This window comes from Notechis scutatus, chromosome 1 (assembly GCF_049901735.1).
Source record: "Notechis scutatus isolate UNSWTSFEM ecotype Mainland chromosome 1, rNotScu1.2, whole genome shotgun sequence".
Lineage (NCBI taxonomy): Eukaryota > Metazoa > Chordata > Lepidosauria > Squamata > Elapidae > Notechis > Notechis scutatus.
The window spans coordinates 148,778,243-149,028,488 of NC_142009.1; the positions used below are offsets into that span (position 1 = coordinate 148,778,243).

At 39.4% G+C, this 250,246-nt stretch overlaps 4 protein-coding genes and 2 long non-coding RNA genes across 8 annotated transcripts; 3 read left to right on the top strand and 3 right to left on the bottom strand.

Moving 5' to 3' along the window:
- The first annotated feature begins 31,993 nt into the window (after positions 1-31,993).
- Positions 31,994-95,446, top strand: SNAP25 (synaptosome associated protein 25). The gene is made up of 8 exons (XM_087948466.1): positions 31,994-32,144; positions 72,961-73,086; positions 76,451-76,492; positions 77,824-77,872; positions 82,426-82,543; positions 87,746-87,871; positions 91,625-91,769; positions 95,002-95,446. The coding sequence occupies exons 2-8, from the start codon at positions 73,015-73,017 to the stop codon at positions 95,068-95,070; spliced, it is 621 nt and encodes a 206-aa protein (XP_087804592.1). The 5' UTR covers positions 31,994-32,144; positions 72,961-73,014; the 3' UTR covers positions 95,071-95,446.
- Positions 40,264-41,141, top strand: LOC148133038 (uncharacterized). The gene is made up of 2 exons (XR_015747050.1): positions 40,264-40,706; positions 40,964-41,141. It is a non-coding gene; the product is annotated as an uncharacterized LOC148133038 (long non-coding RNA).
- Positions 95,447-109,530: 14,084 nt separating the features above from the next.
- Positions 109,531-124,304, bottom strand: MKKS (MKKS centrosomal shuttling protein). The gene is made up of 4 exons (XM_087948469.1): positions 123,320-124,304; positions 115,524-115,699; positions 113,059-113,169; positions 109,531-111,560 (listed from the first exon to the last, which is right to left on the bottom strand). Exons 1-4 carry the CDS (start codon positions 124,302-124,304, stop codon positions 111,120-111,122), a joined length of 1,713 nt encoding a protein of 570 aa, XP_087804595.1. The 3' UTR covers positions 109,531-111,119.
- A 36-nt stretch (positions 124,305-124,340) lies between these two features.
- LOC148133039 (uncharacterized) lies at positions 124,341-133,302 on the bottom strand. Of its 2 annotated transcripts, none has more exons than XM_087948490.1 (3): positions 133,179-133,302; positions 129,557-129,781; positions 124,341-124,659 (listed from the first exon to the last, which is right to left on the bottom strand). In XM_087948490.1, exon 2 carries the CDS (start codon positions 129,775-129,777, stop codon positions 129,586-129,588), a length of 192 nt encoding a protein of 63 aa, XP_087804616.1. In that variant the 5' UTR covers positions 129,778-129,781; positions 133,179-133,302; the 3' UTR covers positions 124,341-124,659; positions 129,557-129,585. The 2 variants fall into 2 exon arrangements, with proteins under 2 accessions (XP_087804616.1, XP_087804608.1); XM_087948482.1 differs by having other exon boundaries at positions 124,341-124,683.
- A 2,379-nt stretch (positions 133,303-135,681) lies between these two features.
- On the top strand, positions 135,682-234,890 carry SLX4IP (SLX4 interacting protein). Its single transcript, XM_026668511.2, has 9 exons — positions 135,682-135,719; positions 143,445-143,537; positions 147,196-147,249; positions 194,359-194,436; positions 195,260-195,383; positions 211,658-211,732; positions 215,626-215,714; positions 229,723-229,832; positions 233,794-234,890. Exons 3-9 carry the CDS (start codon positions 147,223-147,225, stop codon positions 233,888-233,890), a joined length of 600 nt encoding a protein of 199 aa, XP_026524296.2. The 5' UTR covers positions 135,682-135,719; positions 143,445-143,537; positions 147,196-147,222; the 3' UTR covers positions 233,891-234,890.
- LOC148133040 (uncharacterized) lies at positions 135,993-139,985 on the bottom strand. Of its 2 annotated transcripts, XR_015746166.1 has the most exons (3): positions 139,638-139,985; positions 137,537-137,701; positions 135,993-136,126 (listed from the first exon to the last, which is right to left on the bottom strand). It is a non-coding gene; the product is annotated as an uncharacterized LOC148133040 (long non-coding RNA). The 2 variants fall into 2 exon arrangements; XR_015746165.1 differs by lacking the exon at positions 135,993-136,126 and having other exon boundaries at positions 137,448-137,701.
- Positions 234,891-250,246: the final 15,356 nt, after the last annotated feature.

Consider the following 250,246-nt stretch of genomic DNA (forward strand, 5'->3'; position numbering starts at 1 on the left):
CAACTTTCTCCACATTTTCCAGCCCTGTGTGGCTTCTTTCATTCGTTTAATGATCTGGCATGAAACAGTCTGTTCTTTGCTCCTTCTTAAATATATTTTCTGTTTGTTTCTCTCTGGTTCTATGTCTTATCCTATTTCCATTATGAACTTTGGTTAATTTGTCCCTTTGTTGCTGAACTATCAAATTGCCTATAGATTTTATAGCCATTATGCATGCTGCCCATAGTTAGTATGCGTGGCTGAGATGTAATTTTGGATCATTCCTTTCCCACCACCATCCCACAAACACCTTGAGAAATGTGAGAGAAGCTCTGTTGGCATTAGCATCTTGCCTTTATTTTTAGCTCCCCACTTTCCCTGTTTTTCTCTCCCTCTTCTGCAAGGCTCTGCATTCTGCTCTTCTCGATCACCCTTGCCAATGCAGGTGGTTTTTTTTTTGGTTTTTTTTAATCTTGTAGGAAAAATTCTCACTGTGATATTTTGAGCCATGCTAGATGCTAAGTTTGTGCTTGAGATTTGTATTCAAGTCAGCCTTGATATCTGTTTTATTGACATTCACTGCCCCTTCCTAAAGGTACGCTTTTTACAGCTTCTCTGTGACAAACAGCTTCAAGCTGCTAGCCTTTTAGAAGAGGTAAGTAAACGCTTCACTGGGATGTGGTAATCTGACAAACTATGTTTATTCCAATAATTTTAACACAGCCTCAAAGTCTCAAAGTATCACTGATAATAGATGGGGGCATGTGCTTCTGGAACCTTAATCATTTTAGTCTGAGCGAGACATTAGGTTGTGGCATTTGAAAAGTATGAGAAGCCTTAGGCTTAGAGTATAGCAGGGCTTAGAGTATAGCAGGCAACTTTAAGACATGTGGATTTCAACTCCTAGAATTCCTCAGCCAGTCATGGGAATTCTGGGAGTTGAAGTCCATAAATCTTAAAGTGGCCAAGTTGGGGACCCCTGGATTATAGCATGGGGGAGCAACCTGCAATTCCATAGACATCCTCAATTCCATAGATATTTTTTATAGCAATAGCACTTAGACTTCTATGCCGCTCCATAGTGGTTTACAGCCCTCTCTGAGTGGTTTACAGAGTCAGCCTATTGCCTCCAACAATCTGGGTCCTCATTTTACCAACCTCGGAAGAATGGAAGGCTGAGTCAACCTTGAACCAGTCAAGGATCAAACTCCTGCCTGTGGGCCAAGTTACTGCCACACTGTTATTCTAGCCCCTGCACCACCATGGCCCAGAGATCCTCCAATTACACCCCAATATTTGAAAATCGTTGTTACTGTTTTTAATAATTTAAGAAGGAAACTCCCTAGGAACAGCAAGATATTTTTGTCAGGGAGCGAAACATATTGGTCCTTGTGAATTTCAACTCAGAGGAACCAAAATACAGCCATTCAAGAGCAGTTTAGGAGCATACCTGTTTTTCCAGAATGAATAATGAGATGGCATTTCTTTTCCATTTCCCTATATAACTGGAAGCCAAGAAATGGCCTAGCCGCCTCAGTTACTTCTAGAAGTAGCATACCAGAAGGCAAGTTGTATAAAAAAAATCAATTCTCCACTCCAATTATTTTTAGCCACCACCCAATCTGAGGCAATCAACTCATTCTGTTTACTTATCTCTTTTATAAGGCTCCTTAGCTGAGTCTTTGGATCTGTCTTAAGCAGTAACCAGACAGGACTTAGTGCTTTTGTTCTGTGAAGAATGATGTTTCTTTTTCAGCAGAAGTCCTCAGGAAAACTGAAAATTGTCTTCACTGAGTTTCTCTTAATTTGGAGGTTCCTGGTTATTTGCATTTTATACTAGTTTTGTCTTTAACACACTGGAAAGCTTTCCATCCTTAAAGGTAACTCAGGATCAATTTATTCTTGGGGAGATGACAAATATCTTCCCAAGATTGACAAAGGATTTGGCATATTCATGAAGGACAGCTGCATTAAATGTCTGAGAAAGTCATGATGTCTTTAAACATGGGGATAAATGACAGACTCTGAATAAGTAGCCATGATGTGTGTGTGTGTGTGTGTGTGTGTGTATTTGAATAAACATTAAAAACAATTGAACACAGTGCAACTTTCTTGGCCATCATTTTGGCCATACAAGCTATAGTATAGAGATACACATAACAGCTCATTTCCTTTTCCCTTTATGTTATTAATATAGTGCAGCTGCATATTATTTCTATTTACATTTATCTACATTTATCTACAATTATATACATATTTACAACTGTCTTTTATACTCATGCATTTGTGACCATCTCGTATTTATCCATTATATTCCATTATCTTTGGTTTAAAAAACTTTTAACTTTCAACTTTCAACCGTGATATTTATATGCAGTCAAGTGTAGACTGGATAGTTACTACTACTGGATATAGCATTTCCATTCTAATATCTTTACTGATGTTCCAGACAGACAGGTCTGAAAATCTTTCTTAGTAACTGAAGCTATGCTTCTTTTTTAAAATCAGTTCTGAATCTCCTTGAAAATAGGAGCCCTGAGTATCCTTGAGAGTTAAAAAAAACCAACAACCCATCTCTGTAGCCATTCATAATTCCTGCCGATTTTTCTTCAGTTTTTCTTCTTTCAAATCTTTCACCGTTTTAAACTTTTCTTCAAATTAAGGTGCATTAAAGTCCTTGATTATTTTTGTTGCCCTTTGCTACCTTTTGCATTTCTTTAGCCACTATATACAGTATATATACCATATATGCTGTATATATACCATGTGTGTGTGTGTGTGTGTGTGTGTGTGTGTGTGTGTATTCTGTTCTCGCGAGTATTTGTATGTGGATCTTTGGTTATTCGGGTTTTCTCCCGCGTAAAATTGGAAGTATCTAGGTGACGTTTCGATGAAGTCTCATTCATCATCTTCAGGCTTGTGTCTTCGGCTTTGTGCTTCTCAGGGTAATGTGAGCTTGCAGCTGCTTCTTCCTTTTAACTGCTAGTGGGGGTGTGACTTGATTGGGTGGGGTCTTGGCTTTGTTCTGATTGGGTGGGTAACTGGTCATGTGCGTGCGACCCCCCCATGCACACCGTGTGTCTCTGCACATGCACACGTGACTCCCCCCATGTGCACCGTGCATCTCTGCATATGTGCATGCGACCCCCCAATCACGCTGAGCGATTCTGTGCATGCGCGCACGTCTCCTGCGCGCCGTGCCCCACCCTCGCACATGCACAGCAGCTACCCGATGATCAGCTGGCGGGCGTGAGTGATGGCTCGCATACCAGCGGAGATGGCTCTGCATGCCATTTCCAGCATGCGTGCCATTGGTTCGGCATCACGGGCCTAGAGAAAGAGAGCACAAGCTCCTGTTCTGCCTTCAACTTTGTGATCACTAGTTCTGACTTGACCTAAATTAGTTAATTTGCAGGGTCAGCTGCAAGGAAGCATCTTATTATGGCATCTTGTATCATTCACAGCTGCTATACTCATTCAGTTTCTGTCCTGCTTTTCCTCCAAGAGCTCCAGGGGAAACACACAACACCCTGTGCTCCCATATTCTCTCCTGCTGCCATTTTGTGGCTGGGATGAGAGAAGAATGGTGGATCCAGAGTAACACAATGGCTTTCAGGGCTGAGGGCAGACTTGAACCTGAATTTTTAATGTCCTCATAACATGTTACTCTGTGTGCAGATTGACATGTAGCTAAATCCATCTATCCCCCAATAAAACAGACTGTGTGTATAGCTCTGGATGCTTTATCAAAAGAACAGGATGGATGACATAGTGATGCTGTGTGTATGGGATATGGATTTTCGTCCTCAGATGAACATGCCCCACAGATTAGGCTGGATTCTTCCTGGTGCTTCTATTTCCTTCCGAATGCTAAAGGAAATGGAGTCTGGCTTCCCAAATTGGACTTGTTTTGGGAGTGAGGGTTTATAGGTAGATGACCCTTAAAGGGCTTCCAACAATACAGATTCGTATTTGGACCTGGCCACTAGATGGAGCTAGAGAACAACAACAATATATACACAAATTATATGCTGGGGCATGACACTCTCCTTCCCCCTGCTGCCATTTTGTGGCTTGGTTGAGAGAAGAATGATTGGTCCAGAGTCATCCAATGGCTTTCAGGGCTGAGGGGAGACTTGAACCTAAATCTTTAGTACAATGCCTTCCCCACTAGTAGTCTTTGACTTACAACTGTAGATTTGGAGACTGTTTGATGTTAATGACACTGGAAAAAGTGACTTATGATCAGTCCTCACACTTAAAATCATTGCAGCATCCCCATGGTCACATGATCAAAATTCAAGTGCTTGGCAATTGGCATATGTTTACAACTGTTGCAGCATCGTATGATTTACCTTGTTTTACCTTCCCAGCCAGCGTTTGGCAAGCAAAGTCAATGGGGAAATCTGGATTTGCTTAACAGCCATGCGATTCATTTAACAACCAGTTTGTTAAATCAGTTGTAATTCACTTAACTGCCTTGTTTAGCAACATAAATTCTGGTTCCAATACATTGAGGACTACCTGTACCACATTGACTCTCTAGCTTGTTATTTCCATCTTTGGCCTGGAAGTTGGGCTATTCTAAAATATTGTGGTAGGAGAGGAATTTTTACTATCACAAACCAGGGTGGAAATCCCCACTCGCGACTTAGAATTTCTTTTACTCTCACATTACTGTCCAAAACAAAGATGGCAACTATAAGATGTCCAGGATGTTATTTCTTTGAAAGGGCTCAAACTCAACACAGAATTTCACCCAGTATTATAAGTCTGTGGCAGCTGCTCTTCTTCAATTACAGCAAGGGGAAAGATATCTAGACAAGGTCTGAATGCGAAATTTAAATAAACCAAACAAGTTATTGTTCACCTTCCTGCAATCAAAGCAAATTTTGGAAGATTAAAATCAACAACTGTCACATAGACATAGAGACACATATATGCATAATATACACAAAAACATTCAAACCAGTATCAGTGGATTCACAGACATCACACTAAGCCAAAAGCAAAGAAATGGCACTATAATATAGTATTACAACCAGGATGGACTGAACCTTCCCTATTCCAAGACAAAATATGCCAGTTCTTTAGGCACCCAGAGCAGAAAATCCAAATATGCCTCTTCCCCGGCAATTAAATACAAAAGAATAACAAGAAATAAACATTGCAGCCCTTCCCTAGCCCTTCAACCAGCTGCCTACCAGTTAGGTAAACCTATTTAGGGAGCCAATAAGGGAAAAGGAAAAGGAAGAGACAGGATGTATATAGTGAAATATCTTCAGAAGCTGGTTATTATAAAACATCTCCATACAAAACTGGATGTGGTACAATGTCACTCTTGATTGCTAAGGTGAGAGAACTAAGGTTTTCTGAATAAAACCATAAAAAAAAGTCAATGCCAGAACAAAACAGCCAGAGATATACTACCAAGGTGGTTTCAAAGAGGCAATATATAGGTGAATGTCAAAGGGAGTAACTTACTTTGAGGAGCAAGGAATGAATATGAGCATGGCTTTAATCATAGCAAGGCTGATTGAACTGAAGGCAACTCATTCAGCACAGGTCAGGGCTGAAGTAGATAGAAGAGAAAGAAACCAGGAGTAAAAGCTACAGGAAGCTTTTCAAATCCTTCGGGGAGCTGGTTTTGGAAAGCTAAAAGCTTCCGTGAAAAAGAGGAATTATTGTATTGGTTTTCCACACTGCCTATAAGCAGGCAAGGCTGCTTGTAAGCAACCGCAGGGATTGCCTGCATGAGAAACATTGGGAATGATATAGTCAACAAATGATTGGTCTGCCCTGGGCAATAGACACAGTGAGTTACCAAGGGCCAAGGTGATTTTACCATGTTGCTCATGAGCCTTCCTATCTCTCTGCTTTGCCTTAAATATCCTGTAGCGGGTTTTGAGAAAGCTGCAAGGGCCAGGGAGTAAATGTCCTTCAAGATTAATTGCACTTGAAGGTTGAGCATTTGGTTATCTTGGCCCTCCTGTCCAGTGGTGGGATTCAAATTTTTTTACTACCAGTTATGTGGGAGTGGATTGGTGGGTGTGGCTTGGTAGGTGTGGAAAGGGAATTTCACGAAGGCAGTAGTGTCACAAAAAAACAGGAAAAGCCCAAGGGGAACATCAGGTCAGCCAGAAAACAAACTTACATAGGAAAAGGAATCAATAAAAAGTATTAAAGAATCCCTAGAGACAAAAGCTTAAGTAATTAAGAAAACTAGACAAATAGGAAAAGGAAACAAAAGATAATTTAGAAAACCCTTACAAACACAGGACATACCAAATAAGCAAAACAAACAGACAAAAGACACAAAATATAAATTACAAAAGGGACAGACAGGAGATTGCCACAGAACAAATATGAAAAACTATCTAAAAGAGATTACAGAAAGCCAATAATACAATCTGGCCACCCCACGGAGTTTGCCCTCCGACGGAAATAAAGACAAACTCAAACAGGATTTGAAACATTAGGCACAAATACAAACACTCACACAAAATCAACTTACAAAGGGAGAAAAGGGTATAAAAAACCAGGGACTTACCATAAGAAGCTAGCTAGCCCAGGAATGCAGACTTCTCACTGTTCTCCGCCTTCCTGAAAAATAAAAAGATCCAGCTTTCAAGCAGTTGTCTGTATCCTTGCGCCGGAGCTCTCCCAGCGGGAAAATCGAATCCTCGAAAGAAAGGCATTTTGACACCTTTCAACATGGGCGTGGCAGGGGAAGGATACTGTAAAATCTCCATTCCCTCCCCTCTCCTGGGGGAAGGTTACTGCAAAATCCCATTCCCTTCCCACCCCACTGACCTGCTTTCCAGCTCCGTTCTCCTGTGCAGGGCAACAAAACAAGACCCAGCCCAGATCAGCTGGGACTCAGGAGGCAGAGAATAGATGGGGGCGGGGCCAGTCAGAGGTGGTATTTGCCGGTTCTCCGAACTACTTAAAATTTCCGCTACCAGTTCTCCAGAAATTGGTGTTGTTGTTGTATATTAGGTGGAGGATGAGATCTCAGGAGTTTTATGATTCAGCAATTGGTACTCAGTTGTTGGCTAGCTAGTCAGCATTCAGTTTCAAAGCAGATGCATTCTTAAAACACAGGATGTTTTTAAGAAGAGTCTAGACCATGGGTGTCAAACTCCCCACGTAACATTGCCGTCAGTTGATGTATCGTGATGTGTTTTTTTTCCCCTTCATAGAGCTGGGGTGGGCATGGCTTGCACATGATGGATCTGGCCCATGGGCTGCCAGTTTGACACTCCTGGGATTCTAGACAGTCACTTATCTGAAATTGTGTAGGATTGCCTGCTTGAGCAAGGGGCTGGGCTAGAAGACCTCCAAGGTCCCTTCCATTCCATTCTATCTTTAAGCCAGCTGTGCCAATGAGTTGTAGCCATAATGGTAGTACAAGAAGTACATTGGAAGAAATGTCCATCTGGGTTCAGTTCCACGTGGGAAGAAAGACATTGGAAAGATAGAGACTGCTTAGAAAGATGGTTTAATGGAGGACAGGACCACATGATTTGAGGTCCCGGGCAAAAAAGCCCATGGGTGAGAGAGGGAGAGAGATTTATAACCTTTGTTGGGCTTTGAATTTGCTTCCTGTTCCTGAGGTGAAAAAGGTATCCCGATTGGTTGTCAGACTCCCATGGGGTCATGCAGGGGTAACCATGTAGGTTGTCTTCTTGAGTCCCTGGCTTGGTTGGATCTTGCTGGGTGATGTAATCTTCCCAGGTGCCATGTGGTGAGATGGGTAGAGATCCTATCATGTCCTAAGGGCCATGTCTTAATCCCATCACCCTGGAGCTGAAGGTCTTTTGTGTTGTAGATAAGATGTCTTTTGTCTTTCTAAGGCTATTAAAAAAATGGGGGCTGCTTTCCAAGAGCACGTTTCTCCTTTTCTCATCCAGGAAGGTATAATATTCTGCCTTTTTAATATTTCCTAGAATATTTCAATCTTCTAGGAGAGGGGTGGGTGCTAACTTTCTACAAGTATAACTCAGATTACTTGTTGCTGGACAGTAGAAGCAGGAAAACATTCTTGCCCTCATTCTTCCCCAAACCCCAAAACTTTAACCTTAGACTGTCTACTATTGACCTCACCCCTTTCCTAAGAGGTCTGTAGGGGGGGGCGTGCATAAGCGCACCAAGGTGCCTACCGTCCCTGTCCTATTGTTTCTTTTATTTTTCTTATATGTATCCATTTCATGTATTCATAACTATGCTTATACTTATACCTATTATCTTGCAAGCGATTGACAAATCAAATAAATAAATAAAATAAATTCCACTATGGGGTTATCAGAAAGGTTTCTTGATCCCTCTGGGGGAACAGGATGCTGGCCAAGAGAGATGATTGTTCCCAGTACTTTAGCAGATATTTCTCATCCTTATCTTAGATTGATTCCAGCAGTTCGGAAACCTCCCCAAATCATTGTAGTTTCCCTAGTGCCTGCATGCAAATGTCACCCAAAAATCTCCTGGGGATTTATATGAATCACAATCTCTCTACCCTTTTGTTGTCTTTCTTCACTGGCAGCTTATAGCCAACGTAGCATTTATCCATGGACTCCTTTGTTGCTTTTGTCCCTTCACGGATAGAGGTTCTGCCTGTCCATCTCTCTCTTCTGCCTCCCTCCCCACCTGGCTTGTCAATGAAGCAATTCACTGCATCATTTCTGAGCATGAGAGCTGCAATAGAACAGTAGAACAGGTCGTATCCCCTGCAGGACTGAATGGGTAAAGAAGACAGTGGGGTGGGGGGAGAAAGTAGGCTGATGAAGATGACCAGTATTCAGTCAGATCGGATTCCCTTAGGACAAAGTAGTAGAAACAAAAGCAAGAAACAAGAGCTCTGGGCAATGTCAGAGTGGAATTTGGAGGTGGGGGGAGGGAATCAATGTCAGAAATTGTTGGCCTCTCCACCTGCTTGGAAAAGGGACACAAAAACTGTAATAAAAAGGAACTTTATTTCCGTTTCAAATAGTTAGATATACTTATTGTGGGTCTGAGTTTGGATGGTATGAAGTCGAGGCAGATAACAGAATAACAGAGTTGGAAGGGACCCAGAGGTCTTCTAGTCCAACCCCCTGCTTAGGCAGGAAACCCTATACCGTTTCAGACAAAACAATTGTCCAATCTCTTCTTAAAAACCTCCAGTGTTGGAGCATTCCCAACTTCTGGAGGCAAGTTGTTCCACTGATTAATTGTCCTAACTGTCAGAAAATTTCTCCTTAGTTCTAAGTTGCTTCTCTCCTTGATTGGTTTCCATTCGTTGCTTCTTGTCCTGCCCTCAGGTGCTTTGGAGAATAGCTTGACTCCCTCTTCTTTGTGGCAGCCCCTGAGATATTGCAATACTTCTATCATTTCCTCCCTACCACAACCCCATTCAATATGCACACATCAACTCACTGGTGGTGACTATTTTATTTGACTGGGCTTTTTGATAGTCTTGTTTGCAATACTGTAGCTTACAATGTAGAGATTAAATGGGCTTGTAGGTGTTGTAACTATAAACAGAACTATAAACTATAAACAGAAAGACAATAAACTGCGAAGAAAAAGAGGGGAAAAGACTGAAGAACAATTGAAAGTCTGATGTTAAAATTCTTCTCTGGAAGTCACAATGACTCACAATAGAATAGAACAGCATAGCATAGAATAGAACAACATAGCGTAGCTGCGCACACAAAACGTAGTCACCAAACCAGTAGTAACACCGGTTGAATCCCACCTCTGGATTTAGTTGTCCTAGACCTAGGGGACCATAGTTAAGTGTTCTGTCTCACCTGTGACCACGAAGTGAGAGTCCAAGCCTCCAAAGGAATATAAATAAACAGACAGGACCAGGAATGATAAAGTTAAATTCCTTTGACGGGAGAAGTCCTTGGCAGTCTTCCAGAAACTGCCTGCCAAGTCCATAACAAACAAGACCATAAATCAAAAGGCAAACGGAGCACAGAGAATTTGTCAAGCTGCTATTCCGAATAAACAAATTGTCCCAAACGAGGATTCAGAGCTAACACGCCCTCTTTTATTTCCTGAGGGGCGTGTCAGTCTCTCAAGTCAGTCCCTGATTTGACCTTTCCTTCTACGTTGCATTTCCCGCTTCTGCCTGCGTCTTTGCCTTGCATCAAACCAGCATTCCTCGGCTTGATCCTCAGCCAAGGACTCCGGCACTCTCTCCTGATTATCTGCCGACACCTGAGGCACAACCAGGGAGGAAGGGGAGGAAGATGATTCCGAATCTTCCAGCAAAGCAGGCTCAAACCTCAAAGCCAAATCCTCCTCTTCCTCATCACTCAAGCCTGTGTCCTCCAACAGAGCAGGCTCAAGCCTCCGAGTCACAACAGTTAAGTATGAGCCAGCAGTGTGCTGCAGCTGTCAAAAAAGCCAATGCAGTCCTAAGATGCATCAACAGAGAGGTAACATCAAGATGATGAGAAGTGATCGAGAAGAGCAACAAAGATGATAAGTGTTTTAGAGGCTAAACCATATGATGAACTGTTCAGGGAACTAGGTATGCTGAGCCCCGGGGAGGATGGGGCAATTAATTTCTCCCAAACGGACATATGAGAAACTGGGACCATTGTGGATAACTAAACCAGGGGTGGGATGCTATCGGTTCGGCCCGGTTCTATCGAACCGGTAGCTGCAAACAGCAGCTGACACGGAACGGGTTCGGTGTTTGGCCCACCCGCCTGCCTGGGCTGTCCTTTATTCCCTGCTTTTCCCTCCTCAGCTGCTTTGCGCGGCACAGCTGAGGTTGAAAAAGCAGGAAACAAGAGGATTTTCAAATGATGCGCACCCGAGCACAGCGCTTGTTAGCTGTCCAGGCGGCACAGCTGATGGTTTTTTGCAAACGCTGCACACACAATTGTACCCAGTTTGGAGAACTGGCAAATCGCTCCACTGGCTGGCCCCACCCCTCCCCACCCACTCACTCCTTACCTGGTATGCGAGCCATCCAACTTGCCTGGTTTGGTAAGTTGCTATTTTTCTCCTTTTTTCCCCCGACCATCAGCTGTTCTGCTCTGCCGGGAGATTTAGATTAGCTAGAAAGCAGGAAATCCTTGGATTTCTTGCTTTCTAGCTAATCTAAAAGCAGAGCCGAATCTTCCTTAGGACTGAAGCTTTTCAGTGCAGACTCAGGTAGCCGATTGCAGATAGACAGATCTCGAAATTAATCCATAATTCTGTGAACAACTCAGTCAGGCCTGCTTTGCCTGCTTTGGGGTAAAAGTTGCTCTTTTTTAAAATAAAAAATAAAAAAAATCAATATTTACATACATGGTGCGTTGTGAGTTAATTTTGTGAGTTTGCTTACAAGCAAATTTTATGTGACAGACGGAGCTAGCCAATGGCAGATAGATAGATCTCTAAATTAATCTGTAATTCTGTGAATAACTCAATCAGGCCTGCTTTGCCTGCTTTGGGGTAAAAATTGCTCTTTTTTTAAAAAAAAATCAATATTTACATACATGGTGTGTTGTGAGTTAATTTTGTGAGTTTGAGTTTGCTTGCAAGCAAATTTTATGTGACAGACTCAGGTAGCCGATTGGAGATAGATAGATCTCTAAGTGAATCTGTGATTCTGTAAGCAACTCAATCTGCCTGCCTGCTTCGCCTGCTTTGGGGTAAAAGTTGCTCTTTTTTAATAAAAAAATCAATATTTACAAAAATATTTATAATATTTACATACAAGCCGTACCCACCCAGTCACATGACCACCAAGCCACACCCACAAATTAGGCCACACCCACAGAACTGGTTATTAAGAAATTTGAATCCCACCCCTGGACTAACCCAATAGGTTGGACTTAATTCTGATAAATTATGTGCCTGATATACACTTATTTAAATTTTATTTCTAATTTCTGATTGACTTCATGCCGTTGGGACAGGGACAACTAAAAAGGCCCAACATGGATCTGATGGGCAGTGGGGGCATAAAATGCTCAGGTCTGGTCTAGCTTAACACAGAGAATGATTAGGGATGACATTATAGTTGTCTTCTGGTACTTGAAGAGTTATTTCAGGGAGGAAGGGGTTGATTTATTCTCCAAAACACCTGAGGGCAGGACAGAAGCAATGAGTGGAATCTCGTTAAAGAGACATCCAATCTAGAACTAAGTAAAAAATTCATGACAGTAAGAATGACCAATCAAAGGAACAGTTTGCCTCCCAGAGTTGTGGGTGCTCATTGCTGGAGGTCTTCAATAAAAGATTGGGCAGCCATTTGTCTGGGATGCAATAAGATCTCTTGCCTTGGGCAGGGAGTTGGACTAGAAGACCTCCAAGGTCCCCTTCAGCCTTTTGATTCTTTGTTTTTATAGAAATTTAAATTTCTACAGTTCAGGAACAGGCAATGAGATATCACTGTGGGACATGCTTCTTGCAAATAGCTTCCCTAATGGCTTCAGACTTTATTCCCCAACCGGTTTAATTTTACTTTCTAAAGACGATTTTAATTAAAATAAATACATAAAAAGCTAGCAGGATGCAAAGCACAGAACTCGCAACAGGGGTAACCCCACCCCCTCCAGGAATATTTCTGAGACCTGCAGACTCCAAATCTACAAAGTTTGGAGGTGGATGAGGGGTTGGGCAGACAGATAATGTGGGAATGCTTTGTCTGGAAGACTGCTGCCCTGCTTCTCCCAGGGCAACAGCATGGTAGATAGCATTGGAGAAAGAACGATTTCTCTAGTTTCTTTCTGGTCCCGAATATCATGAGCAGATATTTTGTAATGGTGCTTCCAGCATACCCAAAATCTCACATATATCCTCATCAGCCCCAAACGTTAGCCTGCCCTGTTTTAATTCATTCTTGCATGAGATTGCGGGTGCTACACAATCCTGCTTGATACCAACACAAATTTGTAACGTTCCTTTTTCTTTATTTTCAAGTATGCTGTTCAAACGGGAGTGGGGTGGTTTGTTTGGGTTTTTTTTTTTTTTTGTATCAACATACAATGCCTCAGAGCTCATAACATGCAAAATCATTCGAGACCATATTTTAAGTGAATTTTTAAAAAATGATTTGTGCTGTTCCTGTATATCAGCTTATGATTCAGATAACAGATAATCAGAGTTGAAAGGGACCTTGTAGGTCATCTAGTCCAACCTCCCACCCAAGCTGGAGACCCTACACCATTTCTGACATATGGGCGTCCAATCTCTTCTTGAAAGTCTCAAGTGATGGCGCTCCCACAACTTCTGAGGGCAAGCTGTTCCATTGGTTTGATTGTTCTCACTGTCAGAAAGTTTCTTCTTGTTTCCAGGTTAAATTTCTCCTTGTTCAGTTTCCATCCATTATTCCTTGTCTGGCCTTTGGATGCTTTAGAAAATAGCTTGACCCCTTCCTCCCTGTGGCAGCCCCTCAAATATTGGAAGACCACTATCATGTCTCCCCTGGTCCTTCTCTTCACTAGACTAGCCAAGCCCAGTTCCTGTAACCATTCTTCGTATGTTTTAGCCTCCAGTTCCCTAATCATCCTGGTTGCTCTTCTCTGTACTTTTTCTAGAGTCTCAACATCTTTTTTATAATGTGGTGAACAAAACTGGATGCAATATTTTAGGTGTGTCATCATTCATTCAGGGTCTGGGTTACTTTGAATGAAGAATTGATGGTGAAACTTTAAAAAAAAAAGAGATGTAGATGTACGCAGCCCTTTGGATGACTGTTTCAGTCATCCTGGTGTGGGAGAATTCCTTTCGGCTGCAGAGTTATGCTCGGTGCCCCGGAGCAGCATAAAAAGAAAGCAGAGCACAAATAAACAGCAGAGCTGGCGCATAGCATGGCAGCGATCCCAGCAGGAAAAGCACAAAGCCTAAACTGCTGAAGGCAAGCAATCACCAGGCAGGTTAACTAGCTAGCTCTGCCATTCAACCCACCCCCCTCAAAAAAAGACTATGGTGTATTTAATACAAAGAGTACAGCCGCCTTCTGCGTCCGCCTACATGATCGTCTTGCTTCTGCATACCAATTGAGCTAAAAGAGAGAACGAGAAGGAAGGAGAGGAGAGGGGAGAGCATCAAAAATGTCAGGCTACGTAAAACCTTGTAACCCTTTGATCTCGGAATGCCTGCAGATGAGTAATATAGGCTGCATATTAAGAGACCTGGCGTGGAAGAGACCCAAAGTTAAAAAAAAAAAAAAAAGCTTATAAAAGCCCCCATCAACCTTGTATTGGAAGACATTTCTGTGGCAAGATGGATGTACTTATCTTGCTGCATTAAATATTTATGCCTATGTTAAGAGTTGCAGCAATTCAAAACATTATCAATATCCAGCCACTCTCTAAGGCAGGCCAGACCAAGAAACAGGCACCATGTATGCCTAAAACTACTTTTATTAGAACAGCTATAACAGGGGTCCCCAAACTTGACAACTTTAAGACGTGTGGACTTCAACTCCCAGAATTCTCCAGCCAGGCTGGTGAATTCTGGGAGTTGAAGTCCCCAGTCTTAAAGTTGCCAAGTTTGGAGACCTCTGAGCTATAAAAACAGAATCTTGCAAGTCTGATGGTGCTTCCCTTCCTGCCCTTTTCATCTTATGTGAACTGTAATTGGAATGACAGGAGGAGGGGGCACCTGTCTGAAACATTTATGCAAACCACATTCATGGTTTGGGCTCAAGGCTTGTTTATCTGATTGTTAGCTTGGTAAAAAGATCTTTCTTCTGCCCTTCAAGGCCATCTTTTATACTTTTATACTGTCTACTACAATACCCTGCCAACAACATGTGAATCAGCAAAGCTAGCCAAGGAAACACTGTATACTTTGGGATTTATCTCTTTGTTGAAGTATAGTGGTTAGAATGCCAACTTTTGACATGGGAAATGGGGTTCTACCTTACCTGAAGAGATCCTGGCTGGGGCAAAAAAACCCTACTGCTTCACCTATTTACCTCAGATACAAGAGTGATATGAATTAAGAGAGTTAGGCCATCTTGGACATCATTCAGATTAACAAGGTTCATACCAGATATTGAGAACCATAGACTTAGGCCACATAGCGGCTACAAGTACCTTGGTATTTCTTAGCCACACAATACGAAGGCTAGGAAGACAGCAACATCCAAGTACTACCAAAGGATTAACAGGCCCTGAACAACCAGCTCAACGTGAAGAACAAGATCCACACCATCAACATGTATACCCTGCCAGTCATCAGATATCCTACTGGTATAGTGAACTGGCCAAAGGAGGACATGTAAGATCAAGCAGAAGATGTGCTGTGGCAAGGCCAGATCCTGCATGAGATGTACCATCCATAGAGAGCTCAGGTAGCTGACATTGGGAAATCCTACCAAGTGGCTGGAAAGGGTTGAACTAAAAGACAGAACCCGAGGCATGACCATAGCAGCACAAGCGCCAAATCCATAGAAGCAGCAGTCTACCACACTTTATAGGACCCAAGGCACGGACTGTACAGAGAGGTCTCAGAAACAGTCTGACACATGGTGTTAGAATATACAGTAAGATGTAGACATACACTGAATAGCACAATCAAATAGCTGGCATTATGTATTGGAACCACTGCACAGTGTACGGGCTACAGCCACCCAAGTCCAAATGGGAGATTCCACAGAAGATCATGGAGAATCACAGGGCTAAGGTCCTGTGGGATTTCCAGTACCAGATAGACAGGCAGGTACTGTCCAATCAACCAGACGTCATGATAGTGGACAAGGACCAGAAGGTAGTGATGGTGAGAGATGTAGCAATGCCAAGTCACAGCAACACCAAGAAGAAGGTGTTTAAGAAGCTGGAGAAATGCCAAAGCCTTAAGGAAGAACTAGAGAGGATGTGGACAGTAAAGGCCAAAGTGCTCTCAGTGGTAGTAGAAGCACTCGGAGCTATGACTCCTAAGCTGGGAGAGTGGCTCCAGAAGATCCCATGGTGGGTGTGGCTTAGCTTGGTGGGCATGACTTGGTGGGCATGGCAGGGGAAGGATACTGCAAAATCTCCTTTCCCTCCCCACTCCTGGGGAAGGTTACCACCAAATTCCATTCCCTCCCCACTCCACTAACCTGTTTTCCAGCTCCATTCCCCTGTGCAGGGCAACAAAAGAAGACCCCGTTGATCAGCTGGGACTTGGGAGGCAGAGAATAGATGGGGGCAGGGCCAGTCAGAGGTGGGATTTGCCAGTTCTCTGAACGACTTAAAATTTCCGCTACTGGTTCTCCAGAACTGGTCAGAACCTGCTGAATACCACCTCTGTCTTGAACTTTAAGAGTTCTATTGCAACAAAAAGGCCAGGGACAGAATGTACAGAATGAAATGTGAACGACTTCCACTCCGAGAACTGACATTGATAAATCTGTGTTGATTTCAGGATAAACTTACATTCTGCTAAGCTTCCTTCGGTTTTAGTCACTGGCTTTGCCAGAGGCATTTTCATAACTACCAGTTTGGAGAGGGATGTGAGGAATCCATAAAAGGCATTGAGATTAGGGGGTCCCTGACATTAATTTGAAGAAGGACATTCAGCATCAGTTGGATACTTTACTTCATTTCACGTTCCAACAGGCATGCCCCCCCCCCCCAAAGCTACTTACAACCTGATTCCGGAGGTCCGATGTCTACACGCAGCCCTATGGTCATATGACCACATTTCAGAGGCTTGGACACCGGCTCGCCTTCCCAGTGGTCAGGTGATCAGCTTGCAATGGGGTTTTTTTGGTGTTTTTTTTTTGGCAGTTTCTGGCTTTTTCGGCTGGTTTCTAGCAAAAACAAAAAAAAATCCCCATAGGAATATATGGATTTGCTTAATGATTGCCACATTCACTTAACAATTGCAGCATTCATTTAATGATTGCTGCAAAAAAACTAAATAAAATCAGATCTGGCTATATGGGTGTGTCGACTTATGAGCATCCTGAATTACAATGAAAAATTTGGGCTCTGTTACAGTTGTACCCTTTCTTCATTTCAGTACTGCATCATCCCCTTTTCATTTTATGTATTTATTTATTTGTTTCCCAGCTTTATTATTTTTTACAAACCGCTTAAAGAGCTGTGGTGATGCAGTGGTTAGAATGCAGGCTAATTCTGCCCACTGCCAGGAGTTTGATGGGGGTCAAGATTGACTCAGCCTTCCATCCTTCCAAGGTTGGTAAAATTAGTTCCCAGATTGTTGGAGGCAATAGGCTGATTCTATAAACTACTTAGAGGAGGCTGTAAAGCACTATGAAGAGGTATATAAGTCTAAGTGCTATTGCTATTGTGATGACCTGGGGCGTAGCACAAAGGCAACACAGTCACATAAGTAAGAAAAGTCCCTTTAATACCTCCAACTTTGCCCCCAATGTCCAGTTACCTTCAGCTGGAGAAAAAACTCTCCCAAGAACAATCTTTAAGTGGAAGAAATTCAGTCTGAAATCAAAATACATATAAACTGTAAATAAAAATCCACACAAACCATGCTGCAACAATTAACTGGACAGGGCAGGATAAGGAATTGCAGACTTCAAAGGTCAACAAAACATACACAGTTGGGAAGATGCCAGGAACCCAGATAAGCCTTGACAATAAAAGATAACTCACAATGTGCTTCCAACAAGTTGCTGTGGCCAAACTCCCTTTTTAAACACTGTGTTCCCAGGTGCAGCTAATGAAGGGAATCAGGGCCCTTTCCTCCCCTGTAAGCCACGCAACTCACGTTGCTCCCTTGTCCATTCCTCCCTGCGTGCCCTAGAATGAAGAGGGGGTGGGCCTGGATCTTCCTCTGAATTCCCTCTGCCTTGCTCTATCTCTCCCCTGCTCTGCCCAGCCAGACTCTGCCAGTTTCTTCCACAGCCAACGGAGCCACACTCCCACTCCCTGTCAGCTGCTCGGCCTCCCCCTTGGAATCAGATTCCGACAGGGGCATGACAGCTATTAAAGTGGCTAATATATCCAATACACTTTCCTCCTCCTATTTTCCCCACAACAACAGTCCTGTGAGGTGGGTTGGGCTGAGAGAGATTGCCTCAAAGTCACCCAGTTGGCTTTCATGGCTAAGATGGGACTTGAACTCAAAGTCTTGCGCTTTTTAGCTGGTGCCTTAACCACAAGTCCAAACTGGATCCCAGACCAGCCGTGATGGCGAACCTATGGTATGCGTGCCACAGGTGGCACGCAGAACCATTTGTGCCAGTACGCAAGCTGCAGGCAAACTTACCTCACTGCGCATGCCTGCACCTCACAGCTGGTTTTCGGCTGGTTGAAGGCCTTTTTTGGCCTCCCAGAGGCTTCAGGAAGGCTTCTGCAGGCTTTTCAACTAAGCCTGTGTTGTCACTTCCTGTTTTTCTGGAGATACCGGAAGTGATGAAACGGGCCTAGTTTTTGGCCTAAAAAGACTGCAGAAGCCTTCCTGAAGCCTCTGGGAGGCCAAAAAAAGGCCTCAAACCGGCCGAAAATCAGCTGTGAGGCACAGTGCAGGTAAGGGGGTGGTGGGGTGAGGGGTGGTGGTGGGGATTGCATGCACATGCATAGGGGGCATGGCCTTCTGAGTGCTGGCACGCGAGTGCAAGCATGCAAGTGCGCACACAATTTTTGGCACAGGAGTCCAAAAAGATTAGCCACCACTGTCACACATATTGGTAACATGAAGAAACTAAATATTTTGACACGGGCTGCTTGGGTTGTTGTCTCTGAATGATGACAGGCTGTTCTGTAGCCCTGTCATCACATTGGGGATGTCTGAGCTGGGAACTCTTCATGATCTACCTGTGGAAATATATCTATATCTTAATCTATCTATACGCACATATTTTTGATAGATGCCTTTATGGAAAGGGCATGTCTTAGATACCTAATTTAATGCATGGATAGACTAAGGGGAATTTCCCATTATCTATACTAGAGCTACAGGCTTTTTGCAATTTTCTTCTTTCATGGATTTATGTATGAAAGTAGATGGGGTGATTAAAGAATCTACTGTAAAAATTGCCTTTGATTCTCTCAAATCTTTTTCCTCCGAGTTCTAACTTTCCCACTGTAGAAAATTAGCACCCACCCCTCTCCTAGAAGAGGAAAATATTTTAGGAAATATTTAAAAAGGCAGAATATTATATTTCTCTAAAGGAGAAACATGCTCTTGGAGAGAAGCCCCCACCTTTCTTAATAGCCCCAGCAGGACTGGACCAGCCAATCTACAGGACAAAAGACCTTCAGCTTCAGGATGATGGGATTAGCCCTCACTCAAGATCCAGACCAGGACAAAGCCATTAAGACACAATAGGAATTGGCCATCACCCTTTCAGAACATCAGCCTCTTCATTACATTGCAACACCCAGCAAGCTTCAACCAGACAACCTCAGCTATGACCCCTGCATAGCTCCATGGGAGTCTTACAGCAGCCAATAGAATACATGTTCTTGCACAGGAACAGGAAGCTCAAGTTCAAAGCCCAAGAGAGGGTATAAATAACTCTCTCTCTCAACTCCATGTGGTCAGCTGCACCAGGACCATGTGCTCGATGATTCTGCTTCATTAAACCATCTTTCCAACCAGCTTCCATGTTTCCAGTGTCTTTCTCCCCACTTGGAACTGAACCAGATGGACATTTCTTCCAAAACTACTTTTTCAAAAATAGCTCAGCCTTCCCTTCGTTGGTGATTTAGATAGTTTGGACTACAACCCCTGCAATAAATACAGGAACTGGGGATTCTAATTCAAATACCTCTGAAGAGCAGTAGACTGCAGAAGGATAACTTTGGATGGGCCTTAATCAGTGATGGGATTCAAAAATTTTTACTGCTAGTTCTGTGGGTGTGGCTTGGTGGGCATGGCAGGGGAAGGATACTGTAAAATCTCCAGTCAGAGCAGAGGTGGTATTCAGCAGGTTCTGACCAGTTCTGGAGAACCAGTAGTGGAAATTTTGAGTCATTCAGAGAACCAGCAAATCCCACCTCTGACTGGCCCCGCCCCCATCTATTTGCTGCCTCCCGAGTCCCAGCTGATTGGCTGGGTCTTCTTTTGTTGCCCTGCACAGGAGAACGAAGCTGGAAAGCAGGTTAGTGGGGTGGGGAGGGAATGGGCTTTTGCAGTAACCTTCCCCTGCCACGCCCACCAAGCCACACCATGCCCACCATGTCACGCCCACAGAACCAGTAGTAAATTTTTTTGAATCCCACCACTGAGTCAGAGGTAGTATTTTCCGGTTCTCCGAACTACTCAAAATTTCCACTACCGGTTTTCCAGAACTGGTCAGAATCTGCTGAATACCACCTCTGGCCTTAATGCCTTCGTATTCATATCCCAGGCTTCTTCTGGAGGAGAGCGTTGGGACTGCGATGCACACTGGCACCTCACACTGCACACTCCCCAGAAAACCATGTGGCCTGAGGAGAGTCTGAAGTCCTGCAGTATTTATTACAGCTATTTTATTCTTATGTAACAATAATAATCTCCCTTGTTATGTTATAAAGTGATGGCAGGGTAAAATGGAACACGAGATTGAATTGCTCCTAAGGAATGCATGGTCTGCAAACTGTCACGCCGAGGACAGATTTTTACTTCTGACTATGTGAAACATATTGCATTGGAAATACATCCCATCAGTTTGAATAAGGCTTATGCAAGGGATTGTACACACACACACACACACACACACAGAGAGAGAGAGAGAGAGAGAGAGAGAGAGAGAGAGAGAGAGAGCTCCCCGAGCAGAATGCCCTTTCTTATATTATTAGCACAGAAAAGAAGATTTTTCTATTTCCCACAATACCTACTCAACATCTCACAGTCTATCTAGTTAAAGTTCAGTTTAGGGTCAGAGAATATAGTCCAGGACAGTCCATTGATTAATTCAGTTTGATGCTGTACTCATTCAGCCTCAAACTTGTACATTTTGATGCAGAATGTTTTGGGGGTGTGTGTGTTAATTCTTGCTACCTATTTCCTATATTATGAGATGACATGTAGGATTGTATAATACCATTGTCACTGAAAGAATGGATTGCAGCAAAACTACATTATCTTAATGAAAAGCAAATTCAGGAGCATTTCACCTTTCACCTATCGATATTTTAAAAGTATAGGAAGTTTCCTTGAAACAAGCCCATTGAAGCCACCACTAATCTGGAAGAGCAGAGACTGGAAATAATCCACTTCTCTCATTTCAGCTCCTGAGATCAAATGACATACATGTTTGTGCATGTATGGAAGTGCCATAATATAAAAAGCACCATGGCTACATTATCAAATAATCAATAGATCCGTTGGTTCAGTTATGACTTACAGCACCTAGAGAGGTTCCAACTATTTCCATACCAAAAAAATTGTAATGAGGAAAGGCTTAATACCACCTCAACAATGGCTGGGTGGTGCTGCAAAGCCACTATAAGCTGATAGTTAGGCAATGGCCAATACAGGTAGTCCTCAACTTACGACCAGAATTGAGGCCAAAATTCCTGTTAAGTGAGACATTTGTTAAGCTCCATTTTGCGATCTTTCTTGCCACGTTTGTTAAGTGAATCACGTTTGTTAAGTGAATCACAGGTAGCAACCCGGTTGTGAAGTGAATCTGGCTTCCCCATTGACTTTCCTTGTCGAAAGGTCACAAAAGGTGGATCACATGACCTTAGGACATAGCAATGGTCGTCAATATGAACCGGTTGCCAAGCATCTGAATTTTGATCACACGATCCTGGGGCTGCTACAAAGATCCTAACTGTGAAAAAATGGTCATGTCACTTTTTTTCAGGGCCGTTGTAACTTTGAATGGTCACTAAACAAACTGTTGTAAGTCGAGGACTAGCTGATGTTTGATTTAGATCAGGGAAATCCAAGTTGAAATCCCTGATCAGTTCCAAAGCTTATTTGATATCCTCTGTCAGCTTAACCTACTTTCCAAGGTTGCTGTGAGGATAAAAATGGAGGAGAGGCCGCCTAACCACTCTCCGAGGACAAAAGGTGGGATGAGAATAAGAGCAGCCACAATAATAACAACAACTTTCTGTCCTCAGAGAAGTGGGCGGTCTTGTCTGAGGCAGGAGGCAGAGAGAAAGAGAGACAGAGAATTGCTCTCTACAATCAGCGATAAATTAGTACTTCGTGTTATGAAATTCCAGCATGACTTTTTAAGGCCATGTGATTATGTGAAAACTCTTAGGAGAAAAACAAATGTACACCATACAGTAAATATGATTGTTGATATTAACAATTGTACAGTACAATTGAAATCTTTTTTAAAAAGAGAGAATAAAGTAAAAAGCCTAGGAAGTTATCTTGTATGTTAAACTAAGCTAAGAAATACCACCTCAACACCTTATGATTGTTCATAAGCCCCCTTCCACGACGCTTTGTTGAAAAAAAACTTAATTCAAACGTTGACCGACAACATCTATCAACCATCCACTCCTGCAAATTTAATGTAGGTATTTTTTTTCCCCATTCAGTTCTGCATAATAATTCTTTCGCATGAATTCCACAGTTCTTCGTGTCTTGAAAATTCCCGACTGAGCCAAGCAGAACACATGCAGCCTCAATCTGTAATTGTTTCTTAAAATGTCAACAGTGATGAAAAAATGGTATTGATGAGAATCCAAGTGCTTTACTGTATAAGGGGGAAAGGGGGAAAAAGGCACTGCCAGAGCAACATAATGAAATCTGGAGGTCATGTACCTAAGACAAGATAAAAAACATGTTCTCCTTCCTAAAAAGAAAAGGACGAACCTTTAGAAGTGTGGTAGTTAAGATGTCTAATACCAAAGGCTAGAGACCAAGATCCAATACCCAGAACATCCCAGATAAAAAACCCAATGTTTGGGACAACAATAAACAATCCTTGCATTATTTCTTCAGGGCCAGCATGGAATTATGAGATTCCCTAGGCTGTTCATTGCTGGATCCTTGTGATACTATATAAAAAATAAAAAATATTTTTAGACATTTAAAATCTATTTTACAAATACATGTTATAGTTTGGACGGAGAAATGAGCACATATATACCCTGTTTCTCCAACAATACGGCCTCCCCCAATAGGAAGTCCCAGCATGTTTTATAGGCATGAAATGAAATTAAGCCCCACCCCAAATTAAGGCCTATATTAAACCATGTGAAATGGGGGAATGGTGGGGGGCTTGCAGTTAGGAAATACTTTTGTTGCACACCCGGATATGGTGCTGCCTGCATTGACCCCGATACGAAGTGCCCCACCAACACCGAGGTCAACATCCAAGCCATCGCCACCCGCCCGCCCAAAGATGCAAGGGGGAAATTAAGTCACCCCGAAAAGACAGCCTAGCCATTTTTGGGGGGCTCAAAAATAAGACCCGCCTTATTATATGAGAAACACGGTACTATAAATGCTGTACCACTTTCATCATTAAAATAAAATAGTGCTTTCTGTCAAATAATTTTGTGCTGGAAAGATTCTGTTTTGTTCCTGGAATCATGATAGTGCTGTGATTTATGAGCTTAAAATGTGAAACTGCACATTACTGTCTTCTAATACATTGCCAGCATATTAGGAATTTTAACTAATTACAAAGCAAGAAATGGCAGATGAAGGCAAAATATTTTTAGATGCTTTACCATGGAAAGAGCAGGAGAATAATCTAAGTGTATGTGCAATGAATCAAATCTGGATTCTTAAATTACTAAATTACATATTTGGCTTTAGAAGAACATAATTATTTTCACTGGTGCTCTGCACAGAAAAAATGGCTAGAGAGACATTAGTAGCTGTTTCACTTAACCTGCCCATTACATAAACTCCATAGAGAGCACAAGGCCATGGGTAGCTTTAGAAAAGTCTTGGGTATGATTCTCAATCCCAAATTTAATTTTTAAAAATTACAGAAAATGATTAAGCATATTAAGCAATAGCAATAGCACTTAGACTTATATACCACTTTAGAGTGCTTTACAGCCCTCTCTAAGCGGTTTACAGAATCAACCTATTAACCTATTGAACCCAACAATCTGGGTCCCCATTTTACCCACCTCGGAAGGATGGAAGGCTAACTCAACCTTGAGCCTGGTGAGATTCAAACTGCCAAATTGCAGTCGGCTGGCAGTCAGCAGAAGTAGCCACTCTAACTTCTGCACCATTGAGTCTCTATTGGAAGCATTCCGGCTGATGTTTATATTTAATCTTAATCAAATCAAGTTTAATTCTAACCTACCTCTTCCAGATGAATGTCAACTAAAAAATACTCCTTTGGTCTTTTTAGTTGCCAGCAGAAAGGGAGTGGGGAAAGTAGTGCATTCCTTATGATTTGAATGGGGGTGGTTTGCTGGAACCCTGACAATGCGTTTATTTTGTGGTGGCCCCATTTACTTCCTGGATTGTGGTTCTTCACAGGCAATTTGAAGGCTGTGTACAGCTCTGAACAAAGTAGAATTAATATGGGGAGGCTATTTCTCAATCTCACTTGTAGATGGAAGAGAGAAATGTACCACTTGCTTCTCATGGGTCACTGCTGGGAATGGTGCACTGGAGCTAACAAGCCCTTGATGAGATCTACTGTCCCTATCTGGCACAGGACTTGAAATCCAACATATGGAAGGTTGGCAAAATCTAGCTGAAATATATGAGATAATTGGGGGAAGACAGGAGAGATTACCAAGCAAAGGAGCCTGACTAGCTTACAAAAAGAATTTAATGAATATTCTCCTAATTTGTATTGTGGGTAGTTGTCCTAGGGCTAGATGCTATTGAGTTTGTAAGCTATAGAACTAGGGGCATCAAACTGGATTTCATTGAGGGCCACTTCATGGCTGTGTTTGACCTTGGGGGGGAGTGGCTAGGGTGGGTGTGGCCAGCTCAACATCACTCACGTCAGGGGTGCCTGTGGTGGCCCAAGGATTCTGCCAGCAAAAACGGAGCTCAGGAGGGCTGCGCACAGTCCTCGCGAGCTCCGTTTTTGCTAGCAGTGGCACCATGGGCTGGTCCTTTGCTGTTTCCAGGGCAGCACCGTCAGCCAGATTTAAGCACCCCATGGGCCGGATTGGCCCATGGGCCTTGAGTTTGACACCCCTGCAATAGAAGCAACAAGATATAGAAGAATGACTTAAAACTACTAGTAAGATGTTCTCTCTCTCTCTCTCTCTCTCTCTCTCTCTCTCTCTCTCCTTCCCTCCCTCCCTCCCTCCCTCCCTCTCTCTCATACACACACACGCACCATAATAATAATGTATTATTTCTAAAAATAAATACATATGACAATAATAACAATAATAATGTCATTAATAATAATATATTTGGAACAGTTGATATCCTGCAACAAAATCTTTAACATCATCCAATATCTATCTACCCCAGGGCCTTGGGGAGGACTTGATAGGTGGATAAAAATGCCAAATCTTGTCCAAATATCTGTCTGACTGTACAATGAACCACAATAATATATTCAATCAATGATGAAGAGATTAAAAACCCTGAACAGAAAAAATCCATATAGCAACCATTTTAGTTATATTTAGTTTAAATTTGGAACCAGACGTTCTACCCTAAAGATGTATTAAAACAACATTAAGATAAGGGATAATGTAGAATGCCTTAGTGGGAAAACAAAGAACTCAAGAGCAATTGCTCACTGTGATTGGCAGTAGTGGAATTATGAGAAACTCAGTGCTTACAAGTTTGAAGCCACGGGGAAGGAATATAAAGTGGTCTTTCCTCTTGGGAAATGCAACGTACTCTGATGATCAAATACATGCTTTAGCTCTGATCCTGATTAACATAAACAAAAACCATCTACCCTCAAATCTGTATGAAGAGATAAACATTAGTTTCCTTTCTTGTGGCAAAATGTCATTGGTGTCATTTCTATGTCAATGGAGCTTTCCTATTCTCTGTCTGGCATTGGTTGTCATGCAATTAAAAAAACATTTGCTCTTTTTAAACTTAATTTTCCCCCCCAATTTTCAGGATTACATGGTTATTAACCTTAATTTTAACATGGTTACCAGGTCATACATACCCTAAAAGAAGTGTATGTATTAATTAAATTTGAACTTCAACAAGATCAAAAGTTAAACTACATAGCTCTTCCACTTTGATTTCTAGGTTTTTTTCTTTACAGAATTGTTTACACTGCCTATATATATGCAGGGAAGCTAGGAAGCTGGTGCCTATCTAGTTTTAAAGAAACTGACAAAAAATGATATCATCTAGCAAGCAGTTCTTAAAAGCATTTGAAATGAATCTGACAACAAAAATAATTGCCATACACTATCCTATTCAAAAACGATATGATGATATAATCTTTGGATTACTTTCATTATCTGAAAATAATATAATTCTCCAAGTGGTGCAGTTTTTAGCATAAACACAGTGATGCAAAGAATCCAGGGGCCGTTGTAAACAACAAAGCTGGAAACCTTAATATTTTATGATCCAAATAATATTGTACCTGCTAAGTTCAAATTATTGTCTTTCTTTATGTGACACTTGCAAAATGCTTCATAATTGTTATGGCAATAACTCAGGTGAGTCCCCCTAGCAATTAATGTGCCTTGGGCCAAGGGAAACTTCTGTCCATCTTTCTTTCCTCGTGATTTGTTTCCGTTTCAGAAATAATCCACGAAACATCATGGAGCAATGTTATTTTGAGTGACTAATGTTTATTAAAATAAAATCCGATTTGACATTATTACACCATTCTCTAGGATTACGGCCTTTTTTAAAAAACTAATCTACAATATAAACTTCTGTGTGATCGACCAATAATGTTGCAAAGGAATGTTAGAAGCACAGCAGAGATTTCCTGTGAACATACTCTAGGCTCGATCTTTTAAAACCTAAGTATTTTAAAGTAACAATAGCCAGCCAGAACAGATTGGATTTCTAATTTTAATATGGTGGGCCATATTAATCTCTGGCTAAATTTCTGTAGGTCTAATACCTCTTTGGGGGAATGCATCCAGGCAAGTCACATTATTTTCAAGATGTTTCCATTGCTGTTGCAGAAGACTCAGTTTGAACATTTGCAAATTGTTCATCCGAATTAGTAATCACCTGGCTTGTCCTTTTGTATGGACCAGTGTTGCAGAAGTGAGCAACAAGTGTAAATTGTACGGGCCAGGCTTCTCCCATTCAGTTTTCAGAAACACGGATTATATGTGATATAGTTCAATACCCAAATATCTAGAGGGTGGCATTAATCTTATGCATCTAAAGCTCAAATACACAGAGATTATAAGCACTGTACTGGAATGTAAATGCCACATTTTCTCTTTATTTTATTTTATTTTATTTCTTGTTCTTGGGAATCATCTCTGGCCTGATAAGACCTCCCCCCCACAAATACTGTGCTCCAACCAATACCCACTTCCTGCTTCCTTTCTGGCCAAATCTGTTTCCTGTTTCCTCTCAAGCTCCCCCAGGATTGCAATCTCCCACAAGTCTTTGTTGCTTGGCAACAAAACTGAAATCCTCCCCCCCCTTTAGTTTCCTCTCCCCCGCACAGCTGCTAGGCATCCTCAGCCATATTTTGATGTAACAAATAGGAGACCAGATGGGATGATACATTTAATAACATTTCTAAAAGAAAAAAAAAGTATGTGCATGGGGCAAGAACTTGGGTGAAATAGAACCCTCACCCATGAAGAAAGAGGAGCACAGGTTTGCAACATCCATGCCACCAAAGGAACACTGTAAGGCAGGGTCCAACCTTGGCAACTTTAAGACTTGTGGACTTCAACTCCCAGCATGATTGGATTCTGGGAGTTGAAGTCACATATCTTAAAGTTGCCAAGGTTGGAGATCCCTACAAAGGCAAAGGGGGTGGAGGCCTATATTGGTGTGGGAGAATGGGAAATGGAAATAAATGGAAGTCCCCCATTAAGAACATTAATAATGCCATATATCCTCCGCAGTAATAAACCAAAGCTTTGTTGCTTTGGTTTTATTTATTTATTTATAATTTATATGCTGCCCATCTCGCAATTGAACAGCTCTATTTTTGTTCTCATGCAGAGGAGGAGTTGGGCTATAGGTGTGATGACCTGGAGTGTAACACAAATGTAACAAAATCCAAAACGTAAATAAATGTCTTTTAATGCCTCCAACTTGGCCCCACTGTTCAATAATTCTCAGTCGCAGATAAAACGTACTCAAAAATAGTCTTCAAAAGAAAGCAATACAGTCCGAATTTAATGAGCGGATAGAGGTGAAATAAAAAACCAAACAAACTACAATGACGAAACATCCACAACGGAACAAGAGAAGTATTTACCAAATTCAAGGAGATAACAAGGCACGGTCTGTTGGAAGGATGCCAACCAAGATAACTTCAGATCAAAATAAAACACGCTTTGTTTCCAGCGTTTGCCAGTACGCAGGTCCAAACTCTTATTCAGTTCTCAAACCTGCAGCCCATGAAGAGGATCAAGGCCCTCTCCTCCCCAGGAGACCACGTCTCTCCCTTATCCTCTCCCCCCTGTGTGCCCTAGGGGATGGGCCTGGGTCCTCCTCTGACTGCTCAGCTGGCCTCTGCCCTTCCCCAGCCTCCTCCACAACCTCTGGAGCCACATTTCCACTCCCTGTCGGCTGTTCCTCCTCTTCCTCAGAGTCAGTCTCCACCAGGGGCATGACACTAGGGCATCTGACAACCATACGACTCACTGATGTCTTTGCTACTCTCATAGCAGCATAAGTGGCCCAATAGTCCCTTAAGATGTGGCAAGGAGCTCATCACCTCTGCTGGCATCTGTGACCAGGGCTACTGTTGGTGTGTCACCTTTCCCTTAGGCTTGATTATGCTTGCCCTGAATTATCAGGAATATCCTGAACAAAAGCATTTCCAAGCTCAGTACAGGTTTCCCTTATTTTATGCTCTCCAAAAACCGTGCATAAAACAAACTCAAATAAACGGAGTCATTAACCAATGAAAAAAAACGAGGTTGAGGAATAGGTTGTCACATTTTGTAACTCAAATGCATTGACAAATCTGCTCATAAATTTTCAGAGTCTTATTCTTCACTACTACATTATTCAAATGCATTTTCTTCCTTGTCTCATATTCTATGTGCCTATGTACTGTACAAGGGAAGCATTTTCTACATCTTTTCTATTAATGCATGTGGTTATCACAGCAGACAAAGAGTAGAATGCATTTCATCATAACAGTACAAATTTGATTAGCATTCTTCATTGTGCTGCTTGCAGTAGATTTGCCTGGTAGGTTAAAAGCTCATTCTAAGGTTGAGGGTTGTTCACCAGCTCTGAAGCAACGTAACAATCTAAGTTTTTTTCTAATGTTAGAGGGGCTTTTCCTTTGCATCTTGGAAATGCTGAGTGGACAAGATTTTGATGGCCACTTTGATCCTGCAATAAGAGTAGTAACTATTGCAGATGTTGAAATGAGAGACAGAACACACAACTAGAACAATTATACAACACGATAATAAATGTATAGGTGAAGGCAGAATGAGGTTTTGGTAGGAAAATATTCAAATAATTTTAGGGGGAAGTAATTTTGGCAGGTTTTTAATGTGCAAATTCACTGTGCTGACAACAATGGCATAATAGCATTTTTTTCTGCATGAAGTGAATTTTTGGATGAAAACTATAAATTACATGAAGTGGGGAGAACCTACTTTTGATAGTCTTATCATTATTTTACTTCTATTTTGTTTATACAGTACTAATTTTATTTTCTTCCTTTTTATTACTGTAGGCAGCTTAGAGTAGCTTAGAGTAGAGTGACAAGATAGGTGGTAAATAAATTTAACAAATAAAATAATAATAAATAAGCTGTTCTTAAGCATAATTCCCTACTAATAATAGAGATAACTGGGCTAGGTTGTGGTTGTTTGCCATTTATATTCCAGTCTCATTGAATGGGAGCTTTGCGATTGTATTTATTCACACACACACACACACACACACACACATGGGGGGGGGGGAGAAAAAGGAAAGAAACCATTCCTAAATAGTTCTACAATAACAGCCTGAATCAATTCATTTAAGGATTAAAGTATCTTCATATACTCCACATTAAGGAGCATAATATACCATGCTGGTCCAATGTGGATTAATAAATGGGTGCACTTTTCTCCCAATTTTTTTTAGTTTAGGGCTGAGAGAAAGTCACAGATCAAAGTCATCCAGCCAATTTTCATGCCTAAGGAAGGCATAAAAGATCCTAGTCTAGCATCTCATTCACTGCACCATGCTTGCCTTAAAAAAAAAAAAAGGCCTGGGTAAAATGTGCAAATAAACCACAATTAGATTGGTTGCCTCAATTCCAGCCCAGCATTTTTTTTCCCTCAGTGAAAGTCCCACCAAGGAAAAAGCAGAGTTTTACTGTTGATTTATTTTATTTATTTATTTGATTTGCCAATTGTTTACAAGATAATAAGTATAAGTGTATACATAGTTGTGAATACATGAAATGGGTACATATAAGAAAAATAAAAGAAGAATAAGAGAAACAATAGGACAGGGACGGTAGGCACGTTGGTGCGCTTATGCACGCCCCCTACAGACCTCTTAGGAAAGGGGTGAGGTCAATTTAGATTAGGGATGCTGGAGAGTTCTTGGAGTTGAAGTCCACAAGTCTTAAAGCTACCAAGGTTAGATTCCCTTGATTCAGTCTGACTCCTTAGTCTGAAGACTTGGAAATACAGGTTGGACTGTATGTGTGAATAGGTGAGCTTTTAATAGGACCAGAACTCCATCTAGCAATAGCCACATTAACTGTGGACTGTTGCATACACAACTCACACCTACTTCTGTGTTCATCATTGTTTATTTTTCTTTTTTACTTACCAGGTGTCCTCTTCACCTCATTTCAGAACATTTACTGGTATTTTTGTGAGGACAGAGCTTTCTAAATATTTAGTACATAGCCAATAATCAAGTTTTTAGTGGGGAAAAGGGACATGGAAACAATAAAGAGGGACATATAACATTATTTCTATTTTCCTGCAGAGCTCCCAAGCCCACAATGCTTGATAAACTCATTTTACTAAAGTGTTTAATAATGGCTTTTCTCTCCATTTTGCAACTCAGAATGGTCCTTTGTGAAAAATATGCCATTTCATGCCATCAGATTTTTGTTTACTTACGGATGAGACAGAGTTGGTTCATTCTGATTGTTCTGATTATTCTATAGTACATGTGAATGAAGTCTACTTGTTTTAAATCATATTCTAGAAGTATTTTGTTTTGCATCAGCTAGATTTTGCTGTTGTAGTTTTTTAAGAAACCTATTTTTAAGAAATAGGTTTCTGTTAACGGTTTAGCATGCGCTTTCAAGTCCAGTAAAATAAGTATAATTAGAGAGGATAAGACTTGTTCCATTGTATGCTATTTCTTTTTAAAGGAATATATGTTTATTAAAAGATTAGTTCTGAGAAAATCACATCAGGCAGAACTGCATTGTGAAGTACAGATTAACTACTGTATTTACTTCAGCAGTTTGATTCCATTGCTCGATGTAGAAAAAGTTATCTTAAATTTTTTTGCACTAACATGTTTAGAAAGTTTCCTCCACCCTGTCAGAAAAGGTGGTCAGTCTGCTGAAAGATAGGAAACAATACAGAGGAAAAGCATACATAAAAATAGAAGCCCACGTCGACAGGCCATATATGGAGTTACTGGGGACTTCAGAGGGATACCCTTTCATTCTTTCTTTCAGGGTGGGTTTCTTTTTTTTTTGCACCACCCTTTGGTGAAAACAAATCACTACCGCATTATTTCTCCTTCTCTCCACTATTCAATCAAACCTTCTCCAAAAAGCGGGGGGGGGGTGGGGGGTGAGCTCCACGTGGATAAGCAAAATCTATTCGTATTATTCGTATTCGAATGCGGTCCAGGTCACTTCAAACGAATGTTCTTGAAAACAATTTGAAACGAATTTATCCTATTTAATAACAAGTGGAGCAAAATGCAAAGGATTGCGGTATAGTGCAGCAACAGCAGCTTCTGATGAGTCAAGCTCCCACAGACGCCTGCCTGCCTCCGCCCCCCCCCCCCACCCCGTCCTCTTTTCCTCTCCTCCCATCCCCCTCTGCCTCTCAATAGATGTCTATTAAAAGCTGCTGACGTGGGAGCGACGGCCATCTTTGATGAGGGCACAGCTCCCATTCCATTGAAGAAGGCGATTTGGGGAGGTCAGGAGCGGCTGTTCTTACTTCCCAACTGCAGCAGCACACCCCACTCTCATAACCCTCTCCACAGAGGCAACCGAGCAGCACTCACCTGGAGCGAAGGTAAGGGAAAGCAGGGGATGAAAGCTCCCTGCTTGCCTTCGGAAGCTCTTCCACAGCTAAAGCCGTGGAAGGAAGGGAGAACTATGGCAGGCTGGGAGAAACGGTGCTATTTTTCCAACCATATTGTTGTTTCCGATAGAGCAAACGAGAGGGAAGGAGAAGAAAAGAAACGTTCATTTCTGCGCCCGATTTGCTATTATTTAAAAAAAAAAAGAATCTGGTGGTGCATTCGTTGCACGAAAGAGTTCTTCTGCAGTATTTGCGCGGGTTTGTGTCTGCCTGCGTGTGAAAGAGTGAGTGCCTGTGAGGGAGAAAAGAAAGATAAGGTTCAACTAAGGGATTGCGTTTTGCTGGTTGAAATCACTTTTCTTCCTCCCGCGTTTTGGGGCAGAATCGGTGTGACTAAGCTGTTAAAAAGAAGTGGGGAGGGAAAATGGTATATAGCCGGAGGATTGTCCTTGTACCGCTGGGCAACATTCTCCGACGACAGATTCCATTTCAGTACCCTGGACAGCGACCACCACTGCTGCTGCGGACTCTGTCGCAACGGCCGCAGAACTCCATCCAAGGCAGAGCGCGCGCCCCAAAAGCCTCACTGCAGCAACGGGACTTTTAATTTCAGCACCTCGGACAGCTAAGGGCCATTCTCCTGGGATCCCCCGCCCCCGCAGGGAAAAGTTGTGATGGTGGAGGGAAATCCGACGTCTTGGAGAGACTTGCCTTAAAGCAGAGTGACTAGTGACAGTGCAAATACTGCAAAATGGTGTTTGGGGGTGGGTGGGGGGAAGAGCAAGGAGGAACGCTGGAGGCAAGAAAAGTGGGCAGAAGTTTTAGATGAAGAGGCTGCTCTAAAGAGAGCGAGGGAATGGAGACTGGTGCATTAAAATCGCCGGCGATTGCAGCTCGTGATTTAGTTTCCAGGTTCCCTTCGTCCCCTTTTGCCAAGGCTGATCTTCTCTGCTTGCACGCCATAGCCACCCTGCCTCACAACATCCGCATTCGTCGCCACTTAGGAAAGATGGAAACCTTTCCTGACTTCTCTCCACTGCAGAGACCGGCCGCGAAACAGCGGCACGCTTCCCTGGGCTGGGGGAATCTGTGTTTGTTTTGGAAAGAGGTGCTGTAACTAAACAAGTTTGTTGTGGTTTTATTTGATTATAAGAGGCAGATTTCAAAGAAGGGAGCTTGAGTCTAAATCTTTGGAATCTATTTTTTTAAAGTAGTAAAAGCGACGGTAAGAACAGACAAAGCAAAACCTTTGATCCTTCCTTCCTCTCTTAATGACCTCCTCAAAGACCACATCGCGAAAGTTCTCTCGAGTTTGGCGATTTCCCGCAAGCTCCGGCGGATTTGCAATTTTTCCTCCAGACGTGCTGGGGCAGTTTCATTCATCTTTCCGTTTTTGCCGCCTATAACGACGCGTCAAACGGCCATTCCTAAATAGCACTGCGATAGGCGAGAACTCTCTTGAAATGCAAGGAATGCTAGCCAAGCAGTTTGATCGGTGTCGCGAGCGCTTAAGGTAGCTTCTCGTTTCAACGCGTTGATTGGAAGGGTGGCAAACCTTTGGTGCCAGGAACCACCAAGACAATCCCGCTCTGGGAGCCTGCCAGTTTTTTTTTTTTTTGTTTTGTTTTGTTTTAAACCTTTCGCGGAAACGTCTATGGTTCAACCCCCTGCTTCTCTAGAGGAAGTGGGGTCCTTCAGAAGCCTCGCTGCCCTCGGTTAAGCTGAGGTTATTTTGGAAGGTGGGGAAGGGGCAGGTGGTCCATGTGCAAGTGAACTTCGGAGAGGCTCACCTAAGAAAAGGAGTGGTGGTGTGTGTGGGGTGGGGGGAGAAGAAAGGTGTGTATCAAGTGATATGGGGTTTTCTCCATGCTTCGAAAGTGCTCAGCGGCAGTCAAGTGCGTCAAGGGAAAAAGCTCTGCGTGTTGGGAGCTTCAAGTAATTATTCGACTGGTTTCCTCCCCCCCGTCATCTTCAGCTTGGCAAAAAAAGAGACTGTTGACAAGGCAGGGGATACAACGTCTGTTGTTTCCAAGAGATGGCTCTCGGATGGGGAGGGGTGGGGGGGCAAGGAGTTCTTTAGCGCCTCTTCGCAAACAACGCGGAAAGGGCGAAGCTGGGGGGGGAGAGAGAAGGGGAGTTGGCGGGGGAGGAGAGGAGAGAATCCAGGTGGCGTCCATTCACGAGTAGAGCGCGGGAGGAGGGCGTCAGCTCAACTGACGGATCGGACTTCGGGTTGATTTTGAGATCAGCCCTTGCAGATCCGGCGGCAAAGCTCCCCTGCCGGAAGGCTTTGCGCTTTTTCGCAGTCACGTTTCCCCGTCTCGCCGCGTCCATCTGCTGCTTTTTTTTTTTTTTTAAAGAGTTGCAGTCGGAAAAGGCACGTTAAGCGGCGAAACCGACCGGGACTTGTTTTTTAATGGTATGGGTTCACCCTTCCCCGCCCTTTGGGCTTCTTCCCTCGCCCCCTGGATCCGTTCCAAGCTTGGACGCCTTTAATGAGGGATCGCAGGATCCCTTTGGAAATGAACTGGAGCTCTACGGATCGCTTGCTTCTTGCTTGCTTCCGCCTCTTGGTTTAATCATCAGGGGGCGTTATGATTCAGGTTTGCGGCGGCTGCCCAGCCCAGCATAGGCCATGCACGTAGCAAAATCCGAGACGGGCATGGCATCCCTCCACGTGACTAGCTAAATAGGCCGAGAGGCAGCTTTCTGATTTTAAATCTTTCCCTGGAAGTGCTGCCGTGTTGGAGGAGGAGGGCGGGGGGAACGACAGCCTGTCTGGTAAAAGCAGCAAGGAAAGGCGAGGAGCAGGGGAGCCGAATTTTTCCGCGTCTGCATCCTCCTGCGTGCTGCATTAAAAGCACCGTCCTCCGACTGCCTCGTGACTGAGAGGATGGAAACCGAAATTGCCTCGAGGAACAAGGAACTGGAATTGGAATTGGACCTTCGTAGCAGTGAAAAGGCGGGGACGGCGAGGGGGGAGGCGAAAAAGACCGTGCTGGACAGTGCAGTGCTTATAGAGGGAGAGGACCTTGGCTCTACAGTAGCCTCTTGCCCCAGCACCAAATTTCCTTTTTCTTCGGAAATAATGCGGGTATCTGAGCAGATGCAAAAAAAAAAAATGGCCTTCTTGCAACGAGTAAGCAACAACAACAACAAAAACCACGGGACATACTTTGGGCAAAGTTGCATGCAGGAATTAGGAATCCAAGGGATTAGTAATCAAACCCCTAAGCAAGATGGAATGTAGAGAGCAGAAGAGGCACCGGGGAAGGGAATATTTATGGCCATGCAGAATGCATGTGGAGTTGGGGGATCCTTTCTCCAAAGGAGTCTGAAGGAATTTTCCATTCAGAGCCACCAAAGAGCTGCTTCGTGTGGTTACTGGAAACTGCTGCAGGCATTAAGAAGGGATGGCTGTTTCTTTTGCACAGTATAGATTAAACAGGTCAATTGTTTCAAGAGTGTAGGTGGAAGAATATCACTGTCCCCCTTCCAAACATTGGAGATAAAATGAAGAAGAAAAAAACATCACCCTGCATTCAGCACATGATGGAACTACTCCCTGGCTGAAGACAATGACACATCTTTTAATTGTTAGCAAAGAAACTGCATGGATGTTTCTATGAGGCCATGGGGCTGAACTCTATTTAAAGGAGTCTTTACCTTTACAAGGCAGTATAACTTTAATTCAGTTTTTTTTCCCCCACTAGTGACATTGTCCTGCTTTCTCTTTCAGAAGCCACAAAGAACTGTGTCTGAATAGGAATGTGATTCTCTCTCTCTTTAGCCCTTCAGTTGAATGTTACTAAAGATGTAAATCAAGAACGTCAGTAAAATAAACAGGCAAGCTCCAACAGCAGCCAAAGATTGAATGTTGTATCTTGTCTGTACAGGCAGAGCCTGTTACTGTCAGTTGGTGCTCCATTCAAAATCCAAGAAAGAAATACTTAGACTCTTTTAATTAGAGAAAAGATATATTTTACTGGAAATGAAGTGGTAGCAACAAGAGAATTCTGAATCTGAGGAAATAGGCACGTAAATCACATATACAAAGTGATGGAAATGTCCCCACCCCCAATAGTTCAAATGGTTCTTCCAATTAAAAGTTGTGAATAGCATCATGTGGATATCTTCAGGTGGTGATGAAGATTCTGTCCGTTGACCTTGGCATACTTTGATAAAGGTTTGCAGCTGCGCAGAGAAAAGGCTAAGCAAGAAATAGAAACCTAAGCAAGAATGTACTCTCCCCCCTCCTCAGTTTATACAGTGCTAGTTTGTACCACCTCCAGCTCGCTTCCCATACTTGTCCCCCGTTACTTATGGCAGCCGAAAGAAATGCAAAGCAAAGGTAGAAGATCTTGAAGGCTGACAGTTACCTTCCCACCAGCAGTGACTGATGTAAGCAAAAGTCTACCCAAAGCTGAGCTTGTAAGCCTTCCCTGTTCTCTCTTGGTTTTTAATTAAAAGCAATAGGGTAAAGCATATCGGAATAAAGTATACCCATGGCTTTTAATGTAGCCATAATGCCCCATTCAGAACTTGTGTGTGTGTCTGTGGGACCGTTTCCTTTACTTGTATGGATTGGGTGTGAGTGCCATTCCTTATGTAACCAAAACAGGCAGCTTCTCCACCTAGATAGGGATGAGCAGAGGGTGTGTGTGGAGCGAGGAGCTTTGCAGGTATTTTCTAGGGAGAAAGCCTATTTAGCTGCTGTAATTTTTAAGGAAAAACACAGGTGGCTGGTTAGAAATGGGCCTTCACTATGACTGAGAACAGTAAATAAATAGAATTACATTCATTATGCAATCTTTTGTAGAAGGTCCCACTTAAAGAGCCCCGCTGTCAAAGCAAAATATCCAGATTTAATATTTACAATTTTATGCCACTGTTCCTTTAAGGTTTTACTTTGGACTCATTAAACTATTGTTTATAGAAAATGTTACTTACCAAAAAAAAAAAAAAAAAAAAAAGGTTATAGTTATAGATCAGTATCTGTTGACACTTATGCTAGAGTTGAAAATATCACAAGGCAAAGAATGTTGGGACTGATTTAAAAGCTGAGGAAGAACTTTTTTGAATTCTACTTAGATCATTTCAGTTCTATTCTTCTTTAAATTATACCTAGCTGGGTGATGCTGTTATTTTCCCAACCCCTTTCCAGCCCAAAATAAATATGCCCAACTCTTATCTAAAGCGTATTGCGAAGCTTTGCATCTGAACTGAAGTATAGTAAAATCTAGGTGGCAAAAATCTGCAGAAGACAGTTTAATTCTCTGCCTAAGTGAGGTGCGGGGGGGAGAGATTGATAAAATGTCTGAATTAGCTTAGTGTAGAAATTGTCCTCAAAAGGACATGGGTGCCTTATGCTGCAGGAATGGATGTGCAGGGTTTTTATTCAGGATGCACAAGGTAGGGTAGACTGGATTGGGGCTTTCAAAACAATCCCGCCCTAAGTAAACATTAACATTTTATCCATTGCTTGTAAATAGGCCCAATTCATTTCCTGGTAGACTTAGGTTTCAATCATTTTCTGCAATGGGATAGTAAAATTATTAATGGAATAACAGAGTTGGAAGGAACCTCGTTATGTACTTGATCAAGGGGGAAAGCATATAGTTATGGTTCAATTAGGTTTTAAATCTTGAGTTGTGCAATAGCTTAGATTTATAGGAAAAAAACAGCATTGGCCGCTTTATGTGATTGATCTGTTTGCTGGAATGTACTACCTTGGATTTCTAGTGCCCCTGCTGGCTTATATTGACCTTATCCTGGCATCCAAAATTTCCATATTCTTTTTTGGAACAGAGATACTTTACCATCATCACCGTCTTTAATTAAAGTAATTGGAGAACAAGGTATTTGCACTTCTCCCATGTTGCATATCTCACTTTTCTTCCTTCTCTAGAGTAGCACAGTCCAATCATTGACATAATCAGACAGGGCTGGCTGATTATGAAGCTTGGTTGATATGTCTTACTGATAATCATTGAATCTGGGCCAGTAAGGGCTTGGCATATCTCCCTACTACAGAGTTTAGAAATGTCATTACCAATGTATATTGTTTGGCTGGAATATTTCTTTTTTGTCCTGCTGTAACAGCTGTGTTTTCACCTCAAAACCTATCAAATTGTTTGAGCAAATTAAAATGCAGGTATTTCCGTTCTCTGGAAGGGGAGAGCAGTATTTATATATAACGTCTGCTGATCTGCCATTTTATTCTGCAGCTGAACAGATAGCCTACAAATATGCTTCTGTGAAAAACCCTTGCCATGCAAAAAAAATTTAGGTTTGTTTCAATTGGATGTGAAGGTGAGATTAGCACGATTTTACTTACTCTTGACTCAAGAGCCAGTTCGGTTAAACACCCCGTGTAGTAGTTAAGGTATCAGGCTAGAAATTAGGAGGTCATGAGTTCCAGTCCCACTTTAGACATAACTGGGTGATCTTGGGCCAGTCACTCCCTTTTAGCCCTAGGAAGGAGGCAATGGCAAGGCACTTCTGAAAAACCTTGCTAAGAAAACTGCCCAGAAAGTCACCAGGAGTCAACACGGACTAGAAGGCACCAAAATGAATAAGAGCTGAATGGCACGAAATATTGTCTTTCGTCATAAGCGTGCAATAAAAGAGGAGATGGTATATACTGCGCCATCAGTTCTCAGCGGCTTCGGTCTGTTACAGAGTTAGAATCATAGGGCGATTTCCCTAATATGTTAAAAGTTCTTTCTTGCACCTTCCTTGGTCAAATATACGATTGCTATGCTATATCTCCGGAATATTGGTTGTGTCAGAACTTTATTATGTTTCTTCTTTGGTAATGATAGATACGGTGTTTCATCTTATTCAGTAGCAGAAGCTGAATGTTAATCAAGGGAAGAGAACAGACCGGGAGCAATTTATCACGAGGGTTTCTGTATTGCTTGAAATGATGAATGCGCTTCTGGCAGGGTTAATATTAAAATCATGTGGCTGCAACCATTGCATGCATTTTGCTGCTCAGCTGGAACTCTAGCAGCCCATGTATATTTTTTGTGTTTTAAAGAGGCCACATTAAAATCTATTTGAATCTAAATCCCAACTTCAAATCATTGCCACTATGGCAATTCATGGGCAATGGAGTCAATTGGACAATGAGCAAATTGGCCCAGGTTAGTATTTGTTTTCCTTCAGTACATGTTTATCTTTACATTCTTCCAAACGGATGATTACAGATTTGTTCAACTCTTAATTTTAATACAGAATAATACAGAATTAACTCTCAATTTATCTTTCTGTGCTTTGCAGAGTGTGAAAGACAAGTCATACCCCAAAGTCAGGGCCCGTAGGTCCAATCACAATATATTTTGTTAAGTTAATTACATTAAAGGTTTTTTTTTTCCAGAGGTGCCATATGCTAAATCATTTTCCCCCAGAGAAAATGTTATTGTGCTTGTTCAAAGGCCAGGCGTGAAACAAGAAATGAAGAGGACTTTAAAAGAAAATGACCACCAGTTCAAACTTTTAATGTAATTTGTTGTACGTTATCTATAGGGTACACTCTGTATAACAGATTCAGTATTGATACCAATGCATAGAACGGTGTTTTTTTTCCCTCTCTGGTATGTTTAATTTAGATGGTGTTAAACAAAAATGAAGATGTTGATGTTCCTTGAGTAACAAAATAAAGGAAGCATGATAAGCTGAAATATGTAACATGTTTTCACATTTGTGTTTCTGCTTTTTTTCTGGGACTTCCGGTTTTTGGAAGTTACCATGCAGGGATAGACAGATGGACAGAGTTCTGCTGCACAATTTCTTCCCAGCATTCTATTAGGCTGAAAAGGAAAAAATAAATTTCAGAGAGAAAGAAAAACCCATGACCTAACATTTCTGTATTACAGTATGATCAGATGTAATTACAAAATTCTGGCAACCTCTGAATTAGAAAAACCTCCACTTTTTATAAAAGGGCTGACATATATAGGAATGATATAGCATTCCTATGAAAGCCAGCTGAGTGACCTTGGGCCAGTCACTCTTTCTCAGCCCAACCTACCTCACAGGGTTGTGGGGAAAAAGGTGTGTGGGATATGTTTGTTGCCTTGAGTTATTTGTAAAAATAATAAAGGCAGGATACAAACAAAATATATAGCTTTATAGGAAATGAAGCAGTTGTTAATCCTGGGTTTTGCAGCCAAAGAGGAGGTTTTTTGTTTTTTTTAAATATTTTTAAGGTAGGTGGACTTCCGGTTTGAAGGGCTTTGGCGACAGACAGAAATCTGCGATCATGCGCGGTTTCTGTCTGGGCTCGCCGCTGGAGCGCCCCGAGCCAGCTGGTTGTGGGGCTAAGCCACCCCATAGAGGTGGTGAAGAGGGGGGAGACCGCCAGCAGGGTTGAGGAGAGCCGCATCTCTCCTCCTCAGCTGGCCATTACTCCCTTTCCCGAAGGCGGTTGCAGCGGTGGTCAGAAATGGCCACCACAAAGGAGAACTCGACCGGAAAAGAATGTGCAGGAGGAAGATAAGAAGTGAAAGTTTTGGCTGACCAGGTTAAATTGTAAAAGCAACAACTAAGGTACCCTGGAATTTAAACTTACAAAAAATAACATCGCTCCCAAAGAAGAGTCGGAAGCAGCGAAGGAAAGTGAAAAGGGAAAGGTTTGGCTTTTTTCTTCTTCTCTCTCCTTCCCTATACTGACAACTAAGAGACTTAAATAAGAAATCGGAAAAATCTGCTTTGACATCAATAGGCAATTAAGCTGAAAATAAAACAAAATGCCAAAGGGATAATAAAGATTTCTGGACATTAAAAATATTCTTTTTCATAAGCAGGAAGGGAGAGAAAAAGAATAAGGGCAGGATCTGGAAGAGGGAGGAGACTGCCTGGAATTAAAAAGAATCTACAGTAAAACTTCAAGAAGACTTCTAAAAGATACGTTTTAACTGAAACTTTGCAACTAAATAGTAACCCCAGGAAGAGAAAGTCAAAAAAAAGAGCAAAAAAGAAACAGCTTGCATGTATTTGGATTATTTGGTGATCTTTGGATTCTTGGTTATTATATTTGAATGACTAAAATTAATCGGGTGGTTGTTTAAAAATTTATACAATGGCACCACTTCTGGATGAATTGAAAATGGAACTTAAAAAGTACAAGGAAGATGCACAAGAAGGGAAGGGTTCTTTTGGCTTCATTTTTCAATTCTTAGAAATGGAGATTTGGAACTATGAGAAACAACAAGAAAAGACTGCAAAACAAGAAAACTGGGACAAAGAAAAAGCCATCTTTAATGAACAAGCAATTTTATGTGGGGAAGAAAAAGGAAAGGGGGGAAAGAGAATGGAGAATTTAAGACTTAAAAAAACAACCAAAGAAAAGAAAAATAATTCGAAAAATAAGTATAATACTGGAAAGCAACAGAAAAGGGGAATACAGAAGAGAGAAATAGAGGTAGAGAGACAAGGGGGTAAAAAGGGGAGAGAGAAGAAGAGAGGGAAGAAGGAAAGGAAAAGAAGTTACAAAGGACTGGAGCAAGATATAGAGAAACAGGATCTATTTAGAGATAATGGATGAAAATCTAACTGAAAAAGGGATTCTGTAAAGGTACATAAGATTGTATTGTTATATTAGTAATAGAAATAACTTTAGAAAATTGGAAACAATGTATGATTAAAATGAGGGATAATATAGTTAGTGTAATTTAGTGAAATGTTTGTGAATAAAATAAGTGAAATAAAATAAATGAGAAAATTGAATTAGGAAGGAATGGGAACATTTTAATTAGTTAATGTTTTATAAAATATAAGTGAAGGGGGGGGATTAACTATGGAAAGTTTATAATTGTTCCCAGAGAAGTATGATATTTAATTGAAAAGTAATGTTAAAGATATTAAGACTTTAATGAATATTAATATTAATGATAGACTTGAATTGGAATGGAATGTTGTTTTAATTATATTATACATTTATATTTTTTTCTTTTTTTAAGAATACAGTGTGTATTTTAAGAATGTACCAAGCAGAATCCGAATGGAAGTTATGTATTATATTGAATGTTACAACTTTAGGGAAAAGATATAAAGGCGTCATACTCCAATCAGTAACTACAGGAGAAATTTTGTTTAATGAGAAAAGATAATAGATAATTGAAACAGGACAGACAAAAAATATAAATACAATGATTTGAATTGAGATGAGATAATTCAAATAAAATTGAGAAAATTAAAAGAGGGGAGAAGCTATGCAGAAAATGTAAAATAGTAATAAGATATGGAATAGAATATAAAAATGAGCATGAACCTGAATTTGTGTCTGTACGAAGAAATGTAACCCGGGATTACGCTACTTTCAAAAAAGATGTTTTATTTGTATTTTTTTTCTCTTTGTGAAAACTCAAATAAAATTTACAAAAAAAAAAATATTTTTAAGGTAGGGTTTAGCCAAATCAGGATTATGTATGGTTACGAAGTTTTCATTTTATTATTTTGCTTGTCCATATTGAAATGGAGCTGAGCCACCAGTAAAAACACTTAGCTTCAAGGAATAGAATTAGAATTCTTTTATTGGCCAAGTGTGATTGGACACATAAGGAATTTGTCTTGGTGCAAATGCTCTCAGTGTACATAAAAGAAAAGATACATTCATCAAGAGACAAGAATCATCAGGTACAACACTTAATGATAGTCATAGGGTACAATAAGCAATCAAATCATACTAGGAAACAGTCAGTATACATTGTAAGGATACAAGCGACAAAGTTACAGTCATACAGTCACAAGTGTGAGGGGATGGGTGATAAGGAGTGATGAGAAGATTAACAGTAATAGTAGTGCAGACTTTGTAATAGTTGGACAGTATTGAGGGAAATATTTGTTTAGCAGAGTGATGGCATTCGGGGGAAAAACTGTTCTTGTGTCTAGTTGTTCTGGTGTGCAGTGCTCTATAGCGTCGTTTTGAGGGAAGGAGTTGAAACAGTTTATGTCCGGGATGGGAGGGGTCTGTAAATATTTTCACAGCCCTCTTTTTGACTCGTGCAGTATACAGGTCCTCGATGGAAGGCAGGTTAGCTTCAAGGCTGGAAAGGCAAATGTCATTATATGTTAGGGTTAGCGGTGCTGTGATTTAAGCCAGTGCACTGTGTCAAATATAGGGAGTCCTTTTGACTTACGACCACAATTGAGCCTAAAATTTTCTGTTGCTAAGCGAAACAATTGTTTAAAGTGATTTCTGCCCCATTTAATGAACCTTTATCGCCACAATCGTTAAGTGAATCACTGCATTAGTTAAGTTAGTAACACAGTTGTTAAGTGAATCTGGCTTCCCCATTGACTTTACTTGTTGGAAGGAGATCACCTCACTCTGGGACACTAACTGTCATAAATCATATAAGTCAGTTGCCAGGTGTCTGTACTTTGATCAACTGCAACTGTTGTATGTGTGAAAAAAGTCAGAAGTCTTTTTTTTCAGTGTTATTGTAACAGTCTCTAAATGAACGGTTGTAAATTGAGGACTACTTATATTTTTTGGTAACTCTCCCCCCCCTCCATTTGTAATAAGTTATTTGGAACCCAGAAACAATTTTGAAGCATGAAATGACAATCTGGGCAGGGAGGAATGGAGCCCTGAAATGTCAATTTTTTTTGTCCCTTTATCTACTCTAAAATAATCCACGTGGGGTGTTGGATTACCTGCAAGAAAAATGGCTTGGTACTATGAATTAATTTTTTTAAGAAACTCTCATGCGACTTGCAAAACTACAGTTAATCGGTTGTAAATATGGTGAGGTTGCTTCCCAAGGGTAGAGTTTGAGTGTCATGAAAGGACAAAGAAGGTTACCAAAGAAGGTTTTTGAGAATGTATGTTAGAATCCAGTAGAATTCTTTTACAGATTACCAATATCTCCTACCAAATACTGTATAGGTATTAGAGCTCCACCCTCTGGTTTTCTATTATGCCAAGAATGTACTGCAAAGCAATCTGATTGCATTATCCATCTGTAAATTGAATGTTACAAAAAAAGTTTTCTACAATGAATAAAATAGTAATTGATTTACCCTGCAACGACTACCATAGTTTTTAGGAGGTCAATTCAGTCGTTAACCTTAAAACCCTGTTGCGTTAGGATCCTGTTTTTGCAAGGGAATGTCTCTGTGTATCCTATTTAAATATTTTTTGTTGTCGTTGTTGCTTCTGCTCTAAATAACTGAGGTTGGAGATAGTCGGATTCCCTTTAAGCAACAACTCTTCAGTTACAGAACATAAAGACTCCCTTGGGACCTTCATTAACCTTTTGGCATCAGGCAAGTACCTCCTTTAGTTCGTTAAGGATTTTAAAACTGTCCAAATAGTTTTGCTGCGACACTTTGAGTTTTTGAGTTTTTCTTCGGGGTTTTTAAAAAAGAGCTTGATGTGGCCCCTGTTGCTATCTGCCGATCGTTGTTTTAAATTAATTGGACGAAATAGGCCTGCCTTATGGATCTCTTATTTAATATGGCTGCTGTAGAAAAATGGAAGCTTCATCCCCACCACCCCCTAGAATTTCTGTTAGTAAAATCTATCCTGCAATTGTACTGGACCTACAGTTCTATACCTCTGCTTCGTCTTATTATACTGTATACCTGAATGAGAGAGAGAAAAAGGCAGAGAACGATGTCTTCTGAGAGCCATAGTGGTGCAATGATTAGAATGCAGCATTGCAGGCTAATTCTGCCGACTTCCGCCAGTTCGATTCTCATCGGCTCAAAGTTGACTCAGCCTTTCATCCTTCTGAGGTCGGTAAAATGAGGACCCAGATTGTTGGGGGCAATAGGCTGACTCTGTAATCTGCTTAGAGAGGGCTGTGAAGCACTCTGAAACGGTATATAAGTCTGAGTGTGATTGCTATGGCTATTGCTTCTCTTTCGAAATTTGAGAGGGCTGGAAAACTTTGTGTCTTGTCTAATTAATATAAGGCAGTTTTTGTAGTATCGTGATTTACCCATCATGTTGTTTTAATGGACTACAGACAGATCCAAGTGAGGGTGTGCTTGCTGCATCTGTTGGCATCTCCATGAAGAAACTATGTGTTTTCCTGGGTTCCCATGACAGCAGTGCAGTTCAAGGAGAATATGTATTTCATTTAAGGAGGTACCATCTTCAAGACCACTTCTTATTGTAAACCATGGCTTTTCTGAATTCCATCATACCCTGATGGCAGGCCCATCTACACATTTCCTGCCTGGCCCAAAGAATTGAGTGCTCAGGGAAATTATTGAATCAATTACAGTTATAAATTCACTCTGGACTAGTGAGGTGACAGTTCTGATAAAACAACTCTAAAACTAAAGTTACATCCGAAGACTCAAGAATTGCAAGTCCTCTCCAAATTTATTGAATTGTAATTTTTAACATAATAAAAGGGGGGAAATTCTCACTTTCTCCCCCTTCCCTCTCTTTGTTCGTGGTAGTTGAAGTCATTTGCTAACTTTTCATTAATTTTAAATGTAAATCAAATCAAATCACAAGTGCCCGTTGTAAATATGGCCGGTATAATATTCATAGTCTTTTAAGTTTTCCAGTCTGCTTCTTGACAAATCTGGGGAAATTGGCAGAGCAGTTTTGAAAGGCTGTAGAAGCTGCACGGGGAAGCGAAGATTAAAAGAGTCATTTAGATTAATGAAAATAATCTTGCATAATATTAGATGTTGTCTAAAAAAATCTCACTGTAGGAGAAGTTGTTAGCACGCTTTATTATAATTTTATCTTGTTAGTTTGGGTTATGATTGCTTAAAGGAATTGACTGCGAATGATTCTGCCTTTCTAATTATCAATTTTCTTTCAGGGAGTCATACTGGGTAGCTTGCTTTTCTCTGACAGATTAAACCTTCCATAATATTTGGCTCCCATTGGGGCTCCTTGTGTTATGAAGAAAAGTTCTAGATTGTGCCCTACCCCGTTTCATTGGCTTTGGGCCCCTCACCAATTAAGCCTTCAGCAGCATAAACACCACCCAAGCCAACTCAGGTTTGCCAGGCCACACTGTTTTTTTTTTTATTAAAGAGTTGTTTCCAGTCAATACCTCCATTCTAGTTGTTCCCCCAGCTTCTGCGGCAATTTAAGACTCTGCCTCTAAAGCCAACCCTTTTATAATACTTCCTTTTCTCCCCAATGGGCATGCTATGGGAAATTAAATGAAACTGTATTCCCAATTCCTCCTTATCAAAGAGCTAGCACAAATGTCTCTACAACAGGTAGACGAATGGCCAGTAGAAAGCTATGGCTAAATGCAAGCTCTCTCCCTTTAGAAAAAACTGCTGGGAAAGAATCTACTTCCCCAGGCTTTTCACAGATGTTATTGGTATTTATGTCATATCAATAGTCAGTTCCATATTTGTACTACTTTTCAGTAGAAGGTTGGCCAGAAGGATGTCTGATGGATGGCTCTGTAATGGCGGCCAAGTACTTTGTGGATTAAATCATTAGCATTCCCTCAAAATTGGAAGTTTGCTGGACAAAGTCCAAAGAGGGGCTGAACATGACTATTTGTGACATTACCAGCTAGGAAGAAGTTGGAACTGTTGATCCTGAAGAATTAGCAGAATCCTTTATTAAGATGAACTCTACCACTCGCAGGCGGGACTTCTGCTGTTCCTCGTTTCTATCTGCAGCTTGAGTCTGGGCCTGGGCCTTTGTGAGGGTTTTGTTGTCAAAGGAGAAAATGTCGTCCCAGAGGAGAATTGGTGTACCCACCCACAGGCTGCTTCAGACCCATCTTTATTAAGATAATTGTCAAATAGTTTCTAACCCTTGATTTTTCAGAGAAAGTCGTGGAACAGTAGCTGTAAAGAATTCTGGGAAAAGCACATTAGCTGGGCCCTTTACATCCAGGGATCAGGTTCAGGCATGAGATAGAAACACCAAGGTGTCTCATGGATGATCTACAGTATCAAATGGATAGATGAAGCATGACTCTGTTAACCCTGCTGGACTTGTTAGTAACCATCAGTACCATTGAGAATAGCATCCTTCTGGATATCTGTGAGGGCTGTGAGTTACAGGCATCAATTTAAGCTGGTTTCATTGTTTCCCGAGCAGATTTTTTTAGTTGTTTTGTGTGGAGAAGGAAAGATTGAGCCCTGGGCCACTCCAGCATTGGGCTGTCCTAATGTTAAACCCCCACATAGTTGGCTAGTCAAAGAAGCGAGAACTTCGGGGATTTCTGAAAGGCATCCTTAATGCTCAGCTGGGATAAAATATAATATTGAAAACCATAAGAGTAAATTCCCAGTCACGTTTTTAGTGAGTTAATTAAGGTAGTATGTCTTTCAAATGCTTTCTTTTCACAGCTCTTACTTCTGGGCTGTACTGCTTCTTCCTACCTAATCTGCATTCTTCTGCACATTCCCACAGGATCTCTCACACTCTCACACTCAGCTTTCTCCCACATTTTCTTTTAACAACTACACGAAACCACCGACATGTTACTTGACAGTTGGGCCCATTATCTCCAATACACTGATGATGTCAGCTCTGTACCTCTACCACAGACCAATTGGAAAATCTAGTAGAAGTTAAACAAGATGTCTGGAAGTTGTAAGGGTCTAGATGGGAGAAATAGGTTGATACTTAACCATAGCAAGATAGAGTAGCTATTAATTCAGAGACTGACTGAGCATGAGATAATACCAATCTTAGCTTTTGGGTGGGCTTGTGCTCTCCAATAAAGAACTGGTACATAATTTGAGGATTTTGGACTCTCAGCCCCTATTAGCCAATCTGATCTAATAGTTAAAGCATCAGACAGGAAACCAGGAGATTGTGAGTTCTAGTTCCACTTTAGCTATGAAAACCAGCTGGGTGTTATTGGAGCCCAATTCACTTCACAGGGTTGTTTTTGTGGGGAAAATAGAAGGAGGGACATGTTCACCACCTTGTGTGGTTTATAAAAAAAAAGGCAGGATATAAAAAATAAACAATAAATACTAGAAAAGCAGTTGTGAGTATGTCAGGAGGGCATCTGGCAAAGTTTGTGATCATTTTTGGAACCGAATGTGCTGGCAATAGCCATTCAAATCCTTGCTAGCGTTTGGTGAGATGACTGTAATAACTAGGGACTGTCCCTGAAGATCATCTAGAAACCGCACCTAGTTCAAAATGGAAAAACAAGAACTATAGAGTACAGATATAAAGCACCAATATTATGGAAACTGCATTGGCTGCCAGTTGGTTTCCAAGTGCACTTAAAACTGCCTGTTATTACTTTATATGGCTTTGGGTCTGGTTAGGACTGCTTAATGCCAAATAGAATCTGCCCATTGAATACATGATGGCAAAGAGTACTTGCTAAGGATCCCCAATTCGTGTAAAAAGAGGCTCCAAGGAGAGCATTTTGTGCAAAAGCCCCTTCATATGATCTCCCACCAGATATAATGTTGGCATCCTCTATCAGCCTAATATTTAGAAACCTGCTGAAAACATGATGATTCCAGCAAACATTTGGGGGTGATAGAGTGAGGAGTCGGCCCATTGATGAGTAGTATGTATGTGGATTATCCTTAGGATATCTTGAACTCTTAGTATCTGCCTGGCTGAAACTCGGAATACTTTCTGATTCCTTCTACATCTAGAGTTTGATGGTGTGCTTTTAATGCAAAAAAAAAAGTGCCTTTTCATCATTTTACTAATCTGGTTCTTCCTAGATAGTCTACAAGTTCAACAGTAGCATCCGGTATTTTTTCTTCCTCCCTAGGAAGATAGTTATGTAACTTTCCCATACCGCTCCCCCCTGGTATTATCATTCTTTTTTTTTTTTTCATTTTTAATATTATGTAAGGCAAGAAGAAACAAGAATACAAGATAATAGTCCAGGACAATACATCTCAACATTTATTAAAAGAAGAGTTATTCTTAGCATAACTTATATAATCTTTTCAGATCTGATAAAGAAGTATGTGATCATCTCTCTGAGAAGTCAGTATTTGAGTTTTTCATTATTTTTTCCCCATTAAAGCAATTGGCCTTACCTTCCTATGCTAGTCTTAAAATCTGGTTATCGGTAAATGAGCATTTATTATATTAGTTTTTAGCACAGGTGCACCAGCCCTGATGCCTGTAAAAAAACACCCTGTGCTCTGAGCAACCATTGTATAACTGCTCGGTTGAAGCCTTATCAGGGAAGGAGACTTGTGAGCAAAGCCATAAATATTGCCATCCACGGGGCATGGCATTCGAAATCCAAAGCGCTCTGTCAGAACATCACAGTAGCCTACCAGCCTTCTGGCCTGACTCGGCATAAAACATCAGAACGAATGTGACAAGGGGTTTTATGAGACAGGATTAGTGTGTTCGATGGGATGTTGAAACAATTCCACCTTGGCAAATGTTCAAATATAGTTTTTTTAAAAAAAATTAAATAACAAAACTAAGACAATTTACTTCAGACCGGTTTTGCTACTTACTCTGTTTATCTATGGTAAGCCATTGCATTTGCCCAACAAATATTAAATTCAGGTTTATGACATTAAACACTGTCCCATGTCAGTTACAAGTAACATTGTGTTTTCTCTGTACTTTTGCTATGATTGGGGGAGGGGAGCCACACCTTCGAATGAGGATTTTTAAGGCAACAAGGGAGGAAAGGATTGTCTTTGTCCATGCCTTGTCTATCTGTGCAGGCTTTATATGTCCACAGGTGTTGTAGATAAGCATTCAAGCAGGAAGAATATATTTAACTATTTAAAATTATTGACATTTTTAAAAAAAGTATGGGAAAGTCTAGGACACCAGACGATTTTGGCCTCTAATATTAATAGCAACAACTCCAAGCAACTCTTAGTGGTTTTTACTTTCATGGTTAATAGAGATTAAAGGAGTTATAGTTCAACAACATGGGGAGAGGCATAGATTTCCCAGTCCTTTCTTGGATATTTTTTCTACCTTGGTCAAACATATTTTAATTCCCTTTCTGGGAGTGAGACAGCCACACCACTAACTTGAAATGATGAAAAAATGAGCAAAAGCAATGGGCATTATAAAAATATATAGGAAATTGCTTTATGTCAGATACAGTCTCTGTGATGAAGGCCAATATTTCCACTGCGATTTTTGGGTGCTCTCCAGACGGAAATATCTTTCTTATCATCTGATAAGCGGCTAGAGCACAAAGATATAAATTTTGCAACAAACCTTTAATATTATTGTTTGTATCCTCTGTGAAATTCTTGGCAGACCTTTCTCAGTTAATGGATGGGAACAGACTCAACTAACCATAAATGTCTACTGCAGGAGATTTGCAAAGCACTTTAAAGATAAAATGGTTCATGTCTACTCCAAGGAGATGCCATAATTAGTAAAAATGCTATTGTCTTTATGGGAAGCATCATCTGTTAAGAGCTCAGGGGGTAGATTGCTTCTGTTTGTGAACTTCTACAAATTCAGTTTTTTTGACCTCTCCTCTGGAATATCTACATGGAATCACTGATTATCTATTTCTACACCTCACTGAATCAATAAAAGCTGGAAATATGTCTGTTGACAGGAAACAGTGATGAGCCATATAATCTAGAAAGAAGAAAGGAAAACAAACCAGCCTTCTCTGTAGTTAGGTAGGCAGCATAGTCTTAATTATTCCATTATTTATTTATTTATATTTTAAGAACTCTACTTTATGTTTCCCTATGTTAGAAGCTGCAAGTTTTATTTAGGATTCCTGCTCTGTCTAAAAGTAAGACAGATCTGGTCTAAATATTCTGGTATGTCAGAGTCTAAATTGGCCCCAGAGACAAACCCCTCACCCTGCCAATGTTGTTGAACTATAGTTCCTAGCAACCCCATTATCATAGCCAATAGATCTAGCATGGCAATATCTGGAGGACAACAGATATCCTAATCTTGGCTGCAGTCAGCCTTGAACTTAATAACTCAGATTGCTATCAAAGGTGACAAAGAATAGCATGCACAGACTTAGGCTAATCTCTAATTTTGTTGGGGGAAAAAAAAGGCTGAAACATGCCAGCTCAACTTTTCACAAATTAACACCTCAGAGTCCCTAGAATAGGGGGTCTGCAGTTGCGTTTGTTTCAGCCTTTTCTCAAAACCATTATGGAAACACAGTCTGGGACACATACAGCACAGCTATTTCCTACTCTTCTGTAAGGCAAAGCTGTACAAAATGGCTGCCATCCATGGAGTCTACCCAAGTTTTGACAACAGAAGACCTACTCTTGCATAACTTTTGAATTAAAAAGGTTTCTGGTTTTCCGAGAAAGGTTTCAATCTCCCTTTCTTTTCTTAAGCAATGTTAAGGGGCTACAATGTTTTATCCTGATATTTATAATTTTCTAAACAGAGATCATGCAGCAGATGGCAAGTTCATATAAGATTCATGCCAAAGGGGGGGGGGAAATGCTAACATTAATAAAGGAGAATATTTGTAGGTCAGGGTTGAAATGAGGGGTCCTTGGTGCTCTCTGAGATTGCTTGTTTTTCCTGCAGATGTTTCATTTCCCAAACTAAGCAATGAAACATCTGCAAGGACCCCTCAAGGCTAACATTAAATATTACGTAACAGCTTCAAAATAATTTTCAATCTTACATTATCAAATGAGACCACAGATTCTATTCATCCACCCACCCACCCCAACCTGTGTAATGAGGACTCCGAAATTCATATTATACTACAAGCCTCTGTCAGATTATATCAGAGCACAGCCCAGGCAATGTTTTTGGATTTTTAGCATTAAATGCACAGTTGACACAAATTCCACTATTGTCAGTGATGTTTATACTATTACAATGAAGTTAATAAAGTTATTTTATCTGCAACTGAGGTTCTAGCTTCTCTCTTGTCTCATATCATAACATGACGGAGCTCCTTTGCTGCAGAGAAAAATGCCAAAGGAGAAATCAAGAGTATTCTTTTTTTCAACATTCTTTCTAAAACTCTAGACAAATGGATCTATCTGTGAAACTATTGTACATATGGAAATTAGCCACATGATCACTGCAATCCAAAATGGCTGGTCCTGTATATATGTTTCTGTGTAAAATGAAGGCCTGCATAATATAAAGATTCTGAGGGAGAATCAAGCATGGTTGTTTTGTCCAGTTCAGGCTGAATCAGTCAATCAGCAATTTTAGGACCGTGGTTCTAGCAAGCCAAGTCAGAATCATAGCTACGGTCCTAGTTCAAGGGACTTAGCCAACATTCATGAAGCACAGGAGTGTTCATTATGATTGAACTAAAGGTTGAGGTTTCTAGCAAAAATAGTAAAAGCTAGAGGATATGAAGAGCTACTTACAGAGTGGTTTCAAGCAAAGGGCACAGCCTACAAAATTAGACTGATATAGAAAGTTGTTCTGGCATATTCAGGTGCGGCTTTAAAATACCAGGAAGTGTTCAGTCACCAGCTGGCACTCTAGTGGCATCAGGGTTCTCCCAAGCGTCGCTGCTTGTGTCATGTCCTTCTGCACAGCTGAGCACTCCTCAATTTCCCCGCTTTCTGCCTTTTCACACAGAGCTGGCAATGTTCCCATGGGTTGGGTGGATGAGCCTCCAGTTCAAGATCTGACTCACAAGGGCCAGGAGTAGGGGATTCTGTTGCTACGGCTGGGACTCCCTATTCATGACAGTCTGATCGCTTTATCATCTTGTTCTTCCTCAGGATGGATTTTTCCAGCCAGGTCATGTGAACCCAGCTCTCCCAATCTTGATGTATTGAATCTCCTAATGTGTATCCTGTTAGGAAAGGCCAAGCCATTCACGCATTCAGACTTATCCTCATTTCCCACTAACAGCAGCATGATGACATCCTGTGCAATGTTTTCAGAGGGCAAGTCCTCATGGCATGGCCTTCATCTCATTGCCAGGCCACCGTTAAGGCAATTTACTCTTTCCCTTATTCCGCCTTTAAAGCTGCGTTCTTCTCCCAATGCAATTTTTTTTCACGGGTAAACATTGTGTGAGATCCTGTTTTATATATTTAAAAAATGATTAAAGTAGAAAAACACTTTTGCATTCTTTATTTCAAGCTGGGCTTTTTAATAACCAAAACATATAATGAAGCCCTTAAAACAGGTTTATTCTCAAAATCACAATCCCTTTTACAGCTTTTTCAAATGCTCTCAAAGCACGAATGTTCTGTGCCTCACTTTACCAGGATGTACACAAGATGGTCCAGTGTTAGGAATAGCTGGCTCCAGGGTCTTAATATTCATTGACTGTTACAGAGCTACGAAAGAATCCATGTCCCTCTGTCACCCTAGAAGTAACGCTTAGTATTGATTCCCTCATGTGAATTATCCTCAATTCAATCCTTTATTTTCTTAACCTTTACTTTACATCATTTCACACTGTTGATCTTGCAGGTCTTTGGGTTTGATTAGAAAAACAAATCAAATAACTGCTGAGCAAACTTTGCTCTTTCTTGCATTTCTGCAAAACCTAACATATCAGCTTGGCAACAACACAGAGAAATGATATTTACTATGGGAACTTAAAATCAACTTTCCAATTTTACCTATAATATTAGCTGTTTAGTTATGAACCCATCCCTTGCCACCGTATATTGTAGGATTTTCTAAGGGCCCTTAGGTATCCAGGTATCCATGTCCCATAGATTAGCTTGAATATAAAAATGGTTATGAATTAGGCATTTACAATCTTCAGATATATCCCGTATGTCTGGATGGAATGACCTCACTATATGACATTGAAAATGTATTTCCAAACTCGGACCCAATGTATCTGGAACATTTATTTCTTAATTTATTCTAATCAGATGTAATGGGGGGGGGGTTGTTTCTCAAAATAGTTTGATCGTTGACAAGAACTAAGAGATTGTATGGACTTCCTGTAGAACCTGGGTTTAGCAATATAAGCCGCTACAGCATTTTATGCAAATTCTAAGTTAGGGACATTCTATGTTGTAGTTACACATTAATAGATAATGATGATTCATATCTTGCCTTTTCTCCAGGAGGACAAAGAGCATTCATGGGGTTTTCCCCACTGAACTCCTGAAGTAGGTTAGACTGAGGATGGGAAGGTAGCTTACATTAACTCAGTGAATTTCTATGGCTGAAAGTAGAAAATAGAAAGTAGAGTAGAGAATTTCTATGGTTGAAAGCCTGGGCTGCCCAGGTCTAATTTAACAGTGTAGAGAGAAAGATCTTTTGGAACTTGACAATTCAAGGGAGGTTTATTGAAAACTGCTCATTTATGATTCATTTGTATTGGAAAGGTAAACTTCACTGCACTTATTTTTCCACCTTTCAACATGAATGTATAATAGTCTCATACTATGGATCGCATTGCTATTCCTATTAGAAGATGAAACCATCAAGGTGAATTCTATGGAGAGAGAGAACTATAGTTCAAATTGCCTCGACATGATAATATTTTCTGTTGGAATTAATGGACTTTACATTTTTAAGTAGAGTTGTACCACTTTTCAACTAAAGCAGGAAAAAATAATTTAGTAGTCTCTTTGTGTTTTGGATTACAAAGCCGTGCATGGCCATGATGAGATGGGGGATGTAGAAATTTAACAAAGAAACTGATAGAATGATCTCAGAAAATAGGCTTTATTAAAGAAAACTTGCTTAAATATCATTGATTATGAGATCATAAGTGTTTTCATAAGCCAAGGCTCACATACTTTACTAAACCCTAAATTGGTTTTGATTTCATATGATGTGTAAATGCCAGCTAGTTTGGTTTGTAAACCATGGTTTTTTTCCAACTATTTGAGGGCCTATTCAAATGTAGGCATTTTTTGCAAAATGAGGTTGCTTGTTTACAAAAACTAGTCACACAGAGTGATCTAGAAGGGAACGGATTGATTGAAAAGAAGAAAATAGTCGAAAGGAAAATGTTGATGGATTAATGTTAGTTCCCATTAATGCTATTACTTTCAGTCCTATTTCTGCCAACATCTGATCTCTTGGCCATATCATGTCTGTCAGGAATATTAGCTCACTTTTTGAAAAATGGGTGGGGTAGCAATCAATCAAAGTGGGTAGTTGTTCTCTATCTTTTACTCAATTTGCAGTTTAGTATTCTCATTCCATCGGTGGTTACTTTGGGAAAACTATTTGTCCATGGGTAACATGCTACTTACTTCTTTCCAGAAGTTCATAAGCAGAGCATGAGTTTATGAGTTTTTATATAAGCAGAGGCTACCATGGAATGTGGACTTTCCATTCATTTGTTAATCCATTACACTTATTAATATTATAATATAATAATTGATCATTAATCAATTCCACGTATTAATCAATGGAACAGCTTGCCTTCACTAATCAGTGGAGTGGCTTGACTCCAGAAGTTGTGGGTGTTCCATCACTGTAGGGTTTTAAGAAGAGATTGAACAGTCATTTGTCTGAAATGGTATTAGGGTCTCCCTAGAGTGGGTTTGGACTAGAAGACCTCCAAGGTCCCTTCCAACTCTTGTTATTCTGATTGTAATTTCAGTGGAGGCAGAAGAGGACATGGAAAGAGCTCGGCTGTGCTGCATGTGAAGGGTTGGAGTTGTTAGGAATAGCATGCCTACTCTTTGGATGCTCCTTGAATTTCTGTGTGACTGCTTCCCGAACAGGTCAATCAACTGGCAAAAACCAGAGGCTAACGTATTATTATGGGGCTATTCTGCAAATGACACCAGAAGGGCATTGCCTTCCTCTCAAATGCACTTCTGTTGCCAGTAATGAGAAAACAAAGGGAGGATGCCTGCTCTGAGATTTGCCCCATGAGTCTGGAGTAGAGCAGTCTGATGGGACTAAAGAGCCCTACAAAAAGATGATCCGCTGATATGCAATTTATGCCACTCGGTTTGAGGACAGGCTGCCTCAGGGCACACCAGAGGGGGGTACCAGAGGGATATTGTTTGCTCAGAAACTCAGAGCAATCAGATTACCTGTAGGTCTCACCTGGTGACAACAAGAGGCAGAAGGTGCCTCTTTGCCACCTGGAGAAATCCGTTCTGCACAATTCTTTGCATAGTCATCAGTAGCAGTGCCTGGCTTCCTGCTGTGTTTACTGAAGCCGGTGTCAAATGCAGCTTTTGTCTTAATCAGGCCACTCCGGAAACACAACCTACTTTTGGAAAACATTCTCCCGATAGCATTGTAATAGCTGTTAGGATTTGTCAAATCTTCATCCTTTTCACAGCAGCTTGGTGACGCAGCTGGAATTATAAGCTCAGCTGCCTCAGCAGAGGAACTGTGGTCAGCCTGACTCCAAAAGTTGTGTGACTCAAGCTGGGCTCTTTTGCTTCCCTTCCCAGATAGCCTGCTGGCCCTGAGTCATGGCCCTGAGACTCTGGTGGTTGTTTCTATTTCTATTAATACTACACGAGTCCTTCAAATGGAGCTCTAATGCCTTGAGTCTAATGTAACTCAGTTTTCTCTACTTTGGATTTTTATCTATGTAAATAGGAACATCTCGACCTGAAAGATGAAAGCATGTTCAAGCATGGTGGGTTGTTTGTTTGTATTTGAATTAGTTTATTTGCTCACAAACAGGGCTAATTCCAGGTTTTACACACACACACACACACACACACACACAAATACATACACACACACACACATATACACACCTGTGAATCGTTAGCCTTCAGTAGATTTGTGTGGTATCAGCAGGGGTGGGATTCTACCAGTTCGCACCTATTCGCTAGAACCAGTTGTTAGCAGTTTGGAGAACCGGTTGTTAGAAGAAATTACTGGCCTAATCCTGTAAGGAAGGCAGGAAGGAAACATTCTGGTGTTGCTTACAGAAACCGCCTCTCCGTTAACCCTTATTACATTCTTGGCAGGACTAGACTTCCTGTCTCAGGAACGTCTCTGGAGTTTTTTTCCCCTCCTTTGCTGGTACTTTGCTTGTGTGGAGTGACCATTCAAAGTTACAATGGCACTGAAAAAAGTGACTTATGACCCTTTTTCACACTTACGACTGTTGCAGCATCCCCACAGTCATGAGAGGCCAGGTGAGGAGATGCGTGCCTTGATGTGAGTGATATTGAGTTGGCCACACCCAGCCAATAACATGACCACCAAGCCACGCCCACCAACTTAGCCATGCCCACAGAACCGGTTGTTAAAAAATTTGAATCCCACCCCTGGGTATCAGTATCTAACAAACCAACAGGACAGGGATTTCTGAGTACTGCCAAGTAGCTGAAGCAAGCAGCTGTTTTAATTGCTGACATTATCTTGATACTTCAGGATATCATGGGAAATTAAAATAGCACTTCTCAGAACATCAGTGACACCTGGGTCTCTTCTTCAGGGTTTTTTCCCACCTCTCCATCTGTTCCTCCTTGCAGTTGGAGGATGGTGTGCTTGTTTCCTGATCGGCAAGTTTGTCTCTCTTCCCTATAAACAGAACAGGCTATGCTTGGCAATGCTTTTGTCTCAAGCTAGATCTACGGGTTTCTCATTTCTCCTTCAATTTATCTCCCAGCCTAGATATCAGCTGCCTAAGCTGGGAAACGTGGCATGTAGAGGGGAGGCTCTTCCATCCCAGATCTCCTGACAGTCCTGGGTGGTGAAGGAGTGCAAACAGGAGTGGGATTCAAAATTTTTAACAACCAGTTCTGTGGGTGTGGCTAAGTTGGTGGGCGTGGCTTGGTGGTCATGTTATTGGCTGGGTGTGGCCAACTCAATATCACTCACATTGAGGCATGCATCTCCTCCCCTGGCCTCTCATGACTGTGGGGATGCTGCAACAGTCTTAAGTGTGAAAAATGGTCATAAGTCACTTTTTTCAGTGCCATTGTAACTTTGTATGATCACTCCACACAAGCAAAGTACCAGCAAAGGAGGAAAAAAACCTCCAGAGACAGGAAGTCCAGTCCTGCCAAGAATGTAATAAGGGTTAATGGAGAGACAGTTTCTGTAAGCAACACCAGAATGTTTCCTTCCTCCCTTCCTTACAGGACTAGGCCAGTCATTTCTTCTAACAACCGGTTCTCCAAACTGCTTAGAATGTTAACAACCGGTTCTAACGAATAGGTGCGAACTGGTAAAATCCCACCCCTGAGTGCAAACCACCTTTCTACTCAAACAAACCCATATTTAAAAGCAATCTGAATGACAGCTAACAGGTATTGAGGTTAGGGTAGCAAGGGCCGGTGATAGAAGTTCATGTCTCTCTTAATATCACTTTATGATGCCTTGGTAGGGCCACACTTGGAATACTGCACCCTGTTTTGGTCACCCCAATATAAACAAGATGTTGAGACTCTGGAAAGAGTGCAGAGAAGAGCAACCAAGAGGATTAGGGGACTGGAGGCTAAAACATAAAGAATGGTTGCTGGAACCGGGTAAGTCTAGTTTAATTAAAAGAAGGACTAGGAGTGACATAATAGGTAGCAGCCTTTCAATATTTGAGGGGCTGCCACAAAGAAGAGGGGATCAACCTTTTCTCCAAAGCACCTGAAGGCAGGACAAGAAGCCACAGATGAAAACTAACCAAGGAGAGAAACAATCTACCACAAAGGACAAATTTTCTGACACTGTGAACAATTAATCAGTGGAACGGCTTGCCTCAAGAAGTTGCAGGTGCTCCAATACTGAAAGTTTTTAAGGAGAGATTGGGCAGGCATTTGTCTTTTCTTCTTTTTCTGCTGTTTCATGAAGCAGTGTCTCCCCCCCACCTCCATTACTACTGATAAGGAGGGGCATCCAGGTCTCAAAGCTGGGAGTAAGCTTAGAAATTTGATAGGTCCTGCAGGGAGTCTAATTCACTGAACAGGATTCTCTTATTGCCCACAACAAAGGAGGGAGGAGGGGGCTACCAACATCAGTCTAAAGAAGCCAATAGATTTCAAGCTGATCCCACCTAGAGGTGGGTATTCAGCAGATTCCGACCAGTTCTGGAGAGCCGGTAGCGGAAATTTTGAGTAGTCCAGAGAACCGGCAAATCCCACCTCTGACTGGAGATTTTACAGTATCCTTCCCCTGCCACGCCCACCAAGCCACGCCCACAGAACCGGTAGTTTAAAAAAATGGAATTCCACCACTGATCCCACCCCTTAGAGTCACCTGACAACATCTGTGGCATGGCGATGGGTGAAGTGTATCCTATTGTTAACCAAGAGCAAACGTGCTTCTTTAACAGTAGGACTGCTAACAACAATTTTGCCTCAGGTTTAGGCTTGAAGCAAAATGAAGGCAATGTCATGGCAGGAAAAAGAGAGGTGGCTGGGGGATATCATGTACCTGTAAGTAAAGTCCTACCCAGAGGTGGTATTCAGCAGGTTCCGACCAGTTCTGGAGAACCGGTAGCGGAAATTTTGAGTAGTTCGGGGAACCGGCAAATACCACCTCTGACTGGCCCCCGCCCCCATCTATTCTCTGCCTCCCGAGTCCCAGCTGTTTGGCTGGGTCTTCTTTTGTTGCCCTGCACAGGAGAACAGAGCTGGAAAGTAGGTTAATGGGGTGGGGAGGAAATGGGGATTTTACAGTATCCTTCCCCTGCCACGCCCACCAAGCCATGTCACGCCCACCAAGCCACGCCCACAGAACCGGTAGTAAAAAAATCTGAATCCCACCACTGGTCCTACCCCTCCAATAGTTTGTGGAGGAGAATCAGAGGGAAATCAACAGCTGCGCACTGGGACCCTAGCTCGTGATGACATGTTCTGCTATTAGTCTTACCATAATAAAACAGTTTTCCCTCAGATCTGATTCCTAATAAAGGGTCCTGCGCAATGAGAGGGATGTGCGTAAGGGCATGTTGCATCAATCAAGTGAACCTAAGTGTCCACTGGGGGGGCATTGAGTAACAGGTTGCAAACTCTGCCCCTTATGCGTTTCACTGTGATTTTACGTCCAAGTTCCGAAGTTGCTTTGTGACGTCACAATGTGCACGTCATCATTTTGATGAAAATGTTAGCTTGCTGCAGATGCCCCTGCAAGAGAGTTCATTATCTGAAATCTATAGGGGCAACTAACTCAAGTCAATGCCAGGCCTTGGATGGTCAACCTGCCGTGATATTGAATGCTAATGCATATAGCCTTTCCAGATGTAAACCAGAAATGAAACTCAAACTCAGGAAGTTCCATCACTCTCAAGGAGCTCAGTTTGCCAACATACCTCCCTACAGAATAATCAGTGACCAGTTTGTTCGTGGAAGTGGAAAACACAAGACAATCAGCACAATATGCCAGTGCTGTGCTTAGGAAGGCAGAATTAACACAGATAGAAATATGCCATCAGACTGACAATGTGCGTTGGCGATCGTATAATTGATTCTCATGTATTATATTAATTAAAGTGGGGATTGTTGTACATTTTTCAGTCTGACAATGATCAAATTCTGCTGATAAAATCATGCAAGTGTCTTTAAAATGGACCTTTTAAAATTTTGTGCTATTAAAAATTGCAGCAATTTTGCAGCATCTCAGTTAAATATAGATGCCATAAAAGCCTGTCTAATTTTAGTCACTAGTGTCAACTCTTAGCCTTAGGCAGAACAATAAAAGATGAATCAAAGAAGGATTTTATTCTGAAATGTGCCTCTCATTTACCCATCTATTCCTCGAAAGCCTGGGCTTTGGCAGCACCTTACTTATTTGAAATAATTTGGATTTGTGTTGCTCTTCACAAGATTTCACATATTTTCCTGATTCTACCAACAGCCCTGCCATATAGGTCAACCTGTGCAGCATTATTTTTCATGTGCATCATTATTATAAAAGAAACAAACCCAGAAACGTTGCTAATGTCTTTTTTCAATACTGCGAACATTCCTAAATTTTGAGTTAATTAGGATAGAAATTGTGGAAATCAGTCTTGATTTGATCAATCTTTTAGAAAAAGAAAGAGCCAATAAAATAAGTTTCAGTACCACAAAATAAAAATAAAAAAGAAAGGTAAAATCCATTTGAAGATCTGCAATTAGAAGTAGTAAAAATAAAGACGACATCAGCTGAACTGTCTTTAGAATGATTAATAAGAATGGGATATCTTCTGGCTTGGTATCCACTGCCAGATTCATTTTGTTGTCCTAATTGCTTTAAAGGGTATATTTTTTGGCTCTATCGATTACCAGTCAATCCCAAGGAAATATGTGTTTAATTGAAGGAAGTGCCAAGCGCAGCAGTCTCTGGACCTGCGCATTCTCCAAATCGCTTTTTCTCATTCTAATCCAAACAGCTGTATGGCCAGAATATCTTCCAATTGTGGTAGCTGCAACCCTGCTTTTTGTAAGTCAGAAGAAAAATTACAGCTATAGCAGGAATTATAGTAGAAAGAAGCAAAAATGTCTCATGCTAAATCAGACACAGAGCTGGTCCATGACACTTTGCAACCTCAGGCAAGGAACATTTCATACAAAAAAAAAAAGAACTTGACTAGCTACGCAGCTGAAATTTTCCACAATGTAGGCAAAGGAATAATGTTCAGCATCACTAAAGCGGGAAACTAACTAGGGCATGCATAGTACATTTTCTACCTTACATCTTTTTTACCCTGCTGCCTGCGATGGCACCTCAGGTTGATCAGAATGAGAATGCCAAATGCCCTGGTATTATTAATGAGAATGCCAAATGCCCTGGTATTATTTGCAGAAAATAGCAGTAAAGCTCCAAAAGATTACCATGGATAATTTATCGGGGAATTTCTTCATGCAAGGTCTACATGACCTCCAAACGAAGAAATGAAGCTTCTTTTGAATTCTGTAATGAATTGACTGGTTCCAGGAATCTCCGGGAGGAGGAAACAGTTCTGAGAAACAAATAACCCAATGGTAGCAGCCATTTTTAACCAAGGAAAGTTGATGTGTTCTGCCATTCAATCTTCTGCAATTTATAACATCTGAAGCAGTAGAGTGTGCAACTTGGCAGATATTCTTATTGCTTTACGTAGCAAAAATTGTTACCTGGCTTATAATGGTAGAAGACATAATCGGCATCCATCTTCTAAGATCTAAGATTTTGCAGTCACAATCTGAGAGTCCTAAAGGAAAGACATTTGGCCTGAGAGTATTGACTTTTCATTCAAGAACTTGATCTATCACTAACATCTGATCTTCTAAAACTTTAACATGGATTCTTGTACCAATTGCTCTATTCACAATCCCAGGATGTAGCATTGAAAGAAATAAGGTGAATATGCCTTTGTCAGCTAGCTTAAGGATAACACGGCAGAGCGGAGCCAGTGAAATGGTTATATAATAGTTAAGGGAATGCACCCTCTATTTCAACCAATACAAATCTAGAATACAAATGGTTAATAATTTTAAAAGCTAAAAAAAATATAGAAAGTAAAAAAAATTAACCGATACATGTATAAAAACAACAATCTAAAAAAATCCTACAAAGATGGATAAAAATTAATATATGTCCATCTATTATGATAATACAGAGAACTCCACTAACTAATCAGATACTCATTAAGGTTGCTTTGAGGCACAGGTCTTCATCTGACAAATTTTGATCGCGGCTGTGCAAAACCTGGCAAGGATGTACTCTCTCTGCTTGTTTTTTTCTTTTTCTTTTTGCCATTTGGGTTTTTCACTTGGTTTTTCTTTTAATTTACATAGATTGCTTTCAATGGTGTTTATACACTCCTGATTACTTTTATGTATACTGCCCAGAGTCACTAAATGAGATGGGCGTCTATACAAATGTAAGTAAATAAAATAAATCAAGATATCAATAAATCAATCAACTCTCCTGCATGGAAAGCAGAAGGATTTTGCTGTATGTTTCCACAAATTTGCTCATCATGTGATTACTCCCTTCCTCCACAGCAGCATCCATATCCATGCTAAGGTGCAGAAGGGAGGAGAAATAAGGTTATGTGTCTACATTAATAAAGGATCAATCTTTCTCTGCCCGTTTGTGATTTAATGGTTGGCTACATAAGGCAGGGTTTGTATATGGAGTACAGCATGAGCTGGAAATGGAAGTTTCAACATCCTCTGCTTATGGCCTGACCCAAGAATGTGTAATGCCAAATGCTATTATATCCTGCAGTGCATCCTTTGAGCAACTTCTTGATAATAAGATTCCTGAATAGAGTGCACCATAACCAAGAATTAAAACCCATGGAAGCAAATAAGCACTATTCTCAGGAAATGAGCAAGTAAACATTGCACTTGGCTGCAGTCTATTGAAAAGTCTTGGAGCTAATATAATTTTCTCTTTAGACCCCAGATGCCAAGTGCTAGAAATTGGCAAGGCGAATTATTTGATAGGATAAATCTACAACATTGCAGGAACCTTCCGTGAATGGCCTCTAGTGAATGGTTTGGGGTGAATGCTTTGATGATTTTGCCATTGAAATTGATGAATGGACTTGCTCCAGGGATAGTCATGTAGCTTAATTGAATCATTTGTATACTTTAATGAATGTTCCTAGGAATCTGGAAATGTTCTTTATTGTTACTATTGGATGGTTATGTTTACAACCAGGTGAGCCTTTGTGTACTTTTTCAAGACTGGCATAGTAGCCAACACAATGGGCAAGACCTAGGATCCAAGAATCATTCCAGTCAAATTACTGTCTTGTTGTTTCTCCCAAGGTTGATTAACAAAAGCATGTAGGTGTAGTTTATTTGGGACTTAACTTTAAATAACCTTATATAGAAATAACTCCCCATTTTTTGCCTTCATTTTGGACTATACTGACAGTGTCTCCCATTTTGTGAGCGCTATTAAAGATTCTTTAGGCTATTAAACTTTTTGGGTTAGTTGTATTTGCAATGTCTTCTTACCTTTGGAATCATTTGGTTTGTTCAAAAACTGCTTTTCCCAGTACAGTTTCATAAGACAATTTGTTTCATAATCTTACATTGGACTTTTTAGATAATTTCAGAAGAAAAGAAAACCTCAGATTTCTTTTCTTCAACAAAGACAGAAAATAATACAGTATATTCTTCTCTTTATGCCCCCTGATTACAATCTGGTTGCCTGAATTGTTCATGCAAGGGATTGCAATACTGTAGAAGCATCTTGAGAAGACTGACTCCACATCCTAGATATGCACTGGTTATGCAAAAGATTTAGCATGTCATTTTAGCACTCCCAAAGGCTTCAGAAAGAGGTTGGGAGGGAAAGCTACTCTTTTGCTTTTCACAAGTCAAGTTATACAGGCACAGAGGGGGAGTAAGCTGTTTGTTCCTTCTCTTCCTCCCTCCCTCTTTGCTGACACATTTGCCTCTACTAGTCACGAACAATCATTATTTTGTTTAGTCATGATGCATAGTTCTATTGGTTTTATGATAAAACAGTGCTATTCTTTTTTTTTTTTTTTTCAATGTAATATTTTGGCAGAGGGTAAATAGAAAATAACAGAATAACAGAGTTGAAAGGGACCTTGCTCAGGCACGAAACTCTACACCAGTGATCCCCAACCTTTTTTACGCCGCGGCCCGGTATCCCCAACCTTTTTTTATGGCGCGGCCCGGTACCGACATCAGCTGGGCGCTGCCATCTTGTTTTGATGAAAAAGTGCTTCCGGTGAGCTTTCTACCCGGAAAAGCTCACCGGAAGCACTTATCAAAACAAGATGGCGGCGCCCAGCAAGCCAGCGGCCCGGTAGGACTTGTTCCACGGACCGGGACCGGTCTGCGGACCGGTGGTTGGGGACCCCTGCTCTACACCATTTCAGACAAATGGTTGTTCAATCTCTTCTTAAAAACCTCCACAACTTCTGGAGGCAAGTCGTTCCATTGATTAATTGTTTTACATACAGCAGAGAGAATGAATCTATGCCTGTGTTTTCTGTGTTTCAGTTTTAAACACGAAGACCACCAGGACTCTTTCCACCCCTACTATTCTATGTGTTCAGACATGCCCAGTTGTGTCAAGGGGTGATATCAGATGGATCTGAAAAGCAAGTGATTTATCTGTCTTTCCCTGCTGGATCTCTCTGATTTGACTGAAAACAATAGTACCTTGTGCTTAAATTATTATGAAATTATTACAAAGTTTCTAGCAATTTTGTAGGGGAAAACATAGATTAAACTTCTTTCCCTATTACAAAATAATATATTACAGCTATTGCAAAATATTAATAATATTGGTATTACTTGGACAAAATAATAGTGACAGTAATGATGATAAATACAGCAACGACTGTTCAGAGCATAATGTTTGCCTTAAAACTGGGCAAAGAAGGATTATTGGGGTTCAATATTATGCTTCAAAACTGAAGGCTGGAAGAACAGAAGAAAAATTGCTTTCAACTGCAAGGTGATACTCAAATATAATGCGTAAAATGAAGTAGTCTATACAACGAGAGTGATTGCCCTGTTCAACTTCTTTTGCTGTGGATGCAGAATTATCAGTATTAATTGCAATTTAGGATGCCAATACTACAAGCGTAAGATCAATTGAGTTTTCACCCAGAGTTGAATATAATATAAAAAAGAACCACTGCAATTCACATCGAAGTATTATTTAGGTGATAATGGTTTCAGTCTTGAACTAATTACTTAATATTAAGATCTCCATTGCATTGTGTGTGTGTGTGTGTGTGTGTAAAAATATGTGTGTTTATTGATAAAAGGAAACAAGAAACAGACAAAGCAAATTTAACAAAAATATGCAAAAAGTAGAAAAAAATGAAGTAATAATAACAACTATTAATTTTTGACCCCGCATTTTTATACATTTCCTAATGTACAATATTTGTAAGCATTTAGCTCTCCCCTCTTCCTAAAAGCCAGACTTTGTAGTTATATTTACCATTCTGTGTTGTAGGAAGTTCGCACCCACCCCTTTCCTAGAAAAATGAAATATTCTAGGAAATATTAAAAGGGCAGAATATTTCCTCTAAAAGAGAGGCAGAAACCCAACCCCCTCCACCCACCTTTGTTAATGAGCCATTAAGGCCTGGGCCCATCTATTCTACATAACAAAGGTCTACCTCCTTCAGGCAGAGCCCTTTAATTGCCCTTCATTGAATTATCCAGCAAGATTCAGCCAAACTTAGCACACAGACAACCTACAAAGCTAGCTATGACCTCTGATAGCAACCAATCAGTCTTCCTGTGCCCCAGGAAGTTCAAAGCCAGAGAAGGTATAAAACCCAGAGACTCTTAGCATCTCTTCCCTTTTTCTTCACCCAAGATCTCCAAGGCAGGCGATCCTGTTCATCAATAAACCTTCTTTTCAAGCAACTTTAATGATTCCAGTGTCTTTTCCCCCGCTTGGAACTGAACCCAGATGGACATTTCTTCCAACAGTGTAATATGTTGTAGGTATGGGAACCATTCTTACTTAAATTCACTTACTAGTGATATATTTGCAATCTTAAAGAGAGACTTTTGACATACTCTAAAAGTAAACTTGCAGACTCAATAATGCACTGTAATGTTGTGTTTCTTTATGGTAGTTTCTCAACACTCAAACCAGGTTAAAAATAAATTGTGAACCATAACTCTTGTCTATCGTTCTTGGATTGCAGATCAAAACAATGGCTAGCACCACTCAATAAACTTTTGTGCAACAATTTTTCAGAGTTTTGCTGATAAATACCGCTACTTTATTATCCTGGAAAAGATGTTTTTTTATTGTGAACCACTTGTGAATATTTGAGCTTCAGCATAAACGACATAGCAAACATTTAATAACCCATTTTCTCCCCACAGTAACACTTTCCAATTTTGAGTACAGGGAGTCTGAAGTGTGTTTGCTTTGGAGCTCATATTATATTTTTACATGAAATGGAATTAGAACCTTTCCCACCTCAAATGATCCAGATAATGAAACAATCCTCTCTATTCTTTTAAAATCTATGTATTCAGAATTATCCTCCTCGGCAAATATCAGATTTTTTTTTTTTAATGTGAGGGAGAGAAACCATCACGAACTAGTTACATAAATGAATCAGAGACTTCAATTGAATTGATTGCTAATCCCAGCTTGCTCCCTCCCACCCCATGTTTGTGAGGCGGCAATTATGGGACGTCAACAATCCTTGCCGTTGCCGCTTGTTCATTTTTAATTAGCACAGATACATGCTTCACAAGGGGAGTCCTGTCTCCTGCAGAAATGACTTGTCAGCGAGGGAAACCAAACATTAGTGAGAGCTGAAAATAATGCTTGGGGTGAAATTTCACTTATTGTGGAGGCCCAAAGCTTTCAGAAGAGTTTATTCCACCAGCTTCGACTGCCTGACTGTTCTGACGCGTGCCCTTTTCCAACAAATCAAACACAATCCAAATAGAACAGAAACCTTGTAATGCTTTTGCAAAATAATTAGCTGTGATAAGCACAAGACTTGCCAAGCTGTGCAAGACTTGCCAAAAGATAACAGACAAGAAATAATTTGCAATACAAGAATCTTCAAATACAAACTCAGGATACTAGAATGTCCACGAGGCTAGAATTTCAAAATGTCTTTGCCTTCTGCAAAGTACATTCGTTCACAGCTGGCTTTTATTTTCTTGAAGGAGGGGCCATTACCTTGCAGCCTTACTCCTGAGTCACCTGTGCTGTTGTAGTTGCTCTTTCCTCTGAGCAATCCTGTGTGCATGCGCACTTGGCACAGACTCCTCAGGAACCTCCTCATCGCTGCTGCCAGCCCCCACAATCTCTGAAGGCAGCAGTTCACTCCCTAATGGTCCTGGCCCCTCATCTGAGTCCTCGCTCTCCTCAGCCGTCCACATCTGTTGCCGGCTAACCACAACACTGACATTTTGTGTGTATGTGTGTGTGTGTGTTGTGTAAATTTTATATATTTAAATTACACCATGCCTCTCTACTTCCCTTCTTCCTAATTACGGTATAAACTGTTACTGGAAAAATGAAATTGAATGGGTTACTCTGTATATTTCTTTTTCTTTACTTTCCAATCACAATGGTAGTATATAGATAGGGCTTCAGTATGACTTGCATGGGCCCTTGGCGCTTTTGCTCTAGTAGACCCTCCCTCCATAAAAATAACAGTATTCATATTATATGGAGCATGATAGCTCAGCACTTGTCAGCTGGAAAACTGACAGCTCAGGTTCGACACCCGAATGCTGCAAGATGGGATGAGCTCCAGTTACATATCCCAGCTCCTGCCCACCTACAGTTCAAAAGTATGCATATGTGAGTTGAAAAATAGGTACCACTTTGTGGGAATACAACAGTGTTCCGTGCACTGTTCAGTGTATGGCTGCATGTCCACAAAAGCATTTTTGGACAACGCTGGCTCCCTCAGCTTAGAAACAGAGATGTGCTGCCCCCTAGAGGCAGATACAACTGGAAGGGGAAACGTTTACCTTTATTATATTTCATAGGATTTTAATGTTTTCTTCATTTTTGTCCAGAGAAATAGGGAATACTAAATCACAGAAGTTTTGTTTTATAATAATAAAGTCAGTTTTGCTGATTAATTATGAGATTTTGTCATGCCCCTGGTGGAGACTGACTCTGAGGGAGAGGAGGAACAGCCAACAGGGAATGGAAATGTGGTTCCGGAGGTGGTGGAGGAGGCTGGGGAAGGGCAGAGGCCGGCTGAGCAGTCAGAGGAGAACCCAGCCCCATCCCCTCTCCATCCTAGGGCACGTAGAGAGGAGAGGATAAGGGAGAGATGTGGTCTACTCGGGAGGAGAGGGTCTTGATCCTCTTCATGGGCTGCAGCTGTGACAACTGAATAAGAGAACAGACATGAGTACAGGTGAGTGCTGGAAACAAAGCATGGAAATATCTCTAGTTTATGGTTCCTCTCTGAGTTTGGCGTCCTTCCCAGTGTGTGTTATCTGTGGACGTCCTCCAGCCCTTATCTTGCCTGGTTTGTGTTGTTTTTTTCCTTCTTTGTGTAACTGTTTGTGTGGGAGTTTTTTGTCTTCCGTCAAGAATATTCGGAGCTTGGAAGCAAAGTGAAGGAATAAAAGGGGCTTAATCTGTTTTCTGTGACTGTGTGTGTTTTGTATCCCACCCTGGGTCATCACAGATCTACTGGGTATCACCATAGTCCCTAAATTTTAGAGTACACACTAAATTTTACTATTCACATTAAATTAATTAATTGCACTAACTGTAGGTTATGAATAGGTTTGATGTTCAAAGTCTGTCTGTTTCTTGTCTCTTTTTTATGGAAGAGCATGAAAAGAAGTACATTCAAAGGCATGGCAATAATTTTTACTTCACTTTTATTATTTCTGATTTTAAAAAATCAAACATGTTTATACCTAATGAACAGTTGGTCCTGTCTAAAGGGCACCTCCAGATAGCCAGTGACCTTTCGACTAGTCCTTCAAGCAGCACAGAAAAAATGTTATTATAATCTGTTATATGCCAATAGCCATTTTTCTTCTGCTTCAGTAATATTTCACATTACAATTCAAGAAATGAGGTCAACTTTGTGGTAGTTCTCTTGTCCCCATAAACTTCAATCATTTCCTACTCTTCCCGTGAGAGGATAATAATGTTGAAGTGTCATCCAGTTGGTGTTGACACTTAGCAACTACATGATAGACTTTCTCCAGGAGGAACCTGGCCAAAGTTTGTCCTTCAGGTTTTCTAATGATGCATCTATTTTTACTGTAACCAACTCCATCCATCTTGCTGTTAGATATCTTTTTTTCCTTCCATTTTCCCCAGTATTAGAGATTTCCCAACAAAGTTAGGTTTTTACATAATGGGTCCAAAATTGAACCTGATCTTCTGAGCCTGGGATGAGGATCTGTTTTGATTTATTTGATGATCTCTGGTAAGAGTCTTCTCCAACTCTAAATTTCAAAGGCATCACTACCAGAGGTGGTATTCAGCAGGTTCTGACCAGTTCTAGAGAACTGGTAGTGGAAATTTTGAGTAGTTCGGAGAACTGGCAAATGCCACCTCTGATTGCCACAGATAAGGATGCTTCCCCTCTGGTATGAGAAAAGTATTTTTCATGCAGGTCCTTCAGACATTTGGGGACCCCTCGTGTTCTTGTCTTCTGTGTTTTGTTCTATCTTGTCGACTTCAAAGTATTCTACTCTGGACACATTCTGCGAAGACCCAACTCTGCAGAAGGCTCTAATGTCGGGAAAGATGGGAAGGAAGAGAAGAAGAGGACAACCAGCAGCAGTTGGATGTGATGGATGCCCAGTTGGAAGACCAGGTTGGAGACAGATCATCATGGAGAAAATCAATTGAAAGGGTCTCTGGAAATTGAAAATAACTTGATAGCACATAATCAAGCAGTCAACTTGCCTGCAGAAGATTTATGGAAGATTCAAACGCTTATATGCTATTTTGTGGTGTTGATAACCTAACATCCTATGGTGGAAGAGAGAATTTTTTTCCAATGTGTGCGCATGCATCATAAAAACATCCATTGTCTGGGAAATATCAAGGTTGCAGTTAAAAGCATTTAGTTGCATAATGGGTTCTGAGAAATCTAAGAGGAAGCCCTTTCTAGAATCCACAGTATCCAGGATTACAACTTCTCCCTTGACAACAGTTACAAAAAGACACAGAGGGTTTTTTTTGTTGCTCTTGCCATTGCTTTTAAGAAATAGAAAAGGGCGAGAGGGAGACTTTGCAGGCAGGATAATGTGTAGTTTGGAGTGATGGCTGATTTCTTCTCGGAGTAAATCAGATTTTGAATACTTGGAACAATCTAAAGTTTTGTTTTCTTGCAACCAGTTTTGATTTGGAAGCACATTCTCCAACATGTTGCTTTTCTTACAGAATAAAACTTGCCCCATGCAATCTCACTGTGAGATTAATCTCCACTCAGAATTTGGAATCTGGGGAATTGGAATAGGTGAGGGACTGTGATTTTTCAGTTCCTTACCAGGAACAGGATTTCAGCATTTATTTCAGTTCCGTAATAATGTGGGAGATTCGGGACAAAACTAGTGCAGATACTTTTGCCTAGTATTGATTCTTTCCCTGGGCTTATTGCTTTATGAAACTTGATCAGTGTTTTTATGAGACAGAAAATGAATTAGTTCTGCTTCGTGATCGCACCAAACATACATTTGGGTTCCTATTCAGCAGAATGACTAATGGCCCAGGAATAGCACAATATCACCTTGGGAACAATTGATGAGAGCTTTCTCACTTACAAACATTGCCTGCCTCATTTAAATGGCTTTGTGAGGAAAGCCATAAAGGTAGTTTTGAAAAACCCAGGTATTGACGCACAAGTAATCAGAAACAATTTGTTTGGTGAGATCACTAATCTGACGATGTTTTTTCAAGTACTTGTTGCAATATGTAGATATCTAGTTTGCAATGTGTATAACTTCAGTTCAGTATTTATTCTTCCCTAATACCGCATTATGTATATTCATCAAAGCTTTGGTCTTCATAATTTATTGTAGGGTATTCCTTTTATTAAGAGAGCCAGTTTGGTATACAAGTAATCCTCAAATTACCATAGTCAGACATGATATTCTTCCGATTAAAATTGGAATTCCGATTTTTTGGGAATCGCCCCCCACTTTCCCCCCTTCTTCTCCTCCTTCCCTCCCCTCGGAGGCCCTGAGTCAGGAGTTGCTACCACTGGCGCGGCTCTGCGTGGCTCCAGTCCCGCTTGCCTCAGGAAGGAAAGGCAAAAGGAAGAGCCGCGGCGGCGCTTTGCAACGGCAGCAGCGGCTCCTGGTTTTGCCTTCCTTCCCGAGGCAACGCGGGACTGGCCACGCGGAGCTGCGCCAGTGGTAGCAACTCCTGACAGCCCCAGCCGGATACGGAGCCGGGCGGGTGGCGAGTGGAGCCCGAGCGGGCGGTGCGCCCGAGCGGGCGGGCGGTGCGAGCGGAGGGCGGGCGGGCGGTGCAGTGGAGGCCACTGCGGCAGGAAAAGGGAGCTGGGCAGCGATTTCTTGGCGCGCGGTGGGGGGGTCTCTTTTGGCCGGCCCCGATTTTTTTTCAGAGGGGAATATCATGCCTGCATAGTTCATTTAATGACCATTCAAAGTTACAACGGTACTGAAAAAGTGATTTATAACGATTTTTCACACTTACGACCTTTGTCGACCCATGATCATATGATTCAAAATTAAGATGCTTGGCCATTGGTTCATACTTGTGACCGTTGCTTTTTTCCCAAGGTCACATAATCCCCTTTTGCAACCTTTGGACAAGCAAAGTCAATGGGGAAGGTTAACCTAACAACTGTCTTATAAACTTATCAACTGCAGTGATTCACTTAACAATTGTGGCCAAAAAAAGTTGGTAGAATGAGGCAAAACTCACTTAACAAATGTGCCACTAAACAACAGAAACTTTGGGCTCAATTGTGCTCGTAAACCAAGGACCGCCTCTAGTGGTTAAGGCACCAGGCTAGAAACTGGGAAACCATGAGTTCTAGTCCCATCTTGGGCACAAAGTCAGCTGGGTGATCTTGGGCCAGTCTGTCAACCCAAAAATATTTCTCTGGTCTTTTAGAGTTGCCAGCGGAAAGGGAGTGGGGGAAATAGTGCATTCCTTAAATGCTTTCATAGATAATTGCTAGGCGGCCGAAGCTTCTGGCGCGCAAGATTATTACTGGAGAGCATGATTGAGGACTCTCGGCTATGGATATATCCCATTGGAGAATATACATCCAGGGGGTGGGGGAAAACCAGGGTCAAGGGTGAAATGAATGATGTATCTCAGAGTCAGCTGCACGCGGGTACCGGCGGCATGTTCACTCCTAATAATTTTTAAAAAAAAAAACTCTGAGAGATGTGGCTAGAGACTCATGATTTGAATGGGGGTGGATGCCGGAGCCCTGACACAGTCATTCTCCCTCAGTCCTAGGAAGAAGGCAATGGCAAACCACTTCCAAAGAAAACCTTGCCAAGAAAACCGCAGGGGCTTGTCTAAACAGCACCTAGGAGTCCACACTGACTGAAAGGCACAAAATGATGATGATGATGATGATGATGATGATGCTTATATATATTTTTTTTTTAAAAAAAAACTTCTGCACTCTAGGCTTGCAAAGGAACCGATTGATCCCGAAGCGAGAGCCTCACACTCACAGCCACAATGGCAGAAGATGCTGATATGCGCAATGAGCTAGAAGAAATGCAGCAGCGGGCTGATCAGATGACTGATGAGGTAAGGAAAAGAAAGGACAGAAAAATAAGTGCAATACAAGGAAATGAGCACCTCTGAAAGACAGGAAGTTGGGGGATACTGTTTTGTTTACTTTCCTTTCATGTGTTGCCTTTGAACTGGACTAAGGGTTAGAACCTGAAACTTCCCAAAGGTGCTTTTACAAGAGGCAACTGGACTTTCTGGTTTTCCTTTGAAGACATTTTTGCTTCTCGTCCAAGAAGCTGAAGAAGGCTTCTTGGATGAGAAGAGAAATGTCTTCAAAGAAAAACCAGAAAGTCCAGTTGCCTCTTGTATAAAAGCACCTTTGGGGCAACCGTGACCTGGATGACTGAGAATCTCCCTAGGCAACTTGAAACGTCCTTATTAAAGCTAATCTCTTCCCAAAGGGCAATGAAGGGGATTTCCCCAGTTGCACCTGATGAAATAATGAACATGCTTGGATCACCTGGTTTTTCGGCCAGGTCGCCCTCCTACTGCTGCCATTCTTACTTTAGGCAGCCTTAGATCATCCTTGGCTTTTTAGCTCTAAAGTAGCATTTCCCCCCTCAAGCGGGCAAAAATGTGCAGCGGTTTTATTCTGATAGGCTTCACCAACTAGCTTAGGTTGGTGTTTCAATCAGGGTGTGGCTAAGGGGGTGGGATCAGCTTACTAACTATTGGCCATGTTAGGCCTTTTTTTCTTGCCCCTGCAGTCCTTGGACAGTGTCCTATGGGGCAGTGGGTAAAGAGATCCAACCTCTTCCCCATTTCCTATTTCTCCAAGCTGGCCTCTCCTTTTGAAAGAAGCATAAGCCCAACCAACAAATAACAGGCCTCTCCTACTTATCATCAATTGGCTGGGTTAATTTAAACATGATTTTAATTCTTTTTTTTCCCCAAAAAGTGCTAACCTTGTTTGAAAGTAGCCCAAGAAACAACTGATAGGGCTTTGACGGTTGAAGGGTGGAATATGAAATAATATCTTCTCCTAACTACCCATAATGGGTAGTTAAGGGCCTTCAGTTTCTAATTCTGAGCTGATCCTTAGGCTGGGAAAGGAGGCAGGTGAAGCTGAAAGAGCCAAACACAGGCTTTTTTTTAGACAACCCTTTCAGATTTGGCATCTGATCAATACCTTGGGATCCAAAACCTGATGGGTAGAGCTGATTCCCTCTTTATTCCTGTGATCTCTTTAGGGATAGAGCTGGCACAGTAGTTAGAATGCAGTATTGCAGGATAATTCTGCCGACTGCCAGCAGTTTGATTCTCACCTGGTTCAAGGTTGACTCAGCCTTCCATCCTTCTGAGGTTGGTAAAATGAGGACCCAGATTGTTGGGGCCAATAGGCTGATTCTGTAAGCTGCTTAGAGGGGGCTGGAAAGCACTATGAAGTGATATATAAGTGCTATTGCTGTTGTTATTGGGAGTTTGGGCAAAGCCTGGGACAGCTTTGGGCAGATGGCTAAGCCAAGAAATCTAACATTTCTTTTGTACCTTCTTTTCTATTCATCGAACTCTATTCCAATTAAGGAATGTGGTGGGTGGAAGTTCTTCAGCTGGGGATATTTGGAGGAAAGAGAAGGAAGCAAACCTGGGGGAATCTTCCACTTGTTTTCCTTAACCTGCCTCAGTACAAATAATAAGGAGAACACTAGTATAGTTGGAGTGGTGGATAGCACTTTGACCTACAAGGAAAAGCTCATTATAGCAAAATAATTCTAGCAGGAATACTGCCCAAGAGAAAGGCATATCTATATGCCATAACTGGATCACAAAGCTTTCACTGAAGATAAAAGAATGCCTTGGTATTATTCATACATAGCCTTTTGTGCAGTGACAAATAGAATAAAAGTTCTATTATGTTTATAGGAGGTATTACTAAAGATCAGAGATTTATATGCAGAAAACTAATATTTATCATCTTCCTCTAGGAATCTAACAGGGTACATTAAATTAAAGACTAAAGAGACCTTTGATATGATGCAGCAAAGTTCTCCTTATGCTTCTGCTAGCTATTGATTTATCTGTAAACATCTACAATATTATTTGGTACCTGGAACATTATTTCAAGTGAGAAAATTGAATAGCTTTCTGTTAGAAATCAGATTGCCTTCTGCAATTGGTTTTCTGTATATTTTAAAAAGTGAATTGTGCAGAGAGCATCTGGAGAATGAAATGACACCATTGTTATTACTGTATAACTTTATTTTACCGTGTTAACTTTCTTATGAATGTTATGCTGTTCTTCTATTCAAATCAAATCAAATCAAGTTTATTTCAGTCAAAGACCAGAGACCAGATCAAATAAAAACACTCAAGGAATATCCAGTTCAAAATTCTAGAATAAAATAATAAATAACAGATAAAATCTATATTAAAATCGTAATTTGGCATCCAATCTGTCTGTTACACATGGCCTAGCTATACTATCATATCAATTCTTAAACTGTGAGGCCCATAATCATTAAATACTAAAATGCAAAAGAGTAGTAATGCAAAAGGGTTTCCTACATTAGTTGTATAAAATAGCTATGGTGGATTAATCATGTGTTTCAAACCCTCAGTGCTGCTAACCACTTGATAGTTCTTCTATTGTATTTTTACTATCGATTGCCATATGTTTATTGTTAGCTACTGAGAATCTGTGGATAGCAGCAGGTATAAACAAAATAAACTCCATCCACCATCAATAAGATGAGATATAGATTCTTAAATAAATAAACGAGGTTGTAATGCAGTGTTTTCCCCAAAATTGAAGAAATGTGATTTGAGTTTCTTTCTGCCTTTCATACTTAACATTTGTCCAAGAATAATTTTTGACATTCAGCCATATGTGAAGCAATCATAGTTTATGCAATCTTAGATCAATTATTCTTAGATTACTCTATATTACGCGGTTGCTCTGAGAATAAATCCTAACCTCCTTGCAGGGGAGATATAATTTAAACATAATAAATTGGATCTTTTCTACAAACAGGAGATAAACATAATACTATTGATTTTATCTTCTCATTTTTATGTATTTAAGAAATGTATTGTCTGCCCTCAACCTTAGTGGTTCTAAGGGCTTCTAATAAAAACGATCGTAAAAGCATAATAAAAGGATATAAAAAAGAAAAATTCCTAAAATTAAAACATGAGTACTAAATAAATTTCTAGATTGCTCCTAAATGATAACATGGATGGTCTTTGTTCCAAAACATAGATCCTATCCCCGAAAAAGCAGAATTTATTATCAATGGCAAATGTTCCTGAGCCCAGATAGGTACAAATTGTTAATGGTCTGTGCAGGATGGAGTATTTGACCAATGTGCTTGGTCTTACCAATATCTAATTGAAAACATTTTGTTAGTCTTAACATTCTTTTGTTTCTTTTCTGCATTAGTCCCTCGAAAGCACCCGTCGTATGCTGCAGCTTGTTGAAGAGGTAAGACTGTTATGATTTATATTGACTCTTCCTCCTGGCTAACCGGAGCTGAGGCTTCTCGGTACATGACAAAGCATATCCATGTTAGATTTACATAATGATTTTTCCAAACACAAAGAAAATGGTTATTTTAAAATGTTTTCTTTAGGTGAGTATACACACACACTGCTGACATAAAGCTAGGTGTTTTTATAGGTATGTGCCTCCCTGTGAAACCATGACTGATTCTGATAAGGAGCATCCCATGTAAATCTTTTGGATATGACAATATATATATATTGGATATTGTCATATCCAAAAGATTGGATATATATATATATATATATCCCCCCACCACCACCACCCCCAATCCCCCCACCACCACCCAATCAAGTCACACCCCCACTAGCAGCTAAAAGGAAGAAACAGCTGCAAGCTCACATTACTCCGAGAAGCACAAAGCTGAAGACACAAGCCTGAAGATGATGAATGAGACTTCATCGAAACGTCGCCTAGATATTTCCAATTTTACGCGGGAGAAAACCTGAATAACCAAAGATCCACATACAAATACCCGCAAAAACCTCAGAAAACAAATATATATATACAATGACGTGGGAAAATACCCGAACAAAGCTGAATACTACATACATACATACATACATACATACATACATACATACATACATACATACATACATATGTAGTATTCAGCTTTGTTCGGGTATTTTCCCACGTCATTGTAGTTGTGCTTTTAAAGTTGTAGCAACGTTTCGGCAGAATCTCATCTGCCATCATCAGGCTTCTGTATTGTGTTCGTCTGTGACAAAGACGAACACAATACACAGACGAACACAATACAGAACAAATAATAATAATAATTTTGGAACAATAAGTTCCTAACTTTTGCAGAACCAAAACTGAGCCATCATTTTCTAATGACTTCTTCTTCCTTCTGAAATTATCTGGTGTTGCCATGAGTCCCAAGGTGAGTCATTCTAATCTGATGTCCTCCAAATAGCAACACTTATTTTGTTTTTAACCAGCCACGTCATTATTTAAACTACACAATTACCCTCCAATAGTTCCACTATAGGGACTACAATTCTCAGAAGACCAGTAAGTATCCCCATAGATCAAGATAGGGAAGGCTCTCCTAGTATGGTAGTACTGATGTGGTATCTATTGCATTGTTTCTTCAATACTTATGACTGTAGCCTTTACTCCTTCTTATTGCCTTTCTTCACTGTTTAACTTTGATTTGAGCTTGACTATTAGTTCTTTCACTAATTTCTTTCTTTCTCTATCTCTATGTCTCTTTGTTTCATCTTGTTATTCTCACTGGAATATAGAGCAAGGATGCTGGTATCAGGACCTTGGTTATGTTGGATGAGCAAGGAGGTAAGTTCAGATTGTTTACCCCAAAAGCCCCTTTTAGGAACAGTGAACTTTAGACCAATTAATGGTCTTACCAACACGTGTATATACTTGTTTATAGGTCTTGAACTGCAGCCATCTAAACTAGGAAGATGTTCCTAGCACATGCCTTTTTACTAAAATGAACAGAAATCCTCTAATCAGAGCTACAGTGTTTAAAATTTTAACATTCCTTAATGTTTCTTTGAAGGGCAGGTTACTTTAGGGATCAGGTTATCTGCATTCTGGAGGGAGAAGGAATTTTGATAGTGAAACTTGAACAAGCCACATAATGGAACACTCAGCACAAATGCATATAGGAAAGAGTCAGATCTTCCTATAAGCCTTTCCAAAATAGATATTGGTGGTTCTTTTATATGCAAGACTGTAAGTCATTCAAAATATGGAAATGTAATTAAAACACTTTTCTATAAATTTTAAACCATTTAGATTCACTTTGGCTGCTTTTATTTTATTTCCATGTTTGATTAATTATATTAGGAAATACGTTTAGGAAATATGTAATTTTTATATTGGCACAATTGGGACAGGCTATACTTCCATTAGACCATGAATGTCTCACAGATAATCTGATTCATCAAATGATGTGAGTCTCAAAATTATGAAACTGGGCTCTGATATGGTTCATTTGAATGTTCAGTTGACCGATCCCTTCGATTTCTTTGGATCTTCTCCTGACTCTTTCAGTTTCCTAGATCGTTTGTTTATTTTGGTGTTGAAGAAAATTTACAAGACTCAGCTGTCTGCTTCAGCATAATGAGAACATTAGAGTGGCTTTATTGAATCAAGCCAAGGCCCAAAATTCACTTTGTTTCTAAGAGCAGAAAGGCCTCTGCAATGCTTGGGAGGAGATGCACCTTCCATAGCTTTTGTTCCTCTATGACTGACATTTGGAGACAGCATCACGCCCCAAATATGTCTTCTCATCATTCTGTTGTCCATGAACTTATCCATTTCCCTTTAAAATCCTTCTGATGTAATGGCCATCAGCATGTCTTGGGATAATAATTTCCACAGTTCAATTGTGAGCTGTGTGCTTTCTAGCTTCTTTTCCAAATCTCCTTCCAATCCATGTTCCGAAGGAGAAATAAAACCTTCTGCATGCCACACCTAATTTTATAAGCTTTGATTATATTGTCCCCTTGATTGTCCTTTCTCTAAACCAAATAATTAGCTTAGATTAAGAGTTTATTTCTGCCTTTAAAAAAAAAATCAATTCAATGTAAGACTGTTCAAGGTGCTGTCCACATGAAATAAAAATACAGAACATTGTTGAACACAGGCCACTATTCACCAAAGAGAAACAATAAGTGGGTTTGAAATCTCCGTGGATTTGCAGGAGAAAGGTGAGGGAAGGAACTAATACATTTCCAAGAGATATTGAGGTACCATATAGTTATCACAAAGGTGTCTCCCATTCAGGGGTAATCAATGATGTCGAAAGAGGTGGGGCTTTGCTCACTCAGCCCTGCCTTCCATTTTGATATTGTTGACAGTCACTTTGGACACCTGACTCCACCCTCAGTATAACAACGGTGTAACTTCTAAGCAAGTTTCTGCTTTTGAGTTTTGTGAGTTTGAGAACCATTTGGCATTAGTAATAACGGGCCTTGTATTTCTTGATTCAGAAGAATAGATACCAAGAGGGGATTATTTGACCCATAGCCTAAAGTTAAATGGAAACTAAATGCTCCCAATATCACATGAAAATTATTACTTCAATTTTAGTAAGTTAATTCAAGCACAAGCTCATTTCAGGTATGCTAAGGGCACAAGGCTGGTCCTTTTTAAGACACAAACTGTAGGCATAGTCAGTTGGTGAATCTGTGAATCACAGCTCCACAAATTCATCTCAGGCTTTAATTGCCCCGAATCATACTAATATATACTCCAAAATCAATGAAATTTTAAAATATCAATAATTTTCTTTGGTGGGCAACCTATGGCCCTTACACTGTATTTTTTGTCCAGCAGTGCTGCTGAAATTCAGTGACACACTGAATTGCGTGGCTGCTATTTTAATATTTAAGCCCCAGGAGGTTATCCTTAAAATGTGTGTATTTTCCAGGTATGTGTGAACCACAGGGGTTTCTATGTAGAAATTAAATTGTCCGTTGCATCAGACATTTGCTCCTTATAGCCTTTCGTTTCCTAGCAATTGTCCTTGAGCTGAAATATAAACTGCAGCTGCTATTCTAAAGCCAACCGAATGTCATCCTAGCTGACATCATCCTTTTATGTCTGCATTAACTTTCTGTAATCATGTTTACTAAACGTACACTTGCCATTCACATAAAAAGCCATATCAAATACACAGAGTTAGAAGTCTGCAGATTTTTCTTTTTCTTTTTTGAAGTAATTTTGCTTTTAAAAATCCCGGAAAATCCACACCATCACCTAGCAGTCATCTCAAGCATCCTTGTAACTCACGCTGCTCTTTCAGGATGGATTATGATTGCATGGGTAGCTCCTTCTTTATCTTCAGCTTTCTCTTATCTCTTACCTTATCTCTTACCTTCCATATAGAAATTGGAGAAATTAAAAAAAACAAAAAAAAAAACCTCTAGAACCTCAATACTTTTTCTCTCTAAACCTATTTTGTGATTTCAAAAGGCTGGTCTTTGATTTAATGACTACAAGTTGTATTGTTTGCCCCCACCCATCCACCCCCTTCTTGTTATTTAGCCGTAAGAACACGAACCTATTAGTTCCTGTGCAGAAAATAGAAATAGAACCTCCGTCTTGTTGCTAATATTTCTTCTTCTTTTCCTTGCATTAAATGGAATTAGTCCCCCCCTCCTTTTTAAAAAAAAAATTAAAGTGTTTCTTCATTATTTTGTTTCCTTAGGGTGAAGGGTGGGATCCAATGTGACATGCTATTGAAATGAACATGTTTATGATAGTGGAAAATAATTGAGGTTCAGAAGGAGGTTTCTTGCAGGTTCACAATTCTGTGTACTTTGCCGGAAATAATTACTGCTAAACATGATGAGCATTTTTTTTCTACCTAAATATTGACTGGATCGAGCTGTATGATTGTTTCTGCAATCTCAAATGTCTACTTTGTGCTATTCAGCATATCTTAATAAGAACAATGATTCTCAGCCACTTTTAAAAGGCAATCTGTAACTAATTCAAGTCTAAGCCAGCATAGGCTCAGTGGCATTTATAAAAGTCACTTATTATTCTCATATAAACCCAAATAGTGGGCTTGATATTTGTGTTATATTCTGTTCTAATGCAAATCAGGTGTAACTCCATTAAAGTGAAAGGAATTACATTGACCTAATAATGTCTTGGAATCCATGGGGAGATCAGGTAAGCAAGAAATAATGCCCACCAATTGGGGGGGGGGGAGAGATGGTTTTCTATTATATTTTTTATCTAACTATCCATCTATTTATCTATATATTGCATCTGCTCTGAGTCTCCCTAATTGTATGGCAGTCTATCCATCTGCTTCTCTGGACATGGAACTGTGTCCTGCGCTCTATGTAATTCCTTCTACTCCACTGGGGTCACTCCTAGCATATAACAGTGTCACTGACAGAGGAATAAGACCCATGGTCTTCCCTTCTTTAGAGATGGACCTCGGCCCAAAATTCAGATCTGAAGAGCCTCAGTCCTTGAAAAAAGTTTGTATCTGGACATGGATCTTAACTCAGCTACTCATATCCATTCTAAATACCATTATTAACTGTACACACTTCCACCAAGCAAACCAATTACATTTTCAACCATCATCAAACTCAAAGACATTTGTAAGTGGAAGTATTGTAGATATTGTCCATGGAAGGCAATTATGTAAAACTGTTATTAATGTACACAAATGTATTACAAGGTAATAATCCCATTTCTTTATTTTTCTTGGATGTCATTGGTGTCTTAGTCACTGGATGTATTGTATTACGTTTCCGGATTCTGAAGTATTTGATAGCACTTCCATTGTTTTTACATTTTTGTTCTAATTAGCAGGCATCAAGCACTTATCCATATATTATTTTTTTTTGTATATGGATGTATGTGTGCTTTACCATCTTAGTAAAAGGGACTGGTTAATTTCTTAGCCTCTAGGACTGCTTCCATTTTTGCTTCAATGCATCAGCTGCAATTAATGCATTGTGATGCCATCATACTAATTCTATTTCTCCATACATCATTTCCCCCCATTTTCTGTTGAAGACAAACAGCTACAACTTTAAAAAAAAATCAATTCATTCCATACTGTCATCCCTTTGTCCTGACCAGAACAACTCGATCGTGTTGAAGAAGGCATGAACCATATCAACCAAGACATGAAGGAGGCCGAGAAAAATTTAAAAGATTTAGGGAAATGCTGTGGCCTTTTCATATGTCCTTGTAACAAGTAGGTACTTGGTGCCAGCGCTGCTCTGTAGTGTCCAGTTCTTTGTCATGAGTGAATGTCTGAAGTTGTTTTTTTTCCTTTTGTCTTTTTTTTTCTTTGTCCCTTTCCATCTGCTTCATACTGTGGGGATAAAATGCTTGTGTTTAATCAGAACAACTGGAACGCATCGAAGAGGGAATGGACCAAATCAATAAGGACATGAAAGAAGCAGAAAAGAATTTGACGGACCTAGGAAAATTCTGTGGCCTTTGTGCCTGTCCATGTAACAAGTAGGTGCTGCCTGCCTGCCTGCCTGCCTGCCTGGTTTTTAGAGCATTCAAGGCTGGCCTCAACAGAGCCTTGTGATGTTCATCCTTGCTTAAGGCACCTGGGCAGGATGAGCATGTGGCATGCAGAGAGAACACTTCTAGTTCCAATGCATTCATCTCATAGTGTAGACCAGAGGTTCCCAAGCTTTCTGACTAACAAACCACTTTGGCCCTGTCTCCAAAAATCCCTCTTTGGCTACCGGCGGCTCCTGCTTATCAGCTTTCAAATTTCCACCTTCCAGGGAATCAAGGCAGTCTCACCGTTTGTTCCCAAGACACGTCTTACTGCTATCTATTTCCTGGAAATGTGAATGCTGACCTGGTGGCCCATGGCTTCACATCAGTCCCAGTAGGGAAGAGACAGTGGCAGTCCACGTGTCCCTTCCCCTCCGTGGTGGGCCACTGCTGGACAAGAAAAGAAAGTTTGTTTGTGTGGACTACTTACTGCCGTCTCAGAGTTCAACAGTGGCTTGTATATTTACAGATTGGGAACCCCTGGTGTAGACAATAGCAGGATTATATTAGGTGCATTAAAATCAGGCATACCATAGTAAAAGTTTCACTGTAGGTCCTTTTCAATGGTGACAATTTCAACATTTTAGAGTGTGCACATTAAACAATTTAAATTTCAAAAATTATGACGACCCTATCTAATCTTTTCTTCCTCTGAATAGCCTTTAAAGGAGTACTTCTTGACCACGACTCATGGCTCAGAAATACATAAAATGATTATTTGGATGAAATGCAAAAGGGAAAAGATTTGGAGATACATCTTGTTTTCCTGGTTGGATCCCAAGCTACGGGAAAGTAAAATATTGTCAGGAAGAAAAAAAAAACTGGATCCATGTTGCTCATAGCAGCTCTCCACTGTGTAGCGTGACACCAAGAAAAAATGTTGAAATATATTAGACCTGCTTCCATATTACTGCCAATGAAATGAAAGGGCAGCGTAACCAATTGGATGTATCAGCTTTAAAGGGAGAACATAGAGAAGAAAGAATGTGTGCTTAGATAAAAAATTTTTTAGTGTGGGGTGAATTATTGTATGGATGAATGATTAAAACATTTATAAATATTAAAACAGGCCTAGAATGGGGGATGTCTGTTTGCATGTGAGCATGTACCGTTGCATGTGGCCTTGTAACGTACTGTAGCTTTGGATTTATAATCCAGCCTTGGTTTATTTGCTCAGACATCTGGAATGAGTAATAATTCTAATAATTAAGTTCCATCCAGTATTCAGATTGTTTTATGATATGTGGACAGGTTGAGAAGATTTTTTTAAAATTAAAAAATATTGGGGGGGCTGCTATATTTCTTACATTTAACCAGAAAGATGGAATCCACCCCTCCCAGGTAATCCTGTTTAAAGCCCTATAAACCAGACAGGTGTCTTAAAGCATGTGTTTCTCAATACTGGCTGGAGAAATCTGGGAGTTGAAGTCCATTCCTCTTAAAAGTTCCCAAGGTTCAGGAACGCTGTCTTAAAGTATAAAGTGAGAAGTCTAAACTTGTGCAGTTTTTCTACACATATCCCCTTTCAGACCCAACGATTCAGGGCTGCCAGTTTGATTTAAACTTTCTGCACTGAGGATTGGCTTCCCTTCAGGGGTGGGCTGCTGGGGGTTCAAAGGGATTTGGGAGAGTCCCTAGCTAAGATTCTGTGCAGTTTGGAGAACTCCCAAATCCCACTCCTGGCTGGCCCCTCCCACTCCTCCCAGGAGTCCCCACATGGCCCATTTTGGATGCAGGTAAGTGCAGGATGTGCAGGCAGAGGCTCGGGGAGGGTGAAAAGTTTCCCGGAAGTTTGGAAAGGCCAGAAATAGGCCTGTTTCCGTCTTCCAAAGAGCCTCCGGAGCCCAGAGAGGCCGTTTTCACCCTCCCAGAGGTTCAAGGAAAGGCCCGGGGAGGGCAAAAAGGCCCCCACCTGTGGTGCAGAAAGCTGACTAGGCCACACCCACCATGGCCACACCCATCCAGCAACTGGGCAGAGAACCCTTTGCTAAAATTTTTGAAGGCCATCCCTTCTTCCCTTACACTCAATTCCATCCCAAGTAAGCAGGGGTGGTTCACACCTATTCGCTACAACTGGCTGTTAACATTCTAAGCAGTTTGGAGAACCGGTTGTTAGAAGAAATTACTGGCCTAATCCTGTAAGGAAGGCAGGAAGGAAGCATTCTGGTGTTGCTTACAGAAACTGCCTCTACGTTAACCCTTATTACATTCTTGGCAGGACTAGACTTCCTGTCTCAGGAATGTCTCTGGAGTTTTTTTCCCCTCCTTTGCTGGTACTTTGCTTGTGTGGAGTGACCATTCAAAGTTACAATGGCACTGAAAAAAGTGACTTATGACCATTTTTCACACTTATGACTGTTGCAGCATCCCCACAGTCATGAGAGGCCAGGCGAGGAGATGCGTGCCTCGATGTGAGTGATGTTGAGTTGGCCACACCCAGGCAGTCACATGACCACCAAGCCATGCCTACCAACCAAGCCACACCCACAGAACCGGTTGTTAGAAAAATTGAATCCCACCCCTGCAAGTAAGGTTGTAGTGGAACTTCGGAGCTCGAAAGGCAATGATGTGAATGGGAGTAGCAAGAATTCTCAGAAAATTCTAAAAAGACAAACCATACTGCTGAACATGATAAATAGTAAGTCTTTTTTCCCCCGTTCCATTCAATCATATCTGGCTCTTAAGAATTGCCTGGAGAAGTCCCTCGGCAATTTTCTTGGCATTCCCACCACCCCCCGAAATGATTTGCGATAGCCGCCTTTCTAGGGCTGAGAAAAAGGGTCAGGCTTTAAGATCACCCAGCTGGCTTTGTGCCCAAGGTGGAACTGAAACTGAAACTTACAGTCTTCCAGTTTCTAGCCTGTTGCCTTAACCACTTCACCATACTGGCTCCCGTTAAGCCTGTATACTTTTTTTCAAGATACAAGTTGCAGAGCAACCTACACTTATTGAGAAACAAGAACCCTGAATGGGTCACAGAATACCAGACCAAATTGGTGAGTCAAATGGTGATGTAAAGAGAAAAAAGATGTAGTGAATCAGCAACTCAAGCCGAGGTGGGCAAATGTGTGGCCTTCTAGCAATGCCTGAATGCCACCTTCTATCAGCTACTTATCATGCACAAAGGGTTTGCAGCCCAACCATTTCTGGAGAATAGCAATAGCACTTAGACTTAGATACCGCTTTACAGTGCTTTCCAACCCTCTCTAAGCGGTTTACAGAGCCAGCATATTGCCCCCAATCTGGGTCCACATTTTACCCACCTCAGAAGGATGGAAGGCTGAATCAACCTTGAGCCTGGTGAGATTTGAACTGCCAAATTGTCCGCAGCCGGCAGTCAGCAGAAGTAGCCTGCAGGACTGCACTCTAACCACAGCGCCACTGTGGCTCATGACATACTGTTCATGCTCAATTTGAAACAAATGTTCCAGTTATTACTGTGCAAAGGGCATACCTAATTTTCCAAATAGCATTCCACTCTTATGCTCTGTTTAATCCAATTTAACAGCCTGATCTTACACATTAAAATCAAAAACTATTGTAGCACTTTAAAGGCAGTTTTTTTTTATTATTTTTGCATGCATGTTCTTTGGAGCACACCTTGTTAGGTTTACCAGCAAGAGGACATGCATAGGATTGGAGCTCTGCAATGTAATTCTACTCATGTACTTGTTCAAAAGGAAGTCAATTGACTTCTGACCAAAAACAATGATTACAAAGCAACATCTAGGCTGTGAAACTAGCCCTGCTTGAAATAAGAAGCCAAAGGAATGTTTGAACAGATGTGTTCACTGTCCTTAGAAAGCTTTTAAATAGCGCCAGTTTGGGCATATATTAGATGTTTATTAACATTACTGGACATTTTCTGTTTTGGAGGAGAGCTTGTTTTCATGTGCAAACTTAAAGGAACATGCTTTGCTGAAACCGATGTTGTTTAGGTGGCTCTAACAACCTTCCACGTTTGACAGTAATTTCAATTTGCAATCTCCAACACTTCTACCATTAAAATATACAAGGATGCTGCACACATTAATACTGTATTGCTTGTTATCGCTGGTATGCCTGGATTTTAATTACCCTGTGGAGACTCAGTCAAAGATGGTTCCTCTGAAAAAAACCTGCATATTTAACTCAAAAGATACTGTATATGACCTAATGTTTTAGATTCTCACTATAACAGAAGACCCATTTTTGACTGCATCCCACTTGCTGTGTAGACTGTATAACTGCTAGTGTGTTAAGAGAATGTTGGACCACGGAGGCAGCTGTGCTTTCTGGAGAACGCTTCTCACTTCTTATTCATGCCTGAACCTGGTGCATGAAATCTCTCTCTCTCTCTCTATAAATACATAGAGGAATTTCCCTTTCTGAGGCTCAACCGCTATACATGCTTGCATTCTTTCTTTATTTCCCTGCATTCATCCAATATGGCCTGATTTTACTTTCTGTCTCTGTGGATAAAGGTTTGTACATCAACTCTAGATCTATAGTTACACTCTCCAAGTACCGATATATTATTAAAATGTCTTGCCAAATTGCCCCATCACACCTTATGGCATAGAAGCCTCTGTGAATCTCCATTCTTCTAGTATCCCATTGGAGAAATTGTTGGATGTAAAAGTTCTTTGTGCCACATGATCAAGAAAGGAGCCTTGCTTAAAAGGAGGCTAAGTCTGTTTTTGTTTCATCTTGGTCTTTTTTTAAATCTTAGATGATGTCTCGCTGTGATGTGATGTACACACTTCCCTTTGCAGTTCTGTTTTCATGTCTGTCTAGAAGTGCAGTCCCTGCGTTTGGTGTCCAAATATACATGTGTCCATGAAAAACAGCTGAACGTTTCCTAGTTGTATTTGTTTATTCTTGTGTAAATCAAGCAAGTCTACCCTCCAAAAGCCACCAACTTGGCCATGATGATTGACACTATTGGAAATGAAATTTGCAAGCACCAGAGTTGTGGCAACAAATAAAAAGAAAGGCAATGCTTTTGTTCCACTTTATGATATATCGGTATACCAGAATGCCCCCTTTATCAAAAACAATCCATTTGCTTGACTCGGCTCTTAGCTTGAAACAAATAATGAGAAGATGTTTTGCGGTTGGCTCTCCCCTCTCTTGCTGCCTTGTTACTCACCTCCTGTTTTTGCATAGGCTTAAATCAAGTGATGCTTACAAAAAAGCCTGGGGCAACAATCAAGATGGAGTTGTAGCCAGCCAGCCTGCCCGGGTGGTGGATGAACGAGAACAGATGGCCATCAGTGGTGGATTTATCCGCAGGTGAAGATTTTGAAGATTTTATTCTTCCTTCTTTTTTTTCCCCCCTTTTAAAAATGCAGTTTTCCTTTCCTTCCTTCTTTCCTGTTACTGGCATACTGAAGAAGTGTCTCCAGATGGTCCTATGGAGAGTGTTAGTGTTGTTTATTCCTAGTTTGTACAGCCAAAAAAACATTAGTCAAGCTATACCAGAAATTTCCACTGACATTCTCTTGAGTATTTAGGAGGGAATCTAAACATTAGCATCAACTGGGAGACTCCCCATCACCAACCCCTTACCTGAACGGGTAGATATTTGAAAGCTAGAAACTTTTTAGCAGTGTATCCCTCGAACCAAGAGATTTAGTAGGGATGAGAATGACAAGGCACACAAAAGATCCTCCATCTTTTCTAACAGATAATAATGCTAAGAAATGACCAAAAAATAAGAGATACTCAGTTCCTATTCTGGCATAGTCCCCCTTCAACTAGAGAGAAGTCTTCGATCAGGCAATTGCCAACGCAGGATGAAGGGAAAGGACTGAAGTTTGATACCCGTGAAAACATGGGGGCCCTGCCTGGCTCCACTTGCATCCAGACATGAGTAACTCATCCTTACCTCATGGAACAAACATTCTTAAGCCATTTCTAAGGGCACAAATGGTATTTTCCCTCCTAAGACAACACTATCCTAGATTGTCAAATTGTGTAAAATCAGCCTTTGTCACACATTAGCTTAAAGGCAAAGGCAGATAAACCTCTGGTAGGCATGACCAGTATCATGTTCTGTAGTCATGGGCAACCCCTCTTCCCTTCTGGTCTTTGGTCAGCCTTTGCCACTAGCCAGCTGTTTGTCTCCAATATTGGCCTCCTCCATTTGCACTTTATTTTCTGAGTTTTGTTTTTTTTAATAATTGATTGTAAGTCTCCTAGAATTGCCTTTGGCAAGATGAGCAATATATCAGTTTAATAAATAAAATAAATGATCACGCAGGAAACAAATTCCTCCCATACCTGTTATCTTTCCAAGTTTCTATTTCACATTATTTCAATTTGGCACTTGTCCGGGTTATAAAAAGTGGAGCAAACAAGCCAACCTTGAAACCCCTACCCCAGGTAAAATGCGAAAGTCAGCCTTCCCTACTGTTATGTGTTTTCTCTTTTTGTTGGTGTCACAATGAAGACCAATGGTGGCAACAAAACCAGAAAGCTAATTGTTTTATGTGTAATGTGTGCAAACCATGGCAACATCTTTTGCATTGACTCAAACAGATGTAACTGATGAAACAAACAAAATATTAAAAAGTTATGATATTTATGTACTTACTGACCAAGCACATCTAAATTATATTAAAATAACCAAAATATTTTTACAATCCCCAAGGCATGTCACAACTTTTGAGCACCCCTAATGTTTGGAATTTGAAAGTTGAAAAATTTGACATGCCCGACGTTGGTTAGGGAATGTTGATGGGAAGAGTAAGCGTTATCCTGGCTTTGTTTGGTGCCAGCTCAAGGGTGATGGATGGCACTTTACCTCAATAGTGGGAATACTATTAGTAAATTTATTGATTTATTTAGTTATGAAATGTATTGTCTGCTCATCTGATTTTGGGCAGGGGGTTGGACTAGATGACCTACAAGGTCCCTTCCAACTCTGTTAATCTGTAAAAATCTGTAAATCTTATCACAGGATAGTAGAAGTGGCTAAGGAACAGTTATTCATATAAATCTCTAGGGCTGTATAAATTGCATTCTAGGGAAGTGGAGGGAAAAAACATCAATGTTCATGTTGAGCCTCTTCATATTATCTCTGGGAAATTCTGGAGAACTGGGAAACTGCTGGAAGAAAACAGATAATGCCCCAATCTCCAAAAGTGGGGGAAAGAGTGGTTTGGAGAAACTCCAGAGCTCTCAGTCTAGAAAATACTTTGAGGAAACTGCATAGCAAATCATAAAGAGGGAGATTTGTAAACATCTTGAAAACAATATAATGAATACTAGAATGCATATTCCCTTTTTCTTACTCTTTGGAATCAGGCACCTTCCTTAATACATTACTGGAGCGTTGTACCAAAACATTTCACGAAGTCCACTGTGATATTCTCAGTCGCAAGCTAATTAATTATGAGCTGGATTGCATGACAAATAAATACATCAAATGAAAATCAAATGAGCTGCCAACAGGCACATTGGAAGGTCCTATTCTCTTCATTATTTTTATGAATGACTTGAGTGAGAAAGAAATTATCAAATTTACAAATGACAAAAAACTGAATGAGATAGCAAATGGTCCCAGAAGCTGCAAGTGCAAAACCTTGTTCATAAGACAGGGAAATACGTGGTAATAACAGAACAGAGTTTAACAAGGGCAAATGCTAACGTTCTTAATCAAGCGGAAATCATTCTATTGGGGGCAAAATTGTGAAACATCTAAACAGGAAGCGGGAATGCAGTGTAGTTAGAAAAAAGGGTAAATGCAGTTTTAAACTTCTGAACATCAACTGAAGTACCACTTCCAAATAATGGAAAGTAAAATTCCCTTTTCTACTGTGGTAGTCAGATCCCATTCCAACTATTGCATCTAGTTCTGGATTTCAGATAAACTGAAAAGGGTTGAGAAAAGACAAATAGCTAATATTAAAATAAAGAAATAGGGCTAGTCTAGTGGTTAAGGCATCAGACTTCAAACCAGGAAACTGAGTTATAGTCCAGACATAGGCATGAAAGGTGACTGGGTGACTTTGGGCCTGTCACCCTCTGTTAGTCCAACTTACCTTACAGGGTTGTTGTTTAGGGGGACAACAGGAGGAAAGAGTATTGGGTATGTTTGCTGCTTTGAGTTATTTGTAAAAATAATAGAGGATAGATAAGTGATAGATGAGAGACAGGAGGAGGGAGAGATGGAGAGAGAGAGAAAGATGGAGATCATGGAGATAGATAAATGAAGATTATTGGAAATTAGAATCTAAGTTCTTTGAAGAATATATAGACGGGACAAGGAAAAGATGAATAAAATAGCATCCTCCCAAGTTTGGAGAAAATGTCACACAGAAGAAAGTCAGGAACTATTATTCTGTATTCTTTCAGGGGTACAGAATATAAAATAATGAATTTACATTACAAGAAAGCAAATTCTGGTGAGCTATTAGATAAAACTTCCTAACAGTAAAAGTAGGTTGGCAGTAGAACCGTTTCCCCAGCTGAATATCTTCCCCTCAGTGGATGTGTTCAAGCAAAGGCTAGGCCAGCCATCTGTTCAGATGCTTTAATTAGGATTCTGGCATTGAGTAGAACATATGGCTTGATGGTGGTTTTATCCAGATCCATCATCTTTTCCTTCAGAAGAAGAAAAATCCTTTGAGGCACCAGGAAACTCTCTGCGTGTAATGTCACTTCATTTGCTAATAACATCAAGTTGTTAAAAAAACAACCCTCTAGAATGAACCAATATGTAGGTTGCTTTGATAATATTCACTAAATTTGTGCAGAAAGGAGTGAAAATGTGCCTGAGTATTCCCACTTATTGTGTCCTGACATGCTGCTGGTTCTTCTTCTATAATTAACCTAAAAGGCATATAGAGCAGTATTCTGACACAAGATTCAACTTGTGGAGGTTGTGGAAGATTATATCCTATAACCCTTTATTTTGCTCAGCGTTTATCTTTATACAGAATAATCTTAGATATGGCCAGCAAATAGCATTCCTTTGCATTAATAAAGAAGCTTCTCTTTTGGATAAGGTTCAGTCCAGTTTTAATTCTCATCCTTCCACAGGGTAACAAATGATGCTCGAGAAGGTGAGATGGATGAAAACCTGGAACAGGTCGGCGGCATCATTGGAAACCTCCGTCACATGGCTCTAGATATGGGCAATGAGATTGATACACAGAACCGCCAAATGGACAGGATCATGGAGAAGGTAAGAGATGAGCTCTCCTTGGCATCCACATTCAAAGTTGGTCCAGATGCTTTCCGGTTCAAAACCGTTCATAAAATATTTTTATGATAATAACTTCCAAGGATAGAGGAGAATACTTGTAGCTCAGGGTTGACATGAGGGGCCCCTTGGTGCTCTCCGTGCTTTCTGGTAGACGTTTCATTACCCAAACTAGGTAACGTCATCAGGAGTAGCACTAATGGGTAATGGAATGTCTGCAAGAAAACAAGCCAGCTCAAAGAGCACCAAGGGACCCCTCAACTTCCAATGAAGTTGTGATTAAAGCCATTTTTTAAGATTTCAATCCTCTGAAATATTTTTACTTATTTCAATCATGGTTGAAATAATTATGCATGAAGGAGACAGATGAGCATAACAGGAATGGTGTTGGTATGTGAATCTGAGACATGATTCTCCAAAGCCCCAGAGGGCAGGTCAAGAAACAATGGTTGGAAACTGATAAAAGAGAGAAGCGATCTGGAATTAAGGAGAAACTTCCTAACTACAGGCATGATATTCCCCTCTGAAAAAAAAATCTGAAAAGTAGCCAGGGATGCAGGGGTTACCTAAGCACCCGCCGCGGTCCGCGCAGCGCCCGGTGGAAATTAAATTGCCAACGCCCCCTTTAAGCTTTAGCAGAGTAAAGTAATCAAAAGTGATTTTTCAAGGTGTGTCTGCATGATAGTTTTATTATTTTGACAAAAAATAATAATAAAAAGCACCATGAGAATGCTCTCCGGCAAAGGATTTCACATTTAAAAAATAAAACAAACAAACAAAAACAACAAACAAACCCTGCTTAACAGACAGAAAAACAGCCACAATGCTTCATCTCTAATTGGACTTTTTCTTTGTTCCCTTTCCTTTGATCAGCATTGCTTCTCTATGCTTCTTTCTAGCTAGTTGAGCTGATAGCATAACTTTGAGTCTGGCCTGTCTTTTGGCTACAGTTGTCTTCCTTTTCAGTTCCAGATTGGCCCTCTTTGCTGCAAGATTGGACCTCCAGAGGTTTTTCTTTAAAGCCCCTTCTCGATTCATGGAGGACCGTGGGGTTGCTCTGATGCACGTCGGTTTCCCCTACCGGCAGGTCCTCCTTTCGTGCGGAGGGCTGCGGGGGAAGGCGCTCGCCCGAGAGGATCTCTCCCTCTCTCTCCCTGCAAGGTCAACGTCTGCGCTGCAGAGGAGAGGGCAGGAGGTTCCTCCTGCTTGCTGAGAGGTGAGGAAGCCGGGCTCGCCCGGCGAGATTTGGGAACGAGGGGCAGGAGGAGGCACGCACACACCCGCGGTTCACTTTCCCAGCTCTGCCCAGCCCTCGTGGCTCTGGCGCGGCCCCGGCGGGCAGCGAGCGCCTCCCCGCCGGACCCTCCGCTCATCCTGCCAGGGCCGCGCCAGAGCCGTGAGGGCTGGGCAGAGCTGGGAAAGTGAGCCGCGGGTGTGTGCGTGCCTCCTCCTGCCCCTCGTTCCCAAATCTCGCCGGGCGAGCCGCGGCTTCCTCACCTCTCAGCAAGCAGGAGGAACCTCCTGCCCTCTCCTCCGCAGCGCAGACGTTGACCTTGCAGGGAGAGAGAGGGAGAGATCCTCTCGGCGAGCGCCTTCCCCGCAGCCCTCCACACGAAAGGAGGACCCGCCGGTAGGGGAAACTGAGCCGCGGAGGCGGGAAGGACGGGCTGGCGGGCGCTAACCTCGCTCGTTCTCCCTGCGTCGGGCTAAGGGTGGTTTCCGCTGCGAGCGGCTCAGACCCCAGGGTGCCTTCCGCCTTCTCCTCCTGGAGCAGCCCAGCCTCGCCTTTCTCCGTTCTCCCCCTCCCCAAACCCGGACTAATTCCAAGCATCTGGAGTGCAACGAGCGTTCAAACCCACTTTGCAACGAGGTTCGCTTCCTTCTCGCATTCGCTCCCACATCTCCACCGCCCGCCCCACGTGCGCTCTTTCGGGGCCGGCCAAAAGAGACACAGCGCCGCGTGCCAAGAAATCGCACACACACACCAACACCCTTCCTCTCCAGCCGGTGGTGTGGATCAGCTCCGGAGCTGGGCAGCTGCTTCCCTGCTCCTGACTCAGGGGGCCTCCAAGGGGAGAGGAAGGAGGGGAAGGGTGGGGGGGCGCGATGAAAAATCGGAATTCCGATTTTAATCGGAAGAATATCATGTATGTAACTATGAGGACAATTAACCAGTGGAACAGCTTGCCTGCAGAAATCATGGGTGCTCCATCACTGGAAGTTTTTAAGAAGAAACAAGACAGTCACTTATCTAAAATGGTATAGATTTTCCTGCTTGAGCAGGGGGCTGGACTAGAAGACCTCCAAAGTCCCTTCCAGCTCTATTCTATTCTATTCTATTCTATTCTATTCTATTCTATTCCATTCCATTCCATTCCATTCCATACTCTTATTCTATTCTGTTCTGTTCTGTTCTATTCTATTTCTATTCTATTTCTATTCTATTTCTATTCTATTTCTATTCTATTCTATTCCATTCCATTCCATTCCATTCCATTCTATTCTATTCTATTCTATTCTATTCTATTTCTATTCTATTCTATTCTATTCCATTCCATTCCATTCCATTCCATTCTATTCTATTCTATTCCATTCCATTCCATTCCATTCCATTCCATTCCATTCCATTCCATTCCATTCCATTCTATACTCTTATTCTATTCTGTTCTGTTCTATTCTATTTCTATTCCATTCTATTCTATACTCTATTCTATTATTCTATTCCATTCCATTCTATACTCTTATTCTATTCTGTTCTATTCTATTCTATTCCATTCCATTCCATTCCATTCCATTCCATTCTATTCTATACTCTATTCTATTCTATTCTATTCCATTCCATTCTATACTCTTATTCTATTCTGTTCTGTTCTGTTCTGTTCTGTTCTGTTCTATTCCATTCCATTCCATTCTATTCTATTCTATTCCATTCCATTCCATTCCATTCTATTCTATTCTATTCTATACTCTATTCTATTCTATTCCATTCCATTCTATACTCTTATTCTATTCTGTTCTGTTCTGTTCTATTTCTATTTCTATTCCATTCCATTCCATTCCATTCTTGAACTACTACTCAGTATTAATACAGCCTGCATTAGATTGTCACACATTTTTGGGACTGGATCCCCAGATATCTCTTACTCTATTACAACTTTCTTGACAACATTGCCATCTTGACCCCTTTTCTCCATGCCTCTTTTCTCCAATTCAGGCTGTTTCCAACAAAAACAGGATTGATGAAGCCAATCAACGTGCAACAAAGATGCTGGGCAGCAGTTAAAGGCAACCAGGGGCCAATCCTTCTACATACACTGTCCCCGAGGGCAGCAATCTCATGCTTTTTCTCATGGTATTTACCAACTAGGTTTGCATACGTGCACATATCAGCCCCTCTTCTTCCTTCCCTCTGTAAATGTTGTCCTGTGTAAGTTGTCAGCTTTCCAAAAATAATACTTGTAAATTTATTTTTATTTCCCAGACCTCTTCCTTTCCAAAGGTTGTATGTATATAGTACTGATTTAATGGCCATAACTCATGACTATGTTCTATTTATTTGTTGGATTTTTTTTCCTTTCTCCCTCCCTCCCTTCATTCCAGTCCACCCCTTGCATTTTCTGTCCATTTTTGTTTGCTGAGTTTGTTTCTTTTTCCTTTTTTGTTTAAAAAAAAAATTATGACATTTCTGCTAAATGAAAAACAAAATGTAGGAATGCTCAACGTGCTGTTAAACCTTGAACTATACAGTATTGTTCTTGTAAAACTGTTAACATTTCACAGAGCTGCCCCCCCAGAAGTCTCTTCTTTGAACATCATGGTTGTTTAAGCACTTAAGAACCCCATGTTCCCTCAATTTCTCCATTGCTGTCATCCGTTGTTCTAAGTTCATAATAAGACAATGTGGAATTATATAACTTATAACAAGCATTGCACTAAGCAAACAGTGATGTGATTTATGCATTTATTGCATGAAAAAAATAGACTTTTAGACTCTTTAACTTAAGTGAGACTTTTCCATGGCAGTAATAACATCAGTGACAACAAAAGAAAACAAAAAATTAGCATGCTTGGTATTGGGACCCTGTCAGGACTATGTTATACCAGCAAGTCTGCAGTAGCACCGTCTTATTTTTCCATATAAAGATGTTGGTTCCTCTTTTTTTTTTGTTCTTTTCGTTTACCTCATTTTAAGACCAAATAATTGGATCTGGCACTTATCATTTCATCATTGCCAGCAAATAAAAAACATTTGGCTGAAACACAACAACAAACAACAACAAAAAAGCATCAGCAAATAAGATAAGTGTAATATATAGAGTTTGTCTGCTGCTTTCAAAAATTGTCTTTTTTCAGGGGGAGGGATGGCTATCATATGAAATGTTGCAGAGAAATGTAATTTTTATAAGGCTGTATCTTTCTAGCTCTCTCTCTTTCTCTCTCACAAACGCTTTGGCGTGCACGCACACACACAAACACACACACACAGACACAGACTCCTTTTCTTCTTTTCTTTTCTCCCTTCCCCCATGTGGTTTGTTATTAATACAGTTCTCTGTTGCTTATCTAGAGCTATGCATACCAAAATCACGGCGATGTTTAGTAGCTGTTATTGATTTTAAAACAAAACAAAATAAAAATAACTTACGTGAATGAATTCTAGATAAAACTGTGAGATTAAATATAGTTGCCGCATGTAATATGAAATTCCTTCTGTCTCCTGTCAGTTTGTGATGTGATTGACATTTTGTAGCTAGTTTAAAAATATTAAAAACTATAGCCCTCTGACTTGCTAAGCCCTTTATTCATCCATCAGTCTGTGTCACTCCTACCTGGTTATTTTCTGCTTGCTGGAAATTGTGTGCCATGCCGAGGAGTGTGAAGTGATTCCTTTGAACAATCGTACAAAATATAAGTTTGGGTTTCCTGCACAGTATAAATACTTTTAAAAGCAATACTCCCATTCAAGAAAACAGAGATGTTATTTAGTTTTATTGGTATACGACAGGGCTGTCAAACTCAATTTCATTGAGGGCCCGCATCAGGGTTGTTTTTGACCTCGGGGAGCTGGGCTGGGCATGGCCAGAGTGAGCATGGCCAGCGTGACATCACTTGTGTTGGGGGATGCCTGTGGTGGCCTGAGTGACCTGCCGGCAAAAAAGGGCTCCCAAGCTCCATTTTCGGCTGGGACAGCCTCCTACAACTCTCTACCAGCAAAAATGGAGCTCATGAGGGCCGCGCGGGACCCTCACAAGCTCCATTTTCTCTGGCAGAGGCACCACAGGCTGTTTTCTGTTTTCAGGGCAGTCCCACAGGCCAGATCCAGCCCCGGGGCCTTGAGTTTGACATCCCTGGTATACAATCACCCAGAATAGGGTGGAACTTGGGTCAGAAGGAGTCAAAAGAAATGCATTCCAATCCTTGCGAGATGAGAATAAAATTAAGATATGACACTCAGAGAACATTTCATTTAGCCCTCAACAGTAGGTGGAAGAAGCAAATATATTCTGATGTAGCAACGCAGAGGAACAGTATTATTATAATACAGAGAGAGGCAGGGAAGGCTTCAGTTTTGACTGAAGCACAGGGGCAGAGAGAGGGAAAGTTTAATTCTTTGCATGCTTTCTCTAGTATAAACCACTTACACCAGGATACTTTTCCCTTCCATGGGGTGGGGAGGAAAAATAAGGGATAGTTTTATATACCCATGTGTGTTTCTAGTAGGCAGAAGCAGCTGGGAAAATGAATTCACCTTGTTCAGTTCCTGCCTTTTAGCAGATAAACAATGAATAAAAGAGCTTCAACCAACTGAACGGTACCCTTCAGCCTTTGTTTAGAAAAAAATAAAGAATGGAAACATTTGATCTGCTACTACATATCAATCTGGAAACTCGGTCTTATTTATTGTTTTTCTTCATCTCACGTGCTGGATAGGAACCTGGGCATAAACTCTTGGACACATGACCATCTTCCCATGCCCATTCGGTTGCTAAGGTGCAACTGGAGATGCCAGCTGTTCTATTTGACTCCATGCTTTCTCTGTATTTCTTAGCAAAAAAGGGGACTTAGCTCCTTGAACTAATAGGGGACCCAAATGAACAACACTCCCCACGTGTAATATTGAGATGAGGAGTGGGGTTAATAATCCTACATCAAAATGCAGGATTAGAAGGAGGAATCGGGTGTTACATTCTTCTCCCTTTCCTCTCCTTCATATATATCCCTTTGTTACACACAAATCTAACCCCCCTCCCCTTTTTTTGGCTGGGGAAGATTTTGCTGTGATTCAGATACCTCCTGCTTTAAAGGGTTGGGACAGGATTGGGGGAAACTGTTAGAAATTCTGTTTATATAAAGCACCACATAGAGCAAAGAAAGAGTACAGTCACCATGTGCTTTACTGCTCAATTGTATAATTGCAACAGGAAGCAGGAAAGTCTACTTAGAACAAAAGAACATATTTTAATTAAAAGATGAATAAGACAGAAATCGTGCCTTCAGAAAGTGCTGGGCTTGACTCCAGACAGCTTTAATTACAATACATTGGGTGATACAAAGTGGCTATGGGAACTATAGTTCAAAATTTGCAGAGGACACAAGTTGCCTGCCTCTTCCTGCTGTAGGGTACAACCATGTGTGACAAACACTCCACTGAAGAACCACCTGTTAAACAGCAATTGCCAAAAAAGCAAGGAAGGAGGTCCAGTGAGGAAATCATGGATACAGTTTAACTTTTTGCAATCTTAGTCCATTATCCTCCCTGTGGTGTGTTGGTAATCATTAGTAGGAAAAATTAGTTGGATGAAAAGAAAGTCCCTTTGGGCCATTGCCTGGAGTAGCCAGATAAATATCCCAGAAGATCCACTTCTTTAAAAATAATTCTTTGATTTTATTTATTAATTGAATTCAAGTGATATAGCTGCCCATACAACACATGACTGAAGGCAGCTAAAAGCAACAAATAATTCACCTCCATTAAACATAATAAAACATAATGCTCTAAAGGCAATTCAAATAACCAGAAGCAATCAAGATGAACTTACACAACCTCCTGACCAATGCTCTGGACAAAACCAAGTTTTCAGAGTCCTTTCAGAAGTCATGCAGGGTCAGAATCATCCTGATCTGGAGGGGAATACAATCTCATTCAGTAAATAAAGAAAAAAATAAATAAAGGTGTCCCTGGGGATTTTACCCCATTAGACATGACTGACTCATCTCTGTTTCTTAAGCCAAAGAGCTAGCATTGTCCAGAGACATTTCCATGGTCATGCGCCAGCACAAAATGTGCATGCCATAGGACAAAATGTATGGTGAAACATGGAATGCTGTTACCTTCCCGCATACTTATATGCAGTACCTATTCATCTGCTTGCATTGCATTTTTTCAAACTGCTAGGTTGGCAGGAGCTGGGACAAGTGACAAGAGCTCGTTCCATCTCATGGCTCTCAAGTTTTGAACTGCGAAGCTGTAGACCTTTAGCAGTCTAAGACCCAGTGTCGTAACCACTGAGTCACCTACATACAATAGATCCAGCAACAGTGACATTATTCAAATGATGAAACCTGAAGCATGCCAGATCTTATTGTACAGGCAAAGGCAATTACAAGACAAGCACCTTGAATTGTACCAGAAGCCCACTGGTAACCAGTACAGCCTGCAAAGTAGCAGTATGATATAGGTGTACCAAGGTGTACTCACACTGCTGTATTCTGAACCAACTGTAGCTTCTGAATGGTCTTCAAGAGCAGTCTCATGTACAGTACACTGCAGTTATCCGGATGAGAGCTGACCAAGACGTGAATGACTGTATGTAGGGCCTTCCAGTCCCTGAATAAGTGCAATTACTACACAACATAGATTTATGCAAACACTCTTTGATCTATGGCTGCTCTTTCTCTTCATACGAACCTAGGATAGTGGCCCCAACCTTTTGAGCACCAGAGACTGGTTCTGTAGAGAAAGATATTTCCATGGACCAGAGGGGGTCTATGGAGCCAATCTATGGACTGGAGGTTGGGGACCCCTGGTCTAGGACAGTGATGGCAAATATATGACATGTGTCAAAAGTGACATGCTATGACATTTTGAGTGGCACACCACTGACAACTCTTCTTGAAACAATTTTCTGGAGACTTCAGAGGCTAAATGAGAATGGGATGTGCTCTCATACGGTCTCCAGCCCCTGTGGAAGTCATAGGAGAAGGCCATGCTCTCATACGGTCTCTAAACCCTCTGAACATTGCACAAAAATGGGATGTGCTTTCACATGGTTTTTGGAGGCAGTGGAGTGCGTGGAAGAGCATTCTCCAAAGCCAACTTTATGAATGAAGATCTTATGTAACCTGGAGCAACCTCACTAGGCTGCAGAGACCTGTCAACAGAAAGAGAACATGGCCTGGAAGTTAAGTGGTGTGTGGCTAATCCCAGGGACTGCGGCACGGTGGGGGCAATCGTGCAATTTCCTAAGGCTTGTGCCCACAAGGCACACCTATGTAATACTGCCACTTTGCAAGGAAGTGCAAAGTGACTTTTTGAGTGGCAGTGGTGGTACTAGAGCCGAAGTCAAGGCCCAGGTCTCTACTTCAGGCCCAGCCTTGGCGCTAGTGCTAAGTGCCACTGTTCAGAGTGGCTTAGATGGGAGTGGGGACAGGAAGAGCATTGTTTCTCTTTTGTTCAGAGGTGGAAGGGTGGAATATGCCAGCAGAGTCAGGTATTTTTTTGAATTTTTGGCACACTGAGACCAAAAGTTTCGCCATCACTCGTCTAGGATGACACTCCCAAATTACGCTCTAGGTCTGTTTGGGTCAATACAATCCCCAACTAGTCTCCAGTCATTTTGTTCCCATAATAGACAAATGCCTGAAGAGACAGCCGACTTATCACATGCCTCTGCAAGAGGAACAAAGTAGACCATTCCCATCACCATAGATTTATCTTGCGGTTGGCTGGATTTTCTACACCTTTGAAAATGTTCTGCTTATAAAAGGAGATGTTGGAAATTCAGCCAACCACAAGAGAAATACATGGTGATGGAAATGATGTACTTTTCACTTCTTGCGAAGGCATTTGAAATGACTGCTGTCTCTTCCGGCTTCCTAAGAGGAAATATTTGGAGCAGTTTGTCTAGCATTTTAAAGAACAAGGAGAACAAGTCTGAATTCTGACTGGGAGGACATGGGAAAGAAAGTAATTCTTAAATGTTCACACAACCCCAAATACTTTTTAACCAGCCAGAATTCTTATTAACTGAAACAGATGTCTGAGGGAAAATTAGGAGTGGGAGTAGCAAAATATAGTTGAAAAAACACCTGATCTCCAGTGGAGTTTTCTCTGGAGATATCAGGACACTGATATTGGCTGCTCTTGCTTTGATTTCTGATGTAAGGCTGTCCAAATATTTTCACTTATTTAGACTGAATAACATGCCCTGGCTTAAGGCAGACAGAACATCGAAACCTGCCAAAATCATATTAAAAAGCATCTGTTTGGGGACAATAGAAGGTGCACTTAAATATCTGCTGAGACCCTTCTATGTCTTTCTGCTTTTCTCAAAAGCCTGTCCATTTTCTTTTTCTTAATTTGCCACCTCCCCTGAAAAGACACAAGGTCTTTAACCGCTATCTCTAGAAGATCATTGGTATCTAACTTCACCTAACAGAGGAAGCATCCAGAATTTTGTCAAGGTGATCAACACGTTCTATTAAGGTTGTCCCTCAGAGGTGCTTAATGAATGCTATGCCTTCCTTGATTTGTTCTTCCTGCATTCTCTCAGAGCACTTCTGTTTTAGAGTGTTTCCCATGAATGGTGTCATTTATTTACAAGGCGAAAAAGAAAGGTGAGGGAGAGGATCAGAGGTGGTATTCAGCAGGTTCTGACCAGTTCTGGGGAACTGATAGTGGAAATTTTGAGTAGTTCGGAAAACCGGCAAATACCACCTCTGACTGGCCGCGCACCCATCATATATCTACCTCCTGAGTTCCAGCTGATTTACTGGGTCTTCTTTTGTTGCCCTGCACAGAAGAACGGAGCTGGAAAGCAGGTTAGTGGGGTGGGGAGGGAATGGAGATTTTACAGTATCCTTCCCCTGCCACTCCCACCAAGCCATGCCCACCGAGCCACACCCACAGAACTGGTAGTAAAAAAAATTGAATCCCACCAGTGGAGAGGATGGATCCTGCTCTTGGTCCTGAGCAAGAATTTACTGCTAGGAGCTGAGGTTGGTAAAACAACCACTCTTGGCGAGTTGCCTTGTTTCTGAAGGAATCTTTTGAACTCCCGTGACCCTCATCTTTTAGGTCATAGTTTTTGGTCTTTGGAGCTCTCTATCTGTTGTTGCGATGCACGGACACACCATCCTCCTGATCTTCTAAGATCCTGGCCCAAACAAAAATATTACCTCCCTCTTTTTACCACATATAGTTCTCCCCCCCACATGTTCAAACAAATAGTCCAATTTTTAATCAGACAAGTACAACAAGATGTTCAGCTTTCTCCCTGTTGATGCATATATGTTGCCATGGAGATCTGAGGGCTTTCATCTCAAAATATATAGGTGCAATTTCCTTCTTAAAAATATCCTGTTTGTTGTTGTCTGTAAGAGAGAAGAAAATAGCCCAGGAAAGTGGCACCAGATCATTGTGATTTCAATGCAGAAACAACAAAGAATTTTGGCTAGGTTTCTCAACATCGCCGTCATCATCACCGCCAACTCTCTGCTATTACATCTGTCCACTTTCAGGTTTATACAACTCATCCTTTCACCATAACTCATTGCTGGGAAGGAGAACATAAAGAGGGCCCCATGTAAAGTACATATCAGTACTGGGGGAAAGGAGGAATCTCTGCAAATTTTACTCCTCTAGTCATTGCCGGCAACAAGGGGTGGCACTTATCTAGTTCGAGATCATGAGCCAGCAATGTCCGAAGACATTTCCATGGTCATGTGACCAGCATGTCACGGAGCACTGTTTCTTCCCCACCGAAGTGTTATCTTTTCATCAACTTGCATTTGCATGCTTTCAAACTGCTACGTGAGCTGTTACTGTAGGTGAAGACAGGAGCTCACCCTGCTGTGTGATGCTCAGTTCTTGAACCTGGGTCAGCTTTCCAACTGATAAGCCCAGCGTCTTAACCGCTAAGCCACCATGCTGCCCTGGGGGAAGGAGGGGAAAAGCACCTCAATCACTCATTTACTTTTAAAGTGGCAAAACTATCAGATTAGTTTCTATAAATGTCAATGGCTGAAACTCACCAATTAAGAGGAAAAAAATATTAACTAAATTGCAGAAACAAAATATAGACATTGTATGCCTTCAAGAAACACATATACATAAATATCAGAGCAAATTGTTAGAATCAACAAAATTGAGAGATTTATATGTATCTATGATTTATATGTATTTATATGTATTAGATTTATATTTATTTTTACAAAAAAGGGGGAATAGCAATATATATTAGAAAACACAATCAAAACAAATTTATGCAGACGAGGAGGGTAGAATTTTAATGTTAGAACTATATGTAAATGTTGTTAACTGTCATATATGCACCAAATGAGAAACAGGAAAAATTCTATAACAAATTATATTAAAAAATTAATAGAACTGGAATATGAGAATATATGTTTGGTAGGTGACTTTAATGTGATAGTGAATCAAGAAAAAGAGTATAAGAGTATGGATTAAAAAAAAAAAGGAAAACATTACCAAAAATATTCTATCAAATGATAAATGAATTAGGATTACAATTAGGTAAAGAATAAGAAACTATATACTTATATCTATATTCATATATATCTATATTTATTTATATATTAAGTTGAAATTATATAATGAAAGAAATGTGTGTACAAGATGAAAGATAAGGAAATGTAAAAGATGTCTTGATGTTGATATAATGATGTATAAAGTGTTATTTTATGTTTTTAAATTTTGAAAACTAAATAAAATTAAATGATAAAAAAATAAAATAAAGTGGCAAAACTGGCCAATTAAAGTATCATTTCCCAAATTATTTTAACATTTAGGATTCCCCACCCATTGATTTCAGTGTGCAGAAAGGGAAAGACTGCACCGACATGATCACAACCTCTTTAGTCCAGAGCAAGCATGGCATAGGGTTAAGGGGTTGAGGTAGGAATGGAGAGACCCAGGTTCTAGTCCCTGCTCAGGAACAAGAACTCACCGGGCATCTTTAAGAGCAATTACTCAGTCTCATCCTGACTTATTTCATAAGGTGGTTGTTGTGAAGGCCAATACAAGAAATTAATGCTATGCTAACAGCCTGGAGCTCCTGAACGAAAGGTGGTATAAATATCCAATAATTTAGATCAGCATTTCTGGCTCTCTATTCTCTCCTGGAAACCACTATGCAAAAAAGAGAGGGAGTTTTATTAATGATGCCCCCATTCTTACAGCAGATACTTCTCGGCATTATGATCCTGAGTGCTTTGACCATTGCCTCTGCTTTCAGTCTGCTTGATTAGGAACTCAGTGTGGGGTTGCTTAGTTATATCACTTCTCAACTCAGCACCGGAGGTTTAGAGGTAGAGAGAAAAAGAATAAGGCAATGATCAAGGTTGTTGCAGCATGTATAGGCTGCTATAACTCTTGGGAGACTGAGACAGTCATTTTTGTTCAGGGCATTGGTGCTGAAGGAGGGTTTTGTAAGGCTGAGAAAGAAAGAGGAGTATCTAGTAATCAGCAGATGGGAGAGACTGTAACTGGCTTACCAAAGAAATGGATACTTAGTGCATCCTGCCGAGGAAAAATAATTTCCAAAGCTTCAAAGAAGTTCCGCTTTAATGAATTCACTAACAAGGAAGGATGGAGAGCTTCCATTCAAGCTCTTGGGATTCTGTACAGTATTCTCACCCTTAACTCGTACAGTCTGAGGGATTCTCTCTCTCTCTCTCCCTCTCCCTCTCCCTCTCTCTCAAAGTTTCTAACCTAGTGCCTTAATTGCTACTTGAAACTGACCCAATATGGACCAGCATAGGAGATTACTAAGAGATTAAGAAGACAATCTGATAGGATTGTGCTGATAAGAATAATAGCTTAAATTTTAAAATTGAGAATGGGAAAAACTTTACGTATTTAAAGTAGTCTTGTTTACAGAATAGTTACATCATAATAAGACACAATTATTAGCAAAAATATCATATTGGCAGGGGTGATGAGGAACAAGATTTCATAAGTTTTAGAAAATCCATGAACAGCAAGCCTGTAAATTCAACAGTTTTCAAAGTCTTCTTTTGTGCATGGAGTAGAGAAGTTCAGGCCCAAGACTGGATGAGGTTAAGTTCTAATATGGAAGCCAAGGTCACCAATATATCTATGAATGGTTCCTTTCCTCTGGTGAGGCTCTTCTTTTATATTTTTTATTTGAAAATAAGAAACCTACATACTGTAAAAGAAGGTGACACCCTTCACATCACCCTTATTTTTAAGAATGCTTCAGTGTCTTAAATAGATCTGATAGCCTTCTTTATATAGAAGACTGGAGGATGGCTACAGCTGAACACTCAAGTTGGAACTCTCTCCAGAAAATGAAAGTAAACAGATTGTTCGTTGGCTAACAGAATATATGCCCTGCGGAGGCATCTATCAGATAGAGAGGATTTATCACAATGATGAAATATGCACTGCGATGTTGTTCTGCAGACTCTATCCCAGGTATACCATACTTGTATGTGACAGTGCAACACCTAAACAAGAATGGGCAACATTTGCAAGGTGGCATTACAATACAAATTTTGTATTTCTCTCCCTTGCAGGAGCCCACTTTTATGAATGAAGCAGCTCTTCCAGACTGCATCAGCTATTGTCTCACTGACCAGTCCAACAGATTGCATAATTCAGCGAATGTGCTGCTCCAAAGTTTTTTCCCTTCCCCTGTACCTACTTTACGAATCCTAATACTTACTGATTTTTGAAATCTTATGCATTTTAACAATTGTAAACTCTAAAACTGTCATCCCCAGCTCTTTTATTCTGGTTATTTAAGCATTGCTTTTCCCCTAAAAATAAATCAGCTTATGTTTTTAGGCAGACACCGAAAAGTCCTTCTCGTGTGATTATGATAAGCCAAATGCATTTCTTTTCCCTGTATAAAAATAACCCTCTTGCCCAAGGCTCAGAATCTTTTCTCTCTTTGTGCTCATTTGCAGAAAACCTATTTCATGCACTTCCAGAAATGTTGTTCGAAGTCCAGTAATTAGTTTTGTGTAGGCATTTCTCTTCCAAAGACAAAGCCCAGCTCCCTGAAAAGACTAAGAATTTAGAAAGGTTAATAAAAGTTTTAAATTAATGCTGGGGTGCTCTTTGGATTTGCTGTGGCCAGCAACATTTTGCTGCTAAGAGTCAAAATTCTCTGACAAATCTATCAAATTCCTTCAAAAGGTTGTAGGAGAAAGTGCTGCAGTTGCTGAGCAGGGGTTTTCTGGTATACGACTGAGTGTCAAGCACAGGATCTATTTAAAAGTTTTCTGCACGAGAGCAGAATGTTCTAAATTTTAATGTGTGGAGGCAATGGATTGGAGATTTAATATTTCTGATATTTAAAATAACTGTGGGGTTCCAACTGCCATGTTGGAATTAATCTTGCAAGATCAAAGTTCAGGATTCCACTTAACTAAACATTTCGGGACTACTAAAGTACCATCGGTTATGAAACTAAAAAGTGCAATTCCAATGCACCAGGACCCCAACATTTGAAGAAATACACATCTCTGCAAATATATATATATATATATATATATATATATATATATATATATATATATATATATATATATTTTCTTAAGTTTTCGCGGGTACTTACATGTATGGTGTTCGGCTTGGTTCGGGTATTTTCCCACGTCATTGTAGTTGTTCTTTTAAAGTTGTAGCAACGTTTCAGCAGAATCTCATCTGCCATCATCAGGCTTCTGTATTGTGTCCGTCTGTGAGTCAGACTTTACAGTGGTTTCAGATTTGAATTTGGGGCAGCCTATTGCTGTGCCAGAATGGTTTTTTCTTCATCCTGATTGGTTGGGAGTCTTGGTCTGTGTTTATTGGTCTCGGAGTTTGCTGTGTTCTGCTTGATTGGTGTCTCTAATATCTTCTGTCTGTTTTTTGGCTCTTTTTGTATCTTGATTGGCTGGCAGCATTGTGTTGCTTTATTGGAGGCCTTTAGTGCAGCTTGGCTTCGGGTAAATGGACGGCTATCATTAGTTAGGAAGCTGGGTTTCATCTGGGTGCCTGGTTGGGATGTGTTTGAGCTGGAGGTATCAGGGGATCTGTTTGTGCCCAGGTGTTTGCCTGGCTTGTGGTGTGGAGATTTTTTGTTTGTGAGTGCAGGCTTCCAAATGATTGACAGCCTGGTGGAATCATCTCTTCTATTCATGCTTTCTGGTCTTTTTTCAATCTCTATGGCTTCTCTGATGATTCTGTGATTAGGGTTTTCTATAGTGGCCAGGGTTTTGGTGCCATTGAAGTCCAACACATAGTCCAACACATGGAAGCCACAGGTCATAGCATCAACTTCAATGGCACCAAAACCCTGGCCACTATAGAAAACCCTAATCACAGAATCATCAGAGAAGCCATAGAGATTGAAAAAAGACCAGAAAGCATGAATAGAAGAGATGATTCCACCAGGCTGTCAATCATTTGGAAGCCTGCACTCACAAACAAAAAATCTCCACACCACAAGCCAGGCAAACACCTGGGCACAAACAGATCCCCCTGATACCTCCAGCTCAAACACATCCCAACCAGGCACCCAGATGAAACCCAGCTTCCTAACTAATGATAGCCGTCCATTTACCCGAAGCCAAGCTGCACTAAAGGCCTCCAATAAAGCAACACAATGCTGCCAGCCAATCAAGATACAAAAAGAGCCAAAAACAGACAGAAGATATTAGAGACACCAATCAAGCAGAACACAGCAAACTCCGAGACCAATAAACACAGACCAAGACTCCCAACCAATCAGGATGAAGAAAAAACCATTCTGGCACAGCAATAGGCTGCCCCAAATTCAAATCTGAAACCACTGTAAAAGTCTGACTCACAGACGGACACAATACAGAAGCCTGATGATGGCAGATGAGATTCTGCTGAAACGTTGCTACAACTTTAAAAGAACAACTACAATGACGTGGGAAAATACCCAACCAAGCCGAACACCATATATATATATATATATATATATATATATATATATATATATATATATATATATGTATGTATGTATGTATGTATGTATGTATGTATGTATGTATGTATGTATGTATGTGGGTGATGGGTGGGGGGAGGAATTCTTGGCTGACTATTGGAGGAGAAAAATGTACTGGAATGCTTAGAATTTATGACGGGAAGGACTCCCCTCCCCTTGGCAACAGGCACATCTCATTTGCATCTATTATTTCTGATCTTATGGCTTGCATGTGCTTGATAACTTGATATTGGCAGAACTGGGGTTGTAGGGGGAATACATTGTCTGAGAAAACTTGATTTCCACAATTGTCTGCATTTTTAAAAGCTTCCTTTCCCCAAATGGGTTATCTTCGAAGGTATGTTCTTGTTTTCAGACCATTCACTTTAAGCTATAATTTTTATTTGATTTCTTCCTGGAGAAAAGAAAGAAAAAGAAAAAAGTTGGTTGCTTGCCACAAAAATTGTAGGGTCTAGGAAGATCACCATTTAATTATAGGTTTTGGTTTGACATCTTACAGTTGCAAATTTTGTACAAATGGAAAGAAACAAGAATAAAAGATGCTCAGTATGACTAATTCAAACTTAGTCGATGGGAAAAACAATTGGAAACCATTTTTCCCAAGTGGGCTGAAAATCAAGCAACTGAATGGAAGATGTGAGCCTCAAAAGTTGGCTGGCCTTGGTGGGGAGAGGAGAATGTGCAAAGTAAAATCCCAACCACTTTAGTGTTATTTTGGATGAGCAAACCAAACAAGAGTAGCTTAGAGCTACATTTCATTTTTGACTTAACACATTTGTCTGTTTTTTTGTTCAAAGATAGATCAAAACCAGAACTACGTGCATTTATCAAGTGTGTGCCTTACATGTAGCAAAACTCAAAAATAAAGACAACTCGCAGATCAAAACAAATTTTTCGGTTCCATACTAAACTGCTGATTTTGTTTTATTAAGCAGGATTGTACTTGGCATGGATTTATTGCTTCCAGATGGCATGGCACATCTTCTGAACCGACCAAGTGAATATTTATTAGAATATTTTCATATACTGCGTTGCAAACAGTATCCCCAAAATGCAGACATCAGTAAACTAGTCAAGAATTTAATTGAAATAAACAAGAACTCCTTAAGAGAAGACTCAGCTGCAGAAATTATATTCCAATGGATAGTACAAATTCAGAATAACACAAGCTAAGTTATCTAGTTAAGATTTGATTATGTTAAGTAGGATTTTCTGTTTTTCCTTGATTTTGATGTGGTTTCAAAAGGTACTTTGATTACAGATGTAGTTGACATGCGGAAGCTAAGCTGTCAATTGAGAGACACCATTGACATGTTTTGGGAATGACAACAATGGATCAGATTTCAAGCACTTAGATTGTGGAACTCTGTTTACAGCTGATATATCCTCCTATGTGGGGCATATTAAAATGAGTGACTTCTTTATTCTGATTTTAAACAAAATGATTTTTTAAGTTCTTCTTTTAGACAGGTTATGAAGAAAAAGCAGATTAAACACAGAGAGTCATAATCAAAGAGCCATCTGAGGTAATATCTTTATTAGACCACTCATGATTATAAAACGATCTTCTGATTTCAACAATTCAGGAAGAAAAGTACTAAACAAAGTTAGTGTAAAAACACAGGCAAGAATTTACAGCTCACTTTTCAAGATCACCTGCAAATTGGGTAGCTAATAATAATGAAGAAGAGAGTAACAAAATGAGATGTGTGTGTTTAATTTTTTATGTTAAAAACATATTTATATAAACCGTGTTAGGAAAAAATATGTCAGTTCATATTCAAAGCATAGATGCACGCAGACTTCGGTAAAAAATATTCAAGGTGGTAGCCATAATAGGTGACACACATAAAAATGGTAGCACTTTGATTGCACTATGATAGCCACCACTCTGATTTTTTTTAACCATATCCCAGGATATTCCCAGTTCAAAGACTGAAGCAACTGCTCCATATTGTAAGCAATCCATTCTTACTACCAATTGTATCTGAAACACTTTTGATATATTAAATGGAAGGAGAACAGGCAGAATTGATGTTTCAGTTATGGTATGATATTCATTAGAGGTGGAAATTAAAATTATTTATAAGGTTACCTCTTTAAGAACTAAACTTTTAGAATCTCTAAAACAGCTAACTCAAAAAAGCCAGCAGGCAAGAACCTCACATTTTTAACCTTTTTCTGTTTTGGAAGATAAAAGTAGATAACAAAATAATTTGTTTCCTATATTAACATTTCTGCAATGAAATTAATAAAGGTAACAGGAAAGAAATGAGAAACTTTTCTCAATGTAATATATCTAATTTAGCTGATGCTAGAAAAAATAGTATTTTTTGTACATACTCTTGAAAAATATTTTGAATCTGTAACAATCTATTACAACTAAACCAGTTTTAAATTAAACAATTCCTAAATTAAGAATGAAATATTCTTAATTTGGACTTTACTTATATTTGAACTGTTCTCTTAAAAAAATGTGGCAGCTGAATTTCAAAGTTGACACTGTGTTTTGAAAAATAGTTTATTTAGAATCCAATTATGTTGCACCAGTCCTTAAATTATTAATCTATGACATATCTAATGATATATGATGTTTTCCATGGTGAGCTAAAATAAGTAACATAATTTATTACAGAGGCTAATATAATATCTGGTGTTATCATCTGTACATTAAATTTTTGTTTAGTCACAATCTTTTACTTTACACATTCTGGACAAACAGTGGTAATGGTATCCTAGCCAAAGATGTTACATATTTCCATAAGTGTTTTCAGTAGCATATGCCTTTTTTAAAATTTCAAACATGCAAAGAAACAAAAATAAGACCAAACTATCTATGTTACATCAAGAAATGCCAAGTTGCAACCGATATTTCTGGTCCATAAGTATGGCACCCTAAAATACTTGCATATGTGCAAATGCTTCTCTGGAGTCTGTAACGCAGCAGGAATTGCTTTTTTCTTCCAGTAATAGATTGGTAGGAAATACCAAAACATGACCTTGAGAATCCCAATGTTTGTTACAGATTTTCTGAAGTTGCAAGAGACGTGGTTGGAAAGAGGCCTAGAATTGCATAAATGCATCACAGTTGCTAAATGGGCACACACAACTAATTACGATCTTCAATTATATGTGAGATATCTAAAATGAGATGGGCTGTCTCGACTGCGACTTGCAAACCGTTCCGCTTTGCAGCAAAACAATCCAGGACAAGATGGTCAGCAGACGTTACAGAGGTCTCGTTAACACAGTTTTGGGGAAGGAAAGAAACAGAATGACAGTTTAACATCTTCCAGTTGAGGTCTTCCTGTTTGTTGCAAAGGCCGCACCCACACTTTTGAACAAAATCTGACCAATCAGAGTTGCTAGGAATGTTAGGTGGAACAGACCATGAATGACCCCAATGGGTATCAGTGAGAATGTCACCACTGTCATGCTCCAGAGAGTGAGCAATGGACTCTAGCGAGTGGCAAAAACAATCAGTTACTAAGTGGAATTCCTCCGAAGAACAACCTAGATCTTTCAAGGTCCCCTCGGTTACACTACAACTCTAGAACAGAGGGAGAAAATGAGAGTTGTTGTTACTCATTGACCTACTGTGCATTAGTAGGTCATGTATTAGTATAATACTATTTATCAGTTTATAAGAACCGTGGTGGCACAATGGTTAGAATGCAGTACTGCAGGGCTAACTTACTGCTGACTCCAGGAGTTTGATTCTGGGCGGCTGAAGGTTGACTCAGCTTTCCATCCTTCTGAGGTGAGTAAAATGAAGACCCAGATTATTGGGGGCAATAGGTTGACTCAGTAAAATGCTTTGAGAGGGTTTTAAAGCACTGTGATTCGATATATAAGTCTAAGTGCTATTGCTGTTATAGCTCAATGTAAGATTATCTGGGAAGAAACCCACTGTGGTTTATGACCCTCAAGTAAGTGTCAAATAGTTTGATGGCAGCCCTCAACTTGTGAGTGTAATGGAGTCTACCCTTCGCTGGTTGTAAATCAATGGAAGTTGTAAAGTGCCACATGACCAACCCAATTTTACAACCTTTTTTGTTCTGATTGTCAAGTTAACCAATTGTTCACGATGTTTTGTTGAAAACTAGAAGTAAATGCTGGTTTTTGGCAAAAACATGGTTACATGACCATGGGATTTACAAATGGACATACATGTGGGCCAGTTGCAAAGTGCCCAAAATGTGCTGCAGTGACCATGGGGAGGGAAGCAACCATTGGAACTTCAAAAACAGGACACAGGTACCCCTCTGAAAGATCTGCTGTAACTTCATATGGTCACTAGGTGACCAATCATAAGTTAAAGACTACCTGTAAGTCCTTTTGCATGAGAAAGATTCATTGCCTGAAAATGAAGACACAATTGAGGTCCTTGTACACAATTGAGGTCCTTGTACAATATTACAGTTCTAAAAAACAAATACGCCCATATAATATTTTCTATGCTGCCTTAATTTAATATTATTTCTGGAAAAGAATTGTGTGGCCTTCAAGTGCACTGTCAAAGAACATAATTGGGTTGCATTTATTTTCCAACATAGAACCTTTGCATACTTTTCCTTTGCCTAACAGATGCCATCCCCTAGTCAGAATTGGCTGATCCAGAAAAAAAAAAAATTAAGCAGCACCTGATTTGGTTAAGATAGATGGGAGATTGCCAAGAGATCTCAAGCCTAAAGTCAAGCTAAACTGGGAACAGCAGCAGCAGCAACAAAAAAACTCCACACAAATTAAAAGCAGGGAAAAGGCAACGCAAATCATTTCTGCATTATTGCTCCAAAAATTACACAAACATGAAGTCACTAGTAATCAAGCTTGGTTCAACAATGTCCTTACCTTACCTTCTCCTTGCTTTATCCATAGCCTTAATATTGATTTTATAATACACAAATCTATAGAGACATACATGTATTAAATGTTATATAATATACAGCATGTGGTCTCAATAAGGTGTTTCATCTGTACTCATAAGCACATAGACATTGAGGAGCCTTAAATGAAGATTTAAATATCCCCCCATTAAATTTTCAAACCTTGTGCTTTATGTAGGAGGACACATGAGTTTCGGTACAGCCTCCGCCCAGCAAAATCCATGGATCTTTGACTGTTAACTGCAAAGCATGTTCCGCAGTTTGACAAGCAAGCTGCAGAGGGGGGGGAAAAGCACCAAATAGTTGTATTATAGACGCTGATATTTTCCCCTCCAAACAGAACATATTTTTTTTTCTCCAATTAATTTATCCTCCCTTCCTGCAAAGGAATTCTGGTTTAGTAGGCATACTAACTTATCCCATTTTATTTGCTCAGTTACAGATTAACATAGATTGTTCTAGGTATTTCGATCTGCTTTTATACAGCTTGACAGACAACTAATGTAATATTTAAATACTTAGCAAACCATGCAGGTAATCCTTGTGTAGTGATCACAACTAGTGAAGTTAAGTAAAGCAATTGCTGAGTAAAATCATGACTATGTTTACAATTTTAGTTCAGCTTTCTTTTGTTTTATAGACCATCAAGGTCTGTATGTAAATAGAAGGATTCTTATAAAATTATTTTATAATTAGCCATCATAAATGAGCGTTGCTAAATGAAGAGGTAGCCAAACCTACGTTCATTTTAATTTAATTGGTTTAAAAAGATGCATCAGTTAAAAAAGTGCAAATTACTAGATTTGTAAAGTAGAAGATTAAGTTACAAAATAAAAGCAGAAAAGTACTTTCATTATACATAATCAACAAGCACAGTCAACAGAGATTTTTGGATTACGCATGTTGCACTGAAATCAGAATGCAACAAAAACAAACCTGAAGATCTAAAACTGCACTGGAAACCCTTATATTGCAAATACGATGAGCAGTACAGATTATGTCCCATCCATGCTTAATAGGTGTGATGATCAGGAACATAGCAAACATTGCCATGGCATAAATTGCAATTCAATAGCCTGCAGCCAAATAATTAATCAGATAAAGCTGTGAATAGTAAGAGATATGCCCTTCTACCATTAGAAATGCTTACTTTTGATGAAGCCTGCAAAAGGTTTTTTTTTTTCCCTTCTCCCTTCCTTTAGGCCAGGGGTGTCCAACCTTGGCAACTTTAAGACTTGTGGACTTCAACTCCCAGAATTCCTCAGCCAGCAAGGACACCCCTGCTTTAGGCAATTATCTATCTTTCAGGCACGGGAGACATTTTCTTGACTCTAAAGATTTTTCTCTTTTTCTCACCAGAATTCTACCATATCTTCTGTCATTACTCTGCTCAGACAATTGCACTCAGCATGTGATATGGAAACCCCATTAACTTCCAGGAACTAAACCAATAATCTCTTGATTTAAACAAACCCAAGAGTTAATCTCAATGGAATTGAGCCTATTTGCACACACTTTGCAAAGCCCCATTTATCTAATCATTTCTCATTTTTTTTATCACCTCATCTTTGATAAAAAGAGGTGTTATTTTTCTTTTCTTGAGAAGATTTCTGTGCCAAAATACTCATCATGCTAATTTCCTTAAAATAGTCATTAAAAGCAGCAGCTGTAAATCAAGAAACACAATTTAATGCCTCTCAGCCTGATTTCATCAGCTCTCTGACAGAATACTAGAATATTTGCCCCATAACAACAATTACACTCACTGTCCTAAATACTGTCAAATATCTATTTGTTCAATGTTGTCCAAATATTACATTATTATAATTTTATTCTACCCTTTCTTTCCTAAAGAAATCCCTAAGGTCACATTCATGATCCTCTCTCTTTATTTATATTTTCACAATACATAGGCAAAGTAGTCTTTGACTTAAGTCCATAATTGAGCCCACTATTTCTGTTGTTAAGTGAGACATTTGTTAAGTGAATTTTGACCCGTTTTACAATCTTTCTTGCCTCAGTTGTTAAATGAATCAGTGCAGTTGATTAGTAACCCGGTTGTTAAGCAAAATCTGGCTTCCCCATTGACTATATGAATCAGCAGCCAAGTATTTGAATTTTGATCACATGATCATTGGGATGCTGCAAAGGTCATAAAAACAGTCATAAGCCACTTTTTCCAGGGCCATTGTAAATTTGAACGGTCACTAAATGAACTGTTGTAAGTCAAGGACTACCTGTATATGGAGAGGCTAAGAGAAGCCTACACTTGTACCTGCTGCTTCACTTCCCTTGACAAGAGAGAGAGGAAACTCATGACAATTATATTTTTCTCCAAACTTTATGTCAATTATATCCATGGCTATAGATTATATTTGTCTTCCTGGCATCCTTTCCCTAAATCATCTTGCATCTCATTAACAAACTCTCCAGACTTGGTCCACTTTGATTATTCGTTAAAGAGTGCCTTAAGCATCTTATTTGTAGTACAACTCTTGATTTCCATAAGCTTTAATGGTCTAAGATTATTATTGGTTTCATATGTAGAGAGAATTAACCAAGAGACCAACCTTCTAACAACATGCCCCTTCATCTAATGCTTGCTGCAAGATATATAAAGAGATTACCTTTAGTTCATCCCATGCTGTTTCATTCCTATTGCAGAGTAGCAAGCTGCAAACAACTGGCTGATCAGGAATTAGATGCAGGAACCATTTTGAATCAAAACATTGTGTATGTAAGTCCTTCAGATAGCCGTAACAAGCAGGAGACAGGAATTGTAAAGAAGGTATTGGCTGAGAACCTAATCAATTAAGGAAAATAAAGGCATGTATAATCCCATAAAGAAAGAAGCCTGTTTTAAATGACTGCTGGGAATGGAAAAGTTATTTGGGATAAAAAGAGATATTTTCTAAGGCTTCTATGTTCTTTAAATATTCTGTGGCAAGAAATAGAGGCAGGTAATTTGGACAAACCTTATAATTAATAGGGCTGCAAAAATTAAACGAATAAAGTTTATATTATGAAAGCATAATCTCAGAAAAGCACAGAACTTAATTTGTGAGATTTATTGCTCTAAGATGCTTCTGTGATAATCAATTAAATATTCTAATAAAAAGATCAGGTCAAGTGACAATGAGTTATCAACATTATCCATCATATGTAAATCTGAAAGTACTGTTAATTAATCATTTTTTCTAGTTAATTGGTGGGAGAGTCATATAGGTCCACCAGTCTTTCTAATCTATGTGATTTCTAATCTAAATTTGAAAGGGATGGAGTGGAAGTCATTTTAACAGGTCACCTTCCTTGCAGATAATTATGACAGACGATTGGCCACACATTATTCAATATTGTGGAAGGCAACCTTACTATTGTTGTGTTCTAGCCTCCTCTGCTGAGCCATAAGATGGCCCTGGAAACTGGCTGCAGCTGCTGAAGACAAGTTCTGGTTTCAGCTGAATGTTGGTCTTTAACATTTTTTGAATCATTACATGTTTTTGAACCCAGAAATTTCCACCGAGTCCACCAAGCACGAGAAAATGACTCATGTTGATCATATTTCCAGCATAAATCTGAAGTACTTTTATACCATTCTAGACAATTTTTCTGGAGCCATATACTAATGGTACAACATTGTATAAAATTCTTTTAACTGCTGATTTAATTTAAACTTCAACAATTTTAGCCACACATTTTCCCACTGCATATTGTATCCAAAGTTCTCAGTCCACTTAACTATACTCTTACCTGTTCTTCTGTTTCAAGTTTCAAGTTTATACATCTTAGCAATTATATGGTCATTATTTGTACATATTTCAACTTCAAATAGTTTTCTGCCGCTCAATTCTAAATGTTTATCTACCTTCAAACTTTCTCTTGTGTATCTGAAGACCATTGAAAACTAAATCCCTTTGCATCAATTGTTCTCTTGATTTCATTTTATGTCCTCTGTGTTCCTGTTCCAACAACTCTTGATAAGTTAATTTTTCTTTACCTACTGTTTCGTTCCTTTAAAATATTTCTTGTGCTGAGACCCATAAAGGCATTTTCGGGTACAGTCTGGATTTATATCAGTTCCAAATTCTCAATATGGCACAGTAATATAATGATTTTTAAGATCTATATTTACCTTAACTTTATCATACCATATTAAAATTGAAAGTCTAAGAGAATCTGGCAGAACCGAAAAATTGGTCTCACTGTACAGAATGAAGCAGGAAAGAGAATGCTGCCAGTGACATTCAATGTAGCAAAACACTTCTTCCAACAATTAAAAAAAATACTACACATATGGACATCAATGAATGGATAAAATAGTGAAATCAGGTTGATTATACACTAGTTATCAAAATTGATGAAAGACACAAAAAGTTTGTTTATTATACTAGTTGGACATTTTGGAAAGTGAAGTTAAATTCTCCTCAACAAATCTACTTTTTAGCAAAAATACTTCCAATAGCAAAAGCACAGAATTTGATAAAATACCATCATAACTGTTTAAAATCTTACAAATAGCAACAGCATTTAGACCAGAGGTGGTATTCAGCAGGTTCTGACAGGTTCTGGAGAACCGGTAGCGGAGATTTTGAGTAGTTCAGAGAACCAGCAATCCCACCTCTGACTGGAGATTTTGCAGTCTCCTTCCCCTGCCAGGCCCACCAAGCCACGCCCACAGAACCGGTAGCAAAAATTTTTTGAATCCCACCACTGATTTAGATGTATATACTGTCCCATATGCTCTGGGTGTTTTACAATGTAGAAGCATTATTTGCACTTTGCTCCCAACAATGCTAGGTCCTGTTGCCTAAGGAATGGAAAATATACATTTATAATCTAATATAAAAATGGAGCAATATTAAAAGAATGCTCAAACTCTCAAAACAATCGTACTTCTCTAACATACTAGTAAGATTAATATTTTAAAATTTTTCTACCCAATCTTTAATAAATTAGAATTTCTGGCTCTACTATGGTAGCTGGATTCACTCACTACTAACATCTGATCACTAATGGAAAAGGGAAGAGAATTTCAAACAGATACCCCCTTTTTTTTTTAATTCACTTTTTTCTTGTAAAAGGCCTTAAAAACCCAGGGTGGATTATCATATCTTTGTACTGAAGAAATTGTAGGAAGCAACAATTATAATGGGACATGGAGCAATTAATCGGGTAAGAAGTAACTCAAAGTTATAGATTGTCCCCTTTTATTTAACTTGCATGCAGAATATATAAGAAAGACCGAACTAGAAAAAATAGGAATTAAAATTCCTGGGAGAAACACTAACAATCTTTGATATGTCGATGATAACCAACCATTCTCATGCTCAGAAATGAAAAATATTTAACCTTTTGTAAGTGAAAAAGGGCGTTGGTACTTACCTGATACGCCCGTTCTCTGTGAGCTGTGAAGAGCATCCAGAAGTGGGAGATGCTTCAGTCTCTTCTGGAAAGGCTGGGCTTAAAACTCCGGGATGCTCCTCCTCCTCCTCCATGGGACACCTCCCCAGCATCCCCCCGTTTTATGAAGACTGAGTGCCAAAGTCCAGAACTCATCACCTAATCTAGATCCCTGACCGGAACGGAACCCCACCAGACGGAAAGAAATGGGTGGGGCTGGATGCTCTTCACAGCTAACAGAGAATGGGCGTATCAAGTAAGTACCAACACCCTTTCTCCCATGAGCTGTTCAGAGCATCCAGAAGTGGGACATACCAAAGCTTGGCCTGTCCTTAGGGAGGGACTCCGTCTGGATCGAAATCCACTCCTAAACTCTGTGGACCCTCTGCAGGACTCTTCTGCCAAATGAAGCGTCCGCTGAGGCATAGACATCAATTTTATAATTTCTTACAAAGGGCGATGGTGAAGCCCAAGTTGCCGCTCTACAAATTTCGTCTATGGAAGCCCATGTGGCCCATGATGCTGATGTTGCCGCACTCCTTGTTGAGTGGGCTTTAATGCCCTTAGGAACTGAGATGGACTGGCATTTGTAACTTTTAGCTACGGTGGCTCTCAACCATCTACCAATGGTCATTGACGACACCTTGTGTCCTAAAGTGGATGAGTTGAAGGATAGGAATAGAGCCTCAGATTTTCAAAATGCTGCCATGCGGTCTAGATAGATGTTTAACGCCCTTCGAACGTCAAGTCGATGCCATTGATGCTCCAGTCTATGAGATGGTTTCGGACAAAAATTTGGAAGCACCAACTCCTGCGCTCTGTGGAAGACTGAATTTACTTTAGGGGTGAACGTTGGATCCAATCTGAGAACCACTCTGTCTGCATGAAACACACACAGGTCCTTTCTCATCGACAATGCTGCCAATTCGGAAATCCTCCTTGCTGATGTGATCGCAATTAAGAAGACCACCTTATATGTCAAGAATTTGAGACTAGCAGTTCTTAAAGGCTTGAACGGGCCAGTTGTAAGTGCGGTTAACACCTTGTTGAGCTCCCAAATGGGATAGCAGTGAATTACAGGAGGTTGTAAGTTTGCAGCACCCTTAAGAAAGCTGCGGAGATGTGGATGGTGCGCTATGGAACGAAGGTCACCCCAGGATATCATCGAGGCTAAGGCTGCCACCTGTCTGCGTAAAGTATTTGGAGATAGGCCCTTGGTCAACCCCTCCTGTAAAAAGTCCAATAATTGTCCTATTGATGGGGTGGTTGGGTCGATCATAGACCCCCGGCACCAGCAACAGAAACGGACCACATGGCCTCGTATATACAATTTGTTGAGGACCGTCTGGATGCTTGTATGGTGGCAATGGCATCCTCTGAAATCTGTTGGGTCCTTAAACGGCTCCGCTCAACCTCCATATGGCTAGGCTGAGCCATTGTGGGTCCGGGTGAAGTACCGGCCCTTGCGAGAGGGAAACCCTCGATGGTGGAATTTTCCAAGGTTGTTCTCTCGACAGGTCCTGTAAGTCTGCAAACCACATTCGCCTGGGCCAGTAAAGGGTGACCAATATCAATTCCGCTCGTTCCTCCAATAACTTCTGGATCAACCTGGGTATTACAGGGAGTGGAGGAAACACATATAGAAGTCCGGGAGGCCACTGACATCGCAGGGCGTTGACGGCCTCCACCCCCTGAGTCGGCTAACTTGAAATATACTGGGGCAATTGGGCGTTGAGGGGAGAGGCAAATAGATCGATCACTGGTTGCCCAAACCTCTGCACTGCTTCCTGGAAGAAAGACGGGTGTAGGTGCCACTCTGTCTGATCTATCGTGGCCCTTCTGAGCCAGTCCGCTTGTGTGTTTAAGGCCCCTGCTATGTGCTCTGCCTTGAGCGAAAACAGATTGGCCTCGGCCCACTTGAACAACCTGGCTGGCTCCAGCATCAGAAGTTTGGAGTGGGTACCCCCGTCTGTTTACGTGGGCCTTGGTTGTGATATTGTCTATCAAGACCAGAATGTGGTGTGATTGGAAAAGGGGTAGAAAACTGCGTAACTGCTCGCAGCTCCAACAGGTTGATGCTTTGTGATTGTTCGGAAATAGTCCAACTTCCCTGTGCAGTGTGGGATTGGAAGTGAGCTCCCCATCCTGGCCGAAGCCAGACCGAATGGTAGGGCGATATATTCGTAGTGCCAATCACAATAGCAAAATCTAAGATATTTGTAGTGAGCAGGTCTAATTGGTATATGTAGATAAGCCTCTGTCAGATCTATAGAGGTCAGGACATCGTTCTCTCTGATGCTGAGCAGAATGGACTGGAGAGTAGTCATCTTGAATTTTCGATAAACCAATGATCTGTTCAGACGTTTGAGGTCCAGAATTGCCCTCCAGCCCCCCGAACTCTTTGGGACCACAAACAATAGAGAGTAACAGCCTTGACCCCATTGTTCAGATGGGACCTCTCTAATGGCCCGAATATGCAGAAGATGATTGATAGCCTCCTGCATCAATGCTCTCTTAATGGGGTCCGTGGACCTAGGGCTCCTAATGAAAAAGTTCAGGGGGGAGGATTGAAACTCTAGTGCCAAACCAAACCTAACAGAGTCCCTGACCCACGCATCAGAGATGGAGCTGTCCCATTGATCAGCAAACAATTTTAGCTGCCCTCCAATGGGAGCTGCTGTCAAAGACTCACTTGGGACAACGAAAAAATCGGCCTCTGGTACCTCTGGGGTTTCTTCTGTTTTGGCCTCCCCGCTGACGTCTATTGGAAGATTCCGACCTATCCTGTCTAAAACTGGGTCTGTAGCCTGAAGTTCTCTGCGATCTGGGAACGTATGGGCCTTGATAGTAGGGCCGAAAGGAACCCCTTCGAAACGACTGGGGCGTTCTGTTTTCAGACCTCCAAAAAAGAGGGGGAAGCACTTTTTTCTTGTTTCTATTCTCAATAAGCAGGGGCGAACTTGAAGCCAGCCATTGAAAATGGCGGGAAGGCAGAATCTCCGATGTTAATTGCCTGAGCAGTTTAACAAGCCGCTGCTGCTGACTCTCTAAATTGTCAGATAAATGGTCCTGTCAGTCGAAACGGCAAGGAGAAGTGAGCCGCGGCTGTGAGCGCTCCGCCAAGATCGCAGAGATAAGACGATCGGGGGATTAGATAAGCTAATTGCCTGAAGTGGCCATCTCAGGCTGCCTGCGGAGTGGCAGGCTCCGCCAGCCACAAAGAACTGCTCTCAAACTGATCGGGGGGATGACCTAATAGAGCCACAAGCCTTGAAATCACCAAATTAATTGGGGAAAAATTTACAAGCCGAATTAAACCAAGAGCAAACCTGAATTTTGACTAGCTGAATCAGAAAACCGTTCCAGTCAGGGAGTGCACAACCTCTTACCAGGCTGAGCTAAAACTGCGGGACGCTGAGGAGGTGTCCCGTGGAGGAGGAGGAGCGTCCCGGAGTTTTAAGCCCAGCCTTTCCAGAAGAGACTGAAGCACCTCCCACTTCTGGATGCTCTGAACAGCTCATGGGAGAAAATAAAGGACAAAAAACAATTTGCTCCTGTATCAAAATCAAACAAAGGAAAATTAAGTCAAGAGACAATGCCAACCCTGTGCAAATAGTAGGTAGAGAAGTTCAAAGAAGCCACTTTCTAGATTCAAATGGTGAATATAGTCATGAAAAAAATGACCTCTCTTACTTGAGAAGAAAACTATGATAGGTCTAGACAAAACATCTAGTGTTTTTTGGACATGGAAAACCATGGTTTTCCCAGATGCAAATATGACTGTGAGAGTTGAATCATCAAAGAGGCTGAAACACAAATTATTTTCATTAACATTTCATTGTACATTATATGGAGCCAATTCTGATTCTGCCTTAGCAGCATGCAATATTGTAGTTAAAAGTATAGTTAAAAGTGTAGTTAAAAGTCAAAAAGGCTCCATCTAAGTTGCAGTAGAGCATAGTAATTTGATAGTGCTTCAAATGATTTATTCTTAATACTGCTGAATGCAATTACATTTTGTGGAAATATGTGATTGTGATTCAAATTCTAGGATCTAACTAGACTGGACTTTGATGCTGTTTATGTTAAAAAAAAACCTGATGTCCTTTAAATCCTGGATATTTCTTCAGAGATGTTTCAACTGAATTATTCAATGAAGTTGTATATCAACTATTTTAATACAAATAATGTCAGAAATGTTTCAATAGTATTGCCCATGACAAGGGAAGGAAACAAAATTGATTTTAGCTTGGCCTACTGTGATTCGTGAAATGTAATCCATGATCTGTTCCTTTAACATGAGGTGTGACACTTTCTAGGGAGTTTCACCTGGTTTAGTGTAAATAGAAGGCTGAGTGATACGCTATCTTGCTTTAATAGGTTTTATCATTGCGGAATGGAAATCAGGATAGGTTCTACTCATTTTCAAGCAATTATTTACAAGAGCTGTAATTAAGAAAACTGAGGGAAGCAACAGTTGTTGAAATATTTGGGCGTCTACCACCCATTATGTGGGATCTGGTGGAAAAAGCACGTTCATTGTCCTGTCCAAAAGGTGGGATCCAGGAACAAAGCCTTTTCTGCCATGGGACTTGCCCTCTGGAACCTCATCTCCCCTAAGTGGTCTCCTCCTTGAAAACCTGGGTTTTGCCCTTGAGTCTGGGACCAAGGGTATGGGTGAGCTCATTTCTTGCTCTTACCTGTGTTAACTTAGTGTTCCTAGTTGCTAAGTTACTTTATGTTAACTCTGTTGTTTTAAAGCTGATTCTTTATTGTTTTTAATTGTTAGTCTCCAAGAGTTATGCACACGAGATGGGAAACGAAATACATTAAATAAGCAAGTAAATATATGGGATGAGATTAGAGATAGGTCAAACACATGACCATTGCTCAATTAATAATCTAGCATTTACAATTTGGACAGCTAGAGAACTGACAAAATATTTCTGCTAATAGTTTGCCACTTCCCATTTTCTTGTGGATCATATCTGAAAGTGATCATGTCTGAAAGCTTATTCATTACCTGTCATTTTCTTCAGGGGCTCCATCATTCTTATTCCAACTCTCTCGACAGCAACAATATTGTTCTCCTTTAAATACTGCTTCAAGGTTGGGTGGATGACCTTCTGGCATATCACAAGACCGACACCATCACTTATTACTTCCCTGCCTAGACTGAGTAACTGATCCAACATTTCAGCTTCTAGAGAAATTCCACGATGGATAAGTATGGCTCCTTCTCCGGCATGAGACAAATGCCCTGACATAGACATGCCAAACAGAGCCACTTTGATCTGGCCTGAAGCAGTTCTTTGGAAAGGCAGGGTCAGATGCATTTCTGGCATTTCAATTAAAAGTCCAGGATAGACAGTAGAATCCATAACTCTCTTATTTTTTACAGGGATGTAATGGCATTTTCCTAGCACGGCACTAGAATCCACATTTTGGGGGATTGTAAACAGAAAGGCCTTTAATACCAATATACTGATATGATCGGCTTCCTTCCTGCTAAGCATGCAAGCACGTTTGCTCAATATAATGCTGCGCACCAGGCTAAGGAGAAGCTTAGAACTGCTGAAATCCACCGGGATTCGGCAACCACAGGTTTCAGATGAAAGGTAGTCAATGCAGAGGCTCAAAATATGTTTGCTAATTTTAATGAAAGGGTACCGAGCCATATTCAGGCTTTCGTATTTTTCAAGCAAGCTGCAGCAAAAGATTGCCGTAAATAAGCCACTGTCCCTGAAGAGCGCAAGGTGATTCTGCACAGAGGCAACCAGAAGCTTTAAGACGGGAAGAGTGACACAAAGACTACTCAGCAAAACCGAAGATTGTGATGAAATACGAACATATCCTCCCGTGCCATTGTGAAATTGTTTGAGCCTACCTGTGGGGCCATAGCAGGACTTCATTATCTTACTAAATGTGGAGGCAGCCTGGCTAATCACCTCCTTAGTTAAAGGCCCAGTGGTGCAGAGAGAAGGTTTTTTAACATCAGCGCGAGACATCTTTCCCGACAAAATTCCAGTCAAGCTTTAGAAGTGTTCCATTTCTACAAAACAGTTTTTAATTAGCATTATACATAGGCATGTGAGACTTTGGGTTTTCTTTTGAGGCAACGATACAACAAAGGGATTTAATAGCAACTTATTCGATGTTAAACAATGGGATCAATGTGATGATTGCCGAAGTTGCTTCATTCAACCAGACTGTTTGAGTTCATTTCCATGCTGTTTTTGAAGCAAGCTTTGCTGTTTTGTTAGATGGTAAATACCAACATGGCACCGCCAATGAATAAAAATCCAGACATGGACAACCAATTCCTACTATTCCAGCTGCCTTACATCTTTTGTTGATGGAGACCTATAATAAATAAGGGAGATATGCCTATAAGGAGGAGAGGAAGAAAAGAGATCTCATAATACTATAATCACAGAAAAATACATTTATTTCCGTGAAAACTCTTGGCAAACAATCTCTGAAAATCAGGTATAATCACAGAAGTGAGTATATTGCAGGGTAGAAAACATTCTGATAATTTGCCAACTCAGATTACTCATCATAATCTTTTATATAAGCATAATGCAGAAAAAAATAGCATTAACAGTGGGCAGTTATGGATTTTTGCCAATAAAGCACTCAATCTTTGATTTACAGAGATTTATTTCTTCTCTGTTTAGAGATATACAGATGAAAGTGATATTTTTACACATTTTCTCAGCTCATATCTTAGCAATCCTTTGAAGCGGTTTAGTGATATTTGAAATATTTTCATATATGTGACATTAATTGAAACTTTATTGGAAAAAGTTTTGTGTCAATTGCAAGAAAGTCCAGATTTCATTTTATTATAGAACAGCATGTATACATACTGAATATACATAATAAAAAGATCATAGCCACATCCTAGATGCGTGAACTTGTGTATCCAGCTGAATGATACAATATCTAGGAATGTGGAGGGTCCTTTTTGAGGGTAAACTGTAGGTTTGACAAGCTAAAGAGAAATTACAAAAGGCAAGATTTTTACCATGACTGTTTTAAAAAGGGGGGGGGGGGTGTTGACCAATTTTTGTGCCAGATCTTTCATACATTGTTTTCTAATAACTGCCTCAGGAATACTTGGCAAGAGAGTCTAAATTTTGGTGGTTTTGAAAGAAGGCCTCTAACTTTTGCAATCAGAATGAAATCTGAAAGTAATTAAACATAGGCAACTAAAGGATACCTGAAACCAACTGGGGCATCCACATAGAATGATTACGTTGCCATTCTGGCACTAACATGGAATTGAACTTGGAATACAGCAAAAGAATATTGACTTTGAAAAGTTAATGAGGTAGATGGACTTCAAAGAATATTTCCTATGGGGTGTTTAAAATTTTATAAAATAATACATGAAGATTTTGAAATTAACCATAAGAATCCACCTCCTGTGGGAATGTTTTATTGATTGGAAAAGAAACCGATCTTAAAAGGGATTTTGAAAGTTGACTAGAGCGAACCAGAGAGAACTAAGGATTACAAATAAAGCATTAATTAATACCCATTAATACAATGGAGCAATATGTTTTGCTATAAAAGAAATTAAGTCTGTTTGAGAGCACTGTACTTAACAATTACAAGATTGTCTGATATTGTAACAGTGGATATAGAAGAACAACAGATTTTACTGAATAAAACAGATTGAGGTTGACCTCAATATGGATTAGTATTCTTTAAAAATGCTAGATTACAAAAGTGATATGGAAAAAGATGCTGTGGGTCTGAAAATGAATTTATAATGCCAGAATATGAGTGTGATATGGAAAAAGATGCCACAATGAATTTACACATGAAACCAGCTGATATCTTAATAATTAAAGGGGAGGTACAAACAATAAATCAGAAGAGTGACTTGGAAAGTAATCTTAACTTGGATTTATAAAAGGGATGTGTTAAACTAATGCAACTGTTCCCAAGAGGAAAGAAAGAGAAAATGATAAGAAATTAGCCGGTGGGACATTATTTGATAGGATTAAAGATCAAGAAAAGTAAACGGAAGGAATTCAAAGTGGATTTATTTGATCAGAGTCAATATATATGTTGTGGTTTCTGATAGCTATTATTGGAATTTCTTTTTGACAAGGATTGAATAACTCGCTTTAAAGATCAGTTCATAAATGAGAAATTTCTTTTGCTTTACAGTATTTCTTAGAGAAAGTGTCAAGTTGGAATACAAAATGGATTGATTACATTGAAATATAATATTATGTATAATATTATTAAGTTAAAATGTAATATAATAAGAAATATAAGTTATTACTTTTGGTAGACTTTTGCTGATTAGGACTGAATGAGTGTATATAATTTGATTATTGATAAGGGCTGAGATATGGAAAGAAGAGATCTTTGTTCCATTGAAATGTTACAGAAGGTGTGAACAAAATTGTACTTTTCTGAAGGGAGAGTCACTTTTTATATACTTTTTTTATTTTTTCTGTTACTTATGAACTTCTTTCCTTTTTATAGTTTTCTTAATTTGTATTAGTCTTTTATCTTAAAAGATAAAGCTTTTTTTAAAAAAGCTCACAGACATAGGCAGACTAAGAATACATGATTTTGAACAAAGGCACAGATACAAATTTTGCTTTAATGAGTACAGAGTGTGTGCTATTATTAATTATGCTCAAAAGCTACATTCGTAATAGCTCTGCCAAGGTAGCAGATGAACTGCAGCTGTTCAGCATCACATGAATATTGCCTAACATTTTGGTTCTGCTACATGTACAAATATTGTCAACTGATGAAAAATGATTTAACCAGCTAGGAGAGTATACTGAATATACACAATCGGTACATATATATTTATGTATGTGTGTATAAGAAAAAGAGAGAAAAAGAGAGAAGGGGACAGACTATGTTTGTCAAATCCAATTTATGGTTGTAACTATTATAAAGAGATCATGAAAAAGAAAATGCAGTCAGATTTTTAAGGAACCAGGTTACCCACCTCTGCTTTAATGAGGCTAAAACATTGCCGTGGGATATCAAACTATCCAATTTTCATAGAGAAAAAGAGAGACAATCAATATTGGGGTTATTTGTTATTATTACCGTATTTGCCAGCGTATAAGACGACTTTTTTGCCCTGAAAAACATGCCTCCAAGTGGGGGGGTCGTCTTATACGCCGGTATATTCTTCGCCTTGTTGGTGAGGAGGCTCGCTTCTCCCTCTCCTTGAGGTCATAGCAGGCGCTGGCGAATTGCAAAGGGTTCCTCGTAAATTAGCTGCAGATCTATCAGCTTCTGAACTAAAGCCCACTATGTCAGATACAATAAAGCAGAATGGGTGTCTTTTTCTCTTTAAAGACGAAACAGAGGTTGGGGGTGGGAAGAGAAGAAGGGGAGCGATCATGTTAAAATGACAACTTTCTAGATCCAGTCCCGAAGGAGAGGAAGGAAAAAAACAAACGCCTAATTTCCTTAATTTCACTGCGATTTCTCCTCTTTCTCACATCCCACATTGTCTTCTCTTGCTGCGGGAGCAATGTCACCTTTTACTCTGGTATCGATGGAAAAGCAGGTTTGGCAGTGGTATCAAGTAAAGACAAGTGAAAGGCTGAGGAGGATTGACATCAAGATCAACTTATCTTCATTATGGGCAGCTTTGCAGGGTAGTTCATATTTCAGTTCATATTTCAGTTCATATTTTAGCAAGCATAATTTAATGATAGTGGCTGGCAAGTCAAATCTTAGATGCATTGCTAAAATGGGATCTGCAAATGTGGGGTTTTCAGAAAGCTAAAGGAAGGGGAGTGTGGGTGTGAAAATTTGGATATAATTAATCATGGCTAGTTTAAAATGCAACATTGCCACAATTAATATCAGAGTGAAAATTATGCTTCTGCAGGCCATATTTGTGTCTTTCCGGCTTAGCTGAAATAGAATTCTTTTAATAAAGTTGCCTGTCCATGACAAGTCATGGTAAATGGGTAATTTGAAATTTAGGCACACACACACATTTTATAAAACTATGAACTATAACCTGCTCTGAATCGGAAAATTACTTATGTTCTATTATTTGGCATACTTTCACAGCCTTGTGAGTTTTCCTGCATGTCATAAGCATTTGAATATAAATTAACATGTTGAAATCAAATCTGATGTTCTTTACCTTTTATTTGGTATGTGGAAGGTGTGCGGAAGAGGGGTAGTCTTATACGGCGAGTATATAACAAACTCTATATTTTGAGTGGAAATGTTGGGGGTCGTCTTATACGCCCAGTCGTCTTATACGCCGGCAAATACGGTGTATTGTTATTTGATTCTTGCCTAATCCTGTAATGGATCCTGGCCAGAACACCAAATTATATTATCTTACGTTTGCCCATTTTGAGTATATAAAATCCCTATGCTTTAAATCTGCTTCCCAAAATTCTATATTGCATTGTGTGGTGTTTTTTTTTTTCTGAGAACAGGATGAAATTCAGACAAAACGAATTGCTTGAGGCCAATTAGTGAGCTGCTGGCAGAAGCAACATCTCCACATCAGAAAGTCCCTGGTTTTGCTAAATTTTACTAATCCTCATTTTCCAAGAGAAAATTCTATGCTATGACAGCAAAGTAGATCCTTAGTTTCTGTTTGCCAGTTCCTTTCCTGGTCTTAGGATTTACTCATAGAAGTTGTGATGTTGACATTTATGCCTATGCTAGGGAAGCTTCCTTATGATTTGATACTAAAGGCTATCTATTGTGGACCATTACTATGTCACCCAGAGGGAGACTCCAGACCACAGTTCTGCTGGAAAAGGCATCAATTCCACAACAGGGTGTAGGAAATTAAAGAGATTAGCTGTCCATCAACATTTCCTTTTGTGGTCTTAATGGTTGTACAGGTCATCCTCGACTTACAATAATTTGTTTAGTGACCATTCAAAGTTACTATGGTGCTGAAAAAAGTGACTTATGACCATCTTTCACACTGATGACGGTTGCAACATCCCCATGGTCATGTGATCAAAATTCAGATGCTTGGCAACTGACACATATTTATGACAGTTGCAGCAGCCTGGGGTTATGCGATCACCTTTTGCAACCTTCTGACAAGTAAAAGCAATGGGGAAGCCAGATTCACTTAACAACTGTGACAAGAAAGGTTGTAAAATGGGGCAAAACTCACTTAACCAATGCCTTATTTAGCAACAGAAATGCTGGGCTCAATTGTGGTCATAAGTCATGGGCTACCTGTATTTTTGTTGCCTTGTAACAATTCTGTACTTACCTCTTATTTCATTCTGTAGCAGTTTACAATTATTTCCCTTCATTTTCTTTGTCCTGCGGCAGCACGTATGTCACAATGCCAGAGTCTTCATAATAGTCCTTTTGGGGGGGTTGAAAAAGGGGATTGGACTTGATTTTATACCACCCCCAATGTATCAGCACCATGCCACTTCCTGAAATAATGAAAACTCGATAGTTCTTCCAAAAGTCTCTAAGGCCCATGTGCCTACCTATGCAAAGAAATTGATATATTTGAGCATGTTCTACTAAACAAGTTAATCAAATCATACCACTCAGATCATCACCACCAACATCATCCTATTATACAACAAGTTCACATTTGATTGAATGGTGTTACTACTGGTATTTTCTCTCTCTCAGAAATAAGTGCCATAAATATCGGGAAGACTTGCTTCTAAAGATGTTCATGCAATATATGACCTATGCTGCCACACTGCATATAAAAGGCCAAATCAAATCTCTCGTGATAAATAATAAGAATCATACTTGGCTACAGATATGGACTAAAAAGTTCCACCACTCCTCGAATCTTATCTTGTTTCTTTTGCAAACCAGAAGAATACTATAAAGCTGCCTACTTCAACCTAATGCCTACCAAATGCGCTGGGCTGAAATGCTCACAATACTCTGAGAGCATGATATAGAAAAGCTGGCACATCAGGACGTGTGGTCTTGGATCTTTCTTCCTGGGAACTTTTGGATGAAGATTCCTGTAAATTGATTGGGTTGATTTGATGATTAGAGACTTTCCCATGTGGAATATTTGTTTATTTAATATAGCATTTTATTAAATAAGGATGGGAAAGCTTATAACCATTTGTATTAAGTAAGGGGAGGCAAATACATCAGGTTTTTTTTAATTATTATTATTTTCTCTTCAACATCCAGACAGGGTAGAATCTTTATGTTTAATGTTAGATTTATTTTATCCTTGAGTTATTCCTTTTTGCCTTTTTATACACATTTTTTTTTTGGTTGTTGTTAGTGTTGGATGCACGTTTTTCTGTTTTTTGTTTTATATTTTAGTCTTGTGAATAAAACAAAATAAATATATTTAAAGAAAATATATTTTTCATGCGCATACCGGAACCCAGAAGAGCAACAGGTGACGACTAGCATGCCCAGATAGATGACACTGTGTGCCACTTCAGTCACACTTACCATAGGTTCACCATCCCGGACATAAACCATTTCAGACTAATAGTTGTCTAACCTCTTCTTAAAAACCTCAACCACTTCTGGAGGCAAGTTGTTCCATTTACTCTGTCAGGAAATTTCTCCTTAGTTCTAGCTTGCTTCAACAGACCACCATGTTACTCTTTTTTCCCACCTTATTTAAAATGTGTTAATTTTTTAAAAAATCAATTATATTAAACTGCAATTCTATCTGAAAATAAATCCTATTAAATATAATGAGATCAGTTTTTAAGTTAATCTGTATCGGACTGCACTTCAAACAAAAACTAAAAAACCCTCTTGATTTAAAATAAAATCAAGCTTTTTATATAAAACATGCGTGAGTCATCTATTACAATTAAGGCACTTTTTGCTGAAGAAATTAGAGAAGAGCTTAATTTCTAAAACTTGAACATCATAAAAATTAGCATGCATATTTAAAGTGCAGTCTATATAGTTAAAACATTTTACACCCAGCTGACTTCAAAGAGAAAATAATGCATAATTATATGTATATTATTTGTTATAGCAAATAATTAGTGTATGTCTTCCTGCTCAGGAATTATATACCAATATGGAAACAGATTTAATTCAATTATTTAAATCAGCATACTTTTATTTTAGGAGGAAAGAATGGTTTATTTGCATATAAATAGAAGTTGAAGCTACTCTTCTTGGGTGTGGATTTGGGCTAACACAAAACAAACTTCACAAATTCTTCCCCTCATCCCACACCTCTCCTCCATGATCAACTCCAGAGGCTTGGGCTACCACTCGATTCTTCTACCAGAATATTCCTTGAGGAAAAGGAAGAAGCACATCCATCTACAGAACATCAAGTCTGTATCTAATGCATTGCATTTTGGGCAGTAAAGAATATTTTTTTTCTATTATGTGAGATGGGCTGTGGAAGAAGGCACGTGGATGTTAAAAATAATGTAGCATGGACAGAAGAAAAATTACATGTTTTATTATTGCTTCTGACCAACAAATACCAGCTCCCTGTAAAAATCAGCTTCTGCGTGTGGATTTATTGACTGTATTATGTAAAGTGATTCCATTTTTCATGTGAAAAGACATTCTATTTTCTTAAAACAAGTCATATTTTTTTTAAAAAATCCTAATCCCTCGGGATATAAATGGCTTCCTCTAAAAAATACCAAATGCCCTTCTGAAGAAATATCAAAATGTTTCAAGTTGTGTGCATGTATACATACATGTATGCCCAAAACAACAACCTCAGTTATTTAAATATCTATTACTAGCAACTGGAAATGACAAGTGACAATTATGACTATGAGAAGTCAGGCAAGACAATATGCTCACTTGCTTTGACCTTTGGATATTAGATTTGTAATTATGTTGTCATGTTAAATATTCAAATGATACCAATAAAGGAATAAATTATCATGTAGCTAATTTCAGTATTTGGCCACTTCCATAATTTCTCTTCATCTTTAGTTGGCAATTAGTTGACGCATTAGGCATTTTGCATGGGAATAAAGGATGGTACCGTCTTCATCAGACTGCCTGCCTTATCTGAAGGGATGCTCCATTTAGTTCAGAAGCTCAACGGTGCAAAATTTTAAATCAAGTAGCCAGCTTCCACATACATAATACACATCCTGGAGAGCCACAAGAACAATGTGAGGCTAGAGCTCATCCCTACTATCTCCAAAAGTGGAGGATACACTTGCTCTGAAACCCACCCACTCCCTGAGTCTTAATATTAAGCCTAAAACCGAATGAGGTATTAATTGTTATCTGGATTGTATAATTTCAGATTGCAAGTGGGTCTCTTCAACCAGGGTATTTGAAAAACTGCATATACAACTGTCCCTATGGCTGGCCCTGAAGCTGAGCTAGTAAGAGAGAATGGGACTTTTGGCAAGTGATATTATTGGGCCATTGAGAGAATTTTCTAAAGATTTTGCTCAAGCTTCATTTGGTTAAGCGAAACACCCTGTGATTTCATCTGAGGTTTTATCTGTGATTCAACAGTGTACTATTTTTATAGTTCATAGAGAAATCTCCTCTGAATCACGATTTACTTTTGGCGACTACAAGCCCCCGTTTTTTCAGTTGCCATTGCCTTCCCATTTTGTTTTTGTTTATTTCTATAGTTCTACCTAGTACATTTCGATGGTCTCCATTCAAATAATAAGTAGATCTAATCCTATTCAGCTTTTTGAGCTCAGCCTTGGTTAGTTAGGTAGGGAGTGTCATTGAGATGGGATTTTACACTGTAAAGCATGCTTTAATCTGCTCTGTAACAGGTTGCGTAGCCTGAAAAATGCTCTAGTTAATTAGGACCCCCGTTTTCCTTTCGCTACAAGCAGCAGATGCTTCTACTCCCCACCCCCACTTTAGATAAAAAAATTAATTGCCACCCGTCCTTTCCCATAAATGCATTCCGACCCAATAACTCTCTCTTACGTTTGCAGCGCGGGAAAGCAAAACACTCAAGCACCCCACAGTCCTCGCGCCCTTCAAGCTTCCACTTTTCAGGCTTTCCGGAAATGGAAACGAAAGCCCGAGACTACAAATTCCAAGATACACCGCAAGTTTTTTTTTTTTTTTTTTAAATCGATGTCCCGATGCATCCTGGTAATTGTAGTTCAGGCGAAGCGAAAATGGGGGGGGGGGAAATGCCGAGCAGCGTCTCGGCTACAATATTAACGTACAATTGACCGGAAAAATCATAAAGTGTGTGTGGGGGAGGGGGATTATTCAATTTGAATTGAAACGTGAATTTGAGGGATCGGTTTCAAACATACCTTAATTTTGTTAATCACATATGTCTTTTATTAGTATTTCCCACTGCCATGGAATAATTAGTGGCTTATTGAAAGACAAGTATATATTCTTACTTATATTAAATACCCTGGTTTAAGCGGAGCAGCATCCCAAACAGAAGGGCGAATAAAAAGAAACGGAGGTGCCATTTTGGTGAGATTTGACCCAAGATTTGACCTATTCACTTATTAAAATCTTTTTGAAATGTTGGGGTTTACTCCATCAGATCCAGTAGTTATTGCTTGGAAAAGCCCCTGCTTTTTGAAATTAATACATTTCAATTGAACTCTACAAGTGGATGTTTTAAAGGTTGAAAAATAAAATAATTGCCCTTATGAAATGAAAATGTTTGATATTTAATTAATGTTAAACATTAATGTTTGATGTTTTAATAGTTGCATTTTGTTAGACTCCTTGACTAGATTTGCACACTGGACTTAGCTATGGTTTATTTAACCCAGTTTTATGTTAAAAAGATTAGATCTTAAACGACTGGATTCACAGTAAACCATCACGATTATAAATTCTAACACAAGGCCAAATAGGACATAAAGTCCAACTCAAACAACGTGAGCTACAGCATACTATAATAAGTCTTTGAGAAACATGAACAGGGGCATTAGGCTAAAAAGTGTTTGCTGTGTTGCAGCTCATGTTGCATAAACCCAGAGCAGTTAGCAGATGTTTCAGTATAGTGAATTACTACTGGTTAATTCAATGTATCATGGTGCAGTTAACTCCATCAGTTTTTTGTAGAAACACAAGGATATGTATAATACAGGTAGTCCTCGACTTACAACCATAATTGACCCAACATTATGTTGCTAAGTGAGACATTTGTTCATGTCAGTTTTGCCCCATTTTATGACCCTGGGACCACTGCAACAGTTGCCAAGCATCTGAATTTTAATCATGTGACCCTGGGAGTGCTGCTATGGCCATAAGCGTAAGAAATGCCATTGTAACTTTGAATGGTCATTAAATGAACTGCTGTAAATCAAGAACTACCTTTAGACCTGGGAATAACCTCCTTGCTATACTGTATATTTACATTTGAGTAGACATCATTAAAGGGGACATGGTGACAACTGGCACATATGTGCAAGGGGAACCTTTACCTTTAAACATCATTAAAAACAGAATGAAAAATGATGAGTAGGTTTTGCAAACCTGAATGGCTAACCCTGAATTTACATAACATGTTAAACTAAACCTCCGCTAATAAATCACAGTTCTCAAGTCAAAACCAATAAAACTCCATTATATATTAATTAGCTTGTATGAATCAGGCCTTCATATTGAGCTATAATTAGCCTGGCTTGTTTCAACTAAGCATTTTGTAGAAACACAGTTACTCAGTTTAATGCAGGAACAGGCTATCTTTCTATAGCCATCACCCTTAGTATTTTGGGGGTATTAGCACACAATAAACCCCTCAATTTTTTTCTTTCTTGAAACAAATATTTTGCAGCATATTTAGCTTGATTGAATAAAGCATTGAGTCAGACACCCTTGCCTAATTACTTTAGCCATTTAGGTTTCAGAATATAAATGCCATACTTGGTCTGAAATAATTGATTTTAACAGACTTTCACGCAAAATACACAATTGTTTGGGAAGAGTTAAAAGTTCTTCCCAGATAATTGGCTTGTGGCTTTATGACTTCATAGGCACATCCATGTCTTCCTTTTGGCAAGAATTCAGTTCTCTACTAGTTACATTTTCCAGGATATTTATTTCTTTTCCCAGGATAGTCGCCCGTCCTGGCGGTCTCCTGCGAGTCTCCCATCCAAACTGATCGATCCCTGGTACGTCTGAAAGAACACACCATGATTACAACCAGCTTTTCCCTCTGAGATCGCAACGCCAAGCAAGTGCCGGAAAGCTAGAGAATACCGTATAAAACAGGGGGCTTTCAAACTTGACAGCTTTAAGACTTGTGGACTTCAACTCCCAGAATTCCTCCTCCAGTCACGTTAGCTCAGGAATTCTGGGAGTTGAAGTCCACAAGTCTTAAACTTGCCAAGTTTGAAGAACCTTACTATAAAAGCTATTGGTTGTTGCCCGTCACGTGATACGGGCGAGCCAGTGATACGTTTGGGGAGGTCTCATTTTCAAATTTTTTTTAAAAAAAATCGCGTTTCAAGCTGCGGCGCACGCCTTTGAACGAGGTAAGGCTCGGCTACCAAACACGGTGCGTAGTTTTAAAGCGTGTGTTAGGAGTCGTGGGAATTGACCACCGATTTTGTCTTGGGCCGCTGTTAGGGAGCATCACAAGAGGCAGAGGGGTTTTTGTTATTGTTGCAACCGGTGATTTGGGGAAACTCAGTAAAGGTGGAGGAAGTAGTAGTGCTCATAAAACACGACCTTAGCTGCGTGAATGTGATCCCATTTGCTGTCCCGAAAGTAAAATAAAGGAATTACTAAATACAAAAGCAACGAGCTTAAAGTTGTGACTGTTATCAATGCTAAGATTGACAACGTAAACACAGTTTTTATGTAGAATTGTACAAGGTATGTGTGTGCCGGGATGCACTTAAGGAAGTTTTTTGAGGATATTCCTTTGTACGGTCCAATCCTGAAAAATATAAATTGTTATAATCATTCTAAGCCACCTAATTTCCCATATTCACAAATCATATAATTTGTTTCATGCATACTTTAGCAATTTTAAGTTTTCCTTATAGATTTAAATTTAATTTTCATTCAGTTTAGAGGCATGCATGGAATGGAGAATGTATTTTGTTCTGTGCAGGGATCACCTCGGTTCCAAGTTTCAGCCATAATAAATTTCAGACTGATCGACTGAATTGAATGGGGTAAAATTGACATACCTTATTCTTCTATCATGTGGCCTATGCATCAGTCCAGCTATACTTGCCTTATCCAACTATAATTAGCTATGACTGCACTTGAATTCAAGCATGACATATGTCCCTATCCCCCATCCGCTACCCTTAATTTTTCTTTCCCCTTAGTTTGCTTAGCTACTACTATGTTCTACTGCCAATTGGTTTCCCATTCTCCTGCTGTCTCCCACCTTAGAACTCCTGTCCCTGGTATGCATGTCTATTTGGAGCATATAAACCTGGCTACTTTATGCCTGTTTTACGTAATCCAATTCCAATGGCTGTAGTGTCACACCTGTGTCAATGTATACAATCAGTATTCTCTTTATAGCAACCTTATTAATCTTTTGGTAGGGTTTTTATGATTTTATGAGTCATGGATATTTTAATGGATTTTCTTTAAAGCAGATACTTAAAAGTTTCTTTGAAATGTTTTGTAAAAACTGAAATTATGTTCAGGATGGTATCTCTGAGATACTTGTATTCTATTCTACTGTATAATATGCAGATGAGTGCTAAGTTAATGGCTTCCTAATAAAGTACTAAAAATGGTCAATGAATTAAGGTCTTGGAGTTGATTTGTACAAGGAGTGGAGAGACGAGACAAGACATAAATGAAAATAAATGAAAGAGTAGAACACATTCCTGAAATATTAGGTACTTGACTGGTTTTTGGTCATGAAACCTATCCTCTGATATCTAAAATCCACGTCATAGCAATAAGCTATGAAACAGCTTTTGTTTCAAAATATTTTAATAAAATTCTTATGTGTGAGTGTTAAGAACCACTAAAATGCATAAAATGTCACACCAAACAAATGTAAGGCCTCAAGACCTGTGTTAATAAATATTTTTGTGTCATGAAACATTTTGTATCCTGTCTTTTCCTTGGTGAAATTGAGAATTGTGTAAATATTCTAGCTTAGGGAAAAATTGTTATATTGTGTCTTAATGGATAGCATATATATCCACGACATTTTCATCATATGTGCTTATGTATTAACAGAAAAAAAGTATGTGTCATGCCCATCTCAGGAACAATAGAGAATAATGCTGCCAACATTCAATTCTTTTCTTTATTTGTTCACACCATATAACAGACTCGTGCCAGACTAAATGTTTATTACTAACAAATATACCTTAGAAGATCTTAGGATGTAGCTGTCCTAAATCTCTTCCCCTCTTCTCTGATCTAGCTCCAAGCTGCATTGTCTCTTGTCTCACTCTCTTCTTGGAATATTATTCCTCTTTCCTGGGAAACTGCCGCTTCATTGTAATCCACCACATCACAAGTGGCTTTCTTACTGTTAAAATTGATAAATCAAGAAACACACATATTGTTAAACATTTCCAAGAAATAGTGGTAAACATTAAATGCCTAGGACGCAGCTTTCTCAGGTATAATGCTGCAAGTATATTCAGGATAGTAAGCTGACAAGAAATGATGAAGTCAGTAGTATACAGTTGCAACATTCATTTAGTGACCCTTCTGAAAAACTTTGCTGCTCCAGGGAGTAAAAAAAAAAAGATTGATGATGTAAACACTGCCAGGGGCTTTTGCAATAACTACTTTATAGCAACTGCTCCTAAGAGGGGGAAAGGAGGCTTTATTAATTATCCTACATGAAACACATTTATGGGGTCTTGAGGTGCTATATTAAGAACTCCAAAATCCATTTATAGGAAAATGTATTCATTTATTTAAAATATTTATATCCTTTCACATCTTCTATAAAACTGACAGATTCCCAATTAACAATTAAAACAACATCAATAATAAAAATAGTGTAGAAAATCAGCACCTATCCCCCCCAAGAATAAAATATTTTGGGAAATATTAAAAAGGCAGAATATTATATTTCTCTAAATGAGAAATGGAGAGACATGCTCTCAAAGACAGGAAGCAGACTCAATCTTTCTTAATAACTCCCAGCAGATATTTTGTGCCCATTAAGAAAGATTGGGGCAGCCTATTCAGAAACCAGACCCAGTCTCCCTGCCTCCAAGCAGAAACTGAGGAGGCCAACTTTTACAAATGCAGATTTGGTATTCCATTCAGAAAGACTGGGCCTGACAGAAACTCCAGATAAGCAATTACCGTATATGCCGGCGTATAAGACGACCCGGCGTATAAGACGACCCCCCAACATTTCCACTCAAAATATAGTTTGTTATATACTCGCCCCCTCTTCCGCACGCCTTCCACTTTTGCACTTTTTTTTTTTTGAGGCACTTTTGCGCACCGTGGAAAGCGAATCCCGTGAAGCCGAAAGGAGCAGCCAGCCTTCTCCCAGCTCCCAAGGAAACGAGGCTCGCACCGCCCGGGCTCCGCTGAGGTATCCGGCTGGGGCTGTCAGGAGTTGTTACCGCTGGCGCGGCTCCCGCGCTCCAGTCCCGCGTTGCTTCGGGAAGGGAAAGGCAAAAAGGAAGAGCCGCGGCGGCGCTTTGCAATGGCAGCAGCGGCTCCTGGTTTTGCCTTTCCTTCCCGAGGCAACGCAGGACTGGAGCGCGGAGCCGCGCCAGCGGTAACAACTCCTGACAGCCCCAGCCGGATACCTCAGCGGAGCCCGGGCGGTGCGAGCCTCGCTTCCTTGGGAGCTGGGAGAAGGCTGGCTGCTCTTTCGGCTTCACGGGATTCATTTCCACGGTGCGCAAAGTGCCTCAGCCGCGGGCAGCCGCAGAGTGCTTCCCAATTACTATTTGCCGGTGTATAAGGCGACCCGGCATATAAGACGACCCCCCCAATTGGAGGCATGTTTTTCAGGGCAAAAAAGTCGTCTTATACGCCGGCAAATACGGTAGGTTGACAAGATTAACTCAGATGAACACCTAGGATTTACATTTCCCCTTCTGCCTATACAGCCAGCTATGATCCCTACATGACCCCCCCCCCCCATAGGAATCTGACAACAGCCAATAGAATATTAAAGGAAACGTTCTTGCACAGGAACAGGAAGCTCAAATACAAAGCCCAAAGAAGGTATAACCAACTCCATTTGGAGTCAGCTGCACCAGAACCACAAACCCTGGTGATTCTGTTCATCATTAAACCATCTTTCCAATCAGCCTCTATGTTTCCAGTGTCTTTCTCCCAGCTTGGAACTGAACCAGATGGATTTTTCTTCCAACAATAGCATGGCACCATATTAAATCAATTAAGACCATAAACTTTTAAAACCCTGCACCAAAGTTAAACTTCCAACATACAGTCTCTCATTAAATCATCTCACTCCACCTGACCTTATTTCAGGGATTGGAGGAAAAGTCAAGTCTTCCATGCTTTTTGGAAGGTTTGAAGGGTAGAAGAGGCAACGTTGAAGGGAAGGGACAAGGAGCATCCCACCCTAACTGACCTGGTTGGATTTTGTTAGGGAAGGCAGATCATAAAGATATAAATGAAATTCTACGTTTACTAGAGCTAAAAGGAGACAAGGAACCTTGGCTTACTTTCCTCAGGTCTATTTTGTGGGGGCATGATTAAAGAGCAGTGAAATAATTATTTTATTTCTGATGCTGTTGATGGGATGGAACCGAGTGTCACCTTGAAAAAAGAATCAGGCAATGGCTGAGTTACATTGCAGGTGCTAAAAATGGAGTGCAGTCAGGCTCACTTTCCTACTGCTATTCTTAGGGTTTAATACCAAGTTTAATCCTTAGCTGGTGACAAGGAGTTGATTATGACCTGAACATTCAGTAATCATCCAGTAATCATACGAACTGTGAAACATAAGAGCAAAGAGTAATTTAGTCAAGAAATCTGTAGTTGAAAATCGCAGTTTTTTTTTTCCAAAGCCATAGTAGTGAATTAATGAAAAGATTTGGATTTTGTAACAGTAGTAAAACATTTAACAGCATTTTCTTTTGCCGTTTAAAAGTGTTTTTTCCTTTAGGCTAGTTTTGTTCAGAATCGAGAAACCATTTGCAAACTGAAAAAATTGAAACACTTTTTTCCCCCCAGAGTGAATTAGAAGAAAAATGCAGATGAATTAATTCACCTGTTGTGTTTCATTGTTTCCTGAAATTGCCTGCTTCTTGATTTTTAAAAATGTTTTAAAACGGTTTATTTACAAATGCATATTTACCAATTCTATGTTGGTTGTTTGCTGTGAAAAGCTAGCCAGATAAAATAGATAATTAATTTTAAATCAAACCTGCCTAATTTTATTCCTCAAATACTTGAATATTCCCAAGGTATTTCATATAAAATTATCTGCCTGGGTTCACATGCAGGCATCTATAAATGAATATACATTTGTGCAGTGTGGTAGCTAAGATTATTGACTATAAAGACTCCTCCCTGTGGTATGGATGCTGGCTAGTTGATTTTCAACCAGTCACCTTCTCAGTCCAATCTATCTCACAGGGTTGATGTGGGGGAAAATAAGAGGGGATGCCAGATATAATGCAAATTCCTGAAAGGTGTCAGGCTATAAATCAAATAAGTTACACCTGCAATATTTAGTATCTCATGTAGCTACTGGTTCAGCTTATGAATATGTACTGTATCCCCTTGATTATTGAAATACTATAATGTTGAACTGAACATTTTAAAAAATGGCAAAAATAAGTATTTATCTACAGTATTTCAGTGACCAAAAAATCTTAGTATCTTGGGGCACTTCAGGCAAGGATGTTCCAGATTGGTTTTCCCAACGTATCTTGAAGAGTGTCAGTGAAGTTATTGCAAATATCTTTGCTTTGGTGTCTTCCATTAAGCTATCAATGAAAGGGGATGTCTATGAATGTTTATAGGCAAGCTACAAGAAGTTGGCTAAGCTTGCATTTTGTAAAAGAGGATCTTTTGGGGGAAAAAACTCTCACCATGGGTGTTGTATCTGAGAGAACAAATCCAAAATGTGAAAGGATCTTCTGCCCCCTCCCAATATCACCTTATTTACTTCAGGTTCAGTCCCAGATCTCAAGTATGAGAACATTTCTTCTTGCCTGGCTGTAAGAATTAATGGGTGCAAAGGAGATTTTACACTCCAAATTCATGCAGAATATTATTTAAGAAAATCTGAAAAGGAGAAGAAATTGGGAAATAATAAAAGCAATGTACACTCAATAAAAGCAATGTGCACTCAAAAGCAGGAGAGGAAGAGATGCCATTGGAATTGGAGAATGATTACTACTTACACAGAAGAAATTCTGTTTGTTAAAATCTTTGCAGAAATATTTCTGTCAAACACTAGGTGATGCTGTTGTGCCATGAACACAACTAAAATGGGAAGATTTTCTTATAATTAAATACTGAACTGCAGAACTAGAATGATCAGTTATTGTTTCCAAACAAAGTGGGATTTAGGAGCTAGTTAAACAGTGACTTTATATTTTGGATGGGAAAGAGATGATTTACAAAGAAATAATAAATGGGATCTATAATATCTGAAGTGTGAAGTGTTCCTCTTTAAGTTATACCCTTCCAAGATATATGGTTTCTTCTCAAAAAAAAATTTCTTCTTCTTCTTCTTAAATTGTATTTTCTGGCAGCTGAGAATGCTATCTTTTTAATTTTCTATCTATAAAAGTCTTTGATCTTCCTGGAATCCTTCAAACTTGAGATCCCGATTTCAATTATGGAAAGAATCACATTTGGAAATGAATTTGCTATTCATTGGGTAGCATTTAATATGCAAATATATCTGGAGGACACCAGATGCATACGGATGAGCCATATTATCTCAAATGCATCTGAGCAATTTAACCTGAAACCTGACAATAATCTTATTCATCTCAACCTTTCAGATGGAATATGATGTTGGTGCATTGAAGTATAGATGCATTGTATTTCCTATCACTAAATGCGGATCATGATTCTTCATGAGGGTTAAATAGGCTGGATCTCAGTGACTTGATCATCCTGTATCTGTGTTGTAGATCGGAATGCTTCGAGATGTGAATTGTATGCTTCTCCGTGAAGAGAAAATGAAGGTGTATTAAAAAACATCCATGAGAAAAGAATGTATTGTGGCCTCTCCTTTTCTAATTCTCTATATGTAGAGGTTTCCATTATTCTGTTTATTTGCTATAGGTTTTTATCTACCCAGAACATTAATCCTTTCTAGGCAAATCAATTGTGTTGATCTGCTCCTGACCTTGAATCCTGTCCTCATAGCATCATTGTATGCAGCAGGAACATCTATTTTGCAGATGCGTAGGGTGTCCCTATAGATGTCTTGGTTTAGGTCAGTCAATGTAATCCTTTTCAAGGGTTAGCAAAATGAATTAGTACTTTGCTGGAGCTTTTAGCCCTTTTGGCAAAGTACAGAAAATTAAGCCCTTTGGTGATAGCTTTCGGCCCAGTCCTTCTTAACAGTTGAAGGCAGAATGGTGAAGAAATTTGTGTCATGTTACTGTTTGTCCAGAATTCAAAGGAATTCCTGTTGTCTTTCGAGCATTATGATTTAACTAACAGTGTGGCATAAAATCCATAATTACCTAATGCTGGGATCTCCAACATGGCATCCATGTGCACCTGTGTGCCTGGGGAAAACCTTTTTGGGTGACCACAAGACTCCGTGCCCTATCTGATTTTTTTATTTTTTTATTTGCATTAAATTAAGAAGCTGGTTTGCTTCATATCGGTCAAGTTCTTTATTTTCAAGAATGCTTCTGGACCCTAGATGAGACCTATAAATTTTTGTAGAAAAGAAAAATCTTAGGTTGCTGCATTTAGTATCCTCAGGAAAAGAAGGAAAAGCAGAGGCTATTCTTCTGGTTTTCAGGATAGCAGTTAAAAGCCTGTAAATTAATGCTTTGTAATTGTTTTATATCCCCTAAGGTAACCATTGTAAGAATGTCAAGTCCTCAGCACCTTATTGTGAGAGGTGTGACTCCCAGCTTAAAATTGGAGGCCTCTGTAATTAGATTTTTGTTATAGCAAAAAGGAAATCAATGTTTCATGAAGTTTGATTTAAGTAATTTTTCCACTTTTGTGTGGCACAGTATTCTTGAACACTAGTTGATAAGAAATTCTCAAGGATTCAGACATCTTAATTCTCCAGCTTGGCAATTAACAATCTTGTTCTTCTTCTTTTTTTTTTACAGTTGTTCAGAAAGGAAACCAGTGAATTCTACAGCGTCATCTGGTTGCTATTAGAATCTGAATTGAGAAGTCCCAAATCTTTGCTCTGCTGGCAGGTAAGAATTGAAGGGGGAAATTTTTAATTCTGCTACACCACAGGTGTCAAACTCAAGGCCCGCGGGTGGTATACGGCCCGCTAGGTTCTTACATTTTGCCCATGGGGCGACCTTGGAACAGCTAGGTACCGGCCCACGGTGCCTCTACTGATGAAAATAGACGTCAGGTGGCTGTGATGGCCTCCTGCAACCTTCTGCCAGTGAAAATGGAGCTCGGGAGGTGTCCACAGGAGTCTCCAACATGAGTGACATTGAGCTGGCCACGCCTACCCAGTCCCCAAGGTCAAACACAACCCTGATGTGGCCCTCAATGAAATCGAGATTGACATTCCTGTGCTACACAGACAAAAAGCATACATATTGGTAAATATGGTTGCACAGAAACTGCCATTAGGTCAAAGAGCGAAAGACACATACAACAAGTCTTAGAATGAAGAAATAACTTTAAGAACCCATATAAGGTAAAGACTGAAGTAAAAACTAATAAACATTACAAAACATTGTGGTACAGAGGCATAATAGGGTGTAGGAATTCATTAAAGGTTACTGAACTCTTTGGTGTGCATTTCTACCCTCCACTGACCACAATAAATCCTTTTTTTTTGGAAACTGATCCTGCCTTAGAGTGCTTTCCTTGGAAGAATCTGAACCCACATTTTCACGCTGCAGAATGTTTTCATGTATTTTGTGAATTTATAACCAGATTTGTGATGCTTATCAGCATACTTATGTACATTGGAATCTTCATAACATTTTAAACTTGTTAATAAGAAAAGACAGTCTTGCAAAAGATTGAATCCTGTTTGTTCTCGCTATAGATTGTTCTCCCTATGCCCTGGGATCTTTGTCCTTGGTCAGAAAATTATTTGGCATAGCAAATTATGACCTGGGTTCCATTACCACTGAAAATAACTCACAGCTTGAAGAATGTTGCCCAGAATTTGCTCTCCTACAAAATAAGAGTTGCACAGGGGAATTAGGCCTGCAATTTAGATAGCTTTGGGAATAAATGGACTGTCTGAAAACACTGCAGGTACTCTTTGTTTAAAAATAGGTGTAAATCATGTTTTAAACTGTGAACCTGCCCTTCCTGCTCAGATCTTTGTATTAAATTTTAGTAATTACTTTATAGTCCTGGATTTAGATCTTGCTCCTAAAGGCCTATATGCAGTTGCTTCAAAATATATCAAGATCTGTGAATAATTCTAGCTAAATCTTTGGTAAGACTCTGTGTATAAAGTTGTTCTTTCTATGGTGATTCCCATTGCAGATTGTACCTTTCTATTGGTACAATAGAATTCTAATTCTAATTCAAGTATCTACCGTATGTCCATATATACATAGGTTAAGAGTGTTAGTTGAGGGGTCCTTGCTGCTCTCTTAGCTTGACTGTTTAGTTTTCTTGTAGATGTTTCATTACTGAAACTAGCTAGCGCTACCACTAGCACTGATGATATTACCTAGCTTGGGTAATAAAATGTCTGCAAGAAAACAACCAAGCTCAGAGAGCACAAAGACCACCTCATTTCAACTCTGAGCTGTAAATATTCTCCTTTAGAAAGTTAGTTTCTATATGGAAAGGGGTTTTTTTTTTACATCTAAATTCTATCTCAATAGTTTGCTACTGTTGAGCCTCCTTCTGAGTCTTTTCTTTGCTCTTTATTCCAGAGCTAATCTCAACGAGCTTTTATCCTTTTCTGTTTGCTTTTAAATTGTGAAAACATTTGCCTTTAATTACACAGTGCTCAGCATTCGTCAGACAGCTAAGTATTGAATGCAAAATAATTTAAAATCTGGCTATATTTTTTTTCCAGGAACTGAGGAATGTAGAAAGTATTTTGGTCTCTCTGACAAATGGCCTGTGCGTGTGTTTATATGTGTTTTCGTTTTCCTCCCTTGGTTTTAAGCGTGATTCAGGGCAATGGGACTTCCGAGAAAAGATTTTTTTAAATTGTAATAAATGATAGAGGATAGAGTATTTGAACCTGGGATTGATTTCTCTGCCAGCGGGAAGGAAGGCCTCACTCTAATATTAAGCATTAAGATAAAGACTTTCTTGAGTTGAATTTGATTTCTCCTTACTGCCTTGATATATGTAATTCTGTGTAATTCTCTTGGCAATGATATCGAGGAAGTGGCTATTGTGTTTTTCTGATCTGTCCCAACCCCATATTTTGGTTTAGCCTGGATAGGTGAGTTCTTATGAGGTGAATGCTTATTTTGTGGGTATTCCGTTACTTGAAGAAAGTGTGGCATTAGGTGTGCCAGCCATACCTGTAAACCCTACAAAGTAATCCAAACAAGAAGCACAATCAGGAATACTAGGTCTATCTTCATTAGAAGCTTGTATTATAATATAGGTAAATCTGAAAGTGTTTCTCCATTTTTCTCTTTTTGCTCTCTCAAAAACATTTCCCACACCCTCCCTACTTCTGTGGGTTGAGACATCTTTTGCATGCCAATTTGTTTAGTCTACTACTCTCCCGCCTTTCTCCTAAGGCAGGGATCCCCAATCCCCGACGCATGGATCAGAACCGGTCTGCAGCATGACAGCAACTGGTCTGCGCAAACAAGCAAAGCCCCCTTTGCAGGATGCAAAACCACGCCCCCCCCTCCAGTCCGCAGAAAAATCTCTCTCCACAGAACTGGTCCCTGATGCCCAAAGGTTGGGAGCCACTGTCCTAAGGTCATTCCCACATGCCATTACAAGACCTTACTCATGTCCCCTGCTGGTACCTCCTTTTGCCATTTAGAGGGAGAGTCCAGAGATGTTTAAAATATGAAATTGTCCTCATGAGGCAGAGTTCTTACTCCGAATAAGAGAGCGCCCAAGCAGAGATTGATACCGGTCTGAAGCTTCCTGCTTTTGTCCCCTCCTATAATTTGAGCTTCTCGGCTTCAACTTCCACTTGATAATCATATTAATCAAACAGGCAGAATAGTAGATTTAAATCATAAATAATCTAACACGAGTAAATCAATCCTGAAATTTTGCAAACTGTAACATTATTTACAATGTTCGCTTTTAAGCAGAAGCTTTGATCAGAAGTGTCCTTCGGTTATATGTAGTATTTTTTTCTTTTTCTTAATCAGAGCAGTTTGCATTTACGATGGTGAAGTAAATGGAATCCAGCTAGGAAGGTTATGACAACTGTAGCATAAATAAAGATGCATTCTCAATAGAAAAAAATATACCTTTGATTGAACATATATCTCTTATAGGAAGACTTAAGTAACACTTAGGTTTTCCATCTTTGGGTGAAATTGCTATTGCTGACAGTTTTGGATAGCAAAAGTGTCATGCTTGGGAAATATTACAGTAGTATTTCTCCCATTATCCTATTAAGTAATTATATGGCTGGGACTTTGACCATAAATGTTAGAAATGTGCTATTTTCCATGCTCTATCCCAATAATTGTAAAAAAAAATGAATTGTATCTGCGGAAATAATGTAAAACCCCACGCTATTTGGTTAAACATACTACATGCATTCTGTGCCTAATTGTACTTTGTAGTAAGCTACAAAGTAAAAAGAAAAACCAAATAATATGCATTCATACAACATTCTTCTCAAGTTTGACATTATGGTATGTAGTGTTCACAGTCCTTAATCATTACAGATTTCCTAACGTGATACATCTTTTATTTATCTTACAGGTTTCATCACCAATTAAAGAAGCAACCATGACTTTGGACAAATTGGTTATTAGGGTAAGTTGATGATTGATGTAGGCAGAAAACCAATATACAAATAATTCCAGAAGGATTTTATGGGAACAACTCTTGTTGCATTGTTTTTTTCTTACATTAAAATACACTGCTAAATGATTCTAATATATTTCCCTTTGGTATCAGGCTAGCATAACAAATGACAGTGTTATTTAAGCCCACTAATTATGTGACTAAAGATAGAACATATATAAATTCAGAGAGGCTTGTGACTGAAACTTATCATCATAAAAACAAACTATATTTGTGACCAGCCAAAGAATAAAATTGATTGTACTGTCGGTTCAATCAGCTATTAGTAAAATGCAGTAATGGGCTGTATCCTAACAACCATGAGTATAGAAATGATAACCATTAAAACTACAAAGACTACACTGCTGAGAGCAATGAATGGAAGAAAGGGAGAAATTATCTCAACCGATTCTCAATTTTCAGTGGATAAGAATCTTATTTTTTATGTGATAGAACAAGCGGTAGAAGCGTTGTGGTTCTGAAAAAAAAATCACATATTATAACTGATTGGTTCTATCAGTTTATATAATTTTGCTTCTTGCTGGTATTTAGGAAGGAAAGTAGAACTCCCTCAGGTTTCAGTTGCACTCCTTTTTTGCATTGTTCTTGCTGAAAATACAAAAGAAATATAGGTAGTCCTCAGTTAATGACCACTCATGAAGTGACTATTTGAAGTTATGAAGGTGCTGAATGAGTGGTGCTTATGACCAGTCCTCAGAGTTCTGGCCGTCCTAGGATCTTCACGGTCACCACCATCTAGGCATTTGGCAACCAGCTCCTATTTAGGATGGCTGTATAGCATCGCATATCATGGGATCCTCATTTCTGACCTCTACCGATTCCCACAAGCAAAGTCAATGGGGAAACTAGCAGGGAAGGTCACACGTAATTTTCTCTTACTCTTGTGGCTTTTTCCTCTGAGGAGCATGCTATGGTAGCTACAGCATCTCTCCTCTACTGGCAGCAGTCACCTGCTTACCCTCGTGCACCTGGTGGCAGCCACCCCTGGCCCTGCAGTACTTGAGCTGCACTGGCCCCCAAGTCCCCTCGCATGTCCATCCCCATCAGGCAGCAGCCTTGTATCTACCCAGCCCTCTACTTGTGAGATGCCTGGGACATGCAATTTCCTGCTGATTCTCCACTGACTTTGCTTTTTGGAAGCCGGCAGAAAGTTGTGAGGAGGTCCTCACTTAACAATCCTCAATCCTTGCCTAATAACAGGGAGGGCAAGGATTTCCATCAAAAAGTGATGCAGTCAGTTGATGTCTTGTATCACTTAGTGGCTGAAATTCTGGTCCCAACCCAAGGACTACTTGTATTGATTTAGAGACGTCCACGGACTATAGAGGATTTGTCAGAGTGATAAAAGCATATTGTCACATCATAATACAAGCTCAACCCTTCCCCTAAGTCTGTACAACATTATGACACCTGTACAAAAGAGTGATTTCTAACATTTGACAAACACCCCCTGCTCCACCTGCTGAGGCTCATGAGATGAACATGCCTTTCTCCATGTGAAAAGCATCTTTGCTTGCAGCCAAATGTTTTGTTATTTTCAAATAATGTTTTTGCAAGCAAAAATATCCTGTGAAAAGATAGCCATTAAGTTTAGCTATTTGAATAAAATCTCTGTTCTCCTTGTGCAGTTTTCCCATGTCAGCTGTGTAAATCTTTCAGAGAACACTTGATTTTTATTGTCTTGGGAGTAATTGCACAATGGGTGGTCAATTTGTATTACTTTACTAAAGGCTGTGTGCAATCCTTCATGTCTCCTTTTGCAGCTTTTAATGAGGTAACAGATACTGTTATCTTAACTCTTCTGTTAGCATCTCATAGTTAAATATTAAAGTTTATATTTATGCTGTTCAGACATACTCTAGCCTGATCCTTGAAAGAAGCATTCTGGCGATCTTGAGTATTTTCTACCATTACATAATTTTACTAATTGTTAAGTAAATCAATAGGAAAACTTGAGGGCACCCAGTCCCCATTATGTTAAGAAGGCAAATGCTTGGTACCATTCCTGTGAGTATGGTGCATTTCATTCACTCCTTGTTGACTACATCTTACTTTTTCCTTACAACTGGTATTGGCATTGTAAGGTTATTGTAGTATGGAAATCTTGGATTTTGAACTTGCAAAGTGGTCTATTTCAGAATATGTCTGCTATGTTTAGTGGAGTAGCTGTAGTTAGCAGTTTGAAACATTTAATTTAAGTTTGCATTTAATGCATTTAAGTCATTGAAAGATAACGGGTAGAGCAACCCAACTGGCATTTATAATTCCTCACTTGATTGTATTTAAAACTTTACTAATGAGGACATTACAGGTACTTCTAAAAATATAGTTATGTTTCTCACCAGAGCAAGATAATAAATGCTTGACTGTGTAGAATTATTATTGCGTGAATTTTTTAGATGTTAATCTAGTTCCAGTTCCCAGACTGCTGAGGATTCAGGTGGCTGAGGCAATTGTAAACTTCTGTTATCATTCAAAAGACCCATCTCCTTGCTGCTTCACAGAGAGGCTATAGAAAGAAAAGCAGAAAGTTTTCAACTTGATGTACTTGCGGATATATTGGTTCTAAATTGTTCAATTGTTGGAAATCCATCTCAATACTTCTTGCTAAGGAAAACTCAAGAGTTTGTGGGGGGGAAACTCTTCTGCCTTTGGTTTTAGGCAGCTTCCAACAATTTTTCAAAATTTCACATGTACAGTTTTTAAACTCTTAATCTCTAACAGTTTCCACATCTGACTTCTGTCCAATTCACTGAAAATGGGGTTATATGCCACTCACTGTAGTTTAAACTATGATATAAGCTTATCCACATCAAATGATAATTAACATTTGCCCCTCAAGACTTTTGCTCCATGGTTCTCAAGTGCCTCTGGATCACTAATGAGAATGAATAAAGCTTTGATTGCATGATATTGAAACTGTGGTTATCTATCAGCACTCTCAATAGAAAGGTAAGGCTATCTATTGATCTGTCAACTTTTAGTCTTGTTTATGAGCTGCTGCCTAAATTTCCACCGAGGACCATATTTGGTCAGGGGTAGACTCCTGTTGTTATTTTAGATCCCCAGAAGAGATGAGCTAATTTTACTGCAGAACTCCAAACCATGTTGTGGCATGCAGACCACTGAGTCATACAAAAGAAATATACCTCATATGATGAGAGGAATGATGTAAGAAGATATGTTAGTCTGATAGAAACCTGATTTCTTTGGAGCCTTGTGACTACCACTCAATTCTGTATTGAAAGTCCAGAAACTCTTATAGTTGTTGGTCAGCAAACTTGGGTGGACTTGTAGTTCAGTGTAGAAATTCAGACCTTCATAGAATTAATATCCCAATTTAGCACAATCTAACACTCATGATATTACCTATTTGGGTGGTGAAATATCTGCAAAAATACAGCCAAGCTCAGAGACCACCAATGACCCCACATCTCAATTTATTTAGATAGCATAGTGTAAGCAGAACAATGGCTTCCTCAGCAGGTTTATTTAATATGTCCTCAGTATGACTTCCACAGATTTATTTTAAAATATTAAAATAAACGACATAATTCTGCCCACAGATTTTATTTTGAAGAGATTCATAATTTCATAATTTGGTATCTCAACAATTCCATCCTTACTTACTAAATAATTACTTACATTTATTGTTTATCCTTACTTATCCTTATTTGTTTATTTTATTTATTATTACAAATTCTTACTTATTACCCCTTTTATATAGGGAGGGAGGGAGGAGATTTCCAACTCTCCCTTGCCAGCTTCCCACATGCAAAGTCAATGGGGAAGCAGGCAGGAGGCTGGAAGTTGCTCACACTCCCATTGATTTTATGGCCTCTGGTGGTCATTCTCTTTCTCTGTTTAGTAGGGGAATATATACCCAGTGGATCATGGGTTATCTACTATTGTGGTAAATTCTATGTGTATTTATTTGAAAGCAACCCCTTTCAATCAGAATGGATATACACAGACGGATTCCAAGGATTCACTGGATTATAAAAACAAATAGTTTTTCTTCTCTTCACCCATTGAGAAAAGTCAACAATATTATCAACACATCTTATGAGTAATATCACAAATTGGACCCTGGACTCTTCACAAGTACCCTGCCACTTCCCCTCCTGAGGTTTACAAACTGCTCTCCCACAATGGTCTGGCTGTGATTCCAATTCCCTTTCTCCCATTGAAGTCATAATTGGTTGTTTCTTGATATTTCACATTATAAACTTTTTATGAAGGATTTCTTTTTTTGAATACTGTTTTGAGTTTCCAAAACAGCTGAGAAAATATATCAAACAGATTTTAAATGATAAATCCATGCTAGTTTCAATGATAATATGCTCGATTTCAAACTGAAATTCAGATTTTGTTTTCTGTGCAAGTCATGGATTCTGCTTGGTAATATATTATCTAACATGTTTTCACTCAGAACTGTTTGGAAAGCTCTGGAAAATTCATTGGCTCATCTATTTACATCTCAGCGGTTTCAAATGTAATTTAGGAAGAGAAGAACACCTACCGTCTTAATAGCTTTGCTTCAGTAGAGCACATGTATCTTATTAGAAGGTCCCAGAGGATTTTAGATCATTTTCCTGATGTTGTAATGCCATATTTTCTGTAGAGGGAGTAGTTGATCTACATTTGAGCTATAATCTCCAAACCTTGGGTTGAAAATTAATACTACATTCAACAAGAAAAGTTTTACTTTCCTAAGTTTTTCTTCCGAAAGGCTGAATTTGGTAATTTCATTGCCTCTTTGGATGGAATGGGATGCAAAGTGAAGGATGGTGCAAAGTAGGTGATGTATAGCAATTAAGAGATAAGACTTGAGGGAGGAAGATCCAATTTGCTAGCCTGCCCTCAGCCACCTTAGGCTGTTCATTCTCTCTTTACTATACAGGGTGATTGAGGTGAAGAAAGTGAGGAGAAGTGAGCCCCGTGTATCCTGGTTAAGCCCCTGAAATAAAATTGCGATAGAAATCTAATAACTAAATACACCTTGTTCAGCTGAATATGAGCAAACATGAATGAAATAAATAGCATAGCTCTATTAAATAAGTTCAAAGGTGAGGTTGGCATTACTAAAATGCTGTAAAGATAGATTAACATTGATTGGGAAGTTCTAGAGAACATACATGTTAACATCTAACAACATTTTAAAAGAAACCAGTGTCGGAATAATGTGGGTTGAAGCTGTAACCTTGTATGTGCTTATTCTAAAATAAGCACTCTTACGTCCAGTGGGACTTTCTTCTGGGTTCATTAGATTGGCCTGGAGTTCCCATAGCAAGATAGGGAGTGTACAATAAAAATTTTTAATCTGGAATAACCCTTGGCCTTTTTTTTTCTTGGTTGAACAATTTTTTAATGTCAGGGGATCATTGAATTTAATTTAAAACTGCATGGATCTTTTATGATGCCTTAGCCTAACCAGTAAATAACCGTAAAGTTGTGTGTGAGTCTTTGAGTTTCCTCTGTGAGGGTCTTTGGAACTCCATGTTAAAAAGCATGAGTACAGTAGTTTTCCCTGCCTCCCTTCCCTTCAGTTTTTCATCTTTGTACTGTTGTCAAAAGAGGTCTGTGTAGGTTGCTCTGTGCTGCCCCCTTGAGGGAATGCTATTGGCACTCACTCTCTCTGCCCCCTTCCACCCTATTAAGCAGTCTCTTGCTTAACCCAAGAAGGCACTCTTGCGATCTCTGATGACAATGATAGCAGTAATTACAACCTGACATATGAAATGTTCTCCCACAAAAACAAGTTCTTGAGTTCTCTGCACTTCCTTAGGGCATTCTCTTGAAGGCTTTAACATCAACTAATAAAACTGGAATTATCTCCTCATTCCCTAACTTCCCCGTTTGTTCCCCTGAGAAATTGTTCCCTTGCCAGGTAGTGTGTCTTTTTCTATCTTTTGGATTCCTATCATTGAATTTGGCCACTGTTAAGCCAGGATGCATGCAAACTACAGAAGAGTACAACCTGGCTCTTTTAAATACCAAGCAAAGGGCATCCTTTGCCTGTCATCCTATTATATTTTCCTTGTTCTTTTCAAGTTTGATTGTAGTAATTTTTTTTGTCATTTGTTACTTTGATCATTTAGCTGCCAAAATCCACTTTTGTCTTTCTGCTTGGTAACTTGATCTGGCATCTAACAAGCTTAAAACTCCATACAGTTAATGATTTTCTTAGGTTTGTCTGATTTGAGTTGGGCTTTCTGAATTGTGAAGAAAATACCTATTGCTATCACATGCACATTAGTTTAGGAGTGGTTGATTTCCAGAATTTCCAGATTTCCAGAATTTTAAAAGACAAATTGTCTCTTTCATAACATGTCAGTGATAGCGCCTATATACCTGAAGGGAAATGATCAGGTTGCTCCAGGTTGTTCTGCTCATTTTTTCCTGTATTCTGAACAGGTAAGACCTCTTTAAAGCAAGTGAGCCATCTTTTAAGACATATGGGGGATGTTACTTGACATTGTAGCATTGTATCTCTTTCTCCCTCTCTTTTTCTCTCTTTCTCTCTCCTTCCTTCCTTCCTTCCTTCCTTCCTTCCTTCCATCCATCCATCCATCCATCCATCCATCCATCCATCCATCTTTCCATCTATCTATCTTTCTCCAACCCACCCAGTTATTAGTTTATTAAAAATACAATAGTCACCTGCGTAAATGAGACTGTTGGACACCATTGAAATGTCTTTGGGACCTCTGCTGTCAAAGGGATTGGGGTTACACATCTTGTTTTACTTCAGTTTTGTAACCTTTTAATCCCTGAGAGGAGACATTCCTTGGTCAAAAGATTTAACGTTGCTTATGAAAGTTGCTTTTCCCAGTTTTAGCTTGTAACTGTTCACGGGAGGATGAACAAGGCAGCTAAAGGGTCACTGCCATGGAGAAATAGGATTGAGATTAAAAGATTTCTGTAAATAGTACTGTATGTTATATCTGGTTCATGATTACTAATCTAAAACCTTTGGGCCTTGGTTGAATTATGCGTTTGTAAACCTGCTTTGAAAAACTCGATTCAAGGCCTCCCAAATGCCCATTTTTCTCTCAAGAGGAAGAAAAAGGGAATAATCCCCATTAAATCTCCCATCAGTGACAGGAATTGAGTGCCTCTATGCTAGATGTTGATTCCCTAGGGAAGAATAGCAGAGGACATGGGCTTTTGTATGGTTGAGGAACATTTTAGATGTCATCTTGCTGTGTGAGAACTATATTTATGTAGATGCTGAGGTAAATGTTTAAACAATTCTGACTATATGAATATAGACTAGTTGCTTCTGGCTAACAAATCACCATTCTGCTAGAAAGGGAATGCATTGAATGTGTATGTGTGTGAGAGACTGATTTTTTTTTTTTTTTTTTTTGAAGCAGCCTTTATTGTAGATGTTTCATCAAGGTTTTATTTAAGCCCTCAAACAGAAAGCCGGAAAAAAATATTGTGCTAAAAAGCAAATGTATTCTCTTTAAAAAGAATTGGGTTAATGTAATGGCATTGGAGTCGTTCATCAGACAGATGGTGCCTAAATCATCATCATTTTTCATGTTTGCTTTATGTAATAAAAGTTATATGAAAAAATTGTCATCTTTCAGTAAATGATGTTTTTAAAATAGTTTATTGTTAAAATAAAACTTGCATTAATATGAGAAGGAAATCACAGTCACCCAGTGTTTATATGAAGCCGAGGTACATCATAATTTAGAGTCATAGGCACCCAACTTTGCATTTCTATAGGGTTATGAGCAGCAAAACAGAAGATTTTTGCTTTCATTTTGACCAAACTGTGGCTTGTCATTGTTTTTGAATTAGGCTCGACTCTGACTAATGTTGCCTATGTATTACTTTAAAGAGGCACAAGGAATGGGAAAGTATTAGAGTTAGAAAACTTATAGTCTATTAAAATTTGTGTGAATTTCTGTTAATATTATTAAGATCATAAAATAACTTTTGCATATCTGAGAACTTCATCCCTAACATTTTTTATTGTATAAAGATTTAAATGACTAAATAATCTTGGGTTGTTTAGAAAAACTGTAGGTAACCCAAAGTTTATCCTAGATTAAATCTTTACTTAGCTGACAATGTAAGTGATTCATTTATAGCAGGGGTGTCAAACTCACATCGTCACAGCGTCGTCATGTGACGTATTGGGACTTCGCTCTTTTCCTAAACTGGGTGTGGGCGTGGCCAGTACGTGACGCATCTGGCCCGCAGACCGCGAGTTTAACAGCCCTGATTTATAGCTATACTAGAAATGGAAAGGGGAGGAAGCCTCACGAGAGGCTGAGGCTCATGCACTAAAATCCAAGCCATATTTCTGCATTATGAGAACCATTATATTATGATGTTCTTTTAAACCATGGTTCAGAGACCATTTTTTAAAATCTGTGAAAAGTGGATGAAATAACATTTTTACAGTATTTAGTACCTTTATTTGCAACCATACATTTTAACGTAATTCATATAAAATTAAAACAATATCAGTTCAGTTCTTGAAAGTGATGAAAGAAATTGACACTAAGAGAGAAAGTCATTATAACCAGCTTTCAGTTCCTTCATGTAGACTTCCTTTCTGTTATTAACATTTTCTCCTGACTGATTTTCTATACACTTGACTTAGCAACATTTGTGTATAGAGGAAGTGAATTTGGTTTTACTTCTGTAACTATCATGATGTTCTTACACATCATTAATAAAATAATTCTTAAGCAAAACATGACTGCGTAAAAAGATTTTCAGGCTTCATTTCCACATCTGATGTTTTATTTAGCAAGCATTATGACTCAGGATTTATGGGGAAGCCTCTTTGTAATGCTGAGCAATGGACAGCTGACTCTTAATCGACATAAATTCATTTTATATTTTACTTCATTATTATTAGTTTAACTAAAGTTGTCATCCATCAGTGGCCTAATTCAATCTTTCTCAACCTGGGGACTTTGAGATGTATTGAACTACAACTTGCAGAATTCCATCTTCTATAGGAATTCTATGAATTGTGAGTCTACACAGTTCAAAGCCCCTGGTGGTGGAAGGAAAGCTTTTATGCAATAATTGTTGTATAATTCACTGTGACATATTACTCAGCTATACTTGCCTGTTAAAAATAAATCATTGTCAGGAACTGAAAATCTGTCTCAAAGGAAGGCGTAGCATATGTGTTCTGGAAACATCTTTGGAGTTTCTTCAGTTCGATGCTTCTGCTGCAAATGGTATACAGGTAGTCCTTGATTGTACAACTGTTGGGTCAGCGACTGTTCAAAATTATGGCCACTGAATGAAGAGACTAACCACCCCTGCCCAAAGTTACAGCCTCTGCAGCACCCTCATATTCGCATGAAAAAAATTTGAGAACTTGTCAATCAACTCATACTTATGACTGACTGCAAGGGCATGTTGTAACGCTCTGCTCACAACAATTTTGGAAGGCTGATATAAAAAAAGTCCCATATCAGCTGAGTCTACAACTCATCTCTTGTACTGCCCTTCTATAAGGACTTATGGACTCATTTTATAACACCTTACCTGGTTAAAGTACCCTGGCAATTGCTATTATTAGATCAGTATGATACAGCTTCTCTGAACATAGCTAAGTTTTGCTACACTGTCTGTAAAATTAGGCAGACCTTGGTGACCCACTGATGATTTCATCATCAATTGTAATATGTTACCACACCCTGTCCTGCCTTGTTCAGTTCTGTTCAGTCTTGTTTCATTTTAATGTTTAACTTTCATGCTGGTCTGTGACTGTAATAAAAATTGATTAATATGACACTGCAGGGATGCTGCAGCGCGCGTGCATGAACGCACACACACACACACACACACACACACACACACACACCATGCTATCTTCCCTACCCATTCTGTCCCACTGGGTGCCCACAGGCCTTAGACCTGCTTCTCACACTCTCCTCCCCACCCCTCATCACCACTCAGTCACTTATCTTTTCCATAGAACTCCTCTGGGAAGCCGCCGCTCCACTGTGGCTTTCCTACACAAAGGCTGTGTGGTGTTATCCCGGAAGTGGGTGCCATTTTGAGAGCAGCTGCAATGAATTTCAGGATAATGGTACGCAGCCTTTATGCTGTATAGGGAGGTTGAAGGCAGACCGTCTGGCTCTCCTTCTCAAGCATGAACTCTGAGGTCTTATTATTGTTATATACACAAAAATGTGAAATTATAATGGCCAGTTCTTTAGCTGTTTGCCTTCATAAGCATTGAGTTCTCCCAAAGAACCAAGTTGTAATGTGGCCTTTTGTAATTGGAAGTTTTGTCAACATACAGATTTAAGCGTGGACCAATTTTTTTATGGCACCCGGTATGCTGCTATGACCAGTTCATACCATAATCTTTCAATTTTGATTTTTACATCTAACTACTGTGATCTTCTCCAATTCTTTGTCTTCTATTCTACTATTCCCTGGTATTGCCGTGTCAGTTATCCACATTTTCTTCTTATTACTAGTACTGCCATTGCCAACCCTGGAGCTATCTTTGAAGAATCTTCAGGGTTGCCACACTGAGGCTCGCTGGAGCTGTGGGAAAGGGAGGGGGGGAGTAGAGATAGCAAAGGGGGATATGGAGCCAAAATAACATTCTTTCTCCTGGGAACCAAGGACACTCTCACCAGCACCTGGTGGGGTGTGGATGGGAAACATCTGGGATGAAAAGAGAGACCTAATTGGGGCATGTGATGATTGTCTGTTATGTGGGGAAGAGCTTTGGATTTGACCTGGGGGGGGTAGGGGAACCCGGGGGACTTCAGATTTGGGTTTTCACCAGCTGTGCCAATATGACGTGCCTAATACATCTATACTGAGGAACCTTGCCTTGGAGTCGTGATTTCCTATGGGCTGTAACTTGGAACCCTGAAAATCGTTGTATATATATGCCTAAAAATCTACTCTCTTTTGCCCACAGAGGAAAGCTGTAAGAAGCATGGTGGGGGACTCTAGTTTCTATTCCTATAGTAACGAGAATTTTATGCTGGTTAATTTGAATACAATGGGACTGTGTAGGTATATAGGGAGTATGGTATATAGAAATGCGCACAAATACTTGAGAGAGGTTATTTTACAAGCTTTTCTACATAAGAAACCTGTTTCATCCTTTATTTTTCCCTGTATTGAATTATTTAACAGTTAGCTATATCTTAAGAAATATTGTTTCATCCTGTATGAAACTTATCCAAGGATTTTTAATAGGATTTCTTGTGAAAAATGGCTTGCTGAGTGGGATAAAATAAATAATTTCTTTTAAAAAAAAATAATTTTCACGCCTGTGTACAAGAACGGATCTTAATCCTATATAAAGTAGAGAAATTTTCAAAAGAAGGTTTTGTATCAGATGGTGGCTTCTAGTTGTAGACAACCCTCTGGGCAAAGTAGATATCCAAATTTCAAAGGTCTTTGCCATCCTGTGCATTCTCCTCAACATCACCCATGTAGATCGTGGATGCACTATCATAGGGGTATCATGTAGACATGGGTAGACTCTAGATTATCGTGTGGAATCATATGGAAACGGCTATAGAAGTGGGGAAGGATAGGAAATTGTATCTAGGTTAATAGTCAAGCTTTGCTGTGTAGCAGCTATTTGAAAAGGCCAGATGGTCACAGTTTCAAGGGGGCTTCCTTTTAATTGGATGTGATTAGGTCTGCATTTATAAATGGATGTTTAGCACAATTAGATACTTAATAAACACATTCCTTTCAACTCATAAAGCCTTTTGGTCACTATGGTGACAATTAATAATTTCTATGAACTGGATATTTAAAAAAAACACATTGTGGTTTTCAAGGTGACAAAAGAACGTTGCACTTTTACCTTGGTTTCTCCACGGGATACAGTGAAATAGATTTCAGAATGATCTATGATCCCCTGTTCTTACTCAATGTAAATGTATGCAGGATCTCTTCCAAAGTCATCTTATGCTAACGGGTTTGATTTGGAGCAATGAAGTGTACCAGAAACCTTGCATTTTGCAACATACTCATGCTAGGTTTATGTCTCGAGTGCAAGTGTGTGTGTTTACTGAAGCACATATAGTCAAACTGAATGTATATTTTGCTGTTTGTTCTTGTTCCATCTTGCTGGGTGGCAAGATGACAATTGAAAGGGAGAAGAGCCCAAAATGAGAGAGCTAAGAGGCTGAAGACCCCACTTTTTAGAGAGGGAGGGAATGACTATAGTGCAGAGAATGAAGTAGGGTGGGAAAAGTTTGTGGGTAGGGAAGGTAGCATTGCATCACAATTCGAGAAAATGACCAAATCTTCCAACAATTTTCTAGTGTGTATAAACAATGTGCTATGTTTGCTTGGGTGCTGGACATTCTTGTCCTTTGAAAATCAGATAAGAGTTAACCCCAGAATTTTGGTTATTTTTTCCATTCTGGCAGACTGAATCAGCTTTTCCTAAAGGAACAAAGAAAAGAAGCAAAAGGCATAAAGCCAGAGGGATTTAATTCTAGGGTAATTTAGCATGCTTTCCTGAGTCAACTATTGTTAACAATCTGTATCATGGCGATTTTCTTAGATGTCATTTGTAAATGATATACTTGTTAATACCCACATCTTTTACAGAAATCTGCTCTTAAGCCAGGAGACTGATTCACAATCTTCCAAATAATATATATTTATTCGACAGTATCTTTGTATAAATGCAGGTGCTTGTTTTCAGGCATAAATATCTCAAATAAATATTTAGTCTTTGGGATGCATTGAGGTTATGGGAAATGTTTGAACCAGAAGGGCTACAGAAAGCTTCACTGGTGTTGCATGGGGCTCTTTGGGAATGTATTTCTCATACCTGTTGTTTCAAAGGCTTATTCAAAATGATATTTTCTTTGAAAAACAGACTGAACAGACTTATGCAGGTATTTTATTATCCAACTAGGTAACATCATCAGCCCTAGAGAATGTGAGGTTTGTTCTCTATTTACATACAGTAGCTTTTCTAAGCAGTGTTGATGTGGCTGTGATTTTCTCTTTAGGAGTTCCTTGATTAGGGTATTGTTTTCTGCTTGATTGTTTGCTTGGTATCAATCACTGTTTATCTGGGTATTTATCTTTCTGTCTTAACATTTTTATTGTCTCTTTTGAGGTCTGTAAATGTGGTTTATCTCTATGTGTCCATTGAGGGCTGATTGCCTACCATTTTTTGATTTAACTTGGACTAGGTTGTTCACAATTTATCTGTGGAAATTATGGTTAAATCTGCCCAGGTCTTCTGAGATTAAGGGGTTTTCGTCATGTCTTCTAGCTGCTACTGTAGTTGATGTTCATGGATGTCCTCTGTCAGTCTTTTGTTTGCCTTTTCTACATAATGGTTGTTACAAACCTAACACAATAGGTTGCAGAAGAATTCTGTTGTTGTTTTTTCCAGTTATTGGGTTGTTTGGTTTACTTAAGATGTTTTGGGGGGCTTTCATTGAGTTGTGTGTTACGATGATTGTAATTGTTTGTTGGTTATTTCATTCTGAGTTGTTTTTAGAGTATGACAGTGCTGTCCATTTTAGTGGAAGAAGATGTACAGTATGGGAAGCAGACAGCCTACACTGCATCTTCCAACAAACATAACTTTATCAAAAAGTGCCTGGCAACTCGATTATAGCACAACCAACACAAGCTATGAAAAGGATAACATCTGCAAGCAAATAACCAACTCGGAGAGCACCAAGGATTCTACAAAATGACTGGCAAAAAAAAGAAGTGTATCATATGCACATGATGCTTAATTTGCAGATTTGAAGGATCGTGACTAAAACAGCTTGCTGGTGAATAGGAGTTTTATTTCATTGATCATTTAAAAACCCATTTCTACCAAAAGCAAGCCAACATTCAAAGCTGGGGGTAAATTGGAAAAGTAGGTCGTATTTCTGTTTTGTTCAATGATTGCAAAAATGAGTTTTAGTTTCTTTTTCAACTAGCCCATTTTACTATTTTGGGAGGGTGATGTAATTGCCTTAAGCTCCAGAAACACATTTCACCTCAGCCAATTTTTCCCTAGAAAGTAGCTGCCATTATCCACTTGATATGTGTCTCCATCGCACTTTAAAATTTCACCAATTTGTTTGGTCTCCCACAATTTAGCTAGAATTTGAAGATCCTCAGAGGAAGTTATTTTCTAGCATGTTTACTTTAATGATTGGTTCTATAACGGTGATAACTATTTCATGTAGCATAAGCCTGTCTCTTATCTACCCTTTTCTAGACAACAGGAGAGCATCTTTGCTTGACCCCTGTCGTCATTAAATCATCTAACTGCTTGTTAAATTTCCTGCCTGTCCTACTCTTGATTGCCTTCAATTGAATCATTTTTATTTGCCAACTTTCTGCGTGTATGTTTAGAACATGCATTAAATTGTATCTAGAGAATTTTTGTAATCAAATAGTGGCCTCACTTGTAAGTAAAATGATTTCCATGCTGCTTCTCTTATTCTTGAGGTTATACTGCAAAATAGACCACACGCCAATAGCCAAGTCTCTAGCCACTTAAACATGTAAACAGTCTGGCTTCTTACGAAGTGGAAAAAATTCTTGTGCAGTGTTTTTAATATGATCAGCATGTTAAAGTTCTGTGTGCAGCTATGTCAGCTTTGTTTGGCGTAATCTTCTCTTTTGTAGCCTCCCCATAATGTGGAACCAAATGGTTTATTTGTATAGATTTTATGTAGCAATTAGTTTCTGGGGTGACTTAAGTGTATTCATATTTTTCCATCGACTGAGTTTTAAGCAAAGGAAGCTGCACGCTTTTGGAACTGATGTTACCAGAGTCATATATTGCAAGGAGCCATTTTATGAACAGTTGTAAAACTTTTTCATCGTCATCATAAAACAATTGGCAAGTTTGGATTGAATTTTGACTTTGTTTTGGTTTTGTCTGTTTCTGGTCATCTTATCCTCTTTATGCTCGGAATGCCTACTCAGAATTCTACTTTTCATTCTAGATATGTGCAGCCACATTTTCATTTGGGCAGAAGAGATAAGGTTCAGTTTTCTGGGGGCTTATTGCTACCAGTTTATAATATATTCATTCTTTTAGTTTTCTCTTTTTGAGCCAAAATGACATTTCATACCATGCTATTGGAAAACTTATTGGAATGTATTGGAAACCATCTAGCCTTGACAATGTGGATCCTATTTCTGATCCTGGAGGACCCTTCTTATGTCCATAATTGCACATCAGGAACACACATGGTGAAAAGTACTAGGTTTTTGTCCTTATTCTCCCAAAGTTTTGGTCTCTTCTAATGGTTTTCTTATAGCTGCTGTCAGATGAAATGAGAATGGTCAGTGGCCAAAGATGATGGAGTTGTAGGCAAAAACTTTAGAAAGGGATCCTATTGGAGAAATAATCTCATTAAGAAAGCAGTCTTTCAATACTGCTTTAAATTTATTTCCAAAGCACCAGAAGGCAAGACAAGAAACAATGGGTGGAAACTAATCAAGGAGAGAAACAACTAAGAATTAAGGGAAAATGTATGGCAGTGAGAACAATTAATCAGTAAAATGGCTTATCTCTAGAAAGTATGGATGCTCCAGCACTGGAAGTTTCAAAGAAGAGATTGAATGGCCATTGGTTAAGAATGGTATAGACTAGAGTCCTGCTCGTACATGGGGTTAGACTAGAAGACCTCAACAGTTCCTTCCAACTCTCTGTGATTCCCAGATGATTTCCTGCATCTTACAACCTGGGAAAGAGATGGGCTTTATTTTCAGTAAATCTTTAAGTGTCCAACTAGTGGCAGCCGTAATCCCCTAGCTAGCTGGTTTCAGAAAGCTGAGCAAGGTCAGCCATAGTAGTTATAGGAGTATGCAACGCTTCAGATTGGAAATCTTCGGAAGAAAGGTTTCAAAGTGCATGGGAGTGTGAACACAGCAATTGCCAAAACAGCTTTGTCTTTTTCCAGCATTGTGTGACTGCAGTGGAAGAACCCTGCAGCAGCAGCTGTGCAATCTGGAAAAAGAAGCTCTTTTAAATGAATTACAGAAGTGTTGCATTCATATTCCCCTGGCTTCCAAGCCATCGCTTGTGATTCAAATATTAACCATTAAGGTCAGTACTGAATGGGAGACCATTTTTAAAAAAAATCCAATTATTATTTCTATTTTGAATTTTAGCTTTCTGTTTTGAATTTTAAAAAGATAATTAGCTGAAGGTTATTTTTTACATGAGGCAGACATTTTTAGGTAAACTAATAATGAGTTTTGAAAAAGAAGTAGGTTTAGATTATTAATTCAATCAAGTTATTTCAGAATCCAGGATTGCATATGGATAGATAGTTTTTATTTCCGGACAAGACTATTTGGAAAAGCGGTGTTGTCCTCTTTCTCCATGCTTTAGAACAGGGGTGCCAAACTCACAGTGGTGTCATGTGATGTATCAGGACTTTCCCCCCTTAGCTAAACCGGGCATGTAACACATCTGGCCCATGGGCCGGGAGTTTGACAGCCCTGCTTTAGAGCATGTTCTGCTGACATAATAATATAAGTTCAATCTTAGAAAACAATCATGAAATACGATGCACAAAAAGGTTCAAGGCAGTTAGATATGAGTACAAAAAGATACAGGGTTATATTAAACAGAAAATTAAAAGTTCAATAAAATGTCAGTGGTAAAATGTCGGATCCCTAGAGATGCACAGTACTATGTGCAAAGAGAAGACTATGAAATGGGAGAATTTTCTCCTGGGTTTTTAGAATACAAACAACTGATTGTGTTATTAAAACACAATTAAGTGCTGAACAATAATTCTGGGGTTTATTTTTTACTTGCTTTCTATTTTCTAAGAATGAACTTCTGGCAGTGGGAATATTGGAAGAAATTAATCAAAGCTGAAGGACACTTGGGACCAAAAGCTTGATGTAGACCAGAGTTGGATTTCAGCAAGTAGGAGGAAGAAAAGTAATGTCTAAAAGTTAATGGGCCAGCAAGTATTCACTGATTATATTAAACCTGCATTTCTATATTTCCCTAACAAATTCTAGATTTGCTGTAAGAGATTTTTAAAAAAAAAAAGAATGGACAAAAGAATATCATTGCTTTTGTTGGCATTTTAAAATACAGAGACTGTGAGAAGAGTGTTCTTTATTGAAAGACCGTGTTTTCTACACAAAACACACAAACTCTATAGAAAATCAGGAAAGAGGATTCCTGCTGTTGGGAAGGCTCATTGATCCAGCCAAGGTTTCTTCTCTTCCCTTGTTTATTTGCTAGGTTTATAACCCACCTTTTGTAGAGGAGCTCAAGATGCCATGCAAACTGCTCCCTCCTCCTAATATTCCACCTAGCAATCCCGGAATGGAGGTGGATTAGAACCTGGTCCTTCCAATCTTAGCCAAGAACTTCTTTACCACTATACTACTCTGGCTCGCTCGCTCTCTTCCCTGATTACCAAAGAGCAAGAGGTGATTTTTTTGGCAATGTCCTTTTCCTTCTGCTCTACCTTTCATAGCTTTCTGAATTCTGACCCCTCACTCTTAAATTGTCTTGGGAGGAACAGTGTTGGCGTATGTGAGAGAAAGCTTAAAAGTATCCCTCCCCTCTTGTTTTGTTCATGGGTGTCTCTGTTAGAGCAAGGAATATTTTATCAGCTAAGGATACACCAGTTGGATGCCACCCAACACCTGGAGTGTTTAGAATTCCACTTATTTCTTTGATGCTCTCTCTCGATATTTACTAAAAAATATGGGCCTCCAGATGGAAAGATGGCGGACTAGCATGCTTCTGGAATGGTGGCCGTGTAGTGCAGAAGAAAAAGCTGGAATATACCTGAGGTAATGGAGCTTCTCTAGATAAGGAGAAGCCATGGCACTATCCATATGAACTCCCTGCAAGCAAGCCCATTAGGCCTGGAGATACCCCATGAGCGATCTGTGAGTAGAGTATTGGGAGCCATGGGAGAAGATGCTGCTCACAGTTTCATGCTTAGCCTGTTTAAAGGACACTGGGGCTGCCCAATCTAATTTTTGTAGCATATTTAAATAGAGTAAAATTTAAGTTTAAAGAGACCTTCAGAACAACAGGGCACCTAATGGGTAAATGGGTAATCTGGGTAAATGTATCTTTAACTTGGGAAAGATTAAAGTAAAGAAGGAACCAGTTACAAAGATTGTAAAAGAATTAAATGCAAAAATGCTTACCAGGATTTTGGAGTTTAAAAAAAATGGAGTAAAAAGACAGTTAAATTTGCAATATTGCCTTGTTTGAAAGGTTCTTTTGAAATAAACAGATGACATATACAGTATCTCTGTGAGAAAGGAGAATGTTTGAATTCCTTAAAGAATCTGGTTGAGTTAAAAAAGAGATGCATAGAAATAGAAGGGAAACAAACTTCTGAGAAGACCATAATGATTACAGAAGTATGGAATGATAAGAGGAACTAAAATGTTATGGGGAAAAGCCTTTCTTTTATTTTTTTGATGCACTTTTATGGATTACAAGTTTGAAATAAAGAGAAGATGGTTATTACTAAAGCAAGTGAATGTTACAGGAGGGAGGAGAGAATTATAGGAAGAAAGAAAAATATTTTTGTTTATGATTGATAAATTCTTAGAAAAGGATGCTATTTTATTAGCAAGTTGTATATAAAATGGAGATATATTGGATTATACATAATGGAATAACAAGTATTTACTGATCCTTTTATAGCCTCTTCGCTGAAAATAGAGCTAAAATGATTATTTTCAGACTGGATATCAAGAGTGTTGAATAAGGGGACAATTATGATTATGTTTTAGAGAGGGAACAGGGATAATGATTTTGATTGTAACTGCTGTAATGAAGATTGGCAGTCGAGGACCGGGAGGCTCGGTGCAGCAGCAGCTTGGCGCGGCGGCAGCGGCGGGGGCAAGCGGGCGCGGGGCGGCGGCAGCGGCGGCGGGGGCAGAAGGCGGCGGCGGTGGTGGGGCAAAGCGGCGGTGGCGGCGGTGGGGGGGCAGAAGCGGCGGCGGCGAGGGGACAGAAGCGGCCGGCGGGGGCAGAAGTGGCAGAGGCGGGGACAGAGCGGCAGAGGCGGCGGCAGGGGCAGAAGCAGCAGCAGGCAGCGGCGGCGGGCCACGGCGGCGCCAGAAGCAGCAAAAGCGTGCACCGCGCCTGTTGCTAATTAGCTTTCCCCCTCCCTTTCTTTTCCTTTACCTATTTTTTGTCTTACTGGGTGGGGGGGGGGGGGAGGTTTGTATATAACGCTTAATGAAAAAAATCACTTATAGCTTCCCCCTTCCTACTTTTTTCCTTTTTATATATTTCTTATTTTTCTTTTATTCAAGTAAATATTTTCAATAAAGTATTTTTTTTTAAAAAAAAGGTTTATTAAAAACAGTATTAAGGCAAATAACTACAGGATATTTAATATGATAGGTTTTTTTAAAAAAGTTTTTAATCTGGAACTAATGATTCTTGGAAGGACTGTTAGGATAAGAAAAAGTGCTCCAGGCAATTTGCATGAATTGGCTGGTATAGTTTTGCCAGCGTTGTAGTTGAAAATGTAATATTTTACATTGTAATTTTAACTACATTATTGATTAAATTTATATCTCACTTTTCATTCAGGAGCCCAGGCAGTATAGATACTACTCTCTCTCTCTCTTCCTATATTTTCAAGAACAACCACCCTATATGGCAGGGCTGGGCAATTCATTTTCCCAAAGAGCCAGTGAGAAGCTGGGACTGTTGAGGATGGCCAAACCAATATAGCCTCATTTGATGTACTCAAATTCCGTCACCTCAACTCCTCGGGCTGTTCCAGTCAAGGGGCCAAAGCTATGCAGACTTAGAAAAACACTTTCTGTCCACACCCTCCTGCAGCTGCCAACCGGCTGAAGGAGCGCATAACAACTGCCAGAGATAGGCCCAACTTCACTTCTTCTCCTTCCCACCTCAGGCCTTATTTCCATTTAATTTCTAATTTGCTATTGAGCTCACACGGGCTGGACAGGGACAGCTAAAGGTGCAAATGTGGAGTGGGGGACATTACCCCAGGTTTACTATATGTCATATACATAATAGAAAAACTGCAATAGTCAGCCTTTTAATGACCTGTATAAATGGAAGAATTATTGCATTATTCTTTTGCTGTACTATTACAAGTAAAGTTTATTTTCTCAAAAGTAGATTTTCTACCTGCTTTCCTTTTCTAACATTAGTCTATGGAGATTCTCAGTCATCCAGGTCATGGTTGTCCCAAAGGTGCTTTTTCAAGGGGCAACTGGACTTTCTAGTTTTTCTTTGAATATGTTTCACTTTTCATCTCAGCTCAGCTCAGAGCTGAAGAAGCTTCTTGGGTGAGAAGTGAAACATCTTCAAAGAAAAACCAGAAAGTCCAGTTGCCTCTTGAAAAAGCAAGCACCTTTGGGACTTCTCTAACATTATTTCCTTGCTATAACCTTTCCTGGGAGATTGGGAGAGTCCAGTTGTGTGGACTTCCGTTCTCAGAATTTTCCAACCAATGTGGCAGCGCCTAGAAATCCTGTGTTTAAATCAACTCCCTAGATCAGGGGTGTCAAACTCACGTCGTCATCATGGTGATGTCACATGACATATCGGGACTTTTTTCCCCTTCGCTAAAGCCGGCGTGGATGTGGCCAGTGCGTGACGCTTCCAGCCCGCAGGCCAGGAGTTTGACAGCCCTGCCCTAGATTGTGACATAGTTGGAGAAAATTGCTTTACAGCATGCAAAACCTCTCAGCTATTTATGGAGAATACAAATATTAAATGATGTAACCTGCCCATTGCAATGAACCTGCCATTACCACTTTTGCATGATTGTTATTTTTGTTATTATCAATGCATGACCCTTCCCGCAACTTATCTAATCACCTAAACTAATACAGCCATGATAGTCTTTAATTATGAGGTGCTCTGGGGATTTCCTCTTGGATAAAGCAGCCTTTGTGAACTTCTGGTTTCCCCAGTCACTAAAACAAGAATTGACAAGAATATATGTAGCCCTCTCACAGCCCAGCCTCCCCCAGAATCATGCAGCTAACATTCAGTGGCAAAACGCCAACTTTCGGTGATATTTTGGAGGGGAGGAAAGGTTTAAAAGTGATTGGAAACTTCCACCCGGCTTAAGGCAGAGATTTCTTTAAACAAAATGCAAAACCAGGACAAAACTGTATTGCCATTTATAATGATTTTTAACCCATATTTTTTCTCTGATTTTTTTTAGGCTGGGGAGTGGGGAACCTTCCAAAAAAGAATAAATTGTGTCTGGCTGAAAAGGTTTACAGAAAATAACTTCAAATTCAAGTGAATAACTTGATCTTGAGCAGCAGCTTTGGGGGACACAATAGCAGTGGGCTGGTGGGCCAGAGAGAGGGTGGATATCTGGAAAACCTCATTGCTCAATCAACTTCCGTATGTCTGGATTCAACTATTTCATTTATTATAGGATGGGACACCTCAGGAAAGATCTGCATGGTTTCTGTTTAGTTGAAGACCAGGGACTATGTAACACTTGAAGATGGAAGTATTTAAACAGAAAACGGGAGAAATATTCTTCTGAGTCTGTTGTGTTTTGAATTGAAAGAAGCTTTCTGTTCCATGATTTTCCATGTTTCACTGTTCTAGCTTTGGGTGGGTATATTTATGTCAAAAAGAATTTTTTTCTGATTTTTCTTGAGGAGTTTAGTTCATGGAAGGTGAAAGAAGACATTGTTTGTTTGTTTACTTTAAATTGAAAACTCATAATCATCATTTAAATAAATGTACTGTAGTATTCCTCAGATCTTTGTGTGCCTTAGTCTTCCTAATTCCTGCCCATTACCACAGCTGCTTAATGTTATAATCATTAACAGTGGGAAATATTTTCCATCTAGTAACACAATCCAGTGGAAATTAAAAATAAGGCTTTGAAGTATTATAACTTGTAAGGGCAAGCTTGGAAATGAATTTCTTTAAACTTATGTTGACAGTATGTTTGGAAATAATAGCTTTTGGTCGTATTTACAGTCGTATTACTATAAATAGAAAATGTGAATTTTGATAACAGTTCGTGGAACAGAAATTTGGAGAAATCAATAGCATTTTTGGAAGTTTAAGGTATAAATGGCTTGAGACTATAGCAGATTCAGTGCTATTCCAATATTCCACCTTCTTTTATCATAGTATGTACTGTGAAACTTTTTCATATGGATGTTTCTTATCTAGTATACCAATGCTTTGCAACCTTAGCCATTTAAAGATGTATGATACAATGAGCATTGCATGCTGGAGTATTCTGGGAACCGAAGTCCACACATCTTAAAATGGCTGAAGTTGGAAAACAGTGCTTCTTTGTTAAGATGAAATATGTGGGTGTTGCATCAGTTACGAGCAGTATCTAGGTACATCAATTGCATCACTTCGTCTGTGTGCATTGGTGTCTAATCACAAGTCCATTCAGCTGTGTGATCTACATCAGGCTTCAGGAGCAGAATGTGTGGAAATAGGCCTGCATCATATATTGGGCCCAAACCCACCCAGGCACTCATTTATTTCAAAGAAAAGGGACCTTTTGTTTTTTCTGAAGAAAATTTGATAAATGGCCTTGTAGAGAGATGGTAGAATGGTAGAAATATCATGTGAGTCTGTGATATTAAAAGATTCTAATTTTTTTAGTAGTTTGGCAATCCCTAATTTACCTCGGTAGACATTGGGTCTCAAGAATTTGTTTCACATTCTTAATCAAAGATACTAAGAATTCTCTAATATTTTGCACGTAGTTTGTTCCTGAACAAAGTACCTCTCTTCATATGTTTGTGATTGTGGAAGTGTTTGCTGTTTTTGTACATATCAAAGAAACATGCTGTAATTCATAAATGTGCATGCCCTTGGAGTCTGATATTACAGATATGAATTTGGGATTGCATCCAGATTTGAAATAGCTTTGGTGAAGTCAATAAATTCTAGTTATCATAACGGGGGTGATTTTGAATTTGAAGCACTTCATAAATATTCACTAGCTTCTAATTTCTCCTCTATTGATTATGGCCTATAACATGAATTCCAGATATTCTTTAATTAAACTTACTATCTAAATTTACTTTAGTGTGGCTTGGGCTTAATTTTGTAATTGAAATGAATAGGTCATTTAATTAAAAGTCTTAAGTCGAAAGACTGGAGCCTTTAAATTAACAGAATTCTTCATAAGGTCTTTTGATAAGATTGACCGCAGCATACTACTGAATTGGACCTCCAGGATAAGATTCACAAGGTACTGTCCTGTAGTGACAGTATAAATTACCATAAACTAACATGGTCTTCCATTAATGTCTGTATGCATGCTTGTTAGAAAGTAGATGGTATTTGAAAACTCATCATTGTGTTTCACGAATTCTTGTATTGGTATCTTCTATGTGGTCCAATGTTGGCCTATAAAACCTGACAGACAGCAATGCTAGTGCAGAAGTTAAGGTGTTGGGTCAGGTACAGAAAGGCCCAGGTTCAAGTCCAACCTCAGCTTTGGAAACTCAGTGGTGATTTTTTGTAAAATCAATTTAGGTGACAGAGCTAGAACAATGAATTAGTTTCTGGCATAAACTGAAGTCCAATCTTCACAAGATGGAAATATTGAAGATGTTGCCTGGATGTGAATAAGCAGATAAGCCCACATCCATATCTAACTCAGCTGTACAGGCTCCAAAGTATCAGCTAGAAACCTAGAGAAACACAAAACTCTTAAAGAAGATATTCTCATAACTGTTAAGTCCCTTATAAGTTTTCCTAACTCCCCATATGCAGGTAAGTTGTTGGGAGTTTGGGAGAGGAGGAGGAGGATCATTTTAAAAAAAAGACACAATGCAGAACTTCAAGGAAAAAAACATCAAGAAGTTGCTGGAAAAAGTTGCCTGGAATCCTATTGGTTTTTTTTTTTCAATCTCCCTTTGGCTCAGATCCAAGTTTGAACTTCCAAATGAATTTTTTGTTTAAGATAATTTACAACCTTGGTAGATTAAGTCTTTCCATCCTTTCAATTCAATAGTCCTGTTCTATTTTTCAGTTGTGTTTCATTTTTTTTAAAATGTACACTATTCAATTGTAAACTGTTGAATACCATCCAAATTACTGAATGGTAGGACATCAGCGTTTATAAGCTATATAAATAACCATATTTCCTATTCTTTCTCAAATATATAGTTTTACTTTGCAGCATAGCAGATATGATAAACTGAAAAAGAAAAAGAAAATGTGAATCGGATCTATAAGTTGAAATATTATAATGTTATAAGTTCATGCCTGGTAATCAACGCATCTTTTAATGTGCTGAAACATTTGGCACAAGGATTTAACATCTGCAGATGTTTTGTCCTTGGAATATGGTGTGCAGATGACCTAATGAGTTGATTACTGCGGTAGGTAACATATTAAAATAATGGGAAAATGAAGAAGAAATAAGGCAAATAAGATGCTCTCCTCCCTTCTTTCAATCCAGTGGGAAGTTTTCTTTTCTTTTTCTTTTAATGGATTCGTGGCAAATTTTGAAAAGCTGCTTCCAGTTGGACAATCCCTTAGTGGCATGGTTGAAAAGTAAACTTTCTCCTCCTTCCCAGCTTTCTGCATTTACCAGATTGCGTGCGCAATGATGCCTCAGGGCATTAACTCTTTCCGCACTAATTTGGGAAATAGGAGTATCTTCTTGTTACTATTCCATTCAGCATTACATGGCCTGAACATAGATTAGAACATTTTTCTCAGGCTGCATGTGGCCGGGCTCAGTTCTTAAGTCAATAAGCACATCAAAAGCAACAACTTTGAGAAAACTTCGGTGAAATGAATTATTTAATTTTATTAAGAACTGGACGATCCATGACTTGTTGGGTCATCGTTTCAGAGCTCTTTCCTTACCTAAACAGAGAAATAGAATGACCACAGGAGGGCAAAAAAAGCAGTGGGGGGAGGAGCAATTTCTGATTTCCTGCCAGCTTCCCCGCTGACTTTGCTTGTGAGAAGCTGGCAGGAAGTGTCGGAAATCACAATCACCTGACCATGGCATTGCTGCAATGGCCATAAGTTTGCAAATACAACTGAAAATAGAAGACTCTTCAAATTTCAATTCCAGGGGAGTAAGGGGTCCTGGATTTAGATGCATCGTTAGCCCATTCGCTTCAGAAATGTGGCCCTATGATGCACCATTTGGGCTAATTGAAGGTTACAAACAGTCAGGGAAGCTTAGTAGTGCATTAGATTGAGTGTGCTTTTCTGCATCACTAAACTAGTTCGTTGCTGAATACTTGTGCTTTGTAATTGGTTTATATTTAAGAATATTTCAATCTCTCATTTGCATTATGGAAGCTCTTAAGATATGACTTTGAAATGCAAGACTATACACAAATATATGTGTAGTCTTGCATTTCATTGTTTACGGTGAGTGTATGACACTTGGTTAAAGTAAAATGGATAGTTTACCTTTTGATTATGAATTTAAATGTAGGTGACCTGTTTTGTGTTGTAAAGAAGATTGACAGGCTATGAAAAGTGTCTGGCAGATAGTGGAACAAAGGAAATACTATCCATTCCCCAGCTACTCTTCTGAAGCATAAAGATGGATTTTTGAAGTGATTGTTTAGAGAAAGATGTGGTGACTGGACATGATTATTTGTCTTTTGCTTGATGGAATGGAGTTTCAGAAGGGTATCTGGGCCCTTTCTCAAACAATATATTGTTAATTTAGATGTGAAAATCAAGCTGCTTCCTAATTAAGTATGCTTTAAGAGCCTTTCTAAGTTTGTATGTTGCAATTATATAAACTGTTTAAGCAAGTTCTCCTTTATTGTTGTTTTGTTTATCAGTTTAAATGAGAGAAGTATATGATATACGGTTTTTAATTTAATTATTTGGGTTGCAGTTCATTCCACACTAATCTGGAGTAAGTAACAGAAATTAGTTAGGGCTTGCTTCTTGAGCTTTCAATTATGTGCGTAATAGCATGATGGATTCATATTCCTACAAATACTGAACATCGTTATAGAAACTTGCAGCATGCTTGTAACAAATATCAATTTTGTGTTAGGCAAATCTACCATTGTATGTTTACTTATAACCTGTATTTCCTGTGTCATTTGGACGCAGTCTTCTACCATTCCTAATTTAGGCAATACTTTTCTTCCATCTTCTTATGATGATTTTCTTTTATTACTTTACCTGACATATAGGTAGTCCTCGACCTGCAACCACAATTGAGCCTGAAACAGTTTAGTGAGTTTTGCCCCATTTTATGACCTTTCTTGCCACAGTTGTTAAGTGAATCACTGCCGTTGTTAAGTTAGCAACAGGGTTGTTAAATGAAACTGGCTTCCCCATTGACTTTGCTTGTCAGAAGATTTGCAAAAGGGGGGAATCACATGGCCTTGACACTACAACTGTCATAAGTGTGAATCAAGCACCTGAATTTTGATCACGTGACCATGAGGAGGCTGCAACAGTCGTAAGTGTGAAAAATGGTCATCAGTAACTATTTCCGTGCCCTTGTAATTTTGAACGATCACTAAAGAAGCAGTTGTAAATAATGCAATCTTTCAATTTTTTTGCTGTATTTTGAACACGTAATTAGGCTTCTCAAGCAACGGAGCCAATTTAGTGATCCAGTACAGTGACCCGACAGTTGGCAAAGAGGAAAAAAAAAGTTTCTTTCTGGTTACTGCAAGATATTTTCACTTGCCACAGGCAACCATCCTGTTCCTTTTGGTCTCTGGGAACCTCAGTGACTAGGAAGCTGTCAGGTATCTAATGCATTTCCAGTTCAAGATGCTATCGCCAGATGCATCTTAGTTATGCTTGGATGAAGCTTTGCATTTCGTCAGCTTTTGGCATGAAGAAGAAGGGAAAAGTGCTCTGCCAGCATCAGAAACAGAAAATTCCCAAACAATTAAAATAAGTCAGATGATTCTTAGGTTATGAAACATAGCAATTTACAGTTTGAAGACATTGCTGGCTTTGTTGGCTTTGTTGTGAAGTGTGAATAACTGAAATTAGGGAAGAGATATACCATAACACAGTGGTGCAACAATGTAGGGTGTGTAATTCTAATGCTTCATTTATAGCAAGGCTGATGACATCATGTACACCGCTAGGGCTATGGAGAGGTAATAGCTGTGAACACTCTGAAGCCATGCTGGAAAGAAAAAACTCTTTTCCTCTTTTAGAAAATATGGACTTAAGGGGGAAACTGGAAGTATATGCAATATACCTTTCCCCAAGACCTTTTACTGACCACGTGTCAAATTTGCTAATAAAAGTATGTACTATGTATGCCTTGGTTTATTCACAACATTATCATATTTAATATAGTTATCAAATGTAAAAGCAGAATTTAGCAACTAAGTATTAATGGAAACATTTTAAAAATGTTATTACTGTTTAAGCTGTTAGAGCCCTTTAAACCAGGGGTATCAAACTCAATTTCATTGAGGGCCGTATCAGGGTTGTGTTTGACCTTGGAGGCCCGGATGGGCGTGGCTAGGGTAGGCGTGGCCAGCTCAACGTCACTCGTGTCAGAGGCGCCTGTGGAGGCCCGAGGGCTTCTGCCAGCAAAAACAGGCTCTCAAGCTCCGTTTTCAGCTGCGATGGCCTCCTGCAACCCTCTGCCCCTGGGCCTTGAGTTCGACAACCCTGCTTTAAACCCATGGTTTCTATATCTTTATCAAAATAAAGTTGACCCTATCAGCACGATAATAAGCATTATGCCTTTTTCTTCAGCTGTTTTAGAAAAGCAGTTTAGAAAAAGCTGTGGAAGCAAGGAAAAGCAAAAAGATATCTTACATAAAAAGTTATGGTGGTGCAGAGGTTAAAACATAGTATTGCAGGATAACTCTGCCCACTGCCAGGAGTTCGATTCTGACTGGTTCAGGGTTAACTCAGCCTTCCATCCTTCCGAGGTTGGTAAAATGAGGACCCAGATTTGGGGGGGCAATATGCTGATATTTGTAAACTGCTTAGAGAGTGCTGTAAAGCACTGTGAAACCGTGTATGAATCTTAAGTACTATTGCTATGGTTGTTGACATCAATATCTGGGAAAATCCTGGAAAAGATAATTAAACAGATGATTTGTGAGCACCAAAAAACAAACAAGGTGATTACTAGAAGCCAGCATGGGTTTCTTAAAAGCAGATCATGCCAAACAAATCTTATTGCATTTTTTAAATAAAGTACACTATATTAGTGGATCAGTACTGGTCCGTGGATCATTTTTTACTGGGCCACAAAGAAGTGGGCGCCGCCATCTTGTTTCGACGGCGCTTGAGAAAGTGCATCCTGGTGAGCTTGTCGGTCGTCAGTTGGAAAGCGGCGTTTGGGTGCTGAAGGAATCCTCGCGCCATAGTTTCGTCGAGGCGGGGCGGCTTCGAACGAAGAGCCGTCCCGATGGCGGTGGAGTCTCGCGTTAGGAGGAGATTAAGAAAGAGCCCGAAAAGCACATTGACAAAGGTACAAAGGAGGAGTTGAAGGTGGCGGGGAGAAGCGGGGGAAGGCTGGCTGGCCGGTCGCTCGGCTCGCCTTGCCTTGGTCGTGCGTGCTGATGCCGGTCCCGGTCCGTGGATCATTTTGTGATGCCAGTACTGGGCCGTGGGACAAAAAAGGTTGGGGGCCACTGCAGTAGACCACAATCTATTTCTTGGTAAGATAAAACAATGTGGGATAGATAGTACCCCCACCAGATGGATTTGCAATTGGCTGACCAACCACACTCAGCTGCTAGTCCTCAATGGAACTACATCAACCTGGAAGCATGCAGTGGGGTACGTCAAAGCTTGGTCTTGGGCCCAGTACTCTTCAACTTCTTTATAAATGATCTAGATGAAAGGATAGAAGGGGAACTCATCCTATTTGCAGATGACACCAAGCTGGAGGGAAGTGCTAACACTTTGGAAGATAGGCTCAAGATCCAGAAAGGGACAAACTTGAACATTGGGCCTTAAGTAACAAGATGCAGTCCAGTGGTAAGAAAAGTAAAGTCCTGCATTTAGCAGGAAAAAAACAAATGAATGGGTATAGAAATAAGTGGTGCCTGGCTCAACAGTAGTAACCGTGAGAAGGATCTAGGTGTCTCACTTAAGTATGAGCCAGCAATGTCCTGCATCTGCCAGAAAAACCAATGCAGTCCTAGGCTGCATCAACAGAGGGATAGCGTCAAGATAATGAGAAATGATAGTATCAATTTACACCTCACAGGCGAGACCAAATTTGGAATATTGTGTCCAGTTCTGATTATTATGATACAAAAAAGATACTGAAACCCCGGAAAATGTCGAAGAGCAACAAAAATGATAAAGAGTCTGGAGGCTAAACTGTATGATGAATGGTTGAGGGAGCTAGGTATTTCTAGCCTATTGAAGAGAAGGATCAGAGCAGTGGTTCCCAAAGTGGGTGGTACTGCCCCCTGGGGGGGGATGCCTTAGCGGGGTGGTAAGAGGCAAGGGGGCCGGCAGGAGGGCGCTAAGAGGTGGCAGGGGGGCGTTCAAGGCGCCGGCCCCGCAGGCTCACTGACTTCTGGCCACGCAGCCCATTGACTGTTTCATCGCTCCGTAGTGGGCACCTCGAATGTGGAATCTGCGCATGGTGAGCCTTGCCAAGCCTGGGGGGAAGAGGTGGGAGGTAGTGGAAAGAGGGCGCCTTAGCTTGCAGGCTGCCCTCTCCAGTGGAAGCGGCAGAGGCATGCCAGAAGGCCCGAAAGCAAAACCCTCCCAACACGCACAGTGGAAGGGGTGGGTGGTCCGGCGTTAGGGCCCCCTTCCACGGAGGAGAACAAAGGAGCGCATAGCGCCCACCCAGCCTCCGCCTCTCCAGCCAGCCGGGCTTGCGTGCAGGATGCAGGTGGGTGCAGCTGCGGCTCTCCAAGGCGTGTGGCTCGGTTCGGTTCTACATGGCCGTCCTGGACCTAGAAACTAGCCTCCCTCTGCAGCTTGGTTCTTCCGACCGAGCCCCGCGCTTGCTTGCTTGCTTAGTTTCCAAGCGATCGTTCCCTCCGCCTCCGCTGGTCTGGGCTGCTTCCGCATGCCTTCCTCCTCCCAGGCGGAGCACAAAGATGGGCGGAACACTTCACTGAAGTTGGGAGTCTCTGAGCGTGTGCAGAGTACCTCCCCTTGCTTGGCCCAATGGAAGTGGACCTTGGGTTGAAGCAAAGAGGGTGAGGTCGGCTGCATTGCTGCCCCGGGGAGGTTGGCATTGTAAAATTGGATGCCAAAGGGGGCTGGAGAAGGGGCAGAGGGGGCAGCTGCATTAAGGAGCAGGAAGATCTTAGCCATGGTTTATTCATTGACTAAGCCGGAATCAAACAGCATGCTAAACTCTAAACCAGAATGGCTGGGTTGATATATTCAAACTTGGCAACTTGTGTGGACTTCAATTCCCACTCTGGCTTTGCTCTACTAACTCTCAAAGTGTCACTGCTGTTGCATTCTTTCTTTCTTTCTGTTTGTCTGTCCGTCTGTCCATACATACATACATACATACATACATACATACATACATACAAAAGGTCTGCCTGTCTGTCTGTCTGCCTTTCTACCTACCTATCTACCAATACAGATCGATCGATCTATCCATCCATCCATCCATCCATCCATCCATCCATCCATCCATCCATCCAAAATGTCTGTCTGTCTGTCTACCAATATAGATTTACCTACCTACCTACTTATCTACCAATCTACTTACCTACCTACCTACCTATTCATACATTCATTCAAAAGGTCTGCCTGCCTATCTATCTATCTACCTACCAATCTATCTATCTACCTACCTACCTACCTGTCTCTCTCTGTCTGTTTGTCTCTCTCTCTCTCTATCCATCCATCCATGTTCGAAGCACCAGCCCCGCAGGCACATTGGGAAAGTAGAGCAAAGCCAGTCTGGGAGGGGGGGGGGCGAGAGAGAGAGAGAGAGAGAGAGAGAGAGATTGAGAGAGAGAGAGAGACCTGATGCTTCAGATTGAAATGAGGCCTAGTTTAGACTGAGGCCCTTTTCCACATTGAAACATCTTTGCCAGCACATTGAAACATCTTTGGCTTCTATTAAAGGTTTTGTGGACAAAACATGGTCAAGACTACCAGGAAGCTCTCACATTTTGTTGAGGCTTTCAACAGGATCCATTGGACCAGATCTCCACCCTAAAAATTACTTTTCCCCAATGTATTAATTACAGTGCCAATTCTGAAGAAGGCAAAACCAAAATATAGTGGTAAATTACAAGGAGAACACACACACACACACACACCCTTCTAACCCTGCTGGAGCAGGTGATTGGACTAGAATAGATATCTCATTATCTTTCTACTCCCTCCCTCCCTCCTTTATTTCTTTTTCTTTCTGTCCCTTCCATCCCCCCCTCTGTCTTTGTCCCTTTTTCTTTCTTTCCCTTTTCTCTTTCTTTTCTTCCTTCCCTCTCTCTCTTTTCTTTCTCTCTCTTTCCCTCTCTCAGGCTCACCCCATTGACTTGACTTGCTTGGGCAGGTCCCTCCAATGCAGTGGGCTCAATGGGGTGGACCTGCGGGGCCGGCACCTAGAACGCAGCAGTGTCGGCATGTTTGAAAAGTAGAGCAAAGCCAGAGGTCGGTAATTTTTGCTGCAAAGAATCACAAAAGCTTCTGGGTTGTACACAAGAAGGGACACACATGTCAATGCAACTCAGCAACATAAAATAACGAGATACAAATAAAACAAATCAACAAGAATCGGCAAAGCATCTCTGATTAGATTTTATTCACTGCTAGAATCTAATCAGAGATGCTTTGCCAATTCTAGTGCAATGACCTGCTCCAGCAGGGTTAGAAGGGAGTGTGTGTGTATGTGTGTGCATGGCTGTCAAAACTCCAAAAACAGGTCAAGTATCTCAGATGAGACCAGTCATAAATTAGAACACTTGCTAAGCAACCGGCCATTAAGTGAGGACCACATGTATTTGGTTTGCCAGTCACCTGGCCACGCCCACCCAGTCACATGACCACCAGGTCACACCTACCCAATCATGTGACCAGCAAGCCATGCCCAGCCAGCAAGCCACGCCAGCCATCATGTGACCAACAAGCCACGTCCACCCAGTCATGTGACCAGCAAGCCACACCCTCAAATTAGTCCACGCCCACAGAAATTTGAATCCCACCCCTGGATGAGGATGAGTTTATAGCACCAATGGGGCGGTGGACTGAAAAAGTTTGGGAACCACTGGATTAGATGATACTAGTTTTCCAATACTTGAGGGGCTGTCATAAAGACAAGGGGATTATCTTATTTCCTAAGACCTCAGAGGACAGGACAAGAAGTAATGGGTGGAAGCTTGTTAAAGAGAGATCCAACCTAAAAAGAAGTAGAATTGCTCTGACAGAGCAATTAATCATTGGAATAGCTTGCTTCCTGGAGTTGTGGGTACTCCATCACTGGAGATTTTCAAAAATAGACTAGACAGCCATTTGACTGGGATGGTATAAGGCTCCTGTCTTGAGGAGGGGGTTGGATTGAAAGATCTCCAAGGTCCTTTCCAGCCCTATGCTTTTATGAAAGAAGAATGGATAAGGACTTTCCCAAGATCACACAGAGTTTAATAATAATCAGAGTTGTGAACCCATATCTCACTACAGTGCTGTAGAAGCACACATCCATCTCTAATGCAAGCAAGTCCAGATGTACCCACAATGCTTTTCTGCTGAGCTATTGGTTAGACTATTATTTCATGAACTTTCCTCCTCTATGCAAGAGCCAATGCAGTTGGCCAAGCATTTCTTTGAGTTGGAATATAAAGCCAAGTATCCATCTTGGCAAAAGTCACACAGCCTGGTTGGGCAGTCATGGCAGGTGGCAGTCCCATTTGCGTTGCTTGGCATCCAGTTGGATGCATGTGATTGAGAGCCTCTTCTGTTTCTTGGCAACAAAGTGGGTTCCCTCCCTGCACCAAACAGAGAATTTAAAAAATAATAATTGTATACAAGTTTGAATGAGTGCGTGAAAAGCAAGAAGTGGATTTTTCCCCAGGAGACACGGTGTGGAAGCAACAGTTCTTGCTGTCTGTTGGTGGTCTAGTAATATAATTGCCTCTGCAGTCATGAAGTTTAAAATGTCTCATTAAAAAAATAAGACAAAGAAATACTAAACGTTCTTAATAAAAATTAAGTCTTGCAAAAGTATCCTTTCAGTTAATTGTTGTACAATCATGAAGAGCAGTAGGACATCCAAGATTGATTTCTACAGTTTTTTTCCCCAGTTCTCATGTTTTTAGGAATTAACTGGCATTTTTTTTAACCATTACACATACCCTTAACTTGTATTTTTCTTTCTGTTAATATCTAATTAAACTGAGGAACGTAAAACAGCTGGTTGCTAAGGCAACCACAGTTCACCTCTTGTGGGATTTTGTGGCCTGGCACCATGAGAACAGAATTTTAGAAGGAAAAGCTGAATATAGTATATTGATTTTTTTTATTGGGAGACTCTCCAAAAGATACCTCATTAAAGCAATTAAGTTGGTTTCTTTAGGAAATAGCCAAAGTGAACTTTTCAGAGAAATAAGCTTGCTTCTGACCAGTGCAAAAATATCTATATAAAATATTGATATTAATAAATAGTGGTGGGATTTTTTTTTTACTACTGGTTTTGTGGGCGTGGCTTGGTAGGCGTGGCAAGGGAAGGATACTGTAAAATCTCCAGTCAGAGGTGGTATTTGCTGGTTCTCCGAACTACTCAAAATTTCCGCTACCAGTTCTCCAGAACTGGTCAGAACCTGCTGAATACCACCTCTAGTTGTACAGATATTGCCTCTATTGAAATGTGGATGGAGGTGAATATTACTGTATTCACCAAGAAACAATACATAGCCACCTCTGGTTAAAATGCTCATATTACCAATAGGCTTTTCTGCTTCCTCTACTCCTTACTCCCAAGAAAAAGGGGGGAAGGAGAAAGGGAAGAATTTTTTTTATCAGAACTTGATGAAGTAAAAGTGAATTTCCCTTCTCTGCATGCTGAGGTACTGATGCAAAGTATCGCTAATTTTATATTAAGATAATGTTGAATGAGGAAGTGGAGGAGGTACAGACTAGAACCTAAAAGATAAATTATTCAAAGCTTATTGAACAGACCCTTATTAAGATGTTTTTTTCCTGGTGTCTTACCAAAATCAGCTTCCTTGTAATTTAAACACATTTATAACTTGTATGAAATTGTCTTCTGAAACAGCTAAACAATTCTGCCCCATCTTCTACACTGTAGTCCTTCAGATCTACTATATCTTCACTTTGCTAAATGTACCCAACACTTCCAATCTTTCTTTTTCCCAACCTCTTATCTTGGTTGCTGGCCTCTGGATATTCTCCAAACTGTCAAAAGTCCTTCCTAAAATACAGTCCACACAATTTGATTCAATGTTCTGGCTGTAGTTTGACTAACATGGAATAAAAAGGAATTATTACTTCCTTTGAGCTCTGGGTCCTCTCCTGATATAGCTTCTGCCCATTTTGTGTCATCCACAAATTTGATGATTTTATTTTCTAACTCCTCAACTAGGTTATTTATAAATATATTGAATAGCAAAGTGACTATAACAGAACACCACCTGACACTTCATCTTGACACAGAGCTATTGATATTTATTTATTGCATACAGTTCAACTCATTTTCATCTTATGTTAGCATAATCATGCCCACATTTTGTCATCTTCACTGCTAGAATTTCATGAGTGACTTTACTGAATGTTTTGCTGAAATTACAAGTCAGTTAAAATTTGTCATAAAATCAAAACGGGATATGAGTTTGACATGGAGAAACATGTGGTCACTTCATCCCCAACTTTCTGAGTACTTTTCTTAACTCTTCTGTTCCAGAGGTGGTTATTCAGCAGGTTCTGACCAGTTCTGGAGAACCGGTAGCAGAAATTTTGAGTAGTTCAGAGAACCGGCAAATACCACCCCTTACTGGACATTTTACAGTATCCTTCCCTTGCCACGCTTACCAAGCTACACCCACAGAAACGGTAGTAAAAAAAAAATGAATTCCACCAATCTGTTCCCTTTTGGTTGGGATCAGATCTGGAAACACTGATCCACTTTTGTTTCACCTTCAGAAATTTGAAGTGATCAGCAAGAACACTGTGGAAGTTTTGAACCTTTCAGTCTTGGTCATATTGTTTTCTCAACCAATGTCCAAGTAGATAAAATCGCCTGTTGCTTCTGTCTCCCCTCCTGAATGTGTTCATTACTGTTCCAGGTGGGCATTCTCCAAATTGTCTTCCTGGCTTGGCAGTTTATAACACACTCGCACAATATCCTTGTATTTTTACCCAAATACTCTGGACTGGACTCCTATGCTCAAATTGTTGGATCACAATACATGGATGCACTTCTTTCATATAAAAAACCAAGTTTCCCTTTTATCTGGCTGGCTTTAAAAAAAAAAAGGGAAGAACACAGTTTGTCAGTAGGAAAATAAGAACGTGCAGAACAGACTGCCATAAAGGTGCCAATGCCTTGTTGGCTCAAGTTAATTTGGTTCATATTGATCTAGAATAGGTATTGATCCTTGCTATATGCATAGTGTAGAATTAAATCCATTTAAGAATACTCAGTTGAATATTAGTAATATTGTATGATTGGTAGGAATGTATCTTTATAGGTGAGTCATTGTGACAGCAGATTTCTAGGTTTCTGTGTTAATAGGAATCCACTGAAAGAATAGAATGCTTTGATGTGTTTATCAAAAGCCTGCTTTCTTCCAATGAATTAACAGATTGCTCCAATACTTCTCATCTTCTTTTGATCTGAGATAAAGTATTCGTGAAAAGTTGATGGCAACACATTGCCTCAACTGATATGGAAACCTTTAATAGCATTGTTCTGTGATCATTTCAGAATGGGCTTCATTTTAGCATGCGCCTCGAGAAAAACCCTAACATATTATATTTGACAAGTGCAGGAAAATGTGTTCCAGTTCAGAACACACTTAGCTCTTTCTAAATCCATCCCATCTTTCCATCTCTTCCTCACAATAGCTACACAGTGTTCTGGGCCTAGGCTGCATACTAAATCCTCCTTGGCTTGGACCCATCCAGTAATGTGTTTCTTTTTCTAAATCTGTTTTTGCTATTCTGCAAACTTTAAAGTCTCCCCAGTCTTAATGATTCTCCTTGCCAATATGCTCTACCCGTTTAGAAATAACTTGAAGAACTGAAGTCAATATTGATAAGAGCAGGTAGAATCTTTCTTTATAATTCCTTCTGCAAGAGCCTAAAGACCTGGCCCTGCCAGTTGTCCTGGAGTCCATATAGCTATAGCCGCAATAGCACTTAGATTTCTATATCGCTTCACAGTGCTTTTACAGCCCTCACTAAGTGGTTGACAGAGTCAGCATATTGCCCCCAACCATCTGAGTCCTCATTTTACCCACCTCGGAAGGATGGAAGGCTGAGTCAGCCTTGAGCCTGGTGAGATTTGAACTGCCAAATTGCAGGCAGCTGGCAGTCAGCAGAAGTAGCCTGCAGTACTGCAATCTAACCACTGCGCCACCATGGCTCATAATGAGAGAGTTCCATGCTGGCAGACTCCCCTTCCTGCCCTTGTGTTCTGCTCTCTACCCAACTTTTGTGGTAATCATAATGATGTATTCTTGTTGTGTTCTTTTTCACTGTTTATTTCATTGTTCTATTATCTTACATCTGTTCTGTTTACACTCTCTTCGTTTCTTCCTTTTTATTGTTGTAAGCCACATAAAGTAGCCCCCAAGTCAAGATAAATGGCAAATAAATTTAACAAATCAATAAATAAAGGTCAGATCTGATCTAACATCTCATGTGCTAAATTGATGAGAGAGGACAGAATATTAATGAGCAAAAGGAAGGTAAAATGCAGAATCAATGGATTGTTTATTTAGTTATAGATAAATAAATTGCTTCAGTCAAGCTAGTTATAAATGGTGTGTGGAAACAACACCCATAGCCAATGCAATACAGCAATAATGTATGATAGGTGAAACACAATATATTACAGTAAACAAATGCAATCCATATACTGTAATAAAATATTGGCTGACCAGTGCTTTTACTAATTAAAAAACAGTTCATTGTTGCAAATATTTGCAGAAGATTTGGGGAAGTTTTAAAAATATGTATTTTTCATTTTATAAACCAAACAACATAATTATCAAGACATTGAAATACTTCTTTGTGTATTCTCATTACTTTTTCCATTTGAAGTATATTTGAAGAATTTAAAGCATATTTTGTTCTTCAGTTAATGGCTCTTTTCATGGCTGCTAAATTTATATATTTTTTAGTTCTCAAATAATATAGAACGGGTTTGCAATTGAATTCATTTGGCTTTGATTTTTAATTTTAATGGGTTGCCTTTTTCCCATCCATGGAGTCCCAAATGCCTTCATGCCTGTTGTAAACTACTTTTAGCTTTATTTTTCTGTCAATGGCAACTCTACTAGGTGTTCTTGCTCATGCTGGATAGTGTACCGTGGTATTGGAATTGCTCACCCACCCACCCTAGTCATATCAACATGGTAATTTTTCAAACGTTATCAGGATTGCAAGCCCAACTCAAACATCAATTATTTAATTAATTCAATGTATATAGATGCCCGTCTCATATTTGTGACTCTGAGCGGCTCACCTAATTAAAAACAACAAAATTGTTTGTAGTAAATAAACAAAATACAGAAATCAATCACAAGCACCATAACCCTCTAAAAACTATTATATAAGTTTAATCTATACCGTCATGTTCCATTCATTGTATTTTCTTAAAATTAATAAAAATGTTTTAATTGGGTAGAATTAAATTAATTTTAATTGGATTAATACAGAGGTGGTTTTTAATTCTCTGACAGACTTCATTTGCTTAAAGTACCTGTTCCTTCTGAAATGATTCTATCACCTGAACAATCATCCGCCTTCCTTATAATGGCCTAGTTCTGTTGGCTTTTATTCCTGCTGATTGATAGGTGAACCTTAACTCAAAAATTATATTACTGCTAAGTGTATGTCACTGTTATTCCAAGGGGTGGGGGGAGTTCATATTTTTCAGAAGAGGCCTGTGCTTTACTTTCAGCCTACATCCATTTGTTCAATAGCCATTCACAGTTACAGCGACACTGAAAAAAAATGGACATACTGTCGGTCTTTGAGGTACTGGCCATCACGGCATTCTTGTGGCTATGTGATCATGATTTTGATTTGGGCACTCAGGTGCTCAGCTTGCAGTTACAATATTGCAGGGAACTATGGTCACATGATTGTCATTTGCAACCTTCCCTGCTGGTTTCCTCCAAACAAACTCAAAGGGGAAACCATTAGGAAAGGTTGCAAGTCACTCTGGTAAGTTTCTTTTTTTTTTTTTTTTTGGTACTACCCGCAATAACCTCCCACCCCCACCCACATGCAGATTCTCCCAGACGCTCCCCTGGCCTCTCATGATTTGTGAGTGGCCTGCGTTGGCGTTCTTCTGGTGTCTTCCACCCCCCCCATCCGCCCACATCACCCCTACAGTTCTTACCTGGGACCCCACCTTTTCCCGTTAAACGACTTACACATCTTGGGGCTAAGATGGCAATGGGGACTGCCTAGATTGCTGTTGCTAAGCAATGCAGTCATATGATTTTGCACTTTATGATCGCATCGCTTGGAGACAGCAATCTCAGTCCGAATTGCTGAGACAATTAGATGATTACCTGTACTAGGTATACATGTTCTACTATAGTCCATATGTGAAAGTTCAGCAATCCTTTGTCCATGTAAGAAGTAATACTGGAGTGTTATTAAATAATTCAGTAGTTTACTCTTTTTGTTCATATATTGATCCGATGTATGACAGAGGAACAGGTCTTTAATCTGTATATTATCTTTTAAGATATGCAGGTAGTCCTCATCTATTGGGACCAGTAACTTGACCATTAAGCAAATTAGTTGATGACCGAAATCGTGACTGTGCTTATTATCTTATTTCAGCTTTCCTTTGTCTTAAAGAACTGCAAAGATTGTAAATAGAGGCAAAGTTACTTTTTCATCACTGTTGTAACTGTGAATGGTTGCTGTCTTAGGCAATCAGTAAGTGAGGACTACCTGTGTAGGGGGAGGGGGAGGGAGGAAAAAAAGCTGCTTAAACATACTTATTAGGAAATAACTAACTGAACTGAACAAAAATGTATTTTTCTAACTGCTGGACAGTTTTTAGGCCTGTAGTCTGATTTAATATTATTTTTAGCTGATATCTCTTAGATACACTGTGTTTATGAATATGGAATCTAGTATTTCACAATGCTAGACATCTTATGTTTTGTCTATATTATTGTGAATTAAATGTTTAGTATTGTATCAGATCTGAGGCATAATATCAGTATGCTATTTGCCTTGGTCTAATTTATGTGGGAGAATACAGTTTGGCTGAGCACAAGTCGTTAAATTCTGAACTTTTTATATTTCCCATAGCCTTTGGCAGAATTATACATAGTTTCATAGCCTTATTATTTGTCTTTTTCATTTTATATTTGTTAAGAGTTCTTAATGATGTCCATAACACTATTAGATCATTTTGTTAATTTTTAAAAAAATGCATAGTTATAAAAGATGCCAATTACTTGCAGTGTTAATAGCTTGAGTCCATCTTGAATTTTAGATTCCAGATCATTGTAGTCTTCCCAGCTAGTTTAATTTAGCATAGTTAAACACATTAAAATTCAATTCCTATTAATCCCAATAAGCATGCCCAAAAGCCATGGTTGTTACAGAAGTTGAAAGCCAACTCTAGGAGACCACTTAGATAACTGATTTGGAAGGTAACATAATTAGAGAAAGCATGTCCATTACCTTTGTTTTGTTAAAGGTTTTTTTTAATTATAGGGGTTAAAATACAAAGCAGATAAGCTAAAAGTTGCTTTGAATTCAGTCCATTATAAGATTGAGAAAAATGTTTACTGCTGACTGATTATTGCTGTCTTGGAGATTGTGTGGAAAGAGTTCATAGTTTTAAATTTCTAGGAACTCATATTTCCGACAACCTTACTTGCTCAGTCCACACTGCATTGCCACTGCAAAGAAGTCCCAATAGTGCCTGCACTTTCTGAGGCTGCTCAAAAAGAGTGGTCTGGGTGAGAAGTTGCTGGTTACTTTTTTACCATTTTGGCATACTGTGTAATGGTGTGGTATGCTGGATGCTCTGCAGTGAATAAGAAGATGCTCCAGAGAGTTATAAACACAGCACAAAAAATTATCGGTTGCTCTCTTTCTTCTTTGGAAGAGATTGCGAAGACCCGACTCCTCTCTTAGAGCACTAAAAATCTCCACAGACCACTCTCATCCTGGACAGTCATATTTCGAACTGTTACCATCAGGAAGACGTTATAGGTGTTTTAAAATGAGGACTAATAGACTGAGAAACAGTTTCTTTTCCAAGGAAATAATTGTCTTGAATCAAACAGTGCATTTGTGATTTAGTCCTATGTATATAGTGGCATTTTTAAACTATTTAACTTACTAAATGTTTTAGATAGATTTTAGACTAGGCTTATTATTATTATTATTATTGTTGTTGTTGTTGTTGTTGTTGTTATTGTTATTGTTATTGTTATTGTTATTATTATTATATACTCTGTAGTGTGATTGTGATGTAGTGTTTGGGGCACTGTGCTGGAGTAGCTTTTAAATTTCATTGTATTCGTGGAATGCAATGACAATAAAGGTATTCTCTATTCTTTATTCTACTCTATTCTTAAAATAATAAAACACGTACTAGTTTGAGATGCTAAATTAATGGAAGATTGGCCACCTTATCTTTTGCAGGAATAGATGATTCAACCTGGCTTTTATTTTTATTATGAATAATGGTTTATTATTATAATATTTCTTAGATTTATTTAAACAATAAAGAGCATAGAAATGTGTGTGGCCAATAAACAATATATATAAAAGGTTTGTCACCCAAATTTGGTAATTTCTTTCCATAACTGGATTTGTGGCTCATACGTAATTTTTTCTGAGAAATCATAAGTTGCAAAAAAAAATCAAATTACATCCATTATCGTTGTGAAATCAACTGAGTTATGTTTTGACACCTGTTTTTCGGAGATTTCCCACTTGTGTCATTTTGTACCATAATAGCAATCCCTGACAATTAACAGTTCCTGTGAACTTTTGGACTAGTATTATCTTATTCACCCATCAGAATAAAAATAAAATTTTTCCAACAGCAAACACCATTAAGTTACGGAAATGTAACTTTTTGCCAAGAACTTGACCTTGGCTCTAAACTTCATAAGTGGAATAGTGGCCCATACTTTAAAATCAGAAAGGAAAAAAAAATAATACTCCCTCTGGATAAAAACTTTCATCACAATAAACCTATCAAAATCTGTGTGTTTATGGAACTCTGGAGATGGAGAATTTCTTCCATAGTGGGTAACTCCAAGCAGCTCACTGTATGGGAACAGTTGACACAGGATTTGATATAAAGTTGCTGTACCAGGAGATTTACTGTTTACAGCCCAAGATCTAGGATATGTCCACAACAAAACTCACAAGGTCATCACACAGCCCATTATATCAACATCAACTCCATCAACCAATCAAGAGGCAGCAGCGCAGCCAACCAGCCCAGCACACCAGCCCCCCCCCCCCACCAGTATTTATAGAGAGACAGCAGCTCCGATCACACTGCTTGCACTGGCACAAAGCCGAAAGCACCAGCCTGAAGATAGCGAGTGGGACCTCGCCGAAACGTTGCCAAGATACTCTTAATCTTACACGGGAAAAGACCTGAACACACCTAGACATACATACATACATACATACATACATACAAAATTTATCTCCCAGCCTTTTGAATTTGCAAATATTCAAGGTGATCTACAGTACTTAATATGAAATGTAAAACATCAAAGTAACCTCCGTGTAATTAAAATAAAAACAATAAATACATATGACATTAATTAGGCTATTTATTTTATTGCTGAAGTTTATTCAAGACACTTATTATACTGATGATGACTTGAGTTTAGATTTTTAATAAATACTATGGTCCTTTTGACAGCTAAGTGGACAGATCTGCCAATATTATATCCTATGTTATTTTCAATTATATATAAAATATGAAAAGCAGGGACAATAATTAATTTACTAAATTAAAGCCTAAGGTGTGGGTTGGTTGGGTGTAAACTTGTTTGGTGGCTTCCTTAAGCACAATGCAGCAGGCAATAGGTTAAGGGGGTTAGAAGTACAATTAAGGAAGTTAGAGCTGGAAAGCTGGACTGTCTCTGTGTTCGTCGACGGCTGTCTACTGGCGCGCGCTAACGTTCTGACTGTCCATGATATCCAGGCTGGATGGAACAAACTATGTTTCATGGTCAATGAAATGTAGTTTACTTCTACGCAGAGAAGGTTTGTGGGACATTATAGCAAACCCACCAGATGTGAGTAGCTGGGATCCTGCTAATGATGATGATAAAGAAAAGTTACAAGACTTTAAACTGAAGAATGAGCAGGCTTTATGCATCATAGGACTGACTCTATGTGATCAGCAGCTTGTTCATATTCGTGGAGAAGAAAATGCTGCAAACTGCTGGGAGAACCTCAGGAAGATTTATGTTCGGGACAGTGTAGGAGCACATATAAATCTTACACGGAAGCTTTTTCGAACGCATCTTCAGAGGAATGGAGATATGTTAGTTCATTTAAACTGTATGAAGAGCATTTTTCAAGATTTGCAAGAAAAAGAGCTTATATTTAATGAACTGCAAAAGTCTACATAATATTATCTTCATTAGATCAAAGCTATGATGACTATGTGACTTCGTTGGAAGTATTGCCAAAAGAAAGCCTCTCATTAACCGAGATTACAGGCAGGCTATTAGAAGAAGCCAGAAGAAGGCGTGAGCGTGACGAGCTGAGAGAAGATAAGAAAGAAGAGAAATTATCTTCAAAGCTTGAAAGAAACCAGCAAAGCAAAGTAAAGCACCTGGAAGAAGAGAATTTATCTTCAACAGCATACACAATTAAAAAGTGTTTTAATTGTGGAGGCAGAGGACATTTGGCAAGGTTTTGCAAAAGAAAAAGCCAGAATGTAAAAAAGCCAAAGAAAGCATTTGAACTAGCCACGTTTAGCAACTCTGATGTGAAGAATAATTTATGGGTGGTTGACAGTGGCGCATCCCACTGCATCACAAGAGATAAGACAAAATTTATAAAAATGTCTACAAGCTCTCAACATATATCTCTTGCAAACGGCTGGAATCTTAACGCGAAAGGTCAAGGTTTTGCACGTTGTCCGTACATAAACCAGGATATAAAAATGTTGTATGTACCGCAACTAAAGTTTAATTTGCTTTCAGTAAGGGTATTAGATAAATTAGGTTATGTAATTACTTTTAAGGATAATAATTGCATAATTGAAAAAGATAACAAAAGGGTAACTGCAGCTTTAAATGGAACATTATATGTCTTAGATAATAGTAAGAAAGGGAGGCTCAGACTGTATTTAATAATATAAAGCCTCATGAAGAATGTATCCATTTATTGCATAGGCGTTTGGGGCATGTAAATTTTAAAATGCTAAAACGTACAGTTGAGTTATCTGAAGGAATAAGGTTAAAACCTTGTGATAAATATTTGCGTTGTAATGTTTGCTGTGAAGATAAGAGCAAAGTATTGCCTGCAAATAGGCTAAATGGTTTCAAAACAAAAGAACCTTTAGAAGTAGTATTTGCAGACATAATAGGTCCAAAGAAACCCAGTATGGGGGTGCTAGATATATACTGAGCATTATGGACCATTATTCTAGATATGGGTTTTGCTATTTAATGAAAAGCAAAACTGAAACATATCAACATTTTTTCAATTGGCTTAGGTTTGCTGAAAGAAAGTCTAAACGGCAACTGATAACCCTGGTGACAGATAATGGCACGGAATTTATTAATAACAAATTCCAGAACAGACTTAAGGTAGCTGGAATAGAGCATAAGAAGTCTGCTCCATACAGGCCAGAACATAACGCTTTTATTGAAAGAAGAGGCCAAACACTACAGGCAATGGTTAGAACAATGTTAAATGATTCTGGGTTACCTGATTCTTTGTGGGGAGGCTACAATGTGTGCTAATAACATATTGAACAACGTTGTTAATACAACAACAGGTGAAATTCCATTTACCAGGTGGCATGGCAGGAAACCTGACCTAAGTTACCTGCACACATTTGGTGCACCAGCATGGGTGCATATTCCTGCACAACTCAGAAAAAAGGGCAACATAGAGCTAAAAGATTTTTCTTCGTTGGTTATCAGGCAAACCATAGGGCATATAGATTTTGGGAGAAAGGCACATCTAAAGTGTTATGTAGTGCTAGTGCCCAATTTCTAGAACATGAAGGATGGGAGAAATTAGAACAGGATGCCAATAAAGATGTAATTATTGAATCCTATAGAAATCCCATTAGTTATCCCTGTAACTTTAAAAATAAAGTAAAGAGACAAATACAGGATGAAATAGTGCCCATAAAGGAAGAAACAGATTCAATAGCTGAACAGGATGAGGAAGATGAACAGGTAGTAGTTCAACAAAGTCCTCCTGTAAGCCCTGTAATTCCCAGAAGAACTACATCGTATATCTAGACCGCCTGATAGGTACCAGGCTAACACAGTGTGTCAGATTAATCAAGTTCCTAATTCTGTAGAAGAAATTAAAAGTATCCTAATAAGGAAAAAGAAAAATGGTATGCAGCAATGAATAAGGAACTGAATTCATTAGATGATATGAAGGTGTATGAAATGCCAAATTACCTGTAGGAAAGAAATCCATTGGCTGCAAATGGATATTTAAGGTAAAAACAGATAAAGATGGTAATTTAATCCATAAGGCAAGGTTAGTAGCCCAAGGTTTTAGGCAGAATGCTAATGACTATGATGAGGTGTTTGCACCTAGTCTTAAAGCAGCAACCTTGAGGGCAGCTTTAGTGTGGGCAGCTAGTAAAAACTATATAGTTAACCATTTAGATGTGGAAACTGCTTACTTGCACGCCCCATTAAAACATATTATTTATATGAATAAACCTGTTGGTATTAAAAGTGAAAATAAGGATAATAATGATTGTTGGTTGTTAAAGAAAAGTCTCTATGGTCTAAAACAATCAGGCTATGAATGGAACCAGTATATTGTAAAGGAACTAGACAATATAGGATTTAAAGCTGGTTTAGCCGATCCATGTCTGTTTAAGAGGGAGACAAATGGGAAAGTATCATTATTATTACTATTCACAGATGACATTGCATTGATAACTGAAACTAATGATGAAGCAAATAAAATAATAGCATCATTAGGAAAGAGAATAAAGATCAAGCAATTAGGGGAGATAAAGAAGTATCTCGGTTTGAATATAAAGAAAACAAGGAAAGGTTTTAAGATATCTCAGGAAGATAAGATAAGCAAATTGCTAAAAGATTACAAGATGGAGCTTTGTAAGCCAGCTAAGACTCCAATGAGTCAGGAGTTTAGCAACACTGATGTACAAAGCCCTGAGTTTGATAAGGTGATTTATCAATCTTTAATTGGTAGTTTGAGTTATATTAGTAATTGGTCTAGACCAGATATATCGTACTGCGTGAATCAGTTGGCTAGATTCAATTCTGCACCATGTGAAAGACACTGGATAGCAGCTAAGAGGATATTAAGATATCTTAAAAAGACAATGAATTATTCATTGTATTTAGAACCAAAGGGTGATTTAATTCTGTGTGCTTATGCAGATGCTAGCTTTGCATCAGAAAGAGACACTAGAAAGTCGACTTCAGGAACAGCCATAATGCTGGGTAATACATTAATAGGCTGGAAGTCAATAAGACAACAGCATATAAGTTTGTCTACTATGGAGGCAGAATTCTCCTGTTTATCATTGTTATGTACAGAGTTAATAATGTATAAACAAATGTTAATTGATATAGGTATAACTGTAGATTATCCTATAATTATACATGAAGATAATCAGGCAGCAATTCAAATGGCCACAAATATTGGAGTAAAAACAAGGAGCAAACATACAGATCTAAGATACCTAAACGTGAGACAATCTGTAAGAAGTAAGATGATTCAGCTAGAATACTGTATGTCGGAGGACAATTTAGCTGATAATTTTACTAAAGCCCAAGGTGCCAGTAAGCACCAGGAAAGTTGTGATAAATATGGGATTAGATTGTAAAGGTATTATATATTTATTTCACCCAAAAGGGGAGTATGTTAGGTATAACATTGATACCAAATATGGTTTGGGTGAATAAATATATAAAACTTAGATATCATGGTTTAAGTGCTTATCACTTTAAGCACAATGCAGCAGGCAATTAGCCGATTAAGGGTGCGGTTAGAAGTTACAATATAAGGAAGCATTAGAAGCTGGAAAGCTTACTGTGAACTGTCTATACTGTGAGTTTACTGTCTGTAACTGGCTGTAACTGTAACTGTGTGCTGCTGCGACTAACTGAGATTACTGACTGTGAGTGCCTGTGACTGAACTGTTATTGTTTGCTACTGTTTGCTGATTACTGCGTAATTCTACTGAATATCCAGCGTTTGTTTCTCTGGAGAGTGAAACCGGAGGAGGAGGAAAGATATCTTTATCGGCTGATAAAGATATTGCAAGGACTCTTAACTTGAACTATACTAGTGAGTCTTACTGGATGGAAATACTGTGAATGACTTAATGGACTGAATGACAATGATTAAACTCTAACTGGATTAAAAACTATTTAAACTACAAACAGTGTTTGTGTTCAGTGTGTGTATACTCTGGGGCCCTTCCGCTCTCGTTTGGCTGCCTGGCCTGACTACTGCTGCAATACTCTGCTAGGGGTTAATCCTCAAACCCTAAGTCAATTACCTCCACCCTGTCTGCGCATTGGTTCTTTTTATCTGCTTTACTATTAATTTTAATGTTTTAATGCCCACTGTTTAATGTTTTGATCCTGTAATTGATTCTGTTATTTATGGTATTGTGAGCAGCCTAGAATTGCTTGGTAGCAATTAATTAAATAAATATTAAGGCTTGTTGATAGTGTATCATTTAATGGTCAATTTCTTTTTATTTCCCTGATATCTCCAAATACTATCCCAAGTGTGGAAACTTTGCAGTCTTGGTAGATTTCCATATTGCATCTCAGGACCATATGTGGTTTTCTGATCATCAGAGAGAGGTAAAGACTGATCATTCCTACTTTTAAAAATATCTAAAGAAATTGATCTCAAGAAGTTCATGATTTTATAAATCCACTTCAGCTGTCTCAGTGCAGAGCTAATTTTATGAAGGAAGAAGCATATACCAGTTTTCTTCATTTCTACTTCTCCCTTCATTTTGTTCTGTATATATTACAGTGGCCATAGCATAGAGCCATGATGGCGAACCTAGGCATGCGTGCCGGAAATGGCATGCAGAGCCATCTCTGCTGGCATGTGAGCCATCGTCCCAGCACAGTTCTACTGCGCATGCACGCCTCCCACCAGTCAGCTGGTTGTTGGGTATCTGCCGTGCATACACAGGGGGGTGGGGCGCATGCACAGGGGGTGGGGGATCATGGTGGGGTCATGCGCACATACACGGGGGTGGAGGGAGCATGCGCATGCATTGCATTATGGGTTCAGGCACACATGTGCGTGCACTCTCGGCACGTGACGACAAAAGGGTTACCCATCACTGGCATAGAGAATTTAAAAAAAAGAAAAAAGGAAAACATGATCTTTAAATTTGGTGTATGGGAAAACAAAAAGTATTTTATTTAGAAAACAAATTATATTCTGTCGTTTCATTAAAAAAATAAAGCAATTTATTTGTCAATAATATTGTGCTTTGTTAATATGCATAGATTAAAAAATAATCACTCATTTTTGATGTACTTGCAATTTTTTTAACTTGCAAATCACAAGTTTTGTAAGAATATATTATTATATGCAATAAGTAGAAAAAAATCATTCTTCTTAGTCTTTATATTTAAACTCACCTTAAGACAAATTATCTCCCAGGAAGTCTGTCTTCTGCTGAAAGATGCAGTTGAATCAAGAGTAAAACAGTACTTGAAAGCACGTAAATTGCACGGCCGATGCAAGCAAACCGAACATGGAGAAGCTAATTCTTTGTCTTTAAGAGGTAAGAGTTCATCATTTTTATTTAGAGCTCCATTTACTTAATCTTTTGATTAATACTGCACAGGTTTTTTTTAATCAAATAGGTAGATTGTATAATGTGGAAGTAATCAAATTCAGTAAGAAATGGCGATGCTTTTAATATGTGGGTGATGATTTGATCATAGGATCGGGTTTCTTTTTAACTCAGATTTTTATTCAGAGCTCAGAATTAAAAAGTAAGCATGCAGAGACTATATGAACCACTTAAAGAAGGAAATGAGAAATAAATTATCTCTGATCAGTTGGCGGCCATTAATAATTTAATGGACTTATGAATGGCAGAATACAGATCCCAAGTAGTTTGTCCTTCATATACTCCTTATCTAAAACTCTCACTTCCTGGGAACTCAAATCACTCCAGAACACATGAAAACTGTGGGTAGAAAGTGTTTTTCCCGTTGAGACCAGTCTATCAGGGCAACCTGGTCCATCCAAATATGGGAAGGAGCATATTGCTTCTGCTTTCGCTTTCAGCCCCAATTCAGGAGCCTTCACAGGCAGTCACTTCTGCCTATTTTTGTGTTAGATTTAAATTTACCAACAGAGAAATAGAGGGAGACTAGTATAGGTATTTCAAGCTGTTTAGCTCTCATCAGCTAACAATACCCTTCTGGGATTCGAACCCAGGTCACTTGCATATTAAGCAGATGTCCAGTCTCACCGGAAAAACACTTAATTTCCCCCCCTGGTATGGCTGACAAAGCAAGGAGAGCCCGTGACCTAGAGGTTAATACATCTGCCTAATGTGCAAGTGGCCCGGGTTCAAATCCTAGAAAGGTATGGCTAGTTGATGAGAGCTAAAACAAAATAAAATGAGGTCAAATAATTTCTTTTGATTGATCAAATGGGCGGAAAAGTTCCATGCTGAGTTTCCGTAGTTAGAACAGAGATGGAAATTTGAAAGAACAGAGAAGCTCCTGCTTGTGCCTCCTTCGTACCACCTATCCTGGATGAAAGAAGGGGATGTAAAGCCTTCTTCCCAATCCAGATGTTAGAAAGATGTGCTAAAGCAATGTGTTGTTTATATTTGGGGAAAGAGCTGAGCAGCTGTGAGCAAGCTGTGACTTTCTGCTTGGATGTTGGGAAATAACACTGAAAATATGTGGGCAACACAGTACAAACTCATACAGAATGTTTTTCAGAAAATAAATCCCAGTTAGATCATTGTTAACTGACAAGTTATAAAAGATTATACCATGTGTGACGTGTGTGTATGAGGATAGAGTAATACTTGCAGATTCGTGCATGTATTGTTATATTATTTAATCTAGTTGAAAGTGAGACTTTAAGATTGTACAGAGCAGTTAAAAATTAACCATATATTTTAATCTTTACATGTTAGTCTTTCTCTTGTTTTGTGGTCAGATATAATCTTTGGAAGAAAGAATCCTCTGGATTTCTCACAGGGCATTAAAACTGTCTAGGTGTTTAAAGTGAAGCATGTCTGAACATTTTCCAGCATCAGACTTAAAAAAGAAAAGAAATAGCCTGGCTTGGTAACAGGGAAGGATTTCTTTTAATTAAAAATAATTACAAAAGTGGTGCCATTCAAAGTATAATTTCCTTACCTTTAAACTTCTGATTTGATGTTTAATAACGCAAACTACCCCCTTTCCCCTAAATAAAATGGAATTGCAAAAAAAAAAGAAAGGAGAGTAAGGTTTTTATCAGCCCTACCAAGTAGACCTGACCAGGATATCAACCATAAGCCAAGATATACTTAATGTTATCAAAACATAAATGTCCAGACTGAAATAAGTAATCTGGGAATCAGAGATCTGCAATGGAGTGAAGTTCATGTCAGAGGAGTACCAGATTTCATTTGTGGACAAGAAAATCACAGAAGGAATGGGGTGGCAATAATTTGCAATAAAAAGGTATCAAAATTAGACTTGAAAAACAACCTCCTCCTATAAAAGAATGATTTCACTTTGAATCCAAGGCAAGACAGCAATATTATGGCAATCCAAATCCAACAACAGATGCAGAAGAAGCAGAAGTTGACTAGTGCTGTGGTGACTTATAATACCTTGTAAACTCAACTCTCACAAAAGACAACCTACCAGTTATGGGAGACTGGAATGCTGAAGTCGGTAATAAAGCTGCACAAATGATGGGATAATCCATAAAAAGGAAGCAGAAGACAGTTTTGCCAAGAAGGTTCTGTGATTATTAAAATGTAATACATTTTATTTGTTTATATAAATTTTAAAAAATTGTAACAGTCTTCCAACAACTGAAAAATAAAATAAAATGACGGTACAAATGGATACCACCTAAAAGAACAGGAGCAAAATCAAGTGGCCCATATTCTGAAAGCACAGATAGAAAAAAGGTCTATAGTATTCAGTAAACAAAAATACTGCTTCTGACTACAGCTCACAAATTCCTTAAAAGTACAACTGAAGAACATGAATAATATCATCAAACCAACCAGATATGACTTCATCAATATTCCATGCGATACAATGAATACTGTAGACAAGTCAAGTCAAGAATAGTTTTAACAGATTAGACTGGGTAGAGTGCTTCAAGAATGCTAATGCCATTAAAGGTGAAATCATCAAAAATATCCAAAAAGAAAAAAGAAAAGAAAAAGAAAATGAAAAGAAAATCAGTGATTTGCTGATATGCTTACATAGTCAAAGAAGAAAAGTAATATAGATAGAAGAACATTTCCCCAACTATCCCAAAGGTGCTTTTTCAAGAGGCAGCTGGACTTGCTGGTTTTTTTTTCTTTGAAGACATTTTGCTTCTCATCCAAGAAGCTTCTGAAGATAGCTGGAGAAGGTTCTTGGATGAGAAACTAAACGTCTTCAAAGAAAACCCAAAAAGTCCAGTTGCCTCTTGAAAAAAGCACTTTTGGGACAACCATGACCTAGATGGCTGAGAATCTCCATAGACAATTTGCCCAACCAAATACTGACTTTCAGAGAACAACAGTCAGGAGTCCTACCTAAAGGGACTGAGAACGATAGTCAAATGGGAAAGACATGTTTTTTGGAAAATTGCAGGTATCAAGGGAAACCTTTTAACAACCCTAAAGCGACAGAACAAAAGAAGGGAAAGACAATAAATGCATACTGGAGAAAGAAGAGATGATCTATGGTTTCCCTCTAGGAAAGTGGAAAAATGACTGCTTGGAAGGTTTCAGTGTCCCGCCTGCAGTTCCTTGACTTAGCCTTTCCCTATTCTGCTTACCCTCAGGGCCCACAGAGTTTAGAGGGAGTGGTTGCCTCTGCCAAATTGCTTCATGCTATTAGCAGTCTCTTCATATTCAGAAGGATATTAGTGCTCTATAATACTAATTTCATAGTGATAGAATGTCTTTAAATATTTTACAGCTTAATAAAGTTAAACTCAGCTGACTGAATTGCCTGGTGGATGCCATGTCCTGAAGCGTCTCTCTTTCTTCTGACGCTCTCTAAAACTTGCTTAACATATTTTTGTTGCCTCTGTTTATCCCTCTATGTTTCTGGCTAAAGGTCCCGACTGATGAGGGGCAACACATGGGTTGGCCTAAGAGTTTCTGTAAATAAGAGTTTCCTAACTTGGTGTCCTCCAGATATCCTGGACTACAACTCCCACACTTAATAAGGTTATTGACCTTGCTGGTTGAGGATGATGAGGGCACTAGATTGAAGAAAACTTAACCTGAGCAATAGTAGAGGCAGGATTCTCTCTCTCTCTCTCTCTCTCTCTCTCTCTCTCCTCCCTCCCTCCCTCCCTCCCTCAAAGATATATATATATATGTATGTATGTATGTATGTATGTGTGTGTATATATATATATATATATATATATATATATATATATATATATATATATATATATATATATATATATATATATATATATATATATATATATATATGTGTGTGTGTGTGTGTGTGTGTGTGTGTGTGTGTGTATAAACACACACAGAGTTTAGATAAAAGCTATTTTCTGTAGCTTCAAGCTTAGTGTTGAAATATTGACTGAAAAAAGATAATTAAGGGATTAGATGTAATTTAAAGCATGAAACTGTAGAGTATTGACTAGCAACACTAAAATATTAATGCTTGTGTGGCCTATACATTTTACAGCTTAAAGAATGAGATAGATTACAAGGCCGATATATCATTTAGTTCTTTCAGTGTGTTTTCTCTAAAAACATTTACTTTATTTATTGAGAGTTTTTAGTCCCTGCAGCACGTAAAAAGAATACATTTCAAATAATAACGGATAAGGGCATGTGTACAGCATGTGAAATAGCTGGATTGTAAGGAAGAAAAGGTTCAGTGTTTTGGAAAAGATTGTGGAAAAAGAAGCAGGGGTGTGTCAAGCACAAAAACACTTTGAGATCATGACAGGCCTCCATAGGCCTGTCTTGTGGTTTTGGAGAAGACTTTGCTGAACTCAGAACAGAATGATTCAGGTGCCAGATTTTGCGGGGAAGTGAATACCTGCCAGGCCACTCCAGATAACTCAGCTGCTGAAAGGCATTTTCCCAGGCTCCCAGGTGAATGGTCTCTAATAGCCGTGGGAGACAGCTTTCCCTTGTTGTATGCTATACCACAGACTCTGACTGGCAACCACACAGATGATCGAGTTATCAGCAAACAAGTGTTGCTAGCATGTTTATGGAGAAGGTTACCAATCCAGGTGGGGGAGGCCTTAGAAACTGCTTAAAAAAAAAAAAAAAAAGGACTTGAGGGGGCCACCAGCTGGAGCTTGGTGAAAAACGTTTAGAATTAAATTTCTGGTTCCAGGAATTTATTAAACCCCAGATCTGAATAGAATTTTGGTAGAAAAAATTTCTGCTGGTTATTAAGGGCATTCAGAAATCCTTTTTGCACTGTCCACAAAAAATGTTGGTTGTTAAAAGAAAACTGCAAATAAAACATATACCACCCCCCCAAAAAATCCTTTTTTAAAATTGTTTAACTTTATTTGGACATTGGATGATCAAACATTAAAAACTTTAAAAATTGCAAACCTACACATATAAAATGTTTTTTTAAAAATCCTTGACTATATATTGCAGATCATTTAGAAATCAAACAATAAAATTAGAACTACTTTCTATCCATCACATTTTTCAAAAGCTCTTGTTGAGTTTAAATTTTTAATAAAAAGTTGCTATTGAATGCCTCTCTTTTTGAACCTTATTATCTCAATTTTGATGAAATACCATATTTTAAAATGGCAGAGGAAATTTCAGAGACTGTTGCTGCTGCTTTCATAGTACCGTAATTCTACATTAGCATCTTTGATCTCAATGTCCCAAAGGTGTTTTTTCAAGAAGCAACTGGACTTTCTGGTTTTTCTTTGAAGACATTTCACTTTTCATCCAAGAAGCTTCTTCAGCTCTTGAAAAAGCACCTTTGGAACAACCATGAAATACTTTGATCGGTGTAAAAGCTAATATAGATGATAAAAGTGCTTGAAGGGTTGGACTTGGATGGGGAGGTACAGATTCCATTCCCTACTGCAATGTTTCTCAACCTTGGCAATTTGAACACGTATAGACTTCAACTCCCAGAATTCTCCAGCCAACAAGCTGGCTGGAGAATTCTGGGAGTTGAAGTCCACACATCTTCAAGTTGTCAAGGTTGAGAAATACCACCCTACTGGAATTGGAATTTTGTCATTGTCAGTCTGCATCCGGGTCTTTCCAGTTACAGCACAAAACATGCCAAAATCAGAGGATGAGGCTGTTGATCAGCACAGTTTAATTTTCTGATTTAACCACAGGGGTGTGAACAGATTGATGAAGGCCTTTGTCTGCAGTTGTCATTCCTGAGGCTGTTTTCCAAATGAAATTTGGAATCATATCAGTGAATTCCAACTCTTACCCCATCAGCATCTCCAGGGTGTAGATTATCTACTTTCCTTTTAAGTCTACATGCTAATATGAATAGTTTGTTTTGGTAGAAGCTGTCCAAATTTCTGTGAGTATTTTTATCTATTTTAAAATGACAATAGAAACATCATGTTTTCACATGATTTCAGTAAAAGTGTTTTCAGTGACAGAAATTTACATGATGCTCTGAGTTGTGCCAATCACAAGAGAAGATATATAAAAATAATATCACATAGGGTTAGAGTCAGCGAAATAAATATTTATTTCTGATCCAAAGGTGTGAAATTATTACCATGCTTCTTTTGGGCACATAACTGTGTACATCACAAACTACATCTTCACATTAATGGAGCCATTCCTTCCATAATAAGAATGACCAGGAACACTTCAATTTAAATGTGCTTGGGAAAAACCATTGCAATTATATTTCAAAATTTTAGAACATACAAACCTTTGCTTGTTCCTTCTTCCTGCAAATATTATATTGCTCCTCTGGAATAAGACTTACAAGTCTGTATAAACCTTCTTTCACTTCAGTTAACAAACTAAACTGAAACAGACCCAAACTGTCTTCCTCTCCATGTTTTTCCTCCCTTGGCATTTAATCATATAACCTGATGAAGAACTACTGGATTTCAGCTCTTTTTAAAAAATTGTTCTCTTGAACTTCTGGTGGGGGAGACAAAGTGGAGTGGGCGGAAAAAGAACGGTCTCCATTCTTCAAGCTCGATCGTTTCACGTTTGGGATCTTTTGGGGACGCGGTAAGCCTGGAGAGCTATGTGGATTAGAGGGGAACCCCGGGTGGCAACGAGGGGAAAGGCAATCTCCTGCTGCAATGAAAGGAAACCCCTACAACCCTGCGTGAAAACGCCTGTCATTGCAAGATGGCAGACCCGAGGCCATGACGAACCACTGATGAGGAAGCAAAGAATTAGTTAACAGACTGTGTCAAGCGAACAATTAGTTCCCAATACCGAAATAAAAGTGAAGTACCTGAGACAATAAGTCCTGAACTATGAATTGGCAAGAGAAGGAGGCTCCGGTAGTGGGGGAATCCCTGAGGAGGCAAGTGGCGACTTGGCTAGAGGAGCAGTGAGTCAGCAATATTGTGCAAGGGAAGGGTTCGTAAAGAGGTGGACAGAAAGCTCTAAAAAGAATCAAGAAAAATGGCGAAGCAAGAAGAGAAGAATTGAAAGGAAGGAGACTGGAGGGAAAAGCCTGGAATTTAAAGTGATGGAATATGGCGAATAAAGACGAAGGAAAGAGAAAGTAGGAAAAGCCAATGAGAGGATGTAAAATGGTGGTGTGAGAGTGGAGAATTGGCTGACAGAAGACAGAAGGAGAGCTGAGAAGGGAGCTGAAAAGTGGATGCTGTTGGAGGAAGAATGATGAGAACAAACGGGGAAGGCGATCAGAGCTGGTGTGGAGAGAGAGAGAGAGAGATTGGTGTATCAGACAGGCTGTGAGAGAAGGAAAAGGTCCGGAGAGTGTCGGGGAAGAAGATCGGTGGAGCAGACGGGCAGTGTGAGAGAGGAAAGGAAAGGAAAGTTGACGATGGACGGTAGAAGGTGAATTGGCTGCGAGCTGGGTCAGAAAAGGAGTAAACAGGCGAGAGAGACAGGAGGAAAGAAAGCGACGTCTCGAGTTATAAGCTGAAGTCTGGAGAGCATTGGAGCGGGGGATTTTGTCATGAACAAAGACGGAAAGGAAGCAACAGGCAGGAGAGGCTAAAGGAAAGAAGCGACGCTTCGAAGCACAAGCTGGAACAGATGGAGAAGTGGGAGAGAGAAATTTGAAGAAGAATAACAATGTGGAGAAGGAGTAGAGAGACTGGAAAGCGGACTGTGAATTGGTTCATAGAGGAAGTCGAAGAAGGAGTTGGTGCTGCTGTAGGAAGGAAAGTTCAGAATGAAAGGAAGGGAGATCGGTGCATCATGCAGATGGCAAGAAAAAGGAAGGGAAAGTGGATTGTGGATGGTGGACTGTGAGTTGACTGTGAGTTGGGACAGAAAAGGAGTAACAGGCAGGAGAAGCCAGAAGAAAGAGGTGCTATCTTGAAGCAGAAGTTGGAGGAGACGGGGAAATGGAAGAGTGGAAACGGAAGTGTACCTACAGAATGGAGAACGAGTAGAGATGCTGGAAGGTGGTAAAAGGATTTAACAGAGATAAATAAAGTAAACTAATTTAAAGATAGTTCAGGATTTAAGTTAACGTATTGAGCATATAACAAATAATATATTGTATTTAAACTTACCTATCCACCTGTTTTTATTTAGATATGTAGACTGTTTGAGGTAATATTAATATTTAGACTTATATAGATAATAGTATGAATTCAAACTGTGTTATATATCAGTAAATATTGTATTTTGGTAGATTTACTTACCTGCAGGTATAGTTGGTTCTGGACTAATAGTGATAATATACAATATATTTGGATACTTGACAAGATAGCCATAGATAGAGGGGAATATTTAGTAAGAAATTATATTTAGGTGCAAGATACTATTAATTTGTATTGATATTTATTGGAGGAACTTGGAAAAGTATATTATTATATAAAAGCCATCTATTAGCTGTCTTAGTGAAGTAGGAAGTGGATGGTAGTGTGGGCAGATTGAATTAGAGGTCTCAGAATTATGACAAGTATTACAACGACAACTTTGAAAGCTGGAAAGGAAACGGCATCAAACCCAGCATTGGTAGTGCCATCACCATCAGATCAAAGATCGATAGAGGGAATGCTGAACATGGAGAAACAAACTGTAACAATAAATGTACAGACGATGCAAACTACATTACTATCTATGCAGGAGACTATGTTAAAAATGCAAGAGACGATGTCTAAAAAACATGCAGATTTGAAAGGAGATATAAATAAGTTGGACAATAAGGTACAAACAATACAACAAACAATGGAGAAAAATGCCCAAAGAATAAAAACAGTAGAAATTAGGTCAGAGCAGACAGAGAAAAAGCTGGAATTGATAGACAAAAAATTTGTGGCTGCAAATAGGGAATTGGAAGAGCAAATTGCACATTTAGAGATGGATAGGACATCAATCTACATGCTCTTTCAAAATATTATAAAGGAAAAGGAAGAAGACTTGGGTGCAATTATGGCAGATCTAATCACAGGAGCCCTGCAGAGAGACAGGCAGGAAATTATTTATGAAATCGATGAAGTCTACAGGATACATACTAACTATGCCAGACAACATAAATTGCCGCATGAAGTACATGTAAGGTTCGCTAGGAAAAGAGTGAGGGATATTACATATATAATTACGAGGGAAGAACCACTCATATACAAAGATAAGGAAATTCAAACATTAAAACAAATCCCAAAACAAGTAAGAGAAATAAGGAGAGACTACCACTTCTTAGCACTACAGTTGACTAAGTGGAACATGCTTTTCAGATGGCTGATACCAGAAGGGATGCTGATATTCTGGCAGGAGAAGATCAGAGTGGATACCTTAGATAAAGCAAGGGAATTTTTTGATCAAATAGTAGGGGAGGAAGAAGAGAATAGCAGCAAGGAGGAACTGGAATCAAGGAGCCAGGAAGATCAGCCACAGGAGATAAGGGAGGTAGAGAAAGAAGGAGGAAATAAGGAAGGACAGGAACAAAAGGGAGGAGAAGGAAGAGAGTTAAAGACACGACCACAAAGAGAGACTAGAATAAATAGAAGACAGAAGCCAAACTTCCAATAAGACAATGGATAAAGAAATTCAGCTAATATAAATAAATATTAATGGGTTAAACTCCCCAGCCAAAAGAAAACAAACACTTTAAAAATTGGTTAAAGAAAAAAATGGATATTATTTGCCTACAGGAAGTACACATAAAAGACCAGCATAGAGATTGTTTAGAATACCCCAGATTAGAGAAATTATATACTGTCCTAGCAAAACATAAACAAAGAGGGATAGCAGTTTATATAAATGAGAGGTTAGAAACTAAGCTAAAATATGTAGATGAAAATGGAAGGATTTTGATAATTGAATTATAGATAGGACAAAATCAATGATATTGGTAACAATTTATGCCCCAAATGAGAATCAAAAAGAATTTTATAGGACATTACATGAAAAAATTGCAGAATTAGAGTATGGAAATATATGCATTGTAGCAGATTATAATGCAGTGGTAGACTGCATTATAGAGAGAAAGATTATGTAGGTAATTTGTCAAAAAAGAAAAGGAAAATATTACCAACCTCCTTTTTTGAAATGACACAAGAATTGAGTTTAGCTGATCAATGGAGGAGGATATATCCTAAAGGACAGGAATATACTTTTTATTCAAACCCGCATAAATCTTGGTCCCATCTGGATATAGCATGGATGAATGGTGAATTAGGAAATGAGGTGGATAGGATAGAAATTATGATGAATAGGTGGGCCAACCACAACCCCATAACAATAATTTGGAAAAATATGAAAAAAAAAGGAGGTAATGGACATTAAACCCCCAAATTTTGAAAGAAGAAGCATATATTTGAAGGATAAAAAAGGAAATGGAAATGTTCTTTAAGGAAAATCTAAATCAATGCACTTCACTTCAGATAGTATGGGACACGGCAAAAGCGTATTTAAGAGGTATTACCATAGCGTGTATGGCAAAAAGAAACAGAAAGAAGGCAACAGCAGGAAAAATTACTGGCAGAGATTAGAGAATTAGAACATAAGCTACAAAGTGAAAAAATGATATGGTCTTAGCTAAACATAAATTAAATATGGTGAACCAAGAGGAGAGGGTGTGAGATGGCAAAGCAAAAAAATTTTGAGCACGCCAATAAATCGGGGAGACGGCTGGCCCACAAATTAAAAAAAGAAAAAAAAGTTGATACAGGAATTGGAGGACGAAAATGGAGAGATACAATATAAAATGGCAGGAAAGAAAAGATTAATTCAGAATTATTTTGAAAGATTATATGAGGAAGACAATATAGATGTAGAAAGTATAGAACAATATTTACAAAAAATAGTTTGGTAGAATTAAGGGAAGACCAAAGGGAGATATTAAATAGTGAGATAACAGCCATGGAAATAAAAAGGGTGGTACAAAAACAGAGAAGTAATAAAACACCAGGGCCAGATGGAATTCCGGCAAAGGTATATAAATGTTTGTATGAAACCTTTGGAAATATATTGTTGGAAGTGTACAATGACGTATTGGAACTATCAAGAATACCAGAATCATGGACTGAAGCTTACATTTCCCTCATTCCAAAAGAGAACATAGATCACAAATATATTAAAAATTATAGACCACACTCGCTGTTGAATGCTGACTATAAAAATTGTACCACAATAATGGCTGAAAGATTGAAGATAATGCTAAATGAGATAATACATCCAGGCTAGAATGGATTCTTGCTGGCGAGGCAAATTAGAAACAACACAAGAATGGTCTTGGACATTTTAGAATATTATGAGGCACATCCTGGGAAACAGGCAGCACTAATCCTTCTGGATGCCCAGAAGGCATTTGACAACCTTAATTGGCAGTTTTTGATCCAACAAATTAAAAGTATGAGATTTGGTGTAAGGTTTGAGAAAATGATTAGCACAATATATGCCACCCAAAAAGCTAGAGTGATAGTTAATGGAGACTGCACCAAAATATTTGGAATTAAAAAAGGAGTAAGACAAGGTTGTTCTATGTTACCTCTACTTTTTATATTAATGATAGAAGTGCTTTTAACCCAAATAAAGCAAAATGGGGAAATAAAAGGATTAAATATTAAAAATCAGGAATATAAAATGCAAACGTTTGCGGAAGATTTAGCGTTCTTCATTGAGGAACCAGTGGAGACAGGGACAAATTTCATAAGGGAAATTGAAAGATATGGATTAGTGGCAGGATTAAAAATTAATAAAGAAAAAACAAAAATGTTAGTGAAGAACATAACTGAAAAACAAAAGAAGGGATTAGAAAAGGAATTGGGATTACAAGTGGAAAAAAAAAGATTAAATATTTGGGGATTTGGTTTACAGGAAGATGTTCGACCATAAAGGAAGACAACTATAAGAAATTGATGTTATAAATTAAAAAAGATTTAAAGAATTGGAAAAAGTTGTAATTATCGTTGATGGGCAGAATTGCTACGATAAAAATGAATATATTACCAAAATTGTTACATTTTTTCCAGACAATCCCCATAAAATTAGACCGGAATTTTTTTTGAAGAATTAAATAGAATGGTGCTCAAATTTATATGGATGGGAAAGAAAGCACGAATAAATGCAAAAATGTTATTAGATAGTAGAAGTAGAGGTGGCCTAGGATTTCCAAAATGGGAGCTATATTTATCAGGCGGCGGTCTTGCTTTGGATAAACTTAGACAATAAGAGAGTATTAGCAATCAAAGGACATGATCTATATACAGGATGGGATGCCTTCCTGTGGGATAAGCAAGAAAGGACACATTCATATTTTATCACCATCAAGTTAGGGATTCATTTATAACTATATGGGAGAAGTTAAGGAGGAAACATTACTTGAAACTACCCAATTGGGTGTCACTGCTGGAAGCAGTGATTTACCCAAATACAATGGAGAAAAAAAAGAGGATCAGCTATAAGGAATTATTAGATAATCAGGGAAATTTAAAATCAAATGAAGAACTCAAAGAACAGGATATAATGGTGGATTGGTGGCTGTATTTGCAGATACGAATGAGATATTAAAAAGATGTAGAAGAATATGGAATAGAAAGGGAACCCCAAGTAGATCAAATCTTGACGGGTAAAGAAGAAAAATTCATAACTTGAACATATAATTATTTATTAAAAGTGGAAATGGAAGAAGAAATAGTAAAAGGCCCCATGATTGCCTGGGCACAAAATATAGGGCATAGTATACAGCTATAGGATTGGGAAAGAATTTGGATCAAAACCTGCAAATTAACATTGTCAACGGCATATAAAGAAAACTTAATTAAGATGTTTTATAGATGGCATTTGACACCAGCAAGATTGGCTAAAATATATCTGAACATGAAACATGGACTACACAACTCGATCAGGGCAAAGCAATAGACGCAATCTACATAGACTTCTGTAAAGCCTTTGATTCAGTGGTACATGACAAACTACTCCTAAAAATAAAATCCTATGGTATCTCTGGACAACTACATAACTGGATAGAAGCATTCCTGTCAAACAGACAAAAATGGTCAAAATTGGGAGCGTCCTATCAAATTCTGTACCTGTCAACAGTGGTGTCCCCCAAGGTACTGTTCTAGGACCAACTCTCTTCATACTTTACATAAATGACCTCTGTGATCATATTAAGAGCAACTGCGTTCTCGTCGCTGATGATGTAAAGCTGTTCAATACCACAGACAATACTGCTACCCTTCAAAAAGATCTTGACTATGTATCAGAATGGTCAATCAAATGGCAACTTCAAATCTCAACAAATAAATGCTCTGTCTTACATATTGGCAGAAAAAAAATCAGAAAATAAAATACAAGCTAAATAGTCAAGACCTTGTTGAGGATCCAAACTTTGTCAAGGACTGAGTACTCATCTCAAATTATCTAAGTGCTAGAGCCCACTGTAACTACATAGCCAAAAAGGCATGAAGAGTTGTTAATCTAATCCTACGTAGCTTCTTCTCTGGTAATATCACACTACTAACTAGAGCATACAAAACATTTGCTAGACCTATACTTGAATACAGCTCATCAGTCTGGAACCCATATCATGTATCTGATATTAACACAATTGAAAAAGTCCAGAAATATTTCACAAGAAGAGTTCTCCGCTCCTCTACTCATTGCAGAATACCTTATGCCACCAGACTTGAAACTCTAGACCTAGAAAATCTAGAACTACACCGTCTCCGGTCTGATCTAAATATAGTATATGAAATCATACATTGCAGTGTCCTACCTGTCAATGAATACTTCAGCTTCAATCATAACAATACAAGAGCACACAATAAATACAAACTCAAGGTAAACCGTACCAAACTTGATTGCAGGAAATACGACTTCAACAACAGAGTGGTCAATGTCTGGAATACTCTACCTGACTCTGTGGTTTCTTCCCCAAACCCCAAAAACTTTAACCTTAGACTGTCTACTATTGACCTCACCCCCTTCCTAAGAGGCCTGTAGGGGGCATGCATAAGCGCACCAATCGTGCCTACCATCCCTGTCTATTTTTTATTTTTCTTATAAGTATCTATCTCATGTATTCAAAACTATATTTATTCTTATACCTGTATCTTGTAAGCGATTGACAAATCAAATAAATACTAAAAATATTAAAAATATGTAAGCTTACAGACAGAACATATTATCATATGTGGTGGCAATGCTCCCAAACCAAAAAATATTGGGAAAAATTTGAGGAAATGGATATTAGAAATCACAGGACATGGCATTGAATTGAAACCAGAAACATTTTTATTGGGGATGATCAAAGGAGATTTAAAGAAACATATCCAATACGTTGTACAACGCATAATAACAGCGCAAGGATAGTTTATGCCCAGACGTAGAAAGCAGAGGATGTACCTTCTGAAAATATGGTAATAAATAAAATACTTGATTGTGCCGAAATGGATAGGCTTGTGAGGAAATCGAAAGGTAAAGAAGAGTCTGAGTTCTATGAGATATGGGAAATGTTGTATGTATGGTTAAGGAAGAGAAATAAGGTTTGATATGGAAAAATTGTAAATATATGTAAATACTTGACACAGTACTGTTAAAATGTAAATGAATATGCACTTTGAAAATAAATAATAAAAAATGTTCTCTTGGCCTCATGAAAATATTAACTTCATGAACCTGGTTTGTAATTGTGACTTTTATTATCTTGGTTTTATTCTGCCAGTCTTCATTGTTCAGTTGTGCTGTGCCATAATTCCAAATATGCAGGAGTACAGCATAGCAGAGTTGATAGTCAGGCAAACAACAGACATGAAATCAAAGGTTTTCCAGAGTTTTTGTTAGGCAACTTACTGGTAAAGTAATGTACAGTGAGGGCAATTATCTGAGTCAGAAAAGGAGAGAAATTACTGTTTGGTATTGACTCTTAAAGAAAAGAATTGCCATGAGAATTGGAATTCTGGGTTGGAGAGAAAGGTTGTGAGGATACTCCTTTCACCTTTCATCTTTGTCCAAACCAGGGCATTGATACAGTGATATTTAAGAGTCATTTTTGGCTCCAGTAAAACTTTACCAGATTTACCCTACTGAGACTGGATTTTGTAGGACAGAGCAAAGCTACAGTTCCAAGTCAGGCTGTGTTTGATTGCCATAGCAAGGCCATGGAATTAAGGTTTCTTTTAGAATAAAGGATACAGAAATTCCACAGCCCTGTATGAAGTCTATGAACGTTATTTTGATCATTTCAGGGTTCCATTACGAAATCTTAAAGTGCATTGTCATCCTAGCTTGATTCTTTCCAGACTAGTTGAACTTGTCCAAAGAAAATGTAGCATTTTTGAACCAAACTAATGCAAAAAAGTGGCAAAGGAGTATTTTTCATAGTAAAACAACAGGATTAAATGCTAAAGAGCAGAGCATATCTTTAATTGAATTATTCATGGCACTGATGTTCATCAGATCTTAAGGTCCCTCTGTGCGAAACACCGGAAGTCTAAAATAAAAGGTTGATCACTGCATTTCTGTTATTCCAGTGAAATATAGAATAAACTGCAGAGTCACTTTCAATAGTGTAATATGATCAAGTGTTTTAAAAATTCAGTGACTTTTTTAAAGAAATGGCTCAGATGCTTTGGCATGGGCTTAAAAAGAAGCAAATCAATAACTGTATAAAAATATTCTACAATATTTTATTTACAATACTGTACCAGTCTGAACCGAATTCTCAAAATGGCTTTTTTTAAAAAAAAATGACAACAATGAGCATTTTAGGAAATACTTTAACACAATTTTATGATACTTTATTTTTGTGGAAATGGCCTCCAACATTTTTATGACATCTCCTTTTTTCCCCCTACACAGTGTGTTAAGAGTATGTGTCCATCTATTTTAAGTTAATCTAAAGGAGGATTTCTTTATAGAATTTATTATTTTAAAAGAAAACCCAAAAAGGTTTGCTACATTGCTTAAAGATAGATTGCACCAAGAATTGTGAAATGTGAGGGCTGGAGCTGAGTGATATAATGAATGGATAAAAGGTTGTAGCTTATAACTGGTTCTCAAGCCTGCGCTGGAACATTTAAACGTGCAATTTTGGAGTTTGTGGCTAGTTAAGGTAACAATGCACATAGCTGGCATACCTTTAAAAATGTACTTAGTGAATTTTAATTGTGTTTTTGTGTATGAATTTTAATCCAGACACATTCTTGACAAACCTGTGTTGCCTGTAAAAACCTGACTTGCTTTTTTTTATGTTGCAGCGGACGAGTTTCAAATTTCAGCTTACTTTGTCAAAAGATGGGCTAATCTGCGATGTATTGGGCAGCAGCACAGTGGTAAGCTATCTATGTCTCCCTCTCTGAGTACTTCCGAGAAACAAGGTAAAAAGGCTACGCTTGGATCAATGGTATTCTTCAACAAACTATGTGAAAGATTTGAGAGGTCCTTGATGCTTTCTGAGCTTGCTTTCTTGCAGATGTTTCATTACCCAAACTAGCTAACATCATCAGTTCTTGCACTGATGATATTCCCTAGTTTGGGTAATGAAGCATCTGCAAGAAAACAAGCTCAGAGAGCACCAAGGACCCTTCATGGAAATCTTGAGCTACAAATATTCTCCTTTTTTGGCAGAAAGTTGTTTGTTCTTCTCTTTCTGTTGCTTGACCATAACTTGCTGATGGCTTCCTGGATGGAAACCACGACGTAAGAGTATTTACTTGTTCTGTTCTCTTACAAATAAATTAAAAGGCACTTATAATGCCAGTTTGTCTTGGCAACAGAATTGAAAGGAAACATCCTCTAGCTTTTATTACCATTTTTTTTTTACTTAGGGCCACTAAGAAGGTACATCCTTTACAGATGATAAGTGGGGGGCGCATCCTGACCTATCCATAGTTCAGGAACAGAGTTATGAAAGAGAGTTGTTTCTCCTTTTATATCAGAAAGAAAAATGAGGTTCAGCTAATTGGTCACCACCTTCCAATTGAAACACGATATCTCAAGCTGGCATTTTAGGTCATATCAACTGACTTGACATTCATTCTAATCACAGGTATAATACTCTAAATAAATCAAATATTCTCTCTCTCTCTCTCTCTCTCTCTCTCTCTGTGTGTGTGTGTGTGTGTGTGTGTGTGTGTGTGTACTGGTCACTTGGCAGGCTATTTGGTTATACTTTTATGCTCTATATCACAAGTGATAGATTCTGGTTTCTAGAAAAAAGTCTATGCAACTCTTTGATGTGTGCCCAGGACTTCATCTCAAGAGATGGTCTATACTTATTTGCTTCTCTTTTCTTAAGAAGCTTATTTCTTTGACTGGGGCAAATATTTGTGTTATGAATTTCCTGCTGCTGTTTTGTTCCATGCTATTTACTAATTAGTTCTTAAAAGAGTAATTAGCCTGGACTCCCTGCAACAATGGCTTTACTCAAGCATTTTATGGTGTCTTTGAATTCTGAATCAGTAGAGGTTGCTCTATCAGTCAGGCATATTGTCATAGGGTAGTTCAAATATCTGCCAGAGACAGCTTTGGTTTATCTTTTTAAGTGATGTCATTGGCCCTGATTGCTTTTCATATTTTTGCACCCAAGGAACTCTAAAAGGGTATCATATCAAATCTTAGGCTGCCAAAAATGAAATGTTTTCAGCAGTTAATTGTTTGGCTGAAAACTTGCTTGAATCCCATTAAATATGGCAATGTTACAGTATTGTGAACATTTGTTCAGTCTATTGGACATGTAATCTCTACTTTGATAACACCTTAAATCAAGCCCGTTCTGCCCCATTGCCTTTAAGCTCAGTGCTTTGGGATGAGAATGTTTTAAGAATCATGTACCCCATATATTTTTTTCATTTGACATTCTATGCATCTTGCCCTCATCTGTCTTAACTGGTCCCTTTAGGGCTTGCCAAGTAGCAAAGACCATATTTACTTATATGACTTTTCCTTAAATTGCATTTGAATTCTAGTGCTCTTTTAAATCTTATAATCTGTTATGGTTTTCCAACATTTTATCATTATAGCAACGTAAGAAACTACTTTTTTTGAAAATTCAGAACACTAAAATGATTTCGTGAGTTGACCTACTATCATTTTGTTTAAAATATAACAAAACCTCTACAGGCTTCAGCATAGGATTTCTCTGAAATATATCTTTGTAGACTGACTTGTGCCATGTTTCACTATATGGATATAAAACAATAATTGATAAAACACAGCTGTCTGTTTACTGTAACGTGTAACAACACAAAATCTCACTTTTTTACATAAACCTGTTTTTATCCTAGTTAAACTGACTTTGCAGTCTCTCTGGGCCCATAACCAGTGTTAAGCCTGGATTCCCCAACGGGTGTTAAGGAAAACAAACTAAACAGAATGTGCAGCGAAGTCAGATAGGAAGACAGGTAAATGTGTGAGATAAGCCTTCTCGTTAACACGCAGTAAAAATACAGATACGCTTGTGCTGTCAAAATTATAATTTATTCCATTTAAGAATTATAGCATAGTCATTATAAACAGTCCATTAGTCATATATCAATTTCAGTCAAGTCTTGTCGAGGATACTCTAATTGCAAAGTTCATGTCGAATAGCCAGTGTCAGTACACATATAATAAATCTGTCCAAAACTTATCTTCTCTCCGTTGAGAAATATCTTCAAAGTAATCCAACACTTCTTCTCCTCCCCGATCCAGCAAGAATGCAGTCTTCAATAAGCCAGCCAGTAAGAGCCAGAGAGTGCCTTGCTGCTTATATAGTACTTTTACAGCTGCACCCTTAATTACATTCCTTTAGCTTAAAGTCACATACACTTTATCTGACAAACCATGATTCATCATTTTATTATCTTTACCCAAAACAGTTAGGGTAAAACAATGTTATCCCTAACAGGGACTTGTTTTCTTTTTGTTTTCATCATGATTGTGGCACAGCAGCACAATGTCTCAGTGGTTAAGTTGTTGGGCTTAGCACCTTACCTGGCTCAAACCCAAGTGCAGCGCAATGGGCTGAGTGCCCGTCTTCACTGAGCTCCTGCCCACCTAGCATTTGAAAGCATGCAAATGTAAGAAGATAAATAGGTGCTACTTTGGTAGGGAGGAAACAGTGCTCTACAACAGGGGCTCCAACCTTGGCAACTTTGACACTTGTGGACTTCAACTCCCAGAATTCCCTGGAACTAATGAATTCTTTTTTGATATGACTATCCACTGTAGCCTGTTTACTCTCTTGTAATCCTTTCCTCCGCAATCTCTCTGCTGTAGCCTGTTTACTCTCTTACAATCCCTTCCTCTAGAATCTCTTAGCTCTAGGGGCTAAGAGAAAAAAAACCCAGACATGGCTGGCTGAGGAATTCTGGGAGTTGAAGTCCACAAGCCTTAAAGTTGCCAAGGTTGGAGACCCCTGCTCTTCAATATCTTGCTGGCCATGGAAATGTTTTTGTAGAACGCTGGCTCACAGCCTTGAAATAGAGATGAGCGCCACCCCCTAAAGTCGGCAATGACTAACGGAGTAAAATCCGCAGGGATTCTGACAGGGGAAGCCTTGGAGCTAAACAGTTTTTGTGTTGCTGTTAATATTATTATTAAGAGTGGGCACAACATCACATATCATTCTGTTTGCTTGTTAGAGTCTAGTTCTAATACTGCACCTTATTAATGTTGAGTTTACAATTCCCATCTGTACCAATCTTTGCTAATTGAAAAACTCAGTATTGTTTTAGGGCTGCTAACAGTGAAAATCAATAAATACCACAAAGAAATAAAAACAAATACAATTAAAACTAGGCAAATAACTTTGTATTTGCCTTAAAATAAATAGTTTTAGGAATTCATGAGAATGTGACATCAATCATTTGGTTTCTTGTTTTGTGTCTGTCATCATAGATGAGATGATGTTATCTGCCATCAAAATTGCAGAAAGATTGACATAAAAGAGTGTTTTTAAAATATCTGGGAAAACATGTTGTAAGATAGAACTGGAATAGGAGAAAAAAGAGTCAAGAAATTTTGCATATTCCAATGGAAAAATCTTGGCAATTTTTTTTTCCAAATTTAGTTCTTTACTTTAATAATTTTTGCCTGTCAACAAAAAAAGGATTATGGAATTCAATTGGCCAAAAACAGGGTTACAGTATTTAAAAGCTAAAGGATTGGATAATCTAAAAAGTGCTTCTGAAGTTTCATTATGTTAAAAAGCTTCCAAAATGTATATGTTCTTATACTTATGCAGAATTGCGTGTATTTCCGGATCGTTTTGTGATTTATGTCTCAAGATTTGAACCCAATCCATCTTCTTGGGTCAGAGAAAGTGTGGCATTGGTATGTATGAAAAATATTAACAAATAACATATTTTACAGCATTCTGGTTAGAAACGTGGGTGGCTTCATGTTAAGCCTTTGCCATTCATGGATTCTTGGCATGTGGTTTGGGATGGAAAATTTTACATAAATTCTTAGGCCAAGTGATTTAAAAGTTGGATAGAAAAATTGTTCTCTGAATTCTTAAGCTTCACACCCAGAAAAGAAAGATATTGAGCTTCTGGTAAGTATTGTTAATGAATGCAAATTATCCTTTAAAGTGCAGAATAAAGAACACCATAAAGAAGTATTTCACATGTGAATGATATAAATTAATATATTGTTGTCATCCATATAAAACCAAATACTTTTCATCTTTTTTTACTTATGAGAGCGTTATTTTGGAGCATTCATTTGTTCTGCTGTATTACATTATTAATATTATTCATCAGACAGACAGACAGATGTTCAGACTGGATTTAACATTTTTATCTACCTATTGAGTCCTTCTCAAGGACCTGGGATAGGCAATTGTTGATGTTTTATGGTATTTAGAGGTATTGGAGTAGAATGTAAGCTGTTCTGAATAAAGCTTCCTTTTCCAATTGACTGATGGTGAATTTGTCAATGCCAATGGTATTCAAGTAGTAGTCGAGTTTTGGAATTGCACCCCACACACCTATTACTATTGGTACTACCTTTGTTTTCTTTTGCCACAGTTGTTCTATTTCTATTTGCAGTTCTTTGTATTTTGATATCTTCTCCAGTTCTTTCTCTTCTATTGTGCTGTTTCCAGGCATTGCCATATCTATTATCAAGACTATCTTGTCTTTCTTATCAACAATGGTTAAGTCTGGCATGTTATACCCATCTGTTTGAGTTGTAAAATCCCAGAGCACTATAGTTTCTTCATTTTCTTTGATTTTCTCTATTTTATATTTCTACCAGTTCTTGCTTGCAGGCAAATCGTAATTCTTGCAAATCTTTCAATGCATTATTATTGTTATTGTTGTTGTTGCTGCTGCTGCTTTATTTGTTTATTTGTCAAGCAATTATAAGATAACAGGTATAAGTATAAACATAGCTTTGAATACATGAAATAGATACGAATAAGAAAAAAAAAGAAACAATAGGACAGGGACGGTAGGCACGTTGGTGCGCTTATGCAAACCCCCTACAGACCTCTTAGGAAAGGAGTGAGGTCAATAGTAGAAAGTCTAAGGTTAAAGTTTTTGGGGTTTGGGGAAGAAACCACAGAGTCAGGTAGAGTATTCCAGACACTGACCACTCTGTTGTTGAAGTCATATTTCCTGCAATCAAGTTTGGTGCGGTTTACTTTGAGTTTGTATCTATTTGTATCTATTGTGTGCTTTTGTATTGTTATGGTTGAAGCTGAAGTATTCATTGACAGGTAGGACATTGCAATGTATGATTTTATATACTATATTTAGATTGGACCGAAGACGGCGTAGTTCTAGGTTTTCTAGGTCTAGAATTTCAAGTCTGGTAGCATAAGGTATTCTGCAACGAGTAGAGGAGTGGAGAACTCTTCTTGTGAAATATTTCTGGATTTTCTCAACTGTGTTAATATCAGATACGTAATATGGGTTCCAGACTGATTACTGTATTCAAGTATTGGTCTAGCAAATGTTTTGTATGCTCTAGTTAGTAGTGTGATATTACCGGAGAAAAAGCTACGTAGGATTAGGTTAACAACTCTTCATGCCTTTTTGGCTATGTAGTTACAGTGGGCTCTAGCACTTAGATCATTAGAGATTGATAGGGTTGGACACATGAGTTAGCTTGCAACTGTTCCAAGATATGAAAGCAAAATAATTATCCTACATCTGAGCTGACATTTCTTTTAAATAAATCAAACTGTCATGAATCATGAAAAATGATTCCTTTCAATTTTCTTGGCAACAATGCTGTCCTGAATTGCCATTGTCTTCTACCAAGGTGTGGTTTCAAGTGTTTCAATCCAATTTGTACTCCTGGAATTTCCTGGTTATCTCTCCTCCAAGCAATAGCCAAGCCAATTTAGTTTTCTTTTTAAAGTTCATCCAAGGTCATTGAAAATAGACATCATAGGAATAATTAACTTCAGAAAACAGCTTTGCATTGATGCTTTTCCCCGTGGGATCAGAAGACTGGACTGTGTTGCCATATCCACGGGGATTAATGGAGAAACTTGTGAAATTAGAAACACAATGGACTGCCAGTTTTTTTTTTTAATACAGGTAGTTCTCAATATAAATCCTTCCATTCCCCACCATCCATTAAGAGCTGAAGAAGCTTCTTAGATGAGAAGCAAAACGGCTTCAAAGAAAACCAAGAAAGTTCAGTTACATTCATATGTCTTCTCAGTCTGTGTGAGCTTTATGCTGACCAAGGAAATAAAAGCTTAGGTTTGTTGGAGAGGATGAGGAAGTTCTTCTGTTTATCTTTTGAAGGCCCTGACTGAAGAAAGGACACACACCTTATTTCTCTCTCTTCGCTTCTTTGTGCCTGATTTTCTGCCCCCGATGGGCACTATGGCATTCATTTTTGTCTTGTTTCTGAGGATGCCAAAGGCTTAATATTCACCTTGAATATGAAGTGCACACCTGTTTGTTGCTTGGGAGAAAAATGGGACAATTTGGATCAAAATATTGAATGCAGAAACATCACAGTGACAGCAAAGGTGTTGTCAGGGTTGTGGTTTTCTCGTTTATGGCTGTGAGAACTGAGTCATCAGAAAGGCCGAACAAAGAAAAATGATTGTCTTTGAATTGTGATGCTGAAGAATGTCGTTGAGAACATCATGGACAACAGCCACAAATCATTAAATAGCAGATGAAAGTAAACCAAACTTTTCACGGGAAGCACTAATAATGAAGCTAAAACTTATGTATGTTGGACATATAATTTGAAAGAAACAGCCACTGGAGGAGACTATGATGCTGGGAAAAATGAAAGCATAAAGAAGAGCCCAACTGAAGACAAGGTGGTTAGATAACATCACAGAAGACACAAGCTATAAGAAGCTACCCAAGAATTAGTTACTGGCAGAAATCCTTGACAAAACATTGATTCCCAAAGAATTGAAACAATTAAAAGACTGATCAATGAACAACCCCATATGTATGCTTCAGGCGGGGGAGTCAAAAATTTTAACAACTGGTTCTTTTTTAAAAAAAAACAAATTTTATTCAGTTTTTCACATTAAAAACAAAAATCTCTTTTTAGTGGACAACATATTCAGGGTCATCACTTTTACATACAAATATGACAGCAATTATACATTCATATATGCATACTTAATTCTATTATTACCTTTTCCATTCCAAATTTTCAGTAAGAACCAAACACATTAATTCTAGCCTCTCTCATTAATCCAATCGAAACATCTTTTTGTTTCATTTCAATTATTTCAAATATAATCCTTTAATATTTATTTTAAAAATAAACATAAACAATATGTGTTTGCCTAATAATAAATAATAATAATAATAATAATAATAATAATAATAATAATAATAATAATAATAATAATAATAATAATAATAATAATAATAATAATAATAATAATAATAATAATAATAATATAAAGGTTACCAATGTCTCTCCTTGATTTTAATAGTCTATATTAACTTATTAATTTAGTTGGTTTTTTAGTCTGTCATATTTCCTTTCCATTACACATTCTTTTTATAAATTCTAGATGAATACAAGTTTTAACACTAAAGAAAAAAAAAAACAAGTATAGGTTTCCCCCCTTTTACTGCTTTGAGTGTGACACCTCAATGGTTAAAATATACCTTTATTCCCTCATCTTGATTCCCAATAAACCATTATTTTTAAGAATTTACAATAATAACCATTACATATTTTCATTTGGATTCTGCAGCATATTTCCCCCCTTAATTTTTAATAAGAATTATCAGTATCTATATTACCCTATTTTCTAAATATTTTTAATTGCAAAAATATTCTTATTACCCCTTGTCACCCTGCAGAATCCCCTTTTCAATTCATCAACCATTATCTCTGAAAAAACAATTTCTTTTCAACATTTTACTATTTCCGTATTTCTTTATTTCATGCACCTGTTTCTTACTGCTTCTCCTCCCCCTCTTTTCCCCATATCTTTTCTCATTCCAATTTATATCCCTCTCTTTCTTAATATCTTCCTTTCCCCTTTTCTGCTGGGTCTTTCTGCCTTTCCCGACTTCACAGGTATTCCCTCCTTTTGATTGCCTTCTTAAATCTCAACTTTTTAACCTTCGTTATTTCCCCACGTCTTTGTAGTGTTCTTTGTGTTAATTGTCTATTTAAGATGTCTTCTCCTTGAGTCGACTCCTCTTCCTCTGAAGCTCTTTCTTCTTGTTCTTCAATCGCCATTTCCATTTTTTCTAACACAGAACAAAGTGATTCGCCTCTTTCCTGTAGTAATTCTCTCATATTTTTAAGTTCCATTTTTAATTCCCGAATTTTTTAATTCCCATCATTACACACTCTTGTATTTTATGATCGTTAAAGTCCACAAAAAATACTTTTACTTTCCGTTTTTTTTCTTTCAATTTTCTAAAGTTCTCAATTATTCCAGCCCAGGGTCTATACCAAAAACATCAATCAATCCCACAGTCAGTCTTTCCTTGCTTTTTTCTTTATTCTGGTTCTGCTTTCACTTTCTAAGATTCTTACTTTGTTTCAATATTTCTTTAATGTTATATCCACACAAATTCATTCAGAAACAGGATGCTTTCCCTTTTGTTTGAGCTCAAGTTTTTGTCAAAAGGTGGCACTCTCCATTATGCAAAGTCTTTACCATTTTCCCCTATTTTTTTATTTAGGGTTTTTCGAACCTCAATATTCCAGTACAGTACAGTCTCCAATTTGTAAACTTTATTATTATTATTATTTGACAATCTTAAGTCCAGCTTTGTTTTATGCCTGTTTATTGCCAAAATATTTTAGTCCAATTTAGTTAAATCTTTAGTTCCAGCTTCTTCCTTTCCCGATTCAAAGCCCCGCTTAGCTATCAAAAATATTTTCTTATTTTTTTTCCTGCCCCTTTGTATTTTCACCGCTCACTTTTGTTTTCTTAAAAATTCCATGTTACCTTAATCCCAGGGTACTTTTGTTTAATTGTATTGGCCAGTTGTCCCGGTTCAGATGTTATCCACCTCTTTCTTCCCTCCTGCAAAAATCTTAGTCCAGCTGAGTCCTCCTCTTCGGGGTGGCCATTTTAAACCACTGCTGCAGTCATCTTCGGGGGGGAAAAGACCAAGCCCAGGAGGGGAGATGCGGCTCCCCTCAACCTGGCTTGCAGCTTCCCCTTACTCTGCCACCCCTCCAAGGCAGCTTCAGCCCCTAATCGTGATGATCGGGGCTCTCCAACGAAAGAGCACAGACCATAGCCACAGAGAGTTGCGATCTACGGTCCATCAGCGAGTAGGCTCAACCCGGAAGTTTCAACAAGCGGTTCTGTGGGCGTGGCTTAGGTGGTGGGCATGGGTTGGTGGTCATGTGACTGGGTGGACATGGCTTGGGGGTCATGTTATTGGCTGGGTGTGGCCAACTCAATATCACTCACATTGAGGCACACATCTCCTCGCCTGACCTCTCATGACTGTGGGGATGCTGCAACAGTTGTAAGTGTGAAAATGGTCATAAGTCACTTTTTTCAGTGCCATTGTAACTTTGAATGGTCACTTCACACAAGCAAAGTACCAGCAAAGGAGGGGAAAAAAAACTCCAGAGAAGTTCCTGATACAGGAAGTCTAGTCCTGCCAAGAATGTAATAAGGGTTAATGGAGAGGCAGTTTCTGTAAGCAACACCAGAATGTTTCCTTCCTGCCTTCCTTACAGGATTAGGCCAGAAATTTCTTCTAACAACCGGTTCTCTGAACTGCTTAGAATGTTAACAACCGGTTCTAGCAAATAGGTGTGAACTGGTAGAATCCCACTCCTGGTATGCTTAGAAGTTTGAAAGTAGTTTGTTTTACATTTTAGAATCTGTTTCTTCGGTGCTTCTACTATTCATGGCATCCTTTTTTGCAATTTGGGGTTAGTAACTGCTGAGCATAGGATGTTCTAGTAGAATCTGAAAACATGACATTTCTTTTGAATGACTATATTAATTTAAAAATAGCACATCATCCTGAAGTCTTGATGGGGTCACAAGACCTCCTGAATTAAAAGATCAGTCAGTGGAATTTTTCAGCCAACAATTTTTTTTGGCTATCAGCTACCACTGTTTCCAGTTACTTATCAACTAATAATTGTACATGGTTACAAGCCACAATATTTTCTTTGTAGAACATAGCTTATGCATTCTGTATATTTGAAAGATATTTGCTTATCTCCTTGCCCTTAAATTGACAGCTTAAAAAATTCACCAACAGCACACAATTACAGTAAAGTTATTTGGATTTCTTTTCAAAAACCTTTCCAGGATTTATTGTTGAAAGTTGATAGGATCACCCATAACCCTGAAGATACTGTGTTCTAAGTTCTTTTTTTAATAACATATAGAAATATATAAGCATTTAGAGTTCTCCAAAAGAGGTAGTGGAATATATCATTAAGCAAGTGAACATGGAGTGCTAACTGGAGTTATGTAAGGATGTTTAAGAGGAATTTCCTGTCAAATTTTCACTCTGATTCAAGTGTTTGTACTTGGCTAACCTCAAAATTCAAGAACAGAAACAAAAGACTTTCTACTGGTGGTAAGAAACAAGAGCAAACATGATTGGACAGGAAGTTTAGAACATAATATACAGGGCTTGTGGCTTGTTGATTGGAAAAGATCTTGGGCTGTATTTGTAATTTGTAGTATGAAAGCTTGAAAAACAAAACAAAAGGTAAAGCAGTGAATGCCCATAAATAAACTGATAGGAAAGAGCAACAATTACTCAGTTCAAAGAAAGGAAGTTTTTTTAAAGCAGAAACTAGCCAAAGTAACTATAAGAAAGACAATCAGATAGAATAAAGCTCAGTAGATGAGACTAATAACTGAAAACAAGACACATGAGAAATATTCTACCCTGTTAGTAACTTATGACTATGACTAAGTGTTATATCTTATGATTCTTGATGAATGTAGTTTATTTTTTCTTATGTACACTGAGAGCATATGCACCAAAATAAATTCCTTGTGTGTCCAATCACACACAATCACACTAAGTATTCTATTCTATTCTATTCTATTCTATTCTATTCTATTCTATTCTATTCTATTCTATTGGGACATTTTTGGGCTCTTACCATTGAAACAGATTAGCATTCAGAAAAAATAAAAGAGATATTGTAGAGTAGAAGACAAACTAGTAATCTAACAAGTACAGAAGATACTGTGTCCTCCAAAAAGATAAAGAGTCAATGGTAGTTAGTAGTTCAGCTATTACAGGTACAAAACAAATATATAGTAAATATAAAGGATTCAACCAATCCACTGAGAATTATGCTTTCCTTATATATGTGGGGACAAATGATACTTTAAGGAATAGCTACAACCATATCCCACATATTTTGGACATCTTAGAAGAAAGCTGAAGCTTTTTCAGCTTGTTCAGTATAAAAGGAAGTTTTAGAAATTATCTTTAAGAAATATTGGAGAACTAATTGGCATGCCAAGTGATTGGAGGATATCAATTCTTTTCCTGTTTTCCCAGATAGGGAAAAAAAATAGGAGAATTCGGCAAGCTACAGAGTTAGTCTCAGAGAGGTACAGCACCTGGAAAGATTTGACAGCAGATGCTAAAGAAATCAATTTGTAGGGACTTGGTTAATAATGTGTCAGTTACCAGATGTTAGCTTAGATCTATCAAGAATGATTCTTGCCAGGCTAACCTTGTCTCATTTTTTTAAATTAGGAAATTTAATAGATTATGAAAATGCTATAGGAATAATGTCAAGCAAATCTTTTCACAAAATATGCCATGATGTGCTGATTAACAAGTTAATTGAGCATGGGCTTTTGATGGCATAAAGAAGTATGGGAACTGAATACAAATTATTCTGTATTGAATTGAAGAAAAGTGATAAAGGTTTCTAGGTACTCTCCCCTTCAATATCTTATTAATAAGTTGGGATGAAAGATAAAGAGAATATTGTATTTATTAAATTGATGGATAACACAAAATTAATGGGATCTCTAATAGTCAAGAGAGAAAAATAATTCAAAACCCAATATATTTCAAGCAGTAGTAATCCTCAGAAGTGCTGCAAATGCAAATAAATAAATAAATAAATAAATAAATAAATAAATATGTGAACAAGGTATCAACAAAACTGGAGAAATTTATATTGTTTTATTATTCCAGTGTGTTCTTTAAATAATTAAACTGTATGAAACACAAATAAGAAATTGGGGGGGGGGGGATCTCTTGTTTCTTAAACAATAAAAATATCAAAAAAACAAACTCTCAAACCATAGACAAAGAACAATTCCCCAAAGGTAGGGGCGGGATGCTACCAGTTCTGCCCAGCTCTATAGAACCGGTAGCTCTGAAGAGCAGCAGACACAGAACCAGTTCTGTGTTTGCTGCTGTTTGGGCCACCCGCCTCCCCAGGCTCTTACCTGTCCTTTATTTCCTGCTTTTTCAACCTCAGCTGCTTTGTGCGGCACAGTTCAAGGTTGAAAAAGCAAGAAAAAAGAGACTTTTCAAATGCTGCGCGCTGCACTTTTCAGCTGTCCAGGTGGCACAGCTTAAGGTTTTATTACACGTGCACTGTGCGCGCATCTGGCAACATGTAGTCACCAAACCAGTAGTAACACCGGTTAAATCCCACCCCTGCCCAAAGGCTCAATATCAACACATAAATAAACAACTGAGAAACAAAACACTGCTGACAAGAGAAACAATTTTCAACTATATACGTATTATCCAACTTTAACATTCTATGGTAATAATTTATTGGAACTATACAGATGTCTTGTTAAAAGGCAAAAGTTCAACAAGAATAAGTATTCTTGACCTTTGAAGTCAACCACAGTTATTATTGCTACCATAATTAGATTAACAAATAGGCTTTTCTATTTCAAATTATAGTTTTAAAATAACAATGTTTATGACAAGTCCTTATAATGAAGGACTGTAGGATAGCATGTGCAACATTCTAAGACCTCTTAAAATCAGATAGCTCAGATCTGACTCAATCGCAACAAAATTAAGATTTAGGTGGTTCTAAAACAAATGGTCCTGGTCTTGCTATAACATGGGATTATCTATGCCAAATAGGAACGATCACAAGGATTGGGTGGCATACAGGCAAAGAGGCAGCAGGAGGAAGAACATTTCGTCTAGGAACCCAGCCAATACGACTTGTGTGACAAACCATCGTTTTTAAAAAACCGACTTCCTACATTTCAGTGTATACATATTTGCTGGTTATATTGCCAAACAAAATAACTGAGACGGAAAGCAGTAGGGAGAATGTTTCATGATTCCTTTAACAAGTGCCTGCCTCCCAATTTTATTGACTTGAATTGTGAAAAGCTGCAGAAGGATCTCTTTAAAATGGGTGAATGGTCAACCAAATGATGATGGCATATGCGTCATTTTGACAGCATAATCACATTGTGTAAATCAGCATTTCTCAACCTTGCCAACTTGAAGATTGTGTGTACCTCAACGCCCAGAATCCCTCAGCCAACATGCTGATGTAAATATTGTGATTATGAAATTTCATTATATTCTGATACCTGATGCACTTATGGTTTAGAGTAGACCACCTCCGTAGGTTTCCACTTTCCAGATAAGATTTTTCTTATGCTTACTATTTCATTACCAAGATCCAGTTCTTTTTTTACCTTTTTAACCTCTGTGGTAACTGTTCTGTATTTTTTAAGCTCAGAGGTTCTTTGTGTGCGCCTTGTTCCAGTGAAAGATTTTTACAGAATATGCAAAAAGAGCAATAAAACTCCATCAACCGTTATGAAAGCAGATGCATGCTTGTGCAAAACAACAACAACAACCCTCTCTTTTGTTCTGCTCCCCAAAATGTCATGCTAACTTCGAACCCAACATGTGTGCTGGGGACAAACACAGATATGTGCAAATGGATACAAAAGGACTGAATCTATTGTCCAGTTACTGAATTCTCAAGATGCTCCCTGCTTAAGAAGTGCAAGCCCAACCATGGAAATCCTTCTTAGATTTTCAAACTATTTCAAAATAAGTATTCACCAGCACATGGCCCTCTTTCTGCCTGCCAATGAATCTATCCCAGTGAATGGAAAACAAAGCTCAGTCTGATGGAAAAGGAGTGGCGTGAGTTTGGAATACATCTTATATTTTGCAGCATAGCTGTAGCATTTCAGCAAAAATTTCCAACCGTCAAGAGGTGAATGCAAGATTCTGAGAACAAGAAGAGATTTTGGCACTAGATGACATGGTTATGTTGGAAACACAGTGTAATGCAAACAGGGGGGAAATGTCATTTGTCATTAGTAAAGTGACTGGCTCTTTCCGATCAGCATTTGTGACATTTGTGCTACTGCTTTCAATGGAATTCTCCGAATTGAGGGAAACGATGAAATAAAATGGAAGAAGTTGAATATCTTTGTCCTGCTTTGAGGAGGTGGTGAATTTTAAGTTTCATTTATTTGAGAAACAAATATATTCCTTGAATTATAAACTAATTTTCTGGAAACACCCTTCTTTTATTGATTGACCATAGTATCTCTGATTGTATGGTAAGATGGAAGAGCTGATCAGGGAAATACTTAGACTATAATTATGACATGGACATGAGCCAAGAAGATCATAGGAAGCTCTCTTTCTGGTATTCAGGATACCGCTTATAAGCGCTATGTGCTTAGAGCTCAAAGCATTTTTAGAGACCCCACACACTCTCACTTTATGGCCTGTTTCTGTTACTCCCCTCTGGGAGGAGGTTTTTATAGCAGGACTACCAGATTCTGTAACAGCTTTGTTTCCTAGCCATCTGTCTGGTAAAGTCGCCATGTACAGGTATACCTCTGAACTAGACTCTGTATTTATCTATATTTATTTATTTATTCTGTTATTTTATATAGAGTATATTGAAGGTGGTGACCCTTTGAGAGCTGTATGCAACGAAATTTCACTTTAATGTATGCTGATTAGTGCACATTCAAAGTGACAATAAAGTTATTATTCTATTCTATTCGTATTATTCTATTCATGGGATATTGCCCTTGCTTTTCTGTTCAATCCTCAGTACCTCTCAAGCCCAAGTCAGCCAAATGATCTAGAATGCTGTCTTGGTCACTGAGAAATCCAGAACTGTTAGGATCATATGTTTTTAATCTACCTTTCTGCATAGATCATCTACTAAGAGGATAAAGTAGACATGGTACCAAAACAATCACCTCCTTTACAACCTTAGTCTTCTCAATCATTAATATTCCACTTTTCTAGTTTTTTTTAATACCATATTAACAGTTCATATAATAGTGATAAGCCTTTTTTATATTGGTATGGTGTATGTGTGTATGTGTGTGTGCATGAGAGAGAGAGAGAATTTAGTTGAGAGAGAATTTAGATAAGTAAAAAAAACTTTGGGTTTACTCAGCAGGATAAGAACTCATTATATTTTCTTTCTTTTTTGCAAGTCATGTCATTCCCACAGGAAATAAGCAACTGTATTCTCAAAACAAATCCACTTAACTCTGTATCCATTCCTCTCTGCCTCCCTGAACTCCCAGTTCATTAATTATGAAAATATTGTTGTTAATACCATAATGGGTATTATATGAAATGTCTATTCTGCTTAATTGTTGTCTTTATTATGGAGTCGTTCTATTTTTCAGGCAATTTATATCCCTCTTTTTAAAAATGAAACTCTTTAATTCTCACAGTGTCATTCAGAGAATGACTCACATTCCTTACATTAATTGTTCAGTTCTCAAAATATAACACATGCAGGGTGTGTCTCCAAGGGGAAAATCTACTGTACTTGCAGGACATGTTGGGAAGTGTTTCACATAGAAATTTGTTTTTCTGTTATTTTGCAAAACATTAACTCCTTTTTGACACTTTTTGAAAACGGGGCAGTTATTTTTCTTAACACAGCCAGTTTCAGCCACAAACAACTAATTTCAAAGCAGATGGAGGCAGCAGGTGAAATTATAAGCTTTATCAAGTGTCCTTGAAGAGTCTTAGTCATGTTACTAGGACCGTGGGAGAGACACAGGAAATATCCCAACAGAGTTTTCCTTGTGAAAGTAGCCTTCTCTAAACTTTGAATGGAACACCAGAGGAAGATATATATGTCATCCCATTCCTATAGGCTTAGTTTATGGTCAAAATAAATCCTGAGGCTTTTTTTTCCCCCTTCAGATGCAAAAAGAAATCATGCTTTCTTTCTTGAATGGGAAAAAACAACATATTGAGTGAAGGAACAGTTTTGTTTGTGAAAATGGATCACACGAAAAATATTAAACATTGTCTCCTGCCTCCACAATTATCGCAGTCAAATTCAGAGCAGTCTCCAAAATTGCATTAAATTCATAATACAAAAAAAAAAAACACCACCCATGTGGCATTCAGGTGTTTCCTCCATGTTATGACTTATTAAATTTTAAGTAATATGTTAAATTTTAAGTTATGGGTTAATTGTCTTGGTGAAAGCCACAGCAATTGGCCATAAGTTTCAAAAGTTGGTTTGCCATAAATCACAATGAAAGTTTGGTGAAAAGCATTAAGGCCATTCTCAGACTTCTACTTCCAGTTGTACAGAATTAGTTGGGTAGTTATTCCGATCTGAGGAACCATGATCCACGTAAGAACTGCTGAATGTGCTCTTGGTGTGATACCTTCAAATGTGTTTGTTGCATTTGTACCACCTGTCGCCACAGATGCTTTGTTTGCTTTTGTGTTGAGTTCTAAAAAATGCATTCAGTTGATTATATTATGTATTGACGATTTGCTCCCTGCTTCCCGCCTTAGTTCAAGCATGAGAATATGGGGCTGAGAGAATGATCTTGAAGTGCTCAGAGATGGCGGATAGCTAGGCTAGTGTAGTGTCAGGTTGTAACTAATAGAATAGTAGAGCATATAAATAGAAACCAGAAGGTCAGAAAATGCATTAATGGCAACCTATCTTGCTTCTCCTCAATGAAATATAACAAACATTGATATTTATGTACTGATATTTATAAACATTGATATTTATGGGTACTTTAGATGCAGAGGAAGATTTACCTGGCTGACACATATTCTTAGGCGTGGTATGATTAGGACTTAGGATGAGGTTTAAAACCCCAAACCATAGATTAAATTGTAGTTACAATGGAATCCCTTAACACACATAGATTATACTCATGAACTGGTTTTAGTTTATATGCCTTAATCATGATATTGAATGCCATTGAAATCTCATGTTGGGCAATTACCACCCACAAGTGAGGAGTGAATATGGGCCCCTTGGCGTTGGCCTTTTTTGGTTCCCCTGATGTGTGTGTACCAATATGTGTATACAGAGTGTGTATAGTGGTTAACGATGATATTTAAAGACAGAAATGCAAATGGAAAACTTCTGCTGGCATAAGATTATGGATGCAATACCTCTGGAAGAATTTTTCCACCGTTCAATCAGTCTTAGGATGAAATATCAATCTGGAAGTAACATCGTCTTACAGCATCCCATAGGTGATAATGGGTATATTAAAGAGAGACATTTACCACGCCATCCAATTTCTTTCATAGTAATTGGTGGAGTATGCTGCTGACTGTTTCACAGACTTTTGATAAATGTCATAATTTGAGCCATGCAGGCCCCAAGTATTTCTGAACGATTTCTTAGTATGACTGGAGTCAGATTTATGGACCATATTTATTTGTGGTTCAGTTTAATAGCTGAAAAAATGTACAGCCAAAGAGTATTGCTAGCAGTGCAGAAAGCGTTTCACAGAATCAAGCATGTTTCTCTTCAGATTTGGCTTGTTGGCATTTGAAACTATAATGAAGAGTATTGTGTAACATTTGGATTAAGTAAAATAAAATAATGGACTTATATTTCAAACACTGGTATTGGGGTCTTTTGTCTTTTTGGATAGGAGGAGAATCTATTCACCAAGGTGTCTGAATATTTTCAAGGTTCAGCTGAAGATAGAAAATGCCAGATTTCCCTGACTCAACAGGAAAAACAAGACACTCTAAAAAAGTTGTAAGTGCTCTTCCCACATGCCCCACAGCATGCAGTTTTTATATAACCAAGATGTGAAATACAAAATTTAATAATGTCAAAGCAGCTGTCTCCTGTGCTCCATGAGTATGTGGGGGTAAAGTTAACATTGAATAAAATCAACTTTGTAAAAATAACGATTGGCTGGAACCAGCAGCAAAATTAAATTATAATGGAAGTTGAGGGAGAGAATTGATCTCAGGAAAAAATAGTAGCCTGTGCTTTGGTGCTCCCAATTGTGCTAAATTGACTTTAAAAAAAAAAGAATTTAATTTTGTTGGGTAAAAGATAGATCTAATTAAAACAATTGTTTTAAGAAAAAAGGGAACTGAGATCCAATGAGTCCAACTTACCCTTTTCTTTCGATAGCTGTTGGAGGGATAGAGGGAGGCAGTTTGTAATCTTGTCTGAAACAATTGTTCTAAGTACTAAAGGCAACTCATATTCATAGTAAGGGTTAATTCCACCACTACCCCATGCCCAAATTTCTCTTTCCACATGTCACTTAATTGTAAGTAAGTACATAGATGGTAGTACCGTGTTTCTCATATAATAAGGCCGGGTCTTATTTTTTTTTTGAGCCCTGAAAAAATGGCTAGGCCGTCTTTTCGGGGGTGACTTAATTCCCCCCCCCTTGCATCTTCGGGCGGGCGGGCAGCGATGGCTTGGATGTTGACCTCGGCGTTGGTGGGGTACTTCGTATTGGGGTCAACGAAGGCAGCACCATATCCGGGTGTGCAACAAAAGAACTTCCTAACGGCAAGCCCCCCCACCATTCCCCCCCCCCATTTCGCATGTTTTAATATAGGGCTTAATTTGGGGGGAGGGGCTTAATTTCATTTCATGCCTATAAAACATGCTGGGACTTCCTATTGGGGGAGGCCATATTGTTGGAGAAACAGGGTAGTAGTAGTAGTAGTAGGATGTCTATTTTTTTTTAATCTTACTATTTATTTTTATAGATTCCAATATATTGTGCTTATTTCTAAAGAACTGATTTGATTAAATGTTGACTTCATCACAAAAATGGATGTTTTTCAAGATATAAGAAAATTAGCACTCTTCTTTTATAATGGAAGATTTACTCTTTGGTCCAGCTAGATGTTAGCACTTATCCAATCTTGTCTGATCTCAAAAACTTGTCTATTCCAATCTTGTCTGGTCTCAAACCTGGTTAGTATTTGGATGGGAGACCATCAGGAAATGCCAGGGCATTTAATATGATTAATATGAGAAACTTAAAGTAATTGTTGTGCTATAACAATATGTATTATTTTTAGACGTCAAAGTAGAAAAACCACTAACTGTTGAAAAAAAAAAAGGCAACATGTCCAAAAACACAGACTCGAATTTGGTGAGGAGGGAAGTAGAACCCTGCTCCTCCTATGGAAATATTTTTACTGTTGGTAGTCTCATTGTCTTCATCCTACCACCTTTCCAATATTTAGGCTATTGGGATGGTCTTTCTTATCCAAATCTTCATCTGCTGTGGATTCCATTTGCCATGCTGATGCTACAGGTCCTCTGGTGACACAGGAGTCTATATCCACTCTGAACTTGCCCTTCAATTATAATTCCACATTATGGACTTACTTGGGCATTTAAAACACTGAGGAGAAACTTGTTTAAATTATCTCTACTGTTCAAGGCCCATCTGTTACATAGGCAGAAAGGAGCTTTCTCCAATATTACTTGTAAACCAAGGAATGTATTCCTCCATGGGTTATGCTTAGCCCCTCTATTGTTAGAACTAGGGATAAGGAATGAAGAGCTTTTGAACTTAAAAAACAAATGTGAGGTGTTACAGCAGCTCTGTTTTTGAGTAACTCTTAATTTATTTTGCTTATTTTCTAGTTTTAATGTTGTAAGTTGTCTTGATTATCCTGCTTAGATGGAAAGATGTGGTGTAACTTGAATGATAAGAGCTGTAGAAATAATTATATAAAATAAAACGGGGCCCTTTGATAGTTTGGAAATAGTTGAGGGTCCTTTAGGCTGAAGAAAAGACAATGCATAGTCCTTCTATTTCAATATATCTTGGTTCAAAATAAAGATGTCTGAAGCTGGAGCCACGTTCGTCTTGCTGTAGCTTAGAAATAACTAATTTATTATGACATAAGCTTTCATTAATTAGAAATGTTCCGTGATAAATTCTTTAATCTTTGAGGAACTTCAAGACTTCTTTGTTGATCTTTGTAGCAAAAAACATTAAAATGATTTAAACTTCAGTTTCAATTATTGACTTTTTCATTTCTGGGAAAGCTAATCTCACAATTCAAGATCCAGAGTGCTATTTGACTGTGCCCGCGGTTAACACTTAGGCTGCTTAAAGTTCAGTTGTGTGTAACAGATGGTGCTATTTAACTTCATATTGCTTAAGATTTTTCTTTTTCTACTTCTGCTCCCCAAATAAACACCCAGCATCTCAATTTTCTGATTTTTTAACGTTTGCGTCACTGGTTGTTTCTTATGAGTGTTTCTGATGGAGTTGAACAAATCACAGCAAACCAGATGCTTGTTTCATTCATTCAAGTTAACCAATAAGCAATGAGCCATTGGGAAAAGGTACAGCCTTTAGATTCAGTAACTGATCACAGAACCTACAGTCACACTCTTATATTGCTGTGTAAGAAATTTGGCCTATTCCACCATGGCAAAAGGCTTCAGCTTAGTAGCACTTAGAAAATGTATAACGTTAACAACCATTTAGGCCCCAAATTCCATTTTTGACTCATCTGTCTACAGAATATTCCTACAAACGATTATCCAGGTGTTTTTTAATAAACTTGAAATGAGCATCAGTGTTCTTTTTAGGAGCAATCAATGGCTTCCTTTCTGTTGTTCTTCCTTGAACTCCATTTGAACTTCCTTGAACTTCACCACTGTTTTTCTGATGGTAGAGTCATGATGACTGAAGTTACCTAAGGCCAGGGAGATCAATAGATCTGTCAGTGTTCTTCTGGGATTTGTTGTGATATTGTAGACAATTTAACCCTGTATCCTTGCAGAGGTTTTGACCCAGTGATCACTCTTGGAAAGATTAGCTATTGTATCTAATCTTCTCCAACTCAAGACTCTGATTCCAAATATAATATAGAACAACAGAGACCCAGGCTTTTAGAAAATAGATTTTCTGTTTTTTTCTAAACTCTTAGGCACCTTTACCTTTTTATAGAAGTCTTCAGAAATTTCTTTTGAACAGGGCTTGATGTCCCTATAGACTCTGTGTGTTGAACACTTCACAGGAACAAAGGCAACCAGGCTTTATGAGATTTATATAGGGTACCAGGACAGCCCCAAATCAGGAGGTGGCTTATTGGCTAGGCAAGCAAGCTCCAAGGAGCTATTGCAGATGTCCTGTGCTATGACAACGATGTTATTAAGTTTTAATCTCTGTTAGCCTAGTAGCTGGAAGATACATGTTGAATTTGTAAATACATACATACATCTCTAATATAAAATCAAGGCATCATAAGGCACATATCTTTTGTAATTCAATATATGCTGTGTTCGTGAGAATGGAATGCTAAATACCGTAGAGTATCAAGGTGTTGAAAAAAAGAATCCACCCCACTAAATTGAAGCCAAGTTTCCTTTCTGAACGTTTGCACATCTTGCTTTGTTGGAAGCCATCACCTAAGGGAAGCATTTCAAGATGACCTACGTTGTGGGGTTATAACATCTGCATGGAATATCAATCTGTCCTGTGGATTTAAATTTTAATTCCTACAGAGCTCATTGTTTTACTAAATATCACTTCCCTCAGGGCAGATGCATATCTCTTAATCTGATGAATAATGGGGGAAAGTCATCAAGATCATTTTAACATTTCCAGTAGTGGAAGTTCTCCAAATGTCTAAAAACAATGAAGTGAAGTGTTAAGACATCTGCATTATGAAAATAAAATGGTTTTAATTTTATTTTTTTTTAAATTATTATTTAGAATGAAGAGGGCAACACATGCTAACAAGAAGAAACCTCAGCCCAGGATGGCCACCACGAAAGTATATCTTGGCTCACCAGATTCAGACACGGAGTAGGAAGAATGCATTTCAACCAGTTCGATGCCTCAGAATGAACTGAAAATGTAGGCTTAAAAGCACAATCAAAAGATTTCATAAATACAGCTGAGAGCAGCTTGGGACTTCCTGTTTCAGAATGGGCAATGATGCAGACTGGAGACAGCCAAGCAACGCTAACAGCCAGCAAAAACTTCATTTGTGGAGTGGTTAGACATGACTTCTCTGCAGGAACCCTCAGTGGTGCTATGAGTCAGCACTGCCACAGCCAAACCAAAGTCAAAGGGTGACTGAAAGAACTGAAATAGTGCGCTGAGTAGGCAGGAGCAAGAGGAAGAAAGATGTCTCCAAGGCCAGGATCACCCTGTTCCCAGAGGCAAGAGTCCTACTCGGGGTTCAAAGCCCTCTTCTGGAGAAGTCCCCACCAAATCCCACATCGTGGTCCAAATAAGACTTGGCAGGATTCACGTCTGATGGAGAATTGCTGACTTAAATCAAAAAAACTTCCCCTGAGACTTTTTTTATGAGAAGTGCTACAACGTCGTGTCACCAAGTAGTCCTTAATGTTTCACTCCTGAAATATGCCAAGCCAGGAGAGAAAGGGTTTGAGAGAAAGGCAGAGATCCAAAAACAGAGTGAAAAGAAAAAAGTAAAACCTAAAAGAAAATCTGTGCCTTCTTCTGGTGCTCCCTTATCCCTTTTACATGTGTCATATGTAATGAACAACTGGACTTTGGTGAACATTTGAAAACAATTCCTGAACTAATTATGAAGTGTGAGATTTTTAGGGGCACTGAAATAAGCAGGATTCCGGTTGCATGGGAGTCAAGGATAGCTCCATAACTTGAATCATAAGGAATCATTCTTAGTTCTCTTTCCTTGGCATATAATTGACTGACTTGAAGTTTCTCCATCACAATGGCAGAAATCTGTTTTATGGTCCTTTGTCTGCTTAGCTCTTTTCATAGTCCTGTTTTTATTTAATAGTACAATGGGAAATAAAGACTTTCCTTCTGTAAAATGTGTTTTTGCACATCATTTTTTCCTGTGTCTTGTCTGATAAATCACTTTTCCGATTCAAAGATTATTTTGAAGAAATGGTGTATGCGTAAATGAGTAGATTTTCACAAGGTACAGATTGGAAGGAGAGCATGTGAGTCAAAGATTAAAGAATGAAACCATTTGTGCCTCAAATCCATATAAACAGCCTTTTTTCTAACTATAGTCCATTTGAGGCTATCAACTTTGCTGTTCCATTGACTCATTTTTCCTGTTGCAATAAATGTTGATGAGGAAATTAAACTGCACCAGGATTCCTTCAAGCAGGCTTAGCACCTTAATAGCTAGAGAGCTCATTGTCTAGGACAATTGATCCTAGCAATAATATCCTTGCTTTGTTTGTTACTTGTGCACATTTCTTTTTACTCTTTCTTAAGTGTGGGAGAACGATATTTCCCGATATAATTTCACAACAGCCCTGTACAGTAAGCCTGAAAGAAAGAAAACAAATGTCCCAAGATAAATGAATTTTAGGAGTAGTGGAATTTTTGATCTAGAAGTTCACTGTCCTCTTCAGTACTGTGAACATACCACCATCCTATATATGTCAAATGATACTTTTTTTAAAAAATAAATCATATAATTGTTTCAATACAATAATTTAATGCTTTTTAAGATCTGTAGCATAAACTGTTACAAATCTTGTTTACTCTGCATTTGAATTAAAACAGTACTGATACTATTTAAAAAGTAAATAAACTTCACTGTAGGTCCCTCCCACCCATTTTAAAATTCCTTTTGTCCCATTAAAAGATTCTCTGCAGTTGTCAAGATTCATTGACTGGTTTTATTTTATGTGCCTTAGCATGTTTGAGCAAGCAAAACTGAAATGCTTCAGCATTCGTTTCTTAAATAGTTTAAACCCTTTCCATTTATACCAGAGAGAGTGGCAGAAAGTAGATTCAATTCAACTCATTGTTCAGAATGAAAGACATGTGCATTATAAAGTTTTAAAAAATAATGAATCAATAAAATAATTGATTGGATTTAAAATATATTGGTACATGTTGATAAGCTGCTTTGAAAGCTAAATAGGCTGAAACAATTAGAAATTCAGAAACACAGCACTCAGTTTTTTATTCTTAGCTGTCAGAAAGGTTCAGCCATTCTACAAATTTGTCATACAGAATGAACTATATGTTTCTGGGATCTCTTCTGCTGAAAATTGGAGCATGGATTGCTTAAAATGTAGCAGGTTTTGTGATCATTCTGAAAGAAAGTATAGTTTGCAAGACCCCACCAATTTAATAACAGTATTCTACTTTTACGAATCTGGTTTTGTTACCTTAGTCATCAAATACATCAGATGCACATGCTTCATCCAATGTTCCTGCCATTATTGCTACCCCTCCTTTACAACTGAACTCTGAATTGACCAAATTCCTTTTCTTTGTTTTTTGTTTTTTTTATCTGGTGGTTTTCCTTATCTCCTTCATGGTACCCATTCATGTCCCGACTCTTATCGCCAATTTTACTGGAGGTTTTAAAAATAATTGTAGGAAACCAAATCTGTTATTGTTTCTAACTACAGCATGTTTCATTGTGGTGGAATAATAGTCTTTTATTCAAAAATATCAATGTGAGATTAATGAAATAATAAAGATGTTGAATATGTCAAAAGGAGGAGGAGGAGAAAGAAGAAGAGGAGGAGGAGGAACCATAAGCCACTTGGTGCTACTTCTGGCAAGTGAATGCAGTTAGACAAAATCACATCTTGGCCCTTTATTGAGGAATAGCATGGGGATACTTTGGTTTCTTCCAAAGCTTTAACACCACACGTTGCCCAAAACATCATAATTACATCATAATTCTTCCAAGGACTTATTGAGTTGGGAAACCCAGATCCTGGCTTGTTGAGCTACCATTTTTCAAGATGATACCAAGAAGGTCAAAGGTTTGGAGATCTCATATGATACAATAAATGGTCTTCCATAGCATTAGGACAAGTCTAGGTATGAAGAGGTTGTAAAGCGGCAGGTGGGCTTGCATAGCTAAGTATATTGGAATAGAGAGCAATTAAGTGGATAAGATCAGCCGTGGGTGGGGGAAAAAAGAGCTGTGACGGTTCTTAATAAAAAAAAAAACCAACCTAGAAACCACAACATAGATGAGTGGGTGTGCACGGGTAATCATCATGGAATGCTGTGGTCCAGATGTTTCTACAAGACAAGGGTCTGCCAGAAAACTAAAGCTCCATTTTGTTGCAGGTCAGCGCCTTCTGAAATTTGGCGCCAAAAAACCTTTGAGTTCCAGTGCAAACATAACCTATGTGCTTGCAGGCAATTCTGATGCCAAACTGATTCTGGCTTAATCTTGGCAAATTAAGAGCAGCGTATGAAGAAAAACACTTTCTAAGAACATTTTCTGCAGCAGTTTGCCATTCTTTTATATACATTAAGAATTGTTAAGGGATACGTATCAGAACAATAGCATAATATTGTTGTTTCTAGGGCATCCTGAGGAATCTGGAATTAAATACTCCAGAAAGAGAGTATTGCCAAGTTCAATGACTCCTGCAAGAATAAACAGCTGACAAATGCAGCAGCTTTCATATTCCTTCACTCAATTTTCCAGTAGTGGGGGTTGCCATACAGTCCCGTTCATTTTAGCATGACTGATGGAAGAGGTTCCTTAGGCAATAACACTGACTTAGCTTGTGATAAAACCTGTTTATTTTCATACAAGCATTTGTATACTACCTGATTTCCCCGGAGTGTTGACATTCTAAAGGATTATTAATTATAAAAGTTGTGGAGGGTTCATATTAGAGAAGTAACTTGAGGGTGGCACCATTGCTGTAGAAAATGCCCAAACCTTAATCTCATTTATTTCAATCAACAGCATGGACTAGAATCTCTTTTTTTCCTCCCTGTAAATGCTCTCTGGAAAGACGTTTCTCCATCTTGGCAGAGGCCCAATTTGAGTGACTTGCTGTGCAGTCTGTCGTTGGGGAGCGGGAGGGGGTTCTTTGCTCTGAGTCCAGAGAAAACTTTGCTCCTGGTTATGCTGGTGAGCCCGTCTGCCTATGGAGACGCCATTTCAAAATTTAGTGTGGAAAGAAAAACATTCTCTCAAGAGCATGAGGGGTGGGGTAAAATCTTTGCAGAATATTACTGGGCTGCTCTTGGCAAAAATCAGTCAACAGTGTGGGAGAAGAAAACTTGCTGGAACAGAAGAACATTAGAAGATACCCGCTGGGCCAGGTCAGAGGTCCCGTTAGATCAACACTCGGCTCCCACAGTGGCGAAAGGAATGCCAGTAGGAGGACCCAGCTATATGATCAATACAGGCCTCTCAAATAAAATTTTTAAAAAAGCCAGCAGAATTTATGAATTTAACACATCTGCTTTGTATTTAAATTCCATTTTTCTGTTGCCAAAAACTCTCCCTCTTATAAGATAATGTAGCCTCTCCAAAATCTGTGGGTTTCTCGCTAGTCTTCATTAACTTGCATATTCTAGGCCCGAGCATGTGCAGAGTTCAATTTGAGAATTGGCTGAAAATTATGGGAGTGGGGAGAAATCCTCCCTCACCCATTACAACCACAAAGGATGAGTTTCGAGTCTTAAAATTGGGTTACATAAAATGTTGTGTCCTCTTGGTTTATATACAGTACTTATTTTTAAAAAAACTATTATGCTTTGGGGAGGGGGCTCTGATAGCATCTTTTCTCATTCGTACTACTTGTTACAGCAGCTAATTCTACCCTTTGAATGAAGGATCTGTAGGCATTGTCTACATTATCCAGATGTCTCCAACCCTGGCCACTTTAAGACTTGTGGACTTAACTCCCAGAATTCCTCAGCCAGCATAGCTGCTAGGGGTCTCCAACCTTGGCCACTTTAAGACTTGTATAGCTGACTGAGGAATTCTGGGAGTTGAAGTCCACAAGTCTTAAAGTGGCCAAGGTTGGAGACCCCTGATCCAGAGGACCTCATGCTTTCCTGGAGAGGAAGATATGAAAGTTGTGGATTAGCAAATTCGAGTCCCCAGTCACTATAGTCTGCTCTATGCCAGCTTTGTCATCAAACAGCATCCCAATAAATTTAAGAGGCACTTATTTTCTTCTCAAATTAAACCAAGCTGTTTGCATCAGATGTGGAAATGCATAAACTTTAGTCAGGAGAATTTAACTTTCATTTGGACAGAAGATTCTCGTTCTTGGTACTTAGCTCTGCTTACACTGAACTCTTGTCTATTGTGTGTTTGTGTGTGTGTGTTAGAACAGTGATCCCCAACCTTTTTGGCGCTGCGGCCCGGTACGCATCAGCTGGGTGCCGCGGCCCGGTACCGCATCAGCTGGGCGCCGCCATCTTTTTGATGAAAAAGTGCTGGTGACCTCACGGAAGCACGCTTTTCATCAAAAGATATGGCGTGCGCTCGTGAGCTTTTCCGGTAAATGGCTTTCTACCCGGAAAAGCTCACGAAGCGCTCCGCCATCTTTTTGATGAAAACGTGCTTCGGTGAGCTTTCTACCGGAAAAGCTCACCGAAGCACTTTTTCATGAAAAAGATGGCGGCGCCAGCAAGCTGGCCCGGTAGGAGTTGTTCGCGGACGGTACGGTCCGCGGACCGTGGTTGGGGACCCTGTGTTAGAATGCTTCTGCTGAGCTAATTGGAGGGCCAGTTTGGTCTAGTGTTTAAGGTACAAGGTTAGAAACCAGGAGACCATGAGTTCAAATCCTGCCTTAGCCATGAAAGCCAGTTGGATGACTTTGGGCCGGTCACTCTCAGCCCAACCCACCTCACAGGGCTGTTGTTATGGGGGAAAATAGGAAGGGTGGGTGTTGGATATGTTTGCCACCTTGAGTTATTTGTAAAAAATAGTAAAAGTGGGTTATAAATAAATAAGTCCTTCAAGCCACAGGAATGCTATGTATCACACAGAAGGCCCATTTTTGTCACGAAAGAGCTGTGCTGTGTTGTGCTCCTTAGCTGAAGGGTTCAACACTGAGAAGTGAGCCTGTTCCTCCAGCATGGGGCGATTCCTTGGCTGTCACAGTAGGCCTGGGACAACTCGCCGCAGCCAACTTGACTAGGCCATCTCCCTCTGGCTTCCTCAACATGGGACAACTCGCTGCGTAATAATTCCAGGCAGGATAACTCAACTCAATAAATGTTATCCGTCACTGTTTCTTTGATACTATTTTCATTTTTGTCCATTACCACAAACATGGTAATAATGTCGAAGAAACTGTGGCAGATAACATTTTATCACATTTATCATCTCAATATTATTATCCATTATCTCAGTGGTGGGATTCAAATTTTTTTTACTACCGGTTCTGTGGACGTGGCTTGGTGGGTGTGGCAGGGGAAGGACACTGTAAAATCTCCAGTCAGAGGTGGGATTTGCCGGTTCTCCGAACTACTCGAAATTTCCGCTACTGGTTCTCCAGAACTGGTCAGAACCTGCTGAATACCACCTCTGCATTTGTTAGATATTTGCATACTTGTAATACTGCATTCTGATTGGTCCACCAATGCTGCCTATTGATTGGTTCATCCTGAATACTTGAATACTGTTTGTAATTGGTCCGCCCGACGGCGGGAAGTTTAAGGAGCCGTCATTGGCATGAGCCGTGAGCAGCCGCTATAAAAAGCTGCCGCGGCTCCAGTTTGGTTGAAGTTACTGATAGCAAATAAAGAGCTGAATTCACACTGGTCTCAAGTCAGATCTTTCCCTGCGACAGAACAGCATTATCTCACAAGCAATTCTCCCAGGGTGAGTTGACTGCACGATGAGATGGCCATGACGAATTGGCCATGGCAAGTTGCCCCTTTCCAGTCATGGCAGCCATCTCATAGGGCCGAGTTATTTAGTCTATCTGCTTCTTCTGCTTGTTTATCTGATTGGGCAAAGTTAACATGTTCTAGCTGCTTCTCTGTTTAGCACAGTCCTCTGATGAAACTTAGGAACCATGACTTCTCCATCACAATGCCAGCTCTCTAGAATAATATTCTCCCTTAAGTTCATCCAGTTCCCACCAGGGGTGGTGTTCTACCGGTTTGGCTGAACCGATAGTTCCAAGGATCATCTGGGAGTGAACCGCTTTGCTCCGACGATCAGCTGCTGGGCCTGCCCAGCCGCCCCAGCTCTATACTGACCTTTATTTCCTGGTTTTGAAGCTCAGCTGCTTCACGCAGCACAGCGGATTGCCGCGCGTCAGCTGTTGAACACACAGAATGCAGGATTGCAGGAGAAGGTCAGTATCAAACCCTCTGTGTGTGCGTGTGCGAAGTATGCACACAAAGCGCACCCACCAAGCCACATCCACAGAAACGGTGGCAAAACAAAAGTTGAATCCCACCACTGGCTCCCACCCTGCTTATCTTTAAAAGAGTCTTGAAAGAGTGCTTCTGTACTGGAGACAATATCCAATAACAAAATCTCTCTCTCTCTCTCTCTCTCTCTCTCTCTCTCTCTCTCTCTCTCTCTCTCTCTCTCTCTCTCCCTCTCTCCTCTCCTCCCTCTCCTCTCTCTCTCTCTCTCTCTCTCTCTCTCAAACCTGCTTCTTCTTCCATCCATACCCCCTTTTTGAAAACTAGCCTGAATGGAACAGTGGATTGCAAAACTTCTTTGGCTTTGATGGTCTGGTTCTAGCATGCTGAGATAAGCCTCCCAAGCTGAACTAATCTCATGGACATGATATCCCAGGACCTTCTATTTCTTCCTCTGGGCTTCCTCAGCCGGAGCTAAATGCTATGGCTCAATCAAGAGTAGGCTCGTCCTATTTGTGCTCTGGGGAGAGTTCATTTTTTTCAGCTTCTGCTTAGGAAAGTCTCAAAACTAAGATTGCTTCAAATTTGTTATGATCACAACTGACCCTTGCTTGCCCTTCAGCGTGGAAAGGAAAGCCCACTAAATGAAATAAGCAACTATATGAACTTCCTCCCAGCAATGAGAAACATCATGAAATAAGGGTGAGTCTTGGATTTTTAGCTTACTGGTATTAAAAGAGCCTTTTTTTAAAAAACAAAACAAAACCCACCAAGAATGAAATATAGCTAGCTTCAGTTGACAAAGGAAAACTGCCAGAATTTCTTTAAAATGCCCAAGTGTAAGCAAGCTGATCTGGCAGTCACATCCTTGATTTGCTCTTTACTCCTAATCCTCTGTCTGTGTATATGTATTGTGGCTAACCAGGGGAGGAAGATGAAGCTGAACAGCACAAATCCAGATGACCACTAGATGGCAGCCAAGAGCGGTTTCTGGGTCTGCCATCTAGTGCAGTGGTTGCCAGGGGTGGGATTCAACATTTTTAACAACCAGTTCTGTGGGCGTGGCTGAGGTGGTGGGTGTGACTTGGTGGTCATGTTATTGGCTGGGTGTGGCCAACTCAATATCACTCACATCGAGGCACGCATCTCCTCGCCTGACCTCTCATGACTCTGGGAATGCTGCAACAGCCGTTAGTGTGAAAAATGGTCATAAGTCACTTTTTTCAGTGCCATTGTAACTTTGAATGGTCACTCCACACAAGCAAAGTAGCAGCAAAGGAGGGGGAAAAAAACTCCAGAGAAGTTCCTGAGACAAGAAGTCTAGGCCTGCCAAGAATGTAATAAGGGTTAATGGAGAGGCAGTTTCTGTAAGCAACCCCAGAATGTTTCCTTCCTGCCTTCCTTACAGGATTAGGCCAGTAATTTCTTCTAACAACCGGTTCTCCAAACTGCTTAGAATGTTAACAACCGGTTCTAGTGAATAGGTGTGAACCTGTAGAATCCCACTCGTGGTGGTCGCCAACCAGTGGGCCGGGGACCACTGGTGGTTTGCAAGAAAATTTTGGTGGTCCACAGAGAAATGTCACCCCCAAAGCACCTCCCAAAGCAATTAATGCAAGCTGTGTGGGAACACAAGGCTGTGCCGCCCACATGGCCTGCGGGAACAAAAGGTAGTATGGGGAGAGGGGAAAGGGTGGAGGGGAGGGGGAACTTGCCCCACCTGGCCACCAGGCTGCTTCTTTCCGCTTGTTTCTTCTTCTGCCTTTGGCTGCACACAAGGAAAGCAGCAAAAGTCTTTCTTTCTCTCCCCCAAACTCCACCAGGAAAGAATCTTTGGGATCCTGCAAGGCATCCTACTCCAAGAGGCTGTGCCAGCAAAGACTCATTTCCGGCGGAGTTTGGGGGAGAGAAAGTAAGACTTCTGCTGCTTCTGCTGCTTTCTTTGTATGAAGCCAAGTCTCTCTCTCTTCCCCTGAGAACGGAGCTGGAGACAGTATCCTGCGATCCCAAATAAAGAATGATCAATCATTAGGAAAACGGGGTGGGGAATCTTTCCTGCAGCCACCATCAGTCAAAATTGATATTTAGTGGTCCGCGGGATTTAAAATGATGAGTTTGGTGGTCCCTGAGGTCCAAAAGGTTGGCGACCCCTGGTCTACTGGTTCCTCTGGATTTTTGCAGCGCAGATACGTAGGGCTAGAGAAGGACACACTGTTTATTTTCAAATGCAGCTTTCCATGTTCTTTATTCAAGGGCCAGAGCTAAGCTGAAACACAGGTTTTGATCTCCCTTGTTAAATTCCAAAACATATTCCTTGATTCTATTTGGCTTGCAGTACAGAAGCATGGCTTCTGATTATCATTTTGTGGACAGGGGTGGGTGGGTGGGTTAATAAGGAGGATTGTCTTACATGAGCATTTGAACAGTGCCCCTGTTATTTTTAGGATTTAATTCAAGATGTCTGGGCCTCACATGCTTTCTCTGTCCTTAGGTTTCTCATAAATGTTCCAATGCGCTGTGCTGTTCTTGAACTATCACCATGTGTGTTCCAAGTTAGAACACCGAGCACAGCTGGAGAGATTTGTTCATTGGCTGCCCCTTGAGCGTTGTGGAGTGTTGGGTAATATATGTCTCCTTTCACTTGGAGAGTTCCTAGCTGCTTTGCCGTTACAGTCCAATCATCCAGTGCTCTTGGGTTGGCTCAGCACCTCAGTGAAATCTGGAAGTAAAGCAGGCATGACATTTGGCTCAAATGTGTGAATCATGCCCACTGAAGTAGGTGAGCTTTGGTTTGGAAACCTTGGGTGTAAATTTTGCAAGAACTACTCAGATGGAAAAGAAACTGGTTGGTTAAGTAACTCCAGAAAGAATTTTTCCCAGGTTTTGGGTGAATCATTATCCAAAGTGCAAACATGTATTATTTTATCCAAGGCCTCCTTCTTACTTAAAAACAAAAACAAAACCCTTTCTAAATATATCTTTTTTTCTATAAGCTGCAACTTGGCAAGAGGCAACACTTGACTGACTGACTGACTGACTGAAATTTACATCTCTGTTCAATTGAACCAGTTAAGCAGCTTGCAAAGTAAGACAGAAAAAGAAACAGCAAGTACTGAAATAATACAAGTAGTCCTTGACTTATGACCAAAATGGAGCCCCAAATTTATGTTGCTAAGCGAGACAGTTGTTAAATGAGGTTGCCCCATTTTACAATCTTTCTTGCCAGAGTTGTTAGGTGCAGTTCACTGCAGTTGTTAAGTTAGCAACATGGCTGTGAAGTGAATCTGGCTGCCCCATGGACTTTGCTTGTCAGAAGGTCACAAAAAGGTGATCACATGACCGCAACCATCCTAAATATGAGTCAGTCGGAGATGTTGTAAGTGTGAAAAACGGTCACAAGTCACTTCTTTCAATGTCGTTGTAACTTCAAACAGTCACTAAATGACCTGTTGTATGTCGAGAAACACCAATGGGTTATAATCCATTTGCTTTGCCTGACTTCCCAAGAAAAATACCTTATAGTAACAATATAATGCAATTCTGAAGAACTTTGGCCCAGCCATGTCTTCACTGCCTTCCTAAAAACTAACAGTTGGGAGGCCAGTGTACTCCCAAGGCCACAGGTAAGGGCCCCTTACCGAGACTGCTTATATCTGCAATCCCACTTGCTGGGTTTTGTAGTAAGTGGGGATTCTCAACGTGGCCTACCTATTAGCATATACTGTGTACAACCTGCTAGCTAGTGCTGCTCCTGTAATACCAATGTTACATGACAATAACTGGGTGACCCCAGGGGTGGGATTCAACCGGCATTACTACCGGTTCGGTATTTGTGTTTTGCTGTGCACGCGTGTACTACACCATTAGCTGAGCCACCGGGACAGCTGATAAGCGCTGCGTGTGGGTGCACGGCGTTTCCAAAAGCACTTTTTTACTGCTTTTTCCGCCTCAACTGTGCCACGCAAAGCAGCTGAGGTTGAAAAAGCAAGAAATAAAGGACAGGTAAAAGCCTGGGCAGGCAAGTGGGTCAAACAGCAACAAACACAGAACCGATTTAGTGTCTGCTGCTCTTCAGAGCTACTGGTTCTATAGAGCCGGGCAGAACAGGTCGCATCCCACCCCTGGCTGACCTAGTAGTAAACAGGCAGCCATATTCTGCAACAGTTGGTCTTCAAGCGTAGCTCCATGTTCAACACATTGCGGTAGACAAAGAAAGGTTACGACTGGCATGCCAGTCAAAGCTGGGCAAAGAATTTTACTCCTCTTCAATCAGGAGCCAAAAGTTTAAGTCAGGGGTCTTCAAACTTGACAGCTTTAAGACTTATGGACTTCAACTCCTAGAATTCCTCCTGCAGTCATGTTAGCTCAGGAATTCTGGGAGTTGAAGTCCACAAGTCTTAAAGTTGCCAGGGTTGGAGACCCCTGCCCTATGTAGTGAATTGCAACTACCTCTAGACTTTGGACCTGCTTGTTCAGGGAAAGCACAGCTCCATCAAGAACCAAGTTGGGACCACTATGGATTCAGTCATTCTATATTGTTTGACTTGTGTCTGATCCTTGAGTCTGTTTGATTCTGTCCAGCTCCTAACAGCCTCCAAACATCGGAATAAGACTTCTACGTATCAGCCCCATTAGGTAGACCAGACCAGAAAACCATCTTCGCAGAAAAATACTCCATTAAGATAGGCTAAATTAACAGAATCTTGCAAGGCTGGTTGTACTTTACTTCCCTTTCCTCATATTCCACTGAATCAAGGATGAGACTGATGCTTCCAAATACTACCTTACTCCTTAGGAGTTAATGCGTATTTCAGCCCTTTTGGCTTATGAAAAGGTTCTTATATATTTCTGTCAACCTCATCTCTCTTGCTCTTGTCCTTGACAAGACAAGGGGTGTCCTTGACCCCCCCACCCCAGGCCACGGTCCACTACCGGGCCTTGGCCGATTCGGAACCACTCATACAAGCGGTGGGTACTCGTGTGTGAAGTTCCACTCACATGCCGACTGCTCACACAAATGGAGCTGAGTGCACATACGCATCTGCTACTCTCACAGAATCATCTCCTCCCCCCAAGTGGTTGGATTCAAAAAGTTTTACCATCGGTTTGGTGGGCATGGCTTGGTGGGCACACTTTACATGCGTGCACACACTTTGCGGTGCTTGTGCATGCCAAACGCACACTTTGCGCAGGCACAGAGGCATTTGCGCAGGTGTAGAGGTGTTCCAACTCCCCTCCTGCAAGCCTGCACTCTCCTGGTTGCTTCAGCAGCTGCTGCCTGGCGCTCTGCTGTGCCATGCCAAGCAGCTGGCTTCAAAAGCAGAGGGTAAAGGTGAGTATGGCAGCCCAGGCAGGTGGGTGGGCCCACAGCAGAATGGCAGACAGAATCAGTTCAGTCTCCACTGCTCATCACCGCTACCAGCTCGGCAGAACCGGGCCAAACTGGTAGAATACCACCACTGCCTCCCCGCCCCCCGGTGCTGGACCGCCAAGCCAGAAAGATTGGGGACTGCTGCTCTACACTGTCACATCACCTGTCCCAAAGGTCCATTTCAAAAGACAACTGGGTTTTCTGAGTTTGTTCCCTGAAACCGTTTCGCTTCTCATCCAAGAAGTTCCTTCAGTTTTCTTCAGAACTGAAGAAGCTTCTTGGGTGAGAAGCAGGGGTGGGATTAAAATTTTTAACAACCGGTTCTGTGGGCGTGGCTTAGGTGGTGGGCATGACTTGGTGGTCATGTTATTGGCTGGGCATGGCCAACTCAACATCACTCACATCGAGGCACGCATCTTCTCACCTGGCCTCTCATGACTGTGGGGACGCTGCAACAGTCGTAAGTGTGAAAAATGGTCATAAGTCACTTTTTTCAGTGCCATTGTAACTTTGAATGGTCACTCCACACAAGCAAAGTACCAGCAAAGGAGGGGAAAAAACTCCAGAGAAGTTCCTGAGACAGGAAGTCTAGTCTTGCCAAGAATGTAATAAGGGTTAATGGAGAGGCAGTTTCTGTAAGCAACACCAGAATGTTTCCTTCCTGCCTTCCTTACAGGATTAGGCCAGTAATTTCTTCTAAAAACCGGTTCTCCAAACTGCTTAGAATGTGAACAACTGGTTCTAGCGAATAGGTGCGAACTGGTAGAATCCCACCCCTGGTGAAAAGTGAAACTTTTTCAAGGAACAAACCAAGAAAACCCAGTTGCCTTTTGAAAGGGACCTTGGGGACAACCAAAGCTCATCACTTACTGATGATGCTGTTCTGACAGATGATTTTTGCCTCAGTGCCTTCATGTAGATGTTAAACAAATGGGAGAGAAGGACAAGATGCAAGGTCAACGTATTGGATTGCCTCTGCACATATAATTACCACCTGAATTGCCCCTGAGGAAGGAGCAGAATCACTGTAAAAAGGGCCCCCTTTGTTCCAACTTTCAAACCTTGCAGGTGATTCAGAAGGATACCATAGTCCACGGGTCACCAACCTTTTGGACCTCAGGGACCACCAAACTCATAATTTTAAATCCCATGGACCTCTAATATGAATTTTGACTGACGGTGGCTTGCTGACGTTGGTGGGAGAGAGAGAGAGAGAAGTGGAGGGAGGGAGGGAGGGAGAGAGAGAGAGACACTTTTGGCTTCATGCAAGGAAAGCAGCAGAAGCAGCAGAAATCTTTCTTTCCCCCAAACTCCGCCAGAAATGAGTCTGCTGGCGCAGCCTCTTGGAGCAGGATGCCTTGCAGGGTCCCAAAGACTCTTTTCTGCTGGAGTTTGGGGGAGAGAAAGAAAGACTTTTGCTGCTTTCCTTGCGTGCAGCCAAAAGCAGACGAAGAAACAAGTGGAAAGAAGCAGCCCGGTGGCCAGGCCAGGTGTTTGGGGCAAGTGGGGAAAGTTCCCCCCCCCCTCCGCCCTTTCCCCCACTCCTCACTACTTTGTGCTATTCACAACGCAAGCGACGCAAGCCTTGTGTTCCCGCGGGCCATGTGGGCGGCACAGCCTTGTGTTCCCATGCAGCCTGGATTAATTGCTTTGGGGGGTGCTTTGGGGATGACATTTCTCTGTGGACCACCACAATTTGACCACTGCCATAGTCAATGGTATCACAAATCACTGAGGGATGCCAACGAATAAAAAAGATCATGGAACCCATTGAAAAGATGCCCATGAGAGAAACTCATGAAGATTCTATCCTATGCCCAGGACTAAACCCTGAATAAAAAGTATCTAAATGGCCCACTTCCTTCAGGACCTCTTATAACCTGCCATAAAACCAAACCAAACTTCTCTGCAAATGAAGACAGGTGGCCTGTCTCAGTAAGCATTTTGTAGAGAGATGTTGATAAAGTTTGTTGAACCTGTGCTCAGAAGTGGCCTCTGGATTCTGTCAGCATCTCAACAGCCTACCTCAAAAGAAGACACAAATTCTACAAGTTATACTTTTAATGGATAGATGTTCCTCTTTTCCTTACTCATCCTCATGAACCTTTATAGATCTCTGGACTATTCTCTACAAGCGTCAAAACATTTATTTCTCTGACCTCCAAGGAACAGAGCTGGAGGAAGGAGAAATCCAAGAGAATGTGAGGAACTTTATCCTTTACCCTCCTTTTCTATTAACCTAAGACGCTGATGAAGAACCTGCTGAGGCACAAGAGCTTGAGGGCTAAAAAAAAACCAGGTCTGATTAAATCCTAACTTTCAAATGGATTCACATATTGATTTGAACATCTGATCTGATTTGTAAAGTCAATGCTTGCTGAACTGATTCAGACAGAATCGCCAAATCTGAACTGACTTGATTGGATAATTCACTCTATAAAAGTGCCCAGGTCAAGCATGGAACATATCTAAGTTGGCCTAAATCAGTCCAAATAATTTGAATACATTCTGTTTGATTTAACTGATCGATAGGAATGTGGAAAATATGTCATACATGGATCAGAGAGGTAAAGTTAAAGGTTTCCCCATTTGAATCATATCTGAGTCTAGGGTTGGTGCACGTCTCTGTTTCTTAGCTAAGAGAGCCAGCGATGTCCGAAGATATTTCCATGGTCACGTGGCCAGGATGACTATATACCAAGATGCACGGAATGCTGTTACCTTCCCATTGAAGTGGTACCTATTTATCTACTCTCATTTGCATGCTTTCAAACTGCTAGGTGGGCAGGAGCTGGGGCAAGTAAGAGGAGCTCACCCCATTGTACAGTGCTCGGGTCTCAAACCTGGGCTGTCAGCTTTCCAACTGGCAAACTCAACATCTTGAGTCAGTGAGTCATTGCACTCCCATTGATCGGATAGTGTTAGTTAATTGTGCACGGAAGTAAAACAGGTTTGCTTTTTTCCATGCATGGACCTAAAATGTGTTTGTTCTGCCAGAGAAGTTATGAGATAGAATACAGTGGGGAATAGAAAGGCCAGTCACATGGAGCAAGGTAGGATGGATAGGTCAGATGCTGTTGGGTAGTAGCAGGGAAGGTACAGAAAATTGGGTGGTGGGATGGCATATAAGACACCTAGAGAAGGTGAAAGGGAAGGGTAGCAATATTGGAAACTAATCCAAATTTTGTTTTGGCTAGATTCCAACCCACCCAGAATAGCTCAGCCAAAACAAAATTGGAATCATTTTAGTTTGACCACAGTCTGCTTCATGTGTGCATGGGGCCAAATTTTATTCATTCTACAAACCTGTTTGTTATTTTGATTTGTTGAATCCAAAGCTCTAAATGGAGCTGGAATGTTGAATACACATCCATACCTATAGCCTTCTATAGTAACCCTAAGGCTATTAAATAAGTAATAAAAACAGAGCATAATATCTGAAGTGTATAGGGTGGAAATAAATAATGCATGAGAATTAATGAGCTTCCTAGGAAATGGTGAAACAATGAGAGGGAATAATAGATGAATGGATGATGTGGGCCTAGGACAACTTGCTGGGCCAACTTGGCACAGTCAACTCACCATGGCCAACTTGTCAGATACGTTTATTATTGGTGACCACTTTCTCGTTGAAATTATTGTAACTCTTGTATTTCTGGATTGACTTTCTTATTTTATTATTACTGGCCGTGGTTCCGTCAACATTAATTTAACTTTTGTATTTGT

Excerpts from the sequence above, each read along its gene's own strand:
- SNAP25 (XM_087948466.1), top strand. The coding sequence starts at position 73,015 with ATGGCAGAAGATGCTGATATGCGCAATGAGCTAGAAGAAATGCAGCAG. Across the intron at positions 73,087-76,450 it reads CTGATCAGATGACTGATGAG|TCCCTCGAAAGCACCCGTCG; the intron begins GTAAGGAAAAGA and ends TTTCTGCATTAG. Across the intron at positions 77,873-82,425 it reads TATGTTGGATGAGCAAGGAG|AACAACTGGAACGCATCGAA; the intron begins GTAAGTTCAGAT and ends GTGTTTAATCAG.
- MKKS (XM_087948469.1), bottom strand. The coding sequence starts at position 124,304 with ATGTCTCGCGCTGATGTTAAAAAACCTTCTCTCTGCACCACTGGGCCT. Across the intron at positions 113,170-115,523 it reads CAGCATGGGATGAACTAAAG|CTTGCTTGTCAAACTGCGGA; the intron begins GTAATCTCTTTA and ends CCCCCTCTGCAG. Across the intron at positions 111,561-113,058 it reads CCTCCTACATAAAGCACAAG|AGTTGTAGTGTAACCGAGGG; the intron begins GTTTGAAAATTT and ends CCTCTGTTCTAG.
- LOC148133039 (XM_087948490.1), bottom strand. The coding sequence starts at position 129,777 with ATGGGCCTTAGAGACTTTTGGAAGAACTATCGAGTTTTCATTATTTCA.
- SLX4IP (XM_026668511.2), top strand. The coding sequence starts at position 147,223 with ATGACTTTGGACAAATTGGTTATTAGG. Across the intron at positions 147,250-194,358 it reads TGGACAAATTGGTTATTAGG|TGTGGAAACTTTGCAGTCTT; the intron begins GTAAGTTGATGA and ends TACTATCCCAAG. Across the intron at positions 211,733-215,625 it reads TATTGGGCAGCAGCACAGTG|AATTGCGTGTATTTCCGGAT; the intron begins GTAAGCTATCTA and ends ATACTTATGCAG.